Source organism: Aythya marila (assembly GCF_965140915.1).
Source record: "Aythya marila genome assembly, chromosome: Z".
Classification (NCBI taxonomy): Eukaryota; Metazoa; Chordata; class Aves; order Anseriformes; family Anatidae; genus Aythya; species Aythya marila.
Genome location: NC_139080.1, coordinates 49958425 through 50211368, shown reverse-complemented (window position 1 = coordinate 50211368; position 252944 = coordinate 49958425). Strand labels below are relative to the sequence as shown.

General features: G+C 37.8%; 2 protein-coding genes across 2 annotated transcripts; both read left to right on the top strand.

The window, feature by feature from the left end:
- Positions 1 to 5013: 5013 nt before the first annotated feature.
- On the top strand, positions 5014 to 13917 carry MINAR2 (membrane integral NOTCH2 associated receptor 2; the record flags this gene model as incomplete). Its single annotated transcript, XM_082784406.1, has 3 exons — positions 5014 to 5178; positions 12613 to 12858; positions 13738 to 13917. The coding sequence occupies 3 exons, from the start codon at positions 5014 to 5016 to the stop codon at positions 13915 to 13917; spliced, it is 591 nt and encodes a 196-aa protein (XP_082640532.1).
- Positions 13918 to 46668: 32751 nt separating this feature from the next.
- Positions 46669 to 246576, top strand: CHSY3 (chondroitin sulfate synthase 3). The gene is made up of 3 exons (XM_082782793.1): positions 46669 to 47545; positions 48910 to 49193; positions 242220 to 246576. Exons 1-3 carry the CDS (start codon positions 46855 to 46857, stop codon positions 243783 to 243785), a joined length of 2541 nt encoding a protein of 846 aa, XP_082638919.1. The 5' UTR covers positions 46669 to 46854; the 3' UTR covers positions 243786 to 246576.
- The last annotated feature ends 6368 nt before the right edge of the window (positions 246577 to 252944 follow it).

Here is a 252944-nt window from a genome sequence, read left to right as displayed (position 1 = left end):
AGAAAATATTGTACATGATTCACATGATTTTTACGTTTTCAATAAAAAGTAATGCTTCTTTTGTTATTTGCATTTTTGCGGTTTGGGGCATCCATGTCTCGTAGCAGAATCTGCTCAGCCCTGCATAACAGCATGTACGGCTTCAGTAATCCCTACAACATATGCCTCCCCACTATTGGTTTAGGCACTTTTCTGCAGCTTCAGACATACGTTCCATTGCATGATCCTTGATAAATGAAAAGCTGGTTATAACAGAGTAATATTGAGTGGAGGACAAAGTAGTTGTCTCAGGTGAGTTCTGCACCCACTGAATGGAGCTGTAGGATAGGGGTATGTCCTCTACCTCTATTTTGCCATGCAGACCATTAGTCATGTTCTGAACACACAGGAGAGCAAACCCTGAAGGCAAGACAGCTGGGGAAATGAGTCTGAAAGGCATCATAAGGTGTAGTTGGCAATCATCATAAGTTAATGTGAACTTGCCTCCCTTAAAGATTGCAGGAAGGGGAGATTTTTACTCCCACACTGAAGTGACTACAGTATTAGAGTATTTAGAGTTATTACTAGATTACTAATTGCTAAAGTAATTAGAGTATTGCTAAGTAACAGACCTCTCTTTGGTAACTATTGTGTATCATATTAAAAAGCTTGTTGATAGGCAGACGTAGCAGATTCAGATTCCAGTTTCCACTCTAAGCAAAAAGGGAATGCATCTTTAGATAAGTGATTGTGCATTTTAATTCTCTTCAGAAATTCTACTATATAGATGTGATTTGTACAGCATAATGATGTTTTTTGAAATATAATGAGTGAAGTCAGTGTGTTATAATCCTGATGGCTCCAGCTCTGATTTCTTCAGCATCTGTAATACAAAACCATTAATTAGATGCGTGTGAATCATTTTGAAGAATTTCTGTGTTTACGTGGTAAAAATGCTTATTGCTTCCAACTCTCTGTGAATTTGAAAGCAACTTAATTTTACTTTTGTTGTGATATACACAATTACTATTTAGAGAAGAATCATAAAATCAAAAGTCTGTTTAGGGAGAAGGCTCAGTGTGTGCACCTGTCTGCCTTGCAGAGCTGTGCCACAGCCCTGGTGATGGCATGCAGCACTTTCCAACAGTGTTCGGGGAAGCAGCAGCCTGCTATGCTAGAGGACAAGCTTACTTGCTTACTTTTTTTTTTTTTTTTTTTTTTTTTTTTTTTTTTTTTTCCTCAGCAACAATCCTTCTGCATTGATGTTTTCCTTCTGGCCTGATGAATATGTAAAATTTCAACTAATGAATCTCGAATCAGTCAAGATCAGCTGGCAGGTAGCAGTGAAACTCACTTTGATTCACAGGGGCTAGAGTAGGCCTCTGGTACTAAAATCCCACTTACACACAATTTGGTTGGATTAAGTGTGATTTAAGTGGTGCACAGTACTTGTGGTAGGCTTCTGTGCAGTGGGGATACTTTGTCTCAGATACATGCTCATTAAATGTAGTATAGTAGCTACCACTCCATATACCTTTCTTAAATAAAAAGAATACCAGAATTCTAATCGAATGGCCAGTTATTCTGGAGAGTATTTGTAGTTTCATTCTGGAGGATGTGTTATTGTTTGGTTAGTTTTGTTTGTGGGTTTTTGTTTTCATTTAGTTTCCATTGGTATCTTCATGACAAGCAGTCTTTTCTTAAGTTCTAAAAGCATATTAAAACCAGATTGCTTGCCTGCATGAGGAGAGCAACAGAGGCAATCACTGAGATTCCTGGAAGAACCTAATTGTGACGTTATGAAACTGTTTGCCACAGGGTATAAGATATTCTTGCAAACAGCCACTCTGCCAATGGGCTGGTAAATTGCAGTGTAATTCCTGTCTATGAAAAAGGGGATCTCTAGGGGAGATCCCTTTGAACTGCAAGCCAAGGAATCTTGTGTTCCTTCCCTTGTTTGCAGTAACAGCTTAAAATAAAGAAAAAGATACCTGAGTGCATGGGAGAGTCAGCGTGGCTTCGGTGGTGTCCTGAGCAAAGAAGATCTGTTGGACAAAGAAGTTTCTGACAATGATGCATATTACAGGACATTTAGGAAACTACACAGGGCTTGCAGGAGTAATCTCTATGCCATGAAAGATGGTGAAAGAATTGGAAGCAAAAGGTGGAATTTAATAGCCATCTTTCAGGATGGTTCCCCAAGGAATGACGCTGGTTTAATTTTGTTCAACACTTTCATCAATGACATGAGGAAGAGAGTAAAATCTGAGATCACCAGCTCTGGATATGACGTTATGCTCTTCTAGTTAACTAAGTATTAGTTAACTTAGCACAACACTAAAAACATGAGTGAGGAGGCAAATATTAGCCAATAAACCTGGTGTGGGCAAATGCAAGGTAGTACGGCTGTGGAAAACATACTAATTTATGCCTACAAGGTAGTGAACTTGCAGCTGACAGTCAGAGAGCTGGAAGAAGATTATAGTGTCATCAGATATTGTAGTCTGAAGCTTTTTGATCTATAGCAGGAGAAAAAGCCAAGAACTGTATGTCATCAGAAGAAAGTGCATCATTTTTCCCATTTTTGGAACTGTGGTATATCCACAGTTCAAACCCTGCATTCATTTGTAGTCACTGCTTCTCAGTAACAGTGTAGTGGAATTAGTCAGTAATGCACAGAAAAAGGCAATAAATAAATAAATCAAGGAGATGAACCGGGTGGCTTATGAGATGGAAAAAGTTGATACTTCAGATTGGAGAGAAAAAGGTTGAGATGAGCATTATCAAGTTTTAAAAAATCCTGAAGGTGACAGATATGCTTCACGTGGAGCTTTTTTTCTGCATGTGTTTGTTCACAAAACCCTGCAGTACAACAAAGATGACTTCCTTGATAAAACTGGTAGGGAAATTAGCATAAAACACGTAAAAGTTATCACTTCACACTGATGGTTGTGAGGTTCTGAATCTTGCTTTTCAGAAGATTTGAAAGCAATTAGACAAATTAATGGGCAAGAAGTCCATAAAAAGATGCATATGAAAAGATACTCTAGTACAATACAATACAATACAATAATTAAATTCAAAAATATAAAATAAAATAAAATAAAATAAAATAAAATAAAATAAAATAAAATAAAATAAAATAAAATAAAATAAAATACTGTGGATTCTGGGAGAATAAAAGGGACTGGAATGCAGAAAGTTGACAGGTATACACACTATACCCAAGTAGCATCTCTTCTTGCCATTTAAAAGTACAGTGATGCTGAGCTGGGACCCCCCTAGCCCAGTCATGCTTTTGTTATGTTCTCACATCACATCTAATGAAATTAAGCAGAATCATGAAGTAAATGATTCATGAATCATTTGAATTCATGAATTTACTTGAATGAAGCAAGTAAATTCAAACAGATGCTCACTATCTTGTATGCTACAGTAACACAGAAAAATCCTGTCTTCAGCAAGAAGCTGGAAAGGTATATATATTCATAAAAGAAGGCATGGTTATACATATTAGGTATTGTAGAACACTAGCTATTGCTGTCCTAGGTGTCCACAGGGAAAGAGGGGACTACATGTCATGTTAAATCTAAAACATAAATTCATGGTAGTCACTGTATGCTGTATAGGTGTGATACAGTGTTCCAGGGTTTCATTACATGAAGGGAAAAAAGGTCTAAATTAAACAGCACATTCCCCAGTGGCATGCTTCCCCAGGGGCATCTACCTAAAAGGACGGTCATTACTGCCTTTTTTGTGGCTGTTGGAAAATACTGTAATTGGAGTTTCTACTGGAAAGGCAATGGATTAATACTTTTTAATGAATGTGCTGCCAAATAATTGCTAATACATGCATGCAAGGAAAAATCATGAACTTTCTATATGGATAAGAAGGTTTTAATTCATATGTATATCAAATTAGTCATTTATTGCATTAGGGCCTCACATAAGTAACAAAAAAAAAATCTACTTTTTAAAATTTCTTTTAAAATGCTAGAAATACAAATGCATAGAATCAAAGTGGATTGATTCTATGGTTTAAATACAAAGCTAAAATTTTCATGGTCCCCTAATTCCCAGCACTAAATTTGATCCAAAATAGGCCTTCCTGGATTTCAAATAATATGCTTTCAAAAAAACTATCCTATGTGGCTCTGTCATAAAAAAAAAATAAGCATGTCTTACAAAAATTAAAAAGTCTGGGAAAAAAAGAAAAAGAAAAAAAGAAAAAAAAAGTAACAATAAATGCTTATATTAAGTAATGTCCATGATGAGGAATTTCACTACATGAAAATCAAAAGAGCTTCATACTTCTAAAATGCTGATGAAAGTACCAAATCTCAAAATAAAATAGTGAAAGTTAAGGGACTGATTCTGCACCATTCAAGTCAGTAAGAGTTTTTCCATTCGTTTGAACAGAAGCAGAGTCAATTCCTTGAAAACTTCTGTTATCAATTACTTGAAACAAACTGGCATTTCCCAGAGTCAGGAAGAATTTGCTGTCAAAGAAATCCCTGCATATGAAGAAGTGCATATCATAGCTGCCGTGGTGAATGGCACCAACCCACACAGCACAGTGAAGCCTGTTAGTGCTGCCACAGAAGAGGAGGAAGACTAGCTTTGCACTGGGAACTGCTTCTAATTTTATGAAAAAGAGTTTGCTTTGAAGTGCTGTAAGCTTGACATTTTTTGCAGGTCACTTGAGGAAGTGCTGGTATGCATTTAAGTGTCTCATGCATCTACGCACTGGTACTCGGTTAGCTTTAATGAGCACATATGTATCTATCAAAATAGACCTTGAACTTGAAAACTTAAGCTAGGCACTTAAAGAAACATGTCCTGTCTGCTCTGCCACTTCTAAACAACCTTTTATCAATGGTAGATGATATAAGTTAGCCTGACACCAAACAGGGGTCAGATACAGTTTCAGTAGACTGTCGTATCCTTCTTCACATCATTAATAATAGAAGGAGCATGCACAGCCAGGAAGCAGAAGCTTGGGCTGCTTTCATTATTACTCTACAGGACAGAAACATGGACCTCTCTGTTTTGCCAAACAACAACCATCCTGATAAATTTCTACAATTGGAGGTGAAGTCTTTAGTGAAAAACTCTGCCTTTCTGCAAGCCAGCCTGGCAAAATTCCCAGAAGCAGCTTTACCTGGAGTGCAGCAGTGGCACAACAGGATTTATTTGCAGGTAAGGTCTAACAGAGGCAGATTTTTGTCTTAATTTTTCTATGCTGTTTTGGGGGAACTGGAGGCAAATGATGTGAGCTTGGCATTTCAGCTGTGGATTCAGCTTCCCACATCTCTGAATCTGAGCTACTAATATCCCTGGAAGTTTTCCTATTGACTTCAGTGAGGATCAGGCTCCAGAAAGACAGTTGCTCTCTTCAGCAGTAAGGCAGTCCACCTAATTTACTTCAGTACATTAGGCTTTATGCTGCTTGTGGTAGCATTTTCATAGCATTTGCCAGAAAGCCTACTGCAGTCAAATAGAGATTAATTGTATTAGGGGGCTAATGGGACACCCTCTCTGAAGAAATTAGAAGTATGAGAAAGAAGGGAAAAGAATATCAAAGGAGATAAAAAAACAAACAAACAAACAAAAACAAAAACAACCAAACAACAAGGGACTTAAGTCTGAAATCCAGGCCACATCACTCAGTGAAAAGGCACATTAGAGGGAGCAATAGAAATTCATGCTATTGTCTTGCTAGCTTGTATATGTCTACACAGTTCACTGCAGCTTCTTTCCTTTGCCTTGTTTTAACTCTTTGACCTTCCTGTCACCCTGACAGATGTCTGTGGAAAGTATGAAAAACAATGACTGTGTTAATGCAGGTTATTATTATGTGGAGGTAGCAGCAGTTTCATAGTAAAAATGCAAATGCACACTGCCTAGCAGAGGCCCTGGAGCCTGCAGAGTAGACGTTCATATCTGGATCAGCAGCCGTACAGCTGCATCAGCTCACACCCCTCTGGGCCCCACTTGCTACACACACCACAACACTCTTTTCCTCCTGCCCAGGGAGCCCCTCGCCTTTCCCCACCCCTAGCCTGAGCAAAAGCTCCAAGGTCTGGTTCTTGTCAAGGGATAGAGACGCATGAAGGTGGCTGGGGGGCCTGCAGAAGGGTCTGCATCCTGAGCATCCTCAGGGTGGCAGTCAAGATTCCCAGGGCAATGAGGAACAGGAGCCAAAAGCCAATGGGTGTGGAAGGGGAAGAGGAAGAGCCTTGAGGTCTCCCACAGCAACTTCCAGTTCAGCTTCTTCCTTCTTGGCCTCTTCTCCCCATCAGCTACCCAGACCCCTTCCCTTCCTCCCTCCCTCCCAGAGACTGCTCCTATTGTATGCTCCTTGCTGGCTCACCCCCCCAGGGGGAAGCTGGGAGGAAGAAGGGGGCAGGCAGGGGGGTCTCACGGTTGCTGCCGTCTCCCATGCATGAAGCCTTCGCCAAGGGAAGGAGCCTGCAGGATCCTAAACAATGGGATTGTGGAGCAATGCTGGCCTTGCTCCCCACCCCGCCGCGGCCCCTCTTTTGTGCAGGACAGAGGCAGCCACACACAGAGCTGCCTCCACAGTGGGGATGCTTCTCCCTATTGTTGCTGAACAGGAGGCACTGAGGCTGGGCCAGGGCTGCAGCACTGTGGGAGGACTGGACCATGCGGGGAGCTGTGTGCCTTCTGCTCATACTCCGCCCTTTACCACAAGCAAGGGGGATCTTAGTGAGGGGATGAGGAAATACAGAGGGAGGGCATTTCAAGGGAAATTCCTGTGCTTGCCACGTGTCTCAGAAACACAGCCTGTAATACAGTACATTTATAAATGTTGAACCTAGGGCACAACCTATGTTTTTAAAGTGCAATCATTATTGAATGCAAACTGTCCAGATAAAATTCATTGTGCCTTATTCTCTCTCCCTTATGAACTCGCCTCTTCTTTTTCCCTTTTGCTGACAATCAAATAAAGGGAAAGGAACTGATGAGTTCCAGACGTCAGAATAAACACGATGGCACAGCAGAGAACTAATGGCACAGGAATAACATGTTTTGCTTTAAGATGAGAGAGCTAATGGGGTTAAGGGTTAGTTAATTCAGAAACGGAAATGGGGGGATAGGGGGTGAAGAGTGAGGGAGGGGAATTCATTTCAGAACATATGTGCATGACCTACAGGCTCCCAGAATTATTAAACCCCGAGAGTAGACGAAATTCCTTACAGAAATTCATTTTCTTTAAGAAACTGTTGCTGCTCAGGACTCCTTGCATGCAGTGACTGCTTGGTGGTGTATCTGTGGCCTCTTCCAGACCTTTGGCACGAGATCATTCAAATTCAAGTGCACTTAAGTGCTTATGTGTTTTCCCCACCTATGTTTTAAAATATATTTCCATTTTAAAAAGCAGACTGTTTATAACAAACAACTCATATTTCTGACCAAAAAGTTGCCACTTCTTCCCCTTACTTTCCTCTTCTGTGTCAGGCAAACTGAACAGCTTCCCTTCTCAGTGTATATTTTCATCATCTACTTCAAATAAAACAGACCATAAAGCGGTTCAGGAATCTTGGCCCTTCCTTGTGAAAAGCAGCATAAAAAGCACAGACTGTTTCTTCCACAAATGGCTAGCTGCTGACTGCTTTCTGATTGCCCTGAGAACTCCCAGCCCTGCAGGATGCTCTGCCCACACCTCGAGGTGCTCATAGTACAGGGGGTGACTGATTGCCTGCATCTGCTCCCGGGAGCAAAGCTCATCACTCTCCTCCTCAAGGCCTGTCCCCTTGTTTTCTGCCTTTCTCAGACTTCCCTTTCCTGCTTGAGCTTTCCCCTTTTCCCTGTTTCTGGAAGAGCATTTTGTCTTTGAATACTGTGTCACTTTTCATTGCTGCTGTTGCTCAGGATTGCACAACTCTGAATAACTTTTGGCCTGCAAGTATTACAGTTACCATGCTAATTGCACTCCTAACCCTTCCTGGTCTCTCATCTGAGAGTAATGCCTGTGTGTTGCACTTGTACACTTCTCAAGGCACTTGGAGAGGAGATTACCTCTTAGCTAGGTGCTGGGCTAGTCACTAACCTGTCCCTCAGCTCAGACCTGCATTACATACTCTCTCCTATTCTTCCCTAGATATCTACAACTGGCTGCAATCAGAGACCAGCTGCAAGGCTGGCAGGAGCGTTGGTCTGACACCATGCAGCAGTTTTTATATGTTGTACTCACAGCCCTGCAGACCTCCATTAACAGCGACAGACAAAACAGCTTCCTTTAAGTAAACAATTAATTACTGGGGTAGAAGTACTCTTGCTACACTGTGAAAAGCATCAGTATGAATGCCTATTTTTCTCTAAATTGTCCTGTGTCCTTTCATGTCAGCTTAAGTTTTTACAGAATTACGGAATCACAGAATTGTCTAGGTTGGAAAAGACCTCGAGATCATCGAGTCCAACCTCTGACCTAACACTAACAAGTCCTCCACTAAACCATATCGCTAAGTTCAACATTCTAAATGTCTTTTAAAGACTCTCAAGGATGGTGACTCTATCACTTCCCTGGGCAGCCCATTCCAATGCCTAACAACCCTCTCAGTAAAGAAGTTCTTCCTAATATCCAACCTAAAACACCCCTAAAACACCCACCTACTGATCTCCTATCCATGTCAGGTGGGTCCCCAGCTTGCTCTGCAGTACCCATTACTGTTTCATGTCCCTGACAAGCATGTCTGTGACCCTTCAGGTCTGTTGAAAAGAAAACATGTATTCTTGGGAACCTTTAATGTCTGCAGTCTGATGTTTTGCTTTTTGTATGTACTCACATAGCCATGGTTACTGATTGCTTTCCTGGTTATTTTTCCACAGCATCCCACATAAGATCCCCCCATAAGATCATCCCCCTTTTTTTAATTGATCAAATGCCTTATCACAGGAATCCTTGGGTTACTACCTATCAGCTTTCTGTCTACCAAACCTTTTGTCCCTACATCAGAAAAGTGCCCTTCCTGTTGCTGGGAGAGCTCCCCAGGGTGTGCTGTGTGGCTTCTGCAAAACAGAGAGTTACAATTTTAAACAAATCACTTACAAATATAATAATTGCCCTGCTACGCACTTTCATGGGGATTGAGGATGTTGTTACAAAACAACTCCTGCAGTTCGTGGTAGCCCTAGATTTCTGAAAGACTGCTTTGGTAAAGCTGTTAGGCACAGCTGCCCACAGACAGCATTTGTTGCTTTCATTAAGTATCAGCCCATCTGCAGCCAGTAACAACAGCTTGCCAAGGGACACAGAGCTCTCATTGTGCGGGAGTAAAGGAAAGTTTGACTTGCACGACATAACATTCTTTAATCTTTTGTTGTTGTTGTTGTTTGTTTTTGATGTCTCTTTGATCTCCTCTTGCAGGTGGATTGGCTTTGGACCAAGGCCTAGCGTTAGTTATTGATATCTTGGTTTTAGTGGGTCATTACCTTGGTACTTGATATCCCATATCAAAGACAGAGGACAGAAATGTTTGACTTTCTGTTTCAGTGGTAACAACTACAACAATAGTGGCAACAGAAGGGTAAAGTCAAGATAAATATGAGATTAAAATACTCCCTAAAAACATAGGTTACTGTGTAATTTACAGTTATGCATATTGTCAAGTACTGATACGTATAATTTGCGTTATAAAATAATCAGCAAGAAAAGCCTACTGAGAAAGCACATTTTGATCCAGGGTTGGAACTAGCTTCAACTCTCTATAGATCCTCAGGCTTTTCAGAGCATCTTCTTTTTATGCATGTCAGCTCTCTGGATCTGACAAAGAGGGACAAACTGCTTGTGGTGAGAAATGAGTTATAAACAGCAAGAACTTTCTTAATGAGTTATGTGTACATCAGATGTAGTTATGTGTATGCAAATATGAGTATTTCTCATCTTGTTAAATAAGTATTTATTCAATATATTTCAACTATAATTTCATGGAGCTTTTTATAACTACTGCTTCTTTGAGCATTTGCTGTTGTCTTCTTCATTTCAGTGAACTCTAATATAAATTTCCTCTTAACAGTTCTGATTTAGATCTCTTCCACCCTCATTCATGCTGGCTCCTCAGGCACAGTGCATACAATATTAATTCTTTAACACACTTCAGTACTGAAGTTTACAATACTTTTATCTTTCTTTGAATATTGTTTTTGTGAGTAAGAATCAAAACATAGAAGTCTATAAAAACTGCTGATGGTTTGAGTCTTAAAAGAAATGTATATTTTTTTTGCTTGAATTAATACTTGGATCCATATTTTTATTTTCTAACCTTATTTTCTCTGTTTCTATAAATGCATATGTTTCTTGCAACCTGTTTCATGCTTATCTATACTATTTATTTGACCTATATTTTCTTTTGTCTGTGCCTTAGGTTTTTCTACTTCTGTTTCCCTAAGTAGTCTCTAGCTCATATCTACTGCAGAAGTTTCACAACCAAGCCTTTGGCCGCATTCAGGGGTACTCTGATTAACGTTGCACTTCAGTGTTTGTTCTCCAGACCTCCTGCAAAATATCTTGTACCACAAATCCCAGTCCAGTTCTCACAGTAAAACTCTGTTGCTCCTCCCTCATATTCCTCCCTAGCATTACTCCAGGATAGCACATTCTCCTGTTCTCATGCATTGCTGCCCATGAAAAGCAAACTAGTCTGGAGGGAAGGGGCTTAAAGTTTTGTCAAAAAGAACTCTCTTTATGAACAATTCTGCATCATGCCATCTTTTGCAAGCTTTGGAGTTTGTTATTTAAAACAGCTTTACAAATTGCTGTCAAGTTGCATTATTTTCACAACATTTTAGCCTAGGGAGTCCAAACATCCCCTGGAGAGAGAGCTTGCCTTCCTCAGCAAAATATTCTTCAAGTTCAGCTATCTAGCAGGCCTGAGGGAGGCATCATTAAGGTCATTGACAAATTTTAAATAAGAAATAAATATAACAAAATAAAATAACATGCAGTCAGAAAGAAATGACAGTTAAAAACACCAGCTCAGCTGAAATCTGGCCAGTACAATCCAGAGGGTTTCAGTGCCAGCTGTAACTGCAATGCAAAGAGTAATACTGTCAGGGGACATGTCAAGGCTAAGGAATGACATATGGAAATTATGAACTAATGGAGGAACTGGGAGGACACTGAGGATCCACCCACCTACTAATGATAATTATTGATGGGAAATATTCTTAGTCATTTGTGATGATTTAGTGATAAGAGTGCCAGTATGATGCTTTCTACTAGGGTTTCTTAGACAAAGCCTGTTTCTTTATCTTCTCCTTTCCTTCCTAAAGGAAAGCAGCTCCCCCACTTCCTTCTACACCTTCCTGCCCCACACATCCCATTGTGTCTGCACAGACCCAAGTTACAGAGCTCGTGATGATCTTTAGCAGCTGGCTTCCACTAAAAGTGGATACACCAGCTCACTGAAGTGGCAGGCTGTTGCTCAAGCAGAGGAAGCAAGTAGTTTGCTGTCAGTTTCAAAACCAGTGTTGTCTGATAGGGGAGCCAAGCAGCTCCAGAGGCAGTGTGAGGAGAAGGCAGCAGCCCCGTGCTCCTGCTGGCAGGCCTGCCTGGGCACCAAGCCAGACCATGACCACCCTTGTCTCAAGACAGGACAGAGGTGCTGGTGGGGAAGCATCATCTGCTAACAAGGAGAGCTTTGTATGCTGTGGGATGGTACTGTATGGGCAGTCCTTAAGCACAGGACAGATACTGCTTTGAGAGCTGGGCTGTCAGAAACAGCTCTCTTAGGAAGCTGAGGTGCAGCTGGAACCACCCATCAGCTGCAGGTTAGTTCCAAGTCTCGGCGACAAGGTTGTGGTGAAAGACAACGTTGAACAGCTTGAACTGTAGAATTGGACAGCCTTACTGCATGCAACTAGAGATCAAAAAAGAAGGCATCTGCAGTCTTACCAGCTCCCAGATAGACACTTAGCAAGGTTTTAAGGAGCACCTTTTGAGTTCTTCAAAAAGCAGATCCCACCAGGGTTGTTGCTTTACTACCCCCTGTCCTAAAACTTCTGATTTAATTAATAATGTGCAGGGAAACTGTTTAGGTATTCAATTACCTTTGAATTTTGACAGTGCCTGACTTGGGACTTTACCTCAGTTACATGTCACGCCTCTCTGACATCCTGACATGGGTCTAACATGCAATAATGTGAAAAGAGCTGCAACTTGCACCCACTGTTAGATGTGCAGCTCCAGTAAAGACAGTCAGTTACATGCCATCACTGTGTGTGTCAATCTGTTTTGTCGTTACATCTCTGCTTCTGCATCTTACTCATTTGGCATCTGTCAGAACTATGAGCTCTGCCACTGTACACCATGGCACCATTTTGCTAAAATACAGGCTTTCTTTCAGCATGTATAATAATGCCAGTTTCTATTTGCAGAAAAGTTTAATGTCCACATTGTACCCACATGTTTTCCACAGAAGGAAGAAATCTACACAGAGTGAACAGTAAGGCTCCCTTAATGCACTGTAGATTTTTGCCAGAAGAAGAGAAATTGTTGCACATGTAATTTTAAGAATGACTCTATTATATTACAAAGAACTCTGGGAGGGGACCTGTGTCATAGGTAAATGAAGAAGAAGGTCAACTTCTGCTCTAACTTGTGCTTTGCAGAGAGAAAAGAAAAACATCACTGAGCTGCCTGGCTTGGAACCGAATGGCATCAGCCAAGAAATGATAGACAAAGCCCTTGGGAAACACATTACACCCATCACCCTGAAATCCACAATCAAGAGCAATCCCCTGTATAGCGATATCCAGGTGGATGACGACTGGGAGGAGAAGAAAAGGATACCTTCCTGGACTGTGCAGGACTATGACAGACATTCACTGCATTCTAACTTGGCCAGCCACATAAAGGTAATGCACTGCTGCACTGCATTAGTCACGTGGATTGCTATGAGCTGTGTGTGGACACAAACCACCATGCAGTGTGTTTGGTTCTTTTGGTAGGATTCCAGTAGTAAGTATGGACAAGCTTTCCTGTACAGACATGACACTAGCCTGAGTGTGATCAAAAAAAAAGTCTACATACCTGGTTAGATGTCAGAAATTTTGGTTCAGCAGATCATGACTTCTAAGCTACAGAAGGTCTTGAACCACAACACCCTGCTACTGAGTTTCTCCATCTATATAGGGCAAATCTGTAAATCAGGTACTTAAACAATAAATAGCCAATTTCATAACTTTTCATATGGCTGTTTATAACATCATTCTGTTATCAGATAACATATTTTCTCACCCTTATTCACACCAGGCAGAATCCTGCCCATATGTGAGTTGACACAAATCAATTTTAGAGTTACTTTTTTTTTTTTTTTTTTTCCTTTGTTTGTTCATTTGTTTGTTTTTGCTATCCCCTGGTTTTGGAAAGGGACTCAGATCTGCATTTGTAAATCATCATCTCTTCTTGAGAAGGGCAACATGATTTCTTCTTCTTCTTCCATCATTATTATTATTATTATTATTATTATTATTATTATTATTAAATCTCAATGGCTGGTGTCCTACATTTGGTTCCTGGCTGAAAAGCGTGGTTTTAATTTTCCCCAGAGGAACTTTTGCAGCATCTGGCAAGTAGTGTAACCTATGTTCAAGTGAAAGTCTCTTGCATTTGTGTTGTGATGCTTTAAATTCATTAATCATTATCTGATGATAGCCAAAATACTTCTAGCTATGTTCTAATGACTTTATGTGCAAGACAGAGGAACTGAGTTCATTTTCTGATTTTTCTTTTAGGAAAATCCTAATGATCTACAGTTCTGGATGGGGGATATATATACTCCTGGGTACGATACCCTGTTAAAAAAGAAAGAGAGAGAAAAAAAGCATTCCAAATGTTGCCGAATCATCCTGCTCGTGATTCTAGCTGTTTGCATCCTGATTACCATAGTCACGCTCAGCGTTTTACTTACTTAGTACAGCCAAATATTGTTGATGGGAGTTTTTCAATAAATATTTTTATTAAGCTATTCCCCTCCCTTGTTTTATTTGAATTCCAATTTTTGTCACAAATACAATTTGTTTGACATCACTATTTTACAATGTTCCTGTACCACATAAGGAATTGATCCTGAAAAGATACAAATACCCTGAGCATAGCAGAATGTCTCCTTATGGGTATAATTAAAAAAATAAAATTATAAACATGCTACTTCTTATAATGCCTTATTCTTTTGACTAGTGATTTGGTTTGATGTATGTAGTATGATCCATATGGCATGCAAAGTCAACCAGTTGATTATTTATTGTAATAAATACCTACCCTTTTTACGATAGCTATTATTGGAGCAAAGGATGACAGAGTGGCATTCAAAGTATCGTAAAGAAATATAAATGAAAAATTTATGCATTACTTACTGACTGACTGAATTGTTGCAATGACGCTGCTCTTACTAAAATGTTAGCCTGAATGCATAAATATTTCCTTGCACTTTTTCAGAGAAGAAAAACAAACAAAAAAAAAGACCTTGAAATCTTTGAATTACTATTGAAATAATTTTCTGGGATCTGTGACAGCGTTTCTTTACTTTTGCATTCTGATCTTTGATCATGTATCATCTCTGTCACCCCAAAAGATAGAGAGACAATATTTCTTTAACAGCTGCCACAACAGAAAACTGGAGTTAAGTCACTGGAGTGCTAAAATATAAATGAATCAGAATACACATTAAAAAGATTGAAGGTATAAAGCCATACTGTTAAACAAGGTCTTGAAAAGAAAAGAAAAGAAAAGAAAAGAAAAGAAAAGAAAAGAAAAGAAAAGAAAAGAAAAGAAAAAAGAAAAGAAAAGAAAAGAAAAGAAAAGAAAAGAAAAGAAAAGAAAAGAAAAGAAAAGAAAAGACAACTAGGTTCATACACCTCAAAATAATCCAAGAGGATGAAAATACAAGATAAACTGATGAAATAAAAAGCAAGTGAACAAAGAGAGAAGCACATAAATTATTTATTTTCTCTCTAAAAAGCATGCTGTGTGCTGCAAACCTTTATACTCATACACCAGGGCAAAGGGCTGTAAATATTGTTGAGCTGGAGATCTCCCTCACTCACACAAGAGAATCTCACAGATGCCTGAAGGCTAGAAAGCTGGCTTTATACCAGATCTACCTCTCCACACAAGAAATGCTCTGAAATACTTCAGGAATACAACTAAGTTTGAAGGGTGTATATTGCCCCCTGTGAGCTCCAGAACGTGTCCTACTTGCAGCAGCTTTACAGTGCTTAACTTAGGTCAGGATGGATTCATTTTCAAGCACAGTGAGACAGTAAAATAAGTGTGCTTAATTCCTTCCTTCCTCACCTGGTCCAAGTATGAACCTAGTTTGTGCCATAAATACTTGGACCCTAGACTAGCTTGTGCCATAACTGGGTCGAAGTGACCTGTTTAGCTGAAAGTGCTTTTTTTTAAAAGCAATTTAATCTGGTGACCAGCCAACAGCAAAAATGTAGCAGCATTTTAATGCATTGGTATAAAATTAGTACCTGCGTTATAAAACTGAACATTGTTGTAAATATATTGGGAAGCTCAACCTCCTGTCTTGCTTCAGTTTTAGTGCTGATGGGTATTGTTGTCTGAACGAAGAGAGCCCCTTAGCTTATGCAAGTAAAAACTAAGGAGCATTTTACAAGACTAATGGCTGACATTATGAAGTAATTATTCACATTAAAGCAACAATACTTAACTGTTTTTTCCAGCCCAAGTACATATGCTTTAAGTGCATTGCATACAATGTAGAAATGTATTTTTCTAAATTATTGAGGCCTGTAGGCGGGAAGCCTAAAAGCAAAAGGCTCTGTAATTTCCAGGAAAACAGCCAATAATGAGAGTTTCTTAACTGCATTGCTCTCTGAGGGCTTAGCAGTAGGGATAAAATCGTTTTCTCTGCTAGTCCATTACCGGCTGTTTCAGCCTGGTTTCGCTGCTGTCATCTAGTGGAGAGTCAGAATAGAGAAAAAAGGCCTCCAGGCGAGGTTTCGCTGCTCTGGAGAAATGTGCCTGTTTTTTTTTTTTCCCTCCAATTTTGTGTGCGCGTTTGTGTGTGTTTTACTTTCCCGCCTGCGACCGCCCTGTGCGGGTTCCTTTGCTGCCACCTGGTGGCAGATAGCCGGGTCCCCACGTAGCCCCTCCGCCCCGACACTCACACGTTTTCTCAATTATGGATGTGCAGAGCTGTTAAAAAGTGGGAGACAGAAAAAAGCCCGCTCATCTCTGCGGGAGCGTCTGCGCTGCCTTTATGGAAGAGGCCTGCTGCTGCACACTTGAAAGGGCATTCGCAGGAGGGACAGCCCATCATTGTCTGCTTAAATGTGAGCTGTATTCTAGCGTTTGAGAAAATAAACAAGAATTGAATGCTTTGGAGGGGAAAAAATTGAAAGACAAAGACATCTTTTTCAAGTGGGGGGGAATTCTCCCTACAATTAATTTGTCCAGGATCAATTAAGGAGACACCCCCTTCTTTAACCATTTGATGCAATGTTATGTTACATGTGTTGTACAGGAATTATTTTATTTGTGGGTTGGTAAAATGGCTTTGTGTTGCCTCTTTTACTGTGTGAGTTTAATTTTTAATTCCTTAGAGATGAGGGCTGAAGCAGAAAAGTCTTCGTCTAACATTTATAAAGTAGGATTAGGATTGGTGTTTGGAAAACAGAATGTTTAGTGTATTCCAAAAGTGCTTTTAAAACTGGATGAATAAAACAACTCTACTAGGTAATGACATTCAAATGGGACATACAGCATTTTTTCCATAGTAAGTAATCTCTGAGATCTAAATTCATCGTTCTGTTCCTGGCCTGAGAGAACGCTTACGCATACACTTTGCTTGACTTCAATGGGATTTAAGCAGGTGCTTAAAGTAAAGAAGTCAAATTTGGATCAGAACAGGAACAAATGTTGGCAAGTGTTTAAACTTTTTATTCCAACAGTAATCAGCTCAACTGCCAGCAAAGTCTCCTACTTAATAGCCAGTAAAAACTCTAACATGCAGCACCAGGTTGATACATTGATATCATACCAGTACCTATTCATAATATCTAGAACAAGGGTGTAACTGCTGCAGAATACTACCTTCGACTGGGAAAACTGGTGTTTGCAGTGAGATGTAGGAGGAATTAGTTCTTATAAAATGTGCAGCTGCAGTCTGGAACTAAATAGCAGCACTAGTTCACGCAGGCTCTGCCAACATATAATTGCATAGGCAGTTACTGTATTTCACAAGTGACTTTAGAAAAACTTACTTCCCTCTCTCCAGCAAATAAGGATTAACTTTCAAAACTACCTAAGGTTTTTTTTATTATTATTTTTATTTTTTTCAACTGCTCTCTAGTCTCTACTACATCTTGGAAAATTATAAGGAAATTCATAGCTTTCCTCTTCCTCTGCTACATTCTTCCTTCCTTAAAATAGTCAATAAATGTGCATCTGAGTTCTCATTTCATTTGTTTTTATCCAGTGAAGTTGTAGAACAGGGGCTCATGCCTGGCTGTGGAGCTCCAACAGGTGCTGTTTGGATAGCTGTGGTTATTTCAGTAAAGCCTAGAGATGACTCATAAAAAGGATTTTGTATGGCTTGTTCCTTCAGTAGGCTATATATTTTCACACTTTCTATCTTATATTTTTCCTTCTCTCCATGCACTCATAAGACAAAACACGTTCTAAAAGAGAAAAAGGAGAGGTAAAGAGACACTTTGCTTGCAATGGATAAAGTTGGTCGTGCTAGGATTTGAAAAAGCAAAATGCAACGTGAGATGTCATGTATTATAATTTCATCTGGGCAGGGCAGAAGTTACTCCTTCAGTTATGATGTACTGGTGTGATTATGCTGAATTGGTGTCATATGGTGTCATAATGCTGAATTTACATGTATTTAAACAATAAGAATCATAACGGCAGGACATGTGTAGATGTTAAATATTACACTCACTATCCCTGAAAGATTGGGATGGTCCCCACAAATTCCCCCAACCAACGAAAGTTTCCCTCTGATCAGTTCAGATATGTTTCGAAGAGGGCCAGACTCCGGAATCTGCTCCTAAGAACCTGGCTCTACTTGGTTATGCTCTTGTAAAGGGATTAATTCACTAAAATTCAAACTTAGTTTAACTAATAAGAACAAAATAGCCTTCCAGCACAGCAAGTATGAGGTTTCCACCAACTATTTTCTTATGTGATTTTTCTGTTTAGAAAATCTTTCTGTACTTAAAAGGCCTGAAGTGGCAGCTAATTGTCTCCATAGTGTTACCTTCTGTAACAGCAATGGGTGCAAGATCAGGTGTAATATCTCTTTGTCATTCAATGTAAACTTTAAACATTTAAAGCACAGTATTTTAGGTAGATTATGCTTTTTGGCTTAACAACAAAAATTTCCACTTATATTGTTTCCGTTATAAAAACAGTTGCTTTTTGCTCGGTGTGTGTGTGATCTTCTGGAAAGCTTTACCTTGTGGACAAAAAGACAAATCCAAATCATCTCTATTGACTCAGGCATCTGCTATGACCTTGCCAGCACAGCCATAAGCTGATTATTTGCCTTGTATGGGAATGCACTGATAAGTACAGGAGAGACTCTTGTAACAGTGAGCTACTGTTCATAGTAGATTTTGAGAAGTTTTCCCAGTGCTTACTCTCTTTCATGACACTGAACCAGTGACTGGTAGATGCAAACTCAGTGTACAGCTCATTTCTCAGCTGCCTGGCAGCACTGCAAGCCTAGAATCGTAAGTCAAGTTTGACAGGCCTGTGACCATTTCAAGTCCATTGGCTGGATAAAGAACAGAACAATGGCTTAGAGAAAAAGAAATCTACTCATGAAATAGTGGTCTATAAATCTAAAGTTGCAAAAGATTTAAATTGCAAATTTCATGGTTTGGGGAGTATTTTAATTTCTAGTGCCCCTACCCCTCACCCCCGGTGCTCCAGACAAGTATGTGACCTATCAGTTGAGCTCAGTTCAAATAATAATCTAAGCTATGCCTTGAAAATGATCAGCCAATTTTCAGGTGCTCAGCTTCTCCAGACTTGTCCAACTGCAAACAGCTATGGGTGAAGTTTGCAGCTGCCCAAGTGCAAATATCACAGAGCTGCCCCTGGATATACATTTCTCAAAACCCAACAAAATGCAGGAGGCAAATTTCTGCTGTGGTACAGATATGCCTCAAGTTTGAACTGATGTGGAATCTAAGCATACATATGGTTTAGGATAAAGAGCTTTTGCCCAGATCCCTGAGAAGGTATGACACTTGTTCCTCCCTTTTGCAGCTGCTTTTCTGCAGACTTCATCCAGAAGCAGCCGGTCTGGCCAGTGACACTGCCTCCATCCCCAGAGCCAGTATTCTTTCTGACAGAAGGACTTGTCAGGATGGGATGGTGACTGCATCCTGGTCACAGGGGCTGACTGCATGAGTTTCTGCAGTGGGGCACACTTCAGACTGGTCTTGATACTCCTCTAATGCTTATCTGGACATATTGAGTCCCACAGTCAGAAAATCCAGTTATGAATTACATAACATTAACTTTTTTTTTTCTCCATCCCCAGACCTGAGGTAACTCATCTGGTTGAGAAAAATAAACATTGAGCACTCTTTCCTGTGATATATGATGTTAAGTAAGGCAACCCAGCAACAAAATTCTTGCACACAGACCTATTTTCAATGCATTACTGAAACAAGCTGGCTGACAGTTTTTGTGTTACAAGAGAAGGGAATGGATAGTTAATAGTATGACATATGGTACTTTCAGGAGAGCACGTAAATCCTGAGCTGATGTTCATTCTTGTTCCCACCCACATATTTAGCTTCATAAGCAGCTCCAAACAATCCAGCATAAGAACTGTTCTTCCCAAAGAGGGCTTGTTTTCCTCTGGGATTTCCTTTGTGCAGATTGTGCTCTTCTTGGATGTATTCCAAAAGGCCACTTCCAGCTTGAAACCAATTTGCTGCAGCTGCTGCATTAAATTGAAACTCTTGTTGCTCTACGTATGCTAATCTGGGAAGATTCTTGATACTTGCTATAAGATTAGCCTTGTTGGAGGAAACGGTGTGGAGGTCAGGTGTAAGGAAGAGCTATGCAGCTGCCACATAGCATTTATCTGTTGAGTAGCATGCTTATTCACTTCAAATTTGGTGGATTTCTGTATTTTAATGTCTGCGGGTGTGAGAAGTAAATGTCCAGCCTTGGACATTTGTCTCCAGCTGTCCGTTTTAATGCCTTTAAGTAACAGCATTTCCTCAGAAAAGGAAGTGGTAATGAAGATCCATAGTGATAATGACAAAGGATGGTTTTATTGTGGAAGATGTTTGCTTTTATTTCTTGCCTGATTTCCATTTTTTTTCCACCCACATCTACTATTCTTTTTTTGAATTCCAAGCACAGCAACTTTTTGAAAGCACTTATAGAATAAGACTGTCTAAAGTTCTGGATATAGGAACTGTAGGTGAATAATGCTTGGTGTATGGCTAGCACTAAATTAGCATTAAATTGATAAAAGAATTAGCATTAAATTGTTAAAAGGAAGATTGCAGGCCTTTTAGAGCAGGTAATGTAAATAAGCAAAGAGCCTTTGATCTTTAAAGTTGCATTACTTCATTTTCTTTTTAACAAGCATTGTCATGCATGCTATCTCAGCTCAATGAGAAGTGAGCTGAACCAAGTATTAGTAAATTGTCTCTCAGTGAGGAGCTGTTCATGGGATCATTAAAGTTGGAAAAGACCTCCAAGATGATTTGTTTCAACTGTCAGCCTACCACCAATATCATCCACTAAACTATGTCCCTAAGTACCTAGTCTGTTTCCTTAAACACCCTCAGGGACAGTGACTCCCCCACCTCCCTGTGCAACCTGTTCCAATGCCTTGGTCTGCCTCTTTCTGAGTGTAGGGGTTTTGTTTCGGCAGGACCAGCACGGCTGTCAGACCCCCTATTGTTAACTAGCCAAGTGGCTTCTGGTAGATTTGTGTCCCATTGTTTCCACGTCCCAGCACCTAATGCTCGTAACATAGTCTTTAACAGTCCATTGTACCTCTCAACCTTCCCAGAGGCTTGTGGGTGGTAAGGGATGTGGTACACCCACTCAATACCATGCCTCTTTGCCCAGGAGGTAACAAGATTGTTTCGGAAATGACTCCCATTGTCAGACTCAATTCTCTCTGGTGTACCATGACGCCACAATACTTGTCTTTCCAGGCCCAAGATAGTGTTTCGGGCTGTGGCATGGTTTACAGGGTATGTTTCCAGCCACCCAGTAGTTGCCTCTACCATGGTGAGTATGTACTGTTTGCCTTGGCGAGTTTTTGGGAGTGGTCCGATATAGTCAATTTGCCAGGCCTCACCATATTGAAACCCTAACCATCTCCCCCTGTTCCAGGGAGGTTTTACCTTCATGGCTTTCTTGATTGCAGCACAGGTCTCACACTCATGGGTAACCTGTGTGATGGCCTCAATGGTCAAGTCCACCCCTCGATCACGAGCCCATCTGTAAGTGGCATCTCTCCCCAGATGTCCTGATGTTTCATGGGCCCATCGAGCTACAAACAGCTCACCCTTACGTTCCCAGTCTAGGTCCACCTGAGCCACTTCAATTTTCGAAGCTCGATCCACTTCTTTGTTGTTCTGATGTTCTTCAGTAGTGCGACTCTTGGGCATGTGGGCATCTACATGACGTACTTTAACATCCAGGTTTTCTACCCGGGCAGCAATATCTTGCCACAGGATAGCAGCCCAGATAGGCTTACCTCTGCGCTGCCAGTTGCTCTCTTTCCATTGCTGCAGCCACCCCCACAGAGCATTTGCCACCATCCATGAGTCAGTATAAAGATACAATACTGGCCAATTTTCTCTTTCAGCGATATCTAGGGCTAGTTGTATGGCTTTTACTTCTGCATACTGACTCGACTCACCTTCCCCTTCCATGGCTTCCACAACTCGTCGTATGGGATTCCACACAGCAGCTTTCCATTTCTGATGGCTCCCTATCACACGGCAGGATCCGTCAGTAAACAACGCATACTGCTTTCTGTCTTCTGGCAACTCATTGTATGGCGGTGCCTCTTCAGCACGGGTTACCTCTTCTGTCGGCACTCCGAAATCTCTGCCTTCCGGCCAGTCCATAATCTCTTCCAGGATTCCTGGGCGATTGGGTTTTCCCATTCGAGCCCGCTGTGTAATTAACACTATCCACTTACTCCATGTAGCATCAGTTGCATGGTGTGTAGTGGGAATTTTCTCTTTGAACATCCAATGTAACACAGGTAGCCGCGGTGCCAAGAGGAGCTGTGCCTCTGTACCCACAACTTCTGAAGCAGCTCGAACACCCTCATATGCTGTGAGTATTTCCTTTTCAGTTGGGGTGTAATTGGCTTCTGATCCTCGATAGCCCCGACTCCAGAAGCCCAGAGGTCGACCTCGAGTTTCTTCTGGGGTTTTCTGCCAAAGGCTCCAGGTGAGCCCATGCTCCCCAGCTGCAGTGTACAGTATATTTTGCACAGCTGGTCCAGTACGGACAGGCCCAAGGGCTACTGCACGAGCTATTTCTTGTTTGATTTGTTCAAATGCCTGTTGTTGCTCAGGGCCCCACTCAAAATAGTTTCTCTTTCGAGTCACTCGATATAGAGGACTCACAAGCTGACTATAGCCTGGCACATGCATTCTCCAGAATCCCACGAGGCCTACACAGGATGGCGCAGCGAGCCAATCAAAGGGATATTCCATACCATGTGGTGTCACACTCAGCAATAAAAGGTGGAAACAGGAAGAAGAGGGGAGGGGTGGGCTCTCATTGAGAAGACGTCGGTCCTCCTCTCGAACACCGGCTGCGTGCGTTGAGGCCTTGCTTCAAGGACGTGGTCAATCATTGCTCATTTGTGGGAAGTAGAGAGTAATTTCTTTCCTCTGCACTTCCATATAGCTTTCATTTATTTTGTTTGTTTGTTTTCCTCCCTTTTTCCCCTTTCCCTTTTATTTCCTCTTAGTTAAATTGTTTAGTTCATGGTAGTCTTTATTTAATTATTATAATTATTTCCCTTTAATTAAATTATCCTTATCTCAACCCGTGAGTTGTTCTTTGCTTTACTTCTCCCCCTCCTTATCTAAAGGAGGGGGAGTGAGAGAGCGGTTGTGGGGTTTAGCTGCCCAGCACGGTAAAACCACCACACTGAGAAGAAATTTCTCCTAATTTCCAACCTGAACCTCTCCTGCTGCAAGTTGAGGGCATTCCCTCTTGTCCTGATAGTGCCTTCTTCTTCTCTTTTTCCTTCTCCTTCTTACTCTTCCTGTTTCTTAAGAAACTCTACTCATTTTTAGAACTTTTCCTGTTAGATATGTGAAGACAAATGATCATCAAGAATTGTAAAGTTCTTTTGCTCTGAAATGGTCTACATTGCTGTAAAGGTCTTACAAATGATTTTATCTTCTTTACATACCATAAAATCTTCTGGAATGCCTACGATATTAAGTTATCATATAGCACAGTTCTCAATGATTGGTGAGAGAGTGTTTTAATCAGGTAAGTGGTGGTTTGGTATTTTTTTTTTGTTGTTGTTTGTTTGTTTAAAAAAAAAGGGGGGGGGGGAGAGGAGGAAGAAAAGCAAAACCTGAAAGTTTGTTAAGATTAAGCTGAGGATAAAGAGACAGCCATGACATTAAATTAGACTTTGTCCTTGGTTGAAATGTGACACAGAAGATATCTAAATCAAAGCAAAAATAAATCCTGAACAAGGCATACAGAATTAAGAGAGATCATACAACAGTAGCTCTGACTTTGTGCATATGGGTAAAAATATAAAATACCAGATGTAACTAGGTTTGAAATATAAGATTGTACAAAGCTCAGAACCAGAGAACAATGGGCTGTCTTAGCAAATGAAGTAAAGATACTTACTGCAGCCTGGATGCCAATGCATTAAACTGGCAAGTTGTCAAATTCCCAGGCTGTAGAAAACAAATAAGTAAAACCTAGGGTTTATAGGAGTGATTTTTGTGTGGAAATGAAAGTTACAATATATAACAAACTACTGAAGGAGAGAAGAATTTGCCATGAATCTAAAAACACATCCAACCTTAGAATGAGAAAACAGATTCTTCAGGATTTTATTGACAAAGAGAAATAGGCACATGTGATAGTAGGATTTGCACAATGAACCCCATTAAATTTCCCCCAGGCTTCTTTCACCTCTCATGGGATTTTTACCTGTCACTACTCCAAACTTGCTCAAGCCCACCAATTCTGCAATGTAGTACTCATGTCAAAACAGGTATCAAGGGTGGGTCTCCTTATGCAGAAGGAGAATACCCCCATGCTAAATGCAGCCTCATCAGGGAGAAAGTTGTTTTGCTTTCATGGGACTTGTCATTTACTGCTTATGTACAAAGCAGCATCCTTAACACTCTTATGCTTGAAGAATCTTTCAAGTATAACTTGGAGAACAGAAAATATGAATCACTGAGTGTATTAAAGGTGGTGATATTACTCTTGCCCCTGTCACAGGATTAAGAGTGAAGCTATATAGGGAGAATGGCAAATCTTAAACCTTCACTGTAATATATAATCTCCTGTCTAACATTGCAGGAGTCTGATATGTGATCTATGCCTCCCTGTCACAGGTATGTTCCATTCTTGCACTTGACATAAGTCTTTCTTAGGGTTATGAACCACCATTGTCCTTGATGTGACCTGTCCTTGAACTGGACAGCTCATCAGTAATAGAGTGCCAGGTGGATGCTCACAGCCATGACCATGAACAAAACATGGTACAGCCCTAAAGCAGGTACCTATTGAAATCCCTCATAGGGAAATGACAGATCATGCTGGAGGTCAGAAACAACACGAGTTTGACTACAAGCCAATCACTATATATTATAAATACAGAGGCTGGAAAAAGCCTATTTGAGCTCTCCAGGGAATCACAGAGAGCTGTGACCCTTGATCTTCCCCTGAGCTCGGGTGCCTCATACAGCTGACACCTCAAGTATCAAAGCTCATCTGCAGACAAACACCAATGAGAGAGAAGGTGAGTAAAATTCACCAAAAGAGGAAAAATATAGTAAGAGTGTGACTGACTTTAAAACTAACTCCCAAATACAATGCAGTAAGTGTACTTGTGAGAAGCTTGTCATTCTCCTATCTTTAGCTAAGTCCCTGTTTCTCTCATAGCAAATTCTGTTGAATCATTGTGATAAACTGGCTGATGATTAAGTGCTGTTAAGAATCATACAGTCTGATCTTTTGATTTGCCATGAAAGCGTTAATAAATCTTAAATTGCTGCTAAATCAAAGTGTGTAAAAATCTATTTGCACCAAATTGGTGTCATCTACAGGATGGCAAGAAGTGTTACTTACTACTTACAAAAGTATAATATTAATTTTATACTTGTCTTCCCATGAGAATAGGCCCTTGATAATTCACATGACTGGGAAGCAGTAGAAAATAAGCTAAATGTTGTAAATAAGCTAAATGCTGCATGTAAAATGATAGGAATATGCCCAGAAACTTCATATTGGGAAGAGAGGACACAACCTATAAAAGGCGAGATTTTCAGGATGAAATAGAGGCATATAAAGCTACTGAATTGCTGGTATCAATAAAAATAGAATAACTGCAAAAAGAACGTAAGGAAGCTCAGCTGAAAGAACAAAAGTTAGGAGAATGCACTGAAAATATGTTAATACAAGCTCTGACCTCCCAGTATAGTTCAAATTAGAAAACTGTAGTATCTCCTGAGGAGTGGGATGGTAATATTTGAGGTTACTCCTGAACCTCTTCAGTTTACAGCTACACTCGTTATAAAATCCAAAGAAACTGGTTGACCTCAGGGTGGTGGATGTGGTAATATGCCTTGGAAAACAATCCCCTAAGAAACAATTCAAACAGCAAGTTTACAAGAAAGTACAATGAGAGACTGGAGAAAACTGGGACAATACTTATGGAGGGCCTGTCTAACTAGGGGAGATAGGATTTTACTGAATGGCAATGAGGCTAATGGATACAGGTGCCCTAGTGCCTTTTTGAAAGCTGGCCCTGACACCTGCATGATTCCCATTCAGTAAAAAGTAGGGGGGCATTTTGGGCTGGTGGAATACACTTACTGGAGAGAAAAGAACTGTCTATTACACGCATTAAATCCCTGTGCAATCTCTCTGCTGCTATTATGAAAGCTGTCTGTATTCAGGCTATTCCTGAGTGTTACCACATGTTCCCATTTTGAGAACTGTAGACCACACTAGGCTAAAGCCATTAATTAGGGGAGCCCCTACCACGCTCAAACCTTATCTTACTGCAAACTGAGACCAGATCAAGAAGGACATGTTTCTTAATGCTCAATTAACTGTAAGGGTTATCATTGGTGAAGCTGACCAGCAAGACATACTTCAAAGACATCTCCCCATTTGGGCAGAATTGATGCATGATGTTATAAATTATGGGTGACAAATGGGAATGGATGATGCATCACAAGGATTAAGGACTCAAGTTAAAATGTCAGGTTAGACAAACACCCCAAAATGATCCTCAAAATCCTAGACACAAGCCCACTGCTTGACAACGGAAGCCTGGAACAAGGGATAAATTATGGAAACAAGTCATGGCATAGGGTGTTCCCAGAGCTGTTATTCACAGACAACTAGATGGAGTCATTCTAAGCATGATAGAATTGATAAAAGCTTCTCAAAGGTAAGCCACTGCAATGTCACCTGCTACTGCTCCACTCTAAAGAGCTTCTTCAGGAACCCCTAATTCTTACTGCCCTCTGTGAAAAAATACTGGAGGAATTGCAGGAACAGAAATCAAAAAACAGGTAGACCCCAGATGGCTATTAGACCTGTCTGTCCAGAAAGTTGATGCTTAGCAATGCATAAGTGATTATGGCCTTTATATTATGCTTCTCATAGTTCCCCTCCAGCAACAAACTAAATTTATAATACATACAGGGGCACACATATCTGTACTTACACAAACTGAAGTAGTCATGTTAGTATTATAGCAACCTAAAGTTAAATTAACCAGCACTAATGGGGGCAGCAAACTGCCCCACTGCTGAAGTAAACATTTGACTTTTGGGCAAGAAACAAATAACCTCAGTTTGCTTTGTGGTAGAAGATGACTATACAACTGTTTGTTGTTTTAGTTGTACCAAGATGGCAGCTACAAAATGGTAGTGCCTGGTCACTTAGATATGAAGTCACAGAGTTGAAACTAAAACTGCTACTTTCCATCTTCTTCATGTGGCACCTACACTCCCTGATTCAAGTCTAACTAATGTTCCCCAATATCTAGCATTGGCTGCTGCCAAAGACGGAATTTCAGCTGTTATTGTGAATTTAAAAGTCTCAGCAAATTATTTTTGGCACACATTTCCCCATACAATTTTCTAGAATGGCCTGCTTGTGAATGTGACAATAGATGGTGCCTTATGATTGATTATGCATGTCTCAATGCCAATACTGAACCCTTAAAAACAGCAGTCCCTACTATTGCAAATGTAACTGCCACTCTACAGGCAGTTACTCATAAATGTATGGGAGTTCTATATATAAAGGTTATATTTTTTATTCTCCCTTGCAGGAACAGGACACACTGTTTCGCATTTACTTGGGAAGGGGTGCAGTACACTTTTAACAGGTTTCCCCAAGGTTATAAACCTACTATAAACACTACTGCTCATTAAGCAGAGCTTTTACAGCAAGTATCAGTTCCATTAGAAACCTGTTTCTATCTGTATGTAGATGACATTCAAATTGGTGGTGATTCTGAAGGGGCAGTAAGGACAGATGCTGCCCCTGTATGGGAAGCCTTGAGTAGTGCTGTAGTTGTACCACTAGAAAAGTTCCAGGGACTTCCCCCAGAAGAAAGATTTTTAGAGGCCTCATGGATTGCTGGCAGTGCTTCAGTTCCTCCTGGTACCGTGGAAAAGACAGAAGCTTTGCACCCTCCACAATCCAAGAAGGAGCTCCAGCAAGTATTGAAAATGTTAGGATACTGGAGAAAGCATGTACCTGAGTTTTTGATTATAGGCATATCCCTTTATTCCTTTCTATGGAAAGGAAAGGTATGGGAATGGACTGAGGAACATAACGAAGTTATGAAAACTTTACTGAATGAGCTGTGAACATACCGATCCCTTGGGCCAGTGCACCCCTCTGATCCTATTGTTGTAGAATGGGACCCAGCATCTGATTTACTGTAATTTGTTCCAAGTCTGTCCTAATGACCTGAAACAACCTCTGTTGTTTAGTTCAACTGCATTTAAAGAGACAGAACAACGATCTTCTGAATGGGAGAAAGGGGTTTTACCCTTATTTACAGTGGTGAAACATGTTGAGAAAATACATCAGGAACAGCACTTAACAACTAGAGGACTGCCTAATTTAATAGAGGAAATTTTGAAGGGAACTGCTCCTCCATGAGGAATTGTTCAAAAACTCATGCTGAGAAAATATTATGTTTATCTAAGAGGAGTCACTGACAATATGCAATTAACTGAAAGACAAACCAAAGATTCTAAATCCCATATAACTACAAATAGTGATCCTTTAATTTTGCAACAACCTTTCAAACCCTCACCAATTCTTGTTGTCTTACCCTTAACTGAAAACATGCTGACCAACGGTATTTGGTTCACAGATGTTTCAACTCAAACAATAAAAAGTATATAGCCGTTGGCCTTGTATCACCACCAGCAAGCAGGCAGTGGAAGACAGAAAAGGTAGTGAACAAAAAAAAAAAAAAAAAAAAAAAGAGAGAACTCAAAGCTTTGTACTTGCCGCTCAAAACAGAGCCAAAGTAAAATACATGGACTCCTATGATGTTTGAGCATGTGCCACATAGTGGCTCTGTCAACAGCAAACCTGGAAATACATGTAGTATATGAATAGATCCCCAGTTTGGAGAAATGAAGATTGGCAGTTGTTTTTAAACATAGCCAGGAACACAGCTTTTAAGATGCTGTGTATGGGTAAAAGCATATGCTAAAGATAATGAGCCTGCCACAAAATGGAATCGGAAGGTTGTTGACTTAATTAAAATTAGGAAGATCACTATACATCCTGAATGGTATTGGCTAGGAGAATTTTACATCTCAAGTTAGGACACAGTCACAAAGATGCCGTTTGCAACGCAAAACCCAAGGTTGGCCCCTGTATGGGAAAGCATTTGAAACCATTCTTATTGGGTGCCCTCAGTGTTGACTCAGATTACAGACTGATCATCCCAATAAAGCACCACTTGCACATTAATGATGGAAAAAGCATTGTGGTCTACCTAGCAAGTTGATTACATTGAGCCTTTAAAATCATCCACCAGGTACAAGTATATTCTGACAGGAATAGAAGTGGTGTCTGGACTCTGAATGGCTATGAAATGCCAAGCAGCCAACAGGCAAAACACTACCCAAGGTCTTTCCTCATGATTCTCAATTTTGTCCACCCCTCACTCCATTCAAAGTGATAAAGGCTTTCATTTTAATAGTAAAAAGGTGCAAGAATAGGCAAAGCAAGAAGGAATAAAATAGGTGTTCCATACCACTCCATACTATCCACAGTCCAGGGTATAGTATATATAGTATATATACTATATACTATATATATATATATATATAGTGTATATATATTATATATATATATTATATATATATATATATTATATATATATATATATATTAATAATTTTATATTTATAAATAATTTTATTTATAAAATAATAATTTTATAAATATATATATACTATATATATATAGTACTATATATATATATATACTATATATATGTATAGTATATAGTATATATACTATATATACTATATAACAGTATAGTTAAATGAGCCAATGGGTTACTGTAAAAGCATCTTTAGCCACATGAAGGGCAATAAGACAGCTGTCTTTCAAAAACTCAGCACCAGCTGAATAAGTGGTAGGGTCTGTTTGGAAGTCTAGTTACTCATGCCTTCTTAACGTTTCCTTTGGATAAGCCTCTTGATAACTGGCATACCTGGTGTCCAATGAAACCAAGACAGCCCATCACAGTAAAATTACCTTCTACCAGACTAATTTAGTACTGATGACCCTAATTAAGCCACAAGGATCTCTGGCATGGGATGCCAGTGATAAAAGTAAAGCATAAAATTAGTGCCAGATGGATTTATTCTGCATTTTAAAGGGGATAAGCTGTTCGGCCTTCCCCACAGAGACCTGTCTTCCTTTCTTTTACAGTAAACAATGAATCATACTAACACCATAGGAATGACTAATCTACTGGATGTTGGCATTTTCATATTGTTTGTCTCCTCATTGCATTAATCTGCTGGGATTAGTCTTGACAGCAATTATGACGACAGCTATATGCCCCTATCCGTTCGCTTGCTAATTGGAGTGGATATACTCACAATTACCAAAGCACAAGATCCTTGTGACTATGTATTGGTAAAATACACTGGGAGTTTTGGACTAAAACAAAATTTAAAACATTTAAATATATTGACCATAGTCATATACAGAACCAAGACATATTTGAAAAACGAATGGAGTTGGGATAGGGAAGGTATTGAGTTCACCAACTCCGGGAGACACCAGGAGAAGAAATAAAAATAGGATGCCAGGTGATCAACGGATCTATTCACCAGAAACAAACAAACACTGCTGTATGTCATGCAGTTTCAACTTGAGAGAAAGCAGACAGAAAATTACATAATACAGCAAATTGTACACTGGTATGATTTTACCTTAATACACCCTATTTTGCTAATTTTGTCAATAGGCTTACTGTGGTGTAGGGCTAGAATTTATATTCAAAATGGACACATGCAGAGTGTGGGAGTTGTGTATGATGGGCTCATGCTTACATGGATTTTGTTGAATTTGCACCTAACATCTACCTCACTAGATCCCTAAATTTATCTGCAGTAGCACTACACTATTATGTTACTCTTTCTAGATGGGAGTGGATTTAAAACAAAAACAACAACAACAACAAAGAGAAAGAGAGGATTTGGAGCAGTGGACCACTGTATTCTATCTATCTTTAAGGGAAATTAAAGAGGACATAATTTTAATAGGAAGCTGGATTGAAAATCATACTGAATGTACAACAACTTCATCCATTACTGTAAAATATGCTGGAAGTAGAGATGGATATGTTCCTGATCATACACACATCTGTCCTTTTGGACATGAATGTTGGTATAAATTTACCATACCTCATTAGATAGTAATGTGCCTTTGGGTAGACCCCAAGTCCTGCTCCAGCTTAGGTCTCCAGTATCAAGCAACCACCACCCCAAGCTTAGCCTCCTATTAAATTGTCTCCTCGCATTTATGACACTGGCCCTTACATAATTAAAAATACAGGAAAACAGCAAGTTTTCTTTAATCCTCATTGCCTCTTAAAAAGGGTAGAGCTAACACAGCACATCAATGTGTCAATAATAAGAACAGAGTGTTCTGCCTTTTTGGGAGTAGCCTACTTCTACTGGTTAGCATGGTTACATGGATGATCCTTAATGATCACTGGAATAGTAGGAACAGGACTAGGAGCACCTGGAACAGGACTGGGAGTATTGAATACCATAGGTGCTAAATTCCTAATGAACACATTAAGTGCTACTGCTGTTGACGTAAACAAGTCAGAATACCCACTAAAATAATCTTTTTTATCCCTAAGAGCAATACAATGGCTCTTATCTGACATTCTGTATCATTGGGAATGAACTGAAGAAAATGACCATCAATTAATTGTAAATGTCCTTGGAGCAACCCAAGGTATAGAATCATAGAATGGCTAATACCTCTTGCCTTGAGATGTATGCAAGTGCAGTTATGGATACAGTCCATAGTAGCAGCCATTATTAAAGAAAGGGAAGGAGGAACCCTACCCACTGAAATGTGTGAAGTTATTTGGGATAATGCATTAGAGTTTGAAAGAGTTTCAATTGTGGTGGCAACTAGTCAATTTTATTTATTATTGAGAAGGTGATAAGATTATTACCTTTGTCCTCACTATATGTAATGCACCAGTCAGTACATATTATATATCCAAGTATTGCCTTAGAACTAAATCATAATGGTACCACACTATATCCCTTAGAGCATAGTCTGTAGGCCCATCAAAAGGATGAAGAGTGGCAGACAATTGATACAAATGCATGCATTGTGCAGGAACAAAAAGGTTTCATCTGCAAAAGTAATGCTCTCAAAATTCAAGACATCTGTTTGGGCACGGAGCAAGTTTTCTGTCATTTCAAAATACACAGCAACAAAGCTCCTAGAACTATGGTCATGTATATCAGGAAAGGATGTGTATGCATGGGAACATTGTGTGATTATTTGCTAATAGATGATATATTTCATAGTATAACCAATCACTCTAATCTATGCATGTGTAACTTTTCCATGACCATTGGTTATGATTTTAATTTCTCTGTATCCATAATTATTCATGAAGATTTGTCTTTTGATTACATGTTATATATTGAGCTGCAACTGACACCTATTGGTATGTACCTGCCTTGAATCAACAGACTTCTCCATCATCCTGATTTGATGAACCTACAACAACAAGCACAGATATCATGACAGAAGACTCTTCTCACTGTCCATCATGACAGTCAAGGAGTACATCAAGCACAGCAGAGAGTCAAAAAGGATGGAGAGTACTGATGGTGAGAAGTCCTGTTTGGTGGTCTCTTATGGCACTCAAAGTGCTGAAGCTGATGCTATACCCCATTGTGATTTTATTAGTTCTTACTGTATTATGCTTACTGTTAACCATTGCCTTATATGTTTGGGGGATGACTAGATAAGCTGTGCTGCTGAAGATAAAGTGAATTGATTGTAGTCACAGGGTAGAGTATGGCAAGCACATTTTTTACATGTCCTGCTCATATATTTTACGTGTCCTGCTCAGGCTTATGAACCACAGTAGGGCTTGATGTATCTGTTCTGTGAACTGGATAGCTCATCAGCAATAGAGTGTCGGATGGATGCTCACAGCCATGACCATGAACAAAGCACAGAACTGCCCTAAAGAAGGTACCCATTGAAATCCTTCATAGAGAAATGATGGATAACATTGGAGGTCAAGAACAACATGATAAGGAATCTGAGTTTGACTACAAGCCAGTCACTTCATGTTATACATACAGCAGCTGGAGAAAGCCTATCTGAGCTCTCCAGGGGTTGCAGCAGGGTATGGCCCTTAATCTTCTCCTGAGCTGAAATGCATCTCTGGGCTGACTCCTTGAGTGTAAAAGCTCATATGTAGGCAAATACCAACAAGGGAGAAGGTAATTCACCAAAAGGGGGAAAAATCTAGTACAAGAGTGACTGAGTTTAGAATACACCTCAAACACCATGCTGTAAGTGTACTTGTGAGAATCTTGTCATTCTCGTATCTTTAACTAAGATCCTGTTTCTATTGTAGCAAATTCTGTTGAATCATTGTGTTTAATTGGCTGATGATTAAGTGCTGATTAAGTGCTGTTAAGAATCATACAGTCTAATCTTGTGATTTACAATGACAGTATTAATAAATCTTAAAATGTTGCTAAGTCAAAGTGTGTAAAAATCTATCCGTGACACTGCCCTGTGCTCAGGAAATCATGGTTTGAAACACAGTAGAGCAGCATGAGAGTTCAGGTTAGTACCTTCACATCAGTATAGTGAGGTCTACCTCTAGAAAATGTACTTCTCCAGCAAATAGACAGTGGAGCCTTGTGCTATTTGAGGAATACTGCTCTCTGGGTAGTAATAAGGATTTTTATGTTATATTCAATTAGTCTAAGGAAAAATATTTGTGAACTGTACTTACTGATTTAAGTACCAGCTCCACTATCATTCTCAGTGTGGCAGCACCTAAAGGACACAAGTGACAGGGCAGGGCTTATTGGATGTTAATTCCAGCACTAGGTGCTGAATTGCTGAAATCTGTTTTATCTGTGTTTTTCTGTTTGTTTGTTTGTTTGTTTGTTTTAATCTGTTGTTAGCTGATAAATACAGACCAGTTTTGAAATTCACAATAACAATTTCTTGAATGAAAAAAGGCAGAAATAACGATTAGCAACATAGATATTGCAAGAGCAAAGTAATTTGGATACTCCTTGCTTGCTTATATTTCTCATACTGGTGAATAAAGACAAATACAGCTAATAATAGACTAGATCACTAAGTTTTATACAAAAATTTCCTTAGGGCATGATATTGAGTGTTATTTGCTGCCCATATCCACGGGATTCCTCATCCTGAATATTTTCTTACTGCAGTTCATAGCTATACTCTCAGATGTATCACAAGCCCTACAAAGCTTATTCTTTTCTGCTGTTTGCTTGGTTCGTTGTTGCTGACTGGCCCTCAGTCTCTCCCCCACCCCCTTCCTTTTTACACAATAGAATTGAGGAAAATGGCAGCGGCTGTACTTTGATGAGCATCCAAGTTGGAGTTGTCAGCATGGACAAAACGCCCTGCTCATATGCTAATGCAGGACTCTGCAGCTGTTTCTTTCAGGTGGCCTGATTATGGCCACACTATCACTCCTACAATTCACTGCTCCTGACAGTCTGGAAAGATATCTGCATCGTAAAAGTGGTGGCATAGCTTTTCTGAGGAATTATTTCTAGATGATTGTCGTGTTAACCCAGGAAAACCTTAAATTTACCCTTCTTGCCCTAGGGGAACTTTCCTGTCCCTGCACACAGACCTCTCAGAAGACCTTTGCAGCCCCTCTCTGCTGTAGCTTCTGTAGCTGAGCTGGTGAGGCACAATGTTAACATTTGGTACATAAAACATTTTGATACAGCCCTGTAAGTAATTCATCTGCTCAGCCAGTGGCTAGTTTTGCTTAGGACAACACATAAAGATTAGGCGCCATGTGAATTTTCTAGCTACTTGAAAAATCAGGAAAACAATAAAGAGCAAGTTCTCTCTTTTCTTTGTGGGCTGTAAACACTGCCTATTTTGTCTAAAACAACACCCTGACATTCTGTCTTGAAGCAAAACAGTTCAAACAGATTTACTCTGTGCCAAGTTGCTGGCCAGTCAAAAATGCAGAGAGTGATTTAAGAGCTATTTAATACCACTTAGAAGGAGTTCTGAAGGCTCTGTCACCAGGGCTAGTGGGGTAAAGCTGAGCCAGATGCTCTATGGGGCATGATACCCTGGAGAACAATGGACTTCCTTAGCAGAAATGAAGTGAAAATTCATTAAAAGCAGCCTACCATTGTCTGCCAAGAGCTGCATTTCCTGCACGGTGGTGTTCCTGCACAGTGCAGATTGCTGCAGGGCGAGGTGAGCCATGGTGCCAGGTGGGAGTGGTGACAGCCAGAAGCAGCTGGTGGCTGTCAACCATGGGGTCTTTCCACCTCCCTGTGAGGAGCAGGTCTGCCCCTGCTCCTTCTCAGCATGCTTGTGAATGTTTCAGCCTGCAAGGGGAAAAATAAAGCTTGTTGTGTTAACTGTGACATGCAGGCAGTTCTCTCCCTGCCTTTGAAATAAGAGGCCAGTTTGGCCACATGCCCACATTTTAAGTCCCAGATTTTATTTTTCTTTCATGGTTTTCCTTCCTTTTGTGACTAACCCATTTCCACGTACAAACATGTGTGTTGTTCCATGCTTTTATTTAAACTGAAATTGTTGCTGCCGGGGGGGTGGAGAGTGGGGACAGATGGACAGACGGATGGACGGATGGACTTTTTTTTTGTTGGCATTGAGCCATTGAGGCATTGACAGTGGTACGGAAAACTGAGTACACTACCTTGAAGTCTAAAGCCTTTTTGTTTTTCATTCATGTTTTGTAGAGCCACAATTCTTTGAGACAGCCATGTTAAAGAAAGTTCAAAAGAAAACAAGATATGAGTTTATGGAAACCTATTTTTTTTCATGAGAAGTATTTATTCATATTTGCCTGATGATCAATGAAGTTTTAAGACCTTGCCCACATAGACATACTTCTTTGAAACTTGGGGTAAATCCATAAGCTTTATGCTGTCTCAACCCAAGGCTGCAAGCTAAACTGAACTACATCCTCAAGAGTCTCTCTGAGTTCCTATATGATGTTTAACAGTTGTGTAAATGGCAACTTCCCAAGAAAGCAAATTTCTTTCTTGCAATTTTTACATAAAATATAAGTAGCTCTGTAAGCAGTTGGATATTTAAATGCAAATCTGCCAGAGCTCAAACTTGAGGCCACTGTTCTGAGCCCATCAATGCACATGAAAAAACAACAACAAAAACTGAATTTCATAATTTTTATCTTGACTATTACCACTTCTTCAGTATAAAGATTAATTGAATGGGTAAACTGTATTCTGAGCTTTGTTTAAGTTTGTTTAGGCTTTAGAAAGTCATTAACCTTTTCATTTAGAAAAGTTTGAATTGACATATTTTCAAATATACTCTTCCCACAATCACAATACGATTAAAGCCTTTGGGATCTGTGCTTCTAAATGTACACCAGCACTTTTACCTTGCAGAACCTCTTACATTTTCCAATGATATGGCTATTGCAAACTAACAAACAAACAAAAAACAACAACAAAACTTGGTAGCATCCTATTAATTTTATGCACAAAATGAACCATCTACACTTTTTGCAGATGTTCCTTTTGGGATCTTACAATCCAATGTCCTAGTTTCACTAGTATTACTTCTCAGCTAAAAAGAATATATTCTGCAGAATTTGAGCTGACATGTGTACATAAATAACCAAGATGTGCCACAAATTACACATTAATCAAACGAAAGGGAACAAAGGAAACATTGGATGACTCTGTAAGTGTTGTATTTAATTTGGATAAATGCAGTTTTCATTAAACAACGAAGGTAAAAATCCTTGTGTATTTTTTAAGATTTACTGTTTAAATAGAGCAATTGTTTCCTCATAGAAGTTCACTGAACTAAGTTTATGATTGATGTTTCTTGCATACCTTTACTCACAAAAACAACATATAAAAATGTTTTAAAATTGTTTTGAGAATTTTGAGTCTAATTATAAAACTTTAAGTATACAATTTAACTTTTCCTTTAGGAAAACAAACAAACAAAAAACAAAAACAAACAAACAAACAAAACAAACCTGTGTCTATTGTGTCTATATGTGAATATGTATTTTTTTGGTTTTTATTTTTCCCCTCAGAATTCTGGATTCAAAATTCTCAAGACAAGGTGCTTTATATAAACTGGTTGATATTTAGTGCCAAAGATTCAATTTGTATAGAAAAAGGTCTACTATCAGGAATGATCTACTTTTTGCACAATGTATTCCATACTGCAGGAAATCAGTAAATAGAATACAATATTTTCAAAACTGCAATGGAATTTTCAGCAAGTACTTCAGAAGAAAAATAGCTTGTTTGAAAATGCCCTCTAGTAAATTATATAAAATAAAACCTTGTAATAATAACTTTGTTCTAAAGATGATGTCACATGGAGTTTTGAATTATAAGGAAACACTGCCAGAAACCATCAGACTGCAACCACGGTATTGCTTCACAAGGTGGCACAATTACTCTTTGTATTGTGCATGTATATTTTTCTTCAGCCACCAATGAAGCAGTTAACGTCTAATCAGTCACCCAACATAGCTGTAATACAGCCTACTTATATTAAAACGCAGAAAGCATTGGTAAGATAGATACTGAACTTACTCATCAGGCCCAGTCCAAAGCTTGATGCAATCAACAAGCTTTCCGGTGTCTTTAATGGAACTTCAAGTTTCACCACATAATCTTAATTATTGCTTTCCACTTTCAACATTATTTTTGTGTAGTTTTCATAGAGTTCACTAACCTTTTTTTTTTTTTTTTTTTCCCCCCATATTATTATGCAGAAGATTATTATGCATACTTTCTGATGTGGTTCCTTACTCCCTGAATACAATTGGACTGATTTACACAGCTGACTTGTCTGCTGGACTTAATGATTTTACACAAGTTGAATAACTTTTTTCTTTTTCTGCCCATCACTGTGAAAGCTGGACTTGAAAGAACAAAATATACTGGGAGGAAGGGAAGGGTTTGTTTTGGTGAGAACTGTTGTAGTCACAAGCCATACATTGTCTCGCAACATTTCAGATTTGAAGAATCTTCTCAGTTACACAGAACTCAATAACTGCTATTGCAGTAAAAGATGAATAACACACACATCCAGAATGAAGCATTCTGGGTAAGTATAAGTTATCCCGTACACAATGGAACCATAATATGAGCATCTAGCAGAGTTAAAGGAATTAATAGAGTAATTTTTTTTGCTCAGATGTTAACTGATTAGTTTTTTGTTTGAAAATGTCACATGGTTTGGTGACACAAATTCTTGGAGGAGGTTATCTAAATCTGTTTATATATAAACTTGTCACTCTTGTTGTAGCTAATTTGTAGTGTAAGTAGAAGATAACTATTCAGTTCTTCTGGGAGCAATAGCTCCTCACCTTTGTACATACCCTACTGCTTCCTTTCTAGAGTTTTTGTGTGTTTGTTTGTGTTGTTGTTTTTAGTTTACATTTTAATTTCCTCTGCCATTTTTTTTTTCCTTTTCTTTTATTTAAAGATGACTTGAACAACCGTCAGAGTTTTTTTGTCACCTGCATCTCAGGTAGTGTTCCCCCCTTTTGACAAAAAAAAAAAACAAACACAAAACAATACAAAACAAAACAGCAACAGCAACAACAGATTATATGCTATGCATCTCCTTCACGTAGATTGCTTCAGCCTTCCAGCTGTACAGTAAGATGTCAGTGTACAGAAGGGATGACTTCTAAAAGACATGAATCCATGAATCTTGTATTTTAACTTTTTTTTTTTTTTTTTCCCCTAAGTGAGTAAAAAGAGACTTCACATGTCCAAGCTGATCAAATGGTGCTGCTACTATAACAATTGTTAGAAGGTATTACAGTAAAATAGCTTTTGAACTATTTTGTCTCATGAGCAGTTTTTGAAGTTTTTAAGAGAACTACACAGATTTTTTTCTTACTGTAAATATTGTAGGTAAGTTACACTAAGCAAGGAAGATCTTAATCTTTCTACTCCCAATCAGTTCTCAGAGTACATTGAGAACAATATGTTTCTGCTAAAGTCTTTAAAAGAGATTTTTTTCCCTTGTGGTGTTTATGACCGTACTTACCTCTTTTCCAGACTGGTGCACAAAACTATCCTAAGTGCATGTGGAGATGCAGCACATTGCTGACTTTCTTTTGAATGGAAGAGTCTACCCTGCCTAACCCTTACATCTACTACTAGAATAGTAGGCCATAAAATGTGACAGAAGTGTTAACACAGGAAAAATCTCTGCATTCTCTAGTATTGGAAATGTGCAAAAAGCCAAAAGAAACAGACTTCTCCAGCCAGTAGTTCCACTGAGATAAACAGGTCTTCAGCTCCCCTGAAACATTCTCTGGATTCCCCTGCTTGAGATGTTTTTGAGAACATTGCCCAAAGCCACTCAGTTAAATCCAAAGTACGAATCTTGGGATGACAACTGCAGAACAAGCTCCAAACCTGAAAACTCCAGGTTTTCAAGGATTCTGGAAAAAACTCTTCTACAGTCTCTATCACTGCACACTTATAGTTGCTCTAAAGAGCACACCTGCTTCCAGGTGATGGAATCCTGTTGGCAGATGAGTTGTCCATGAGGGCTGGAGCACCTCTCCTGTGAAGAGAGCCTGGGAGAGCTGGGGTTACTTACCATGTAAAACAGAAGGCTCTGGGGAGATTTTATAGCAGTAAGGTCCCTTGCAGTACTTAAAGGGGACCTGCAAGAAAGATTGGAGGGACTCTTTAGTGGGGTTTGTAGTGATAAGAAAGAGGGTAACTGTTTTAAACTAACAGAGTAGATTTAAATTAGATGTTAGAAAGAAATTATTTATTTTGAATTTGGTGAAGCACTGGAACAGGTTGCCCAGAGCAGTTGCAGCATCCCTGAAGTGTTCAAGGCCAGGTTGGATGGGTCTTTTGACATCCTGGTCTAGTAGGAGGTGTCCCTGCCTATGGTGGGGAGGGGGAAGGGTGGGAGAACTAGATGATACCTAAGGGTCCCTTCCAAACCTAGACATTCTGTGATTCTATGATGATTCTGTGATTCTATACTTTCTCATTCTGTGGCTTCAAGGGGGAAGATGGTTGGACGGTGGATACTGTGTTCTTCAGCCACTTATCTGATCTGGTGTCAGGATCAAAGCCTATGATGTGATGTGTTACAAAATATACCTGTATTGTAGGCTAGACATCAACGTCAGCTTAATGGCACACAAAAGTGTGATGCTGGGAAAGAAACATCTTTCCTATCTTCATTGAGTATTTCCTATGGAGGTCAGCCCTTTGGGGGAGAATTGACACACAGCCTCCCAAACCCCTTTAAATCATTTGAGACTATGTCTTCCATACAGACCTATAGGTATTGTGGCAACAGGAGAGGAAGACAGTAAATACTGCTGTCCACTATATAGGACCATTTAGTGAATCCCAGTTACAGGTGTATGGATGCTTCCTGTTCATGAAAGAGCTGTCTGTTCTCATTTATCTGTGTTTCAGGACAGAGCAAGGTAAAACAGCCTTTATAAAATAGATATAAACAGTTTGAAAGATGAGCAAGATACTACAAGTTTAATAAAATTTATGTACAAATTATCAAAGTAAACTCAAGTGTCATAACAGTTCTTCATAAATAAATGTAACAAATGTTGAATTTGAAAGTGTTTCTGTAAATATGTTTTTCACAACCAAGCCTATAGTTAATATTATTTCAATTTTGACTTTAATCCAGATATGAATTACAGTAATATGGAGTTCTGTGTTTGTCTTTCATTAAATTGCAGATCAAGTATATTCACTTCACAAGTGAAAGATGAGTTTTGTAATAGCTGATGCTGCAAACCCATCTTGAATCTAAAACCCAAGTTTCTGCTGGATTTTCAGAACTACATATAATTCCAAAAGATATAAAGGCTTTGCTTTCAGTAATGCCTGTTTCACTTCACTGATCTCAGTTTTGAACATGGGTGAGTAAATGAAGCTTCATAAATGGCCCTGTGGACAACAGGAAATGAGCACAACACTGCAGCCGAACTCCTGCTCCGTTAGCTGTCACTGCTGTGCAAGGAAACGGTAGGAAGACAGTAAGTGTGTAGATATGCCTGAATACACATAAGAAGCTGATCTGTCTTGAAAGAATGGGTTGTGCTCATGCAAGATTTGGCTGGGTCCAGTGACCAGTAGAATCAACAGAAAAGACTTCAGTTAAGCTTAGGAGTATGGCTGTGATGGTTAACGAATTGAACCTGTATCACAGTATCATTGAATCACAGAATTGTTAGGGTTCACAAAGACCTCTAAAATCACCTGGTCCACCCATCCCCCTACAAACCAATATCACTTGCTAAACCATGTCCCTAAACACCAGGTCCAACCTTACCTTAAACACCCCAGGGATGGTGACTCCACCATCTCCCTGGGCAACTCATTCCAATGCCTAACCACTCTTTCTGAGATTTTTTTTTCCTAATATCCAACCTGTAATTACTTTTTTTAAAAACAAAACAAAACAAAACAAAACAAAAAAACAGTATGTAGAAATGCGGATGGTTCTAAGAGTCAGATGTTGCCAGTACCATGTAACAATATCAAGATGAGCACAAACACCCTGGACATTAATAGAACATGATAAAAATAGGGACAATAAAAACTGTTTCTTAGGTTATATACCATTATTTTAGATGATTTCCCAGTTGTATAATAATAAATTAGTTAATAAATATGTGCTTAAAAAAATGTTAAAGGAAAGCTGGTAATTAAAACTACTGCTCTGTAAATGATGTATATATAACAGCATAACAACACTGAATCCCCAAGGGAAATTTCAAGGTTAATGCTTTCATAGGTGCCTTCTATGAGAATGCTGAAATTTCTTTGTCTTATGCAGATAGCTATGCTAGCTCTGATTTAAACAATTTTGTGTGGTGGGCATATTACAGTCTTTCACTTAAAGCCAAACACTACGATTCTTCTGTAACTTCATATACCTACCAGGGAGCCATTCAGTGCTTCCTCATGATATTTTAAAAAACAAAAGCAGAAAATTGATTTCAAGCAGTCAAAGAAGCTTTGTTTTGGCTTCAAAGACTCTGTGACACTATTGCAAAATTTTCAGACTTGTCTGATTAGTGATTATTAGTGTCAACCCAATCCTTTTAAAAATGAGTATTTTAGTCATGAGTTTCTTGGTTCATCCATCAAGCAGATCAGTATGTCACCTCATTTTATTAGGCTGTGTTTCTTGTTTGTTTGTTGTTGTTGTTTTCCCCTAGCTTTTTTTTTTTTTTTTTTCTTGTTTTGAAAATGGCATTAATTGTCATTACTCTTTGGTAACTTAGAAAACTTTGAATTCACCTTACTGGTTGTTACAATATAAATTTAAGTCATCCCTCAGACTGCTTTTCTGAATTCACACTATGTCACCAAGATGCTCTTAATAATAATACAAAATAGGTATCTAAAATTGTTTTCCAACTCTAAAATTCTCTAAACCTGTCCTTAGTATCTCACAATATCAATACAAAAATATTATATGTTAAGGTAGATTTTATTTTGTCTTGGGAAGAACATACTATGATTGTGTACAATGGTTTCATTTGGTTCAAGCACACACAAACAAAACCAAATTCATACGGAGAGCTGAGATACTCATAACTCTGATAATCCAATTAAATGGCCTCTTAGCAGCTACTTGATATCTTGATGTATATCTTGATGTACACATATACTTATATATATATTTAATATTGTTATTCCATGAAGCTCTCTTTAGAGCAGAATTTAACACAGTTAATTGTCAGGCAGTCTATTTGAAATAACAGCTCTACTATATCTGGAAAAAATAATTTTTCCTTACAATTGCTCTTCAGTTTTCTTTTACTGCTGGCATACTCTCTGTTTTAGCAATGAATTCCTAAGTCAGGAAAGAAATCCTACTGTTTTAGTGGACTTATCTGTGTATGTAGGGTATCTGGGGGTGAGTTAAATAAAACTGGAACAGACTGCAGTTCAGTGAGCTTCTTTCTGATGGGAAAATTAAATCAGATGCTTTCTCTTCCCTGTTCAGCTCTAATCTGCTCCTGAGTTATATATGTTTCAGCAGACCAACCCATACATTTATAGCATCATTTCTTAATATTATTGACACAGGGTATGGGACTAGTGAGATAAAAGACTATGCCCAAAGATTCCATTTCACAATCACAGCCTCAATTAAAGTGCAGTTAGCTTTAGTCAGTGCTTTTCACCTGTGAATGCTGAGAGGAGATTGTTAATGAAGTTAAGGCATCTTGTTTTAGATGCTTTTTTTTTTTTTTTTTTTTTTTTTAGCATGACAGACATCTCAGCAAACTAGTTGAATGAGAACATCCAAAAATGTTCCAGAGACTTATCTTCCTTTATTTCCTGCCCAGTTTTGAATTTAAAGCCTTCTGGTAATTCCTAGCAAACTATTGCTGATGGCTTTAGATTTACAGCTGAGAAGAACATGTCTTAAGACTCCTACTAATGAGTGAGAGAGAAGGTTTGAGAACAACTATCTCTGTCTGCTCCTCTTTGACACTGCAGACATGTAAACCATCCCTTCAGACATGTTGAAGACAAAATGACTGGGTTCCGTGTCATCACAATTACTTTAAAAACATAGTGGGTGTAAAAAGGTGTTATTTGAATTCTGGATTCTGGTGGTATCTGATGACCTCTCCTTCCTGTATATGCTATATATATATATATTCTTAGTTTAAAAGCATTACAAAAGACTAATACACCTTCATGTTTCTGCAGTTCCTTCAACAAGGGACAAGTGTGTAAAAAGTTATTCAGAGGCTATAAAGCTACTGGGGTGAAATGGGAGATTACATTTTCTACCTTTTTTTTTTTTTTTTTTTTTTTACAGGAGAAAAAAAATGCTGAGAGACTCCCCCAAGATTACAATTTGAAGTACATGTCACAGTGGACAGAAGGCAGATTTTCTAATTTTCAATCCAATATTTATTGCAAAACTATCTTTCAAATTTTTGAAGCTATCACCTAGCCTCGTCTTCTATTGCTTCCAAAGACATTCAATGTGACATTGATGACATTCTTACCAAATGTATCATAACATGTAACAAGACACATAGCCATGAATTCATGATATCTGGTTTAACACATCATTTTAACCACTACTTATTTTAATTTGAAAGATATTTCAGGTTTCATTACTTTCCTGTACACAGAAGCAGGACTGTTTTTAACCACTAGATGCCACAGTTGCTCATATAAAAGAAGTCCAGTCTGTGCCTTGGTCTGTCCATATAGAAAAATAAAAATAAAAATAAAAATCTTCAACAGATTTCCCTGCAGTGTATTAAAACACTGGTATAGCATTGAGATGAAAATATAACTGCAGGTACACATCTGTAATATTTCTGCTCCAGATACACTTAAATACCCTTATACACTGTTCCTTTATAGCCTGTTTTGAAAACACACACGTTAAAGCTCAGTTTCATTTTGGAAGTGTTTAAAATATTTATGGTCCCACGGGTCTGCCTGCTCTTTTATTTTATTTATTGTTTTTTTTTGTTGTTGTTTTTGTTTTTTTTCCTGACAAAAATAAGTGCTCTTTCCCCAGCTGTCAGACCTGAGGAGTCAGTGCTGCTGACACTGACTGAAGGATTCATTTCAGTATATGTGAAAGCAATGGAAGTAGCCCAGTGTCATACACCTGTGCAAGCCCACAACAGTAAGTTGTCTGAAAACTGAGGCTGTGGCAATGGGGTTGTACAGGAGCCCTTGCTGCTGGAAGTAGTACTGCGTACGACTTGCTGGGACCCAGCAAAGCTGTGTGTGGGAGTGGAAAGGAGTGGGAGATAGTATTTTTAAGTGGAAGACTCATATGGAAAGCTGAGACACTAGTAATGCTGATAATCCCTTAAAGCTATGGTGACTGCTTCCTGAAGGACAGCTGTACATGAAGTCCTACTCTCACGGCTGTTATCACAGCCTTTCTGAGGCAGGAAATCAATTCACGACCATTGCCAAGTCCAGCAACGCTAGTTGCCATTTAACAGCTTTTAATTTGTTAAATGTCCTCACCTTTTCTCAGCTTTTAAGTGCAGATTAAAGTAAAATACAACACATACAGGGAAATTTAGGAAGGAAGCATTGAGAAAAGAGATCACCCAGGCAGCCTGCCCTCTCAGCTTTCTGCCTGCTACTAGCCCAGGTAGGACAGACCCAGGATCTGCTGCCTTGTTGCAAGTAGGACAGCTCGGGGGGGCATTTATGTGCATGGACACATTGCTTGGGCTGTCATTTTTAGTGGTGACAGCTGTGAGTGAACACATACGTGGGCCCGTTACCCACAGCCTTGCTTCTTGGCATGATAAATGCTCCAGCCTGCCTACACATGGAGAGGAAATGAACGATGGGCAGCTTTGGAAAGGAGGCTCTGCCTTGGGGAAGCTGGAGGGTATGTTTTCTGTGCCTGATGCTTGCACATATCAAAAACACAAAGAACACACAGTCCATTCACTGCATTTTCCAGGAAAAACTGAAAATTACTTCTGTAAGTGACTTCTTCATAGCTAAGGACTGCGCTCATCGAGCTTATTTTTTTCTGTTAGGTGTGCAAACTAATTTCTATCTATTTGGAAAAAGGTTCAAATCTTTTTCTTTCACTACTCTTTCATCGCTTTTGCTAGCATCACACAATACCAGCATTCATCCCCCTCCTCTCATGTGAGAGTTAATAAAAGGTTAAGTAATAGACAGCCATAGGCTTAGAGAACTACACAAATGGGTGATTTCGCTGGCAAACGATTAAACATATGCTCCAGTAACCTGGATTAATTTCAGTGAAATTGCAATTTGGGTGCTAGGAACCATTTACCTTTATGGATCTCGCACAATTACATTAGGACTGAATATAGACACAGGAGATCAGAGGGAGATCTTAAAACACCGGAATTGCTGCTGTCTGTGTAGGCTACCCAGCTGGCAGCCTGCGGACAGCGCAGTCGGGGTGAAGCCGGGGGGGGGGGGCGGGGAGGTCGGCAGGATGCGGATCTGCCCCAGCATCTTGGAGTTCGCGATCACGTTCCCGGGCCGCGGCAATACGGGATAAAAAAGATGCGCTCGGGGAAGACGGCCGTCCTCGCCCGCAAAGTTACCAGCTGCTCCGTGTCGGGGAGCAGGGGCAGAGGACGGCCCCCCTCCATCTGCCCCGCCGGGACCACCCTGCCGCTGACACACCGCGACGGGACGGGACGGGACGGGACGGTCCCGCGGCCGCCCTCGGTCGAGGCGCAGCGGGGCGCCCGAGGAGCCCCAGCGCCCCCCCGCCGCCCCCCGGGGGTCGCCCCCGTCCCCCAACGCCCCGCGGCCGTAGGGGGGCGCCGGGGGCCGGCGGGGCCGGGCCGGGCGTCGGGGCGGCGGCGCGGGGGAGCCGCCAGCGGCGACCGAAAAAAAAAATCGCTTCCTTCCGGAGCGGCGGCGGCGGCTGCGACTTCCCCGGCGCGGCGCGGGGACCGCCGCCGTCGTCGTCGGCGCCCTCCGGGGTGAGGCGCTCGGAAGCCGCGGAGGAAGGCGGCGGAGCGGCGAGCAGCGGGGGCCGGGGCCGCCGCCGCCGCCGCCGCCGCCGTGTGGAGGAGGCAGAGCGGTGGGAGGGGCGGGGAGGGACCAGCCGCGGCGGTGACAAGGTGCCAGCGGAGCCGAGGGGCCGCCGCTAGTGCTCCGCCCGCCCGCCCGGAGAAGTTTGCCTCGGCAGCAGCGCGGCCGCCCGGGCCGCCTCGGCGGGGCAAGGGAGCAGCGCCGGGAGCCGCCGGCCCGGGCCGGGGGTCGCCTCCGTCGGGACGCGGCGGGGGGACGCCGCCCCGGCCGCGCCATGGCAGCGCGGTCCCGGAGACCCTGGCTGAGCGTGGTGCTGGGGCTGGTGCTGGGCTTCACCGCCGCCTCCTGGCTCATCGCCCCCCGGGTGGCCGAGATGAGCGAGAAGAAGAGGCGCGGCGCCAGCCTCTGCTCCTACTACGGGCGCTCGGCGGGGCCGGGGGCGGCCGGGGGCGCCGCGGCGGCGGGCGGGCAGCAGGCGGCTGCGGCGGTGCTGGGCGGCACGGGCGTGAGGAGCAGCCCCTGGGCGGAGGAGGGCACGGTGTCCAGCCCTGCCGGCGGCGGGGAAGGGGAGCCGGAGGAGGAGGAGGAAGGCGGTGAGAAGCGGAGCGGCCGGCCCGGCGGCAGCCACAACGGCAGCGGGGACTGGGGGGGCGCGGGGGGCTGCGCCAAGCCCCGCAACTTCCTCTACGTGGGGGTGATGACGGCCCAGAAGTACCTGGGCAGCCGGGCGGTGGCGGCCCAGAGGACGTGGGCGCCCTCGGTGCCGGGTCGCGTGGAGTTCTTCTCCAGCCAGGGCTCCGCCGCGCCCCCCGGGCTGCCCCCGCTGCCCGTCGTCGCCCTGCCCGGCGTGGACGACTCGTACCCGCCGCAGAAGAAGTCCTTCATGATGATCAAGTACATGCACGACCACTACCTGGACAAGTACGAGTGGTTCATGCGGGCGGACGACGACGTCTACATCAAAGGTGACCGCGGGCGCCCCGACGGCCGGAGGGACAGGGGGAGGGAATGAAGGAGGGAGGGAAGGAGGGAGGAAGGCGGGGGACCCCCGGGGAGGCGGTGCGCGGTCCCCCGTGGGCGTGGGATACGGGTGCTCCGGGCGTGGGATCCTCGGGGATGCTCCGCCGTGGGTCCCCTCCTCTCCCGTCCCGTCCCGTCCCGTCCCCTCGGGCGGGGCGGCGCCGCCGGGAGCCGGGCTCGTCCCGAAGGCTCCGGTTTGGTCCCCTGCGGAAATCAGCACTCGTAAAAGTTCTCTCGGTTGGCTCGCTGGCACCGTAGCTGAGCCGTCGCAGCCCCTGAAAGGCGACTTGTAAAGCTGGGGGTGTGCTTCGCGGCGGCGGAGTGTCGGCCCTGACGCCGTCAGGGTTCTGTAGCAGCGCTAGGAAGGATGTTCTGAAACCTGCTTCCTTTTGGTGTGTGTTTGCTGCTGCAAGAAAAAAGGTTGTTTTCTGGTAATAAGAGTAAAATCGCTGTTACTTGTGAAATGTACTGTTCTTAGGTTAAAGAAAAAAAAAAGGCTATAAGCATAAACCTAGGTTAGAGGCATCATACAAACTGTTGAAAGTTAACTTGAGGTAACAGCACACTTGCCTATTTGTCACTTGGTTTGTCTGAATCATTTAATAGACTGCTTGTTCGTCAGCAGTCATTCATCTGTGAACTACACACACACATGTACATGTGTTTGGTTGAAGAAGTAAAAGGTGTCACCGTTTTTTTGGGGCTCGTTTCCAAGTTGTAGAAAACCTCTCTTTAATTGGATCCAAAGTAAACCTGTCCATCAACTCTGAATTTCAAGTAAATATTAAATCACAGTTTCTTGCAAAAATAGGTAAGTTTTGTAAAGGAAGTGTGTGTAAACAATGTAGCACAAGACACAGTTTGGAAAGTGCCTGATTTTCACCAGGATCCTAGAGGAAGTACAGGAAATTATTCTGTATCAACTCTATGCTACTTAATTTAGGTTTGTTCTTGTCTTTACAAAAATCAATCACATTAAATGAACCTGACACTTCCCCTCACTGTCCTCCTCAACCTAGAACTATATTGACAAATTGTCGCGCTTTAGGGAGTTTTAAACAAGCAGGGGACAGTTTTCCATCAGTGTTGGTTGAACAGGACAAGGTTTTGATCATATTCTCATATAAGTCTGAGAAATGTAATCTTGTTCAAGGATATTTTCAAGTAGGTGTGTAATACTGGATTGGAAGTTGTTTCCTGTGATAGTCTGAAGTGCATTTAAAAAAAAAAAAAAAAAGTTTGAGATAGAGGAAAACAGATGGCTGGCAGTATAGACAGAGAAATAACAGTAATCTTTTATCTTTCTCAGGTGAAAAATTGGAGGAGTTTCTTCGCTCATTGAACAGCAGTAAACCTCTGTACTTGGGACAGACTGGTCTGGGCAATATTGAAGAACTCGGAAAACTGGGGCTTGAGCCTGGAGAGAATTTCTGCATGGGAGGGCCAGGAATGATCTTCAGCCGGGAGGTCCTCAGGAGGATGGTGCCACACATAGGTGAATGCCTTAGGGAGATGTACACCACTCACGAGGACGTGGAGGTGGGAAGGTGTGTCCGAAGGTTTGGAGGAACACAGTGTGTTTGGTCATATGAGGTAAGTAACAGTATTTGTTGCAAGGTGGTGTTTGTTTACAGGGTTTTGCATCTTGCAACGTAAGTAGCTCTATCTGCCGTCTCTTCCCACCAAAATTATGCTTTAATGCATGCATCAGCATGTAAACTGTAGACTGCAAGGAAAAAAAGATAGGAGAACATTCACAGCATGTTGTTGCAAGCATATTTATTTCTACTCGTATTTTTCAATTTTCATTTGGTGACAGTTACTGTAGCTTGTGTCTGTGAGCAGCCATGTTGTAAGTATTGCTATGCTATAAGTTGCTAAAGCATTACTACCTTTAGGGTTTCTATATATAATCCTTGGCAGGATGCTGCCATATTAGATGTATGCTGTAAAGGTTGGAGCCATTTAAAAATTATTTCTGTATAAGCATGTGGCATATCTTTTTCTTCTGCACCACAGGTTTGTAAAATATGTTGTGGTATTTGAAGAGGAATTGCCTGTATTTTCTTAATTATTCAGAATAGAGTTCCTTACAGGCAAAAGCAGAAATAGAGCTATTTTTTCTCTTGTACAGATACAAAGTTTGTTACACTGCCCGTGTCTATGATATACTTTCAACAGTATTTTACTTAGTGTAGGGACAGTGTTTAAATTTATTACAGACACACACAGTATAACAAATCTTACTATGCTGAAGTTGGTTTAGAACAAATGACTTCATTCAGTAGCAGCATTTTCTGAAGTAATAAAGATGTGTTGCAGTTCCAGAAAAGTTTGTTTGCAATGCCATAACTGAAATTCAGGGTTATTTCACTGAAAATATTGTGGTTAATAGCAAGAGTATCTTTGTAGATAAAAATAGACTGTGTGCAACTGACAGAAAGGGTGAAGGGTGATAACTAATACGATGAATACAGTTTTGGTTATTTTGACTGGCTCTTTAATATTAATGTATGCTTGCCCTTGTGGCATTACCTCATTAAGCAGGAAAATCATTTAAATGGGCCACTGAAAGAGGTTATGTGCTATTAAAGACAAAAAGACAGGAAAAATAATTGGTTTTGTGCATTAGTGTTTTTTTTTTTTTTTTTTCTGAGAGGCCTGGGAAAAGGTGGCCATTTAAAAATGGGTTTGGTAGGCTGCAGTGCATGAATAGTGAATGAACAATAAATCTTGAATAGTTAGTACTTGGTTCAGTTTTTGGGTGTGGAAATCTTATCCCTTATTCCACTATATAGGGGTATTTCTAGAGACTACTTCAACAACTATTGTAAATTAGAACGTAGAAAAAATACACCAGTGGCACTATTAGAGCTGGGAAGGTATTAATTGTGCAGATGGGAATCGATGTTGGGCTAGCAGTTCTTAATCAGACTTTTAAACAGTGTGCTACACTGGTAGCTTAATCTTACATTCAGATATGTTTGTGCTTTGTCTGTAAAAGGTCATTTAAAAATCCTTACAGGCATTCGATGCCTGCTGATCTGTATCAGTAGCAGAAATATGATTCTGCATGACAGGAGTATTTTGGAAGTTTTTTGTTGTGTTTATTTTTCCTGTTTTGTTTTCTTGGGAGGAATTTTGGGGAAGAGAACAAAAAAGGTAACATTATCACCATGGTTGTAATTTATTTTGAAGTTGAACATTAGGAAACGTTTGTTCTGGAAATTGAGTGTAAGTGAGATAGAGACGAAGTGTGATAGCTGGAGCAAAAAAAAAGTCTGCTTTTTTCTCTTTTGGAGACTTGAGTTATAAGACTCCCCAGAACCTCAGCTTTTCGTGGTAAGATTGGAGCCTGAAAGTTCAAACTTAATGGAACAGGACCATGTGTTTTTATGGGGTCTGGAGTGACACCAGTCTTGACTGTCAGTTGCTCCTGAGGACCCTATGTCTATATAATGAAGAATGGTAAAAGAAAAGTAAACAAAGGTTTTGGACGTTTTAATAGCAGCTTCTCATTTCTGGCTAGTATTTCTGTCTGTTAGAAGAATCTCTAACCTTGTTGCCTATGCAACAGATCCTCCAGAAGATGCAGATGATTAAGACAAAGCTGCTTAGAGTGCTATCCTAGTATTAAATCTGAGTGAAGTAGGGTATGCTGGAGAGAGAGAGCAGCCCAAACCTAGCTATTTTGAGGCATGAAAAATGGGTGATTCCCGTCTGTATCAATTTAGAAATGATATGGAACAGACCAAAAGTATAGCAGGCCACTTTACTGATTTGCTTAAGATTGCTGTTCTAAAATATCTACACTTTATATCTAAAAAACTTGAAATATCAAATTATTTTAGACATACATTTTGCAAGAGTCTTTTGGAACAAATTTTATTTTTGCTATGATGCAGAGCTGCAAATTTAATATTATGGTTTCAGAAAAGCTCTGGATATTCTAATAAACCAAAAGTCCTCAGGTTTAGTTCATGCTTGGGCATAGTTTCATCCCCTTGTGTTGTGAAGCTGGTTACTTAGTGTGGTCTAATATGGTACCCGAACTGATTGTAGAACTGCAAGTTGTTAAATTAGACTGTGACGGGGGTTTACTTTTTCCCTAGGTTATTAAAACTCTCTCTTTGTTCTTTTCCATCACTGCATAAGATCAGCCACACTATTTCGGTGTTAGAAGGGGAATTATTTTTATAGGTGTATGTGCAAAACCAAAGACTGTGGCTTGGGCATTCTGCATAATCAGTTCCAAATTTATCTTGAAGTCCTCTTGTTGTTTTGAAGTATTAAACTGAGACCTGCTCAACTGCAAGATTTTTCTGACCATCACTTTTTCTGACATCAAGGAAGGTTTTGGGTCTTGCATGAGGACTGATATAAACTGGAAACAGTTCCATTCAGATTCACAGAAATAGAAAAACTGTAGAAAAATTAAATCTGTGTGGCATCAGTTACTAGATTTCTTTCTCAAGAAACTGAAAATCTTTTTTTTTTTTTTTTTTTTTTTTGGTGAGGATAAAAGAAATTGAAGAACTCCTGAGAAAACCTGAGGCGCTTGATCTTTGACAGGTGGCTGTGGTGGTATAGGTTAGCCTGGCTGCCTCTCAGGCTTTGTTCTGCTTTTACTGTGGAGATACAGCAAGTATGGTGTGTTTGGTTTTACGTGTATACTAGTTTATATGCTTATACTGGCTGGCAAGGAGAGGGCTACAACTTTGTTTTTGTTTTGTTTTGGTTTTGGTTTAAGATTTTTTTTTTCCATCAGAATGAACAGGAAAAGAAGAGGTGTACAAACCCACAGTGATTCACTCTTGCTCTGAGAGTAATTTTCTAGAGCTTAATCCTCACTGTGCTCAGCTGGAAGCCAGGGCTGAAGCATGGTTTCCCATGTGCCACATCGTATGGCTGAGGTGATCTGTCTTGCTCTCTCTCCTGATAGGGCTCCTCCAATTTAAAGTAGTCATCAGATTGCTTGGAAATTAATTTAATAACAGGGTTTCTCAGGCACTTGTGTGGAGCAGGAGGCCCAAGTCTGCCCTGTGGCTACGATTGAGCAGATGCCCTCAGTCAGTGTTACCAGCGGCACAGCCTGAGGGATGACGGCTGCCCACAGAGGCTGTCCTGCTCTGTGCCACTCTGCTATATGGGCCTGTGGTGGTCTGGGCTGGGGGTGATCTGCCCAAACCTCTGCCTGATGGAGGAACAAAGGGGTGGTGGTGCCAGGGAGTGACCAGGGAGGACAGCAACAGGTTGCTGCCTTAGTAGCAGTTTATATGCAGCTGGCCAAGAGCAAAAGCTCAGCTGTAGCCTAGCTGCAGAGCAGTGGCCAACAGCCTGGTGGGGGCTTTGTGCCGTGCACAGGTCATTTCCCTCCTGCTTTCTGCACAAAATTGGTCTTTGTTCTGATGTGTTTCTTAACTGATTCTACAGTTTTGGTGATGCAAGGTTTATTACACCTTTAGCGAATAGGGTGTAATATAATAGGGTGTAAAATGCCTCCCTGAAAAGTCTCTGTGCTGTTTTTTCATGTGTTAACAACTTTTGCTTCCCCAAATCAATAATAATAGAGATTAAAGAGGGCCTTCTGTGTTCTCAGAGTCCATTTTTCAAGCGAGCCTCTTTCCTCCACTAATTTTGAAGCCTAGAAATGCTTTTCTGTAAATGAAGCGGCTAGCTTGGTGTTACTGACTCATACTTGTTTTATTCATTAGAAAATAAAAATAAAGTTAAAAAACTGAGATCGTGTTTCTTGCTGTGCCTTTTAGGAGGGCCTTGACTCTTGGTTATTTGGGGAAAAAAAAAAAGGCTGGCTGCTTTTTCCTCCCACCTTCCTTTTTATTTATATGACGTTTCTGGTTTCAGAAGATGGTTTTGTAATTTGTAACTTAAATGTATAAAAGATTAAATAGTGTACTTCTCAAAAGGGCAAACTAAAATACAAGTCATAAATTAGGTGACTGTAACAATTCTAGCAGAAATCAAACATTGTCAGTGTATAAATACTGGCTATCAGCAAAACAGAAGGATTTCTTCAGAAACTGAAAAATAACAAATTCAACACAAACACATTTAAAGACCATTCATCAACATAGATGGGACACAGTGTAATGCTAATTTTGTAAGGCTTTTCTTTTTGTAGTCTTTTTCCCATTTCTACAGGAGAAAATACGCATTCATACAAAATGTCCCTTATCCTTTAAATCTTTTGGTAATGCATGCTTTGATATTTGAAAAAAACGTTTTACTTTGACTGTACATACAGGCAGTCCACATTAATGGCTGTTTGCATTTTCCTGTAGTCTTTTTCGTTCTACAAAGTTCTATGAAAACCATAGAAAGAATAGTCTCAGTAGTTTGACTTTTTTTTTTTTTTTAATAAAACAGCTATTTAATATCCTATTTGTTGTTGATTCACAGTATTTACAGCAATTTTCCTGTGAAAATGTCTATTCAGATCAAATTGCTTGCTCAGAAAGGTTCCCTTTACAGTGCGACTGGCACTGTGACTGTCTTCTGGGGTTCTGGAACCCTTACAAGCCATCTTCTGCTTCCTCTGAAAGTACTTTACCTCACAGCTAAACTTTGAGTTGAACACTACACCAAACATAGGCATTAGACGTGTATTTGCCTTTGGTGAAGATAAGATGGTGTTTGGTCACTTGGGTACTGGCATGCTTGATCTTAAAACAGCAGCACCCATACTTAAACATTGGTTTTGGGCAGCTACATTTAATAGTAATATAAATGCAATGATTGTGTTAAAAAAAAAAAAGTGTAGAATGAGCTATCAGTAACCCTTGAATAACAATTCATGGAATTGTGAATCATTAAGATTGTAGCAGCATCTCTGAGGGCATGAGAAGAGGAATAGGATGATCACAGAGGCCTCAACTATTTGCATAAATGGCCAATTACTGGTACAGAATTGTGTATCTGCTCTCTTAACTACTTGTTATTAAAAGCTACCTCATTACAGCAACGGTAATGGTAGTTATCAAACATGATAACTGTAATATAATTCTCAACAGGTTGGAAAAATGAGTTATATTTCCATACCATTCCATATCATTATCCATATCATTATCCATATCCATACCGTTCCATATGTACAATGTTTCTGTGTGTACATGATACCAAATAATATAAAAGTCGTTAAATGTGTATGCTATTGCATACACATGCAATACTAATCATAGTGCTGACATTGGGTCATTCCTCTATTGCCCCACGTCATCTTGCAAGGTCATCTTGGCTGGCAGTTGGATGGTTCAGGATGTGAAACCAGTTGTGCCTTGTACTTAAATTTATTGGAAGTCTTCAGTGTTTACCCATGTGGCTCACTCAGCAGGACTGCAAGAATTGGAGATCCTAGTATCTCTGCTGTGAAGGATTCAGATGGTGTTACCCACAGCCAACAAAGAAGGGTGTGTTGGCACACACAAGGCCACAGCTGTGGCTTCTTCAGTGGTGGAGGGCATGTGAGCTACAGAGCCAAGTGCTGAGGGGGCTTCTTCTCAGCCTGGTGAAGAGTTTGCTGTTCATAGGTTTCTGGATTGTTTGCCAATTGGATGCCTTGTGTTTTCGGCTGTGCCCCGATAGGAAATACTGTTCAACATGTTTTATTTGAGTTGATACCTGTGTAGTTCTGACTGCCAGTGCTAAGTTTTCAAAGTCCTAGCTGGCTTCTTTGTGTGGTTTAATGTCCATGATGTGAAAAGTCTGTGGGAGCATTCCTTGTAACATGGTTTCCTCTAAGATGCCAGCAGGTATTTATATGCAGGACTATGTTGGCTAGCTGACAGCTTTCTAGTCTGTTTTGAGTATTTGTACATTTTAAAGGTTTTCCTCGTAAAGAATAAGACCCTTTTTGAATTACCAAAACATCTCACAGACAAACACGATGAAAAAAAAAGAGGAAAAGTTCCAAAATGATTACAAATTGTCTCTATTTGTGTATGTGGGTATTGTGAATCATCTCTCACCCTACACAGAAGTTTAAACCTAAATATGTTCAACTTTTTATCATGTTTGTTCTAGTTTTATTGGAAATGTGTTCTCAAAACTTCTGTGCAATTGGTATCTTCATATCTGGAGTGGTATCTTCATAAGAGTCTAGTGCAGAAGGCTAGCTTTTAGTGTGTTTAAAAATAGAGACAGTGCAATTGTGACACAACTATTTTGACAGTCATCTCATTTGAAACCATCACATCAACCTTTTTGACAGTGCCTGTCACATTATGCAAGGAGTAAGCTTGATATTTAAAAATATGCTTGCAGGTGAAGAACTTGCCTGGTTTAGGGTCAAGAGTATATTCAGCGCTGTAAGTGAATCCATGAAACAAAGCACTGGGAAACCCTGACATGTTTAAGTTTTACCCTGAAATTATTTTCTGCCTTTTACCTTAAAATCAAAGAAACCAAAACATGTGGAAATCAGCATTTCCTAAAGGTAGTTCTAGAATTTTCTTTGTTTTCAAAGTCTTGTTATTTCCTTGGTGTTCTGAAGTATAAACTTCCCTTCCACACGTACAGGTTTGATCAAGTTTATTAGTCATACTTTGACAGAGTTTTTTGTTTGACTATATTACTTGAGCCTTTTTGGAGATGAGTAGTATGTTGCAGACTTATCAGGCAAAGAGCATGGAATTGAGCAAAGAGTGTGAGCAAAGCCCGTCTTTACAGGCTATGATAGTAAGAGTCTCTCTGCTCCTGCTCTCTCCCTTCTCCCAGAGCTGATGAGTTGGTTCCAACTTTACATCCTTTGATAAACTCAGGATACTAAGATGCTGATGACATAGAAAATTCTCAGAAAGAGAGAAACTGGAAGTTGTAAAATAGAAGAGCTAGACAAAGAAACAAAATCCCCTAATGTTTCCATAAAGAAGTATTTGAAATAAGCACTAATTAAACATACTTATAGTCACTGCGGTATTTCATTAGACATAAAAATAGGATAGACATAAAAATAGGGTCTTTTTTTAGAATAAGCTTGTAAGACACTTTTCTATTTTTGTATGTTTCTTGGGAGTTCTCTACAAGTAGACAAATAGGCATAAAGTGTAGCTGGACCATTTTATGTGTTTATTCATTCTGTGGTTATCATTACCAGCCTGGTTTTCCACCTATTTTTAGTTTGTTTGTTTGTTTTTATGAGAAGGTGTATTTTAAGTCATTTTCTTATATGATGCTCTAATATGTTTGTTTTAATTTATGTATTTTATTTCTTTATGAAACATGAAATATTTTTAAAATGCAAGTATCAATTTAGAGTGTAGCAAGAACTGCTGAGCTTTGAAGAGTTTATTCCATCTGTGCAGTACTGGCTAATGTTTTAAGCTCAGGGTTAGTCCACAGGGTTAGTCCTACTCTTTAGGACATATTTGAAACTGGACAACAAATAAATGTATAGTTCCACCTGAGTGTTCTTGACTTTCTAGGTCACTTAGAAAAGTGACACTTAGAAGAGATTTTTGTCCTTCTTTTGGGAATTCTTTTAAAACATACCTATTATTTAGGAAAAAAAGAACATCTTAAACTAGAGGTATAATTTCAGAAAATTCTGGAGGAGGATAAGAGGCCTGGTAACTGACATGGACTTTGTGAGTGCTGTTTTATGTATAATTTAGTCTTGAAACAAACCTATGAAAGTGAAGGTTACCTTTTCATTTATTTTAACTGAGTGCTTTGGAATCACATTTTCCACAGTCATTTTCCACATTGCTTGGAGTTTATCTTTGGTAAATTAACCCTTTTGTATGTTAAAAATGAATAATTAAATAAATAGAATCAGGAAAAGTCTAAAATAAGTCTCTTCTGGATTATGCTAGTTTAACTAAGCAGTTAGAAGAATATTGATGACTAAACACTTACTGACTTACAAAACAGACAGAACAGACTTTTTTCTTAAATTTTCAGATTAGGGTGAAATATGATTCAGAAACTTGCACTATTCATTTTAATATTTTTCAAAGTGGATTATCATTTTGTGCCTTTTTTTTTTGTGTACACTTAAAGCTCTGATTTCATATTTTCAAGATTGCATTAAATTGCATTTGTGTACCAAGCCGTTATTTTATTTTTTAAAAATTTTTAACATCTAGTCAAGAGCAAGTTAACATCTGAAGGATGACTAATTTGCTGTTGTTAGATAGGAGTACGTTCATGGAGCCCTTTCTGGGTATGGCATGTGTAAACGAGCTCCTTTATTTCCTACTCCTAGGATGAAAGCAGATGTACTAAAGAAATAAGGTATACAAGGCTGCAATGCAGAGGAAGTATGCATGGCCTTAACTACTACATGAGCTGTACATTGTAAATCTGTTTGAGCAGAAATACACATTTATATGTGAATACACATTAAAACTTGTGCCTTGTTGATAGCCATACTCCCTAGGGATGTAAGTTAAGCTTCTTCAGAGCTTTTAAGCCGTGTTTCTACACATTTACTGCAGTTATGCTTCTGTAAAGCTTAGGAATTTAGCTTTCAGTTTGTTCTTCATTTCTCTTCATAGTTACATCAGTGCCTTTCTGTCCTTTATATATATGTATTTTTGCTTCCAGCTTCAATTAAACTTAGCTTTTCGTCTTTTCATTTCCCTTGAAAGATTTTTTTTTCCAGCTACAGACTGCAGTGCACCAACTATCAAATAACTTTTCATCACCAAAGGGGACTATCTTACAGACCAGTTCTTATCCTACTAGAAGTGTACAGCTTCCTATTTTTGATTATGATAAAGCACAGTGAGTTTTTCTGTAACTTTATATCAGCTTTGGGCAAAATTTGCTAAAGTGCGTGAATCATAGTTCCAGTAGCCACGGGATTTAGCTAGGATTGAAAGTAGCTGATGATTAGGAAAAGTTCCTAACTTGGCAAATGAAACAGTTTTATTAAATGGTCTAAGAGTTTTTAATTGCTTTTTAAAAATAATTTGTTAGGTATAAGTCTATCCTGCTATAACAAATGAAGTCAGGTATCAGTATTTTGGATTCCTCTTTTCTTGTACTTGACATTTCTATAATTGCAGATATTTTTCTTCCTGTGCTAGGGGGAAAATAGTTGCACCTATTGAAGGTAGTTGCCTGGAATGAAAGGACAAAAATGCAAAATACTGTAAAACACACATAAAAGTGTTTTTTCTTATTATTTTGCTATAGTAATTTTGGTAACTGTATTTTTACTATATCCAAGAGGGCCGTGTAAGTGTATGTACATTTCTTTTGTGGCACATTGATGCTTTGAAGTTAGAGCTGCAGAATGTCTTGTACTTCTCTGCAAAAATTGGTTGTTGTTTGTACCTTTGAGAAAGAATTCTTCTCTGAAATTAGTCATTGGGCATTCCTGCTTGCATACTGGCCATGAGAAGTTAGTATTTGTTTGTCTTCCAAGTCTCTTAGCCTTAGTTTTTAGTGTAATAAGCCTAGCTACAGATTTTCTTCTTAATTCCTGTCCATGCTGTACTGTTGGCACGTATGCAATCTGCCACGGGAGACTGATCCCAGAGACGTACCATCCCCGTGGAGCTGAAGGGGGCTGGATATCTATCTAGAGTCAGTCATCAGCAGTCCCAACCCAAGCTTCCTAACTCATCAGTAAAAGAATGTTTACAGCAGTAGTGATTATTTTAGTTGCATGTGATGGAGAAGCAGGAGAGGGACACCTTCAAAGAAAGTAGGCTGGAATAACAGACTGACATGCATTCGTGGAGTTTGGCATGTTAGAAAATGGCTTCTGTGAATCAGCGCCTCATGACTGGGAGTTGCATCCTCATAAGACTTCTCTCATGAGTTTTTGGCTTAATATAGGATCTCATGATGATGATTTCTGTGTGTTGTGTGTGTAAGTTTGTATGTGTGTATTTTTTAAAACACCACAATTTATTGCTGTTTGTCTTTTTGCTCCACCTTGAGCACTGCGTAATCAAATAGACCATCAGTTTTATGTCATTTACTTTGTTACCAGCTGTTTCTGGAAGCTTCTTATTATTAATGGAGTTACTTAAATAAGTTGCTTAAATTGCTTAAATAAGCAATTGTTATATACAGATAACACCTGGGAGTATAGGAACCTCACCCATGTGAGAAATTCTAGTAATGGAATCCAAAATGGAGTTGTTCCGTTTCTACTGAACATTCTGTTTTTCCATAACATGAATGTGTTTGCTAGTTCATTGAGGAATGTGAAAGCTCTTATGCTCCCATATTGATCTGAATAGGATTTCCATTAGCTGTGGATGCTTTGATAAAATGCTGATAAAAGTTCATTAGTTCCGAAGGGGAAAATCTAATTGAGGCCCTCAGAATAACCATGTTAAATATCTAAGAATGTTCTTAGATATTATATTCTATGCTATTTTAGTAGATTATTTTTTTTTAAATCATATATATATATTTCATATTTCTGAACATTGTGTTACTTAACCTTAGCATTTAAAGATACCCAGCAATATTTCTGCAGGTAACTCCAGAAGGGCAGGAGCTTCCCTTTAGGACAGTTTAAAATAACTATGACATTGAAAATTTGAATGTTTAGTTTAGTATTAAACTCAAAATTTTAGTAAAATAACTTCACTGTTTATTTTCCATTGCTAAACATCATTTTGAGACTTACAGTTTTCCTTTGAAAGATTTGTCTGGAGGTCCTGCATTAAGTCCATAGAGAGAACAATGGAAACAAAATACTTGATAATTCACCAGGTTTAATTTTCATCTTATCTTCAGTGTAGATACAGTTTGTGGTCTTTAAAACTTGAAAGAAAACAAAAGATGATGCTTGGGAGGGAGGTGGGAAAGAAATGGATTTGCACTTTTCTTTCTTATTTTTATTCAATCTTTATGTTTAGCCATAATTACATTAGTCAGCTTGGTCAAAATAGTCTGCAGACTAGATACTACCCTATACAAACTAAATAACTATTTTCTTCCTTATCACATCCATCATGGTCATGCAGGTAGGTAACTGAAATGCTTACTAGATTAGGGATTTTAGTTATATGTTAAGAGAAGATTTAATGACTGGTATGAGGACAGAATCATGTCATTGCTCTGTTATTCTTTTAAATGGTTTCAAGAAAAATTCTATATTTTTTATAGTATAATTATTACACTTTGTTCTCTGGAGGTAAATACATTATAAGGTGAGTTTCAGTAGAGCTTTGTTGGCATCTATTCATCAGTACAGATGTGAAAACAGAAATACTATCATATTTAACTGGTTGATACTTCCACTGACTCACACACTCTGAGGAAATATTTAAGAGAATTTAGTGTTTCTTTTTATTCTTCCTAATTGTATAAGAGCTAATGGTTGCTGAAGGACAACTTGGCTACCTGATGAAAGAAGCCAAATTTTTCATTTGGGTGTTCAACTTACATTGGTGTTAGTGACTAGTTACTATTATCTAGGACTGTGTTCTAGATGTGTTTCTGATGAGATGTATTCTGATGTTGATTGCCGTAAAATGTGTGTATTGGAGCATTTGATCTGACTACATGTTTATAAGTTTTCCTTTGTAAATGTTTTTGTAGCTTTTCTTTTTCTTCTTCTAAAGTTAACTCTATTATAACTAAAGCTTTTATTCTAGTGAAACAAAACTAACACAGAAATGACTCTTAAATAGTATTTCAGGGAAAAAAAAAAAAAAAGTACCATAAAAAATCAACCATTTTTAACCATAACTCCTATTTCTTTTTTCCTTTCCATTTAAATTATAGGGATTTTTCCTCCTTCTCTGTCTTAGATATATTAAAACAAAAGGTTTACCAAAAAGGTTTTACTGACTTTGATGAATAAAATCCAACCTTTAAAATTCTGCTGTGTCAGTGCTTAAAGTACAGTACTGAGGGATTTGTCTTATTTTAGTGCTTGTGCCTTGTTTATAGCTAAAGCACTCGTTTAATGAGTAATGTTCACATTTATTTATTTATTTATTTATTTATTTATTTATTTATTTATTTTTAATATATATTCTCTATTAAAGCGCAAAAATTTTCCATCATATTTTCAAAATGAGATAGCCTTTTCAGCTCTCAGATTTGCTGATGCAGGATTTACTTTATGGCTCTTGGGTTGAATTGCTTTGTAGCTTTTACACCTAGAGACATGTTCTTTCTCTTGACTTGTAGAGAGGACTCTCCTGGGAATACTTTCCATTCTTCATCTAGTACAAGTATCACTTCCCAGCATTCCTCTTTATAAACATATTGTACTCCATCTAAAATAGTAGGGTTTTCCTTTTTACCTATGCTATGCCACTGAAATACTGTTATAAAAATCTTACTGCTTTAATAAGTGCCTACTTTACTTTCACTTTTAACTTCTTTATGAAAAATATGCTTCCATATGTTCTTGTACTGATATCTTTATTTATTTATTTATTTATTTATTTATTTAACTTAGAAAGCTCTTGCTTCTTGCCTTGTACTTATCCCTTCATACTGATAAATACTACAGACTTTTTATTTGGCTAGGCACAAATCTATGCTTTTTGTTCCTCTTCTTCTCCCAGTAACCCTTCTTTTCGTCTGCCTCAGTCACGTTTTTTTTCCTAAATTTGTGATCAGGATTATGTATAGACAGTACTGTATATGAGAAGTCACCAACTTTTACAATGACACACAATATTTCTTTTACTGGAAACAGCTTCAGTCCTGCAGCTCAGATTTATATTTATCATTTATAAGGCTTCATCACACTGTACATTCATTGTCATCCTGCATTTGGTTGGTACCACTAGGTCAGTGTCATCTTCAGCCATTTTCAACTGTTTAGCTTCTGACTAGAATAGTATTTTACTTAAGTTAAAATTAACCAGTATTATAATGCTTTTTTTAAATGCTTTTTTTTTTTTTTTAATTGTATTATTTATTGGTATAATAATATCATATGTTTAATCTTGTTGTGAGTGGAAAACTGTGCTTTCCTAAACTTGATTCTATATCAGATAAAAATTCCATTTTCCCATATAAAGTGAGTGTGGTTGGTTAGCTTAACCAGGCAATGGCAGGGCAGTCACTGTGGCAATAGAAGGGGGGTTGTGCTGCATTGTGTGATCACATTCCACATGGAAAATGCTCACAGTTGTTCCAAGTCTACTTGTACCTCCTGGGAGAGAAATGATTAGAAAGTAAGAAAGATTTCATCTTGCAAAGAGTTTAATCACACATGATGTGAATTGTTAAGTGCTTTCAATGTAGCTAAAGGAAGCTGTTCAGTACATCTTACAGGAAAGTTGCCTTTTGGTCTTTATCCTCTGTTATTTGCCATTTTCCTTTTAGATGTTGTTTGTTGCAGAAAATCCTGCAAGTTAACACATCACTTACTCTAGATCTCCAAAGGATCTGGAACGATTGTCTTTGAATGCTGGACTTGATTTTTAAAGTCAGTTACTTGAATCTAAAACTGTGTATCTGTGGAAGATAAACATGCAGTAGTTCCCAATTTGTGCATGTGTGTATGTAAATATATATGTGTGTGCATATATTTATAGACAGATACTATAACTATCCTAGGAGAGCAAGACAGTACTTTTTAATGTGGAAGCTTGAGTTAATTTCTTGAAAATGAAGTAAATGAAGTTCTTTTAAAAGAGACTTTTGGCTGTGTTTTTACAAATATGTTCTTATGAAAAGAAGAACGCCATAAATGTGGTGTTTTCAAGATTAAGGGATTTCAAGAAAATAGTATATGTATGGTGGAAATCACCTCTTGAAGATTCATCATTTAGGAAAGATGTTTCAACATCATTCAGACAGGGTGGATGAAGTAAATTGCAAAATGAAAAGTTCAGGTGCTGAATGGGTATATTCTGCAAGTTTTCAGCTTTAGCTTTTATAATGGCACTTAGTGCTTTCTGTCTACGTTGAGTGCGCGTTTCCTTTACACAATTAGGTTGACTGTGTATTCTGAAGAGATGTGCCAACATGTCATTCTGTAACTATCATGAGATTAAAGTGATTTCCAAAGATAATGAATCCTTAATCCGAGACAACAACATTTATATATATATATATATATATGTTCAACACCTATATATATATAGGTGTTAAAGGCCAGGCTGGATGGGGCCTTGGCCAACCTGATATGGTGGGTGACTTCCCTGCCTATGGCAGGGGGGTTGGAGTTAGATGATCTTTAAGGTCCTGCCCAACCCATAATTATATTCAAGTAATCTCTGATCCAGTACTGAGGCCAGTACACCAAAATCCTTTATTTTATTTTATTTTTATTTTTTTTTCTTTTTAAAACACTTAATAAAGTCAAACTTATTTGTTTTTGTAATTGTACAGACTATTTTTCAACTGACAGTGTATGAGTTGTTTCAAAAATATGATTGTTCTCATTCAAGTTTAGCAACAAACGTTCAAATTAGTGTAGTTAAATTCATTTAAATATGTATTCAATAAAAATACTATTGTATAAGTATGTGAAACAGTTTAGCCTTCATCTTTAGCGTGGATTTTTTTGAAGCGTGAGGTATACACCATTTTGCAGATGATGCTACATGATCTTAAGAATGCTTAAGGAAAAAGTAGAGTCATTCAGAAGCTTGTATCAGATTTCACCTCAGGAAAAAGTCCAGTCATAGTTTTGTTGTAGTTATTTAAATTTACCGTTGTGTTTATATTTTTAAAATTAATTCCTAAAAATGTGAAGTTAATTTATTTATACAAAGTTATTTCCAGAATTGCTTCTTCTGAGCTTTTCAGCTTCAGCAATTAGTAAATATATGTGTGTTAAATCTAATGTGTACTTATATTTCTTAAGCAGCTCAGATCATGCCTTCATCTTGAGGTTGGCATCAGTCCTTTAATTACAGAATTTTCTAGGTTGGAAGAGACCTCAAGGTCATCGAGTCCAACCTCTGACCTAACGCTAACAGTCCCCACTAAACCATTTCCCTAAGCTCTACATCTAAACGTCTTTTAAAGACCTCCAGGGATGGTGACTCCACCACTTCCCTGGGCAGCCTGTTCCAATGCCTCACAACCCTTTCAGTGAAGAAGTTCTTCCTAACATCTAACCTAAAACTCCCCTGGCTCAACTTAAGCCCATTCCCCCTCGTCCTGTCACCAGGCACGTGGGAGAACAGACCAACCCCCACCTCGCTACAGCCTCCCTTGAGGTACCTATAGAGAGCGATAAGGTCGCCCCCGAGCCTCCTCTTCTCCAGGCTGAACAAGCCCAGCTCCCTCAGCCGCTCCTCGTAGGACTTGTTCTCCAGGCCCCTCACCAGCTTTGTCGCCCTTCTCTGCACCCGCTCAAGCACCTCGATGTCCTTCTTGTAGCGAGGGGCCCAAAACTGAACACAGTACTCGAGGTGCGGCCTCACCAGAGCTGAGTACAGGGGGACGATCACCTCCCTAGCCCTGCTGGTCACACCGTTCCTGATACAAGCCAGGATGCCGTTGGCCTTCTTGGCCACCTGAGCACACTGCTGCCTCATATTCAGCCGACTATCCACCATCACTCCCAGGTCCTTCTCTGCCTGGCAGCTCTCCAACCACTCCTATCCCAGTCTGTAGCTCTGCTTGGGGTTCTTGCGCCCCAGGTGCAGGACCCGGCACTTGGCCTTGTTGAACTTCATGCAGTTGACCTCAGCCCATCGGTGCAGCCTATCCAGATCCTCCTGCAGAGCTTTCCTACCCTCAAGCAGATCGACACACGCACCTAACTTGGTGTCATCTGCAATTAATACGAAGCAGCAAATAATGCAGTCTGTGTAGCATACAAGTGGTCTTCTGCTAGCTCTGTGAGCTTTCTTGGAATAAAAATACTAATTTCTGCAGAACCTTTTCCTAAGTAAATAAATCAATTTTAGTTGTAGACCTAAAACTGGCTCTGGTGTCTTTTTTGCTGTGATCTCTGTTACATGCAATCTTTAGGTATGAGAATTTTTATTGGTGGTGCACTTTTGGTATTAGAGTGGTGAGAATAGTCAAGACTCAAGGGAAGCTCTGGGTCTCCATAGCATGTATAGGTGTTAAAGCTGCTATCCACTACAAGTGGTCTGAGCTGAGCAGCCCACCTGCTCACTTTGCTCTGATCAAAATTCCCATCCTGTTATATATTTTTCCTGTAGCTGCAGTAGGAAATCTTTGGCTTGTGGGCCAGGTACAGCCTGTGAGTTTGTGATTGGCAGCAGTGGCTTTTTTGTGTTTTGCTTTGGAGTAGCACAAAAATGTTGTCTTCTGTGGTGCATTTCCTCCTGTGTGGTCCATATGCAGTCTCCATACTTTCCTCTAATCATAGAGTCTTAGAATGGTTTGGATTGGAAGGGACCTTGAAGATTACCTAGTTCAAACCCTTCAACCAAACCAGGTTGCCCAAAGGCAGCCTGGCCTTAAACACTTCCAAGGATGGGGCATCCACAACTTCTCTGGGCAACCCATTTCAGTGCCTCACCACCTTCAGACTAAAGAAAAGTGATCACTTTTAGCCTCTATCTTGGGAAGTTTCTTCAGTTTTACATGCAGATCGTGCCACCTACTGAATGTTGTGACTGATTTTCTGACATGAAGTCACCTCCTTGCACAGGGCTCCTGCTCCACCCATGCAAAATGTATACTGTGGTTCTTGTTTCTTCTATTGAAGTGATAGGAAAACCTACACATCCATAAAGTATAGCCCCATGTTACTGTGGGAGCAAAACTGTTGAAAAAACTACAGTCTGTCTATGAAAAGAAAATAATTGTGTTAGTTAATGAAGTAGATGTGCAAGTCAAACATTTATGAACGGTAGGTTGTGAGGTGTTAAGGCTTTCATTCAGTGGTTTGAAAATACCTGGGAAGGAGAGATGTCATTTTCAGTGCATGAAACATCAATAGGAGGTTATTGAGGAGCAAATACAAACTTTCTAGTCATTTTTGAACTTTTTTTTTTTTCCTGGAGTCCCAGAAAAGCAGCTCAACTTTTTTCTTTCTACTTGCTAAGTCAAGAAATACATGCGCAGACACTCTCCAGCTACATTCTCTTCATTCTCTTCATCAAATTTTCACTTGAACTCTCCTGCAAGCCCCCCAGTGTTTTTTTTCTTTTGATCAATATGCACATTTTCATAATACTTAAGTGTTGTTGCTCCCTCTTCCAGAGAGAAGCATTGGAAACCATGGATAACACTTCTGTGTGCTGAGCAGCTACATGCCATTGGTGTAAGTGTTGCTTTGACACCAAGCATGTCTGACGATAAAGTCAATTTTGTTAGAGAGTCCTGTACACCTGTGCACCTCTGTCTTTATTATCTTCTTATCTTTAATTTCGGTACAATTTTTCTGATGCCCAAAATTGTATACATTGTTCCTGAATTCATAAGGTCACATAGTTTGAACACACCCTTTATTTCTGTTCATTATCAAAAGTTCTTCAGCTATTAAATATTCATAAGTAGCATTTGTAGTCATGACTTTTCAAAACCTGAATAATGTGATCATCATGGGGCACTTATCTGAAGGTTTTGTCTAAACTGAAGGAAGGAACAGCTTTTAGAAAGCATTTTTAATGTTTAATAATTTCATATGCATTAATTACCCTAATGTTCTCTAGATAATAAAATCACCCAACAATATAAATGCTTTCAGCATGGTAATTTATGTTTTCTTAGAATTTCTTCTTGAATGCTGGCAGCCGTGTTCTGTGTTCCAAATCTTTCAGCTTTTATCAGTTAAATGTGGTTACTTCTCAAGATCATCTGGATGGGAGACTTATGGAAGATCTTGGGTGTTTGAAAGAAATGATCCTAATAATAATAATAACTTACACAGTTCTTGGTTTCCTGAATCCATGCTTAGTGAATGCCTTCAGATGATGCTGAAGAGCAGAGCACTTGTGGTAGAGAAATTTTGAGAAAATGTCTTCAGAAGTGATACAAAATTTTTCTGCCAATTCACTGTCAAGGGTGGTAAGCCCTTGCACTGCTCTAGTTACTGTGCCATCTGGGGCAGTATTGTTGGGTATAAAAGTGCAACAGTGGTTGCTCAGTATCACACACACACCTCCTTTTCTCCGCGGGCATCATATCTAATGCTGTTCTGGTTTCCCAAGACATTTTGCTGGTGGCATCTAGTTGTTCAGCGATTTGTCTTATCGCATCCCTTGTATAATTTATGAATCTCTGCTGATAAGTATAATTAGTCCAATCCATATTCTTATTGATTGTTACCCACCAGAACAGTGACTCAAACCCTGCAGCAATTTGATTCCTGGCTTTCTGTTCATCGGGAACTCCTCTAGGCACCCCAGTAGAATCTATGTATCTATCATCAAATGATATTCCTGAGTTTCTTTTTCTTCTTCTGGGTATTTGTGATGTTTCTCTTTCAAATACCAGGGTGAAGGGTATAGCTAATTGAAAAAGTGCAAAAGTGCCTCCCCAGTTAGATGATAGGGTGGACCGTACAATCTTCCCTCCACAGTACCACCAGAGATCTGCCCTGGGGATCTCAGGTCTTGAGCAGTTTCCCATTAAGTCCTAGGTAGCACAAGGCAAATTCTCCCAGATGCTGGGTAGCACTCACACCCTGCCGTGAGAGGCAAGCTGTATGGTTACCTGTAGCTGTAGAGAATGCAGGGGAAACCCTGATAGTGAACAGCAAAGAGAGACTTACAGGCCTCATTTCCCCAGGCAGTTTTTTCTTGGTACAATGCAATCATACGTCGCATCTCCTGGGAATCCTTGGTCTACCCCTATGGGAAGGGCACTATCTGGGCAATTAATCATCCTGAGGCACAAGCATAGCAATATCTATGGTTGAGACTCTAGACAGTATATATGACCCATTCTATCCAGGCTTTCACATCCCCGTACCCTGTTTCAATCTCAAATGTTTGAACTGCCATATTGCAAAGAGGGCCTCCTGTTTTCTCTCCTGTTTTCTCCTTGAGTTTCTCCCTTTCGCTGATGGCAATAGAGGATTGTTTCCATACAGCTGTTCTCAATCTGGCTGTTGGGTCTCTCCCAGTTATTTGTTCTCTCTGCTCAATTGTCGCTGGGCATTTAAATCTCTGCAAGATAACACCTCACAAGCATCAAACATGACGGATTGTGGTACATAACCCTCTGTCACAGTGACCCATATTTTGATGGGGTATCCCGTATTACTGTTATCTGGTCATGCCTTTTCCAAGTTGTTAATTGACCAAGGCCTTCTCTAAGGCCTACAATTACTTAGAAACAAAATTAACAGTTGAATTTTCCCTGTCATTATTTTTAAACTTTAGTTTTCCAAATAATTATCAATACAAGGAATAAGACATATGTACTACTAGAACAAAAACCCCTTGGGAGCACTTCGATTTGCTATAGGCCAGTCCTTTCTCTCACTCGCAAGCCACACTCATTAGTTACCTGTGAAAATAAAAGGTTAGTTTACAGTTGTAAGCTTTTATCCTGCTCAGAGTCCACTATGAGATTTTTCTCTTTGATTTCAACTTCCAACAAGTCTTCTGTAGGAACAGCTTCCCCGGTACTAGGGTCAACGGATGCCTTCACTCGAGTATAGTGAGTCCAACCTTTTTCTGCAGTTCTTACGGCTGTTTCAGTGGTCAGTAATTGTCCTTCCCATTCAGGCCGGAGTTGATTCTTTCCAGGTCTGAATCAGGACCCAATTTCCTGGGTGATGGTGGTGAATGGGGAATTCCAAAGGTGGGGTTTGAGCCAACAGCCCATGGGTGCTGAGAGATGACAAAGAAGAGGACAGCCCCTCTTACCCTTAAGAAAACTATCTTGTTTTGAATTGTGGTATCTCATCCCTTCTGCCCAGATAGGGCAATCTGACCAGCATCTCATATGGTGAAATTCTTATATCCTTTCTTGGTGCTGTTTGAACCTATAGGAATAAGCATTTTACCTAAGGAAGTTGGGTTCCTAACACTAAATTAGTTAATTGCTTCTTTAATGTCTGGTTCATTCACTCCATCTTCCTAAAAGAGGAGGGGTGCCAGGGGGTGTGAAAATCCCACTCAGTCTCTAAGGCCTGCTTTAACCCTTGCAGTAAAGCTTACACCCAGACAGTCACGTGGTCACTTAGGACAAACAAGTAATTCAGTAAAGTCTACCTGTATACTTTGAAAAAGTAGGATCCCTGGCTCCCGTCCCCATCTAGGTGGGTTACGGATGACCTTTTTATTTACCTTTTGATATATGGTATATCCTCTGCATATTTGCTTTACTAAAGTGTATATTCCTACACAGACACACTTTCTTAGCACAACATCACACATTGCTTGCACCTCCCACTGACTCTTGATGTAAAACAATTAATATTTGCCTCATTGGTGCTTTATTCAGCATTTCTCTCCCATCAGGGAGTATCTATTTTCCTTCAGACTTCATGGCTCCTGATTCCTTAAAAAAATCTCATCCAGCCCCAAAGGGGCCCACCGCTGCCCAGAGCCAAGCCATGAGCAACACAGTCCGTGCCTCTGTGAGAGCACATCCATGAAAACAACCAAACAAACATAAACCTGCTGCTCAACAGCAGCTGGGAGAGCGAGGAATGAGAAACCTTCCCGCAGACACCAAGGTCAGTGCAGGAGGGGGAGGAGGCACTCCAGGTGCCAGAGCCGAAGCCCCCCTGCAGCCTGTGGAGAGGCCCCTGGTGGAGCAGGCTGTCTCCCCCCACCCCCGCCTTTCTCGATACTTGGGCAACTGACCAAACACTACAGCAAATATACCAAAACTTCTAGACTGTTACTTACATAATGCCTACATCCTCTTTCCCTGCTCATTCAACTTGGAACAGCTCTGTCAGACACTACATACCACACCTTTAACACCTTCAGTAACCCTTTTTAAGGGTAACTCACCTATGAGTTTACCAGACTTGCTGGTGTACTGCCAAGCACTTCACCGTGCAAGGGCTTACTGTACACCAAATTTCCTGAGGCTCTTCCCTTATCTCATGCTTCGTCCGTCTCCAGCCGTGCCCCTTGCAGAGCTACGGAACCACGGATCAGTAAAACTCCACACTCACAAAAGTACGTCTCAATCACACATTGCACAGTCTCACCCGACCCCCAAGGCAATACTTAATATTTCTTACTTTGGTCTGTGCACAGAGTGACCGGATCAATTCTTAAAACCCGGAGTGCCTACCTTCTTCTTTCCCCACTACTTCACGGATCCTGTCTCTGTCATCAGTCTCGGGCCCTCTGTCAGCTCTCCGCAGAACCACCACCATCGATGCACAGGACCACTGAAATCAGCGGGGCATGCCTTCCTGTTGCTGCGGCGTTGGGGCTCCCCAGCAGGTGACTGGATCTTGGACGAGCCCCCAAATTGTGAGAAACACGCTGTAGCCAGTAACTTAGACTCAGACAAGGGTCTCAGTGAAGTAGTAAATTATTCACGATTGCAATGGCGGGCGCTCCACAAGCAGGAGAGTGCCCCTACTAGTTCCAAAACACAGTTTATATACCTTTTGATGACAGGACCTTCCCCTGTTTCCCCACTGAGTGGGTAATCCAGGTTCACAATCTATCTGATGCTTCACAAACAATGCATGGCCTTCAGTTGCCAGCCTGATAAATTTCAAATTTCTTTTGACTGCTTGAAGTTTTTTGAAGCTTGAAGTTTTTTGAAGCTTGAAGTTTTTACTGCTTGAAGTGGTAATGTTTCTTCACTTATCTGACTTGACTTAACACCGTGATTTTCACCTAATTGTCCTAACGAGTCTGGTTGTCTGCATTTTACAAGGACGCCTGCTAAGCTTTCTTATCACTGGAAGCGTATCTCTATACCATATTCCTTTCCTCTAAACAATGTAACTCTGCAAAAACATTTCTATTCCCACAGTAATGACCCAAAGAAATCCCATGTTAACCTATGTGACAGCCTTTGTCTAACTTTTGTCATTGTATAGTCAGCCTACATAAATCTCTGCAAAATTTTACAGTATTGCCATGTGTTATTAGACAGCTCATTAATTTTCATTTTTTTTTAGCTAGATGAATTTTTGGCCTGTAAAGGAGCTGAACTCCATGGACCTCCATCCAAGTAATTACAAAATGTTTAGGTGTTCAAATCACCTGCATGTATGTAACTTCTTTCATTTGTGTGCTGGGTGAGCAATTTAAAAGTAAGTGACTTGCAAAGCCAAACAGGTTGTTTGGATTTTGAATGACTAGTGCATGCCATTAGGTTCACCCTGGCTGCAGATTTTATGTAATAGTATTGTCAAGTGCCCCTGAAGGCAATTGTAGAAAAAAAATACATTAAACCTTTATTTTGAAGGAAAGATGTTTTAAGAGGAGATCCACAGTCAAGGCACAAAGAATTCATTACCTTTGAATGAAGATCATACAAGTTAATATGTTGTATACTTATATACGCACACACAAACATGCATGCATAAATAAACTTTTGGAGAAAAAGAATATTTAAAATAAACTTTTCTGCTAAGATCTATACAATATACAGTTATATAATGTATTTTACCATATTTGTAGGTGTAGAAATACCCATTAAACTGATAGACACTGTCATTTGGATGATTTAGGGGCTTGTACAGGAATTCTGTTTTTCACACCATGAACTGTCTTTGCATTTGTATTTACTGCTAGTTCTGTGGTGTTGAAAAAAAAAATCATCGTAGTTAAGATGTGAGGAATGTTGCTGAAAGTAAAAGAAATGATAATAGTTAAGATACAAGGAATTATGTCATTTCCCAGGCATCCAGGAGAGAAGACCCTGACCCGTTGGGTTATTGGGTGATATGAAAGCCCTGCAGTAGTAAATTGCTGGAGGGGTTGAGAGCACCCTGTGGGAGTGTGTGTGATCTTCTTCGTCAGAGCTGAAGACAAGACAGAAGGCAAGACTGTAAGATACTGTCAGCGGGCAGAATAAGGATGCTTGGGCAGATGCTCATTTGAAAAGTTTTCTTGGAATTCTTGAGAAGACAAAAAGGAGGACTTTGTGCAACAAGAGTATCACTATCTTCTGCAGTGTCAGAGGAGCATAACATAACAAAGTGAGAGCATGAAAGAGACAAGCAGACAGTAAAGAAAAAATGTCTTCTAGGAAGGGATAAAAAAGAAAGGTGTCAAATCTAGGGTGAAATGTGTAGCTTTGCATCAAGGCCCTGAAGAGGACTCCTAAACAAATGTTGTTAGATTTGGTAACAAAGGAAGGCTTTCTGTGACTGAATGACTTTGTTTCCAGCAAAGGAGATCCAGCTGGGTTTCTTGTTAAGTAGGTGAAGAAATCATACACTGGAAGAAAGACTACATGCTAATAACTTCAAATGGCAATCAGTTTAAAACATAATGGTAATGGTGATGGGATATTCTGAGTGAAGTTAAAGTTTGAATAGTTAAAACATGACAGAAGACATGGCAGAAGAATCTAATGCGCTGTCTGTTGTTCTTTAAATGATCCCATTTACTAAGGGTTTATACCTAATATAAATGAAACATGAATGAAGGGTTTAGTTCATTGTAGTTTAGAAAGAAAAACAATCTCCCTAAGTAACTTTAAACAAATTGGGAGTTTCTTTAGAGCTCTCCAGATATGTTATTTATTTATTTTTAAGAGCAATGGTGTTAGACCACCCAGATCAACACAGAATGAATAGAGCTGTACAAAATAATAATAATTAAAAAAAATAATCAATGAACCATGAATGAAAGTACTTTACGTGACTTTAAAGTTAAATTCATGAAACGAAGGTATGTTTTACAGTGACTTGCCATTACTGTTGTTTTCTTTTCTTTTCTTTTTTTTTTTTTTTTTTCTTTTTTTCTATTTCTTTCCTAGTCTAATGGAGTAATGTTTCACTATAAAAAAATAAAATAAAATCATGGTAGAGTCTTTGTGGTGTGCTGATGATGCTGTTTATCTTCTCACTTTTAGAATGCTCACCTGTATCTTGTTCACTTGTCAAGTGCTGGTTTGAAACACTAAGTTGTAGCATCTGGTGACCCAGTCACTGAGGGCTTCCTTTTAACAAGGACTGCCCCTTGTTAGGGACTGGATTTTTTCCTTGTGTAAAAATTCATGGTGTGGTTCTATTCTAAATGGACAATACAGGAAAAAAGCACACAGAGTTGCAGTGATGGTAATTTCTAATAAACTTCTAATGCAAAGAGTTTAGATGATATAATTCTTGGGACCAAATTTTATTTTATGTTTTGTGAATTGTCTAGGATATATATGAACACTATAATAGTTATTAAAGGAAAAGAAAAAACACATTTTTTCAGATTTTCACATCCATGTGTATTTTTTTGTTCGCTACTAATCTGACATATCCTGCCTTTCATGAATACATATTTTCAGCTGTTTTTTTTCTCTTTCTATGCAAAAACTATTATAGAAAAAAAATAAAATGTCCAAAAAATATATTCCTGTTTATTCTGTCAGTTTTAATGTATTGCTGCACTGTGAAATTCCAGTCAATTTTTGATTGTGTGTTTTTTTAATTTAACTAGATTTTTTTTTTGGGGGGTGGGAGTGGGGCACAATATATTATATTTAACCCACTATTATCTTATGCTGCATATAATCTTTTTTAACAAAAAATGTATTCAGTTTAAACTACCACACTTGCAGTTCATTTCTTTCAAAGGTTTAACCTTCAGTAAGCTTGCTGAAGAGCAACTCAGATTTTAGTAGAATCATAGAATCACAGAATGCTTTGGGTTGGAAGTTAAAGATCATCTCCCTCCAACCCCCCTTCCATAAGAAGGGACACCTCCCACTAGACCAGGTAGCCCAAGCCCCGTTCAAACTGGCCTTGAACACTTCCAGGGATGGGGCATCCACAGCTTCTCTGGGCAACCTGTTCCAGTGCCTCAGCACTCTCTGAGTGAAGAATTTCTTCCTTATATCTAATATAAAGCCCCCATCTTTTAGTTTAAAGCCATTACGCCTTGTCCTACCACTACACCCCGACAGAGTCCCTCCCTGGCTTTCCTCTAGGCCCCCTTTAGGTGCTGGAAGGCACATAAGGTTTCCCCAGCGCCTTCTCTTCTCCATGCTGAAGAATCCCAACTCCCTCAGCCTGTCTTAATAAGAGGGCTTCAGCCCCTTGATTATTTTAATGGCCCACCTCTAGAGTAGTTCTAATACATCCATGTCCTTCTTGTGCTGGGGTCCCCAGAGCGGAACACAGTGCTCTGGGTGGGCTCTCAAAAGAGCAGAGCATGGGAAGAATCGCCTCCCTCAACCTGCTGGCCATGCTGCTTTTGATGCAGGAGATTTTGATGCCTTTTTGCAGCCAGAGAGGAGTGGGAACGTGTTTTACCTTTTTGTCTGTAATTAGCCAGAAACTGGTATATGCTGGTATATAACTGGTACAGCTCTGGTAGGTTTTCCTCCATTCACCCTGCTTATTGTCATCCTCTGGGATCCTGCATATGTATGGAAGCATTGTAGCATTTAGGTGGTCCTTCGGTCAATGTGATATAGGAGGAAAATAATATGTCCCTTTGTGAAGGGAGTGGGGAGGATTGCTAGATAGGGGCTTTATTGGAAGCATTTTTCTATATTCTCTCATATTCACCATGCCAAAGATTTGTTTCATGACTGTGCTTTGCCAGCCCTTTAAGTAGGATATTTTTTTAATTCTAAATTTTCATCTCTGAATATTTTACAATACCTAGGGTATATGTGACACAACATGGTCTTGCTACTCCTTGCAGCTCCACAAACAAGTTTGAGTATTTTTGTCTCACAAAATTTAAAAGAAAGAGGCTTGTAATTTCTTTAATTGTAGAAAATGCATGGTTCTTTCATCTATTTTTTTTTTTTTTGTTAATCTAAGAAGCATGGAAGGAAAAAAAATGAAATAACTTAGTCAACTGTAAATTAAGATTCCAACTGTAGTTTTCTGAGCACATGTTTGCTTCAAGATTATGCTACCAGACCATTTCACTCATGGAAGCAATGTTTTACTTGCCCCTTTTTTTAAAAGTTCCTACTAATTTTAACCATGTCGTGTTTGAGTTTGAGTTACCACAGCTCGTCTTTCTTTGATAAGTAAACCAATGTTATTAAATGCAGGATTTCTGTGTCTAGAAATTGTAGCTTTTTTTTTTTTTTTTTTTTTTTTTTATGCAGATGGCAGTAAGGATGTATATACATATGTATATTCACTACTTATGAATATGTGCTCCAATGAATGCATCTGTGAACAGTATGCTTTGGCATGCTCTACTCATAGTCACTGCACTAGTCGTAGCATGCTTCCATGAGTTGTACCATGGTGGAATGATAGCATAGCTCTGGCTTAATAATAATTATTATTTCTTAATTACTTCTATTGATCCTTGGGCTAAAGTGTTGCAACTTTCTCCCTCTGCTGGTGGAAGTGTTCCTGTTGTTTCTTAAATTATCAATGTTCTCCCACTATGCTTAATAATATGATATTTATCCAGCAGATTCCTGAGATTTGTAGACCATTGGCCTAGAATTTATTATTATAGCAATTTAAGCAATAATGAATACCAGATAAGATTTAACAGACTTCCCTTTCTCAGAGGTATCTTGAGGATTTATCAAGATTTTATTTGGGCAGATATTGATTTTATTTACTTGGTCAAAAATGAGGGATAAAATCATTTTGTGATTAAAGGAAGTGGAGATTGGTGGACTAAGAACAATAATTAGCTTATGCAGTTGTTGAAAGATGAAATGATTTACTTTTTTAGCTTTGAAGGACAGAGAATAACACTAATCTTTTGGCTAGTATGCATAGGATGAAATGGTACTAAATTCTATTGAACACTAGCAGAGTTGGATAGACATTTCCTGTAGTGTTATATTTTTAGTGGTGGAATCTCCTGGTTTCTGACAGACTTCTGTAAAAAATCAGATTAATTCACTGGCAGTGATTTAGCTATTCAAATTAAGTTAGTTTATTTCTAGTGCACTCAGTTATAATCAACAATTCCTGTGTCTTTTTCCCCATTTATTCTTTGAAAAACGGTGTTATGATGGTGATCTCTGAAAAGATTGGTTAAAAACAATACAAAACAAAACAAAAAATCCTATTCTGTTAGTTTTACTTATACAATGTTCTTGTACTTATATAATAATAGTTACTTTCTTTGCAAGCCCTTGTGTTTGTGTTGTACTTTTTCTTACTAGCCACATTATAGCCATGCAAAAAAAGCCACTTCACAACTAGCATTTTTAAAATGAAGGAATGCTTTAATACATATACTTTCAATACATTTGTAGTTCTCTTGTGTTATTACTGGAGAAGATGGAAATATATGAAAATTTCAAAAATGAAGAAAAAAAAACACAACTGAAAGATCTCTAAGGCTGGAAATGCCCTTCATTACGGAATTCTGTATATTCAGAGAGTTGTTGCAAAGCAAACAATTTGCTTTGTCTACATCAGAATCCAGCCACGATTGTGGAGGAGTACTCTTTGTTCCCAAAAGGCAGTTAATATTTAAATTAATTTCAAAGCGTATTATTTATAATGTCTTCTAAACTCTTGGCTACAAACGTTGTATCTTGCATTCATTTACATATACAAAGTGAGTTTTATTTCAGTTCATTAGTAAGGCAGAAGAGCAAGATGGATCAAAAAAACCCCTACTTCATGTATTTGTTCTGATGATTCTTTGTTATTGCAGAAAATACAGTAAACCACATGATGAAAACAGTAACGGTGATAATCCCTGTATTATATGTTTTCTCTCAGTGGTGAAATAGTTTCAGGCAATCCTAATACCAATTGTAAAAAAAAAAAGCTTTTTTATTTGTAGTTCTGAAAAAAGGCATTTTTAATTAAAAGAAAAAAAAAAAGGTTTCTGTAATTCTCTTAATTTTATCATTTTGCAAGTTTCATTTTGTCAAAATTTTGGTTTTCATTTTTTTGTTTTGTTTTGTTTTTTTATTACTCCTGTGCCATTTAAATAGCATCAGTGTTTGCAAATGAAAATTATTCTGTAATGGGTATGAACTCTGAAAGCTGTCACTACTACTTGAATAGTAATCTTTAATACTCTGTGTCTTACGCACTAGTTATTACCTCTTTTGAAAGTCAGCATGAAATGTTTTCCCTGGAGGTATTCTTCTTCCTTTCCTTTAGTTTTAAATAGCTTTTTTGTGATTTTGAGTAGTCTCTTTACTTATGTGCTATGTTTAGATGGACTAAATATAAAAGCTACAAAAACAAAACAAAACAACACAGAAAACCCAGAGACAACTGAATTTACAAGATGTGCAGAGCAGGAAGGAGTTCTCCAGTTGTCTGGGGATAAGCAGGTGTTGCACGCTACTAAGGCAGCTTGAACCCTTAGGAATGACTGTAGTACATTCCCTTCAAGAGATAAATAGTGAAGAGAACACCCAAAGAAAAAGAGAGTCTTTAAAAAGAGGTGATGTTATTAACACAAGTAATGCTTGACCAGCCTTATTGCCTTCATGAAACAATGGGCTTTGCAGATGAGGTGAGAGGGCTGGATTGAGTATACTCTCACTTTAGAAGACAGCTTTATGCTTCAGAGTCCTTGTGATTTGTAAGCTGAAGAAGTATAAGCTTGAGGAACAGGGTGGTAGGTAGCCTGAAAAATACTTGGATTCCTGGACTTAATGGTTAGTAAGTGATAGTTCAATATCTACTTTGAGTGGTTGGAAAGCTGCCTGGCAGAGAAGGACCTGGGAGTATTGGTTGATAGTCGGCTGAATATGAGGCAGCAGTGTGCTCAGGTGGCCAAGAAGGCCAACAGCATCCTGGCTTGCATAAGAAGCAGTGTGGCCAGCAGGGCTAGGGAAGTGATTGTCCCCCTGTACTCAGCTCTGGTGAGGCCACACCTTGAGTACTGTGTTCAGTTTTGGGCCCCTCGCTACAAGAAGAACATTGAGGTGCTCAAGTGAGTCCAGAGAAGGGCAATGAAGCTGGTGAGGGGTCTGGAGAACAAGTCCTACGAGGAGCGGCTGAGGGAGATGGGTTTTTTCAGCCTGGAGAAAAGGAGGCTCAGGGGCGACCTTATTGCTCTTTATAAGTACCTTAAAGGAGGCTGTAGTGAGGTGGGGGTTGGCCTGTTCTCCCATGTGCCTGGTGACAGGACGAGGGGGAATGGGCTAAAGTTGCGCCAGGGGTGTTTTAGGTTGGATTTTAGGAAGAACTTCTTTACAGAGAGGGTTGTTAGGTATTGAAACGGGTTGTCCAGGGAAGTGGTGGAGTCACCATCCCTGGAGGTCTTTAAAAGACGTTTAGATCTTGAATTTAGCAATATGGTTTAGTGGAGGACTTGTTAGTGTTAGGTCAGAGGTTGGACTCGATGATCTTGAGGTCTCTTCCAACCTAGACAATTTTGTGATTCTGTGAGTAATGTCTGGGGAAAAGTGGTGTACCCAAGATGTCAAATACAATATTGTTTGGTGTCTTTACCGAGGACCTGGTTGCTGGAAAAACAAACAAACAAAACAAAACAACAACAAAACAAACAAAAAAGAAACAAGAAGAAGGTACCCTTTACAAGTTAGCAGGGAACACTTCATTTGAGTGCACTGCATTGGACTCAAAGAGTTGCAGTCAACAACTCGATGTCCACGTGGAGATCAGTGATGAGTGGCATCCATCAGGGGTTGGTATTGGGACCGGTGGTGCTTAACATCTGTCATCGGTTCAGACAGTGGGACTGGGATCACCTTCAGCAAATTTGCCAATGACACCAAGCTGTGTGGTGCAGTTGACAGTCTGGAGGGAAGGGATGCCATTCAGAGGGACGTGGACAGGCTTGAGAGGTGGGCCTGTGTAAACCTCCTGAGGTTCAACCAGGACAAGTGCAAGGTCTTGCACCTGAGCAGTGGTAATCCCAAGCACAAATACAGACTGGGCAGAGAATGGATTGAGAGCAGCTCTGAGAAGGACTTGAGGGTGTTGATTGATGAGAAGTTTAATATGAGCCAGTAACATGTGCTTGCAGCCCAGAAAGCTGACTGTATCCTGGGCTGCATCAAAAGAAATGTGGCCTGCAGGTTGAGGGAAGTGATTTTTCCCCTGTGCTCTGCTCTCAGTAGACCCCACCTGGAGCACTGTGTTCAGCTTGGGGGACCCCAGTACAAGAAGGGCATGGACCTGTTGGAGTGAGCCCAGAGGAGGGCCATGAGGATAATCAAAGGGCAGGGGCCCCTCTCCTATGAAGACAGGCTGAGGGAGTTGGGGTTCAGCTTGGAGAAGAGAAGGCACTGGGGAGACCTTATAGTGGCCTTCCAGTACCTAAAGGGTGCCTAGGGGAAAGCCAGGGAGGGACTCTTTTTCAGGGGGTGTAGTGGTAGGACAAGGCGTAATGGCTTTAAACTAAAAGATGGGGGCTTTATATTAGATATAAGGAAGAAATTCTTCACTCAGAGAGTGCTGAGGCACTGGAACAGGTTGCCGAAAGAAGCTGTGGATGTGTTCAAGCCCTGGAAGTGTTCAGGCCTTGATTCAATGGGGCTTTGATGGACCTTGTCCAGTGGGAGGTGTCCCTGCTCATGGAAGGGGGTTTAAAATTAGGTGATCTTTAAGGTCTCTTTCAACCTGAAATTATGATTCTATGAGGGGCTGACAGACTGAAAGAGGTGATGTGCAGTACAGTACAATTTTAAGGAGAATTTTAATAGTAGCTTTGAGACAGATGAAGACTGAGCCTTCAGAAACCTCATGAGCTAAGCAAGAAATATTGCAAAGTTCTGCACAGACAGTAGAATAGTCTACTATATCAGTACAGTCTGAGAAGGGACTGGATGAAGAGCCAGAAAAAGACTCGAGGTTTATACGGGACGCCAAGATCAGCCAAAAGTATGCTCCCATTGCTAATTACACAAGCCACATACTTGTATACATCAGGAAGAGCATGGTGAGTAGACTGAGGGAAGATTTATTACCCTTAATTCCATGCTGGAAGGATTATGACTAATTTTAAATGAAAATTTAAGAGTAGTCTATAGATATTAGAAGGGCATTACACAGATGATGGAAGTGAGCTCTTCTAAATAGGTATAGACAGCTAAGACAGCTATAACAACGGAACAGATATTACAAAGCAGTTTGGGTTCCATTAAACATGCCAGCTAGTCCAAAGAGTTGATTCTCCCTGTCTGTGCAGTTCTGGGCTCCACTATACGAAAAACATGTTAAGGTACTTGAAAGTATCAAGAGGAGGGCAACAAAGCCAATAACAAGGCTGGAAAGCACATCCTGTGAGGAGGAGCTGAGGATACTTGGATTGTGTAGTGTGCAGAAAATGTGACTTCAATGCTCACTACAACTTCCTGAGGAGGGAAAGAGAGGAAGGTGCCAGTCATTCCTGATAACCCATGATAGAATACGAAGGAACAGCACAAAGCTGCACCACTGAGAAGAGGTTCAGACTGGTTATTAGGAAAAGATTTTTTTATTGTGAGGGTTGTCAACTACTGGAACAGGCTTCCTAGAGAGGTGGTTTATGCCCCATGCCTGTCAGTGTCAAGAGACATTTGGGTAATATCCTCAGTAACATGCTTAAACTTTTGATTAGTCCTGAAGTGGTCAAGCAGGGGAACTAGATGATCTTTGAAGGTTCCTTCCAACCAGACTATTCTATTCTATTTTAAACTGTGGTATGCAATGTTCAGGTTGGACATTAGAACTTTTCCACAAGGAGGACAGGGAAACCTGTGGGATAGGTTTCCCAGGGAGTTGTGCAGTCTCCATGGAGGGAAGTTTCCAAGATGCACTTTAAGCCAGAGGTTGGGCTGGGTGGTCCCCTAAGCCCCTGCAGAAAATCTTGAATGTCAACAAAGGATTCTTTGAAAGAGCAGGGAAGAAACAGGGCATCATAGATGTTGATGAGATCATAGAATTATAAAGTCATCAAATTTAGGAAAGACCTTCCAGATTATCAAATCCAACTGTCAACATGACCTAACAAGCCCCATTACTAAACTACATCTGTTAGTGCCACATCCATTGTCCATTAAATACTTCCAGGGATAGGGGCTCCACCACTTCCCTGGGCATCCTGCTTCACTGCTTGACCACCCTCTCTGTGAAGAAATTATTTGTAATAGCCAATCTAGAGCTCCACTGATGCAACTTGAGCCACAAGAGAGTTCAGCAGGGGTCCAAGTCTGTACTACATCACCCTCCTAAGGTAGCTATGAAGTGGAATGTAATAGCCTTCGAACCAGCTCTGCTTTTATAGTACCTCAGATAGTCAGATCCCGAAGAAAAATGTGTGTGAGATGTGTTAAAAATTGCAGGCTGTTTCTTTATACATTTGCTGCTTCTAACAGAATTATAACTTTATTAAACATCTGTAGTACCGGAACAGAAACTAATCCAAACACCCCCTGGAGTCTCCTGCATCAATTCACTTTGTTTCCCCCCGGAACAGCATTTGTTAAAAAAAAAATAAAATATATATACCTAATTTTTGAATAAAGACCTATCTAATTGTGAATTTCAGTACTAAAATAATGTTAGTTACTGTTAGTTTCAAAGTAAACATCAGGCTAGGAGGGAGTGTGGGAATATGAAAAGGGAGTGGAAAGAGATTTTGAATAAAGTAGCTCTTTATTTCCAAAAATTATTTGTTTTCTTCTTTTATTTTTCAACCTTCTGTCAAAGTTGATCTCTTTTGCCATGCTTGACATTTTCTTGGTGTTTTGAATTGCATAACTAATTGCAAATGTTTTTAGAATATGCTTTTATGTTATTAACATACTGGACATTAACTACTTTGTGGGCTGTCAAGCTACAGCAGATGATATAATTCACATGGAACCATGATGATAAGTTAGAATTTGCATTCTTTAAATAAAAATTACCATGTTTGTATTCAATAAAGATAGTTTAATACAGTTTCTGTGTATTTTCAGAAAGCACATTTATTCTAAAATCTATGCTAAAAATGGTTTTGATCTTGTAATGACAATTTACAGTCTCTGAAAAATATCTAAATCAAGGTGGATTTATTTGACTGCTGTTTTTCAATATGGTAATTTAGGTCCATATATAGAAGGTAATTAATTCAATGCACTGTCAGTTTCCTTGTCCAATAAATAACACTGGACACCAGTAAAATACTACTGTGGTTCTCCAGGGAACTGAAACTCGGTGAAGGTGTTCAGGTTTGCGTGGTTGAGAGGCAGAATGTTTAAGGTGGAAAAAATTGTGCTGTGGTTATCAGCTTGTATACACAGTATATGCCTGTGACTGTAGGGAGTAAATTAATCTAGTATGAAAAGTGCTTTTGACTGTATGTGTAAGTAGGCTTGCTCTTTGTACCTGAGCTGAATTAATGGGAAGAACAACAAAACATTAAGTAACTTCAGGAAGCTTGGATTGCAATACGGTTTGGAGGGAAGTATTCTAGGTTAAGTAATGTGTAGAAAAAGTGTGCAAAAATATGTACTTTTTTCAAAAGGAAAAATATTAAGTAGATGAGAAAGGTCTGTTCTGTGGGTTACAAATGCAAGTGTGATATTTATTATTTAAACGGTAAAAAGTAGGAACGAAGTATTGTAGGTCACTGATGTTAGTTTTCATAGTCTCTAGATAACAGCTCTTTATTTCTTGACAAAGGAAAGATGTACTCTTCTTTATTGCTTACTGGCCTAATAATGTGTATTTCTCTGCTTTATTTAATGTGACAAGACCTTCAAGTAAGTCAAATTAAATAATGTTGAATGTATAATTTGAACAACTGAATAGTAATCCTATTTCGGTAGTTTTAATTCTTTAATATTAAAGAATATAAAAGTTTTTACCTATTCTTTTAGGCATTGCTGGCAATAGTAATGTTAAGTATGTACATCTTAGCAGAATGTTGTTGCCTCTGGGATGTTCTCATTTTTTCCATTAAATACTCAATAATTATATATATATATATATATATATATTATATTTATATATAATATATATATATATATATATTAAATTCTATGTCATATTGATCTACAATTAGAGAATTTGGGGAATTATCATGAATGGACAACAATTTGTGTATATAGGAACTATTTTGATCTGTACCAAAAGGATAAGATGCTGATCCTTGCCAGTAGTTATTCTTGGATGATGTCTGGTGCTTGGGAGATCTGTCCAGGTTATGAATTGCTTGGGTGATGTGTCATCACACCTATCACATCTTCTGTAAGTTTGGATGACTCCTAATTATCACACCATGCTGTAGCAGTATCTGTTCAGTAATATGTTTCCTGAAGCACATTTACCCTTCCAAAAAGTAGACAGAAATTTACTTGACAACAAAATAGTGGGAAAAATAGGTAGTTTCTAGCAGTTCATGAGAGTAGTTTTATGAGAGTAGTTTATGGGAGTAGTATTTCCCAAAATATTTAGTAAAACTGAGTTTTTGCTGAAAAAAAAAGAGTGGAGGAAAGAAAGACTTAAGGTAGAGAAAGGCAGAATATGTCAGTGGGCTAAATACTGTTTTCAGTCAGAGTGGAGCCTTATTAAAAACATACAAAAACATCTAACTTTTGACTACAGTTTTAAGTGGCATGTGTTGTTTGGCTGTATTGATGGACCCTTTTATTTTTATGTTTGTACACTTGGTGCAGGCATAAAATAGAATTATGGCACCTTTCTTTTTGTGGAAATTATGGAAATTTAATGGAAATTATGGAAACAGCATTGTTTCTTTAATTCATTTATGTATATTTAAAAAATAGTCTGAGGAGGTGAAGAATAGGAAGGCTGAAGTGAAGAATATGAAGGCCTTTGAGTGCAGAAAAACGCAATTTTGCAAAAAACAATAGTTGCATGTATTCAGTATGTTTTAAGAATATATGAATTAGTTGGTATGGGATTACCTAAAGTTTATTCTTGAAGCTTTTTCATGGAGCACATTGAATTGCATTTAGTTTTTCAAAGCTATAGTGCTCTTAAATTGTTTGAAGGTGCCTATATGTTATTCATGCCATTATATGCCACAGGTGGACACTGTAAATTTCAGCTGTTGCTTTCTTAAGCTCAGATGAGTGATTTGACTTCTTTATCATGGTGTAAACTTTTCAGTGTTTCTGCATACTTTGAGTAATATCTTATCCCCAGTAAACTATACAAACCTTCACACTGTGCAGTTGTCCTCTGGTGGCAGGCTAGCTGCCCTGGACGTGTAACAGTTGTGTTGACCTGATTATTATTTTTTTAAATGAAATAGATGAAAATTTGTGTATGCATATGTTTGTGTGTATATATAATATCGAACATAAATTGCTGTCCATATGAAACTTACCATGACTGTTTAAAGTTGTGTAACTTTAAACATACATGTACAGAGATGACTCTTTTACTTCTGTCTGCCTTGTACTTCAGACTTTTGAAAGTTTTAACACTCTGGTGTTTTAAGAGATGACCCTATTGAAGGAAAGTGTTTTTTTTTTTTTTTTTTTTTTTTTTTTTTTTAAGCCTCTTGCAAATTGGAAGATATGTGGAAGTTAATTGAAAGTTATCTGGGAGTTGGTCTGTCCATTCAGATCACTTTCTTATTTGAAGATAACAACAGTATGCAAAAATATGTCCAAACAAATTAATGTTTTATAATACTTTGAGAAGTCTTATGAGAAGACTGTTGACTGAATGTGGTTTAGTTGCTGAGAGTTACTCTTGTTAATTCTGTTTCTGTTAGATCTGCTGTAGGATAGAGTTACACATCATTTCCTGAAATAAAAACAGACAATGCAGTAGCTATACTATCTGCACTAGTTGTAGTCATAACCCTTCTGCAGAGTGTGGTGAAACAGAAGAATGAAATGCAGACTGCTGTGAAACTGTACACTTCTAAGGACAGTAAAAAATTTAAGGGATTACTCTCCTTTGTTACAGATTGCCTCTTTTATTGATCAATGAAAAAATTTCCTTCAGCATATACAGTACTATAAAAAAAGACCATATAATGAAGTGTGGTCGAATGATATGACTAATAATATCAGTTGTCTGACTTGAAGATGTACAAGTGTTTCAAAAAGTGATTAATTTATTTTTACTTCTATATATAATATAAAAATATCTGGAACCTTTTAGGGGACATATATACCCAAGTTTAAAAAAAAAAAGAAAAAAGCCAATTGCCATTATATTTAAGCATGCCAGTTATATGTTTTTTATGAGTGTAGGAGAGTAACAGGGCCATGTGACTAGAAGAGTGATAGAAAGAACATGTAGTATAGTATAATAGGAATTCAGAGTTCAGGATGCGGTAAAACTAATTGTCATGGTCCTGTTTTGGGCTGGAGCAATTCTCCAGCTCTGCCACCTGCTGATAGAAGGGAAGGGTAGAGATAACTGCCAATATGGTGTTTTGCTCCCTGGTGGCAGTGTTCAGTTGCTACCAATCTCATGGAGAAATCTGTGTGACAAGGCTTGTTTTTCTTTTTCTGCTTTTGAGCTCTACACTAGATCCAGTTATCATGGTATGTTGTTAAATTGATGTCAGTACAGTGAAAGGAAACAACTGAGTGTACTTAATTGGACATCCTTCTGAAATTGTTCAGTGAAATTTGATTCTGGGAGCTACTGAATAAGTTTTCTTTCTAAAATGATTTTCGATTCGGAACTGAATTAAAAGAATGTATATATAAAGCAAACAAACCCTGTGTATTTCAAAGCAGTGAGGTTGCTATGTCAAGCACTTAAAATTTAAAGTGCTAGGATGTAATTTAAATGTGCTTGTGTTAAAATAGATTTTTTAATCACAGTGTTGCACGCAGAAGTGCTTTCAGTGGCTAAATGTAAAATTTTGCTTTAGGGGATTTTCCCAATATCATAAATGTGGTGAATTCATTGCTGTACAATAGCATGTAGTGACCTTGTTAAGGTGACAGATCATGATTTCTTGTCTCTAGCCTAATACAGGTTTTGTCACAAATGAATATAATCCTACAAATGGGGTAGTATGATGAATAAAGCTTCAGTCTCCTTCCTAATCCATATTCCTAATCCTTATAAATGTGTTTTGTATCATATAAAACAGTTGTTAATAGCATAACCGTGTACTATGTTTTAAATTTATACACAAAAGAACAGATAATGAATAGATAGGGTAGCCTTGTAACTCTATATGTACGAAGTTGAAGTCCCAGATTTGACAGTGGCATATTTGAGAGTGTGGAGTGTCTATTTGTTTGTTTGCTTGTTTGTTAAATGACTGCATGCATTTCTCCTTCCCTGCCCCTATTGCCATTTTGGGACATAAACTTTTTCATAAAACTTATTTTGAAAGTCCTTAAATTGATTTTACTGAAACTTCAATAAAATAAAGCAAAAAGGAATAGAAGGAGAAACAAAACGTGGCCTGAAGCATATTAGTGAGACTGGTATAATAAAGTTTATGTAATTTGATACTGGACTATTTTGAAATTTACTGTTGATATAATACTGCAACTCAACTGTTGTTTTAGAAAATGGTAAAGCATTGGAAAAAGACTTTATGATGAGAAAACAAAATAATTATAATTCGAATGGAAGTTATACATTTCAATGGATAGAACTATATAAAAGTGAATTCAAAATACAAGATGGTACACAGGTTAATAATCCTTTAAAGAAAAGTTTTAAGTGCAGCCTGTGGTGGTGTGTCTGCCAGCTTCAGCTACCTCCTGGTGTAGCTAAAGGAAGCAGAACATGGCCCCATGCTTTCTTTGTGATCTGGTATGTCAAATGGCCATGCAGTATCTTGTGCAAAGTGGTTTACCAAAACACAATAATAAATATGTCATGACTTTATGAGGTGGGTTTGAGCAGCTCAATGTGCCTCTGATGTGGTCATACACAGGAGAATGCAGTGGTAGGTAGCTGAGAGATTTGAGGAATGCTTATTCTGGTCCAGTGTAAACACAGACGTAATTTTGGCTGAGTGCTAATAGGTAGTGGCTGATGATGCTTAGTGCTAGATGCCTTCTGAATAGGTTTGAATAACCTAGGAGTCCATTCATGTAGGAAAGTGTTCTAATTTCCCATATGTTACATTTACTAAACATGTCAAGACTTCACTGATGTTTTAGACAGGAGTACTTCTGACCACCAGCCAAGTGTTCTATGGACCATTGGTTATTTTGTAGTCAACTGCATCTTTGAGTAGAATAGAAAATTCATACGGTATTATCTAAATATGTTCTCTTAAATGTCTGCTCATTTCATTTTTATTGTGATGAACCTGCATGTTATATATTACTTTGCTTTGAACATTCAAAAACATTTTAGATTTGACAGGCTAAATAATCTAAAATTATTTCCATTGAAGCATAACAGGCAATCCTTGCTGGCAGTGTAAAACTGAAAGGCTTCAGGTCTCTACATCTTGAAGATACATGATAAAAATAGTTTCTGTTTGCATTCAGTTCTACTGAGTTGCACTGCAGATCATGCTTTAAAAGTTAGAGGAAAGTAAGTATTTTTTATGACAGTTCAATATTCTGAAATGGATGAAACCATTACTTCAAAAAGCAGTATCTTCAAACATTTGCAGATTTATTTTATTTCATTTTGGAATTCTCTCAATGTCCAACCTGGAACTATGAAGTGATAAAACTTTTAGAGTCAGGTCAAAAGAGAGGCATTATTGAGAAAAGTTCAAGAAGATGAAAATACATTTCTCTATTTTGTTGCACATGAGATATACTTAAAGACTGTTGACAAGGTTAGAGTTCTATTTTCATCCTGCTTTTAAGCTATGCTCTCAGAAACCTTTAAAAACACACATCACCAAAGGAGAAAATAGTTGCTTTTAACACTTTTCCATGGAGGACTGTACAATGACTCTTCCACTTCTCTGATGTGACATCTGTTTGCTGTTAATATAAGTCAGAACTGATAGCCTTGAGGTATTTTCAAGTTGTTAATGGTTTCTGTGCTACTACGCAATGCTAGTTTAGGTATAGATCATTCACTTAAATAGTTGTCATATTCAGTACATCTGGATTCCTTGCTTTAGTTGTCTTTCTTCAAGAGGGATAGCAAAGATAAAATGAATTCATAATGACTTTGCACTGCATTAGTATAATGAATTAAAACATTACTGCCTGACAGCGAAAAGGCTTGTGTATCCTTTTAGCTGTAAGTGTGTTTTGAATAGTCTTGAAGATAAATAATTTATAGATTTTTAAAATCTGTATGCTGAACTGTCCTAAGAAACCAATACATTTTAAAGTTGTGATTTTTAGCAGTACAATTTTTAAGACTTTTATTTACTTCTGTGTCTCAGAATACGTGTTTCAGAATTACTGTCCCCCTGATTTTTTGGTAGCTGAACCAGTAAGTGGTAATCCTAGAATCATATAATGGTTTGGGTTGGAAGTTGTACCTAATTGCATCCTTCTAGTATGTAAGAAGGGCCTACAAGAAAGGAGCAGAGGGATTCTGTATCAGGGAATGTAGTGATGGGCCAAGGAGCAATGGCTTTAAACTATAAGGGGGTAGATTTAGATTAGGTATTCAGAGGAAATTCTTTACTGTCAGGGTGGTGGGGACCTGGCACAGGTTGCCCACAGAAGCTGTGGGTGCCCCATCCCTGGGAGTGTTCAAGGCCAGGCTGGATGGGGCTTTCAGTAACCTGGTCTGCTGGGAGGTGTCCCTGCCCATGGCAGGTGGTGTTGGAACTAGATGGGCTTTAAAGTCCCTTCCAACCTGAACCTTTCTGTGATTCTGTGATCTACAACATGTCTATCTGTTGATACCTAAACTCATTGAAGGTCTAAACTTTTTAGTCGCATTGAAGTCAAGGCACTCATACTGTTTCTCTGACTTTTTCTTAAGGCTTTTTTTTTTTTTCAAAATTACTGACCAAAAATATGAGAAAGAAGATTCCAGCTTCTTTGCCATATAGAAGATGATTAATTATTTTTCTACAGTGTTTCTACCTCTAACTTCTCTTTGTGTCACCTTGTTATTTCAGAAAGCTAAGATGACAACAGCACATTACACTGATTAAGAAGTTCTTCTGCTAGCACAGTCTGACTCACCTACGTTTTTGGCAAGACAAATACTATTATATTAAGTTTGAAAGATGTTATTTGATGTCACATTTGTAGAACATCTTGCATATCTATATTATTTGAATATGTTCTTTCTTGGGATGAGCACTGCAGAATTCTGCGCATTCTTGCACTTTTCTCACATTCAGATCTTTTCAGATTCTCATTTTTTTAAACAATATTTTTAGCAGAATTATGGAAGATGAATATTCATGTCAAATGCTGAGCAAGTCAGTAACATGTAGAAGTTTTCTGTCATCTGTGGAATAGTGTATTCAGATAAACTTTTCTGAGGGAGAGAAAAAATCCTGACAAATCTGGGTATTCCTTAAATTATAATTGCACTGAAAAGAGATTGTCTCAAAAAGTTTATTTTCAAGCAGTAAGGCTGCACTCTTGGGCTAAATTTGGCAATTATTACTTGGACTACAGTGATCAGCAAACCTGTCTGTAGTGTCTAATTTATATGATCTCAGCATAGTCCTAGGAATGTTGTGGTATGCAAATCCTTCATAGTAGGTGCATCAGTAACTGTTTACTCTGAGTATTGGTTTACATAATTTCTATCACTGTTTTTAATATTATGTGAAGATTATGTGAAGACTATGCCATTTTGTATTCTGACATATATATATATATATATATACATATATATATATCTATTTTTTTTACTTGTTCCCATATTTGGGATTTAGAAATTGTTCCCAAAAGCCAAGGCTATGCTTCAGCTTGTTTTGAAGGCAGTCATCTGAAGCAGCAGTATTTACATTTTTCATGTGAATTTTCCATTGAGTAGACTTCCAAAGAAGAAAAAACAATCTTTACAAATGGTGAAAATTGTTATTTATAGCAACAATGTTTTCACTTTCCTCTTAATACCATCAGGTACCTTGGTCTTAGTAGAAAGCATAAAACGCATTGATACTTCAAATGAGCCAAGTAATTAATATGCCTTCACTGCGTGTGGAGACAGGTATGATATGCAGAGGAGGAAAAAATGGGGATAGGAATACTAAAATGCATGTATGTAAAAAGTGTAGCTATCACTTTCCTTTCTACTCTTCTTTTTAAGGATTTATTTTTGACTTCTGTGGCAAGTTCAAAATAAACCCAATTAATGTTCATATAATTAATGAGGTAGTCAATTAAAATGTTTATTTCATGTTACACTCTTGCCTAAAGTAGCAGTTTGAATTTCCTCAAACGTGAGAAAGTTAAAAGGCTGCTACCTCTGTGGTTTAAAAGCAGTCAAAAAGTCATGCTCTGGTGACTTCTGATTTTAAATGTCTATTGCAGCCAGAAAATCTCACCGAGGCAGCTTATACCACTTCAGCTCCAGAGCTAGAAGTTGGCTAGGTCAACAGCATGTTCATATGGTTCTCCATCTTTTTTGTCCCCTTTTGTGTGCTTTGTAGCCTTGGATGTAGGTGCCCCTGCCGAGCACAAGTTATATGAGGTAGAAAAAAAAATAAAAAATTATTCTTTCCCGATAAGTAACTGAATTCTGAAGGTAGTTTTCTCTCTGAATTTGATTCCCATCTTACTTGAGGGTAGCAACATACCTTATGCAATTTTGAGAAGAGGTGGTGCATGTGCAGTGATACTTGTGTCATTTGACTGCCTACCTTTGTAAATAAAGCACCCTTTTTTCAAAAAGTCTCCCTGAGCCAAACTGTTGCACTGTCAGGTAGATATGTGACAGCTGTATTGCAACTAGTAATCTTCAGTTTGGACTCCCTTGAGTGACCCAGTCTCCTTGCTGCTTTTTTATTACCGGTTACTCTTATAAAGTGGCAGAAGATAACAGTGGCAGGAAGAATAGCAATAGCATTACATGACTGAATGATTAGTTATCTGTTAGCAGATTGACCATAGGGGTATGGTGAGCCTCTTTCCAAGGCTGTTGGAAGAGTTTCACATTGTATACAGAAGTCTTCATTGAGGTTACTGTGTTTCATCTTCAGAACAGTCACCATTACGGTAGCACAATCAAGTTCTGTTATCCTTGTTCTCAATGTCTTTTTCTCTTGGCGTGTCTTCAGCACTGTCACGAAAATATTTTTTTTCAGGTTTATGTTTTAGTAAGGAAGGTGAGCAGTACTGATAGTCTTCTCTTTCTTCTTCCACTGCCAAGAGGATGATAAGTTTCAGATGCATCTCTGAACTATCCAGTCTTCTGTCACTCATTATCTGTTTCACTGCCACTCTGCATTTGTCTGTCAGCAGTTTCTTATGTTAAATAAGAATCAGTCTGCTTTTCCTCTAACAACAGCCAGCACAACCTGCGTATTATCTGAATGTACAAACTGTATTGTTAGTAGACAACCTGAAGGCTCATGCAAGAATTTGAGTTAAATGTGCCAGGTTTAACTTGCCTTAAATGCTCTGTGCAAAAATTTCATAGAATGCCAAGAACTAGAATAAGACAGAGGCACTTCAGTGACAAGATTTATGAAGCTCATGAAAGTTGCATTTTATTCATCCGCAAAGATTAAAATGAAGTTTGTCTCACTTAACTGTTTCTCCAGATGATACTTCTTCGTGTGAAGTATTTATCAAGGTAGAACTAATGTTGAAGATTTGCTAGAATTAGGTGAGAAAACTTTGACAGTGAAACAACACAGCTATGTAATTGGGGGTGTTAGGAAGCTGCCAGGTGTTCAGAAGTTCTAGGCATCTGTGGGTAATTGTGCATAATGTATGGCAGGCAGGGAGTCAGTTAAGAAGATCTGTACACTTATGCTATCGTACATTTGTATTATATGTGGTACAAAAGTGTTTACACATGCTCCCTTTTAAGTAGGTGCACCTCGCTGTATCTGAGCAGGTAGCTGGCTGTGCAGTCATACTTGTCAGAAGTATCCCTCAGCTAAACTGTTTTCAGTTTATGTATTCACTGTTGCAGGTTTAATTACATGTTTTTTGTTTATTTGATTTTATAACATCTAAGAGATTAGAAGAAAATCCAAATTTGCACCACTGGGATTGTTTCATAGGTTTGCAAGCTGCTTCTGTTACTGGTTTGGGCTGGCTTCAAGTCATTCTCTGAATAGAGTGTATGAGTGTCTGATGTCTGCCATGTGCTTCCTGTGCCTCTGACTACAGTATTAAGTAAGGTGCAGACCTGATACTAAGTTAATATTTGCTGTCGTATAATACAGGATGTTACGTGTGCTTAGAGCACATGCAGTCAGCCAATGTGATGTAGCTCTGAGTCACTGAATTTTCTAGGGAAATAGTATTAAACCAAACAAATATACCTTCATGCTGAAGACAGTTTTCCAACTATTTAGAGCAAATGTTTATGCTAAAGTCCAATAAATTCACTATACTGACCTTTTCCATGAAATGTATTCACATCAATTTAAATAATAAAATAATATACCTCAAAAAAACATTTTTTAAGAGTTGATTTAGAGTTGATTTCAATTAAATGGTGGTGTTCCAGAATCTCTTACGTTTGAATTACTGGCATTTATAAGACAGTTAAGAGTACTTTGCAGTGCAATCCACATCCCCCTGTCCACCACCTCCCCCTGTCCCCCCCAGTTTATACGAGAAACAAGTTGATGAACTATCTATCCTTCATTATATAGTGCAGTATTCTTATGAGATAAACCCCACAAAACTTCATCTGTATTCATTCCTAGCCCTCAAGAACATGTACAGAGGACAAGAAATTCTCTAGTAATTCTCTTGAGAGTCCCATGTCCTGTGTGGACCATGACACACACATACTGCAACATCACTAAGTCGTGAAAAAAGATGGTTTTATAAGAATATCTTCTGTAGCTTGCCTTGCCAGACATGTTGCCCAGTTTCTTTCTGTACTTTTCTCATAGCATTCTGTGTAGTTTTACTTGTCCTCTATGTAGAGTCATGGTGTTATTCCTCCTTTTGTATGTCTGTCTTAACCTTTTAATTAGATGTCTAAAGTTTTTCAAGGTGTTGATGTGATACTTTGATTCCTTCTTGCTATATTTGTGGGATCTCACTTTCTTTCCTCTTCCTCCACCCTCCTTAGCTAGCATCTGGTAATCTGGATTGATTCAAGAATCAAATCCTTTCCATTTTTTTCCAGTTTCCCCCATACTAAATTTCATGAACTAGTCCTATCCTGTATATTTTCATATATATATGTATATGAAAAACATATATATATGTTTTCATATATGTGTATACATATATCTGCCTGGATACAAATTCCATTTGTTTCTGTATTTGTGATGAGAAGAACTTAGATATAACCGGTCTAACTGCACTGTGCTAATGCACAATCTTTATCTGTCTGCAGTCGTGGTATTAGCTTAAGTTATAAGACCTGTTTTTGTGGTAAATTGCAAAAATATTACAGATATTTTAATGCTTTTTGTTGTGGAATCTAAGAACAGTTTTTCTAGGGATATCTAACACATTAAAACTTATAAAAATAACTTTTGGCACCCTTTATACCCTGAAATGAACAATGTTATACATTCTATCAGTCATTTTTGTTATTCACAGAGGAATATCTTCTATAATGTATCAGTCTTGTTTGTATTAGCATGATCCTGAATATTTTCAAAGAAAGTCTTCATATTGTAAAATTAGCTCTCATTTCTTAAGTGCTGTGTGTAATAAATAGGTGGTTTAGATATCAACTCACTCTTGAAAGATTTATTACGGAATTTGTTAACTGATGACATTTTATGATATGTACTCTCTGCCACCCATTTCTAGTCTTCTGTTGATATAAAGTCCTGCTGTTTATTAGGGCTAAATGTATTTGGAGTTTCTCAGGAAAAGGATATTGATTGTCGTTAGGGCAGAATTGCAGTAGAAATGCTTAAGCCTTTATCTGTATCACATTAACTGGCTTATGATTTTCTAGAATGGCTATTAATTATATAAGAGATGCAGAATGAATATAAGGGAGGATTCAAAGACAGGCTGTCTTCAAAACTGTCCTTAAATAATTTTTTCGTGCTTTGCCAGTAAGAATTACACCTTCTATATGACAGGTCTAAACCAAGTGTTTACATTTTGCCATGATAAAGGCCTAAAGGCCACACCCAAAGTTGTTGCTTGTATTTGGAATACTGTCTTTGGAAAGATTTTAGTTTAGTCTATTGCCAAGTTATATACCTTAAAGTCTTTGTTGGACACTATGATAGCTAGAAAGCAGCAAATAGAGTTCAGGATGAATAAAATCTGATAAAAATGGATATCCTTCTTAATGTCAAATCCTACCCAAGTTGTAAATTATGCTGACAGCTGTTATAAAGTGCCACTGAGAGTTATACTCTAATATGTAACTGTGTTGTAAAGGCATGCAGTTCAGGATATAATTACACGTTTTATAAAGATGTGTCAATGAGTATGTTGTGCCTTGTTAACTACATCATTTATGAAAAATTTACAATTTCATACTTACTATGGTTATCTAGCAAACTTGGTTATGACTGCATGCTTTAAAAAGAGAAAAATATATTTTCTCAACAGCCTTATAATAAATTTAGGGGAAAATGATATAAAATAGTATTCAGCTAAAATTTAGAGGACACATATTAAAGGCAGTTTGTTCTCTGCTTGGGGAAGAACTGACTGATGCCATCTTCCTACTTTCAGTCTTGAAAGGCTCAAATCATTAGGTGGCATGGCATTAGGAGAGAGGTGAAAGATTTAAAGCAGGGGCAAAGGTATCTTGTTATCGATTGGAAGCACTAATGAGAAAATATTCCTGCTTTAAGCCCTGATCTGCTAATGCTGTCCTGCTCAATGCATGTGAGGAGGGATCAGATGAGATGTGGCGTAGAATAGGCAGCAATAATAAACGGATAAAGGGTTCGTTTAAATTCTAGACAAACCAGGTCTGTTGACAAGAAAAAAACGAGGCAGCAGTGTACTCTATGAAAAAGTAGCAAAATCTTAATTAGTTATGTACTAACAGATTAAAATTAAGGAACTCACAAAATAGCAGATTATATGCTATTTAAGCTTGAAAGAAGATTTGGTAATATTTTTGTTGCTATTGTTGCTATTGTTCTACAGAGAAAAATATGCAAAAAGTCAAAGAACTAAGAAAGGAGCAGCAGAGGACAGGACAATCTTCTCTTTCCCTTCCAGCTTTTATTTTTCAAAATAAAATGAGGGATGGACGGAGATGCAATTGTTCTCTCATCATTTCCATATCATAAGACAGTAGTAATAGTGCAATCTTTTACGTTGTATAAAACATGAGGAATTCATGTTTTGGAAGAAACACACATATTCAGGAGAATAGCTTTAAGTAAAGTAGTCCTTAAAATAAAAGATTTTGTATTTTAATCTATGGAGCATCCTGGTGTCATCAAAATTGTTGTTGGCATTTGACATTGATCCTATGAAGGACAAATGTTGGTCAAGAATTAGAGCATCACGTAGTCTATCAGTTATGTTTAATGAATACTGTCGTGACTGGATGTTATTCACTGATCTGGATCAGGACAGAGGCTCAAAGGTATTGGTATGGCAGCTGAGTACTGGATTTGGTCTCTCCAGCACTCTCTGTAATACCAAAGCCACATCTGCGTGGAACATGGTTTGCGCGAAGACTGCTTTGTGGCCTGAAAACTTGGGAGAGAGCTCTGGAGATTAGGGTGGAGAAATATGACTCTGGTTTTAAGGTCCTTGTCTTTTCTGGGAGAAAGAGTTTCTTGATATTTGACATTGAAGTATATGGCATAAATGTTGCTGAGTGTATAACTGGACATTTAAATGATAATTCCTGAGAAGGAAAGCATCTATTTTGGGTTTGGGGCAAATCCAAATTTACAGTATTGCCAGTTAGGAGAGCTTTTTGTCTATCACCTGAGCAAATTTTGCACAGAATCTGTGAGGCAACATTTAAACAGTAAACTCACAAATGCTTTTACTGGAGTCTTTTTTGGAACTGAGTCTCTTTTTGGAACCTGAAGAAGATTTCTTTCCAAAGCATGTATATTTAAGAGGACTGCAAGTTAAGCTTTACTTTTTTGTGTAACGATTTCAATTCATGTGATCTTCCATTGTAAAAACTTATATTGGAGTAAGACTGTCTGGTTTTGATATTGCAGAAATTGTTTTGGTGGGAAGAATGGCATCATTTCTGTTGTTTCAGTTCTTAAGCATATCTCATCTGCATCTGTGCATAAAAAAAAATAACAACAATAGAAAAAAAAAGATCTCTTTATAATTAATGAATGGCTATATGGAAAAGGAGACTGATGGAAGCTTGGTGAATTGCATCATTGAATCACAATATGAAAACAAACACTATACAAACTGGGATTCAAAGTAAGATCTAAGATCATACCATGAAAGAAGAAAAACAAAGCATTTTAGCCACCTCCCTAGGTGGCTAATATAATATAATATAATATAATATAATATAATATAATATAATATAATATAATATAATATAATATAATATAATATATATAATGGAGACTAGATTTCTTTCTATTAAAGAATACTTATAGACATATGTATGTACAGCAACTGAAATCAAGGTTGTAGTAATGTTTGGTTATTTGACATTGTACAAAAGATCAGATTAATGTAATACTTTTTCTGATGCTGTTAAAATTGTGATTGTTGTAATGTAATACTGCATTAGAGATCTGAAATCAATAGTGTTACTTTGATTCTGTGAAGAGTAAAGTTATTTTCCTTCACTGAAGCTTTGTCCTTCCAAAGAGCAGACATTTTAAATGTTTTTCCTACTGACAGGGTGTTTGCTTTGGAGCTTGCATAGCTTAGGTTTATAACATTTGCATTACTGCAGCTCTGAGCAACAAAACTGACATTTCTGCCTGGGATTTAAGTCCCAGTTTGATAGCAGGAAGTCTATGGAAGTACTGAAAATGGAAAAAATAGCAAAGGGAATGATCTTCCCTCTGGGGGAAAAAAGTTGTTTATTTTTAAATTGCTATTAGTGTTGCTTCAGGTAACAATCATGTAAGTGTTCCATGGCCTTTTAGCAATGGCCTTTGTGATTCCTTGGTTGAAGAAGACTTCTGTACTGGAGAGATACTCCCTGTCAGGTGAAGGGACAGTTTCCCTGGGGGAGCCTCTGCATCATCCAGGTTCTTCACAAAGTGTTGAGCTAGCAATACTACTAGCACTACTACTACTACTACAGTGGCTAACGCCTACCTCAGCGAGCCACAGAGAGCATAGACACACTGGCATTCTCAAGCCATAGACTACTCTGAGTTTTCCTTCCACTTGCATTTTGGCAGTTGGTGACTTCTGAATTCATATATATTTGTAAAGTGGTAAGAAAGATTCACCCTCTGTGAAGTAGAATATAAATGGTGTTGGAAGAACTTTTTTTTTTTTTTTTTTTCTGCAAATGCAATTCCACAGTTGGAAAGAAAAATGTTTTCATCAAATGTGTGTCTATTTTAAGCAAGTCTGAATTTGGTCAATTTGAAGTGCATGTGGGAAACAGAGTAGCATACTAGGTTCACTTGCAGTTGGAGTTGCAGTGATTGTTGACTGACTAGACCCTCATTTTTCCTGCAACACCGATAAACCTATGTTTCAATACCATTTAGTGGGGAATGTTTTCATATGTTAACTTACGTGATAGTCACACGACCTAAAGCAAAGTTTATAACCTATAGCTCATGATTTCTGTACAGAATGGTGTTATTGGGGCACTTACGTTTTGAACAAATATAGAAAAATTAAATTGCAGGAACTGATTGACATGGTGAGTAAGATTACCATAATAGAGAAACTTAAGCAAATCTGTCCTGCCACATTATTCAAAAGCAGAGCACAGCATACTCTAAAGAGTTGAAGAGTATCTAAATATCTTCAGCATGTCAGAACAGCTTATATGCTTTTTCAATCAAGCAGCTAGGCCACAGATACATGGCTTCTGGGGCATCAAAAATGGTGTGGTTTTCTTTTTTTTGGGGTGAGCTCATATCTGTTTCAGTAAGGTAATAGAGCTAATGGGAGAAACACCTTCCTCTGCTCCAAAATCTGAAATTTGTAATATTTTAGTTCTTATGTTCCCAAATGACTTTGCACTTGGAAATTAATTTCAGCTTTGTGTAAAGATAATTCATGTGCCAAAATAAAACTTTCAATCAAACCAGGTATGCCTGAAAGTTATTATTCTTGATTTGTCACTTGTAAAACAAACCAGAGCTTCCATTGATCCCAAAGCCATTTGGCAGGCACAGCTCTTGTGAAAAATGTTATGGTAATTTTACTGGAATGAGCAAATTACATTTTTGTTCTGTTTTAAATGTGCTGCTGCCACTAGACAGGCCAAGGCTGGGAAGCTTCTCAGCTGCCTTATCATTGTGAATAGGCACTTTTAGGACTAAAATAGGAAAAAAAAATGCTGTTGCTAAGAAATAGGATGTAACATACTAAAATAGAGTAGTTAAATAGGTGCCTGTGCCCCTTGATAGGCTTAGTGAAAGTGCATACTAGGTGTAAAAAAAAAAAAAAAAAAAGAAGAAAAATTATAGAATAAAAAATCTTATTGAAGCTTTTTTTTTCTTACTGAAAATTGAAGAAAAAAAGATTGCCACTGACCTTGGTAAGTTCTACTAAATTTTGAGTTAAGTATATAGATAAAACAATAAAACATAATTAGTATGTAAATTTTTTTAACCTCTTTCATATTTTCAATAGAGGTCACTCAGTGAAATTGAGAAGTATTAAATTTAAAATAGAAAAGGACTTCTTGGTGCAGTGTGTGTGTCAGCTTGGAAACCTATAGCTGTGAGAGATTAAGGTCAAGAGCCTAGGAAAAAAAGATGTTTCATGGGTTATTAATATTTACATTACATTAAGGATAATTTAAAAACTAAAACCTTATATGTCATAGCATAAATCAGCTTTGATTGCCTAAAACTAAGGAAGACATTTACTTTATCTGCATGCGTTTCATATATGTTTCTGGACTTCTGGACCTTTTGCTTAAGTGACTGCTATGTCCAACTGAAAGACAGGGTGCTAACTTACATGAATCATATATCTGTTTATCAAAGTTTTCATGAGCCCAACTTCCTTGTTCTAATTTGGAAAAAACATGACATAATAGTTGGACTATTTGAAGAATTATGCAGTATCACAGTCACATGGCTATGACAGTTTGAAATAGAAATTATGAGAAATGTCGAGCTCTGTGTTTTTTTGTTTTTTGTTTTTTGTTTTTTTTTTTTTTTTTTGTTTTGTTTTGTTTTTAATGGAGCTAGCATTAGTTAAATTGGAATTATAATAGACCTTTAAAAGTATATTGCTTTGGTGATTTTTTTTTAATTTGAAATTTTAATATAGCTAAGTGTAAGTAGATTTAAATTTACCTTTATGTGAGAGACAGAGAGTTGGAGAGTGAGAGAACAGAGTTATTTCTCCCATGTTACACATCTCAGATGTTGAATGCTATTTCTGTTCAAAACTCACAGGACAATTCAGCCCAATCTTATGCAATACTGCACAAATACAATATGCAATACGTGAATATTGCACAACTACAACTTCCTTGGAAGGGGGAGTGTAGAGGCAGGTGATCTGTTCTCCATAATCACCAGTGATAGGACCCGTGGGAATGGTGTTAAGCTGAGGCTGGGGAAGTTTAGGCTGGACATCAGGAAGAGGTTCTTCACTGAGAGGGTGGTTGCACATTGGAACAGGCTCCCCAGGGACGTAGTCACTGCACCAAGCCTGTGTGAATTTAAAAAGCAATTGGACTGTGCACTTAGTTACATGGTCTAAACTTTCAGATAGACATGTGCAGTGCCAGGAGTTGGACTTGATGATCCTTATGAGTCCCTTCCAACTCGGGATATTCTATGATTCTATGATTCTATGATAATATGTGTGCATGTGCACACACATTTGTTTTCGAAATTCTGTATATGTATACATGTATTTTATACTTCAGTTGCACTGTTCCTTCCATATGTTCTGCTGAGCAGAGTGTAATGTCTTCAAGATTTGCTTTCCAAAAAGCTTAACAGCAGTAACAGACCAATATTATTCTCTGAATAAGTGGGGTTATGCTAATTTTCCAAATCCAGGATCTTATATTCTTTCATTGCATATAGGGTGGTGAACATTCAGACAGTGACTGTTGGTAAACATACACATACACTTTATAGCATTTGTGTTGTAATTGACCAGAGAGTTGTACAATGTAATTTTGTAATTGACCAAAGTAGCTAGTTATTTTTCCCAGAAGGACAGTCACAGAGAATTTATTTATTTATTTTTTATTAAGTCTGTTTAAGGCTCACAAGGAACTATTAGTACATAAACCTGTGTGGTATTGTTATGCTCCAGTGGTTTAATCCAGCTCTCACTTTGTGGTGAATTTAAACATGCCAGCAAAGTTTTAGAAGATGGCATGTATGGGCTTCAACAGAAACAAGCAAGGGTTTTGTTTGATCTTTCAGTTAGAAGATAAGCTTTGGAACAAAACAAATTTGGTAGGAAAAGGCTAGGCAACAGAAACAGATAATTATTTATAATACAGCTGCATGTGAAATAACTGCCTGTCTCAATATAAAAGATAGCACTGCGTATAGTACTTGCAAGTAATGTTTACAAGGCCTGGAGCTGCACCTTCTGCCTTGTCGTTGCTTGTGCTAAGCTTGCCTATGGAGGTGCTTGTACCTGGGCTTTCTGGGCCTGAGCGAATTCCAACCCTCATGCCTTGCTTATTTGCAGGAGATGCACTGACACAGAGCTGGCTTCTGATCAGCTGCCTCAGCATGGATATGCAAAGCTGCATTAGAACTGTACATGCATGGTCTCAAATTTGTTCCCTGCTTGCATTTCACATTTTTAGTTAGGTGCGCAAAACCAAGTTTTTATGAGAGTATTTCAAACAGGAGAAGCACAGATATTCTTTGAAGTCCTGAAAAGCTGTTCCCTCAAGGAAGAACACGTTTGCGTTTCTTTTGCATTTTATTAAGTATAACCATAGTGAAAGCAAATTTGGACAGCATCTCTGCCTCTGCTTCCTTGTTCTCTGCCCAGTGACTGCAGAGACCAGACCTACATACTGTTTCAGAAAAAAAGGAAGAGGTAAGAAGAAGCAATCATTCCAATATTAACAAAACCAAGTATCCATCTTTGGGAGGGATAAGCTCCAGCAAATCCTTTATATGTTCACAAGGCCAAACAACTGACTGGGAGAGAGATATACTCCTGAAGTCCCTTGTTGACTGCCACAACTCTGAGAGTATGTGGCAATATGGAGAGATGGCTTCTGGTGGGGCCTGTAGGAGTGAAACAACCAGTGTTATATTGGCCCAGAAAGAGGGGTTTGGCAACAATCACAGACTGCTAGCTTTTAGTTGAAAGGTATGTTGTTTTGGTTAAACTTCTCAGCCAGACCTCTCAAATCTGGAATATTATTAATTTTACCAGCACAATGTGATACTACTGATTGTCACATCAACTTACTGGCCTACAGAACAGAGGTTCTTCATGGGATGAAACTTGCCCTTAGAAACAACTGCAAAAAAGCAGTAAGCAGGTTTGCTGCTTGTACAGGTTGCAGACGATCTATTTCAGGGCATTGATGCTTTGGTCAGAGGCACTGTAACTCCACACTCAGAGCAGTTAAATGCTTTCAGTATTAGACTACTAGATAAACCTAAGACAAATGTTCTATTTGCAAGCATTGGCTTGGGACAAAAAGGTTATCCTCTGTAGCTACAAAGAGATGCCTGTTCTGTGGCATGTTCATATGGTGGTGACTTACCTTTTGGTACTGACTGCAGAGGGAAGTAAGTTAATCCTGTAATATACCCTGTACCGTTCTGCAGAGGGTTTCTTGATACCTTAACTGAAGTAACATGTCACAATTGTTATCTGTGTTTGTTGTCCATTGTATGTTGCTAGTTGGGTATTTATCAAGAAGATCAAGATAAGACAAAAATCTCTAAGAAAAAAATGAAAGAAGGAATGGGTATGCTTTTATTGTTTTTATTGTGGGGTTGTAAGGGCTTGTCAACTGTGGCAGAATTAAAATTGGTAACAAGTAGCAAACTTGCAGAACTGATGACAAGAGAAAGTTCCTTGGAAAGGAGAGGACTTCCGTGTATGTATACTGATGTATACTACATACATATATACTTTTATTATGTATGTTATATATTAATGTATTATGCATTGTTACATGTATATACATTACCATATATACATATAATACTAATCCATTAGAATGTATACTAATCTTGATTAACATGGATTTATTCCAACATGCCATAGAGTGCTCTGCCTTAAATAGTGAAAAATATAACAGTAAGTTATTATTAGTATACCACAACTGAGTACAGAGGAAAGAATTCACATCTTTCAAGAAGGAGTAGCAATATTAGATGCCGAAGAATCTGGGTAGTCCAACTGAAATGTCAGAAAAAGATCTTATTTTATGCAAACGAATGAAAATATCTTAGTAAGATTTTAAAAAAAATGCCTGTACAATTATGAAGAACTGTTACAGATTAAGATTATTTTAGGTAGTCACTTATATGTACAATTTTGTACAATTTTGTGAAGTTATCTTTGATCTCCAGTCTACTCTACTGATTAGATGTACAAAGAGAAATAGTAATACTTACATATGAAAATAAAAGAACTTTGTAAAAACCTTTGAAACTAGGAAGTGTGCAAGGGTTTGTGACACTGGAGTTCTGTTCTGATAAACTGTAAGTGATAACTAGACCCCAAAATAACTATTAGAAAAGTGAGTAACTGCTTGTTCTTTCAAGTAGTGCCTACCTTGACTCAGATGGCTTGTTACTGTCTTGAATTTTGCTTTTAGAAGAGGAATTTTGAACTTAAATTTTACTATGACTTCTATGAAGCAACTCCAGTTTCCAGTACTTGGATCTTAATGCAGAAGAAAGAGAGAAAACAGTTAACTCAGGATTTATAAAACCTCAGGATTATTAAAACAGAGATGGAAACAGGTACATTATTGAAATTTTAGATTGATTTTAGTGCAGTTAGGTTTCGAGCTTACATTTTACTCTTAAAAGCTTGGGGGCTTTTCCTCACAAATGCCAATCAACCACAACCGCTCTGCTTTTAACTGGAATTATCTGTGCTCAATGGTTTGTAAATCAATTGTAAATCCATTGTAATCTGGGAAGTAGAATTATCGAATCCCCTACATTATTTGGGTATGTTCAGGAAAGGCATCAATTAAAGATCTTTAAACCTTCATGAATCACTGAACAAATCACAGTATTAATTGTGTGAATCATCCATATGGCACTCTTCTTTTAACTGCAGATATACTGTGACAGTTGGAGTTTTATACTAGAAAAGTCAGCTCTATAAATTAGGGCTTTGTTACTGGTCTTTTGGGTACTAAATCAAATATTGGTTTTCTGTGGGCTTTTATGAACTTGTGCAGTAGCTTCCAGACAATGCGCAATTTAAAACACAAAGTTAGTAGTAAGTTTGCATGAAAAATTGTAAATCACTATACTTTAATCTAAAAGTTTCAGTTAACACATGTTGTTCCATTGTGTTCAAAGTGTTTACCTGAACACAGTAAATTTCCTGGTCAGTTTACTGGACAATGTACAGGGGATATAACGATCAGAACCCAACATGAATTTCCAACTGCAGTATTTAATATCATGGTGGGGAGTAATAAGAGGTCAGTATTTTAAAATGTTTTGTTCCGATTCAAGAAAATGTATGAGTTAAGTTAAGGAGCAAATACACAGTCAATTGTTGTAGGATTCTTGTTATCTTTTTAAGCCATAATTTTACTTTAAATGTTAACTCCAGAAAGTTTATATTCATTTATTTGTTTCTTAGTTGTGAATTTGATGTTTGTCATGTGTATTGTGTATATACAGTATAAAATCTAGTATATTCTTCTTTATTGCAACATAGGTTTTTGTAGAAATAAACAGAATCTCTACACGTTGTAGAGATTTTATTCTGGTGATTTCTGCCTAGGACTTACAAAATAAAAGTGTTTTTTTTTTTTTTTCTTTTTTCCAAATCCTTGGCCTTGTGTAGTTATTCAAGGCTTGTTTCAACAACAGATATTTCACAGCTGTTGATTTCTTTCTCAAAGAGCTTGACAATAAACATTGACTGTGATTTTCAGCAAATAAAACTCAGGTCCAGATTTTATGTTGAAAGAAGTTAGATGCTCAAGACTGAGAAGCATGTTGTTACTTAACCTCCTCTGTCTGTGGAACAACATAAGCACCCGGTGTCTGGAGTCTTATTATTATTCATGTCCAGAGGCACTTATTTTGCCAGATATTAGCATATGTCTGTTTTGCATCTGAGACTGAGAAATTGGAGTTAACAATGTGTTTTAACACTGTGAATTTTATGTAAGTTTTAATGCCAAGCACAGGTAGGGTTTATGTCTCTGTCTACTCAAGTAGGTATCCCCAGCACAGCCATGGAACTACGATCCCTTTCTGTTCTTATCAGGTGGTTTTTTTCATTATTTATTTATTTATTTTCTTAATGACACTTGACTTGATACCCAGAGTCCTGGGAAAAAGTAAGATCAGGCATATCCCTTTCTGAGCTTTCATTAGGCTGATTTAATCAGCATATTAATGCAGGAAGAGGGCAGAGATGTTAGATGTTGCTGCTTTATTTTTTTTTTCTTAAGCTGTTTGCTTTTTTGATGAATTGTTTAGGCAGTTAAATGGTGTAGTTTTGGAAAACTTGTGCCTTGAGTTGGCAGAAGCCTACCTGGAACAGGAATGTCTGTACTCGTCAAATCCTCATATTCTTTTTTGTGTTTTTGATTCTAAAACTTTGTTTGCAGAAACCTGGTGACTAAAGCTTAGTGTTAAAGTCTTTCCCCTGAGACCGTATCCCTGGCCCTCCTAATGTACATAATTAGTTGGCACAGACTTCTTTGTAGCTATGTTTTTTGAGGGTAAGTGATCACCAATATTAGAAGTGTTAGCTTCTGGCCTAGGAATGAAAATATTAAAGCCCCAAAAGCAGAGGAAAAGGGAGTTAGGAAACTCAGTCTAGGAGCCTTCTACTAGGTATGAGCTAGAAGGCTCTTGGGTAGTTTTTCTAGAAGGATATGGTACAAAAGGAGCTATTTTAAACTACTGTACCAGTAGCTGACTGTCTTGGCTTGGACTGGCATACGCTTCACTGGGTTAAAAACTGGCTGGGTAGCTAGGCCCAAAGAGTTGCAGTGAATGGAGTCAAATCCAGCTGGAGGCCAGTCACTAGTGGGGTCCCCCAGGGCTCAGTACTGGGGCCAGTTCTCATTAATATCTTTGTTAATGATCTGGATGAGGGGATCAAGTGCACCCTCAGTAAGTTTGCAGATGACACCAAGTTAGGTGCGTGTGTCGATCTGCTCGCAGGTAGGAAGGCTCTGCAGGAGGATCTGGATAGGCTGCACCGATGGGCTGAGGTCAACTGCATGAAGTTCAACAAGGCCACGTGCCGGGTCCTACACCTGGGGCGCAAGAACCCCAAGCAGAGCTCCAGGCTGGGAGATGAGTGGTTGGAGAGCTGCCTGGCAGAGAAGGACCTGGGAGTGATGGTTGATAGTTGGCTGAATATGAGGCAGCAGTGTGCTCAGGTGGCCAAGAAGGCCAACAGCATCCTGGCTTGTATAAGAAGCGGTGTGGCCAGCAGGGCTAGGGAAGTGATTGTTCCCCTGTACTTGGCTCTGGTGAGGCCGCACCTCAAGTACTGTGTTCAGTTTTGGGCCCCTCGCTACAAGAAGGACATGAAGGTGCTTGAGCGAGTCCAGAGAAGGGCAATGAAGCTGGTGAGGGGTCTGGAGAACAAGTCGTATGAGGAATGGCTTAGGGAGCTGGGGTTGTTCATTCTGGAGAAAAGGAGACTAAGGGGCGACCTTATCAAAATCTACAGGTACCTTAAAAGAGACTGTAGCGAGGTGGGGATTGGTCTATTCTCCCACCTGCCTGGTGACAGGATTAGGGGAAATGGGCTACAGTTGCAGCAGGGGAAGTTTAGGTTGGATATTAGGTAGAATGTCTTTACTGAAAGGGTTGTTAGGCATTGGAATGGGCTGGCCAGGGAAGTGGTTCAGTCATCATCCCTGGAGGTTTTTAAAAGATGTTTATGACAGATGTTTATGATGTTTATGAGCTTAGTGATATGGTTTAGTGGAGGACTAGTTAGTGTTATGTCAGAGGTTGGACTCGGTGATATTGGAGGTTTCTTTCAACCTAGATGATTCTGTGATTCTGTGAAGTTCTTCAAGATGTGCCTTTAAACCTGGCCCTTTTGTCTTGTTATCTGAAGCAATTTTTAAATTTTAAACTTTCCTGAGGATTGTGAAACATACTTTTATGGTTTTCTCTATTAACAGCTGCTACTCCTATTGGTGCTTCCACAGTTAGTCTTGAGTTTTCTTGGGAAAAGATACCTTTCTCTTTTAGACTTCTTTCATGATGTATTTTATGATGATATTAATACTTCCATATGTCAACCATATACACTTTTTTAGATACATAGGTTCTAAAACAATGACTTTTTAAGTGGCAGTCTTACAGCTATGTCTTGTGACTACTGATTCCTTGCATGATGTTAAATATGCTATGCATATCTCAAAACTGCAGGAAAAACAAACAAACAAACAAACAAACAAAAACAGAAAAAAAATAAAGGAATATGGCATGTTAAATTTGGTTCATTATGTTATTATGATAATTATTATGATAATTGTTAATTAACAGTGAGTGAAATGTGTCAAATTCTAGTTGTTCTTAAATTGTAAGTGTAGAAAAACTAAAAAGAGTGAAAGAAGGATCAAAGGAAGAAAGTTTATTCTATGCTGAGGCTACTTCCTGGATGGAATTTTTTGTTCTTGCCCTAAAATCTTAAGAACATTTTCATAAAATGAAAAAAAAAAAAAAAAAGATTCATTGATTTTTTAACTGCTCTGTTACTTTTTTTTCATTTGAAGCTTTGTACTTGCACAGAATGAATTTCTTGTGACATACACCTTGTGCTTTCACTCACTAGATGATGTAGGCTGTCCTTGAATAGTAAAAGTAGAAAAGGGTGCTGCCAGAAACACACAAACAAGTAAATAATAACCATGAGGTCTGGCCAGAAAACATAGCTCCAAAACAGAGCGGCATTTTCCAAAATTCCATGACTTTCCACAACCGTTTGAATAAATGACAGAAGTAATTAATGTAGTGCAAAATATTTTTTATCTGGAAAACTGGAGACATTTTGAACTAGAGTAGACGTATTGAATTGGAAGAAGAAAACAGTTTATCTTTTACTAAGTAGTACTTGCCTTGATCTTAAAACAGAAATGTTTCCATTGTTACTTTCTGATAATAGTAGTGCAACACAGTGAGTAACTACTAGTAATTTCCTTGAATAAGATTTGTTTTGTTGTTGTTAATTTCATGAAAATAGGTTCTGAAATGTGGATTTTTCTATCACCTTTAGTTTTGGTTGGTACTAGAGAATGGGTTATTGAGATCATACCGATTACAAGTCCAGCTGAAGCAAATCAGGTTAGTAGTATACAGCAGATGAAAAATGAAATTTTCAAGAATCTTTCAAGCTCAGGAAAGCTGAAATTCAAATCTTAAGTTGTGTTCTGGATACATTAGCTTAGCAATATTTTTTTTAGTGAGAGTTATTAAACTAAATTTTTGTTTTAATTAAAAATACATTTATGGGAGGTTTAGGAGCACTTGAGTTTTTTTGTAGGAGTAAGATTTTTTATTTTAACTAGTGTAATATCATTTTTCTGCTTGGATAAAGCATAGATGTTGACATAAAGGGACTGCAAAAGACAAAGGGACTCCTTTGTCTTTTTGCTTAGTGTATGATGCGATTTTAATTCAATGTGTTGTTACATCTCATACAAATTAGTACAAATTGGTAATAATCCTTGTTTTTTCAGATAACTAGTGGTGACTTTTAAAAATATATGTAGCAGAACTTACTGAGTAGCTGCTGCATCCTTTATTTAGTGCTTGTATCTGTATACGAATCACTGCATTATGAATATCAAGAAATATGGGAAAAAATGAAAGAAGATATATATGCTTTTTTTTGCCTTCCAGTTCAAGCATTAAAGCAAAAAAAATATATAATGACATCATAAATATAGCAATACAATTGCAATATATGCAATATCATTGCACATAACAATTATATGATGCTATTAGAAATATAGCATAAAATAGAATATTAGAAAATATGGAATAGAATATTAGAAATATAGAATCAAAATTTAGATGTGAATTGATTTGTGAAATAAGTTTTATGATTTTAGCTTTATGCTGGCTTTCAGCATTCATAGAAATATGAGTTAACTGTCCCAGATGAAAGAACAGAGAATAAATATAAAATCTCTGAGTATTTGTATGACAGCAAGACCCCATAGAAAAGACTATTACTAAATCTGTCTAGCTTTCATCAGAATTTGTCAAGCTGTTTCCCTTTTCTGTCCCTGAAGTAAGTGTTTTCTAATTTCTGCTTTGGTAAGTAAAAGGTTATGTTTAGTGTAATAGTGATTATCACAGGAATTGCTGCTTGGTCTGTTTCAAAACTTTATTGTTTATTTTTCCTGGAGTGTTATTTTGCAATCGTAATCTTACCTGCTGCCATTGTTGTATAAGCAGTTATACTAGAGCTATGACTATAGCATTTCTCTGAGCAGTATGTCAGTGTCACCTATCCTGATTGTCCTTGCTTTTACTCTTATAAGTGCTTAAGTAGAAATAGAAGTTTAATTATTATTAGGCGTTTCCCTGCTTGAAATAACTTCTCTTTTATTGTTATTATGTTTATCAAAGTTTTTTTTTTTTGCTCTGTTTTAACACGCATTAGTAGAGTTAGCAGCAAATTTTATCACTAAAAGTGAATGATTATAGAATTTATTTTAAATGGGAAAAATGATCAACTATAGCACAACATTTCTGAAGTAAAAAATGTGTTAGTAACAGTTTCCATTATTTGATGCAAATGTTTTATATTAATTTTATTTTTGCAGTGATGATTTTGTTGTTGTATATACTAGATATAAGCCAGTTTAGCATTTATACATTTGGAGAGGAAAAAAGTAAAACTGAAAGGATCGAAGACTAACCAGAATTAATTCTATTACATTATTTTATTTATTTATTTATTTATTTATTTATTATTTAGAGGTGCCATTTATAACAGCATCTGGCACGTATGTTTTCTTCTCTGTTTATATACTTACTTCCTTTTTAAATGTTGTGTCATGCTAATTTTTTTTTTCCCTTGATGTCTGTATCCTTTGGGATTGGAATGGAATGGATTAGATTGAGATGCAATGGGGAGTATTTTTTCTTTATTTTGCACTATTTTTTGTTATTTGGAAGAAAAAATTGAGTGACTGCAATGACTTTGCTGCAAAAGATCCCCTGCAGTGGCAGCTTGCTATCCATCAGAAGTCTGTGTGTTCAGAAGGTAATTAGAAAGTTAATGTTCTGCAAGGTCCCTAGACAGTGCTTGCAATCAGATAGTGAAGAACCTGGATTCCTGCATTACTCTTGACTTTGCTGTCTGGGAGACAACCTGAGAAAAAAAAGTTGTTACCTACACCTCCTAGATGTAATTCTCGGATCTTGTTCTCCTTATTCTTTTCAGCCTACTGACTCTCAAAAATCTTCTTCTCTAACATCGTCTTTCTTCAGGGAATCAGGTTGGAAGGAGGTCCATGTCTTTCTCTGACCTGCTTTATCTTAGCTGTAGATACAGTATTCTTTAAACAGGGAACTTCAGCCCTTTTCTGGCCTGTGTACAGCCGTGGTGGGTAGCTTGTGATGTAACACTGGTCACCTGTGCTCAGGTCAATACAATATTAATTTTAATCAGTAAAACAGAGTAGGATAGGAACTTAAAATGTTGAGTTCATTTCTTCTGTTCTCTTCCCACATCAGAAATTACTCTGAATTACTCATGAGCCTTTAAATTTTAATTTTATTGTGCATACAATGGGTACAAGTGGATATTGTAAACATGGTAAACATTTATGTATTTATTTTTATCAAGTACCTACTGCAGTTTCTTGAAAGGAACTAGATCTTTCCAATACCAGTTGGTTGCTGGGCGTTGATTTTCAGTTGTTTCATGGATTAAATGATTTTGTAGGTGAGTAGTCTTTTGTTAAAGACTAACAAGGGATATTTTTTCTCCCTTTTTATGTTTCTCTGTTTTGGCTGGTTTTCTATTTTGTCCCAGTTGTCAACCCAGCACTTGGAGTGTCTGTTTTTTGATTCTAAGAAGTGGTCAGACCTCATTTGGGAGTAGGAGTGTGAGAGGATGGTATTCAAATAGTCTTTGCATTTACTGTATTAGATATGTACATATCAGTTTTCTTTTCAAAAGTCATAAATGCTTGTGAGCTGCTCTTATTCTTGGATGTAAGCATCTACTTCTGCTGTAAGAATGGTATTTTACTTTCCTCTTTAATGGTCTTTCACAGATCCCCCCAGCTACATGAATAGCATTTTCAACCCTTGTATTTTCAGGGTCATCCCACTTCAAATTATATCACTGTAATATGTCGGTATTGACTTCCCATATTAATGAAGATACAGATTTTGAACATTTTGATTGGTAGTGGTACAGTAACTACAGCTTGTAACTGTTTGAATGCTCCATAGTTGGGTTAAATAATGTGATTATTTCAGCCAGATAGAAAATTAAAATTTCTTAATTTTTAAATACTATTTCTTGAATATTAGTGCCTTAAGTCTTGTTTGGATAACTCATCAGTATGAAGAAGATTTAACAGAAAAATAATATAAAAACATTGTTAAATATAATTAAGTAATCCTGTTATTTAATCTTACTGCAAGTTAAAATGAGATAGAGTTCTCTTCTGACACAGTTGTACAGTTGCTGTTCTTTGAGAATCTGATAATTCAGGTCAGTGCAAAACTATATTAATGGCAGTGCAATAAAGATTAATAAAGACTATATGTACTACAAAATGATAGTAATGACATTCCAGTTCCCTTCAAATCAGTTGGTATATGGGTTTTCCATTACTGCAGACTTCAGGATAATGAAAAAACATGAATCTACGCAAAGCAGATTAGAGAATATAAGTGCAGAAGACATGGCATCAAGAAATTTGCATGTACTAATGTAGTTTGCATCACATGGATTACGGTATATGAATCCTGTTGCCAGATTCCAGTATTTCCAGATTCCTAAGTAATTGTCAGTTTTTACTAGTTTTTGGAATACTTGCTCATTTATCTGTTCAATACCAATAGGTTTCTTCTGTCTAGAAGAAAACTAGTGGAGGGTAGCATACAGCATACTGTAACTGTGGAGCTCTAAGCCATGGAAATCATGGAAATCCTTTTTTTTTTTTTTTTCTTTTTCTGTTTTTTTTTTTTTTTTTTTTTTATGGTGATAGGGCAATATAGAAACAGATGTATGGAAAAATAGAATAAGAAATTGAGCCCTTTTATAAAACAGGATACCTAGTTTTATTCTTTATTGCCATGATGCTTAGTGCTTAACTATCACCTTCTTTCACAGCCGATTTGAGGACAGAGAGGAGAAGGAATTGATATTCCTTTATTTTATTTTATTTTTTATTTTTTCCCATATGGCAGTAGGATGGATAGGTATAGTAAACTGAAGTTTACGGGAGCTTATGTCTGCAAAGGTACTGGACCATCCATAAGGAAAAGCATGAGCTTCATTGGGTTTAGAAATTGTTCTTATGGACGAGACACTGACAAAGAGTCCACCAAATCTTTGCTGCCAGGCATGCTGTTGCAGTTGCACAGCTATGCAGTATTATTTTTTTTTGTGAGAAATATGTAGTGGTGATTTGTCTCCAAAACTATGATAGACCCGGAGCAAGATTAGATAATATTAGCTTCTCAGGAGTGGTGAGACCACTTCTGTGAGGTTTTAGTCTTGGTAACCACATTTGTGAGGTGTCATTTTGTTGTTCAGAATACAAGTATAATGTTTGGACAGGTTTTGAAATTCAGCCATATGAATGGAAGTCATCATCACACAAGTTCTTTAAATGTCCTCAGGGACGGTGCTGCTTTAGCACTCCTAGTAGCCTTTAGGCCTTCCTGTGTTTGTTCTCAGACTTAGCATGCTAGAAAGGGGTATAACACCTTGCAAGCATTTCCAGTTCTATCATAATGGGCAAAAGTGAGGCATCCTTTGAAAGTACTTTGCATGTTTCTTTTTCCTTGAGCAATTTAATATTTTTTTTTCCTCAGTGAACTCATCTGTCACTTTCTAAAGCTGCAGTTCAATGTAATGTTTTTGGAAACAGAGCACTTCAAAGGAGCTTTAGTGTTAAGAACTGACAGTCTGATCTGTTTTTGTTTTACCTAAAAATGCATATTATGGATTGGAGCTTCTGCATCTGAAACTGACTCTCTCCATCAGTACTGTAATTGCTTCCTGAAGGTGAAATTTAATCCTGCAGTCTATGAGTGTCTTCTTTAGTGCCTTCTTACTAACTGCCTGGAATTTAGTCCTTTTAAATACATACCATCAGCACAGCCCAACAGTATTGTCTGAATATATTCTGTAATGTTTACCTCTCAGAACCTTATTCGTTATTGTTTAAACAATATACCATTAAACATGAATGACTGCAAGTTTCAATCTTTATGATTTTTGCTGAACATTAAATATTTTTTTCTGTAATATATTTCTCTACCTACTGTCTAAGTTGCCTATACTTCAAATGTATTGCACATGAAATGGAAAAACACTTGGTAATATTACTTTACCCTCTTCTGAGTCAAAATCCTAAAACACAAGAAATAAGGAGTGTCTTTTTCAGAATCAATTTAATTTTTATTACTTTTTTTATTGCTGTTAATATTTTTATTGCTGTTAACTTAATATTTTATATATTCAATGTACTTGATCCAAACACCCATGCTTTTATCTGTTTCCCGTGACACCACTCAATCTGTTCAAATGTATATTCAGAATGGAAATAATGTGCATTTTTATGTAACTGTTGTTAGGCTCTATTCTCTCACACCTCATCTACATATTACTGTCAACAATAGAATTTCTACTATACTGGAGGGAATCTACTGGAGCCCACCTGCCTTAATTAGCACACAGTCACATACATTCTCTTGCAAGAAGTTTTCCTATGCTTCCAGGAATCAGTTATGAGCACTGTAAACAACATGAAGTACACAAAGATGCTCTTGAGATGAGATGAACTCTAGGTGTGGAGCAGGAGGAAAAAAAGGAGATTTACAGCTTTGAAGGTGTATGTAAAAAGAGAGAAGTGAGTGGGGAAAGAGGTGGCAAATAAGTGGCATGTAATATGAATTGTAAGACAAGGAAAGGTTTCCAGTTGAAGATAAAATCATGAACAATATTGTTCAACCTTTTCAACCAAGTTCATTTGTTTTTATTTGTTAATTTATTTATTTGTTGTAAGTTGTTATGGGATTTTGAGGTTTAATATACGTCAGATTAAGACAGGTAGTTTCTTGGTTTATACTTTTCTCATCTTGAATTCATTATGTGAAAAATCATATGTGTATACTTCTACATGGTAGGGAAAGTGTGAAGTATATGATTTTGCTTCTTATGGGAAAAGAATTATTTACAGAATTAAATTTAATAATTGTGTCCTTCAGGAAATCCAAATTAGCCTGGAACATGTTGATTTATTAATATTTGAGAGCAGAGATAGTGAGATAGTGAGTGATTTGAAAGCAGAGATATTCTCTCCCTCAGAGTCAGAATTAATCTTTTGATATTTTCTAATATAATGAATCTAGGGAGTTTTGCTCTTTTTGCTGTATTACTTTCATGCAAATAATTTTGTTCAAATTACTTTTAAATTGTCTAGATGTTTAAGTCCTTGTTTTAGCAAAAAGCTTTTGTAACCAGGAAGAAGATCCCTGGCCTAGAAGGTATGGATTGGGAGCAGAATGAAGCCCCCATAATCCAAGAGAAAATGGTTAGCAACCAGCTATAACACTTAGATGGACAAAGATCTATGGGGCCAAATGGAATCCATCCAATGGCACTGGCTATCTGGGCAGATCCCAGTTGACTAGAGGCTAGCAAACATGATGCACATCTACAGGAAGATAGACCCTGGGAACTACAGGCCTGGCAGTCTGACTTTGGTGCTGGGGAAGGTTATGGAGCAGATAATCTTGAGTGCCAGTACTCCAGCACATACAGGGCAACAAGGTGATCAGGCTCAGTCAGCATGGATTTATGAAAAGCAGGCTGTGCTTGATCTCCTTCCATGACAGCGTGACCTGTTTGTGGATGAGGGAAAGGTTGTGGATTTTGTTTACCTAGACCTTAACAAAATTTTTCCACAGCATTCTCCTGGAGAATCTGTCTGCTCGTGTCTTGGATGGGCATATGCTTCACTGGGTAAAAATCTGGCTGGGTAGCCCGGCCCAAAGACTTGTGGTGAACGGAGTTAAATCCAACTGGAAGTCAGCCACAAGTGGTGTTCACTGGGGCTCAGTGCATCCTCAGTAACTCTGCAGATGACACCAAGTTTGGTGGGAGCAATGATCTGCCAGAGGATAGGAAAGCTCTGCAGAGGGATCTAAAGTGGCTAAATGCTGGGTCTTGCACTTTGGTCACAACAACCCTATACAATGTTACACGCTTGGGGCAGAATGGCTGGAAAGCTGTGCATGTAGAGAAAAAGGATCTCAGGGTGTTGGTCAGTGCTTGCCTGAACATGAGCCGACAGTGTGCCCAGGTGGCCAAGGCAGCCAACAGCATCCTGGCTTGTATCAGGAATAGTGTATCCAGCAGGACCAGGGAGGTGATCGTCCCCTTGTATTCTGCTCTGGTGAGGCCGCACCTCAAGTACTGTGTTCAGTTTTGGGCACCTCACTACAAGACATTAAGACCCTGGAGTATGTCCAGAGAAGGGCTACGAAGCTGGTGAAGAACCTGGAACACAAGTCCTGTGAGTAGTGGCTGTGGAAAATGGGAGAAGTTGGAGAAGAGGAGGTTCAGGAGAGACCTTATTTCACTCTACACCTACCTCAAAGGAAGTTGTGGAGAGCTGGGGGTTGGCTATTTCTCACAGATAACTAGTAATAGGACTAGAGGGAATGGTCTCCTGTTGTGCCAGGGGAGGTTTAGGTTGAAAATTAGGAGACATTTCTTCTCAGAAAGAGTAGTCAGGTATTGGAACAGGTTGTCCAGGGAGGTGATGGAGTCACTGTCCCTGGGAGTATTTAAGGAAAGCTTGGATGTGGTGCTTAGGGACATGGTTTAGTGCGTAATATTGGTGGTAGGGGAATAGTTGGTCTAGACGATTTTGGAGGTCTTTTTGAACCTTAATGATTCTATGATTCTATGACCTGGATATGCTAAATCAATGGGCTGAGGCCAACTGTACAAGTTTCAACAAGGTTAAGTGCTGGGTCCTGAACCTGAAGCACAACAACCCCATGCAACACTACAGGCTGGGGGAAAAGTGGCTGGAAAACTGCCTGGTGAAAAGGGACCAGGAGGTATTGGTTGATAGCTGGCTGAAAATGAGCCAGCAGTGTGCTCAGGTGGCCAAGAGCATCCTGGCTTTTACTAGAAATAATGTGGTCAGCAGGACTAGGGAAGAGATTGTCCCTTTGTACTCAACTTTTGTGAGGCCACATCTCAAATACTGTATTCAGTTTTGGTCCCTTCAATACAAGAAGGACATTAAGGTTCTGGAGCACGTTCAAAGAAGGGCAGTGTATCTGGTGAGGGGTCTAGAGAACAAGTCTGATGAGAAGTGGCTGTGTGAGCTGTGGTTATTTAGCATAGAGAAAAGGAGGCTTAGGGGAGACCTTTTCACTTTCTATAACTACCTCAAAGGAAGCTGTAGTGATGTGGGGGTCAGTCTCTTCTCCCAGGCAACCATTAATTTTATTCTTCTTTGCTAATGTGTTTTAATAAAAAGAATCAATACTTTGCTATACAGGAATTGATGGAAGAGCTGAGAAAAAATGTTTGCCAGTACTTATTGCAATATGTAAAATCTCCTTAGTCCTATTGCCATGGCATCTATTCATCCAGGATACATAGATGTCTAAATTATTGACCAGGCTTCAGGTGTCAGAAACAGGATTATGTGACCCTTGTGATCTAAAACAGAAAGGCTTCTGCAAAGAGTATATCAAAAAACGCGCTGTATTGACCTGTGGAAAACAGACTCCACAATCAGTAGGACTGTAAAGTAGGTACATGTATGTTTATTCGGTGCTGGGCAGCACGGGGAGTAGTCCCTCCAAAGTCGTGCGCACCTGACATGGCAACTTGCCTTGGTTATATGCAGTAGAGTTAACATATGCATGAAGTTTCACAATGTGCCTATAAATATTCATAACGTGTCCCCCCTTCATATTAAAATTAGTTCCAAGGAGTAATTTCCATAAATGACTCCCATCTGCGCTTGCGCAGTGTATTCTGGTCATGGTCATTGGGGGTCATCAAGGTTCATTTTTCTGCTTGGCCACTGGACTGAGGGTGATATGTGGTATGAAGTTGCCAGTCTATACCCAAATGGCAGCCAATTTGTTGTACCACTTTTGCCCCTGTAATAGGTTATAGTTGCTGAAACTCCAAAACGAGGTATTATTTCTTGTATCTTTTGTGTTACCTCCCTAGCCTTGGCTGTTCTAGTCAGGAATGCCATCCTGAAAAGGTGTCAGTTAATACTGACAAATACTGATACCTCCCTTTTCTTGGGAGTTGAAAAAAAAATAATTTACCACTGTTTGGAGCTTAATTACTTTTATACCTGTCTAACAATGGTATACAAATTAGGTCCTATCCATTTTCTGTTTAAAAACTGTTATACTACTGCAGCTCCCCAGCATGCTTTATTATGTTTTCCAATCACCATTCAATTTAATATGGTATCACAATCCTCCCATCCTTTATTTACGTTAAACCTGTAGGTAACATTTTCTGTTTACATCTTCATACTTCATTACATATTCTACTTTGTTTTCTAAAGCTTTTGTTAATGCCTGGTTTTCTGTTCCTGATACTAGTGTCAAAATTTGACTTTCTGGTGCCTGTTCTGCCACCCTTTTGGCTCCTGCATCAGCCAATCTATTCCCTCTTTCAATATCAGTATATCTCTTTGGCATGTTTAATCGAGGAAGATAAAAGTCTTCTCTCCTCCAAATTGCCCCATGTGTATGCACCCCACCAAAGGCATATTTCAAATCTGTCCAAATGTTTGCCAGCTCAAAACCTCTTATCATGACGATGATTTCCACCTTTTGGGCTGATGTTTTTTACCACATATCCTGTGAGGCGAAGTCCTTGGCGGACAAAGCTGCTGCCATCTATATACCAATCCTCCACATCTTCTAGGGTTGTATCCTTTAAGTCTGGTCAGCTAGAGTATACTGTGTCTGTGGTCTTAATGAAATCATGAATGGGCAATCTGGAAACTCTGTTACTAAGGAAAGAGGCTGGGTTCACAGTATTAGTGCCAAAAAAAAAAAAAGCAAACTAATAATCCATTATACACATTCCTTTTCTTCTTCAGTAGCTATCATTTGTGTGTTGCAACAATGTCCCCTTTTCCTGAAGGGGTCTCTCAAGCTTCAAGATCACAGTGGGGCTATTCTTGAACCCCTATCCACGTAAACTGAGTTTTCTGTCCTCTGTTAGGATTTTCCCATTCAAAGGCAAAGAGTTTCTGGCTTTCAGTTGCCACGGACAGGCAGAAAAAGGCATCCTGTAAATCTAGTACTATGAACCAAACTTTACTGTTTTTCTCAGTTTGTAATTCCAATAATTTTTTCCAATTTAAATTTCAAGCATTGCAAAAAGAAACGCCTTTTCCTGTTGGTCAATTGCTCCTATTACATTTACAGACTAATTAACACAGAGAAAGAAGGCTCCCGTAACCAACAAAAATTTCAAGCCTCTGTCTTCGTTTCCTAGCTTTATTTCAACTAGTGGACCTGCTAGGGTAGATGCCCCAGGTCCCCGTCATTCCTGACTGCTGTAAGTTTATCCTGTAGCCTAAGACAACTTCTTTCTGATATCAGGGGCCGATTGCCCTAGAAAGAGGCTAGCCAATTGCCTCTGTTTGTATTCTGAAGCCAGATCCAAAATGTTTTTGTTTGTTTGCTTGTTTTGTTTTGTTTCGTTTGTTTTGTTTTCCATTGCATTTCAAAGTTGGTCCAAAAATTCCATAGGGGTTTCTTTTGGACCTTGTTGGAACAGATTCTCAATTCCCAATTTAACCAGATTTTGATATTTACATAACCGTTCATTATTTCTAGGGTGATTAGGGTCTCAGTGGGGGGATTGCAAGGGAATGCAATCGTGGACAGTTCCCTGAGTGGTCCCACTGGCAATCCGAGTTCACACATAAACTCAGGTTGTTTTAAAAGTTAGTTGCTTTTCTGTTTCCATGACAACTCTCTTGGACCCATCATGGTCCCTCTGCCCCAGAGGTCTCACACCTGTGATTTTGAGATCTCAGCCTTGGTTGAGGCAGAACTATTAACATTCCTACATCCCCTTCTTAGCTCTGTTAAATACTACATGCCACACAACCCCTAACACCTTCAACAATCCTTTTAACACTTCCTTTATCTTTCTCCAGCCTGTACCTTTTTAATGCCAACACCAAAGGCTCAGTCAGGGGCCAACTTAATTCCATACGTTTTCCCTCTAAGATGCTGAAACAACATATCAGTATACAACATTTCATCCTATTTTCCGTCTCTCCTCAAAAACAACATTAATTACAAGATAGTGTTATAGTCGATTGATCCATAAAGTGGCCATTTAGCTTATATAGTGGCCACCATTGACTGCAATACTTGGTGGAAGTCCTTTTGCTTTTTGTGCTCCCCATTTCTAACAATATCCTTCCAATGTGCCAATATGCACCCAAGGAGGCTTTCTTTAAAACGTCTTTGTTTTGGATATTACCCATTTCCTTGATTTCCCATTCCCTTTTATTTATTTATGTTAGTTACTGTCCCTTGTTTCAATTTCCACGCAAACCTTTTTATTGCAGGTTTTTACTATCTTTTCCTAATCTTCTTCCCAAATGTCCCAATTCTCTGGGATTAAACTCTCATTTCCACATACAAATGTTACTATTTCAGATTATTAATGAGCCTGTTCCAATCATAAATCCACAGGACTTCAGGAAAACACCTGAAGCACTCAGCCTTCCATCTTCTAGACAAACAATACCACCTTTTCCACAAAATTTACAGTTCAACAGGACTGAATTTCAGCCGAATGCCAATTTTTCTCATGCACTTAGTCAGTAAGCCAACACAAAACAAGGAATCACTCCTGTGTATCCGTCAATATGAGGGTTTAAAAGGTATTGAGGCCTAAATACATTCGCTCTCCCTCTTCTTACAAAATTCCCAGGTCTCAAGCCCAAAACACCAAAGAAGTGACTCTCCCTTCTACCGCTTTGATAATCAGTCAGCCCCACTCCCCTGATACTTGGGAAACTGACCAAATACCACCGTGAATACAACAAAACTTCTAAACTATTACTTAGATAATGCTCCCGCCTTCCTCCTTGTCACACTCAAAGCATTTAAGAACAAAATAGGATTACAAGATGCACTGCCGCACCTGTATATTGGGCACCACCAATCAACACCTGGATAAAACAGCACTTCGTTTTGGTCTGTCATGCACTTCGTTCATCTCTGGCTGCTCCCCTCGTGGAGAATACGGAACTGCGGATTGGAACTCCGCACTCGCTTCGCACAATCACACAATCACACAGAGAGGCCCCTTGCACTTCTTGCTCATACCACAAGAATATCACTTAATACCAAACTTGTTTGTATCCTCTCTGATCCTATTCATCGTGGAGTAATTCACAATACTTTGTTTCAAACACATACACTTACACAAATGCTTTCAACATGAGATACCCAGACATCCACGAATAAGACATACAATTATTAACACTCCAATTAATATCCCTCCAGCACCTGCAAATATTATCCAGATAACCTTGTCACAATTTTGAGAAGCCCGCTTACCCTTCTCCTGCTTCTTATACAGTCATTAGCAGGTCTGTCCTGGCTCCCAAAACTGGGATGCAGCAGTAACCTCGGATTTGCTCGATCTACTCCCAAGATCGCTAGCAGCCACTCTGTAGGTCAGCAAATCCCCCTTGACCACTCTATCAGTCAGCAAATCTCCCTTGACTGCTCTATTGGTCAGCCTGTAGGGTATCCTCCTCCTATATGGGGACTATACTGCATTCTAGATGTCTCTGTGCAATTTACCAGCTGCCTTGGCCATGTGTACAACTTACAGGCCCTTCCTGTACTGTAAAACATACTGTTTGTCCACAACTTCAGGAGGTCTGCACCTGTGGTGAGCGGCTGAGAGTGGAGGCTCCTCCGAGGAAAATACTCAGTGTTATAAATGGCTCAGGATTCAAATTAGGATTAAATAAAAAAATAGGATTTATTGAAAGAATATAAAGGAATAGAGGTAAGCAAACAGCGCTGGGTGCACCGGGAGTCTCCGCTCCACCAGGACGCACACCAGTTACATCAAGCAGCTGATTTTTATGCTCCTAGACTAATACATATTCATTACTACTTCTAAAAAAAATAGATTATTAAAATTAGCTTCCGGGGTGCAGTCCCTCCTACTGGAGCATGCGCAGTCTCCTCTGGGGTCTCTTCTGGGGGTCTCTAGGGGTCTTTCATGCTGAAGGCTCGTAGTCTTCCTCTCCCTCTTTGTACTTACTGGGCACCATGCCAAGTTTATAGAACATCCTCTTCAAGTCTTGTCTCCCAGCCGTCCTTCAGCTTCTTTCTCCTTCCTCTTTATCTCTCGGCCCCCCCTAACCAGATACCAAAGATCCACATAGTATCCCATAACAGTCACTAGTTGTTATCAGTTGTTCTGAAACTCCCAGACACACGAGTAATTAAAACATTCTTCCCCAGCCATTCACAGACACATCTATAGCAGTGTTAGAAATAGAAGTCCGGAATAACAAAAGCAAACAGGTTCATAAATTTAAGAAGTGATAAATTGACTAGAATGAGGGGGAGACTGGGACACACTGCATCTGTGGTTCAAGAATTAAATTGCCAGTGCAGGGCCCAGAGGCAGACAGGATTCAAACAGAATTGTTCTTTATGGACACGAATTGTTAAAACATTCCTCACAATCCCTTATCTTCTTTTTAATATCAACAATTCGTGTCACTTCTGTTGTTAATAACTGGATTTCATCAGTCCGTTCTTGGAGGGTCCAATTCTTAAACATCATAATTGACATATCCCCTTCCTTTTTTAATGAAGTTATTACAAATGTACTATTTATCACCCAGTGTATTAATAACGTAAGACAAGGTATCATACAAGGTATATACAATAACATAATTACACCATATGACAATAAAAATAACACTCTTTTAACCCATGGTCCACCAGGCAGTCATGAAAATAAATCCCATTCCATATCCTTCCAGGTTTGTGTTTGCTCGCTCACCTCCCCCCTCCTTCTCTGGGATGAGAGAGAGAAATGGGAAAGTGAAGCCTGTGAGTTGAGATAAAAACAAGAAAATAATAACAATAATAATAACAATAATGATTATAATAGTACTACTAGTAATAATGTGTACGAAACAAGTGATGCATAATGCAATTGCTCACCACCTGCTGTCCGATGCCCAACCTAACCCCAAGCAGTCCGGCCCTCCTCCCAGCCTGCCTGCTGACAGGACAGTGAGAAGCTGAATTTGGCTTGGTCCTTGGCTTGGTGTAAGCACTGCTCTGTAACAATTAAAAACAATTAAAACATCATCATATTATTAACATTCTTCTCATCCTAAACCAGAACATAACATTCTATCAGCTACTAGGAAGAAACACCCTTTTTATCAATCTTTAAACAGCAATTACTAAAGCTAAATTTTCCACAGACTTCTCCTTCTTGTGCTAGTAAATAATCCAAAGCTAGGCAATTTTGATACAAAGCAGTTCTCATCTTTAAAACTCATTTAAATCAGTTCTCATCATTTATAACTATTTCTATTACAGCTAATAACCTAATTATTCTATTAAGTATATATACTGAGGTCCTATAGCCCCAGGATCTGTCTTCTGCCCACGTAGCTGGATCATAATAGGCAAAAGCCTTCAGTCAAGGAGTTAGGCCCGCTTTCAGGGTCAATTCAGGCTTGTGTTACCGTTCGGCCTGTCAGGGTGATCCAGCTCCTGTAAAACGAATCACAATTTTATATAGGTTTAAAAAAAAGAGGTTTATTTTTATGTTATTTTCTCGGGACAACCTGATCTTAGTGTGGGAGAAGTCCGGTTGAGGCCCTCTCACTCGGCAGTCAATACCCATAGGGGTTGCCTCCCTCGGTAGACCATACACACCACAGTGGAGGGTCCTGCCCTGGTCTTGCCTTCTCCCTTTTCTCCCTTTAGGCTTGTCCCCTTTATTTGGCATCCTTAATTCATGCAGAGCCTCGTTGCCAGAATATTAGTTCTCCCTTAGCTTGAGTTTCAGTTTCCCAGGAGCGGACTCAACCCTCCAAGTTTCAGTAGTTACTGGTCCTTTTATTCTGGATGCGTGGGTCCCTTTCTGCAGTTCTCACAGCTGTTTCAGTAGTCAGTAAAACAAGGTACAGTCCCTCACATCGGGGGTTCAGTGATTCTTCCCTCCCATGGCTGCTTGTTGAAACACTTTCTTTTTTATCTTCTGACAAGTTAAATAACAGTTATCTAATTTGCTTTGCCGTGTGGCCCTTTCCAGGTTCCTGTAGCAGGATTCATCTGATAGCCTTTGAGGTTGTTACAGATTTGACTACAGATACCAGGGTTTTGGCATTCATCAATACCTCCACAGTTTCCCAGCTGGACAGTCACATTCATTTATGTTGCATTCCCTCAGGGGCTCATCACCCCAGTCCTTGCAGTCTCTCTGCTGGTTACACACTTTATTGATATCTATGCATTCTCCACTTCTGCACTTGAATTTGCCAGGTCCAGAGCACTGAATAACATTGTTACAGTTTGCTTCATCAGTGCCATCCAGACAGTCTCTCACACCACTGCACTGCCTACTCCTATGGACACAGTTCCCATCTTCACATCTGAACTGGTCTGGCCTGCAGGTCCAGGAAGGGCAGTTAATTTCATCACTTCCATCCTTACAATAAGGATCTCTGTCACATCGCCACTTCTTGTAGATACATTCACCTGAGCCGCACTGCACCTCACTCACAGAACACTTCACCGGAGGTGCAGGCTGGCGGCCACACTGCTCCAAAGATTCATCCGAGTGGTCGGAGCAGTCACCTTGACCATTGCAGACAAAGCTTTTGGAAATACATTGTCCACTACTGCATGTGAACTCTGCTGCACTACAAGCCACATTGCCACAATTCTCTTCATCTTCTCCACTGTCACAGTCTTTTTCACCATCATATTTCCATGACACTGTTCTCATATGACACAGCTCAGCACTTTCGTCAGACCCATCTTCACAATCCGGGTCCCCATCACACTGCCATCTGTTTGGCACACACTGACCACTGTTGCACACAAAGTCAGATTCAGCACACATCTTCTTCACACAAGCACTCTCATCACTGCCATCTGAGCAGTCTTCACATTTTACTCTAGCACCGTCGGCAGCAGTGCACAGGCCGGCGAGGGCGAGCAGCAGGCAGAGTGCCCTGCACCGTCACCTGTGTCACTTATACTACTCCTGTTACCCATGCTGTTAGTGTCAGTGGCATCCTCCTTTTCTTTTTGCCACTGACCATTCACCACAACTGGATGAGACACATGATTACTAGTTAGGAAAGAGAGTGTAACGTCTGCTACATGGCTGCAGGCAGTGCCAGCTGCAACCTTAGGTTTGTGAAAGAGCCTGCCGGTGGTCATTTGGCAGTGTAATCTGCGTCTCTGCATTCCTGCCCTGCAATAGAGCTAAGTCGCCATTAGTAATAGTTATAACACCGATCTGGGGACTAATAGTCTTTTCTGCATTGCAAGATAAACCTTTTATAAAAAGAATGCTTGAGTGAAGCAGCACAGCCGCTGCTGCCGCTGCCTCCATGGTTACATCAGACAGGCTGCAGGGTCCTGATGTCCGCCCCTCTGCTCTGTGCCGACTCGCCTCACGGTGAGAGTCGACTGCCGGTGTCCACTGACGCCTCTGATCTCCCGTAGCAACTCGATCTCGGATGTTCCGCAATTACTTCAATTTCCCCGCGTTTTGCAGCTTCTGTCAGGTCTATTCTTTGTCTCTCAGAGCCGTCCGTGGCTCTGCAGCGTCCCAGGGCTCTCTCCGTCCAGCGGTAGTCCCTCCGTAGTTTCTCTGGTCTCCCAGCGCCGCTCCAGTCTCTCGGCGCCGCTCCGGTCTCTCGGCCTGTTCAGGTCTCAGCGAGTCCAGGTCTCGGCCTGTGCGGGCCTCATATGTTGCAGGAAGCATGTCATATCATGCTCCTGCCTTTTTCTTGTCACAGTCAAAACATTTAAGAGCAAAAAATAGGATACACAAGATACACAAGATACACCGGGCACCACCACTCAAAACTTGGATAAAACAGCACTTCTTTTCAGTCTGTCAAGCACTTCATTCGTCTCTGCCCACTCCCCTTGCAGAGAGTACGGAACCATGGATTGGAACTCTGCACTCGCTTTGCAGCAACGCTGCGTCTCACTCACACAGCACAATCGCACACGGAGACCTCCAGCACATCTCATTCATACCACAGGAATATAATTTAGAATGATAACCAACCAAATAAGTATTGTCTCTGACTGTGTTCTTCGTGAAGTGACTTGTAACACTTTGTTTCAAACCCTTACATTTACACAAATACTTTCAACACAAAATACATACAATATGCAAATATTACAATATACAAAATGTCAACACAAAATACATACATAAAAACACATACAATTATTAACACTCCAGTTAGTATCCCTCCAGCAGCTGAAAACATACCGTTTGTCTGCAGTTTCAGGAGATCTTTGCTCCTGCGGTGAGCAGCTGAGAGTGGAGTCCCCTCCAAGCAAAACGCTCAGGGTGCACCTAGGGGCGTCCGCGCTGCAGCCGATCCTGCAGCCGAGCAGAGTGTCTCCTGCCTGGCTCACCAAAATGACTCACAGAAAGCTGACTCCACAATCAGTAAGATTGTAAAGTAGGTATGTTTACTCAGTTCCATGCAGCTCGGGGCGGGTAGTCCCACCAGAGTCGTGCACGCCTAACGTGGCAAATTGCTTTAGTAAAGAGTTACATATACATGAACATTCCTATACATATGCATAACCTGTCCCTTTGTGAACAGTCCTCCTTATCTCAGACCCCTTGATTAAAGTCCGAACTGTGAGGTTGTTTTTGATCTGGTTCTCGGGGTCCGAGAGGCTCCTGTTATCTGGTGGTATAAGTGCAGCACAGGCACAAATGTAGCACATATTCATTCTTAATCAATTGCTCTCTAATTTCTAATTCCAATGTTTCAGCTTGCTCTTTTCCAGATCCACAGGTATTCTACTATTAATGTTCAAAGCCTGACAGACCCCGTCCTCCGTGGATCAAAATACATGGGGTCTTAAGGGTTCTTTTGGTCATTCTATCATAAAATACTGGATCATTTTTAATTTACTCTTTAATTTTCTGGGGCCCCTATTGTTCCAATTTCTAATCATTATTCATAATGGACTTTTTGGTCATATATCTGGTAATTTTCTCCCTTTCTGGTCCTTGGTCTTCGATTTTATCTGACCCATCCGGGAATTTTACTAGTGGCAATTCCCACAGCCCTTGGTTGCCCACAGTGAGAGTGTCTTGCAGGGGGTTTAGGACCTATCACCCACCCATGTATCACTCCATTCACCAGCCCAGACCCCCCGACAGGAGATTAGAACCAGTGAGAAAACAAAAAGACTTCTACGCAGACTTTAGAAGCCTCAGTTACACTCTCACACACAAACACGGGCAACCGTACCTTTACCCAACCGGACGGTATCTTACGAATCAGTCGTCTTCGTCCAGAGTCCAACCGGACGGTATCCACAAGCGTCTTTGTCTGGGATCGAACCAGACGGTATCCAAACGACTGTCGTCTTCGTCCGGATCTTCGCGCGCAGAATTACGGGCAAAAAACAGCCGGCAAGGGAGCTCCAAAAAAATCAAATTCTTTGCTTACCTTTATTCAGGTTCAGGATGGCATTAGTCCTGATCTGACTCAAACAGGAGCCACCAAATGGTGGGGCGCCTCTCCTAGATTAAATCAGAATTCAGGAACTATAGCCATCCCGGACGAGCCCCCAAATTGTTATAAATGGCTCAGGATTCAAATTAGGATTAAATAAAAAAATAGGATTTATTGAAAGAATATAAAGGAATAGAGGTAAGCAAACAGCGCTGGGTGCACCGGGAGTCTCCGCTCCACCAGGACGCACACCAGTTACATCAAGCAGCTGATTTTTATGCTCCTAGACTAATACATATTCATTACTACTTCTAAAAAAAATAGATTATTAAAATTAGCTTCCGGGGTGCAGTCCCTCCTACTGGAGCATGCGCAGTCTCCTCTGGGGTCTCTTCTGGGGGTCTCTAGGGGTCTTTCATGCTGAAGGCTCGTAGTCTTCCTCTCCCCCTTTGTACTTACTGGGCACCATGCCAAGTTTATAGAACATCCTCTTCAAGTCTTGTCTCCCAGCCGTCCTTCAGCTTCTTTCTCCTTCCTCTTTATCTCTCGGCTTCCCCTAACCAGATACCAAAGATCCACATAGTATCCCATAACAGTCACTAGTTGTTATCAGTTGTTCTGAAACTCCCAGACACACGAGTAATTAAAACATTCTTCCCCAGCCATTCACAGACACATCTATAGCAGTGTTAGAAATAGAAGTCCGGAATAACAAAAGCAAACAGGTTCATAAATTTAAGAAGTGATAAATTGACTAGAATGAGGGGGAGACTGGGACACACTGCATCTGTGGTTCAAGAATTAAATTGCCAGTGCAGGGCCCAGAGGCAGACAGGATTCAAACAGAATTGTTCTTTATGGACACGAATTGTTAAAACATTCCTCACATCAGGGTGCACCTAGGGACATCCGCTCTGCAGTTGACATCAGCAGAGCGTCTCCTGGCTGGCTTGCCAAAGTGACTTGTGGAAAAAGGACTCCACAATCAGTAAGATTGTAAAGTAGGTATGTTTATTCAGCGCTGGACAACATGGGGGTTAGTCCTGCCAAAGTTGTGTGCACCTTACATGGCAACTTGCCTTGGTTATATGCAGTAGAGTTAACATATGCATGAAGTTTCACAATGCGCCTATACTTATTCATAACGTGTCCCCCCTTCATATTAAAATTAGTTCCAAGGAGTCATTTCCATAAATGACTCCCATCTGTGCTTGCGCAGTGTATTCTGGTGGTGATCATCAGGGGTTGTGGGAGATGACTCTTCCTCGTCACTGCTGGTTGACCTCTTGTCTTTGCACAGACTCAGTTGCTCCTTGGCTCTTGTCCATCTGCAGGACCAGTTTCTACCAGTTTCTTAAGACAGGCTCACACTCTTATTAGGAAACCCACCTTGCTAAGGGGCCCAAGGCTTCTTGCTTTAGTTAATTTGCACAATGCACCATAGTTAGCAAAGACACTAGCATCCTAATTTAATGCTGTCAGTGCTCTATTGCAACTTGATAAGATTCTCCTAACTCCCTTTCTCAATATTGCCATAAAAGTTAGTAAAGATAGAAAAGTAAATAAAAGCCCTGTCTGCTAAGGTCTGGGACAATAGTTGGATATGCTGAACTACTTATACATAAACTACTTATAATAATGGCTATATTTGTTTGTGTTGATGTGGTGAGGCAGAGAGCTATGCAGGATATCCAAGAAGCAGGTAACTGGCTCTCTGCATTCCTTATTTGTGGCTGGAACATGATGAGCTGAAGATTTGCTTGCGCTGCTGCAGAAGTTTACCTATTTTTGTAAAAATACTCAATTCTGAGGGATATATAGGTTGGAAAAGAGAGCTTAATTTTTGTTGTGGTGAATGTAGCTTTTTCTGTAACCCGTCATTTTTTATTTTCTTTTTCTTAAGTATTGTCTCTGAAGCATACGGTTCAGACAGTTGTCAGTGTTTGCTTCAGCACTTGGATGTGCTGTGATAGGGTGTGCCATAACTACCACCTTGAGCAGCAGTATGGAGATAGTAATAATCATCAGCTCAACTCTTACTAAGAGTAGCCTTTGATAGATTGGATACATTGAAGTTTAGATAAAGGGCATGTCATTTTACGTTGCTTTACATTTGCATAAGCTGAGGGTTTGTAGAGAGTCTGCTGTACAGTGTGTTTGATTTTTCATATGTATTACATTGTACAATGCAATCACATATCATGTATTGTAGAATGTAACCGTCTATTTTATCGTTTGCAGATACTAATATGAGTATATAAATATATGCTTATGTGATGTGAATTACAGTATAAAACATCAATTTTAAATGATCTGAATCCTTCAGGGCTGAACTATTACCTTGAAGCAGTTCCAAAACTAACAGGACCAAATCTGTGTGCCAGTGGCAAGAAGCAACGGACTGCTCTGACACTGCGGATAGAAAGGTGCTACATTTCACCTGCCTTGGGAAGAAGAGAAACAGCAAAGGAGGGGCATGGCCTTTGGATGCTTTAATACATATGCCTTATACACTAGAAGAATGTGTAGCAGTAGTTTTTGGACTATCTTTTACAGATAGCAGTGCAGAAATACCAGACAGATATTTGGTTTCAATTCTTACATGTTTGCACTACTTCATTTTTATTTTATTTTATTTTTTTATTCTTTTAATCAATATATGATAAACAATGATTAATCCTTGTGGAGAAAAAAGGAGTGTTGTATATGTTTTCACTAGCCAGTGAAGTAGCTTTTGTGCATTTGAGAAGTATCAGTCCTTTTGGGGAGATGTATATCCAAGATCATATTCTACTGATATGTGTGATCCAAACTAAAACTACACTTCAGAGTGTTGGGCTTTGCAACTTCAGTCCTGTACGTGTTATGTAATATGTTTTGTCTTTTAGGAGGTCCATTTTATACAGCAAAATTTCCAAGAGGACAGCAGAAAGCAACATCCTTTTCACTCAGTTTCTGCTAGATTTCAATTATCTGTTGTCTTGTGAAGTGAGCTGCTCGCAACATTGCAAGAACAGTTCTCAAGAATTCTGATATGATAAAATAATGTTTTATTTAGTTAGCATGACCTATTCTTTGTCTACCCTTCCTCCTTTCCTCCCCAGAAAATAACCTTAATCCTGAGGTTAGACATAGATGATTTACAAACTGAAACATGGAAGAATTTGGTGAAATTATATTCTAAAGAAAGAAGAGGTGGGCAAAAAAACAAATTGCTTACTAGTATTTTCTGGCAATGCATGCCACTGGATAAGTGGCATGGCGGCAGCCAGGTGGCTGTATTGGCCTTTAGTCCACAGCACAACAGCATCAATCCCCACATCCAATACAGAAAAGGACTTCTAAATTATTGTATAGCCTTATCATCCATCTTTATACACACCTCATTCCAGGATTTTCTTTCCTGGGGCTTTGGAAATGAAAGTGTTCAGTACTCTTAATGAATTTCAGTTGATTTATATATAAACTATATATAAATTATATATACAATTATATATAAATTTTAGGATTACAAGCCTTTAAATAACTAAAGAGCAAAGGAAGAATGCATCAACAACGAAAACTCTAAATACTAGCTGTATGAAGCAGCTAGTTTTAATATAGATCAGTGATACGTTTACTATTTGCTAAACTGAAATATCCTGCTTCTCACCTTACTCTGTTTTCCTGCACTTTTCAATTAACAAGACTTTATTTTTTGCATTCTGGAAAAAGCTTATACTGAAGAATCTTGACATTTTTACAGGTAGTTTTACAATAAAAGTACTATGAGTATTTAAATGAGTATGCTTCTTAGAATAGTCTTTCTTTAAAAATGTGTAATTAGCAGCCCTTTAGGCCAGGATTTGAATGTGATTGAGCTGTCTCATTTCTTACCTCTGTTCAGTTTGATTGCTTAAATGTATAAGACTAGAACAACCACTGTATTGATGGCAAGTAATCTATAGGCATTTAAGATATTTAATAGTGCCTGTTTTAATAGCTGTGGTGGTTTTACTCAGGTGGGCAGCCGAGCTCCACCACAACCGCTCTCTCACTCCCCCTCTCCTCAAAGAGGAAGGGGGAGAAAATACAACACAGAGAACTCGAGGTTTGAGATGAGAAAGGTTTAATTAAAGGAAAAGGGAATGGGGAGGAAAAAAGAAACAAAAGAAAAAATAAGTCCACGCAGAAGCACAGAGAGAGGGAAAAAAATTATTCTCTACTTCTATTCTCTAACGATGTTTGGCCACGTCCTGGGAAGCAAGGCCTCAAAACGTGTAGTGGTTGTTCAGGAGGAACAGCCCCCTCCCCCACGAGAGCCCCCCTTTCTATTGCTGAGTGTGACATCAGGTGTTATGGAATATCCCTTTGGTTGGTTTAGGTCAGCTGTCCTGGCAATGTCCCCTCCCCATCACTTGCCCACCCCCAGCCTGCTGGCTCTTGGGGGCTTGGAAGGTGTCCTGATGCTGCAGCAATAGACACAACACTGGAGTGATATCAGTGCTGTTCCAGCTACAAGTGCAGAGCACTGTGTGGGCTGCTGCAGGGAAAAGGTGACTCCAGCTCAGACAGACCCAGCACAATAGTCTAGCTGTTAAGTCGGATTTCAATCCAACTCACTGTCTCCTGATCCAGCCCATCCTTCATCAGCTTCTCTACTGGACACTGTGTCAAAAGTTTTACTGAAGTAAAGGTAGACAATATCCACTATCCACCCCTTGTCTCCAGTCACTTCACTGTAGAAGCTTATCAGGTTCGTCAAGCATGGTGAATACATGCTGACTACTCATCATCGTTTAGTCCTTCACTTGCCTATAAATGGTCCTCAGCATTAGCTGCTGCTCCATCAACTTTCCAGGGATTGAGGTGAGGCTGACTGTCTTTTAGTACCCTGTCTCATCCATCTTTTGCTTCCCGAATATAGAGGTGATGTTTGCTTTCCCCCAGTCCTTTGGCCCCTCTCCCAGTCAACATGATCATTCAGAGATTATCAGCAATGGCCTCACAATGACATCATTAACTCCTGAGTTATTTGAGGGTCTTCCTTAAAGGTTTGATGAAAATCTTTCTATAAGGTAGAGATTGAGGTTATTATTTTTCCTCAGAAAAAGAGGAAAATAACATTCCTTTTTATTTTCAATATTATTCTGAAATATTTTTAGAATTAGGCTGAAGTTACTGAAAATAGGGCTTTGCTGAAAATGTTCTTGTACCATTGCAGCCTAACCATGTGGTTGCATGTATGCAAAGCTCTAGTTGAACAGGCACCATAACATGGTGGCAGTCCCATTCCCTCCTAGACAAGGTCCTGTTCCTCACAGTCATAAGCTGGGACTACTCACTAAAGCAGCAAAGTAATGATCCCAGAAACATTAATATTTTGAAATGGGTTAGTGGAGTTCAGTCAACTTACCTTCTGTTCTGAAGCACATCAGAATTAAACAGCGGGTACACACAGTGAAGAGGTAAGGGTGAGTTTTGGAGGGGAAGAGAAAGAAAGAGGCCTTGTTTGATGGTAGAAAACTGTTAATTCAGTTCAGTAGTGCAGAACTGCTGTATTTCTGCAATATATGAAACTGAACAGTGACAGGATCAAAATGGTTCAATTTGGGAAGGAAGAAGAATATGTAATGAGTCAGAAGAACCACAAGTTTTAAAATCAGTATAATTACAGTGACATTTTACTGAATATCTTTTAAGTGATTTCTGGCTTAAAACTGGGAGGCAAGTATGTGATTTGGGCACAGTAATAGTTTCAGGTACATTTCACTTAGTTTTACTTTTAAGTCTATATTTAATTTATTTTGACAATGTCTAAACTTTACTGAGATATGCTACAACAGTATCATTTATGATTCATTGAAGATGAAATAACTTTTTTTCTTTAGTATTAATCCAGTTTGCATGATTATTGATTTAAAAGCAGTTTGTTTTTCACATTATGTACGGTCCAATTTAAATTAGTGAGACATTCTGAATATGCTTCATAGCTATGCTGGATTTGTATCAGAACTGGAACTAGCAGATCTTTTGCAAGTATTCTGGTTTTGTAATGAGGCAATTGTTCATTTTGTTGTAGTTCACTTTTACAGGGCATCACTTTGTTCATTCAACAGTTTAGTCTCTTGCCTGCCAAAAAGATCCTGATGATTTCCAGTCTTCCTTTTGATGAACAGAAGCACTTGAACACTGGAAAACAAACATGTGCTTTCAAAATGATTACTGCTAAGTGCTGGCAGGATGACTGCCTTTCTTTGTCCATTTCATTGCAAAACAGGGAGTATACATACAGAAGGCTTCCTATGGTAACTTTGTTAGTACCGAAGATGCAGGTAATGTTTAATGTGACTTCTTCATTTCATCACATCTGTCAGCCTCTGTTTTGTGGAGAGGAGTGTTTCAGAGGAGTGTATCAGAGCACTGTAATAAAGCCTCAGGCAGCAATCAGGCTAGATCCGCCGCTCATAGTACCCATATATAATACTGAAGATTTTCTGTTCTAACCATCCACAATTACTGCATCAGTTTCTAATCATGAAGATTTCATACTTTTGTTGTTGTTGTTGTAGTGTTGCTGGAAAGGACTTAGAGATAGATAATGAGATAAATTTACTGTGAAACATGAGACTTCAGCAATTATAAGACAACGTAGCATTTATATTATTGCTCTACCACACAGTGAGGTTTTATATAGTAAAGACAGATCTCAGTGTTCTTAAAGGTGACTGAACCAGTGCAATCATTGAGTGGATATATGCAAAGGTCCGTTTAACATTCAATTAAACACAGCTTATTTTACAACTCTTCAGGTTGTCTGAGCTGTCACATTTATTTCCTTAGCTGTGTAAATGCAATAACAGCATTTAATTTAGGAAAGACCTTAGTGTTTTGACTTTGTCAGGCACACTAGAATTCTTTCATGTTTATACTGTCAGAATGAGCTGGCATTGGATAAGAAATTTGACAGAACAAGCTAAAATTATAAAAACAGGCAGATTTTTTTTTTTCTATATATGTCCGAATGAAACTGGATGGAGTTTTATCAGGTTATGGTGACTTTCTGGACCACTGCTTCAAACTGTTGCTTTGGAAAGAAATGCATGCACCACTCACAGTACATTAATCACATGGGGAGCTCGTTCTCAATGATATCACAAACAGAAATATGGCTCTACTCCCAGAGGCATCACTGTATTTTGAAAACAACAAGATATAACTGCACTCCATTAGAAAAAAAAATATACAGTTGCGTTTGAAATAATTATGGAAATTATTTTATGGTTTGGTTTCACTTTAGAGTTTTTTTGTAATACTGTTTCCCATATTATTGGTAGGTGCATATAATATACCTTTAATTGATTCACTGGTGAATATCATGTGCCACAAAAATGCAAATATTTTAGTTTATGTGAGTTATTTCTATCGTGTTCTGTTTTAACAAATGACATTTAAAATAGGCATATTCTTAGAGACAGAGTTGTGGTAGGTTTGCAGTTTCAAAATTCTGAGACTATAGGTACTTGCTATCTGCATGAATATGATCTGATTAAATGAATAATGCTTTCTCTTTTGAAGCTATGCTTATACTCCTTTTTGTCCGGTATGTTTATTTCAGTCTGCTCCTTTATTATTTTTGCCCAAGAAAAAGGCCATCACTTTTGTTTCTATAACATATGTACTCTCTCCATCTGTTTTGTCATGTAAGTGAAGTGTGTTTCCCTTAATTAACAGAATTTTCTAAGCCTTTCATTTTAGTCTGTGTTCAGACATGTATGGTAACATCCATGGTGACTTCTAATACTGTTCTTTTCTGTTTTAACATACTCCCTGTTTCTTTAGGTCCTCCGTGTATATATAATTCTTTACATTCTAGTTTTGGGAGTTGTTCTGGGACTTCACATCCCTTTCCACTCTGTGTTGTTCATCAAGTCATATTTCCTATCCATCTCTAAATTATCCTTATTGCTTTACAATTTTTATTTATTTTACAATGGTGGATTGTTTTGTTCCATCACTATTTTCTGCTATGTAGAAACCTTCTTATTCCCTTTTCCCCTTTCCCCCTTTTGACCTTTCACCCTTTTACTCTTTCCCCCTTTCTCCCGTCCTCTTCCCCTGGATTTTTCTTTTAAGATGATTCTTTATTCCAGTCTCAGGTGTATTTGTCTCAGATGTGTTTGTCAAACATGCAAACGGAGATACTTCATTTATCATAAAATATAGTTTTCGTCAGAGACTGATGTTTAAGAAGAGCTGTTCAAAGTCATTTTTCAGCTGTCCTTCCTTCAGTCACTTTCATATTTACATTAGTCATTACTCTCCTATTAGCCTGTGTTTGTTCTTATCTTTCCCAATTTTTTTTTCTGTACTTTTGTCTTATTCTTTCATAACTGTGTCAGTCTTTTTTGAAACCTTGTCAGTATGCAGTGTCTTGTGATTTCTCCTCTCAGCTTTCTTTATCTTCTCTTCTCATATATTTTCCCTCTCAAGTCGAACAATTTGCCATTTTATATTATGTCTGTTTTTTGTGGTCTGCATCAGCACACATTCTGTTCAGCTCACATTCTGGAAAGTATCAGTCTTTTCTGGTGGAGTCCATACATATACCTCCATTTGGAGACCAGAAGAAAGAGATCTACTCCATCAATAGTTTCCCCGTCTTTTTTTTTTTTTTTTTTAATTTGTTTCATAAAAGGGGAAGTAGATTTAATATAAATATACTATAGTATTCCTTATTTGGTATACTGACTATACTAAGAATACCTGTATTCTTAGAATGTGTTTTCTTCTATATTTTCCTAAATGCTCTCATATTCTCAGTAAGTTTTCTTTTAGTTAATTTCACATGACTTTCAAGTTCTCTTCTAATTGCAAATCTTTATCCCTATGTCAAGGTCCTTCTTTCTACTTATGATTCCTTTTATTGATAAGTCAAGTAATCAAAGCCCCTCTCTAGAATCAGGGCCTACTTTATTCTTCATCTGTTATGTCCTGCAAAGTCTGCTTTTCATTTTCACAACTGTCTGTTAATACATGTATGTATTTTTATGCATTTTATGCATCTTCTGAATTCTGATCTCTAGGAAGTCTTTTTTTTTTTTTTTTTTCTTCTTTCTTTCTTTTCTGTCTAATCTAATCTAATTAGATATTAATCTAATTTCTTTTCTATCTAATCTAATTCTGTCTACTAATTTTGTCTACGTTGATAATATTTCTCCCATAAAGTGAATAGGATTGAAAAGTGATTATAGTTTTTTCACACCTTCCCTGTAAGTCTATGTATTGTGTAACACTGCCTGAGATTTGTCAACATGTTCAAACTTATATCCTAATATCCTTATATCCTAATCACTGGTTGTTTATTCATATGCTTGTTTCAACAGGAGCTGGAGTTTCAGTTTAGTCTCTGTAGTGGGTTCTCACATTTAGTAGTAATGACAGGAGTTAGAGGTTTTTCTCTCTGATGCCTCCCCTGTGGTGATTACCACCATTAGTTGCAAACACTGTTGCCATCTGCAAAATGTCTTTTTTTTTCTTTTTTTTTTTTCTTCACTGAAATGTAGATTACAACGAAATGGTATTTTTAGCCAAAACACAGTTAGAACTGTTGGGATATTTTTTTTTTTTTTCACACTCTAGATATTTAGGTGTGTTTCTGTTTTTTGATATTAGCTCTGACTCATCAGAAAAAATATCATCTGGCTTGCTGTTTCTTTGAAAATTTAGCTATGAGACTATTCATAGTACTGTGTGAGAGACAGAGTAATTTAGTTTTTAGACTGCCTAATTAAGCATTCCATGCCACTCCTTTCTGAGTTGTCCTTTTAATCAACTCTGACAAACTGCTACTTATAGGAACTGAATCACAAAAATGTTGACAGGTTTTGTTTTGTTTAGTTTAGTTTTGTTTTTCCAGTGGCTTAATCAGGGTCATGTTCTTCCCAACTAGCTGATGTCAGAGCAACCAGACAAGAAATTTAATAAAGCTCATGCTAAAAGTTGGTTGCCCGGATACTTCTCCAACAGCACTGTGGATTTTAAAGGAGCTCCAAGGAAGCTTATCAGTCTGAGCCACACATAAAAGAAAAGTCATGGTTATTGAAGAGTAGTTTTTAAATGACAAATAAGGAGTTGTCAATGTTTTTCTAGATTTTTAACTGTCCTCTGTCGTACATGATCTTGTTTATTACCCTATGCAAGATACCTCAGTTATGCAAAAATTCTATGACTAGCCACAGGGAAAAATATAAATGGATAAGAATATGAATTAAATACTTTTCTAATAATATCTGATTAATTGAGAACTGAAGGAAATTAGCACTGGTTAAAGTTTTGTGGATGTGGATCAAAAGTTTCCTACTGTATTTCCCACTCACTCCTTCAAGTTTGTATTTCTGAAATATATTGATACTTAATGCAGTACACAATATAGTATTATAATATTCAGTTATTGTTTAGGTAGAAAAAATTGAAAATATAAAGATATAATTGAAATATCTTTCATTAAAATATATTGTAAGCTTGCATGTTCTACTGAAATGTTCTGGGTTTGATTTAATAGAATTTAATGAAAGCTATTTTATGAAAGGTTTAAATTTTTTTTTAAATATATATATTTTAGGAAAACTTTTTCTAATTGTAAGTAGCCATGAGTTTTAGCAGCAAAGTACTTTATATTGAGGCTTTCATAAAATGGTAAAAGGTCTCATGGTATTTCAGGAAGATTTTTTTTTTAAAGCATTCTTTGTATATGTGTTTTACACTGTGGTGGGTGGAAGTCAGTTAGATTTTTACTTAATTTTCATTTCTGGATGTTAAGATAGAGCTAGATTTATTTATTTTTTCTTCCCACTGTGTTTGGTTATTTTGTATGACTATCGTAGCGTAGCTTAGCTGGCAGCTGTGAGGTGTGAGATGGCAGGCATGAGGGGCAGTACTAAAACAAGCAGCACGTTGTTCAGGTAGGTAAACACTGTCAAGGGAGATGCCTGCTCTGAATGTTCCTTCAACAGTGTGTAATTCACCTCAAGAAGCTGTGAGAGTGCAGCTCTGAGCTAGGTTGAGATGCTGCTGAATAGCTGCAGGGTTATTCATCTTGTATAGTTCTAAATATGAAGAAATTTTAGGTTTAAGGTAAATTCAAGGAACTGCTGAAGAGTCTGGAAAAATATATGGCTTACCATTCGTATTTTTACCTACTCTAAAATTTGGGGTGCTTGAAGATTCTGCCTTCCTTTTTCAACTACCAGAACAGAGGGGAAAGTGCAGACATTGTTAGATCGTGATAAACATCTAGTATTTTGGTTTGAATTTCTAGATATGCTTATACCTTGGACAAACAGAAGAGTGAGAAGTCTGTTTCTCCTGCTTCAGGATAAATAGGGCAGAAGGAGGAGGGAGAGGACTAGAAAATATATTAGAACAACTGACGTATCTGTTTAAATTAAAAAAATAAATAAATCATAGAATCATATAATGGCCTGGGTTGGAAGGGACCTCAAGGATCATCTAGTTCCAACCCCCATGGCATTGGTAAGGGGGTTGGAACTAGATCACCCACTAGATCAGGTTGCCCAGGGCCTCATCCAGCCTGGCCTCCAGGGATGAGGCATTCACAAGCTCTCTGGGCAGCCTATTACAGTGCCTCACCACCCTCTGAGTGAAAAAATTTCCATCTAACCTCTAAGCTAAATCTACACTCTTTTAGTTTAAAACCATTCCCCCTTGTACTATCATCATCCACCTAAGTAAAGAGTCCGTCTCCATCCTTTAAGATGCCTTTAAGTATTGAAAGGCTGCAATGAGGTTACCCTGGAGCTTTCTCTTCTGCAGGCTGAACAGCCCCAGCTCTCTCAGTGTATCTTCATAGCAGAGGTGCTCCAGCCCCTTGATCATCTTTGTGGCCCTCCTCTGCACCCGCTCTAACAGCTCCTTGTGCTGGGGGCCTCAGACCTGGATGCAGCACTCCAGGTGGGGCCTCACAAGGGCAGAGCAGAGAGGGACAATCCCCTCCCTCTCCTTGCTGGCCACTCTTCTGTTGATGCAGCCCAGCATGCAGTTGGCCTTCTGGGCTGCAAGCACACACTGCTGGATCATGTTGAGCTTTTCATCCATTGGAACCCCCAAGTCCTTCTCTGCAGGGCTGCTCTGAATGAGATCTTCTAGTCTGTACTCACGTCTGGGATTGCTAAACCCAGGTGCAGCACCCTTCATTTAGACTTGAACCTCATGAGGTCCACGTGGGCCCACTTCTCAAGACTGAATGTTTTCCTTCCTTCCTTCCTTCCTTCCTTCCTTCCTTCCTTCCTTCCTTCCTTCCTTCCTTCCTTCCTTCCTTCCTCCCTTCCTCCCTTCCTTCCTCCCTCCCTCCTTCCCTCCCTCCCTCCCTTCTTTCTTTCCTTTCTTTATAAATTTCTTACAAATCTACTGAAACTCTAAGCCTCTGTCACTTTTGACAGTTCTTGACAGAGAGCTTAGTTGAAAATGCATCCATCTACATTTTTGTTAAGTGTCTTGAAGTGTCCTCTATTTCTAGCTCTCGCTGGTGTGGCCTCCAGTATTATTCCTGAATAGTTTTGTTTTCTGAAGGTTTTGAATTTCTGGAAGTATTTTTGATACATTGTTGCATAGCTTCAAAAGAGCATTATCAAGCTTTTTTTTTTTTTTTTTTTTTTTTTTTTTTTTTTTTTAATACTTGTTGGTTCTTACTGAAGGCTGGATTGAATCTTCCTGTTTAGCCTGACACATTCTGAGAACCACATTGGCTTAACATTATGAAGTTGAGGTCTGGGCTCTGCTCTGTATCTGTTTTTGTGTAGTGTGTTGCTTTAGTCAGATCATCTCATTCCTCCTAATTACGGTACTTCCTTTCTGGATAATTATAATATATTGTTAAGTGTGTAACATATTCTCTATGTACAACATCTGAAGTATGAATATTTTAACATTTATTCTTTCTGTTCTCTTTGCTTCATCTGTTTCTGTTTTCAGCAGAGAGAAAGTGTTTATCTTTTCTTTGTTTTCTCACTACAAAGATTTCTATGAGTTATGACAAATCAGTTTGCAGCTATCTCTTTCTTATTTTTCAAGTATTCGTATATTTGAATCCTAGAAAATGATCAAAAAGGAGTGGGTTTTCATTCTTTAGTTAATTATTCTGAAAGGCAGTTTGCAAGGTGAGTCATTTCTTAAATACATGTTGAATTTAAAGCAAAAGTTCCTGTGATTTAGTTTGGCCTTTGATTAATATCTTTAAAAATATTAATGAAATAAATCGGATTTTTACATCTTGTTTAAGAGTATTATCACACAGAAAGTACATCTGAAATTCTGTGGTAGCTATAGAAAGAAATAACAATAACAGTCTCCTGATAGAAAGAATATGTGAGCAGCAGAGTTTAAGTGAGCTGGCTGGAGGATTATTCATTCATCCGATGGCTGGATCAAGTTTTACAAGTAAAAAATTAAGCGGTGAACATAATGTTTTCATTCTGAGTTTTTTTTTTAGGCTAACTTCTGCCTTTCTGAATGTGTCTTTAGGATACCTGTTTGCCTCCATCCCTGTCTATTTTGCATTGTTTCTTCTTCCTCATAAACAAACGAACAGAAAAATAAACAAACAACAAAACCTGATGCCTTGACAAAATTGTCTCTGAAAGGTTGAAAAATTATTCTTAGTTATTAGCTTAAATGAAATACTGTTTTTGTCTTTTTGTTGTATAATTTGTTTTTCCAGGTGTGGTTGAAGAAGCTCAGAAGCATCATTTTTTATTACTTTTCAGTGGAATTCTTGATTAGAAAGAATGGTATTTGCAGTGTTGCGTTTATAGCAAGATAGAAATAGCATGTATTACATTTTTGTTACTCTTTGCTTTACTTGTTATCGTACCATAATATTCAAATATCTTAGATCTAAAAGTGAGCTTCCATAGGAGTAAAAATTCAAATGTCATGTTTCAAAACAAACAAAAAAAAAGCATATGTTATATGTTGTATGTTGTATGTTATATGATGTAAGCTTTATCTCTTTGGGCATTTTGCTTGATCTTTAAATTCTGATTTAGTACTTAAGCATTTTGATTTCCGTAGCATCTTAAGATAGTATGCTGGTTCCAAGGCAATTAATGCTTGGAAATATAGGTTTGCAGGAAGTGTGTGTTTTTGGTTCACAGTCCCTGGAATATGTGTAATGTTGCCAGTAAGAAAATATGGACACTTGACACTTAATATGCTGTTGCTAATATTTTGGTATTGGACACAATTGACAGAAAATGCAAGTTGGGATATGTGAGACTTCATATATATTTGAATGATAGACTTTGAGAATACAGTTGAGTAACTGAAGTCTTTGGTTATGGAGTTATAAAGACAGAGCCTGACTTGTTGCCAGTTCAATAGAGGTTTTCATCACACTATATGCTGGAAAACTGAATATGAACTTCATTATTCATGATAATTCTCCATCAGACAGTTTCTAATTCTGGACCCTGTTCTGTAAAACAAGACCACAAATAAATAAATAAATAAATAGCTTTTATTTAATCTACAGAAACAAACTCTTTAAACTTAGTATGTGATGTAATAAAGGTTATCTCCACAGATTACAGCTGAATATGCATTTTTTTCCCTGAAACATTTATTTAACTTTTCATATTTCATTTATGTTCTTTGCCACTGAACAGTATTTACATTTTCCATCAGCTTGCAGTACCCTTTCACTGCACCTTAAATCATAGCTTTAGTTGTTTAGAGTTAGCTATAGAACTAATTCTGGCTTGTATTAATGTTTCAGAATGAGGCATATTTAATCATTTAGTGTTAGTTAACTCCTCTTTAGGGAATCAAAAGTTTTTGAAGAGTTGTATGACTATGAATGCTGTTGAAAAAACATCTTGCTTTGTGTCTGTATTCACTTAATATATAAAGTAAGCAGCTTGTGCTACTATTGTAATTTTGGTTCTCTTTACGGATGGGATGCAATGTTGAGTGCATGGGTCAACTGTGACAGGGTGCACAGATATTTAGGATTTCTACTATTCCTCATTTGATGCAAGTAGCAAGCACATATGCATAAAACTGGTTTAAGGACAAAAAGTCCAGAGTTTTTTCAGATCCAAAATTGAACAAAGCAAATAAAATATACTGAATAAAGTATTGTGGCAGATCCAGATTATAATAGCAATATTCAAAATTAGGGAAATACATTCATGATACTTTTACATACCATCTGTTAGTTTTTCTTGTATAGTAAATAAGAGACAATTTATAAAGCACTCAAATTTCTGTTGGTGTTTAGTTCTGGTCTTTTGAATAATAATAGGCCCATTAATATGATTCAGGGCTTTGAGAAGGTTATATAAACTTCAATTTAAATAGATTTTGTAGGAAAAATGGAAAAGTGATTCTGTACTTTTTTTCAATAATTATTACAATTTATATTTTTAAGTCATTTCAAATTAATAAGTTCATCCAAATAAAAAAGTAACTATTTTTATCTCTCCCATCAAACAGGTGATTTTTTGCTACAGTCAATTTCTGTCCATTTAGTGAACTCTGAAAATCCTTTCTTCATGTCATGTGAAATTCTTTTTAGAATTTTTGTTTGTGTTATGATTTATGTAAATATTTTTCAAATGCAACCTGTGATTTTGGTCAAGCAATTACTTCAGTTTTGATCTGAAGCTTCTGACCTGAGTTATTGACGGAGGAAAGCTTACTGAATAGCGACTGAGTGACCCTGAGAAGCTTAATATTAGCTACATATTGCTTCTTTCCAAAGGAGAATTGTTCAGCCAATAGTTCTTATTTCCTTCTTTATTATCAACAAAATTAAGTTACTAATTTAAAAGCAGGTTCTTCGTTTTGCAGAGGTATAACTGATTAATTTTATTGAACAGTTCTGTTTAAAATGCTGGATTGGAGCAAGAAGCTATTAAATGTACACGTCTTTTCCATCACTGTTGCTGTAACATTAATATGAGAAATGAATTCTGATGTGGAAAATTCTAACTTGGTATCATGCATGTCAATATATGGGCAGATCCTCTGTATGGAACTCTCTGATTATTGTCTTATTATCCATAGAAAAAATGTGTACATAAAAAACCTTTTGAACATACCTTTTATAACACAAATATCTCATTGATTAATTCTAGTAGCTTAGTTTGCTTAGGGTTGTGGTTGCTTATTCTTTTACATTAAACATGTGGAAAGTACAATAAAGCTAGAATTTGCATTTTCATTTTCTTAAATAAAAATGTGTGAATTTCTAAGGTCACAATTGGAATATTTCAAAGCAGGGTAATTGGAGATGGCAAATTAGCATTCTAAGAAGTCACTGATTTATAGTAAGGAAATAGACATGGAATTCAGTAAATCAGAAAAGGTGGTTATCGATGTGATCATGAGAAAATTGCAAAGGAAAAGAAAGAAATGTTTGGAGTTTTTCCTTACAAATGTATGATTTTATTTTTCCTTCATCCTAGTATGTGTAACAGCTGCTATCTTCCTTCTTTTTAGGGATAGATGCATCTAGATGCATACTATTTACCAGTTCTGAGCATCCCTTTCTTAGAAGTGTATGGGAAGTGTTTTCATGGAAAAGGAAGGGTACAGTAGCTGCTGTGTAACTGCTTGAGTGATGTGCATTGACTTTAAGAGCCACTTTATACCAATTACCTCCAAATAACGTGTCAGGAAATATAGACCAGACATCACAGCTTGGCTGGATTTTTTTTCCCCTTGAAAATTGTAGTTGGCCTTCTGAGATCTTGCTCTCCAGAGCAGTCCGTATTAATTTGGCAGTCTCTTCACAATGACACATTTGCATAAGCTTCATTATTTAATTTTTTGAATTACACCTTTCAACTGTTTGTAAGATTTTTTTGAGGTTTGGTTTGTTTTTTGGGGCAAGGGATTTCAGGCTTGTATGTTGAGACTTTCAGGAGCACATTAAAATAGTGTCTGAAATAGTCTGAAATAGTGTCTTAAAAGAAGTCCTGGTAGGAATTGGACTGCAAGCTTTACATTGTGCTTGAACATTCAGCAAAATACTAAGCATGAGTTTAGACAATCCTTGTGCATATTACTCTCCTTCAAAGATTTTACCAGTTTAATTTGGAAGCAAAGATATGATTTCTATTTGATAACATTTATAAAAATCTTTTAAATGCTGTCAAATAATACATCTGCTAATGAAATCTTAGAAAGGCACTGTTGAAAGAATTCAGCATAATCAGAATCAGACAACAGCAATGATAATACCAGTTTGAGAATATGTACTTAGAAATATATTGTGTGTTAACTCACCTTGAATCTTACTTGCTATTCATACTCTTACCTTTTTCCAGTGCTAAATAGATAAGCAAGCTTCAGTTGTTTCAGAATTGAGCCATGGCTACACCAATGAACACTTTCTACTGAAGCCTTTATAAATAAAGAAGCAAAAAAGAAGCTCTCATCAATGAATTTAAATTCACTTTTTATGTTTTAGGTTATTACTTGATTCAGTAGTAGTCCAGAAGATTAGCTGATGTGTATTTACTTACCCCTTTGGCTAACCATTGATAAACTTCAGACTCTTTTTCTGATTTGGATTTGGCAGAGTTCCAGGTAAATGCAAATGAACTGTTTCACTTTTGATGGAAGAAAAATGCTTCTCTTCTCTGATTCACTTCTGAAACTAAAACCTAGGTTTTCTTACCTGTTTCTGGCCCTGTCCAAGATTTCAGAGCCAGATGTCGTCCTGCTTATCGAAAGCTTATTTGAAAGAACAGTGAGTTATGTAGTGCTGATTGCATCAAACTGTATTTAAGGAAAGAATCTGGATGTTTTCTGTTTAAATGGCAAGTATACAGAGTTATCATTAGGAGAGGAGGAGCTGATCATGGGATCTGATCATTTAGTATCTGCAAGTACGGTTGTTATGTCTTGCCATAACAAGTGCTGTACCTCCTTCCCAAAAGGAAGCAAATCATTCCTATTCCTATTTCTATTTTAATTAAATGTGCTTTAATATTTATAGCAGTAATTTTATTCTTACCATTTTTTATTTTTTAAGGACAGGTTGCTTTTTTTTTCAGCGATCTCTTACAATCAAGGTTTTGTTTCCAACAGAATAGCTGAATGTAGAAGCTGAATGGAATATGAATGGAATATCTTTAACAAAAAAAAATTAGTAGTTCTATAGAACTGAGTTGAAAAATCAAAAAGAAAGCTTATAGAAAGGGACAATAAATAAATAAATAAATAAAAAGCCAAAGCACTGAGATACCAAGAAAAAAAAAGAAAAAGAAAAAAAAGGTAAAAAGAAAAAAATAGAAAACAGTATTTGACTTAGGAGAATGGAATTATTTCCTGTGATCGGTTTTGATAGTAAGAAAAAGACGAAATAATGCTAGGAAAAGAAAGGAAGCTGCAATGTTTTATTTTACGGGGCAGCTGAATACTGATTTGGATCTTCATAGCAGTTATCTTATTCAAATAAATAGGAAATCTTTTTGGTAATTACATGTCAGCTATTGATATTAACATCAGATGATCTGTTCATAATAGCTTTGATTGTAACCAATAAATATATATATTTATTCTTCTGTAGTTTAGGATATCAATGTAAAAATGTGTTTATTTATTTATTTATTTTAGTATTTTTAATTTTAGTTTGATTGACCGAGAAAACTTTGCTATCTATCTCAGTATCTGAGAATCTGAGAATCTGAGAGAATGTTTGTTATTGTGAAGGAGGCTTTAGGAATCAGCAAGAAGCTGAAGCCAGGCTTTGATTCTATCAAGCAGTGTGGAGGACATGGTTTAGGATTATTTTGGGGAAGGACTTGGGATCCAGCATTTGCCAGACAAAAGGAAAAAGAAACAAAAAAAAAAGTTGACAGCAACCCTTCAAATACTGCTCGTACAAAGAAAGCAAATTTTGATTTTCAGTCTTGAACTCTTATCCTTTTCAGTAAGAATGTGTTTCAATTTCTACCTTAAGTTATTAGACAGCATACACTGAGTCAAGTAACACAATGGGTTCTTTCTACTTGTTAATGTCACCATAGCTGTCATATCCAAAGTTCTCACTTCACAGAACTATAAAGGCTTTAAGATGTGTGTGTAGGAGTATGTCACAAATAGAATGATTAGATAGATAGTTTTAATAAAATCAGATCTTTTTGTTTGTTTGTTTGTTTGTTTGTTTTGTTTTTATGATTTAAGTTTCATAAGTCTTAGCATTCTCTTGTCATAGAGAGGTTCATCAGCCAAACTGGCGTGTTTTCCAACACAGCTGAAACTGATGTTTTAATGTATAAGTGATGTATAAGTGTATAAGAGAAAAACAAACAAACAAACAAACAAAAAAAAACACAACTGTGGTTGGTTCTATGTGGATTTAGATGGCGTAGAAAGTAAACTCATATGAGTTTTGACTAAAAGATAACAGTTTTATAAACACTAAGGTTTGTAATATATAAAAAAGTTGCAAGTACACGAAAGAAAAAAATTGCATTTCAAAATTCATTAAGCTTTCAGAAGGACTACTAATAATGTAGGCATATGTAGACAGTTTCAAAATGTAGCTTACATTAAATAAAGTGGGAATGAAATGTTTGTTCTTTTGTCTGAAGTTAGACTTGGTTCAAAATTAGAAATAAAAGCTGTATGTATTTAGAAGCTAAATGCACTTCTCCAGCTCATCCATGTGTGAAAAAGAGACAAAAATACGAGAGCAACTGCTAATTGAAGACCTTCGTCTTCAATCAGAGAAATCACATTTGGAGAAACTTTTCTTGTTTTTACCTCTCTAAGTACTGGTATACATTACCAGTACCTGTGCTAAGATGGGATAGGAAGATGGAATTTTATTTCTAAATTTACACTTCATTAATAATGCCTTGTTCTTCAGTTCTTAATTGGAAGAAGCTGAAAAACTCGAGCAAAATATTCAAGACACTTTTTAAATAGTATTTCTAACCATGGATTTTAAAAGACATTTTAAAAAAATCAGTGTTTCCTATTGTTAATGACAATCTATTGTACAGGAAGGCTTTGTAAATCAGTAAATCATGGAGCAGAGTTGGAATGAGTAACTATAGCAGTAAAGCAAAAGTGTGTGCACACTATTCTTATTACAGATACCTTGGAAATTTTAACCTACCCCTCCAGAAAATTTAGACCTGGGCATCAGCTACCTTTTCTGGCTCTTTCTGGCAAGATTAAAGAGTATGTTGTTTTTGCATAATCTATTGCTGTGCAATATTTTTTCATCTTCTTGCTCTTGAGGAAGCAAGCTGAATATTTGTCAGTAAAGAAGTATTTAAATTAATATTCTTATGAAGAGACTTGGAGGTAAAAGTGAAAAAACATCATGTCTTTCTGTGTGTACAGTGCCCAGTTCAGTGGGGTTCCAATCCTGAAGGAGGTGTTAGTAAAATTACGTCATCACAGATCTAGGATCAGGGTATATGGGGACGTTTTGCAGAATTGCTGACTGCAGCAGAGTTTCAATGAGTGTAGGTGGTAATAAAAATGGAGCAGGGCTACATCTGTTACCCTGCATACATTTTAAATAGCGCAGTGCCTCAGATGGGTTAAGAAGATCCAATGAGTGACCTTATTCTGAAAGTATATTGTCAGTGTTCATGCTAGGAAACAAAGTTTTCAAATTGCACTGTTTGTTGAGTGACTGGTAAAAGTAAGACTAAAGATTTTTGTATGGATAGAATTGTTAGAGACAGATATGAAAGAAACCAAGGGACTTCTTAAAGCTCAGGTAGACAGATTTGTCAGGCAAGGTTAGAGCCCACGTTCAGACATGAAAGTCACAATAATACAGTTGGGAAACTAGCAGTCAGGGGATCTCCCTACTAGCAGTAGAGAATCTCAAATGCCTTATGCAACATGAAAGTAGCCTTCTTTTGCATAGGTGTTGCTGAGGTGTTCTGTAGAGGTTCACGCAAATGTAGATACTTTTATTAAATTTGATGGGTGTTTATAGGACTGCGTGAAAATGATAGTTTCATTTCAAATTAAATATAAATATTGTGTGGGAAAGCAGTTGGCATAGATCAGAGGCTGGAGTTAATTGTGCATCTTGAGGAATAATCTGCCAGAACTTTTCTCTGAGGGTCATTTTACAAGGCTGCGAATATGTCAAATCACAACTGTGTATATATTACAGTTATTATTGTGTAATATATTAATGTGTATAGATTACAATTATTATTGTGAGTAGAATAGTTTGGTGTAAAATAATAAAGCTTTCGATGCTTTTCTGTCATTCTAAAAAACTTCTGTTGATCTCTGCTGTGTTTCTAGAGAAGGTGCAGCAAAAGGGAATGTCTAGCTGTGCCCCCCACTGCAGGTAATGCACTGTGAGTCACTGCTGCAGGTCCCTCAGCAGTGTGAGAAAGTGGTGGGAACACCCTGCTGTACCTAGGGAGGCTTGCAACCCTAGCCATTGGGCTACTCCCATCTCTAGCTTCTAGTGGAAAGTGAGCATGGAAACACCTCCTTCATATAAGTAGTGGGATTTTATTCATGTCAACTGGATCCCCTTTTGTTGTTAAGCAGGGCCCAATTCAGCAACCCAAAGCCCCATAGATGCTTTGTTGTCTCAGTGTGGCAGTGCATCGTGCATGATGAGGGAAAAAATCCTGTCTTTCTGTCCCAGGTGTCATATAGAAATAGCTGCCAGTGATATTGCTGATTCTCTACGTCATCCTCAAAATGCTGAAGTGTGGTATGTCCATGTTCCTAAAAGAAGCCTTGAGGAATTTTGGAGGAAAGTGATAGAAAAGTCTCAACATTTTCTGCACAGAGAAGTGCAAAATGATAAAGAGTCTCCATGTTTTAAGTCTGAAAAAAAGCATTATTAAAATCTAGTCAAATCGTAGTCAAGAATCAGTTCTAAAGAATCTGTGTATGAAGCCTGTAATATCTTGTTCAGCTAAACTGAATTGTTCATTTCAGTTGTTAATTATTTCTTCTGAACCACTTTTTATGAATGCAGTTCATGAAATTGTATGGCTGTAATTTACAAATTACATTTTTTATCTTTGGAGTAGCCTCAACATTCTCAACAGAGATGAATGTATTTGATACTGTGTCAGAGGATTAGAATTCACTTCATGGTGACTTTCAAGGCTTTGAAATTTGGTTTTATTCCATAAATTGAAGTAAATAAGTAGGGAGTGTTTTCCGAAAAAAATAAAAAATATATATATATATATATTTAGGAGGTTTTAATGTATCTGTATTTTGTCAAGTAAATAAAGACTATTTTGCTGCCCAATATTAATATATGACATCCGTGTGCACTGGTGTTTATAAATGACCATGGAGGTAGGGCTGATGAAACTTTTGCATTTGTGTTAGCTATAGACATGGATTTGAACCACACACCATATGAATTTTTGGTGCTAGGTCTGTCTTTACATTCTTTTTGATTACATAGCCATCAAACACTGGGCATGTATAGTCCTATTGTATTGTTATAATACCATTAGTTTTTGAATCTGTGGTTACTGCATTCTGTAAAAATGGACAATTTGCTGTTCTGCAGTTGATATCTCAGATGCTGGCATTTTGGTGAATGTTTGGAAATGATGTCTCTTATGTAAGTTGCTTTCTGATTAGCTACCATCTGTATCCAGTGTGATGTTTTGGATCACAATTATCCAGAATGGAACACGGTCCCTCCTCATAAAATTTAGTACCTGGTCTAAAAGTCATCTAAAGAAAATTGAATCAACTCTTCCTGTGGTGATCTCAGGATGTTTGTGTGTATCTTTTTATTTCAGTTTTTTGTTAATAATGATGTGCTATTTTATGAAATTTTCCAACACAATTCTGAAAATGCCTTTTCCACCCACAGTTGGTCTCTTGCAGAGTGCTACTTAAGGCAAGAGATGGACTGGGCAATTAGATTACTAGTGAGTGGATAGTGGGATATGTTCTAATATTTAAAAATTGTAGTAAAGAGAAACTGAGGGCATGGAGAGGCCTTCCCCTTTGCTCCTCATTATCTCTCATTTACCATTTTGTTAAGATGACATAAAAGATAGCTTCTGCTTGCACCTGAAAAGCATCATCTCCATATATTTCTTTTGACTGCTTTATCAATTTCCTATTATGATGGAATCAGCTCTGAGACATTATTTGATACATTAGGAAAAAAAAAAAATCTCTAAATGAGTCCTTTCAGATGGAAGAATCTCTGATTTGAGAAGACAGTTTTTAAATCCTGTGTATGCCTCCTTATGATTACTACTTTTGCTCTAAAATAACATGCCCCAAATGGTGGATGAAACAAACGTATACTATATGTTGGTCAAAGACTGGGCCATATGCCAGATTTTTTTTTAATAGTGTTAAGAAATGCATTTGTGTTTCACAGAAGTCATACCATTTAGTTAAGAGAATTGAAACAGTGTTTGTTGCATATCTATAGGAAAGCTGAACACGCTATGTCTCTTTTTAGAGAAAAAAATGAAGTGTTTGTTTGTGAAAATATTTATTTGTTATTTAGCAACTTTACAGATATTAAAACAGATATCCTTCTCTAAGAGTGATGGAAACCCCTGCAGTGAGGGTGCCCAGAGGAGGGGTCACTGCCAGAGCTGCTATGGGATGGGCCCACATGGACAGGAACAGGGCTGAAATGATCTGGGTGCAACTGCCATGGTGGTGTGGCCTGCGGGGCCTTGCAGCTGGTGGGGAACACCTTCATGTGGGTTCCTTGGCCATTTGGACAGTTTTGCCACTCTGGTCTTAGTAGTCATACAGAGTTACTGTAGCAAATGAACTGTGAATAGGCAGTTCAGACCTAAATAAAGCAGTAATTTATTCAGGTCAGTCCTGTTGATTTGGGCAAAATCTAATTCAGCAGGTGTTGCTGGTTCCAGCCTGTGAAATCCAAACTTAAATTCACAAATTAAGTGTAGTTGTCCTAATCTGCATAAACTATAGTGATTAACTGAATTAATGCCTTCCTTCAACAGGTCTTTGTGTACTCAGGTTTCTGAATAGCTTATATGTGCTCTCTTAACTCCTGAATGTCCTGTGAGGAAAGGCTAAGGACGCTTGGGTTGTCCATTCTGGAGGAGTCCAAGAGGTGACCTCAAGTCTCTCTGCAACTCCTGAGGAGGGGAAGTGCAGAGGGAGGTGCCAGCCTCTGACTCCTGGGAACCAAGGACAGGACATGTGGGAGCAGCACAAAGCCGTGCCACAGGAGGTTCCAGATAGATGGAAGGAAATATTTCTTTACGTTGAGGGTGGAACACTAGAACAACTTTCCTGGAGAGCTGTTTGTCTGTCAGTGTTCAAGAGGCATCAAGTGACCTCAATAACATGCTTTAACTTTTGTTTAGTCTTGAAGTCTCCTTCTCTGGAGATACTCAAAACCTAAACCTGCCTGGATGCCAGTCTGTGCAACGTGCTCTAGGTGATCCTGCTTGGCAGGGGAGTTGGACTAAATGATGTTCAGAGGTTCCTTCCAACCTCAGCCATTCTATGATTCTGTGATGTGGTCAGGCAGTTGGACTAGATGGTCTTCGAAAGTCCCTTCAAGTGGAACTATTCTATACATCATTCTATACATCATTATGGAAACAGGGAACTTTTATCATTTTCACTGTTTTATGTTGTAAGGGACAGAACATTTTTTTGAACTTGAAGTAGATATAGTAGGTGAATCACTCATGAGCTGTAATGACCATTCACATAGTGACTTCTAAACGTACTGCAGGATTTCATCTCTCTCAAATGAGTGTGCTGCCTTTTACAGAAAATAGAGCATCAGGATTTTAGGTGGAGTTAATGAAGAATCTTGTAGGAAACCTTTCTGACAGGTGAAGTAAATCAACTGAAATTCCAGGTAAAGTCAGTTTAAAATAAAAGAAAATGAAAGTATCCAGGGATTTGCTAGATGTTCATATTTCTCTGGCCGCCTACAAAAATGTTCTTAAGGCAAAAGGAAAATGGAAGTGCTACTGTCCTGGTTTCAGTTAAGACAGTTAATTTTCCTCCTAGTAGCTGATAGGATGCTATGTTTTGGATTAGGATGAGAAGAGTGCTGATAACATGCTGATATTTTAATTGTTGCGGAGCAGTGCTTACACCAAGCCAAGGACGTTTCAGCTTGTCACTCTGTCCTGCCAACGAGCAGGCTGGGGGTGCAGCAGGAGCAGGGAGGGGACAGACCCAGAACAGCTGACCCAAACTAGCCGAAGTCCATACCATCTGATGCCATGCTAAGCAATATATAGGGGTGGCTAGCTGGGGTGGAGGGGTGGGACTGCTCTGGGTTGGGCTGGGCATCGGTCAGCAGGTGGTCAGTAATTGTATTGTGCATCACTTGTTTCGTACACATTATTATTAGTAGTACTATTATCATCATTATTGTTATTACTATTATTGTTATTATTATTTTTCTGTCTTAATAAACTGTGTTTATCTCAACTCACAGGCTTCACTTTCCCGTTTCTCTCCCCCATACCAGAGAGGGAGGGCGGTGGGTGAGCGAAAGACTGTGTGGTGTTTAGCTGCCAGCTGGGTTAAACCACAACAGCTACCTTACATGAAGTCATGGCTATTAACTGTAAAATTATCAACGATCTGGTTAATATTCAGTTCATTTATTCAGGCTTCTGCAATTCTTAAAGGCACTGGTGGAACAGAGAATAAAAATGATATTCTTCCCATTTTACTTCTGCTTTATCAATCTGCATCTGAGTTAGGTGGGTGATTTCTGCTCCTCTCAGTTAGAATGGTGCTCTCTGGAAAGCATTTTGATGATGCATACGTAGCATCTCTATTTTTCATTGGTAAACTAACTAAGAAGAGTTTTCCTTGAAACACAGCTGAAAGGTTCTACTATGTTGCAATATAATTTCATCATCTATTAAAATGATTTGCAAGCTTAATATTTCATACCTTGGCTACACTAAACTAATGTTTTAAAATTTCTAAGTGCAGGACTGTGGAAAACTCTTTAAATGCTCTGTGAATACAGTATCATTCCTGCATCTACTTTTAGAATAAATTCCAAAAATCATTGTGAATGTGTTTTTTTCTCAAGCACAGTTATGTTTGTTTTGAGTTTATTGCACAGACTTACAATAAATCTAATAAATTCCAGGTTGATTGTTTTTGTTTTTGCAATTTTCCTTAAACCAGATGGGCTTTTACTTTCTAAACTTAAAATTCCAAAATACAGTCTCATGAATTATGATGAGTTCAGTTTGAATTTTAAAAGTCAGAAGTAAGAAGACTATTTCTATAAGAATTTTGATGTTCCGAGACACACTTCGACAATTTTAGAAAAGAATTAACAGAAATGTATTTTGTACTATATGCATTATTCTTCTGTGATTGGGTAACTCTTACCAGTCTGATGTATGTGATGTTTAGTTTTACTACAGACATTTGTAATCTATAGATTGATTTATTTACTTTTTCTTAGTGAAAGCAAGTAATATTTTTTTCCACTTCAGAAGATCTGCTAAGTCTTTCTGCTTCCCAGCAGTGTTCTTTTTACATTTGCAGAATGAAAAACTTTCAGAATGAATTAGGGTGTCATTTTACTGAAGTACATTAGATGAAACACAAAAATGGGTTTTGAGACATCTGTTTACACAGATATTAACTGCACCCTTTCAATATATTGCTGAGTAATGCATGATTTTATTTTCAATCTATAGCTATAATTTGTGTAAATTTTAAATGTTGCTCCTTCTGATAGAAGTTACAAGGAGTAGTACAAGTGTAGAAGCTACTGGCAATACTTACTATACTATATATTCATTTAAAGAATCTTAGGTACTATTTCAGCTATTATGTGATAGCTGTTTATATTTGAGGAAATACTAGTCTTTTTCAGTAACTTTCTTTAACATTTTCTTTTTTCTTTTTTCTTTTTTCTTTTTTTTCTTTAATAGATCAAAACAAAGTAACTGGTACTTCTGTGTTTGTCACTAATATTTCTAGATAGTAGCAAAGATTCCTTAAGAATTCTGTCAAGATGGTTGGACTTGTGGCTAAAATGCATAATTTCTGCTCCCTTTCTGTCATGTGAAAGAAATCCCAGTGCATATCATGGATGTCATGACCTGCAATTGCTAGGGTGGCTCTAGTGTTAGGTTAGTGTTAGTGTTAGGTCAGAGGTTGGACTAGGTGATCTTGGAGATCTCTTCCAACCTAGATGATTCTGTGATTTTCTTGTAAAGTTTTTGTATTGTACTATAAGAAAAAAATATACTAAGAAGAGGTGCCCATAGAAGAATACACCATACAACATTACAATGAGTTTTTGAGTGTTCATAACACTTACCTTTTTTTCTTATAGAATCTGTCACAACATCTTTATATACATATATTGCCTAAATAATTTTATCACAACACTCTCTACATGGAAAACAAACAAACAAAGAACAACAGAAAGTGAAGGTAAGTTTGGGAGCTTTATGTAAGAAACATGCATATATGTATAGTATTCACCGAACAATATTTGTGATTTGAAGCTTTTGTACTATGGCTAAGTAATAGAGCTCACTATCCCATATTTCTAAAATACAAAGTTTACTAATAGTAGTTTAAATAATCAGCTTCATGTTGTGCTGAGAACTGTACATTATCTTAATGCAGTGTCGATATTTTGAATGTAATCAGGGCGTGTGCCTAAATGCTTATCTAGGATTGCAGGAGTGGAACTCTTGTCCAGCTGTGAAGCTAAGAGAAAAATTCAGTTCTGTCTAAAGCAAAATGCAAATAAATGCCAAAGACACATACTCAGCAGGCTTTTTTAATACTCAGTCTTATGTGTCTTTTAGCAAGGCTTCCTCTAACGCTGATCTTGCCACATCGCTGCATTTCCCCTTCTTTTAAAGTGAACACCATTCAAAGCATCATCCAGAGTGTTAACACCCCAAATTAAGTGCACTTGTTTTTTTCAGGTTGAGATTAGAATGAGGAACATTTTGAGAAGATGAGGAGGCCATGATATTTAGATTACTGCCATAGGAGAACTGTTTCTTTGTTTGTAAGTCATCAAAATGAGATGAACTGCATATGTTAGCATTGCTTCTGAAATGAATTGACTTCATTTTCCTCAAAATCTAGGAGAGCTAAACACCACTTTAGTTCATGGTTACCTTGCATAAGGTCAGATATTTCCATGTGAATACCTTTCTTCAGTCTTGCAAGACCTTGTTGAACTGTTACCTATGTGCTAAGATGTTGCTACCTTGAAAATCCTGTGATTAAGTTTAATTTGTTTGTGCATCCTTCCTTCAGCATGGTGAACACGATTCATTGACCCAGAAAGTGTCTGATGGCAGCTACGGGACACAGAGCAAACTGTCTGACTCCACTGGTTAGAGCTGTGCCCCATCATGTATGACAACAAAAAGCCTGGCAGAGGGGTGTTCATGAAAAGATAAAAGATAGCAATGTGTTACTTTTGATGTTAAAAGCCTCTCTCCTTCCTCTTTTCTACTGCTGTTTTTACTAACATGAGAGGCATAGGATATTAACGTAATAAAAATGGGCACTCTTGAATATAAGAACTGTTTGATGTAGTTAACATATTAACTATAGCTTAATTATGTACAGCTAAATGCTTGTGCCCACGTCTAGGACTACTCTGTGGGAAAGCATACTCTCCAAAGACTACTTTCAAGGTAACTAAGGGAAGCTTTCGTGAAGTGCACTTTGGCTTTGTCTTTAGATTTCATCTCAGTGAGTCTACTTGCTTCAGTCACAAGACTTGTGTTTTTAAACATGAATTAAATATCCAGAATTGTTAAAGTTACAAGTAAAAGTCATGATACAACAAAGAATTTACAGTGCCATACCACAACTTTGGCTCTAGACAATCTGGTACCAAGGCTTTTCAGATTATTATACTTGTCCATGATTTTCCTGTGTCTCTTCATTGAGATAAAACAGTATACTGTTTTTAAAATAAAAATTGAGATTTTTATAAATATTCAGGCTGAAGACCATTGCACCCTACTACCGTTGTCATTCCAAGGAAGGAGGTCACTTCTGTCTGCCACTGTTGTCCCTGGAATGGCACCCTGTCCTGTTATAATGAAAATGAACTGGTTTCATTTAAACTTTAGTTTAACTTAAGTAGCCTGACTAATACATGAAGGGGGCAGAAGTCTCTTGCAATGATGAGATGTTATGTCAGCTGAAACAGCTACCCCTTAAGGAAATCTGTGGTCCAGCCCTAAAGTGGCCACTTGCATTGTCAGTCACCAAACATTTGATGTAAAAAGCACAATAAATGGATATATTTAATTATACTGTGCTTACAGGATGAAACTACTTAGAAGGTTATTGATTTTCCTTTTGCTAGACACTGTGTAAACATTAAGAAATTAAATTTAAAAAAAAAATCCATGTGCTTCCTAAGAGCCTGTAATAATTGTAGCAGCTAATTTCTTCAGGTTACAGCAGAAAAAAGTGAATAGAAGATTTTGAAACTCTCTTTAGGATCATTTAGTATAAAAACACTTAATGGACTGTACCATTGAATAATTTCTCTTGAGAGACATTGCATATAACTTGAGATCTTCTGTTACTTACAAACAGGAAAGCTGTCCTTTTGAGGCCAGCTCAGTAAACATTTTAAATGTGGAAGCAACTGTGTTCTTCTTTAGCCAAGATGACATCAAAAATAAACACGGAAAATTAGAAACAATATGCATAACACTTGATAAGTGGAATCCATGCAGTGAAGCCAGTTTGCTGTGAATTGTAGTTAGTTACATGGTTCTTCTAGCCAATGTTACAGATTAGTAATTGTTTGTTAATATTACAAATGCACTTAGGCATATCCTTGTTTAGGTTTTAAGTAATTTATTTAAAATATCTGTATAATGTAATCATTAACAACTGTCAGCTTGCATACAGTCCAAGCAATTACTTATGTTAAAAATAGTGTTGGAAATTACATAGTCACTGTATTTGGCAATTAGCTCAAATAGCAATTCTGATTATGCATACCTTGTGGATTCTGATATATGGATGTAAAATATGCTTCAAGATCTTGTCTTTAGAGGAGAAATTCCTAATTAACTCCTCCTGTTTGTGTCTGTGCATTTATTTTGCACTGGTTTAATCCAGTTTCAAAGTATTTCATTTGGAGTTTGGCTATTATTCATATAGATATGTGTGTGTAAGTATATAAAAGTTATTTCAGTTCTTCTGATTTAAATTTTATTTAATTCAACTGACTTGTGTAGGCAGGCTTCAACATTGTACTAAACTGGGAATTATTTCTTCTTTGAAGAGGATCTGATCAGTATCTGCAATATTCCATTATCAATTTTTTTGTTTTATTGTGTGGCATTTATAAGAATTGCAATAATATCTTTGTATTTTATGCTATTCCTTTTCTGCTTTGTTTAGAATATCTCATTTTTATCTCCAAACAGCAAGGACCCTGAAGCTATAGTTTATAATGTGGTTTACAAAATTATCATTAATGGAAAAGATGTATCTCAAAAGGTAGTATTGTCTGTTTTTAACATCTTATATTCTTTTCCAAGCAATTTGCAGATCCATTTCAACTATATGTTATCTCTACATTTTAGATTTTAGCAGCAACCTAATTCAGGAAAAAAAAAAAAAATCTGCTTATAGAGTTATCAGTGTTCCGGTGAGGTAGCCCACTTTTAGGAAGCGGCTTCACAAACTGAGTTCTTTTTATTAATGTTTTCCTAGTCCCCATTACTTCTAAGAGAAATTAAACAAGCTGTGTTGATTTTAATAATAGCAATTAGAAAAAGGCTGTTTATGTTTAACAGCGAGTTTTATGTTTAAAGGCTCTAGAGATTCAAGTACAGACATCACATAATGAAAAAGCTTTTTGATGTAAAAAGCATTTATAGAAATAAGAGAAAAATAAATTGCAACCAATAATGTCTGCACTAACGACTTGGTTACTACTGTCTTCATAAGTATGACATCCTTGCTCTTTTTCTAATCTTGGAATATAACATAATTACCCAAAACACTGATAGAAATCAATGTTTGTTCTTGTCTCTACTGTAGCAGCTGGTTTATCCTCTTGATGTGTAAACTGCACATTTGGAACATAAGGAACATAAGCTGCATAGATTGACTTCACTGAGTGAATGAAGAGGATGATTAATCTTAAAATATTCTTAGAATTTCCTAACATAATTAATTTCTATTTTTGATACATAGTTCATCACTGTGGCCTCCGTAGTCTTGTAACACTAAATTAAGGTTGTATTTTTATATTCCTTTGAGAAGAGTTGCTGGAAGCAAATGTCTTTCCCATCAGGATAGATACACAAGTTAGGGTATTTTTTTCAACCTCGGACTTACTTCTTTCTCTAAGCCTTCTAGAATAGTTGATTACAAACAAAATAAAATTTTGATTTTAGTGGTAAAATCCATGTTCTCTTTTTCTTCTCTCTCTCTCTCTTTTTTTTTTTTTTATTAAGAATGTGTATTGCAAAAAAAAAAAAGAAACACTTTACTGTGTAAAACGTATAACCTCCTCCTCTTTACCTCCTCCTCTTTCTTTTCCCTTATGAAAATACTCATGCTAATGATAAAAACAAAAGACAAAAATTCTAAAGACAATATTCCTTGCTCTTCCAGCATAATGGATAGTTCTGCATTGTTTTTACCATAGAGAGAAAAGGAAGATGAAAAAGATGAGGTTCCAACAAACTGCATCTATTATTTGTTTTTCCTTCTGAAACTTTATTGTGAAAGACAGTAAGAGAACCAGGGCAGGAATTATTTCCTTCTTTGTTTAAAGATGAATAAATGAACTTAAATGAATAAATTCCAAACTTACCAATTAAATTCTAATGAAAAAACTTGATTGTCATTTGGTTTTGATTTTCATTTCATGATGACTCGTGTAATGAAAGATCATGAAAAGGTGACTTGTGGATTAAATGAATGCAACTGGCTGTACCCTTATGACCCAGATTGGCAAATGTTTTTCCAATGACAATGGAGATATTCTCTTTTTTCAGCTTTGCTTATTTACAGACCTATCAGTGTAAGCAATTGTAGGCAGCAGAAGATATCTCATTAACTGGTGTTGTAAACAGGGTCGTGTAATATACCTTCTGTTTCTCCTAGGCATTGGACATTGGACATTGAACAGAAGTGCACTGCAAGATTTTTCTTCTTTGACTGATTTTATTATTATGTATTGTAAATAGAACTTGACCTGTGTAACAATTTTATTTAGCACAGATTCAATATTCATCTGAAAGTTGTCCTCAGAATAAATGTGTTCTTTCTTGGACAACCTTTTTTTTTTTTTTTTTTTTTGTTTTCCCCTCTTTCTTCAGTCTATTTTCTTTTCTCTCCTTTCTCTCCTCTCCTTTTCCAGTAACAATATTAAAATGAATATAATTTTTTTGTGAAACACTAGCTATTCCGTTATTGGATAAACTGCCTAAGAAATGTGTTTAGCTTATAGCTGTTATGTTCTTTGTAAAATTCTTTTATCTGTAGCCTTGGAATTCTATTTATATAAATCAATTCCTAATAATGATTAATGCACAAATAGTTTGTGAGGACACCACAATAAATGAAAAAAAAAATATCTTGTGTGAGCATAAAATGCATTCAAAGCAGTGAATTAAAATTGAACACTGAAAATGTTGCATGAGGAACATGTGAAGTTACAGATAGAATATCCTTTCTAAATAATCCCATCCCTTTAATTAATGATTTCTTCAAGATTCTGATGTTGACTTTAAACACTTCAGATCTACTGGAAAACTTTGACCTACAGTAAGGCTTGTTTATATCTCTTTGTATAAAATCCCATCCGTTGTGCTACCTGGCAGCCCATGGCCTTTTTAAGTTAGCACAGATTGTTGTGTTATGTCCTATCTATTACTTATCAGATACTGAGACAGGACTTATGATGAATAATTTGATGTTGGCCCCACTAGTGTATTGCTTGAAAACTCAGATCAGTTCTGTTCTCCTCATCACTCTATACCACTTTTACCTTTGACTGCAGTGTACTGATCTTTTCCTCCCTCACCTTGTACCTACAGAGTTGAAGTTAGTGAAAAAATATTTTATTTGAATTCAATCTTCCACATGTTTTCTGTTTTGGTATGTATAAGAAAATTGAACGCCAGTTGCAGTTATTCATTCTACTCTTTGTTTCCATAAGTGTTTTATCCTAAGACTTCAGACATTTTGTACATTGCCTAAATTTTACATCCTAGCCATGCCCCTCACATGGGATAATTTTGCTTCATATGTCAGATTAAGGTGTCTTTGAATTTATCCACCAGATCACTATTATTTCTTGCTCAGATACTTATCTTTTTGTTGCAGAGTTCATTTCTGTAAGATCTGCTTTTTTTTATAAAATAGCTAGAATAGAATATCTCATTTACTATGCTGTTTAATAAGAGAGATTAATCTTATTCATGTTGTTATAATTTCCATTATCTTATTACTCTATTGAAGGACTGACTAAATTTTGACTTCTGGAACTGGATGTTACAAAGTTTGGCCATTGAGTAATTTAAAATTCTGTGGTGAATTATATACGGTAATATTACATCATCGTTGTACACTCTACTGATTTTTTTCTTGATGATATTTAGGCAAATAAAATATTAAAGAAAACACGTGAATTTAGGGGGGGGGGAGGGTTCAAAATTTAAGAACAAGAACATTCACAGAACTTAAGGAATAATCTGGGAACAATATTCTGAATTGGATAATCTCCTCTCTATACTTAGAATATATACATAGGATATATAATATACATTAGGGACCTCTTAGATACACTCTAACTATATTGCACAGAAACGCTGCCAGCAAGCGTAACATAAAATGGCCACACTTGAAAAGTAATTTGCTGTCTTTGGTACCCCTTCACCTAAGCTTCATCTTCTTGCTCGATGTTTAGCAGTCCAATTAATATGTGCCATTAATAAGACAACAGCATACTTTAATTTGAAAAAGGCAACAGCTAATTTAAAATTGGACAAAGAATATTAATGGAGACCAATAATATTCCTGTAAGAACTTGATTCATCGATTTTGAAGTAATTGTTCTTCACCTGTCATATGCATCTAGGTTATCTGAACTTCTCATTAAATAAAAACAGATAGCATTTTTGCTGTTATATAAAAGGTATCAGCATGACTTCTGATATATTTTACCTGCTACTTGAAGATGTTTTGTAATAGTGTGGAACTTTTAAGTGGTTTCTTCTCTTTTCCCCTCCTCACCACTCTTAAAGGCTATAAACTATTATTTATAATAGCTATAGCAGTAATTGTCAGTTGAGGCCTGCAAAATACATGTGGCTGCTGTTACATCAGTTCTTTTCTCTTTTTATTTTGTGAGCATCATTTTGAACAACCATATCTTTTATGCTGAATCCTGTAAACTAAGAAAGCCTAATGTGTGTCTAATAATTTACAAAGTCAAAAGAGAGAAAGAGACAGCTGAGCATAGTAAGGATAAGGTACTGCTACAGACAATAGGTAACAGTATAAATAGTATAAATTTCAGATCTTCAAATCTTCCAGTGGTATGATGCAATGGCTGTGAAAGAGAGGTCTGCTCGAGAAATTGCACTAATTTAGTTTAATTAATAACTACGTATTAGAAGTTTGTCAACTCGTACAGCCTAGTAGGAGTCTTCATTACTCAGAACTGTAACAAACATTGTGTCTGGGATGTTGAGGGTATTTTTGCTAGAAACGTTTTGTTTGTTTGTTTTTGTTTTTGTTTTCCAAAGATGATAAAAGTGGCAACAAAGTTTTGTATTGGGTTTACATGGCAAGGGCTTGGTAACTGGGACTGCAGGGCTGGCCTCTGTGAGCAGAACCCAGCAGCTGCCCCATGTCAGAGCAGAGCCAGGTCCAGCTGCTCCAACAGAGACCTATTGCTGTCCAGAGCCAAGCCAACAAGTGATGTTGTTTGCGCCTTTCTGAGAGCATATTTAAGAAAGGGAAAAGAACTGCTGCACCACAGCAGCTGGGAGAATGAGGAATGAGAGCCAGCCCTGCAGCTCCCCAGGCGAGTTCAGCAGGAGGGCAGGAGGTGCTGCAGGCAGGCAGCAGCGGTTCCCCTGCGGCCTGTGCAGGGAGAGGCCCCTGGTGGAGCAGGCTGTCCTCCTGCAGCCCATGGGTCCCACATGGAGCAGATCTCCACGCTGCAGCCCCCCCATGGGTGGAGGAGCCCCCGGTGGAGCAGGTGGATGTGGCCTGGAGGAGGCTGCGGCCCATCGAGAGCCCACACAGAAGCAGGAGCTCTGGGGGGAGCTGCCGCCCACCTGTGGGGGACCCGTGCTGGAGCAGTTTGCTCCTGGGGGATGGACCCTGTGGTAAGGAGCCATGTGGGAGCAGTTCTTGAAGAGCTGCTGCCTGTGGGCAGCCCCTGCAGGCTCGGTTCAGGAAGGATGGCATCCTGTGGCACGGATCCCACATAGAGCAGGGGCAGAGAGTGAAGGAGCGGCATGAAGGAGTAGCAGAGATAAAGTGTCATGGACTGACTGCAGCCCCCATACCCTGTTCCCGTGCTCTGATCAGGGGGAAAAGGTAGAAAAGGGTGGGTGATGGGAAGGTGTTTTTAGTTTGCTTTTAGTTCTCAATGTTGTAGTTTGTAAATTATATTAATTGTAGGCAATAAATTATATTAATGTCCCTATGCTGAGTCTGTTTTGCCTGTGATGATAATTGCAGAGTGATGTCCCTGTCCATATCTCAACCCTTGAGCCCTTTCTAACATATTTCTCCCTTTTGTCTTTAAGGAGGGGGAGTGAGAGAGCGATTGTGGTGGAGTTTAGTAGCTCAGTAGAGTAAAATCACCACAAGCTTAAGAACTTTTTTTTGCAATTTATATATAAGAAGGGTGACATCTAGTTCTTCTGGACTAGTTAAGTCTACAGAAATAGTGTTTGCATAATTGTTTGGCTTGCGGTCAAATTTATTTTTCTAATCAAAGCACTCCAGCAGCTGTCAGCAAATTTAGGCAGCAAATACCTTGTCTCTTCTCTTTGCAGATTTGCATGATGACTTTTTCTTGTGTGAAGGCAATGGGAGCTACTTTTCCTTAAGACAGGGACAAAAGCAATGAACTTGATTATATCCTCCTGCAGAGCATACATTAAAAGTCACTGCATAGACGGTTTTTGAGTACTGATAAACAGTATGAGCTTGCAGTATGTAATACACTGCAAATGATCCTTAATAAATTTACATTTGAGAGGAGTATGTCAAATATGCTAAAGTTACGCTAAGAGTAATCTTTCTAAGATGTTTTAAGTGGAAGCTGTACATTCTGTTTGACGGGAACTCCTTAAATTCAGAGCTCTTTACATAGAAGTCATGAAGAATAACAAACTATTTAACTATTCCAGAGAAGGACCTTGGTTTTAGAAAACAAGGGTGAAAGATTATTGCATGTCTGTTTTAAAGTTGTGTGACTACATGCATGTTTGCATAGCCTGTATTTTCAGCTGTGGTAGTGACAATCTGTTCAAGGAGAAAGGACAGATGTTGATTGAAATCACCTCTTAGGAGTCTGAGAATATTATTTCAGCAAGATGATTCTAAAGTAGATATTTTGATTATTGTTAAAGTTTGAAATTAAATGTATATTTTTCCCTTTGTAGGTTTTTATTTAATTTAATACACATTTCTATTAAGAGAGATAGTTCTTGAAAGTGGTTAAAAGATAACTGCAAACTTTGCCTACCTGTGATTAGAAATGGATTATGCATATTTAAAGCCTCCTGTTAGTCCTGTGAGCTAATTTAGAAGCAATTAAAGAGGGTTTTCATAAAATCCTTTCATTAAATCAGATGCAGGGCTGTGCTTCGTCTGTTTTTCCTTTAACTGTTTTTCTATTAGCCTTTCAGACTCCACAATGGAGAAATACATGGAATATTGACCATTCCCAATCTCAGTGAGAAAATTTTGCTATTCCACTTTTCTCTGCAAGTTTATCAACAGTTTGTCTTAAAAACAAACAAAAAAACACAGAAGTAAAAACGAATCATAATTCTTCCCATGGTTTTGGTATTAGATAGATTAAATAAATAAATATTTTTTCTCATTTTATACTGTTTTTTGCATTTATATGTTTGAAAGCTGTTTGACAGATCATTTCATCAGCATGCTAAAGGTTCATTAAAACGTTAAATGTTAAAAATGTTAACATTGTAAGTATTTTATGGAAAAGGATGACTGCTTTGTTTTTCGGTCTTATTAATAAATTAATAAAACTTGAAATGTTAGTGTAAAAAGACTGTATGTGTCATGTTGGTTGGGTGGAGAGAAAGGTTGTGACAGAGTTTGTGTTGTTGTTTGCTTATAAGCTATATCACATTGATCTTTGTATGCCACAGTGTCTCTGAAACTATGGAAATAGGATGTCACAAGATTCTGTCACCCGTATAAAGAGGAAGAGACTTTTAAGACTGTTATTAAAAAGAGATTTTGTTGACCCCCTGTTTAACCTTGTAATAAATGGCCATTGTATTTGATTGTATTCAAACATGAAGTATTTTGAATAGTATAACTGTACCTTTTCATTTTCTTTATATTAGGTATGTGCAGTGTACCTTCAGTAGGTAGGTTTGAGAGGTCTTTTGTTACGTTTTTTTCTGAAAAGCACAAGATTAATTCATCCTTAGTGGTTTAATATTCTAGATGATTCTGCATTCTCATTAAAAAAGCAAATACAGCAAACAGAAGAAAGTCCTTCAGCATCTCTCAGAGCACCAATACAAATTTCAAATAGCTTTTCTTCTTCAGTTCATCTGTGGAGGAAACATTAGAAGATCATTTTATAATTAAGTTAGAGATGCTTATTGTTGAACTGTATTGTCTAGGCTTTTCCCTCTATCAGTAATGCAAATGTGTAATATTTAGAATCACTATTCTGCCATCTTTCACTATATTGTTTGTAAAACCGAGAACTTTAATTGAAGCACCTTCTGAATCCTGAACTGTTATGCTGTTGCACTTTATCTCTTTAAGTTTTTTCTGAAATCTTCTTTTGAATATTCTGGTTTGGTTTTCTAAATAAAACAATGGCCCTCTGGAAAACAAACAAACAAAAACACCAAAACAAAACAAACAAAAAACCTTGGAGCAATACACCCAGGGAAAGAAATAAAGTGTTTTGTTTGTTTGTTTTTTAAGGTGCTTGTGTGTTTCATGATCTGCTAACAGTTCAGCATCCTTACCTAAGACAGACTACCTAGTATAATACTACTGGTTTGTGTTACAGAAAATCCACCTCTAATGAACTTGCATTGATGCTGAATATATGTTAATTCTCATACAAAATAATAATAATAATAAAATAAAATAAAATAAAATAAAATAAAATAAAATAAAATAAAATAAAATCAGGAATTACAATTGCGAATGTTATTCCTTCTGAAGCAGAAGTGGATACAATTGTCCCTATTTGATAACAGCCATCTATGTTTCTAGGATATAGTCCTGTATATTATTTCTTCACGGTGAGGGTGACGGAGTATTGAAACAGGTTGCCTAGGGAGTTTGTGGAGTCTCATTCTCTGGAGATATTCAAGGCCTGTCTGGATGCCTACCTGGGCAGCCTGCTCTGAGGAACCTGCTTTGGCAGGGAGGTTGGACCCAATGATCTTTCGAGGTCCCTTCCACCCCTACAGTTCTATGATTCTGTGATTCTGTGATTTCATAAGCAGTTAAATGGGATTTGCTAATTGTAGTGATTTATTTTTAAGGACAGTATAGTCTCTTCTATTCTCAAAGTCATCCATTGGTATGCTTTCAGCATTACTGTAGAGGCCTCTCACAGAGTGCAATTGGACCAGAATAAAAGATGTCTACCTTGGCATTCAGGTGCAAACCCACTGCACATGCCAGTGATGTTTGTAGTTCCAAATGGATTCTCTAATGTGAAAGCTGTATCAGTTCTTGTGTCCTTGCAGTTGCTTAATTTTTCCCCTTGCCTCCATTTCAAAGTAATAATTCACAGCCTGTCAGTTTTATTAGGAGAATGCGATCTTACGATAGTACTACTGTAGGTTAATGAATATGCAGGGAAAAAAAGGTGGAAAAGCTGACCGTTCCAACTTTGGCCTTAGTGTCTTCCATTTAGCCATGAATATTGCTGTAACTGCTGTAATCTTTTATACGTAATCCCTCATAATGTGTAGAAAAGCAGAAATGAAATGATCCTGCTATGTAAAGCTGGGGAAGCTTGTTCTACTGAATTTAACAGTAATCATTGGGATTAAATCTGCTCTTGTGGAAAAAAAAAAAAAAAAAAAAAAAAAGTTACCCAATTTATTCATTTACCTTGTCTGAGATTTAAAACAGCAAAAAGAAGACATTTGGCAGTAACTATATGGTGACATTTTCTTTTCTCTGTCATTAATCCAACATTCTCTCTATATTCATATGCTACTTTGGATCATATTAACAATACTTAAATCTGTACTTAATAGTTTTTTTCGTGCACATTAAAAGGCAATTGAGCAGGGGAATATGAAGGAGAAACAAAGTTTGTCTTCACTAAGTACAATTCTCGATTGTTTGCACAGTGGAACACACTTACGTATATGTGTACGTATATGCCTTTATCTACCAATAATAAAGATTAAATATTTGAAATATGAAACAGATAGCAATTGTGAGCTCCCTTCAGCAAGGAAAATGAGATTTAGTAGAACTTATTGAAGCAGTCTCCCATATGTTAGATTGTTAAATGTAAGTGAAGATGATCTCTAAGACATTGGAAAATCAGAAATCAGAAGATCAAAAATCTATATTAAGTTTCTCTTTGCATATCTTAAAGCTTGTTTTCTGTTTTTTAGTTTTGTTGCTTTTGTTGTTGCAACAAGGAAAAAGCATATTATTTTAAGTCACGTTATGAACTTCCTTTGGTATTATTTGTTCTCAACACAGCAAAGAAATGAAGTATGTTGGTGATGAAAACCAGTGCAGGTTGTTATGAGCTGTAGAAACGTAAGAAACATATTAGAGACAGGACAGTTGGAAGAGAATTGCACTTGTAAAAGTGTTTTTTTGTGTGTGTGTTTTTTTGTTTTTTGTTTTTTTTTTTAAGCTGATTTTTAGACTATCCATTTAAAATTGTTTAAAATTTTAGGCTATTTAAAATTGTTTAAATCCAATGTATGTTGTGCATGTTACTAAGTACACAGGTATGCAATGGATTCTGTAGTACTGCTATTTTTTTTTGTTTGTGATTGAGTGTGGATGCTGCAGCTGGACTGTATGTATGAAAGCAGGCCTGGCTTTCATTGCAGACACTGGAGTGTTGAGGATGCTCAGGAAGAGCAGGATGTGCTTAACAGTGATGATCACCTTCTGCTGAAAAGGCTGGAGATGAATAAAGTATCTGAATTTGATAATGGAACTAAAATAATAAAAATCACTTCTAATTTTGTCCTTCTGCAGCCATACCTAGCTTTGCTAGTAGAGCAATGAGGGGGTTGGGAGGGTAGGGGTGTAAGTGTTAAGCTTCTCTAAGCTTCTCTCTTTCTAATGCAGTATTTCATTTCCAAGTAATTTTTTGAGATATTGGAGAATGTATTCGATGGGTTGTGCAAGAAGAGAACTTCTGTGTAATTCTCATATTCTCATTTTCTCACTTTTTTCTTTCTTTTTTTTTTTTTTTTTTTTTTTTTTTTTTTTTTTTCCCTCACTGCTGTCTGGTATTTTTATCCTTTCCTAAATCCTTTTTCTGTAAGGTGCTCACCTGTGGCTGGGCCTACCTGTGCCCTACCTGTGCAGTGGGGCAGCTGGGGTGGGCCAGAGCTGGATGTTAGCAGTATGGGGCAGCCCTGGCCTCTCTTCACAGAGGCCCTGCAGACCCTTGCTGCCAGCGCCTGGGCACCTGCACCCAACACCCACATGCTCATACTCAAACCCTTAGGTGATATTTCTTTCTGGTTCCCAAGGCCATCTTTCCTCTGATATTAATTTGATGGGAAGAGTAGTCATTTTCTTTCACTGGAGGTCATAGCTGTGTGGTTATGTTCATCCAAGACAACTCTGATAAGGAGCTATTTTTCCTTTCTGGGGGCAATTTGACACCTTTCACCTTTCTTCATGTTCATTCTCTGTTATGGAGAGCCAAAGCGCCCACTGCTTAGTTGCCACTAACCAAATGGCTTCCCCAGGCTGCTACCTGGCAACCCTCACTAATTGGAAAGGTCCTCCCAGAGTGCTGAAAAACGCTGGAGATAAGATGTTTGTTACAAAACATCCCAGTGGAATGTTTGCAGAAATCTGTGTTTCAGCTATTGGGATTATGTTGGCTCCAGATTTCCTGCTGATTTCCAGGTAGGTTATATGCAGGTTATCTTGCTTTGTTGGGTGTGCTTTATGGCGACGCTGGCCACTATCAGCCTCTACCATTTACAGAAAGTACACATACCAGTCACATATGATGTGTATGGAATGAACAATACATAATTTTGCTTCCGTTTCCAGAGGGTATGTTTTGTTATTTTTGAATTAACTTTGCTATTTCTCATACTGGGACCTTTCCCAGTGGATGTTAGATGAATGATTTATTACATTTTGCAAGTATATTATTGATCATCAAAATGTCACAAAACTTCAATTATTTCTACTGCCAAGATTTTAATATAATTGTTTCAGTGATACTTTGAAATGACCTTCTGACAATACATCTTACTCTATTTACTGTCCAAAGCAGCAACATAATATTGAAATCATTTTATCATCTCTGTGATAAAACTACTTACATGGAGCCCAGGTTTCTTCTAAGTGAAGGTAAAATTTAGAACTTCCCTACTCAGTTGAAGAAAATTGTAATTTTAATATTTAAATCTTTTTCACTGATATAATATGAAACATTCAGGGGATAGATAGCATTTGTTACTTCAACTGTTACACTGTGAAAACTTTTAATGTATACTTATATCAAATGGAAAAGGTATCTTTTTTTTAAAAAAAAACTAGAATTATGCTTCTTTTCTGGCTGTGAGTGCTTTGATATTAATTTAGAATTGAATAGTCCAGGATACTGCTTCTTTTCTCAAGCAGTATCAGCATATATATATAAATATATAAATATAAATATATATATATATATAATAAACAAACAAACAAACAAAAACACTAGTTGGAGTAACGCGTTGCAATTTCACAATTGTGTAAGTGTATCTCCTTGCTTTGGTAAAATTGCCCTTGTTTTTAAAATATTTGTAGCTGTATTTTTTAGAAGTTGGTGCACATTTTATTGAGTTGGAATTTTATACTTAAGAATTCAACTCCTGCAAATAAAGTATAAAAATGAGCAGTTACTTGTTTAAATGCATAGTTGCTGTATTCAAAGATTTGTTGCAAAGTCACAGTTAAAAATGTGTCAATTTGAAGATTAGCCATACCAGCTTAATTTGTTTCCCGTATTCATGTGCATTATGGTTCAATTTCCATTTTTATACCTATATACTTTTATGCTTGGGTACAGAAAATAGTGCTTAGGAAATAAATCGATGAAGCTATTGCCTATTGAATAAAGGATGGTACATAATGTGTGAAAAGCAATTGCAAGTAGAAAATAGGTTTACACCCCAAATTAGTGTAAACCTTATCATTATTTTCTCTGCCACAGTTCTTCTTTTATAAAAGAAAAAAAAAATCAACTTATTCTCATAAAGCATATTGAAAAACTGCAATTTTTCCCATTGTACTTGGTGGGAGTAGTCTGCTGTAGGTTAATGAAATGGTTTTATTAAAAGTAACTTTAATGGTGTACCACAAAGAATATATACATGATTATAAATATAAAGAGTCCATTTCCGTGGTGATAAACAATAGACATCTATATCATTTGACTTATCACTCAAATCTCAGTCAGTCCAAATCACTCCAACAGCAGCGTTGCCTCACAAAAGTGTGGGATTCCTTACCTTTTCTAACTTCTTTCTTTGTAAAGACGCCTAGTGTCTCTTCTTTCCCACAATGTGTCCACTTTCTCCTCTGTGTTTTACTGATAGCAAATCACTTGGTAATTCAAGCAGGATCTCAGAGTACCAGAGCAAATTTGCAGGGGGAAATAAAGGAATTTAAGGTAGGTTTGGGGGTCTTGAGCAGGTAGTGAAGAAAACAAGAGACTCTCCACGTGAGGGCTGTAGAAACCGTGCAGAGCAGGGAATAGATCTGAGAATCCTGAGCTGCTCTTGCATGTCCTCAGCCATCTAGTGAAAGGAAGATCCTTGTCATTGAATTGTTTGTAAGGTATTGTAGAATTGCTACAGGTAGGGAATATTTTTGGAGATCCTTTGTAACAATGAGATGACAAGCTCCACCATTCTCTCTCCAGTTTTGTTTGCTTTTTCTTCAAAAGCTACCTGTTGATTGGTGTATGTGAAAAATGGTAAAATATGAGTTTCTTTAGCGTATACAGTAGAGTAAGTAGACACTTTATGTAGCTGAGAATACTCTAGTAGTAAACATTTTATTCTGTAAGACATCCCTTTTGTGTAAAATGCATGAACTTTACTGGCTCACTTTCCAGCATGGCAATTACACCTTCCAGATTATCAACATTTGAATGCAGTTGGCAGTCTTGCTATGAAATATTTGTAATTGATGTTTTACCAGAAGATAAATTTTAATGAGGCTGGAATACTACCAGGAAGAGTGTTTTTTTTTTTGTTGTTGTTGTTGTTGTTGTTGTTGTTGTTGTTTTGTTTTGTTTTGTTTGTTTTGTTTTTGTTTTGTTTTGTTTTGTTTTTTGGTCTGGAAGACTTTCTTGGTCTGTTTAATTAAGAAGGCATTTTTTTCATCTTACCTCATTTTGTCTGATTCTAGCTTCTTTTGATATATAATTATTTTGAGCATCCTCTGTTTTGTAGAAATAGCAGTAGTTTATTAAAAGAGGAAAATTAGCAGATAGTATTGCAAAGGGAGAAGTTTAAAGGACATGTGACAATTTTACTTTAGCCATTCAGTTGTGTTGTCTTGGTCATGAGATATGAGTTATTTGTATCAACAGCTGAAATCCTGAAAATACTTTTTTAAGGGCTGTGTCTGTACTAGATGAGAAAGTTGTCCAAGACCTCTGCTAGTGTGTGAAGAAGAAAATGTTATTCCTGAGAATAACTTAGTATAACTTAATTCTTCAAAGAAGTATTTGAGTTCTTCATTCCAGAAGTCCTTCATACATTTCTGACATTTTTGTACCATTATATGTGGGTTTTAACAAGAAGGCGCAGGTGAATTTTACACATATTGTTCCCTGAAGCCATCTTTATTGAGATATATGTAGTCTTGGGAATAAGCATAATACAAATATTCATCTGACTCATAACTCAGAACCTATCTTTTTTCGCTGTCCTTTCCTATCTAGAAACAATGTTCTTGGTTTTCACTTTTTGGTGGCTAGGTTGGAATGCTGTTCTAGTGTTTGTGGTAGGCTGAAACTTTACTGAATTTTCCACAGACTCCAGTCTAAGGATTTGGTTTTTAGAAAGTTCCTCTATAACAGGGAAATACAAAAGTGAGAAGAAGAAATATGTCATGGATTAAGCATTAGAATTTATTGCACACCAGGTATTTCTGGGCAAGTCTTTTTTATGGCATATGTAATTTCAAAAGGAACAATAACAGCTGGCTTCTTCCCAAATATGTTGTTAAGCTAAAAGCTAATGTTTTTCAAGTAGTTTGAGATCCTGAAATTGAATTAGCAGTTTATATGCAAATAAATTTAAAAGTGGTGTTGAATTTATTTTTAATGTAATTAGTATGATTGGTCAGTGATGTCTCTGGTGTTAGCAATGGTCAGTGTCCTGCTAAAGTAATGTGATGTGTCTCACAGGCATATTATGAGTAAAGAAGTGCTAATATTGTGAATAAATAGCCCTTTGGAAATTGTAGGTATGTATTCTATTTACATTTGAGTCTAGATTACAGAGATCAAGAGAACTGTGCTTTTATTGAAGAAAAGTTATATCGTTGGTCTAGGAATTAAAGAAACGTGGTCCTATTTCTTTTACTGAGATAAAGCATTACTTGCTGTTTTCAGACTCTGTTGATAACACCTTCTGCTGAAAATAAAATAGAATTAATACCAAGCCCAAGTTTTATTATCTGGAACAAAAATGTAGATAATTGGTGAAAATAAACCTTCTTGTAATGCTGTTCAGTTAATGTACTTCAGTTTTCGTTGCCAAAAAAATTACTTTAATCTAGCTACTTATTTGTTGGCATTTTGAAAATATTCAGGTAGTTGTTTAAATATGTTTAAACCATGTTAAATAAAATCTGGAGATTATCCATAGAAAACAGACTTTTGGGCAATTCCCTATTTGCATGTAATGAAATACAAGAATCCAAACGTGAGTAAGTTACCGTAATGAAATTGTTATAATATATCCTATATTGGTGCCTTGCAGATGAACCTATAAGGTATGGAATACTATTTAAGTATATACTTTTTTTCCAGTATGTGACTTCTATGTACTATCTTCAGTGTTAAACTTAGCCAAACAGTTGTTCCTATCTTTCCATTCTTCTTTATTGAAGGAATTTTAAAAAAAGAAAGAAAAAAAACAAAAAGCAAACAAACAAACTGCCTGTGTACTGTTAGAAACAATTCTGTATAGCTAGATGAGACAGGAATGCAAAAATAGAGAAAGCTGTATAAAAAATAATAATTATAATTAATATTAGGATTAGTTGAACTTTGGGAAAATTTTGTAAGAATATGGAATGATGGGTGACTTATGTGGTCAGATGTGAAAGGGGATGGTTTTGAGGGTTTTTGACTTTTTTTCTAACTATTTTCCTTTGTAATGCTTCTTTACAATACTATGGGGTAGGTGAGAAGGGAAAGAGGCTGTTGGCTGTGTTAAAGAGGGAGTTCTTGCTTTGTGTTTGTGTCTACACTGTTTACCGCATTCATGCAGGTAATGTGGGCTGTCAGGATTTTGAGCACTCTACATGACTTTTCAAAAGGTCCAGAGTTCAAGTGTTAGAAGAAAATTTGTTTCAAAAATTCCTACATACATATCTTCACACATCTTGATGAGTGACTTTCTGACTTGAAAAGAATGGCACTTGAGAGGTGCCATTAATAATGGGGTAACTTCTCTAGGAAATAACTAATACATTTTATTTTAAAAGCACTAATACAATTAACTGATAATTTCAGATCAGTAAAGGTCCAGTTTTCATCTTGTATAATTACTGTATGCTTACTGCTATAATTTATTGTTGCTTCAGATCTTTTTGCTGAGACGGATTTGGAATCAATTATCTTTGTCCTTCTGTGCAATGAATTTGCTGTGGTATTGTGTGTTGCTTTCTAAACCTAACTTTGCATTTCAGTTGTGTGGATTATCTGTGCCTTTGATGAAAAAAAAGGAAAAAGAAAAAAAAGCATAACTAAAGTTAGTAAGTGCAGGAGCACTAATTCAGCTCCAGCAATAGGGGAAAGGATAAAAAGTACTTTCCTTTGATTCACAGTGGAAAAAATAGATTTCATACATTAAAAGTCTGTACAGTAACTTTACATAATATCTGGTGGAAATGCTTAGACTGTAAGATTTTAACAGATTTATATTAATAATTATAAGGAGTTATTAAATATATAGGTTTTGTTTGTTTGTTTGTTTTTTAATGATATTCTCAGTCTAGGGTATTTTCCACAGCAAATAGTTCATCAGATTTATCTGCCTTGGAAAATCACAGTCTACACTCATGGAAAGTTGCTGTTCATATATGACATTTTAACTAATGTGCTAGTTTGCAGAAGGCAGAATACCGATGTAATGCATTACCAAGCTGCAAACCAAACAGACCTGTAAAGACTACTTTGGTCTGTAAAATTTAACCAAATGTAATATTTACTTTAACTTAGTAGTACCGAAGTATTTACTTCAGAACAAGAAATCAAGGAAAGGTTTTGTTTGTTTGTTCGTTTTTTATTTGAATTAACAATTTACCAACAGTCATATATATATACATATTAAAATTATTTTCAATACACCATGAAACAAAAATTAAATATCAGTGATAGATAGCTACTTCATAAAAATTTGCCTTTGTCTTTTTCTGGCAATGACTGACATGGATTTTCCTCGGTGGGGATGAATTACTATTAAAGCAATGTAGTCTTATGCTTGAACACATCTCTTCTTATGGGAGTCTGACTTTATTATGCTAGGCACGTTATTAGAATGATTAAACAGTTTGATCATGTTTATGGATTGGTGACCAACCGCATGGCAGAATTGTATTAAAGGGTGGGTTGTAGATGTAAGGAAAAAACATTCTGATGCAGCTTGGCGTCTCAAATTCTTATGAGTCTTGTAACAGCTAATTTCATAACAGGACTTTCTTCTCTTTTCAAAATACAAACTGAAATCACCAATATTAAAAATAAAATAATAAAAAAAAAAATGCAGTTCTCACTCATGCTGAACTTTGTGAAAGGTCATTATAAAGAATTACAGTGCAAGAGGAAACTTCTGCCAAAGTGCGAACAGATTGAAGTCAGTAATAAAATCCTTTTTTCTAAAGTATCCAGGTAATGCTACATCCTACTCTTTTAATGTCATACACATACACATTTTACAGATTTTTGTACACTTTTAGAAAAGCTCTGACTACTTTTTTTAAGTTTGTTTTATCTATCATTTTGAAAGGTTCAGTTGGGAACAAATCTCTCCCAGTACATGCTTTAAACTCTGAAAATGATTGAAAGATAAGTTTCCGTTGGATAACAATGCTTCATATTTCAAGATGTGACTTTCTTTTTTTCATTATTATTATTTATTTTAAGACTACTTTTAAAAAGAATTAAGGATTGGAAAGGAAAAAAAAGGTGCATTCCATCAACAAGTATTTCCAGTTAAAATCATGTGCAGCTGTTATTCTTATTTTAAATTATAAGTAAGCATCACATCTTTTGCAAAAACCATTCATTTGGTATAGTGACATTCATTCGTTTGGATACTGACAAGTACTGCTTCTGCAACCCGAAACTGTATCTGCAGATATGCTAACTTCTTCCTGCTGTGGTCCCATGTTGTTAACGTTTTAATTTCATTTTTAGCAAAGATAAATTGTCACTGAAGAGAGCATTATATTTGAAAAACTCTCATGCTAGCTGAAATAAAATGGTGAAAGTAAGTTTCAAACATAGTGCTGTAAGTTTTTGAAGTTTTGACATTTCTGTCCAAAGCAGCCCTGTGGATTTAAAATTTTAAAAGCCTGATTTAACTAGGAACTTTTCCTACAGGGTTTGTACTGACTATGGGTATTTGAGATTTACTGCAAGCCATGGTAGTAAAAATACAATTATATCAGAATTCTGTGTTAAGCCTTGTTTGTGTTTTTCACAGGTGCCTTTCATTAGAAATGGATGTCTCCCTAAGTAATGACATCCTTCACCAGCTGGTTGCTTGAAATGCTTTTTTTTTTTTTTTTTTTTTTTAAGACTGTGATTATGCTGTTACAGTTACTTTTAGTGTCTTAATTGTAGTGCAATGTTGTCTTGCAGTTGTTAGTTTTCACTAAATTTTACTGGAACATTCGTTGGAGAACTTGCCTTAATATAGTACAGCATACTAAATCTATTTAAGTAAATTGAAATATCTTCTCCAGTTTTATATTAAATTTTAAGGTTTCAAAGACAACATTCTTGGGAGTGTTTTAAATGCTAAAATGTAGTGTACCTTACAGCTGGAACAAAATCGATTGTGTTATTGCTAGCTAATAGATACAACTTTTGAAATGTTAAGAGGAATTATATATATCTTTCTAGTTAGATTCAAGATCTATATATTGAATATCTGCATACTGAGGTTTTCTAACATTAGCACCTAAGGCTTGCTCTTTCTGTTTATTTTAATAAATGTCTTTGTCCTTCCCTACAAATTGTTCCTTGTATATTAGGGCTCCTAATGTTAATGTCTAAAATTAAATAGGAATTAATCAGGACATTGTCCTATTTTTAAGTAAATAATGATAAGAATAATAAGAACAGTAATGTTTATTCTTTGGGGTTGTATTCTCCCTACAAATGTCTTATATGTTTTTCCAATTTTTAGTACTATGGTGAGATTATACTTTTTAATACATTTTGCTCACTTGTAGTAATTCTAAGACAACTTTAAATTGTGTGCATTAAAGAAGAAAACATCTTTCAAGTTTTTAAATGTTGTTTGCGGTCTAACAGTAAGTTCTCTTTGAACTCATCTTTTTTCCTTAATTTTTATCTGCCCTGTGTCACTTTAAATTTGGAGTGTGTGCATATATGACCATGTAATTTATCAGCATACCTGTATATTTAAATATTATTGCAGAAAAGGTTTTCTGTACAAGTAGACATGTAAGTATACCTGTACCAATTTTATGTTCCATGACCATGCCATACATCACTGGTTCAATTTAACTCATTTTGGATAGTTACTATTATTTGTGTCTTAAGTTGTTTCATATTAAAATACACACATTTGAATTATAATTCTACCAGATAGTAATAACATAATCTTCTGATGTCAAAACAAGTAAGGATTTGACTGTAACCTTTCCTGGCAGAACACTTAGGAAAAAAAAAAAAAACTTGCCAATTTTTTTTTTTTCTCTCTCTTTTTTATTTTCTTGTTGGTGTCTTGTTTGATGGTTGGTTTCTGTTTGGTGAAGTATTGTAGAAAGAGTACTAAGAAATTTGTAGACAAATCATAACTTTTGTAAACAAATATTCCTGTGTTGCTTGGAAACAGACATGAAGGATTTTTGACTCATCTGATTCCTAAAATGTGAGAGCTAAGTAGAAGCATTTTTTTATGTTTTTAAAACTTAATATGTGATCTTAATGTATTTGAGTTATTTTAGAGCTTCAGATAAAAACAATAAAACCAGCAAATAAACCAGTCAACCCTCCTAAGTCTAAATTATCAGTCTAGATTATCACAGTTGCTTTTGAATTTATAGTGATTTTTCTACAACTTGGACAATTAACAAAGTATTGCTTTAGCCAAACCATGCTGCAGTGTTTGTATGGGTAAAAAGTATTAGTAATATTTGAGAATTAAAGACTGTCATTATTGCTGCTCTTCCATGTAGGTATAGGTTAGCCTATACACACTTCTGTATGTGCTTAAATTTAAAGATTTCTGAATTTAACAAACTTTCAGAAATCAGTCTTGTCCTGTGTGAATGTGGAACTTAAAATTTTAAAATTTTTATTTTTTTTTTTAATTTTAAGTGGATTTAAAATAATACATGGAAAATACCTCTTGTATGGAATTTAAAAAAAAATCAGGTTGCAGAAGTAGTGAATGTCAAATCTGAAAACAAAAAAGAAAAATAAACAGAGATTTTTAGTTTGGATACTGTGAACAATGTCATTAGATTAAGACAATTTATGTTGATGAATGAAAGTTTATTTTCTCTCCCCGTGCAAAAGGAGATGTTATTAAATTTTGGTGGATTTACAACTATAGAGATGATTGAAACCACTTTGTTGGACAAAATATGTGCACTTATGCAGTATACCATGAGTGGAGTGGGTATCACACAGACAATGAAGAATTCTGAGTTTTGTGAGAGACTAAAAACAATGCTACATGGAATAGTTGCATTTGCATTTTCAGACTTGCAGTGGGAAATGATTAGATGCAATCAATCTAACATAAAATTTCTTTAGTATAGCACTGGTACAAAACCATATTCTCTCACCTTTTCATGGCTACAGATCCTTTAAACGCAATACTTTTGGCCTATCACTTTACGGGAGGGATTTGTTGTTTTCAGCTATGTTTTAAAACTGAAATACTGTTTCATACTTTCTTATTTATTTTTCTGCAATGTACATTCTAATTACATCTGTACTGTTAACAGGAATGGAAATGTATAGTCTGAATTTAAGGGATCAAAAAGGTGAATGAGTAGAAATAAATGGAAGATAAAATTGGTTGTCAGATATTTGCTCTCATGGAGAAAAATCTGGTAAAGTAAGTAGAGAAAAAATCCATCTAGGTAGAAATAACTGTGAAAGAAACAAAGAGTGAGAGGAATGAGCAGTAATCTAAAACAAGAAATTTGAAATGGAGAGAGTAGCCTCAGGAAATGAAAGGCAACACAACTGGTGAGAAAATAAAGAACCCAATTAAATGAGAGCAAATGAGAGCAAATGAGAGCAAATTTAATGAATGTAACAGGAACCAATAAAACTACAATTAAATACTGAAATAAATATTTTTGAATTAATTTAATGGAATTAATTTTGCTGAAATACAATTTCTTTTGTATATGTAAATTTTCACTGAGACAAACATCTGCTGCTGGCAGATAGGTTGTCTGTCTGTCAACATAAACATGTCACTCCAGTACATCCCTATGTATTAGTAGAAATAAGTAAATAGGTTCCTATTTATACCATTTGTCCTTTCACTTTTGTAGGAAAGGATTTTTACAGTTGTCATAAATTGAATATGAAATGTTTTGCTGATTCTTTTAGCTCAAACAACATACTCAAGCTCTCCAGCATGTTTTCATTAAAAACAAAATAGAATAAAATCAGTGTAATATGTGTTTTCTGAAGAACAACGAAGCAATTTAATTTTAAAATTAGTTACATCTAGAGCTCCTGTTGTTTTGTAGCTGAAGTATTTATCAGCACTCTCTGCTTGACATTGTAGTAGTGATGAAAATGAATGTGACGATTTTGTTTAGCAGTGTTTTCTTACAGATTGCTCAATGTATATTTAAAAACTCTTTAGATATTTTACATGGAAGATTTGTTTGGCACATTATACTTTCAAGCTAGTAGTTCCACACAAAACCAACCCAAATGACCCTCCTACATAGCTGGGGCATGTCCATGGGTGATTTTGAGATGATGTAGCCTGGGCAGAAGAAAGTTGGTGGGGAGACTGTTGTGAAAATTTTGTAGGTTTCATGCGGTTACTTGGTATTAAATTTAATTTGATGAAGCATAATTGATGATGTATACTTATTGCAGCCCCACATAGCACTTGAATTGCACTTTGACTGTAACAGAGCATGCTATTATCACAGAATCACAGAATTGCAGGGGTTGGAAGGGACCTTGAAAGGCCATCAGGTCCCCTGCCAAAGCAAGTTCCTTAGAGCAGGCTGCCCAGGTAGGCATCCAGACAGGCCTTAAATATCTCCAGAGAAGGAGATTCCACAACCTCCCTGGGCAGCCTGTTCCAGTGCTCTGTCACCCTCACCTTGAAGAAGTTCTTTTGCATGTTGGTGCGGAACTTCCTGTGCTCTATCTTGTGACCATTACTCCTTGTCCTGTCCCACTGATAAGAGTTTGGAGAAATCCCTGTCTCCCACACCTCAAGTATTTATACACAAAGATGAGATCCCCTCTCAGTCTTCTTTTCTCCAGGCTGAACAGACCCAGGTCTCTCAGCCTTTTCTCATAAGGAAGATGCTCCAGGCCCCATATCATCTTTGTGGCCCTCTGCTTGACTCTTTCTAGGAGATCCCTGTCTTTTTTGTACCGGGAAAGCCCAGAACTGGACACAGTACTCCAGGTGAGGCCCGACCAGGGCAGAGTAGAGGGTGAGGATCACCTCCCTTCACCTGCTGTCCACACTCCTTTTAATGCACACTAGGATCCCATTGGCCCTTCTGGCCACGAGGGCACCCTGCTGGCTCATGGTCAGCCTGTCATCCACCAGGACCCCCAGGTCCTTCTCCTCAGAGCTCCTCTCCAGCAGGTCATCCCCCAGCCTGTACTGATACATGTGGTTGTTCCTTCCCAGGTGCAGGACTCTACACTTGCTCTTATTAAACCTCATTTGGTTTCTTCCTGCCCATCTCTCCAGCCTGTCCAGGTCTTGCTGAATGGCAGCACAGCCTTCTGGCTTGTCAGCCACTCCTCCCAGCTTTGTGTCATCAGCGTACTTGCTGAGGGCAGACACTGTTCCCTCATGAAAGTTGTCGATGAAGATGTTGAACAAGACTGGACCCAGAACCGACCCCCAGGGAACACCGCTAGTCACAGATCTCCAGCCAGACTCTGTGCCACTGATCACCACCCTCTGAGCTTGTCCAGTCAGCCAGTTCTCAACCCACCTTACTGTCCACTCCTCTATCCCACACTTTCTCAGCTTTGCTAGCAGGATGTCATGGGAGACAGTATCGAAAGCCTTATTAAAGTCAAGGTAGATGACATCCACTACTCTCCCCTCATCTACCCAGCTGGTGATGCCATCATAGAAGGCAACGAGGTTGGTCGAGCACGACTTCCCCTTGGTGAATCGATGCTGACTACTCCTCATAACCTTCTTCTCTTCCAATTGCTTGGAGATGGCATCCAGAACAAGGTGTTCCAACACCTTTCCAGGTACAGAGGTGAGACTGACTGGGTTGTAGTTTCCCGGATCCTCCTTCTTGCCCTTCTTGAAGACTGGAGTGACATTGGCTATAGTCCAATCTTCAGGCAGCTCTCCTGTTCTCCAGAACCTTTCAAAGATGACAGAGAGTGGTTCAGCAATCACTTCTGCCAACTCCCTTAGCACATGTGGATGCATCCCATTGGGACCCATGGATTTGTGTGCATTGAGCCCACTCAGATGCTCCCAAACCACTCCCTTGTCAACAAGGGGGGAGATCTCCACTTCCCAGACTTTTTCTCCTCCCTCCAGGGTCAAGGAGTCCTGGGGGGCAGTCCTTGAAGCAAAGAAAGCATTCAGTATCTCTGCTTTCTCAGCGTTTCCCATTACTAGGACACCCACTTCGTTCACCATGGGACTCATTATAGTATAGTGGAGTTCATCCACAACAGCACTTTTTACAGTTTGGTAAAAATCACTCATTATTACTACAGAATCACGTAGTCACGGAAAGCTTGATGTTGGAAGGGGCCTCTGGAGGTCATCTGGTCCAACCCTCATGCTCAAGCAGGAGCACATAAGGCAAGTTGCCCAGGACCTTGTCTAGGTGGCTGTTGAAGATCTCCAAAGAGGGAGACTCCACAACTCTGGATAGCCTGCTCAGTCACCCACACAGTAAATCACCCCCACATCTATCATGATGTTTAGATGGATCCTCTTGTATTTCTGTTTGTGTCCATTGCCTATTTTCCTGGCACTGGGCACCACTGAGAAGAGCCTATCTCCATTCTCTTTGTACTTTCCCTTCAGGTATTTATAGACATTGGTGAGATGTCCCCTGAGCCTCCTCTTCTCCAGGCTGAATAGTCCCAGCTCTCTCAGCCTCTCCTCACAGGAGACATGCTCTAGTTCCTTGGTCATCTTAGTGGCCCTACGTTGGACTCTTCCAAGTATGTCCATGTCTCTCTTGTACTGGGGAGCCCACAAAGTGGACACAGCACTCCTAGTGTCACATTAACGGTGCTGAGTAGAGGGGAAGGATCACCTCTCTTTACCTGCTGGCAATACTTTGCCTAATGCAGCAATAATGCTATTAGCCATCTTATTCTGCATTAGTGGTAACATGCAGTAAGAGCATTATGTAATAGAGGTATAAGAAAGCAGTTACATGAAAGAAGAATGGTGTGCGTTGTTCGGCATCAAAATTATACTAACAGGGTGGAAATAGCTGTTTCTTGTGTTAGAACAGAAAAATTGATCAATTAATTGTAAAGCACCTGGTGGCTTTCTTACATGCTGTTTTTTTGGGTTCTGCCCAAGCTGGCACAACCCATATCTGCAAGCTAGGGCATGGCCAACAGAATTCTCATCGAGGATGACTGCTCAGGTGCAATGTTGTTCACTGTGAAAACCATGCTAGCGTATGGAGATGGCAACTGAGGCCTGTCTATAGGAAATGCAGTATGTATTTTTTTATTTACCTGGGCAACACACAACACAAGAGAAATGCAGTATTTATGCTAATAATGACTGAACTGTACTGTTGTTCTTGTGTGCTATGGTTTTCTCTTCCACAGAAATGATGCCTATGCACATAGACACACCCACACACATACCAGCTACAAAACTTCCAATTAGATTCTCCACCAACTGAAAATCATACGAGTCCCTGTGGGATTGAATTAATTTTCTGTGCATGGAAACTGAGGCCTGGTTTTCCTCTTAATGTGTTCTGTGATTTGTTGCAACCAGCAATTAAGTATATCCCTGTGGTTGGCATTCCCTTGAGGGATCTCTGCTGTCTCAAGTGGATGTTCAATTTTTCTTCTTCAGTGAGCTATGCACATGAGAAACTTGCTATTTTAATGTCATGTCATAGAGCAATTCCTGATTAACATTTTTAAATAATTTCATGTTTTAGCAAGAAAAAGAGGAATGAATTTCAGGTGGGCAACATCAGTAACAAAATAGTACAAGTTTCTGGTTTATACTTTGCTATGGATAATGTATTGTATCGGTATATTATTAGTTCTAATAACAGACAAAATCCAATAATTGCATTCAGATTCAATTCATTCATTGTCCAGTTTCTGTTCCCATAAAGAAAAGCAGCTAATAGGAATTTCCTGGATTCATTATTCTGTATGTGGCAATAGAATAAAAAAGTGGATATATTAAAAAATTGAAAAACTTGAAAAGGTACCAGTGTTTATATCTTTTACTGCAAGTTAAAACAAATGAGTAGATTGCAGTTTTCTAGAATTGGTAGTGAGATACTTACATGAGAAAGAAATAAATTGTTACTGTGTCTAATGTATTTTCTACTGAATACATGGAGCTTTTCCAAATGCATGCATGACACTTAATGCTTCTAAGCTATTAATTCTGGAAAAGGCAGTGGCGGTCATTCTAATAATTACAGGAGAACTGCAAGAAAATAATTCAACACAATGTAAATATGTACTAATATAGTATTTTTTTTTTCTTCTTTGAGGGAATCCTTGTCTTCATTGCACTTGAAGATTTAGAAGTAATTCCTCCAAACTTTCAAAATGCCCCAAAAGCTTATCATACTTGATATTTAGTACTACTCAACCAGTATAATGAGAAAGTTAAAGTTAAACAGATTTAATTTCTTTAACTGGGAGAAGGTTGTGCTTGTAAAATGAATCTTCCAGTCATGGCCATCACTCTCCATACTGAACAGATTCTCACATGACCTCTAAATCATTAAACACAGTAAAAACTCTTTTCTATGGCTTTCATGAGCTTTTTCCACAGAAATAAATTTTAATGCATATACAGTTGAAACATGAAAGACATCAAGGCATCACTTTTTATCATGATATTAACTTTACTGTGTTTCATGAAGTACATGTTTTTATAGGAATATATAGCTTCTAAATATCTGATATTTGTAGCAGTTTTGCACTACTACACAGCTGAATACTGCCTTTGCTTATTACTCATGTTTATAAAAGTTGGAGGTACAAACTTCAGCTGTGGATTCAGCCATCCTAAGGATACCTCAGCATCTGGGTTGGCCTGAAATGAATGTATTATTTTCTACTTTATTTCAGAAGACATTTTAAATAACTGTCCCAATTGTGGCATGTATGTATGTATGTATGTATTTATTTATTTATTTTTAGGTCTGACAAGCCTGTAAGTCTAAATTACAACATATTGTCTTGAAGCCCATAGCCAAAAGAGAACTTTATGTTGAGTAATTTTCAAATGAGCTCTGTGCCGTTACCTGGAAGGTTGAAAAAAAGGAGAGTTAAGTTACGCTTATCTGTCCCATAATGTGACTTTGTCTGCTGAGACATCTGTCTGGATTTTATACAGTGTAATGCTGAAGCCAGAAGCAAAGCAGACAGCAGGCTGTCACTGTGGTACAGAACAGTAGAGCTGGAAGCAGAGCACCTTCAGTGGCTCGAGCACAGTGCCATACGTTCTTTCAGACACTTCTGTGTGGGAGACAAGTTTCACTAAACTGGAGGAGTGTGACTGTTCTCAGTACTTACCTCCATATATTTAAGATGTGAAAGTGGGACTCTTCCAGTAATGAAGTCCACAGATTGGAAACTGAAATCAGTTTATTAGAGCAGTACTGCTCATTATTCTGAGTAAGCCTTCTTGATCCATGCAGTAAGTAGTATAGTTTCCTATATATATATCTTGATTTCCAGAATCAAGATATTTTAAGTTATGTTTTACTGTGGTGGAAAAAAAAAAAAAAGTGTAACTGACATGTCTAGTTAAAGTACGAGCACTAAACATTAAACTGCATTATACTTTCCTGCACACCTTCATCCATGAAACAATATTTCTGCTTTTCAAGTACTAGTGTAAAAAAGAAGGCAATCATCAACAGAATATGTGGAGACCTCTTACTCTTGATTGAAAAGAATTCCCTTCCCTTCCCTTCCCTTCCCTTCCCTTCCCTTCCCTTCCCTTCCCTTCCCTTCCCTTCCCTTCCCTTCCCTTCCCTTCCCTTCCCTTCCCTTCCCTTCCCTTCCCTTCCCTTCCCTTCCCTTCCCTTCCCTTCCCTTCCCTTCCCTTCCCTTCCCTTCCCTTCCCTTCCCTTCCCTTCCCTTCCCTTCCCTTCCCTTCCCTTCCCTTCCCTTCCCTTCCCTTCCCTTCCCTTTCTTCGTAAACTAGTTCGTTGCTTTTATTTATTTTATTTTTCTTTCATTTTCTGTAAAGTCTTCTGATATCAAACTGCTGAATTCTGGTGGCATATCAACCAAAATGTATAGCATACACTGTTTATTTCAAATAAATAAGTTAGACCTATTTCATAAAAAGAACAAAATTAATTGCCTTTGTCCTTCATGAGGAAGACATAAAAAAGTTCTGAAATGAAATGTCAAAGTATTGGAAATGCATCCTTGCAAGGTACTCAGCAGGAGGAAAAAAAAAAAAAAAAAGACAGTTTAACAGCAGGAGTGTAGGACACAAGTTGTTTGCTTCCATCTGCCTGTTTTCTCCCTAAAGCCACGGCAAACCCTCTCTGCAATACAGACCTCAGCATGTCATGAAGCAGAGAACAGATTATTTTATTATGATTACTAGTAGGTCTCCTTTAGCAAGTTTTTGCACGACATATAATTGCAGATACCTGCTTGTGGCTGGATTAGAGAGATTTGCTTGTTGAACAAAGTAAAAAAGAAAGATTTCAGCTTTCACTGTTTCACACAAACAGGAACACTATTCAGTAAGGAGCAAACAATTCATTTGTAGCTCATAAAATTCTTTTTAGACCTTTAGAAAAGAGGTAGAAACATGTTTCTGTAGCCATGTGGCATGTCCAGAGTCTGGCCAACTGTCACCCTTACGTCTGCTGTCAACCTTTCCTAAAATTTTTGCTGAAGGAGCCCTTTTATCCATTGGCACTAATAGAGCTGCTGGTGTTTAGAATGAATTCTAATCCCTGTGTGAAGTTAGATAGTGCTGACACCAGAGTTATGGTCATTGATTTAATTGTAACTCTATTTGATCCTAAATGTGGAAAGCAGCACCTGCTATTTATACACACAGGTCAAGCAAGTCCACTGCATCTGCAGCTCATGGTAACGTACCAAGGAAGACAGAGCTAGCAAGTGAAGGACAGAGTACTATCACTTAGAAAATTTATTTTGAATTCATACCTCTAAAATGATTCTAATACAGCACAGTCATACCAGCCTTAACTAAATTGCCCTAGGTGAAAGCTACATTTCAGTTTTGGTGTGTTTGGTTAGAATTCAGAAAGATTCACTGCTGGTTTATTAATAGCATCTTAAGTGTTTTGCTATAATGGCTTGAGGGAGCAAAAGAGCCTGAAAATACTTGCTGGGAAGAATTTCAAATGGCTTTATGAGCTCTAAATTGTTGCAATATATACAGCATAGTCCATTTTTTATTTTCTTTAACAGAATGTACTGAAGTCAGATAGTTTTACAACACATTTTCCTTGAACAAGGTCTTGCATAATAAAATACTTCATTTCAAAAAGAACTCTGAAGCTTTAAATTGTTGATGCTCTAAATTGCATGTTGAGATTCACAGAAAAGAATAAAAATTCTGAGTGATTTTGCTAGTGGTGCAAAGTGAAAGAGAGAAAAAATCACACTTGTGAAGTGATGTTTATTTTATCCCTCTGGTTCTAGATGGGATTGTACTCATTGTCATGTTTAATTTTCTGTTTTCTGCTAACCATTGAGCTGCTTCTAGGACACACAAAATCAGTTGCTTCAACTGCTTTTTGGCATTTTCTCCAGTACCATCTTCTTAATCTGTTTTGCTGAAGTTGTATACCTGTTCTCCTTTATATTCTTTCATAAAACTTGCTTTTCCTTTTTTTCTGGGGTACCTATTTACAACTGCCTAACCAGTAAAATTTGCTGATATCATGAAATGCCTGCATCTTTTTATTAGTAGCATAACTTTTCTTTTGTATTTATTGGTTACATTTTAATGAAAGAAAAAGAGTTGCCAGGAATTGCAGCTGGCTGTTATGTTAGAGGAAGAGGAAGAATTTATTGTATTTAGCATTAAATTTATGTAACTTGGAATCTGTGTATAATACCTTCACCGATTTTCTTTGCTTGGAGTTTAAATCCTTCAGGTGCTTTACAGCTTGGCAGATACTTACTTTGGAGTAGAAGTAACACTACGAAATATTACTGCAGTCTGCTGGTGGTATTATCCTATGAAAAGTTTCAGAATCATTTTCAGTGTCTTCACATGTGATCTTGTGAATCTAATCTTCATTATTAGCTTTGTATTTCTATTAATTTTGGTATTCAATTCCAATATTTAAGGTCTTTATGGTATTTTATTTCCTGACAAATTATATTTTCCCTTTAAATATTGTATGCAAGTTACCTACTAGTATCCGAGTATTTTTCTATTTTTATAGGTATCTGTCTGAGCTGTGAAATTTAAGAATGAGTTAGTACTGCAGGCTTAATAAATCAGGATAATGTGATGTAATGTGAGGCTTAATAGATCAGGATAATGTGACTTACGGTGTGATGTAAGACTTCAGAAGTGTGATCAGGCTACTTTTTTAAAACAATGATTTGTTCCTTTTGTGTTCCTTTCAAAAGTTCAGAAAGATATGCTTAATAAGCACAGGGCAATAGCTTCTAGAGAGAAAGGTACAGAAAAGAATTTTGTGCTTACATAGTTGTGAATCTTAATATCAGCTTTCTGCATATCAGCTTTATCAACTCATTGTCTTGGATTTTTCTATGAAAAGTGGAAAAAGGTGGGTCAGGCACAGAGGTTCTTCTAGGTTCTTCAATCAGATGTTTGTATTCCATTGTCACATGGTCCCCCCCTTGTCCTTCCAATCCTGTTTTAACCTCTGTGTAAGTTATAATCTCTCCTGGTATCTGTCCAATCAAGGATGACAAGGTCTTGGATGCTGATGGTGTGTTACTGCCTGATGGACTCATGCTATCCCTTCATATTGCTGCTGGGTCTTGCCAAAGGGGGGACATGGGGCTTGTTGTAACTACATCCCAGTCCTGTGGGGCCTCTTAAGGCTCTTACATTATGCAGGCTCTTACATTATGTAGGCATCCTTAATACAATTTTAAAAATATTTGCTTTCCTGAAAATCACAGTTTCCTGAAAATATTCAAGAATGTTTACAGAGAGTTGTATCCAAGGGGTAAAAGGGTTCTACACATATTTAGGTAACTCAGTGCACAAGCTCAGAGTACAAAGATGGCAACATCTTATTCAACCTATTTCCAAACCTTAGCATCTTAGACAAATATGTCAATACTAGCAAAATGTATTAATGTTATCTTGTGAAACTTCTCTTAGACCTTAGAAAGGCAAGATTTGGCATCTTTTGAGAACATGTGGCCCTTTCCTCTAGCTGTCACCCTGATTTGCATGGTGCAGAGCTGAATTGTATTGAAGGTCAGTGTTTACTTACTTTGAGAATGTTCTGAAATTGTGAGAGGTTAAGAAATCTAAGACCTGCTGGTGTTCATGGATTGATTTAAAGTGTTAAAACCAATTTAGTCAAAAAGGAAGTTCCTCCATGGATACGTCAGTTTTAGTGCAGTTCAGTTTCCTTTAGCTTGTGTTAATAATTTTAATGTTAATAAGTTTATGTTAAATGTTAATAAGTTTATTTAGATAGGGTTGCCTAAGCTTAGCTTAATTGCTGCTAGTATTTTGGGGACTTTAAAGGACCTTTATCCAAATTCTTAAAACTTTTATTAAAAGCATCCGGTGTAGTAGTGTGTATAATGCAGTCTGAATAAGCATGCCTGGGGAGTGGAGGAGGAAGGGGCAGGCTAGAGATCATGTAGGTATAAATCCAGATCCCACCTATAGGGCTGTAGGTCATGTTAGCCATGGAATTAGGCATACATAGTTAAAAATTTACAAGAGAAAGTTGTATCTGAGTCAGAATCTTTCCTAGCTCTGTTTCATATGTAGATGGAAAGATACTGATTCCTAGTGAGTATTTCACTGCATAGTGGCTCCAATAAACAAGCTCACATGCTAGCAGAGTTTGCAGTATGTATGTGAAAATTTGCATTCAATATAGAAATGCTATGTAAAAGGTGTAGTCTGACCATCGTGCTCAAACCTGACTCTGTAAACACGTGCGATAGTGTTCGTGATGCCAGCCTCGCACTGCAGCCCGTCTGCTGCAGGCCGGCTTGCTAGCTGGGTCCCTGCTGCCCTGTGTTCAGCTGGGGCTTTGGATCAGTCATGCTTCAGATGAGTTGTAAGCACCACCACTGATTTTCTTCAACCTCTCAGTCATTGATGTGACTAAAATTTAATGGCCAAGACAAAACCGATGATGAGCATTGATTGAGCAGTGTAAACTTCTGGATAAGAGGGAAACTAATTATTCAAGGTATTACCTGACATATAATCAATTGGATGATGCCCAGTGTTTCAACTTCTACATTGTATTTCTTGCCTATCCTGATTGATCACTTTGTTACCTTTAATATGTCAAGTGATGTGCTCTGCGTGTATGTATTGTGGGAAGAGAATGATAGTGTTTGGGAAAAACTGATGATGAAGCAAGTGAAAATCTGAGCTGGATACAAGGTAGGAAAGGTGAGAGTTTGCATTTTATGATGAAAAAGAAACAGGAGAATGCGCACACTTAAATCTCACAAAGGCGAAAACAGGACTAATGAGAATGCATAGTGAGAACAACTTCATAGTAGTGTGAGAGTAACTTTAGCATTGTTTACTCAGTTGTCTGTGATAATAAATTTGAGTGAAAAGTAAGTAAACAAAATGCTTACAGAATTATAATGCACTATGAATACAGTCTTCCAAATATTTTGAAACTCTTGTCTTCTTTCTGCCTCAGAAGACTTCATCTTAAGTTAAGTATGCTAATCAGCATATCAGCATACCATATCATGGAACATTTTTTCATAACTACATTTTCATAACTACAATCAGTACTTAAAATGTATGTTCTTATTCATAGTCACAGATTTTAATTTCACTTTTTTTTTTTTTTTTTTTTTTTTCTGCATCATGGAAAGTTTTGATTTGCCTGCCTGACTTATAATGTCCTTGACTTTTCCATCCAGCTACTTTTAGGCCATCTTGTATTTTAGTTATTAATGACAGAATCTTCTGTTAATAATTTTTCTCTTTTTTCCTTTTTCCATGGTTTCTTCATTCACATTCCTCATAAGTATTCTTGTTTATCTCCTCCCTTCTTTCCTCTTCTGTGTCCACTTCTCTTCCTGTAAATAGATAGAGGCAGATTAGGAGAGTAATCACTGATCAGGAGTGACATTTTTTACTTTCTCTATGCTTGTCCTTTTTGTTCATAAAATTCTATCTGTTGTGCTTGATGACAACCTAGTCCCAAAATGTGTTTTCTATTAGAGTACCTATTAAAATGCTAGAAAATCATGAAATGAGATAACAGTGCTGCTTGCACTGTAATGATATTAAAGTGGGATTTGTATCTATGCCGTCTCAAGTGGATGTGTTTTTTGCTCACCCAAATTGAACTTAATGGTACCTCTCTGAACGTGAGTTGCAAAGAGCTATGAGTGAGTCATCTAAATCCCTGGAAGGTTGTTACTTGTCCTTTACATTGTACTGGTTCTGTTCAGACATCTGAGGTCTGACCAACAGAAATGTGCTGGAACATACGGCTGCTGGCCACATGCTGGAGACCTTGAGCTCTTCTATCTTCTGTGAAGCACTGTACCTTTTTTACTGCTTGATTATGAGTGGCCACATGTTGTCTGTCCTTGGCAGAGTTTTAAAAAGAAAGCTTTGGTTTTCTTCTCTTTACAAAAATAGTAAACAGTACTAAAAAAAAAAAAAAGTGTTATAAAATAATCCTTATTACCTCTGAGCAAAAGTTTTGTAATAGTCTTCAACAGGACAAATTTAAGTGGGAGAGACTTTGTTCTGCCTGACATGTATAAAAGCTTTGATAATTTTCAAGAGTAGATATACCACTTTTCAGTTAGTACATGAAAGGCATTCCTCTGAGGAAACCGTGAATGTTTTGACCTATCTTAGTATTTTAGATTCAAACAAAACATAGCCTTCGAGTTAGAACTGAACTTTTATTGTGGAGCATTGGGTTTTAGCAGTTTAGAAAACTCCAAGGTTACTGGATTTTTTCCAGACAGAATGTGGTATCTTTCCAGATAACGATAGTCTTACAGATACTATATCAATTGTTGTAAGTTTGGGATTTTTAACTGTCAATACTATTTAAAATAGAGAATTTTTTAGACTACATCTATATGGAAAGTAGATGTTTCTGCATGTAAACTATTATTTCATGAATCCACATAAATTTTTAAAGGATCATTTCTCATGATAAAATGATAAAATCTAATTTCTGACTTGCTCCCTCTGATACACTAGTCTTTGCTAAATTTAAAATGTGGGTCTAACTTTCAGAGGTATTTAGATATGCAGGAATATAGCTACGTGAAGGTCATCTGGATTCTATTGATTTAGTGCACTGCAACCTGCTAAAATCTGCTTAGACTATCCCTTATATAAATTTGTCAAATGTATTCTTAAAAGCCTCCTAGATTGAACACTCTGACATTTCCAATTTAATGGTATCATAAAGTTTTTCCTCAGTATATAGCTAAAATATTTGTTTCTGCCATGCAAGCAAAATAATCTTGCTCCAAATGGAATCCCATTCCACATACATGTATCCTTTTCCTTGGGTACCCAGCAGACATCTGGAAAAGCTCATCACTGAGCTCATCTCAATAGTGATTTTTTTGAATAGTGGAAGATTGCTACCCTCTCCTCTCCTCTCCTCTCCTCTCCTCTCCTCTCCTCTCCTCTCCTCTCCTCTCCTCTCCTCTCCTCTCCTCTCCTCTCCTCTCCTCTCCTCTCCTCTCCTCTCCTCTCCTCTCCTCTCCTCTCCTCTCCTCTCCTCTCCTCTCCTCTCCTCTCCTCTCCTCTCCTCTCCTCTCCTCTCCTCTCCTCTCCTCTCCTCTCCTCATTCTTTCACGATGTTTTCGGTGTTTTTGTTTGTTTGTTTGTTTGTTTTCCTACCTAGATGTTGTTTTCAGCATTTTTATGCTCTTCCCAACCTCCATAGATTATTGATATATTCATAAAAAATTACACCCTTTAGCTTCATTTAAATGTGATGGTCACCATGTTGTGTGTCATCTGAAAGCTCTAAGTATCAGTAAATGAAGTGTCATGTTACCCACGACTCGCTTAAATTCAAACCAAACCCCTGAATTTTCTTTAGTCCTTTTCTTAAATGACCAACATAGATTTTATCTATACATTGCCACTTCTTACATCATCATCTATATTCACTGCTATTGGCAGTAGAGAAAGCCCTTAACATTAGTCTGTAAAATCTGGCCTGGGCAGATCTCACAACATCAGTTAGTTCATGCTTTCAGAATGACTTACTTATGTCATTCCAGATAAACAGGTGCTTATGTTCTTTTTAGAAACCTCCTGTGATAGACATACCATCACCTCATTAGGCAGTCTATTTCAGTATTAACTAAATTTCCATTTACTAACTGCTTCCTCCCTTGCTCTCTCTTGCTGCAGTGTTAACTACTGATACTTGTGAAATCCCACAGGAGACAAAGAACATCTCTTTGAGTTGAACAGCATGTTTCCTCTCATTCTCTTCTAAAATATGTATCCCAAAGTCTTTCAGTCACTTTTCAATGTTTCTATCTTCTAGACACAAAACTTCTCATTATTATCCTTGGTTAGTATTTCAAGTGAAGCCTGAATTGAATGAAACAGAGGTTATAATAATGCTCAGAGGAAGGCTTATTATTTATGCAATACCCAATTATTAGTCATATTGACTAGGTTTCCATCTTCACTTTTCTAACATTTTCTGTTTGGATTAGTTAAGTGAAACTGAAGCAATTCCTTGTCATGTTTCAGCACTTTTTTGGCTGGGAGGAACTGAGAGTTTGTTTTAATGATACAAAGAAATGAAGGAAAAGAATCCTCTGGAAAAAAAAAAAAAAAAAAAAAAAAAAAAAAAAAAAAAAAGGGCTTAAATATAGGGATTGTGTCTCAACTAGGATTTCTGATTTTTTTTTTTTCCTATAGGAATTACTTTCTATTCTTTCTCACTGAGACTTTTGAAAGATTTATTGCAAAACAGTATTATCAGTATAATAGAAAGAAGGAAGCAATTGCACCTGGATCTCCAAATAGCTTGTATCTTTCTTTTTCCCTTTTGAGTCTATGAAAAGATGAGACACTGGAGTGCTGGTAGTAAGAATGGGGAATGATGGTGCAGAGAGCTCAAGATATATTGGCTTCTTATTTCCTTTTGATGCTGTATCTATATACCCTGTTCTGATTTTCCATCCTCTTTGGTGGTGGTTGTCTACTACTCTTGTCATTTGCTTCCTTTATTATGGTTTCCAGTTTTCAACAAGCATGAAGGACCTTGTCATCATTCTGTTCCCACTTGCCTAAATGACTTTCTTAATGCTTTCTCATTTGCACTCATAATAGCATCTTGAGGGAAAAAAAAAAAAAAAAAAAAAGGAACTTAAGTTTTAGACTTAGCTGCTCATGGCCTTAGGTTCATAACAAAACAAAAAACAATTTTACTAAAATCTAAGAAGTCATGTACTCTTCACTGCTCCTAGACTATTAATTTCTTCTTGATTACTTTTGCATACTGTAATCAGATTAGCTCCAGATGACATACAGCTGTCCTACATTAGAAAGGAAAGAGTAGGGCATGATTTCAGAGTGGCTTGGTGCTTTCATGTCTTGTGATTGCCATTAGGAAACAGTTGTTTTATTAGGTCTAGAGCACTGAATGCATGGAATCTTCCATTAGAGGATTTTGAGTAAAAAGTTGTTTTCCAAGAAGAGTTAAGGAAGTACTGTTAGTTTTTACCTATCATTTTGTGTCATTGAATTCTGTCTCTGAAGAATGCTCTGCTGGTTTGCATATTTTTGATATGAGAAGGTCAGCCTATTGCTCAGAAGGCATATTGAGAAGATGCAGACTGAATACAAGTTACATTTTTGACTAATTGAGATTCGGTTTATGCTTTCAGCCTAAAATCAGTGTTGTGTTATCATTTCTCCCTGAAGTATATTGTATCAGTCAGGTACTCAGTGAGTTGTACTTTGTTTTAGTTGCACTGGGAGAAAATTACATCCTTGCTCAGATACTGATTTAGCTATTGGTTGCATTCTCATGGAGCTTACTAAGCCTAAGGATCTATTCACAAGTGGTGCTGTGATAGTGTAGTCTGGAATTCTGCATTCAAGCTTGTTTGCAGCTTACTGGCTCAGTGTCCTTGGCCATATGTATCCTGGCAGCTCTGTCCAGACAAAATTAGAAAATTAGGTCACAGAACAGGCCTTGTAATGAAATATTCTGTTGTGTCTGCAGTTTGCAAGCTGCTCATACTGAAAAGGGGCTTGGACACTATTGCTCTGGTACTTGCCATTGTAAGCTAGAAGCTGCTAGTTAAGCAATGTGGGTTAGCCCTGGCTAAAGACCAAAGTCCCACTCAGCCACTCCCCTGCATTAGTGAGAAGTGGAGAGAAAACAGGGAAATCGGAAGCAGGAAAGCTGATCACCAGTCAAGATTGAGAGAAGGAGATCACTTCACAATTACCCATCGAGGCAAACAGACTTGGATGGGAGAAAAGTAATATAGTTCATTGCCAATTCAAATGGCACCTCTTCATCCTCCTTCTCTGGTCTTGGTGCTTTCTGTGCTGTTTCCGACTCTGTTCCTTCATCTTCCCTCTGTTCAGTGTATTTTGCCCTTTCTTAAATAAGTTTTCATTGAGGTGCTATCACCATGGCCAGGCGGCTCTGAGGTGACCAGCACAGGGTCAGCCTCCTCCACAAACACTGTGACAGGAGAACCTGATACACACAGCACCTGGACCATGATGTGTGGTGTGAAGACATTGTTACACATTGATTTAGAGTATTTCACACTTTCTTCACATAAATCTATTTGTAGTTGTGGGCATACTACTAGCAGTGGGGTGAGTATTGTCAGGATGCTCTCCACCAATATCATAGCTAATAATTCTGTTAGGGCTTGTTACTGTTTATAAGACAATCTGTAAACCTGTTTTTTAAGATTACTCTTAAGTGTTGTTAATGACTTAAAATGATGGTTTTTAATAGGTATTAACTGGTTTATCAAGCTCTCTGTTCTCAATGAGCTGGACCTCTGTTCTGTGCTGGAATGCCCTTGTCTCTGCTGGAAGGCAGAGCAAGACTTCATTTTATCTCTTGTTTGTTATTTTAGCTCATTTAAATAATTGAAACTTCCATATCCTGACTGTTTCTTGGCTGAAGAGCCTGTTGAGAGGATGCAGAAATCAGCAGTATTTGCATCTCTGGCATGTATTGTTACTGCTTGTTGTCATCTCTTGCTGGGATCTGCAGACATAGCAGCTGCTGGTCATTCCTGGGGAGCTTGCCTGCCAAGATGAATGAAATTGTGAGGGAGGAGAACTGTGAGTGGCAGATGCTAGAAAAAGCAGCATAACAGTGGGATTACAGGAGCATAACTGAGCAGGTCCTATCCTGTGACATATACTTGGCAGATGTATTTAGTCATGGAGACATGATGTGTAGGATGCGAGGATGTTACATGCTATTTAAGCCATTTGGGTGATCCATGAGAATTTTCACTCCCTGCACTGAAAACGACTACTTGGTACCTGAGAGTGAAGAAATGAAAAACATCTGGGATAAACTGCTACTTACCCGTTGAATAAGGAATGATCTAGGGGAAATGTATATGCCACAAATATTGTGTGGCTTCAATGTTTAGGAAGTTTCTGCTTGCTTAGATCATCTGCTTGTAAATAATAGTGCTTTGTTTTGTTTTGTTTTGTGTGTTTAAGTGATAGGTATTCTGTGCATCATGTATTTGACAGCAAAGCAGATGTGATTATCCATGGATTTGAAATTGAATAAAAAAAAAAAAAAAAAGAGAAACACAGAATCAATATTGTGCTTCTTACAATGAAGCTTTATATATATAATGTAATTTTATGGCTAAAATTTTTCAGGAGCTCATTTTCTAGAAAGAGAACAACATAAAAGATGTTCATATGTTCATATATATATAGGTGTATATATATATATATATATATACACATTATTATTTTTTTTTGAGAGCTGAATCTCTCTGTCCCTAGTGATACTATCATAAAATCAGCAGTTCTTTATCTGTGTTTCCTTACAACATTAGCTATATTATTATTTTTAATAATTTATTTTATGCTTATCTTTAAGCATACTTGGATTTCTTGGTAAGGTGACAAGTTTAAGGTATAACCTAGTCTTTTAGAGCCTGAAATATAACCAATTCAGAAAAACTTCCAATTATGTGAAGATTAGATTCCTTTGAAAGAAATCTGGGTGAAACAGTCAAACTAATGACCGCTTTAATGGGACTGCAAAGTAACCAGTGCAGAAAACTAAAATATGCTGAGGGGAGGGGAAAAGAGGAGAGACAACAACAACAACAAAATCCAGCACCCAGCATTTATTTATTTGTTGCCACAGTCTTGGAAAAGAAATAAAACATGCTTTTGTCCTTGTTGGATACTGACACCACTGGATGTTACATCCAGAAGAGATCAGTTATCTAAATTTTTAAACCCAAGGAGATTTATTTACAAATTATGGCTGGGAAGAACATTTGGTGGTAAATTCTGGCAGATGTTGCCCTACTTACTCCTGCTCTATGTTTACAAATATGGTAAACCAACATGATAGATTTGCATTCAATCTTGAAAACTCTCTTAGAAATGGAAATAAGATGAACAATATGTCTATGTTTCACCACTTTCTGAAATATGTTTTTAGTAAGCCTGTTTATTTTGCCGTTTTTTTGTTGTTGTTGTTGTTGTTGTCGTTCTTGTTTTTGTGACAACTGGTGTATACAAGCTTAAGAACCTTAATATCTTCTTTACTATAACATGCATTTATATTATTCAGAATTGTTTACATAATGTGCCGTAAAGGTTAATCTGGCTAAGCAGTACTGTATCTTCTTGCCTTTTTCCTAATGCTGTATTCTTTTTTTCCTTGATTCTTTTTCTTAAGTATCCATGCTTGTTCAGTTCCTCCAGTCTTTTCTCATTTCTGGTAAAATCTCCCAATTTTAACTATTCTTCACTGTAAGAGCCATGTTAAAATCTGTAAGTTACACTTTTTAGATTAATCTGATATGTCTCTTAAAAATACAGACTCAGATATTCCCATACTAGGCTCTTTCCTGAATTGAGTTTTGATCACTATATTTAGAGGCACTAGTGGCAGCCTATGTTCAAGTGTTGTGATTTCCAGTGGATACTGTATGTAACGTACTTATTCACAGAAATAATCCTCAGTTATAGCATGACTTGTACAGCTATTAAAAACAGGTTTGTAGAAGGATTGGCTAGTATGCTAAGATTTGTTCTTACAATTATTTTGCGTGATCACTGGCAAACTGCTTGTACTATGACTAAAGCTTATCATCTGAGTCAGCCTTTCCTGATAAGATGTTACCTGATGAAAATATTCCATGCATTTGATGAATGTTTTCCTGTTCCCTTTCAATTAGAGTGCAGTTTATTTAAAAAAAAAAAAAAAAAAAAAAAAAAAGATTGTCTTTTCTCTTTTCTCCCAACTAACATATGGAGCTAGCACTAGCTGAATTTAAACCATTTTTGGTGGTTTAAATGTTTTTCCTATTACTTTCTCAGTAGCTTATATCTGATTCTAATACTTCATTTTATGCATAAGATGGAGCTTTTATATTACTGCATTTTCCTATTTTATAATAATCTGTACATTAAATGGTGAACTATAAAATGCAGTATAAGATTTCAGGACATACCTTACCTACTCTTTGACAAAACATCCACAATCATAGATTTAAGCCAGGAGTTTTAACCATTAGCTCAAAAATATGATGTCATCTAGTAATAGGATCCACAACTGTGGAATTACCTAACTTACTGTAAAAGTTACTAGACCATTTGGTTATTTTGGCTGGTGGCCTGAGCTAGCAGACAGAAGGAACTTTGTTCACTGAACCATTGCAGTCCACAAAATGCCTACTACCTCCTCTCTGGTGTGGACGTTCTGTTTGCGCTGGTCTTTAGAATTCCCTGACATGGATATTTTATGATAGTTTTTCTGAGAAAAAAAAAAAAAAAAAAAGAGAGAGATTACTATGCTTGAAACCCAATTGATGTTTTCAGCATTCCCTGTAATCTAAGCAGATTCAATGCTTAATGGGGAGAAGGAGCAGGGAAAAACTTTGACCAAAGCAGAAAAGAGTAATTTTCATCTAAATTTTTATCAAGACTTCCATCTCTGCCTGCCTGCCTGTCTGGATGCTGTTAGGCATGCCATTGGAATAGTGGTGTGTGTGCCTTAGAATTTTATAAATGATTAATTTTTGAACTATTTTGATGTAGTAAACTATTTTAATGTAGTAGATCACACCAAGTCTATCATAGAATGGGACAGTTTTGCAGTTGCCAGATACTTTCATCATGTGTTACTGGTGACTTCCTCTCTGCCTGCATCTCCATAGAAGGATTGCTTGCTTTGATTTTTTTTTTTTTTTTTTTTTTTTTTTTTTTTTTTTGTGCTTCACTTCAGAGGTATTTTGCAAGCCCATACATTGATGGCTGTGTGTCCCAGTTTGCTGTCCCAGTTTGTAATTCTTTCATAACTGACTTCTGTAGACTGGTTCTGGAACTAGATCAATATCTTTAGGTCAACTTTCCAGTGGCAAGTGGAAAGTGGCAACTTTCCACTATTTGTTACAATTAGAAGAAAAATGAATTAGAGTTAAAACTGAAGAATGTAGTTAAAGTTCATCACAATTGTTACATGGAAAATAAAAACTCTCTGCCTGATTCATTGGTGTCCCCTGATGAGATTCAGGTTTGCTTAATAAAGGTAAATTGTGTAGAACTAATGGGTTTTGTTAACTGTTTAATACTGCTTGGCATCATTTTTCTTAACAGCATTATATGCTATGAAGAGAGTACAAGCTAAAGTTATTAAGATACAGCTAACAATATGTGAGGTCTCTACACATATTTATCAACTGGGAGAAGTCATCATAAGTTTTTCCTAAGAATAACATCCCCTGCTAGACCTGACAACTGTCATGAAAGGCACAATGGAGAGATAGGTTAAAAGGGAGCAGGGTAATCTCTGTTACATGGTTAATTTGAACACTGTATGCCTTTAACCAAGGCAAGAGTTAGTGGCTTGGGAACGTGGAAAGGAAGCTGTTCCTATAAAATGTGGTGGAAGGCTTTGTGTTCCTGAAAACAAGAACTGCATACAAGGTTCAGCCAGCAGAGCAGGCAGACAGTTGAGCCTGACCCTACAGTATGGCCACTGGAGTTAGCAAAATCCTTGAAAACGTGGAATAGTAGAGTAGAAAGGAGGAATTTTTACTTCCACCAGTAAAACCTGTGATTGTTACCTGGAGGTGTGTCTAGCATATGCATTTTGAATTGTTTTAGAGTTAGAGAAAATGTCATTGTTAAACGCAAGACTTTGGTGGTATATTTTATATGAAAGAGATGGAGGTATGACTAGATTATTTGAACATGTAAGTGAAAAGATTGTTACTAGGTGGTTCCTTTTCTTATCAAAGTCAGACAGAACAAAAAGGGCTGAAAGGTACAAGCAGAGAAAGTCAAACTGAAAAATTAACAGATTTTTTAAAGGGAGTATGTGTAAATTCTGAAACAACTGTTGAGGCAAATGGCAGATTATCTTCCTTCTGATTCCTTCACATCAGCTTTTGAAAAGCTGCTTCTTTGCCAAGAATAATGTATAGACTTTAATGTGAAGCTCAAATACAAGGTATGAAGGGGTCTATGGTATGTAAGTTTGACTATGAAAGATTTTCTAGTCTATTAGCCTGTCTATTAGTCCATGAAAAGAGATGACCCTTTCTGGCATAGTTGCTGCCAGGCTGCTCTTCGGTGTGTTACTTAGTTAAATTGAATTTCTGATGTCTTTCTGCAGTGAAATAAAGTGCACAATGCTTCCAGGAGCTGTGGCAGAGGAGAGAGAATGGAAGCATGCATGATACTGCAGAAAATGAGAATACATTGCTGACTTGAAAGTGGAGAAATTAGAAGAGAGAGGGGCACTTAGGAAGCTAGTGGAAACTGACGTGCACTGAGGTGCGGTGTGGGAGAGGTTGGTCACTTCATAAAGAGAGGAACTTCAAGAATAACGCTGAGTTCTCAGGAGCGGTGTTTAAAACAATTCTAACAGCAACAAATATTGTTGCTAATGGATATAAGCAGGGCAATGATTTTAACAGTATCTGAAGGAGCATACTGATCAACTCAACTGTGGGTTTACAATTCCTGGTGGGCTAAAATAATAACACAAGGTGATGAAGATTGTTCATTTGGACTCTGTGTGCTGCTGCTGTGATTACCCAAACAGGCAGCTGTGGCATGGTGGAGAGTTCTTCATTTGCAATAGTGAACCTGGTTTTATATTAGTTCCTCCTTTCAATGCCTTACTCTGTGAGTCTGGACAGCAGCTGACATCTGTGCTATGCTGTTCATTGTTGCCACTCTGAGCTTGGAAGAAGGAATGTCAAGGTGAAGTGGCTGTATAAATGTCAAGGTGAAATGGCTGAATAAATAAATAAATAAATAATGAATAGATGCAGTGGAGTTCAGCTTTTCTGTTCTAGATGCAGTCAGGAACTGTTCAAATCTACTGCACTCATAAGAATCTGTGAGGCAGCTAACAGATGATAAAAATAGGCCCTGAGCAGCAATAATATATTCCATTAAAACAAAATGAAAAAATAACCTTTAGCTTTTTAAGAGTGTATTGTTCCAAATCAGAAAAAGGGCATTTCTAAGTGAGATGATTACAAGAAATCATGAGGTAGCTTCATTTATTGCAGCATCTATTCAGATTGAAACTGAGGACCAAATGATGGACAGGTCAAAAAATTCACAGTGAATGGTTCCAGCCTAAGAAGTTAGTAAATTCATCAAGCCACATAAAGACTTTTCACAAAGGCAGTGCAGAAAATAAATGAGTCATCCCTCCCTAACTGCAGGATTTTCATAGTGCCTTTCATGTGAGGAGCTCCTCGGTGGTTTCCACACCATGTGAAGAGGGAAACGTCTGTTTGAACATATCCGAAAGTGAGAATCTCTGGGTTTTTCTTGTCTGTGCCAGGTAGTGACTATGTAAGGATATTATTGGTTGTCATCTTTGTGTGTACATTTTACTTGAGCAGTCTTACATTTGTGCCTATCTTAAATCATGACTTTAAGCATTAAGACACTGGGGGTTGGATTTGTAGAGTAAATCAAATTTATGTAGGTATTCTCTAATTAACCATGGTAAAATCTTTAATGTATTACATGTTGCATATGAAATATACTAAACATATATATACAACTTCATATAGTAAAGTTAGGCATTTTTATAAAATATACAGAATATTTTATATTTATTAATTCAGTCATTTGCTTCCTTTAACACCATGCAGTATACAAAAATTTCCCATTCCATGCATTAAAATGAATGTCTTTTTCATAGTATGGCCATGTAATTTGTTACTTTTCAAATTAAGGAACAAATATGTGATGGAGGAAAGGAAACGGTTTTGTTCATAGTGTCTAAAGCTGTATTTTAACACCCGCTGAGCTCAATTACAATTCAAGAAAGATTAAATAAATTATGTGTTTGCTAAAGATTCAGTGTATCCAAGTATCTCCAACTAAAGGCAGAAAACACAGAATGTCTTGCTGTATCAATTGAAAATTTCTAAAAACAAAATTCCAAAAAGAGACAGTTTAGATTTTCTGATATTTCTACGACTGAGAATAAATCCAGAAAAAATATTTCAAGAACAATAATGCAAATCTTTCTAACTCCCCCCCCCCCCCCCCCCCCCCCCCAATAATTGCCGGGATTGAGGCAATAATGAGTAAAACTACTGTTTCATTTCTGTTATGATATACCTATGTATAGTCATTTTTACGGATGGTGGCAATTCAAATTTTTTGGCATTTCTCTGTTGGGTATATATCATAACTCAGTGCTGAAAGTACCATATGTAGAAAGAGACTAAACTGTATGGATGGTTGAAATTAAATATTAATTATAAGTCCATGCTTAGAAACAAAAGGTATTTTTAGGTACAGTACATTTTAGGTACAGTATTGAACCATATTACATTTTATTAGAATGATTTCTGAATTTGGTTATCTAGAGTTTCTTTTGCTTTTAGAAACCAGAAATTTCCCTAAGATTGATACCTAAAATATATATATCTGTATGTATATATACACTCGTTAGTTATTCTTCCAATGTTGGCATGGCAACGCCTTGTGTTAGTGGTGTAAAAATAACCGAAAGTGTAAGCATCCTAATATTTTCCAGTTACTAGCTAGTTATATAGTCATTTCTCTATATTTTATTTTATTTTTTTTAATTTTGTATATTTCTGTTCTGTACTACATTGTGGTAATTTTCAAAGCATGTTTTGCTCTATGAATCTTAAGTTCCTAAAAATGTAGTAGGAAAATGAATTGTTTTCTGTGGAGGAAAAGATCATTAGTCAAATCATGTTTGTTGCACCATCATCTTAGAGTAATATATATGGAAACTCTGAAATTAAGTTATTCTAACAGCTGAAAATTATTATTATTTTTTTATATATCGAGATTATATGGCTGTTACGTTTAGACTTCCTATACTATTTATACATTAAGAAAACCTGAAAATAAGGCATATTAAAAAAAATATTTTTTATCATATTTGAAATACCAATCTGAAATTAAATACGTATACATATTATGTACATATATATGTATACATATATATATATGAAGTGCCCAGCAGTAGTTTAAAAGCAAAACATCTGCCATTTTAACTAGCAAAACCCATGAGACTTTGAGTTTCTTTATAGCTTAGTCCATTTTTGGGGAGTGGTTTTATGAGTTCGTCTGAATGCATTGAAGCGTATTTCCAGCTTCACCTATTATTGTTTTCCTCTTTTCCTCTTGGATTTGTTCTTGAGCCTGATTCCGCTGCTTAGCTGACAATAACAAACATTCTTCATTTTCTTCATTTTCTTTTTGAGATGTCCGTTTTTTTCTTCTTTCTTTTTTCCTTTTTTCCCCTTTCCATTTGTTTCCCCTTCTTTTTTTTTCTCCTTTCCATCATTCCAAGTCCCTTTTTCCTTTTTATTTTCCTTTCCCTTTTTTCCTTTTTCTTTTTTTTTTCTTTCTTATTTTTGTTTTTCTTTTTCATTCTCCTTTCACTTCCTTTCCCTTCCTTTCCTTTATGCAGCCTGTACCCTTCTTATCTCCATTTCAACAATGCACCCCGTCTTGTGAGTTACTTATAGAAACTTGGGCAAATAAAGAGGAGCCAGTGGTAGAATTTGGTACTCCCCTCCCCTCCCCTCCCCTCCCCTCCCCTCCCCTCCCCTCTCATTAAAATTTAACATATTTTCTAGTTTGAGAAGCATTGAGTGAGTTCTATTTACTTACAATCTGACATTACTTCAAAAAAATGGTCAAACATTGAAGACCAAAAGGTTGACTGAATAAAGAGTTGGAGTTTTTTGATAAAATTAAAAATCCATTGTGCTGCTTCCATGCTATCCCTCTACAGGTTGGATTGGTTCTGACCTATCTTTGAAACTATATTAGAAAGTTCCTGGCCATTAAACACAGACTGACTTTCTGACTTCCAAATTATGTAGAAAAAAAAAAAAAGGCAGAAGGTGCAAATAGATGATAAAGTAATGTATACCTGTAAACACTATGAATTGTATACTCATAAGGGAAAATGAGAAATAAATAAGCCACAAACATGAACAATGAAACTGAAAGTTAAACACTTCTGTTATACAGAAGGAATTCTTTCTTTACCATTCCTCTACTTACGTGCTTATACTTCTTCCTACTCTTAGAATGCTCAGTAATATTTGGTTGTTTTAAGTACATAAAAATAATTTGGTAGGAGACATTACTGTTTAAGTTACTCTGGATGGAAGCACTGGAATTCCTTGAAACTACTTCCATGATACATATGTCCTTCCTAATCCCACTTCATACTGCAAATTTTGCACGGGTAAGATGTTTTGGTTTGGTGAATACTTTTCTATCCCAAAGGCTTGGCTAGATACAAAAGCAAATAGAAGGCACAATTCATAGTAATTAAGGCAACTCTTTACCAATTTAACAGGAGATGTGTATGCTGCCTTCCCGCCACATCTTGCCAAAAAAGGAAAAGAATGACAGTCTTTTCAAAACATTTGACAAACAGAAGTTACAGGGTTGTTTCAGGGATTTCACCATTAAAACATTGTACAATATGGCTTTTAACAAGTTTCAGAAAAGTGGTTCCTGGTTTTGACTTTCAGTTTAAAATGAGCAAGTAGGGCTTCCACAGTTCAACATGGTATATATTCACATATTGTTTCAGGTGTCCCATGGCTGCATCTCAAAATTCTTCATTATCCGGTTTGAAAACCTGTGTTTTTTTCCTTGTTCATGCCACTTCCAAGGGTGCATGACTGCCAAGTGATCATGGTTGCATGATAGTCAGGGACATTGCTAGCACTCGCCTCTAAACTACATATTACAGCAAAGGGAAAATTACCTGGGAGGGTGCATTAGGAAACATCAATCAGCTCTTCCAAAAAAAGCTTGTTTTGTTAAATCACAGAATCACAGAATTTTCTAGGTTGGAAGAGACCTCAAGGTCATCGAGTCCAACCTCTGACCTAACGCTAACAGTCCCCACTAAACCATTTCCCTAAGCTCTACATCTAAACGTCTTTTAAAGACCTCCAGGGATGGTGACTCCACCACTTCCCTGGGCAGCCTGTTCCAGTGCCTCACAACCCTTTCAGTAAAGAAGTTCTTCCTAACATCTAACCTAAAACTCCCCTGGCTCAACTTAAGCCCATTCCCCCTTGTCCTGTCACCAGGCACGTGGGAGAACAGACCAACCCCCACCTCGCTACAGCCTCCCTTGAGGTACCTATAGAGAGCGGTAAGGTCGCCCCCGAGCCTCCTCTTCTCCAGGCTGAACAAGCCCAGCTCCCTCAGCCGCTCCTCGTAGGACTTGTTCTCCAGGCTCCTCACCAGCTTCGTCGCCCTTCTCTGCACCCGCTCAAGCACCTCCATGTCCTTCTTGTAGCGAGGGGCCCAAAACTGAACACAGTACTTGAGGTGTGGCCTCACCAGAGCTGAGTACAGGGGGACGATCACCTCCCTAGCCCTGCTGGCCACACTGTTTCTTATGCAAGCCAGGATGCCGTTGGCCTTCTTGGCCACCTGAGCACACTGCTGGCTCATATTCAGCCAACTATCCACCATCACTCCCAGGTCCTTCTCTGCCTGGCAGCTCTCCAACCATTCCTCTCCCAGCCTGTAGCTCTGCTTGGGGTTATTGCGCCCCAGGTGCAGGACCCGGCACTTGGCCTTGTTGAACTTCATGCAGTTGACCTCAGCCCATCGGTGCAGCCTATCCAGATCCTCCTGCAGAGCTTTCCTACCCTCAAGCAGATCGACACACGCACCTAACTTGGTGTCATCTGCAAACTTACTGAGGGTGCACTCGATGCCCTCGTCCAGATCATCGATGAAGATATTAAAGAGGACCGGCCCCAGCACCGAGCCCTGGGGGACGCCACTAGTGACTGGCCTCCAACTGGACTTGGCTCCATTCACCACGACTCTTTGGGCCCGGCTATCCAGCCAGTTTCTAACCCAACGAAGCGTGCGCCAGTCCAAGCCTAGGGCAGCCAGTTTCTTGAGGAGAATGCTGTGGGAGACGGTGTCAAAAGCCTTGCTGAAGTCAAGGTAGACCACATCCACAGCCTTTCCCTCATCCACCCAGCGCGTCACTCTGTCATAGAAGGAGATCAGGTTCGTCAGGCATGACCTGCCTTTCATAAAGCCATGCTGACTGGGCCTGATCGCCTGCTTCCCCTGCAAGTGCTGCATGATGACTCTCAGGAGGATCTGCTCCATGAGCTTTCCTGGCACTGAGGTCAAACTGACAGGCCTGTAGTTTCCTGGGTCTGCCCTCCGGCCCTTCTTGTAGATGGGTGTCACGTTTGCTAGCCGCCAGTCGATTGGGACCTCCCTCGATAGCCAGGACTGTTGATAAATGATGGATAGTGGCTTGGCCAGCTCCTCTGCCAGTTCCCTCAGTACCCTTGGGTGGATCCCATCCGGCCCCATCGACTTGTGCACATCTAAATGCCGTAGCAGGTCACCAACCAGTTCTTCATGGATAATGAGGGCCACATCCTGCTCCCCATCCCCTTCCGCCAGCTCAGGGTACTGGGTATCCAGAGAACATCCGGTATTGCCGCTAAAGACTGAGGCAAAGAAGGCATTGAGCACCTCCGCCTTTTCCTCATCTCTTGTAACTAAGTTTCCCCCCGCATCCAGTAAAGGATGGAGATTCTCCTTAGTCCTCCTTTTTGTGTTGATGTATTTATAGAAACGTTTTTTGTTATCTTTAACGGCAGTAGCCAGATTGAGCTCCAGATGAGCTTTGGCCTTCCTAATTTTGTCCCTGCACAGCCTCGCTACTTCTTTAAAGTCCTCCTTAGTGGCCTGCCCACTTTTCCAAAGCTTATAAACCCTCTTTTTCCTCCTAAGATCAAGCCACAATTCTCTGTTGAGCCAGGCTGGTCTTCTTCCCCGCCAGCTCGTCTTTGGGCACGTGGGGACAGACCGTTCCTGCGCCATTAAGACTTCCCTCTTGAAGAGCGCCCAGCCTTCCTGGACCCCTCTGCCCTTCAGAACCGCCTCCCAAGGGACTCCACCAACCAGTGTCCTGAGCAGCTCAAAGTCAGCCCTCCGAAAGTCCAATACAGCGGTTTTACTGGTCCCCTTCCTGGCCTCGCCAAGAATAGTGAACTCCACCATTGCGTGGTCACTCTGCCCGAGACAGCTCCCGACGATCACGTCCTCCACCAGTCCTTCTCTGTTTGTGAAGAGAAGGTCTAGCGGGGCACCACCCCTGGTAGGCTCACTAACCAGCTGCGTCAGAAAGTTATCTTCCACGCTCTCCAGAAACCTCCTAGACTGCTTTCTCTGGGCTGTGTTGTGCATCCAGGATATGTCAGGGAAGTTGAAGTGCCCCACGAGTACAAGAGCTGATGATTTTGCAACCTCTGTCAGCTGCCTGTAGAATTCCTCATCCGTCTCCTCATCCTGGTTCGGCGGTCTATAGCAGACCCCGACCAGGACACTAGCCTTGTTGTCCCTGCTGATCCTAACCCAAAGGGACTCGACCTTGTCATTCCCAACCTCAAGTTCTACAACCTCAAAAGACTCTCTAATATAGAGAGCCACACCACCACCCCTTCTATGCTGCCTGTCCCTTCTATAGAGCTTATAGCCAGGCATTGCAGCACTCCAGTCATGAGACTGGTCCCACCACGTCTCCGTGATGGCAACCAAGTCGTAGCCTGCCTGCCGCACGATGGCTTCCAGCTCCTCCTGTTTGTTACCCATGCTGCGTGCATTGGTGTAGATGCACTTCAGCTGGGCCATTGCCTTATCCTCCGGCCTTGCCATTGTTCCCCCTGGCACAGCCCCAACAATCCTAGCCTCAGCCCCATCCCCCTTCCTACCTAGTTTAAAGCCCTCTCAATGAGCCCTGCCAGCTCCTGGCCCAGGATCCTTTTTCCCCTAAAAGATAGGGACCCGTCTGCGGCCATCAGGCCAGGTGCTGAGTAAAGTGCCCCATGATCAAAAAACCCAAGATTTCTGCGTTGGCACCAGTCCCGGAGCCACGTGTTTAACAGGTGGGCTTTCCGTGTCCTCTCTGAACCCCTCCCTGCCACCGTAGGGATGGACGAAAACACCACCTGCACTCCCGCTCCATCCACTAACCGACCCAGTCCCCTAAAGTCCCTTTTGATAGCCTTGAGGTTTCTCTCTTTGATGTTATCACTGCCCGCCTGGACTATCAAAAGGGGGTAATAGTCAGAGGGGCGTACCAGGTTAGGAAGCTTCCTGGCAACGTCCCTGACCCTGGCCCCAGGGAGACAGCAGACTTCCCTACGGGTAGGGTCAGGCCGACAAATAGGGCCCTCTGTTCCCCTAAGAATCGAGTCTCCAACAACAATAACCCTCCTGTCTTTCTTGGTGGAGGCAGTCCTGAGGCGCGGAGTCGACCTCCTCGTCCCAGGCATCCTCCTGGGAACATTTGCTACCTCTTCCTCACACACCGGCCTCTCAATCTCTAGGGCCTCAAACCTGTTGTGTAAGGGCACCTGGGAAGGTGGGGCCGGAAGGGGAGAGCATCGCCTGCGATGTCGAGCAGGGACCTGTTTCCATTCCTCCTCAGCTCCCAGATCCCCTCCCTCTGCCCGACCGGGACAGGGCAGGGGGTCCGCCCCCATTTGGGGAGTCTCACCTCGGCACCTCTCCTTGAGGCCCTGCAGGGAGTTACTCCAGAAGTCTATCTCCCGCTCACACTCCCTGATGGCCCTCAACCTCTCCACCTCCTCCTTGAGCTCCGCCACCATGCGGACCAGATCATCCACCTGCTCGCACCTCACGCACGCAGTTTCTCTGCCTCCCGCCGATGGCAGCAACAGGCTCAGACACTCCATGCACCCGGTGACCTGAACTGCGGCATTTTTTAACGGGTAGTCGGTCTGCGTGTGTACCGACTTTCTGGAGAGCGCGCCGTGCCTGGTGGCGACCATTATCGCCTAGTTACGGCTGTTGTTAACGAGGTGTTGTTTGTGTGTAGGGGCAGCGCTCTGCCCTTCCTGCGCGAACTGCCGCGCTAACTGCCGCGCCACTCCCTTCTGACGCGCCACGCCCTGATTGCCTGCCCTGTTCGCTGCGCTCCCGGTCGCTCGCGCTCCCTAAGGGCTGCTTTTGAACGGCTGGGGAGGGGGCGCTGCTGGCTCCGCCTTCGTCTCGTCAGCCTCCCTCACGAGGGCTGCCGGGTCCTGGCGGCTCCCTCAAGTAGGCTCGATGCCGGAAAAAATTAGCCCTGCCTGGCCCGATCCCCCGCTCCGCTGCAGAACGCGTCTGCCCCGGAGCCGCTCGTCTCGGCAAATGCTGATATAAAAACTGACGCAGTGAGAATGTATGAGTTAGGCTGATGTCAACAGCTGCAAATGTACTGCGAAACAATCTCCAAATGTTCAGTACACTTCAAATCATTCACTTGTGGAACTTTCTACCACATTAGAGAAATATCATTAATTTCTGTTGATAACTGACAGATTTTCTGTGCTTTTAAACAAGTCTTTTCTTAGTACACTGCAACTATCTAATTATTTACTCCAAGTATGTTAATTTTGTTAGATTAAATGAGCCCAGAAATTCAATTGAATTAATGTGATCCTCTCACTGAAAACTAAGCAGTCAGACAGAGTTTGGGATTTCAGACACAGACTTGTCTCTGTCGAAAAATTGCTACTTAAATCTTTAAAAAAAACTTTGTTAAAATACACAAAGGAAGAAAACCAGGAAAGCATTTGTAACTCAAAGTTTTAAGTAAGGTTTGCATTCTTGACAGTCTCTTTTATTTTCTTTGTCTTTGTTTTACTGAAAAAACTGCTCTTTGCATTCATTTGGAAAGTTTTGGGGACAGTGTGTAGAGCATGAATTTAATTGAACTGAGATGTGTTTTGGTCTTAATACCTTGAATATTCCTTTCCTCTCACTTCCAGAGAAGAGAAAGGTGACACCAGAAAGAAAAAGCTGTGCACAATGGGGAAGAGAACAAGAAAGACAGAAAAATGGTGCAACAACCTTCCAAACCCTGGCAGATTTTCTTCAGCCTCTTAAGCGTGCTGCTTTGAGCTGAATTCTTGGTCCTGGCTGCCCAAGTCTGTTTCTTTTTTCAATGAAGGCAAAGAAGAGAGAGTCAGGAAAGAGAGGGGAAACATGGTGGGGAGAGTGAAGGAGACAGAGGGATGAGTGACTGCAGAAGTAAAATTCTTGCACTTTGGATTTAGTGAAAAACCCTGCATGGTCTTGAGCTCCTAAGATGTTTGGTGGTCAGACCGATGACAACCTGACAGTATCATGGTGTATCTAGAGGTGAATCTATATTTGCAGCCAGTGCCTGTTGTTGATGTTATCTAGCCAATTTCTTGAATACATTTTTGGAGTCAACCTTGCTCCATGACAGCACATGGCGGGAACAAGTAACTGCAAGTGTTACCTTAGATACATGCAAGTAAAAGCAGAAGCTTTAAAGTAATTTCATTGAGACTTTTGATTCCAAGGACCCAAATCTTTTCTTAGTGCCTGTCTTCTTTTTCTTCTCTCTCCTTTTTTTTTTTTTTTTTATCATCACTCAAAGTTTCTCATCTGAAGTGTCACTAGTAGGTTTGTAGTGGCATAAGGAACGGAGAATGGGTTCCTCAAACTGCAATGGCTTAATCAATGAATTGTCATTCCTCTCCTTTTAATTTACCTATTCTTATTGCCTTTACTTAATGAATATCTGAGGTAGATCACTGTTTTTACAAACATTATGTCAGTCCATTGCTAGGATGAATACATCTAGTTTTCAAAGTGACAAGGATGCTACTTTTTTCTTTCTTCTTTCTTCTTTCTTCTTTCTTCTTTCTTCTTTCTTCTTTCTTCTTTCTTCTTTCTTTCTTTAAATGACACTCTGTGTGCCTGTAGATTAATGTATACTACTAGATCTTGCACTAGTATATTTCTGTGGAACCAGAAAGATTTTTTCCATTAGGTCTACTTCCTTAAGCAAATGAAAGATGTGACTGAGTTTTTCTGTAGTAGAGACTACAATAAAATATGTTAACATAGCAGCAAGGTGTCATATTTTGGCAAGCACTCTGCAGCTGCAAGGTATTCCCTAATGGAAACTTGAGGTTAGTAGTTCTTAAGCAAGTTTGGCATGCAAATCAAATGTAATGGAGAGTAGCTGCTGAAAAAAATAACTGTAAATAGAAGTCTTCTTTTAGAAAACTGCTAGAGAAAAACTGAATTGTTCTCTTTCCAATGAAAAAAATATTACGTGTACATTCTTGTACAAGTTGGTGTTCTGCTTTGTTTTCTTTTCTCTTGCAGGGTCATTGGGGCCCTTCTTTTAGGCATATGCTTCTGGCATGTTAGAGTAGAAGTTAGTGTTATATAGTCGCTTAATTTTCAAAATTTCCTTTGTGACATCCAGTATTAAGGCCCTATGAGTAGAAAAAGTTGAAGATAGATTATTATAATCACTTTGAGGAGACAATTTCTGGATAAATTCTAAAGGAATAGAAAGTTTTTCTCTGTGTAGAAAAAGTACTCATGACGTGTTTGAATTTAGAGAACTGTGATCGGATATGATAGCTAATATAAATATCCTTATGCTGGCTTTGGTTTTGTATTTTTGGCATTTTTAGTTGTAAAAGAGAATCATCAGTCCAGCAATCTTACGTTTACATCCTTTAAAATACAGTAGCAAGTGCGGAGAGCTCATATTTACAAAACTCTCTTAAACAAATTTGGAGAGAAGAGTGATGGCAGGAACTGTACATTTGCTTAGTGTTCTAGATCATATTTCTACAGATTGAGCAATGCAAATAGGCTTTGAATTATAAAATATTTTCCCATCATTACTTTAGTACTACATCTTGATGGTATATGCAGTTGGAGAGCAGAGTTGCTGCAGCAAACAAACCCAAAAGACTGAACACACACCCTCCCTATCCAAAAGAAATTTAACTTTGAATTGGCAGTGGAAACAAACAACAGCTCTTCATTGTTGTTGTTGTTGTTTTTTCTGATTTCTACTCAAGTATTTTTGCTGGATTCTCTTCTACCTAATGATAAGTTTCATATAGAAGTAATTTTTTCCTTTAGTCTGGAATTTGAATTTCAGAAGACAAGTCAGAAATATTCTGATTCCTTTCTTTAAGTTAGACAGTATAAGAAGGGTTGGAGAAAACCTAAAAAGTAACAAAAGGAAGGATTCCTTTTCCTTTTCTTCCCTTCCACGACATATGTTGGGGGAACCCTAACTGAAGTGCAGTGAATGTGCTCCTGCAGATTCACAGTGAAAGCAGATGATGAAGTAGGAAGCAATGGGAGGCAGTTTCCTGCGTTCTCTTGTATCTTCACATGTAGCTGGGACCCCTTTCCTGGAGAAAGGGAGTAAGCACTCACAGGCTGTCTGCAGACACATTTAGTTACCAGGCTGCCCAGTATTTCAACAGAGCAGTGATTTCATTCATGATTCTTTCGCTGGACATGAATGACCTGTTTGCCAGAGGAAAATACAGTGAAGTCACAAGAACAACACAATTATTTTTTTTTTTTTAACGGTTCTTGAATAATTGCAGAGAAAAAAGCCCCAGCATGTTTCCTTTTGAGATTTTGTGAATGCACATAACCAAGAGGGTATCATTAAGTATTTAAAACCAAATGTTGAGTAAGCCACGTTATTTTGTCAGGTTTAAAGTTTTTTTGTTTGTTTGCTTGTTTTTGTTTTTCCTGTTTACTTACTCAGATATAGATGAATATAGGAACAAAGGTGAGGTACTATTCTGTATAATTCAATATGAGAGCACACAAGAAGTTCAAACTCTGAACTAGAAACTCCAGTTTCTCCCTAAATAATCCTTATCCTGTCATGAAGGCAGCACTCTCTAAAACCTAATGCAGATATTGAAACCAGCTATTTATTTCTGACATTTTCTTTACATCATTTTTTTTTATATAACACATTAATTCCTGTCTTCTGTCACCATTACCATTTTTTAATTAATACTGTCAAGAGTTGGAAAATAAATGTAACAGCAAACGTGTTTCTTGCTTAGCTTTAGTATTAAAATAGGAGTTTTTTGTGGAGCATAGTCTGTATGAAGCAAAAGACTATGGAATACAAGGAAGACAATCTTGCAAAATAAGTTGTGTTACTTTGTGCTTGTAGATAAGTGTCAATGAACAATTGTGTTGTGAATACAGTCTACAAGATTGCTGTATTTCAATTAACAATAGCAATAAAGTAATAATGATTGCTGGATTGTTACAGTATTGTTAGTTGCTCTCAACCAGCTTTTAACTGAGAAGAATACTCAGTTTGCAGAAAACTGTGTCTTTCTTACAATGTTTTATATGTGAGAAACGTACAATGCAAGCTGGGAAAAGGCATTACAGGTGGAAAAACATGATTACAAAGTCATGTTTTGAAAAAATTTGGCAAGTACCACTGTATATCAATTCCCACAGAAGTATTGCAAAAAATGTTTCTTAAAAAAGCATGCAGAATGTTTGCCACAAACACGTGGATGGTCATATTTAGAACAAGGGAACTAAGTGAAACACAGAACAGTGTTTTACCATAGTGCCTAAAGATATGTAAAGACAACAGACTCAAAGGTCTGACTTTGTTTTGGTTAGAATTTGGCTGGTTTGGTTGGTCAAAGTCTGACTGAGCCTTTATGCAAATTTGTATGATCTGTGCTCATACTAAAAATGGTCTTAAGCCTATCCCATTTAAGGTTCAAGAATGCACAGTTTTCTATGTTTGTAAGTCTGACTTTATAATAAAAGTAATTAGTAACTTAGGCTGCCTGCAGTGTTAGTTTTGAGAGGAAGTTAGTTTTCAAGGGAGGAGAGAGGAAGATATTTATAAACATTGGTGCATGTGACCTAGGGCTTAAGCACATGTTACAACACTGTCAGTTGTTTATACTGCATGTGGAACACACTGCTGCAGCTGATTACTACCTCTGGTGTTATGGCTTGATTATTGCCAGTGTCTACACAATAAACCAAAATAATTCTGTTGTTGCACACATTAAAACCCTCTCTTCAATTTTAATGATATCTTAAATTGTAATTTTCTTTTTAGAGCTTTTGACAGATGAAAGAAAAAAAGGCCGTCTAAAAGGCAGCTCAGTTACAGTAGCTATCCCCAGTCAAAGTGAAGTGGTCAAGGAGAAGTTATGACCTGCGATGAAATTCATAACTAGCTAGTATTTCCAGAAGTGATGTTAAAGCTATGTCTTAATCAGGTCTCATCATATTTGTCTTATACTCTTACTAGAACATTTTTGGATTCTTTGAGTTATTTTACTCTTTCTGGTACAAAATACTAACGTTGGAGAAAAAAAAAAAAAGTTAAAATTGATTCCCTCTCCCCTTGCTAGAGTTTCATTTCATTGTATTATGCATATTTGCATGTTCCTACTGTTACTAATTTTATCTTTTGAAAGTTTTACCTTTGGTCAAGCTACAGTAATTGCAGACTGTTCAATAAATCATTAAAGGTTCTCCCTTGAAGAATGCAGAAAAAAACAGGGAAAAAAATTAATTGTTCTGTGTGGTAGTCTGTGAAGTGTTCAGATTAGTTACAGACTAGTGGACATTAGCAGAAAAAATTATTTGCTAGTATAAATTTAATGCATGTCTTGGTAATACCATATTAACCTCATCTATGTCATTCGGAAATCTACTCCTATGTTTAGCTGATTGGAAGATCAAGTAAGCCTCTGATTATAGTCTTAATGGGGTATATTCAGTGTATATTCCTCTCTTTTTGAGGAAAAAAGGTATTGAACCTTTGGTTTACTGGGATATCATTACAGTGTTTTTGTTTGTTTGTTTGTTTCATTGTTTGTTTTTCTTTTGTTTCTGTTTTTCACTAGCTATCGTAAGAGCCTCAACAAAACCTGGAAGAGCTGTGCTCAGTCACCTTCTGAGACTCCTAGTTTTTCAGAAAGTGCTCTAGGATCATCACACAGGATTTACTTTGGGATGCTGCAGTGATGGCCATCAGTAAAAACTGTTTATGTCCAGATATTTCTTAGATCTTGTGGTCTGTGAATAGGGTGATCAGCTAACTTATTTCAGTTTATTGTTTTGCGACTTAAGGAAATTCTTAAATTACAAATTCTCCTCTTTGGAGGTTTCTAAACAATGTTACTGAAGATGAATGTTTTACCTCTGTTTAAATAAGCAGAACATATAATAATAAGAACAATTAATAAGAAGAACATTATTATAATTAGCTGTATTATTAGCTGTAATAATCCATTCTCCTTCATGGAGGGCTATAATATCCTTGCCTAGGGAACAAAGAACTTTAGTGACATTTTACATGACTTAACCCAGAAAGTCAAGCCAATTAGCTTTAAACAACTAAACTAAATTGAATGAGAACGTTTTGTGAGGCAGTGTCAATAAAAAAGTTATGCGTGATGCAAAAGCACATTTAATGTTATGGTGTCCATCTTTTGCTGTTATATTTTTTGAAATATAATTTGCTTGAGTCGGGTGCTGTTTCCTTGGAGAACGGAGTGGCACAAGGGCATTGTCGATCAAGCACTCTTTGAAAGTAGTATCTGGTTTTATAAACATTTAGCAAAGTAGAAATTCCTTAAGGAGTAAAAGGAATCCTAATTTCTGAGTAAAAGTATCATATATGTGGCACTGACCTTTTCAACTGAGTTACACATGGGAAGATGGGTTTCTCATACATATCAATAGCATGGTGCTTTTGGCAAAGACAAGTGATACTGAAACCAGCTGAATAGTTAGCTTGTTTGAGGTAGTGTGGAACAGTCATGTTTACCATTCTTTCTTTCTATATTTGCTCTCATATGTACAGTCTGTTGCAAGCAAAGAAATGTTTAAGACATTTTCAATCTCTTTGGAAACTGTGGTAGTCACATTTGCATTGTAGGAACTTGAGTAATCAGTTCTCCAATTGTCACACCAGAAAGATCAGAGAAATCACTTGCACTTTGCATCTCATGGATTTTGTCATTTCTATTGCTCTGGCAGCAATTAACAAGGAAAAACACCTGCAAGTTTTAATGCACAAATAAAAATACTAGCTTGCCTTTGGATTTGTGTGAGTCACAGAATCACAGAAGGCATACAGTCCTTCAGAAATCATGTTTAACATGGCCACTGCACAAGGTGGTGCTTTTACAAGCACCTGGAGACTCCACTGCTGCAATTCATAGTCTTATGTGGTAAATCATGCAGCTGGCTTAAAGGTCATCTTGTCAATACCCCCAGCTCTCTTGCGATGTTCTCTCTCAACTTAATCAAGGCTGGATTATCTGAGCTACACACTGACAGCATCATGGAGAGGAGCGCAGAGCTGGTCCTGTGCCAAGGTGGCTCATGCATTTGCTCCAGCATGACTCCCAGGTGGGGCAGTGGTACAGCTGCTTGGGGCATGTGAAGCTGCAGCAGGCAGCACACAGGCCCCTGCAGAAGCACATCCAGAGCTTGCCTCTGCACAAAGCCACTGCTTTGTGTCCATTCCCATTGCTGCCTAATACAGTATAGTATGATTTATTTTTTTTCTCCATCATCATCACAGTAGTCTCTTCTGTCTCTCTGCTACTCTGGATAACACAGATTTACTTACCTGTTCTTGCCTTCTTCTCATTTTCTGTACAAAAGTCCGTGAGTCAGGTGGTCGTTTTAGCAACATCAAGCAGCCCAAGTCACAATGTGGAAAGGGAACCTAAAATCTGTGTGATAGTGACAACTGTACTGTAATTTAAGGGAGCTATGGATGCTTGAGTTACAGAAGTACTTGAGGTCATAATCAATCACCCTGGTTTCTGCATTGATTCATAGGATGACTGCTTTCATTTAGCCTAAAAACTAAGTAGAGTGATTGAGGTATAATGACTGTAGCTGTCTGCTCAAGTAAAGACCTCACCCTTTAAATATGTTGCAAATGAGGTAAGTTTGCTTCATAAATTATTTATTTTGGGAAGATTTTGTAAAGCTTTATGGTATGAAAGCATGATCTTAATCTAAAATTAAGGTCAAGCAGAGCAAGAGCAAAACCACAGTTTTGAAGTTCGTCTTAGATACACTTAGAACAAAAGGGATAGCAATAATAATAATGTTCATATAAACCCTGTGTTCTTGGAGAGTGATGCATGTTGACACATGTAATCTGTTAATTCCTAGATCAGCTGGATCTTTTTTTTTCTTTCCTCTTTCTAATAAAATGCTTCAGCTGTCTCAAGGTGGTTTGAAAGTTCTGATTACTTCTCAGCAGCTCTGATATAAACTAAATATTTTTTGGTTTTCCCAGTTATTCCATCACTGTTGACTATTGCTAGGTCAAATGTAAACAGTACTTGTTTTGGGTATAGTTTGATCCCATTTTAATCATTATGTTGAAAAGCTACATGTATTTATAAAAGACATGTAGAATTTGCTTTGGTAAACATATTAGTCTGTGGCAATATTAATGCTTTTCTGTAGGCTTTGCATGTGTTTTTGCTTATAGTATAATGTCACCATTGCAATGTACAGTTATTTCTTGGCAATTGCTCTTGGAGAGGAAAATGATATATGAGGCATAGTGATAAACGCTTACAATGATTTACACTCCACTTGATCAGAAATATCTTACACGTGTAGGAAAGCCAGGATTTTTAAAAGTGTATAAAAGCATTGCATCTGTTAAAACTATGCTAGTTTTACTTATTCATGTGATCGGTTCTATGGACTTAACTACACCATTTTCCTAAATTTTATATTCTCACATAAGTAACCTCCCAATTGTGAACAGATTCAACTGTACTATTTCTTTACTGTATTCATATGTTTCCTTATGACTACTTAAGCACCTGTGCCATTTGGACAGGGTTGTTACAAAATCATGAGAATGTTCATAACTGGACCAACATTGTATTTTATTGCTTTAGAAAAAGCCACATTCTGAAGAGGGAAGTACTGCTAATTTTCTCCTTATGTTCAGAGTTACATCAAAATCAAAATGGGTCTGCCCAAGTTTGAACTAGGAAATTACACTGTGTATCTTAGTGTTCACATTAAAAAGCGACAGAGAGTTTTCAGAGAGCCTGAGATAGTGCATCTGGATTCACAGAGAAAACTGTAATGCAATTCTGAGCAAGCTTTAAGCAAAACAGGTGAAATCAGACTTTGAGACACTATATATGTTGTTTTGTCTCATCAAAACATTTTTTACAACTAGATGATAAGATATAGAGTTTAGTAAAACGAACTACACTTACACATCTTGTTCTCTGCAGGTTTTTTTGTTGTAGCTGTTTTGTTGTTGTTGATATGTCCTAGTCGTACTGTCTTTAAAAGACACATCATCACTTTCATAAGGAAAATGAAGTTATTTGCATTCCTTAATATAGACAGTAATTAAATATATGGAGATGGATGTCATACTAAAAAGCAAAATAAATCAGTAATTAAACTGTACAGATGGAATAGAGATAATTAAAATATATATAAAAATTGTCTTTACAAGCCATAAAAAGAAATCCATCTGTTTTAAAAGGAAATATAACCAAGTGTAAAATCAGCTTGACTTGTAATTTTTTTTCATAGCCCTTGAACATCTGTGAAAAGCACTTTGCTAGTGTAAGTGATGGTATTTTTTGCTTTTATCAGCAAAGATTTCATTCATACAAGTAGAAGGCTATAAATACAATACACTGCTGAGCAGGCAACTAAGCTGGACTGCTTCCATCAAAGGTTTGTCACAGGGGTGCTGCACTTCTGATTTGAGACTTTTATTAGTGCAGGCTCCTGTCCCTGTGTTGCATCCTACAGGACGGTCATAGAGAGTCTTTGTGGTCATGGCTTCTGAAGAAAATGTGCAGTATCAGTGAGAAAAAATACTGTGAGTATAAAATTGTATAAAAAAATAGTAGGAATTCATTCTGGGAATGAGTTTTTTATTACTGTCTCTTCCTTTTTTATTTTATTTATTTATTTTACATTTTCAGCATAGCTTGAATCTTCAGTAATGCATTACAGGAAAAATTCCCAAACATCAGTTATGCACGTGTGTTCACAGTTCTGAAGTACCCAGTACACCTTTGGCTAGTGTGTAGGTCAGCTGGACTGCTAAGTACCCGGAGTGATTCCCATCAAAAATTGCCTGGCTTCAACGGAGAAGATTTAAGTTTTACAGTCAGCTGTTGGCAATGTAGTGCCCACACAAAACATTTTTTTGGTTGTTAGACAGAATGAGGAGCCCTAGGAAACATGTGATGTTTTCTGCAAGTGGAAATCTGCAGGAGAAGTTGCAAATAAAATATTTTCTAAGAAGGAAAAAATGATGTACTTTCCTATTGAAATTTTAAAAATCTCTGATAAGAAATGAACATCAGATTGATCTAAATTTTAGTTAGTGATGGGATATATTGTTTTTCTGAATGGGAAAAAATAATCAGCTATGACTGTGGTTGAAGCTGTGGAAATGAAACAATGTAAAAAGAGGCAAATAAAGGAAATGAAGAAAAAGGGACTAAAAATCCTATATTTAAAACTTAAGCAGATTATTTAAAGTCTTTACACTGTGACATCAGTACTCAAATATCTGCAAATCTAACTACAAACTCTGAGGAGCTGAAGTCATTTATCAAACAGAGATACTATAGTAACAGACAGTGATAGGAAATATTGGATAAATCAGAACACATCATGTAAACATGTCTGGACTTTTAATCAAAGACTTTTATTTGTCTTTTGCTTTAGTGAGCAGAAGGTAGACTTAATTCTGTGTAAGAAGCTCTGTTTTTCTACTGAGTTTATGCCGTTATTTCGTGTAGCCTGGACTGATAGTGCTGTTGTTAATTATGGATTGCATAAATCTTCCTGGAAAAAGGCTTTATTTTCTTTGCTTATAATTTTGCAAGATGTGAATGACATCTTTGAAGAACAAGATTAGGGAAATAATATTGCTGGTCAGCATTAAGAAAAGCAGAAATGCATTCTTACTGACCAATGGGTTCACATTCATACTTGGGGATGGCTACTGGGTCATCAGCTAGCAGACTGATGATCGAGGTGCAGATCCGTACTAACCATCATTGTGAAAATTTACCTACAGACAGATTGTTTTTGTGGGAAAGACAGAGACAATTATGCTGTCCAAAGCTGTCATCTGCTGGAAGGATATTTTGCCATCTGACAGCACCTACCTGCCAACATGACTGCTTACTCATTACCCCTCTAAAGCAAGCCAGTGCGGTGGCTGGAGGGGCAAAGCAGAAACACCTCTGTACAGTAGAAGAGCATGGGGTCCATGACAGGGTGCCTGGGAATGCAGAGAGGCAGAGAGTAGGGCAGTGAAGACCACTGGACAGGAGCAAGGATTTGAGGAGAAAATACAGTAGGTATGATCATAAATATGGATGCGGGCAGAGAGAGATAACTGTAAGTTTTAGGGCATGTGCTTTGTAGAACTGGCAGCAGCAGGTCTCCTTTCTGCTCTCCTTTTCAGTCAGCAGGAGCTAAAAACTCTCTGTATTATTAATATTTTTTTTTATAATCGGCCTTCATTAATTCAAAGCCTCTGCTGAAGCCTCTGCTGGGGATCTTGAAGACCAAACTGATTTAATAGGAGCAGTCAGGAGTTGATGTGACCCTACTTGCTTATTCCTGGCCCAGGCTGTGTGCTTTGGACAGTCTTAACTCGCAGCTCTAGACTGCCACATCCCCTACCTTTGATCCTGAAATTTCTTGTGAAGTCCAAAACTAGAGAAAAGCAATTACATGTATTTATGTCATATGGATGGGTAGCAAGTACTTTTTTTAATTTTTTGTTTCTGTTAAAGAACAGTAATATTGCATCCAGAATGTAGTAAAAAATAGAAGCACTGAAAACTCCTACATGTAGAAATTGGGGAAGGTTGTGTTTAATTTTTCCCTTCCACCAATGCTTATGAGCTTTTATATCAGGTGAGGACTGTAGGGAGACACAATGGCATTTATTGGAGCTACACGGTAGAGGTAGTAAAATGAGGATTTGGACATACAAGCTCTCTTCAAGACTCCATCAATATCCAATGAAATAAAACTTGAAAACAATTATTTGGCATCTAATTGTATGAAATCTTTTAGTTCATATGAAGAAAAACTGCAGCTAGTGGGAGGAAGTGTTGACAGAGTTGGAAAGGTGATGAAGTAATTTATTCCAATGGAATGCTATGTAATGGGTGATCTTTCTTTGTGCTTACAGAATATGGGAAGTGGAGGTTTTAATCCTTTTAAAATATAGTGAAATTTTTCTAAAGAGCCTTGCTTAGTTAGCAAACTTAAAATTATACTTAATGTAAAAGTGATCTGTAGTTTGCTTAACATTTCTGTGAAACACGTTTTAGCTATTTTATTGCCAAATACTATATTTACAAAGGTTAGTATTCTTTGCAGCTTACTTCACATGGGGATATTGAGCTTACTGAACTTCTAATTCGTCTCTGGAAGGCAAATGTATAGGTAACGGAGACAGTTTTAAGTATTGACATGCTTACTGTAGTTTTCAAGTGGCTGTAAGCTTTAGAAAATTACAGTTGGTATCATGAGATTTAAAATTTCGTGTACTGAAAATCTAGTTGTTTGGTGATGGTGAGCAGCCTATCAGTTCAGACACTACATAAGTAGTGTCTGAATCAGTAGTGTCTGAACTGATAATTCCTGATTCATTTTCACTGATTATAAGTTAGAAAGTTACTCGTGCGTCTCATAGACACATTTCATAGCCTTTCTAAAAAGAACCATACTGTGTCTATTTGTAATGAAAACATTAAGCATGTATTTTGCACATAACTAGTTAGTAGATCTGGCAAGCAGATGTATTCTCTGTGCATTATGCAATAAGTATGTAGATGATGTTTTCAAGGACTAATGAAAACATTGGATTAACAATTCTATTTATGACTTCTGACTCTTCCGTATTTGTTTATACAGTCACAAATAATGCTGTCTGGTAGCTGGCCTGTATGCGGTGTCAGATGCACTAGTTGTGTGACTAGCCTATGGAAAGTGATAAAAAAAAAATAATAAAATAAATAAAATAAAATAAATCAATTCTGTTTGTATCTTAGATTATGAATCTTCCCTCAGCATATGTTCTAGCCTGTATAGAGAAAATTGGGAACCTTTGTGGATCTTGCCTTTTTAGTATGGTGGATGTGACTGCTGTCCAAGACAATGATAGTGTTTGTTTCAAATGAAAAATGCTGATCCTCTGTTTCTCTGAATTTATTAAGTAAAAGTTGTCTGTTTTGTGTGTGTGCGTGTGTGTGTGTGTATGCTTAGTTGTTTTATTTAATCCTTCTAAAACTGAAGATGGTAATTGAAGATTTTCTGCTGCTGCAGGACCTTTTCCAGAGGATTTTGATTTTACAGTTTTGAGGCTGACAAAACTAGAAGGTTATAACTCTCCTAGCTTAACAAAAGTCACTTGAAATAACTTTTAAAAAGCTACTGTCTGCAAGCTTTCTGAGACAAATATTTCAAATTCTTGAAGGCAGAGTTATATGCCTACTTTTGTATGCACTTGAAGGCATTATAAAACTACTATTCAAGGATCACCAGAAACAGTAATAAGAAGCAGTGCTTTTGCATCATTTCCTATTTTAAGTGGTTCTGTTTTTTCCCTCTCACACTTTTATTCTAAGCCAACTGTATGAAATTAATAGTTCAGACTGCATTAAAAATAAATCTTATACACCAGAAATTGCCCATATTAAGGCAGTGATTAAGCGTAATTGTCTGTGAATGCTCCTTGCTCAGTGTGCTGCATCTAAATTTTGCTTGTTCCAAGTGTTCTATGGGAAGGATTTTAAGAAAATGACTAAAATTCAGTGATTGTGATTCTGAATTTATTATATACAAAAATAGATTATGTGTCATTATGAGTTAAACCTCCTAATGTGAGCATTTTAAAATTAGGGGCCACTAAGGAATTATTTTGTAGACTGGAAGAAGGGAGGACCTAGTAGGAGTTCATACTTACAGTTTCTATAAGCTGAGAGGTGAGTAAGGTGGGGAAATAGGTTTATCAGTTTGACACCGGTCTGGGAATGGACACATGCTTTCTAATAATTTCCTTTACATGATTTATGTAAAAGCAGAAAGACCCTAGGCTAGGTGGGCTTTCTTTTTTGTTGTTGTTAGGATGTTAAGCTATTCCAGGTCACCAGTGTAACTGTAATTTAAGCTGGTAGTGGTTGAAATATGTTCATGTACAGTAGCTGTTGCATAGTTAACAGCATTACTTTTATTTCACAAGTAAATACAACATGCTTATTTGATGAAAGAACTCATTGCTATTCTAAATATATTTAAACCTGACTTTGAAAGAAATATCTGTTGGTGATAGCTGTATGGAAAATATGTTGATAAGTGTTAAAAACAAACTAACAAACTACTATCTGACAGTAAATAGAAAAGACCAAAACTCATTTCCAAACTGATGATAGCTGTATTGATCAGTTCATTCCTACCACTAATGTGGTAGGAATAACCAATTATGTCTCCAATTCCTAGTTTTACTGCTTTTTCAGCTTAGAAGCAGGAAGGTTCTAATACATTATTTCCTTCTTCCTTTTTGATAAGGTTTGTGAACTCCATATGTGAGTGAGGTCATTTGCATGTTATAATGTGTAGCTTTTCTGGGAAGGCAAAGTTTTGTTTTGAGCCAGATACAGTAACATTTCAACCCACCTTCATTTCAACCTGCCTTCATATCTCAGTGCAACTTGAGTGTAAATACCCATTGTGTCTAACTGCTTTATATTTATAACATTCCACATTCTGTCTTCAGTCCTAGTGCAGGAAAAAATATTTTGTTACTGTGATTTTGAATTATATTATTCCTATTATCACATCTTTCTAAAGTTCTGTGTTGTTTTCCCCTTTTTGTTCAGTATTTTAAATAAATGTTATTTAATTTTATTCTTTATAGGAATTGTTAGGCATGCCTGTAACAGAAATAACAGCTCCCTGTAGGCATATATCCAAGAAAACAAATGTAAAAGTCCTATTAGGTGGGTTTCAAATGGCTCTGAAATGCTTTTTCAAGATGATCAGAAAATTAAATTGTGTGTGAAAGAACTTATCTTGCTATCAATAAGAAATGGAACTACTGGCCACCTAGACAGAGGAGTAATTTTCTTATTATTTATCCTATTAAAAATAAAGAAGAGGTTATCCTACAGAATTAGATCCAGCTTTCTCTAGTTCTAGTCTCATTCCTTCAAGGTATTGTAACACTTCTAGCAAGAGATGGGGGAAAATTAAAATGAATTATTGTATTTTGTTTGGATTTTTACTTTCCTTTTACTCTTTTGTCTACCCTACAACCTCCCCTCAAAACACAAACAAAACAACTAACAACTTAATAAAAGTGATGGTTAACTCATTTCTAAAAAAAAATAAAAATAAAAATAAAAGGTCAATTGTACTGATAAAATATGAAGTGCTTATTTTATTTTATTTTATTTTATTTTATTTTATTTTATTTTATTTTATTTTATTTTATTTTATTTTATTTTATTTTATTTTATTTTATTTTATCTTATCTTATCTTATCTTATCTTATCTTATTTTATCTTATTTTATCTTATTTTATTTTATTTTATTTTATTTTATTTTATTTTATTTTATTTTATTTTATTTTATTTTATTTTATTTTATTTTCTGAATTGTTTTCACTGGGAATTTGCTACTCTTGAGTATTTCTCCAAATGTGTAAAACCTGTCCATTACTTATACTCCACCGCAATTCCCCATTTGCCGATTTTCTTGTTTTGCGTTTGTATGATTCCATAATCTTTATGGTTAGCTTATAGAAGTTTTCTAAATATTTCATCATATGAAATAGTATATACTATAGTACTATATATAGTATATATAGTATATACTATATATTATATATACACACTATATATATGTGTGTATATATATAGTATATATATATACAATAGTACAGTATAAATATAGTATATATGTATTTATATAATATAGTAAATAATATATATTATATATATACTATACTATCGAAATGCTATACTACACTATATACATTCTGTGACAGACTTGGTATAAAACAGAAATCATAGAATATCCTGAGTTGGAAGGATCATCGAGTCCAACTCCTGGTAGCACACGGGTGCACAACATTCCATTATGAGTTATGTGCACCTATTCCAGTGCACAACAACCCTCTTGGTGAAGAACCTCTTCCTGATATCCAGCCTGAACCTTCCCTATCACAGCTTGACACCATTCCCTTGGGTCCTATCACTTATCACTGGTCACACTTATTTGGTACAGAAATGTATAACATAAAGAGACACAGTGCATGTAGATTACGAATTCCTTCTTAAGCTAATCACTAGGTTAGACATGCTTTTGTGATTTGTAGGAAAATTGGTAGAGTTTATTACTGAGGAACCAATGAATATTTGTGTCTTTCACCATCTAAAAAAAAAGAAATAGTCTGAATTCTATGGTTTGAATTAGAAATTACCTTTAGGAAGGTAATACGACTTTTTCTGTTGTTTGTTTGTTTGTTTTGTTTTTTGTAACATAGATTTTCTAATGTTTGTTTCAAATGTGTAAAACAGTAACATTTTCAGCCATAAAGACATAAGAGGTAGTATAAAATGGGTTTTAAATTACCACTCTGCAGCTGGAAGATTTTTTTCTTTTTACTAAACAGCAGCAGTTCCTGATTCAGAAACCCAACAATAAAGTGTATTGTTAAGAATATTTTATAATACCAGGAGAATGGGGAGTCACTGTTTAGTGCAATATCTCCAGTCCCCATGAAGCACATAACTCAGTAGACATGGATTATGTTTATTTTTAGTGTAAAACTAATTCTCGGTAATGTTGTAGGAATGCATTCATGTTAATTAATGCTATATTTTCATCCCATCTAGTCAGAAAACACAGCAATGCCCGTGGAAAAGTATAATGGCAATATAATTAGGATTTCTTCTAAGAAAAACATTGTAACAGACATCCTGCCACGTTTATGTTACTTTAATTGAATGTTTAGCTCAAGGGTGGTTCATAATTTATCATAAACTTTAATGTTAATAAAATCAGCTGGAAGGAAGCTTTGCTTAATCTTGATTACACCATAAGGAGTAAAATCTTAATTTGAACATCCTTTTTTAAGTCATTTAATTTTTTTTACTGACAAAGCAAGAAAGGAAAAAAGTAGGTTGACAAGGAGAGCATGCTGTTCAGTTCCTCAGCTGAGTAATGATTTGATGCAGTGCTAGTGCAGCAAAATTAAATCAGAGGTTAAATCTGGCCAATCGTGCAGACTAGCAGTGTGAAGTCTGGTGAACAGCCTTTGTGTCAAGGGAGTGGAGAAGTATAACAGAAAATCTTGCCATCTTGATTTTGTCTGTTGTTTTGGGGGGAGAATTCTGGTTATTTAGGTGATTCTAATTTCTTTATCTTAGTCTTTAATTCTCCATTGGAAACTTCTAGGAAGCAACTTTCAATACTCGATCAGCCAGTGGAATTAGGTTTCAGTCATTCCTAAAATTTGTAGAAGCTGCTATACATGCTATGTTTAAGTTAATATTAAGAAGAGAATATTTAATCAGCAGAGATGGAATGAAGAGTTTTGGGCCATGTGATACAGGTCTGCTGATGTTTGTGTTTTCTTGTTTAACATGAGAGGTAAGAATGGGACTCTGAAATATATTTAATTATTTTTGGAATGTACTCATCAGGTTAAAAATAAAGAAAAACTCTTTTTTCACTACTCTGTGTTTATTATTTTGTTGTCCAAAGGTACTGAAAATTCAACTTCTCAGTATGTAAAATGTGTTCTGACATATGTGAGAGAATTCAAAATCTAATTTTTTACTAAATATATTTCTCTGAGAAGGGTTATTAATATCGCATCCTGTAGGCTTGATCTTTGGAGTGCACTCATGCTAAGATTTTGCAATGTGCCATTGTTGAGCTACCAAATTGCTTTTGCCCTGGAACAGCAAGGATCCTCACTGCTCTTGTCCTATATAATGGCATCTTTGATGCTCTTGTTATCTGTATGTTTAATCCCTTTAGCTTCATGATAAGTTCTGTGCTTCAGTGATTTTAAGATGTGCTGGCTTCCTTAAGTAATTGATCACACACAGACTTTTTCCTTTACAAAGTTTTATGTCTGCTGATTTTCAGTTTCTCCACGCTAGTAAAAGAGACATGTCTGATTTCCCTTACCTTGTAAATTATTTCTGTGTTATTGCAGCTGCATGACTGCATGTTCCCTCTGTAAAGTTATTCTTACCATTGTTAGAAAAAGCTGGCTGGGAGGCAGGTTTCCATTCCAGTCACCTTTGGAGCACAGCTCCCAGTGCCAAACTCAACTTAACTTGCAATGCAAGACCTCTGCATAATGCAAAGACAAAGCCCTACTGCTGGTTGAGGAAACAAAGAGAGGAGCCTTGACTCCAGAAAAGTGCTCTTTTGATCTTCTTTTTCATGCTTATGTGCTCTCTGAACACTGTTCATGCCTGCATTCCCAAGGGGGAGCCTAGAAGTGTAAATGGTCTGGACACACCAGGTAAGCCTTGTGGTGTGACCAAAGGCCAGCTCATCTCAGGTGGTGGCTGAGGGATGCCAAGGTTCATAAAGAGGACTGGAAGATTTGGTGTTCAGAGTGGGGCATTGCTGAGTGACTTGCTGTAGAAATACTATTCCTGTGCAACGTGATGTAGGTGATCCTGTTTGGAAGGGGGGTTGGACTAGATGATCTCCAGAGGTCTCTTCCAAGCTCTACCATTCTGTGATTCTGACATTCTCTAATTTATGTCTGTTTTAATCACACAAGAAAGGTCAAGGTGACTAGTTAGCAATAGTTCATTCTGTGGGCAGCCATTTGTCATAGCTCTCATTCAGACCACTTCCCTATAAATGGGTATACACAGATCAAGTCACAGACAGGTACTTAAACACACTTCAGTGCTCATGTCATCTGTCATTTGTCTGTCAAGCCTAGGTACACTGAAATCACATGAAATGGAATGATGGTTGTGGTCTCATATCCAGAGAAATGTGTGAAGAAGGAGTTGTAGCTTCTGCCAGCTTTACAAATGTTGGTGGTGTTTTGTTTTGTTTTGTTTTGGGGGGGAGAGAGGGGGGGTTCCTTTTTGTTGTTGCTATTTGATTGTTTTGTGTTTGGGTGCTGTCTTTCAGGACTCCTCTGCTCCAACACATCCATAACTGAACATGTACTCCACCCAACACCCTTTTCATGACACCACATTTCAAAGGCAGTTTGAATAAACATGAAGGTTTCAAATAAAATCAAATAAATGTAAAATGCTTCGAGTTTTAAGCAGAAAGTCAGTGCTCTGCTGCAGTTGCTGATTTTATGATTGTCTTTTTTGTATTAGCAGTATCTTCCTCCTTGTAAATCTTGAATATATAATGGCCCTGACTTACTTCTATTTTCAGTTTGACAATTTCTGTTGGTCTTTATCCATTTCGATACCTTAGGTTTTGTCAATATGTTGCATTTATTACCCCAAAACAGAAAGGCAAACATCATGTACTGTGCTTGAAGCAAGGAAATGAATTAACTCTCAAAGATGTCCAAAAAGCTTCCAAGCAGCTTTTTAAGTCCTTTCCAGTTATCTTGCCCTCAAAATGTATTTTGCTTTTATACAAGTTAGTTTTAAAAACATGTATTACCTCAATGGCCCATTCTTGTCTTTGTCCTTAAACCTGCAGTGCACGAAAGGTTGCAGTGAATTTTTATCTGATGCTGTCTAGCTGAATGTAATTTAACACAGATGCTGCAGATTGAATTCTTAAACTCTGTCTTTAAAGAAATTACCAAGTGTCACTCCTATGACAAGCTTTTAAGGTTTTCAGTTATGCATATCTCTTTATAATGCTTGACCTGTCTTTTTGTGTGAAAAATCTATCCAGATGGATATAATGGATTTGGAAATAGTAATACTTGAAGTAATTCTGTGTGAAATATTGCTAATTGTGAATAAAAAAGACACTTGAGGCCAACTGTTTTTCCAGCAGTATTTTTATTGTAGGTGCAGAGACATTAATATAAACAAGTGGATAATAATTTCAGACAGTCGATTCATTTGGTTGACAAAGTTTTTAAACACAAAATTCATGGTGTTACTTAATAGAAGTTATGGTTGCTGTACTCCATACATCATTTAAACATTATCTGATAATGCTGAAGTATAAATTTGTACTTAATTGGTTATGCAAACATTTATTGAATTTTATTTTAATAATTCAAAGATTCTTTAGGGGGTAAAAACAGCAGTTTTCTGAAGTGCATTTGCAGTAGAGTGATAGTTTCTTTAAAAAAAAAAAAAAAAAAAAAAAAGGTTGTAATTGCTGAACAGTAGAGATGAAAACAAGCTGTGTGCCTGTACCTCAAGAGAAATCAAATTTTAGATGCATCATTATGGATTGTGTTGAAATATGGAAAGATACAGGGTTTTTTATTTATTTATTTATTTATTTTAATTTCCAGCCAATCTCATTTTTTTCCTGAGAACCTGAATGACTTTTAAAACAATTTTTCCCATTTCAGTGCTTGAGTTATTTTTTGTTACTAATCTGATTTGCTATTATGAGTTATGAATATTTGCAGATATGGAAACACTTTATTCTTTTCAGATCTCTCTGTATCTAAGGAGAAAATATCTCTAGAATTAATCAGACAAGCAACAGCAAAGGCAAATGAAACATTCTGTTATATTTCTTCTTTTGTATATCTGAACAAGCTCTGTGTTGAAAAATCCACCAACCACCCTTATATCTGGCTCCAGTCCATGGGCTCTTGCATATTCTCATCTCCTGGCATCTTAGACACGGCCTGGCATTGCTCTGGCTAGGGCATCCTAGGCCCCTTCAGAGTTGATCTTTGGTCTAGCAACCCTTCAGTATTGGAAATGTTGGCTTTTTCATTAACATACCGCTTATTTCTCACAATCCCTTACAGCTAAATCCCCTATGTTCAACTATGTAAACGTTCCTGGTATGTTTTAACATCCAGTGGAAGGAGGTAGGTGTAAGCAAGCCTTATGATGCCTCACTGGTATTAGGAGCATTTCCTTAGTAGTTACTTGTTGACATAGAAAGCACAGTGTCAGACAAAGCAAGCCCTACATGCATTTCCCTGCCTTTGTTCTCTTTACCATTCAGGAACATTTCAGTAGCAGAGAACATGTCCCATAGTGTACAGCATTCCCTTATTCAGGGCAAAGTCTGCTTTCTGAATGAGAAATTCCTTCCTTTCCTTCCTGCATATCTGAATATTCTTTTCATTCTTTCTTGGTCCCATAAGTGAACTCTTCCTCACTACTCCTCAAAACAGGTCTATTGCGCACATTGCCCATCCTTATCCTATGCAGAATTTCTTTTAAGATGCTTTTTTTTTTTTTTTTGTCTTTATGTTCTGTATTTTTAAAATGTCTCTTTCTTACTAATTTCCATCCTCTCCTCCAGTTGCTTTTCAGAAAACCTCAGGAAACCGATTCTGAAAATTCTGCCACGTTACTGTTTTGATTATGTTTCTTAATATCAGAACACATCTTAATATAGAATTGCAGAGTCACAGAATAATTTAAGTTGAATGAGACCGTGGAGATCATCTGGCCCAGTCCCTTGCTCTTAAAAGAAGATAGGGTTCAGGGCTGAGAATCAAAGTTGCAGCAGGTTGCACTGGATTAAAAGTACTGGCAAACAAGTTCCAAAAGCTTATGTCTTTGCAGAAGATTAGTGCTTGAGGGTGACAGTGTGATGTGTTGGAATGCATGAAAAGCCATGAAAAGGACAAAAAGCCATATAAAGGCAGTTAATATTAATTAGCAGTCAATAAATAAAAATGAATAGTTGTCATTCAGGCTTAAAAAGAGATTTTTTTTGGTATGTGACATATAAAGACATCTTCTAGTTACAGATTTTTATTATTATTATTATTATTGTTGGCATTCATGGAAAATAAAGTACTCTTTCCAAATTAATATGGACTTCAAGGTGCATAGATCTGTTCATTTTTGAACAGATGACACCAAGCTAAGTGGTGCAGTTGATACAATAGAAGGAAGGGATGCCATCAAAAGGGACCTGGAAAAGCTTGAGAATTGGGCCCATGTGAACCTAACGAGGCTCAACAAATCCAACTGCAAGGTGCTGCTCCTTGGCCAGGGCAACCCCAGGCTGGTAGAAGAACTCACTGAGAGCAGCCCTGCAGAGAAGGACCTGGGGGTTCTAGTTGACAAAAAGCTTGCCATGAGCCAGCCGTGTGCACTTGCAGCCCAGGCGGCCAACTGCATCCTGGGCTGCATAAAGAGAGCCCAGGCACTGGTGAAGCACTGGAACAGGTTGCCCAGAGATGTGGATGCCTCATCCCTGGAAGTTTTCAAGACCAGGTTAGATGAGGCCCTGAGCCACATGATCTAGTGGGTGGCATCCCTGCCTATGGTGGGGGGGGAGGAACTAGATGATCTTTGAAGTCTCTTCCAAACTGAGCTGTTCTATGATTCTATGATTTTTACTCTGTCTTTTGAATCAAGATAAATCAGGTAAACCTGAAGATAAACAGCAACTAAAAAGCTTGAAAAAAATGGCTTTTGCTTTATTTTTAGCCTCAAATTTTAGCCTCAAACAGTAATACTTATTAATGACTACTAAAACCCAATTGAGATGAGCATTTAACAATTGATTACACTGCTGTATAATACCTCAGAGCATTTCCCTTTTATATGCAATAATAAATATATTGTGAATATTAAATGTGAATAATTGATTTTATTTAAAACTCTTTATTTAGCCAGAAATCTGGCTAACTGGTGAGACAGAGAAGCATTTCTAACATAAAACAATTTACCTTAGCAGTTAGATCTCAGGGTTTATAGTCCTGAAACTGATTTTTATGTTTTTTGTTTGTTTGTTTGTTGGTTGGTTTTTCAAAAGAATGAGAAATGATAGTGATTTTTCCTCAATAATTTCTTCAGCATTTAAACTGCTGAATTAGTTAGTTCAAAAGAAATGAGTCTTAGGACTGAATCAATTAAGGACAAACTTTTTAATTTTTGCAGAACAACCTAAAATGTATAGTTTCTTTAGTGGACAACAGTCTAAAGTACGAACATGAAGATTCTTCAGTTAGATTTATTCTCCCTCAGAATTCATAAGCACTGGGCACCATGTTTCAGAAGGCACAGAATATTGCCAAATACTCTGTAATAAAACAGAATCCAAAAATTAAAGAGCTTAAAAAATCTAACTTGTCATGAAAATAATGGAATTGTTCATATACTTTGTGTAACTAAACAGAAAATTTTCAGGAAGAAGTATTCTTTCTGGGGTAATCCTAAAAAATGGGATATGCTGTTAGTCCCATGCAATATTATCCATGTATTACAAAAATACCAAGTTTCCAGTTTGGGTATAATTTGTGACGTGAAATCAACTTTTGTGCTAATAATGCACTTACAAGAATAATTACAATGTTCAGATCTCTGATCAGATCCACAGATGCACAACTCCATGTTCTAGTGATGTTTATCATTAAACAAATATTTAATGAAGTTTATCATTAAACAAAATGCTCATTTCACAAAACGCATTGAAACAATTCAGAGAAGATAATCAGTCATCAAGTCACTGTTTCATCTTTTTTCTGTATTCCAAATGATGGAATTTGTTGTTTCTAAACAAATCTGTGACCTTTAAACTTTTTTTTTTTTTTTTTTTTTTTTGTGTGTGTGTGTGTGTGTGTGTGTGTGTTTCAGATGCAAAAGTCCTGGAGACTAGCAATTTAGAATATTTTAATGTTTTTGCCTGTGTATGGCCAAATCTCTCACTTACTCAGTGCTAGAAGGCACAATCAGGACAATTCACCCCAGTTTGTCTAGAAAGAAATGAGTATCACACAAGAGATTTTTATTACTTTTAATAACACGGTGACAAACAGTTTAAGATCAGGAAGGAAAAATACTTAAACACTTTAAAATACATTGATTATGTAATAGAGTTAATTGTTACTCAAATTTATTTTAATAAATAACTTCATGGACACAATAAAACATTCATTATTTTTGCTAACAGGAATGCATTCTTATGGTTAAATGTGGTTCTAACATGCTTTCAGAAATGTTCTACTTTAGGGTAAGATGTTAACAAAGTAACTTACCTTTTTTGCTCCTTGAAGTCAAGGATTAAGCTTTTTTTTTTATTTATTTTTAAATTACATAATAGAAATGCTTATAGCTTATAGATAAAAACATTTTTAAATGCTCTAAGTTTTATATAGAAACCTTTGTAAAGTTAAAAATCATAAGAATTATGAAATATTGCTTATTAATTGACTCTGTTCCTGTCTCATACTATATCTAAAAGAGAAATCACTGAAATCTAGGTCTTAGCATTTGGAAAGAAAATCAATTTTCTTTACCTTGATGACAGCAAATTATTTACAGGCTTAGCATGAGAGCATTTTACTGTACTGCTATTGATCCTAGGACAATCATCATAGCATTTACAGTCAGAAGATATAACTTGTATATATAAAGTACTGTATTTTCCAAGTCATCTGTATAGATATTATTGTAGGATGCTACAGAGCATCTCTGAGCTATAAGATAATAAAAGAACTGCTTGTTTTTAGGAAAACTCCAACCAAAAAGAATTGTTTGAGAATAAATATTAGCATTTGTTCTATCAGCAAGCTCCAACAAGGAAAAAAATAAAAAATAAAAATTAAAAAAAACCACCTTTGACACAGTCCTTCCACATCTGAAATTGTTTTAGAGGTCATTGACACTGACAAGTAGAGAACAGCTCTCAGCTCTCCTTTCTCCCAGATGTGGAAAAGTTTGCTTGGAAACCAAAGCAGCAATCTCTTAAACCTTCACACAGGGTGCTAGGTCTCAAATCTGTCCTTCTTGCAGGAATAAAGTCAGAATCCCTATTTCTGCAAGAGGTTTCCAGACAATCTATGTGAGGCATCAGGGATCAGCGAGGTGCAGAGCTCAGGGCAGGGTGGTTGTACCAGGAGCTGGGAGAGTCTTTGCAGCATGGAAGGAACCTGGGTGAGATACAGTTTGCACAGTGTGGCCCTCAGGGCTTGGGAGGGTTTCTCTCGCATGAAGGCAGGTTGCCACTTCATCTTATGCGGAGGAAAACCCAAGAACATTTTGGAAATCATTTGGAAATATTTATCTTAACCACAGATGTGTTGCCTAAGGAAGTGCATGTGTGCTGCTAAGATCTTCAAAAGGATTTAAAGTGTGTGTGTGTTTAGGGCAGTTGTCCAGATGGGATAGCAGGCAATGACGCTGTGGTAAGTAATTAGGCAATAATGAGGCAAATGGATGGCAGAACTGCAGGTGAGTTTTCCTACTGGACTGCAAACATCTGTGCTGAAGTGACATGCTTGGCTCCCAGGTCTGACCACATAGCCAGACTCAGTGCAGTTGGCAGTGTCTCATTATGTAACTCCATGAAGGCATGGATATGCCGTCCTCTCCAGAACTCTCCCAATGACTTATGTGGGAAGAACAACCACAAATCTGAAGATCACTGAATTACATTAACTATAAGCTCACAGAGGGAAAATCAGTTATACCTTCCCTGTGTTTGCTTGTCCTTTTTCTTCCAGAATATGGAGTGGAACATTTTCAGCATCATAAAAACACCTGAGCTAGCTTTTGTCTGCAAGGGTAAAGAGGGTGGTGGCACACATAACACAATCAGCACTTTTAGCTTTCTCCTTTTTACACATAAATGCAAAGATTGTCCATGAGTGGGGGTTATTGCTCATTGTCACTGTTATACTGTTACCAATTAGTTAACTCCTTGCCCCTTCCCAGTTACCCATGTTGCTCCTGCTCTGAAGTCTGGCTGGGGCCTAAGGAGAGGGTTAGTGGCACTAGGCAGGCCAAACCCAAGAGAGTTTTTTGACCCTTTGAAAGGGTCAAGGCATAGCTTCCTTGAACCTGTTGGCTTCTGAAATACAACATTTTCCACAGCTGTTTCACTTAGGTAATTCAGAGGGTCATTTTAGACATTTTGCTGTTTTCTTGCAGGTATGCTGCAGTACTTGTATGTCAGTGCTGTTGGTTGATCATAGAATATTAAAATATCCTGAGTTGAAAGGCACCTACAAGGATCATCAAGTCTAGCTCTGCATAGGACCAACCCAAAAGTCAGACCCAATGTCTGAGAGCATTGTCCAAATGCTTCTTGAACCCTGGTAGACTCAGTGCCATGACCACTACTGTGGGGAGCCTGTCCCAGTGCCCGACCACCCTCTCGGTGAAGAATCTTTTCCTAACATCCAGAAGTTTTTGTATTTAATTTTCTTTTTTAACATAGGCTTTTTCATTGGCTTTCATATGCTTGTAGGATTGATGATCTAACCTAATAACAGAAGAGTTGGTAAAATCATATAAAAGAACAGCATGACATCATATATCCTTGTATTGTCTCTCCTACTTTGAGGGAAAGCTTTCAGATCCAGAGTGGTTTTGTTTGTTTAATTGTTTGTTTTATTTTGTTTTGTTTTAATGTAAAGCTATGCCAAAAAAGAGGTGTCAAAAAAAAAAAAAAAATCTGCTACTGTTAATAGAGCAATACTGTTTCATGAGAGTTTTATCTCAGATTTCCTTGATGTTATTTGGCTTAAAGAGTGCTGAGCTTATTTCAGACTAATGGCTTGACTCATGTGAGAAAGGAGGTGTGGTTAACATCGAACTCTGTAAGCTTTGATGTTGAGCTTTATTTATTAATCTAAGATGAGAGTAAACAGAAGAGTTATAAGTAACTAATGAACAATTCTACCATTTACAAGAGTCAAAAAATCTGTTATTTTGACTTATAAATTTGTTATTTTGTTATGATCATTACATATCATATCTAGCTTACTTGTAAATAAGAAGCTAGACCCCATTCTAGTGACTGAGCAGTCCTAATGGTGAAGACATTATTAATTGAACTCATGGTGTATACTTGCAAATTTTCTTCTCACCAGCCCTTACATACCAGAGATGGAATTGATACATCAAGTTTTGTTCATCCTGGGGACAATGTCAGCAGGATGACTGTTGATTCTGGTGTCTGAGTTATTTAATGTGTCTGTTAATGATGAATGAAACAGAACAGTGTTCAGCACTTTCTTCTGCTGCTTTATTGGCACAAACTTTTTTTCTCCAGGAAGAATTAGCAGATGTGCCTGTCACTATGCAGGAAGATATAACTGTTGTAAATATGGCATTTTATAATCATTCTTATAATCATTAGATTATAATTATAAGCTAGTTCTCCCTATGTTGTATCTGGCTGCATCATATATTAAAGTGATGTGCATATTATGAAGGTATTTAACCCCTTACAATAATGTGAATAGTAAACCACGAGTCCTTTTTCTGTTTTTGTGGCAAAATATTCCATAAAGTTGTTACTCAGATGTATTATAAACTACAAGTAAATGGGTTTGTTATAAAAATAAAACTATTACAATTATTGTTTAAAGTTTTAAAGCTGCTGTTAGATGTTACATTAAGTAGAAACAAGAAACTGCTGTTGGCTAAGAACTGTGAATAGAGAAAGGATGTAAAGTACTTTCAGTGTAATATCTGTAAGAAGCTTGTCTGCTGCCAATTAATATGTAATTAATTCTTACTAAGAAACAAACTCTATCATTAGGAGAAAATGAGTGGATCTGTCAAGTCATAGATTCCCCTTTTCAGAAGAAATCTGTTTTTTATAACCTGATAAAACTCAAAGTTATATATATTACCAGTATTGAAAATCTGATCTAAAACTTTTTCTTCTGACAGGTAGAAATTCCTTTGTAATTTCCTACCCAGGTAATGGTAGGAAATGGTAATGGCTAGTTTGCTCTAGTTAATCTCTCTCTTATTTTCTGAATGTATTCAGAGACAGTGTGATCCTTATCCTTCATTTTCTGAAGTTAAAGAAGCCAAATAACATTAACTCCTTCTCATAGAACAGTTTGCAGTCCTGGCAAATCTCATTGGCATTGATTTATTCCCACACTTCTGATAAAGATGCAGGTTCAGATTTGTCTGTAATTGTCTGCTGTGTCTTTCAGAAATACACTGACCAATGAAACACAGAATCTCATTTTTCTTTTCTGTGGAGGAAACACTGATGTCTTGTACTCTGTTCAATTTTCCATTCACCTTGTGTGCTGACATATATTTACATTCTCTTTATTATATTTACGTTTTCTTTACTTGTCAGTTATTTCCAGTTTAAAAAGTCAACTTTCCTAATATGTTTAGTCACCTACCTCCTATAACCATGGATGTATGGTTTCGTGCTGGAATTTCTGAAACTACTGCTTCAAGTTTCCTGGCTCTTCTTGTTGGATATCTCTTCCTCTTGTCTGATCATGATGCCTTCTCCTTTGTGTCATAAGCTGTGCTCCACATGTTGTGCCAGTGCACTAGTTACCCAGAAGGTTCTGTTAGTTTAGAGGAAGGTCCTCTAAACTAACAGTCCCCCATTTCAACACTATTTGTTGCCACTCTGTTATCCAGTACATACGTATTTTGTACTTTCAGTCTTAATCCGTATCTTGTTTAGGCTGACGGTTTTTCTCATAACACTATGCCAAGAGACTTGCAGAAATCTGTTTCGTGTCTGGAAATTTATGATCACTCATAGGAAAGCTTAAAGTTGTATTATATTCTATTACACATTATTGAGAAAATCCTACTGTGCCTGTAGCTGTACCTCAGCCTACATCTGAATTGTCTTTTGTTTGTTTTCACTTTCTCCTTGGTTCAGATACTTATCTTGCTGCTATTCAGCCAGACAGTATCATCCCAGACTCAGATTTTGTATACATTTTTTATATGGATGAAGTGTCTCTTGAAATAATCGGAAAATATCGAATAATTCTTTATATTTTGAAAACCTAAACTCTAAAAAGCAGGGTGAAAAAAACAAACAAACAAACACTATAACAGTTCTTGATTATATTTATGATTTTTTTAAAAGCTAAGTTTAGATAAAGTGGTGGACAGTTTAGTAGTATTATGGATTTAAGAATACCTGGAGGGGATTAAGTATCATGTCCTCACGGTTATGGAGAGACTGTTTTAAGTAATGCTCAAAGAAAAATAAAACTGTTGATTTAAAAATGACCATTTGGATTCTATCTTTTAATGAATTATAGTTTTGCAATAATAAAAGTGTGTTAGTTTGGGCTTTTGTGTGTGTGTAGCAAGAACTTTCCTTTCTTATTACATCAGCGAATCACTAAGACACTAAGATTGCAAAGAGTTCAGGGTTTACAACACAAATTACATTCTGCTTACGTATTAGCTACTGTATTTCTCTCCCACAATAATAAAGCATTGCCTTTATTCTAATATTCTAATTTGGTTCTTATCTTTTTTTTTTTTTTTTTTTTTTTTTTTTTTTTCCCCTTTTGTTCCTGCTTGCAGTTCGGAGTTCCTTTGAGCATGATTAGATTGTTGGTGTTTCTTGCCAACTTCTAATTTCAGCTGGCATGAAAAGAGGCAAGCAGAAACCCTTGCCAACTCTTGTGTTAGTTGTGCTGTAAGAATTGTTCTGAAGGCAGCAAACTCTTCAAGAAAGTTACAAAGTCATGCAGTATGAAAAATTAAAATGTTGTGCATCCCTTTATTGAATTGAAAATAATTTCTCCCATTCACTACTTTCAGTAAGATTAAATTGATTCTACCATGTCAGGGGAAATGTTCCTTTGACCAAGTATGCTTTCTCTGCAGAAACCCATAGAAGTAGGGAGAGATATAACAGAATAAAGGCATATTGTGCCTTTATTGTACATGTGCCTTTATTAATGTACAGCCTCAACCTCAGCACCACCAATCTGTAGCATAGAGAAATTTGACCTTTGTGTTTAACACGTCAATGATAGAAGACTTCCATTAAATTGTCCACTCAGCTTTGGAATGCATGTAAAAGTTTTTCATCCACAACTTGTTGTACCAGTAAATTCTGTGATTGAGCTATGTCAGTATTTACATTTCTGTTTTTGAATCTTGAGAGCATCATTGTATGTGTCAGAGCTCTCATTGTGAGAAGAGACAGTGATTATTCCTATCCACTTCCCTTATGGTGCTTGTCTTGGGGATGGCCCTCTCTGGATTACCCTCTTCCACCCTAGTCATCTAATGGTATACATGCATGATCATTTGATGACCTTGGTTAGTGCCTTTCTTTTCCTATGTTACAGATTTCAGATGGGACATAAAGGTATTGACAAGGTACCTGTATGTTGTTCAAGATTCAGGTGCACTATGGACAATGGTACAGTGATGTTTCTGATTCACTCTGGACTTGTCCAAGTGATTCCACGTGTCCCGTTTGCTTGTTCTTTCAGCACAACTGAACAGTGAGGTGACATTTGCATGGAATTGTCTATTGTAAAACTTTCCAGAGTGCTAACAACTGGCTCGCAATCTATTATCATTCATGTAATTAGGATTGCCTTCTTCACAAGTGCTGTACATTTTTTTCTACAGATAATTTAATCTATTTTATTACCTAGCCATTCAAAATCATGAGAACTTTTTCAGGCAGATTTATTTTTACAATGCTGAATGATTTTAGTTTAGATTATTATATTTTACTGCCTCCCAAGTCACCTCCTTTTCCAGGTCACTTATGACTGCACTGACCAGTTCATGCCATTGCACAAATCTGTCCTCCAAGAAAGCTAACCATCTTCCCTTTTGCTTCCTAGGCAGAACCAGACTAAACAGACCTATTGTTCAGAAATTTCAGAGAAAAGCATCACATTTATCTGAATTTGAATTATAAGAAGACATTTTCTCCTACAGAAAATAATAATAAATAAAAAAATATTTTACATGGCACCAAGATTTAAAAAAGAAAAAAAAAAAAGTTGAGAAAAACAACATTTAGATAATGCCAATGCAAATTTCAAATCTGAACTTCTATAAAACACGTGTTCTAGAAAAAAAAAAAAAAAAGAGAGAGAGAGAGAGAGAGAGAGAGAATGACAAAATAGAATATTTCCATCAAAAATGAAGTTTGTTTCCACTAGATTAATTGAAATTACTCATTGTTCTGACTATTGTACCAGCAGTTTGCAATGGGAAAAAAAAAAATAAAAAATGGAGTATTCTGTTAGTATATTGTTTTAAGAAATTAATTTCTCTTTTATTTGTTCTCTGTATTAGAGTAGTGTTTGGGAATTAAGATGTGCAATGGTGAACAGCAAATAAGAAAACTTCTTATCTTCAGGAAGAATATATAGTTTCAGTATTGTTTTCAGTATAAGTTCTGGACTGTTTTCTCATTATTGAGATGTATTAAAATTGCTCAGTAACAGCAGTGAAAATGGATTAGTACAGTTTTCTATATGTGTGATAATATTGTATTACAGAGCTGATGCAAACTTTTTTCATTGCTGCTGTTAATCTGTTGTTGATTATCAAAGGCTAAGTCATTAGTATAATGGAGTACATCTTCTCACTATGATTTCAGTGGAGCATATCTAATAAACTAAGGCATCTGAAATTGGAATGTTATAAAAATGTACTATTCATGTTAATAGAATATTCCTGTTGCATGAGTGCTGCTAATGAATCTGCTGTGAAGCCGAGCTTGTAATTAGTCAAGGGTTATGGAAGAATTTGCACAATAAGACAGTGTTTAGATTTACAGTGACAGCTTGTCATCTGTTAAAAATCTTTGGGGTAAAATATATATATAAATATTTCAGTATATATATATTTAAAGTATATATATAATTCTTTAAATGAAACTTGCTGTTCAGATAATCAGATAAGTTATATTTGTAAAGGTGGTTATGGTTGTTTCAGTTTTACTCAAACAACATTTTTATGGATGAAGAAGAGAAACACAAGTGATTCTTTACTTAGGAGGATTTAGGAAAGAGGATTGTCAGGAATTGTGGAGAAGGATGTTGATGCCATTCAGTAACTAAACAGCCTTCCCTTACTTTCTTTCATTTAAAAAGTTATACATCTTCTTTCTCTTTTATAAGGGGATTGTAATGTAAAATTCTAAATGTGAAAATTATAGATTCAACTTCTTTTCCGGAAAATAACATGACCTTTTCAGTAGTTTTACAATTAATAAAATGCTAGTATTTTGGCATCCTAAGAAAACAGAAGATCTAGCTGTTGGGATTTGTGACTGAAAGGGAAATATAAAAGCACAGTCAACTTGCAGAAGACGCAATAGACAGCTTTAAATAAATGGTGCGGGGAAGGGAGTGAAGTTTACAACTGGAGAGATTCAGTTCTTCATCCTGTAATCTGCCTGTCCTGCCAATGTTAATCTCTCATCCATGAAGAAACCATATTTTGATTTCACCAGCACTGCTGATGAACCCTGCTCAGAGAGGTTTTGGAATCTCCCTGCTAGGAAGCTGTCTGAACATGATCCTTGGCAACCTGCTGTAGGTGACCATGCTTAACCAGAGGGGTCGTCCTTCCAACCACAACCATTCTGGGATTATGGGATTCAGTACTGATAATGTTGGTGCCTGTTTCCTTTGATAGCGAGGAAATCACGCAAACCATGTAGCTGGTTCGCCTCAAGAAGCAAAATACCTCTTTCTCAAGATAGGACAAATGTGGTCTGACATGTTTAGACAGGAGGTGTTCTGTGAATTAGGAGTATTTGAGTCTTCTTGTAACTATATACATCTTTTTCACTGGTGCTCTCACTCTGGAATGTCTGCTACATTTATGTTAAAGGTAAAGTTAAGATCACTGAAGATAGTCTGCAGAATTAGGAAGCTTTTTTTTCTCCATGTCGTAATCATAGCCTCAAAAATGCTGACCTGACTAGCAATGTTTCTTCAAGCAGAGTCATTTAGCGCCTGGGTGGGGAGGGGGATCCTAGAAACTTTGTATTGAAACCCTGTGTTTCTCATGTGTTTTTCTTGTACATGGTAATGGACTTTTGAACAATTGTCATGGATCTTAGCCTGTTAAGAATTATTTTACATTTGTTACCCTATGCTTATTATTACTTCTAGTAACAAGACTTCTGTTCTAGAAAAAAATGCAGTAAAATGGCATACACATTTTTAGTCTATGTTGTATCATCAGATGCCACCTTTCTTGATTTCCTTAGAGTATAAAAAACAAACTTCAATACAAATCTCAAATCTGATTATAGCTCAAGCTTACTACTCTTCCTTGAACAATTTCTACCTAATTATCACATTTTTCTTATGTATTAATTACAGACCAGTATGTTTTCAGATAAAAGGAACAGCTTCTTCTTCTTTACCTACTATTCACTGATTTTTTTTTTTTTTTTCCCTGTGGAGTTTGTAAGTATGAACTTCACAAAGGCTTGTGGGTCTATATTTATGAACTTAATGTGTTACTCCTCCATACTGCTCTCCTTTTAAGAATGAATATTCATAACATTAAACGTATAATGAGCTATGTGCACTTTTAGGGAAGAGGCTGAGTCAGAAAAAGGTTTATGATTTGTTCATACTTCAGATGTTAGCACAGAAGGGTATAAAGGCCATGTATTCTAAATCCTAGACTTGTGCTTCAGCCATAAAATGTCTTCTAAAAAGTTAAAACATTACAATTAGTAATTTGACAAAAGTATAATGGCTTTTCTTGTCACCTGAATACATTAGAAATTACTCAGGATGAATTATACTAGCATGATCTATGATTTAATCGACAGATTATCGCTAGATATATCGCTGCCAGCACACTTATTCCAATGATTAAATTTCAGTCCCTTAATTCTTTGTCCCCTTGTTGGTTCCTAACAGGAACAAACAAGTAAATAAATAAATAAATAAATAATATAGTGAAATGAAGTCCATTTGCTTAATGAATGTTAAGTATCACTATCCATTTGTGTATGGCTGTAGGAAGTGCAGGCAGCTATGTACTGCATAGATATAAATTCAAGATTTTCTTAAGAAAAAATCTTCAATGATGCTAACCTTTCAGTACAGAGAGGTACATCTTTGCTAATCAGATGTACCTGAAAACCTAGTGTTTCATGATGAACAGTATGATTCAGCCTGCACACAGGAACTCATAGACCTTTGCAGTACCTATAGACCTTTGCAGTTTGATTAAATAAAAATAATCCCAAAATATCTGCCCTTCTGTTTAGTTAGAGGACAATGTTTACTTACTGCAGACTGTGCTGAAACTGAGACTAAAATCAATCAAAACCAATAGTTCCTGTTAAATACATTAAAGTTTGTGCCTGAAAACACCTATGATCTAGCAAAATTCCTAATGATAAACAGTATCAATGTCAGTCTTTTTGTAGGTAGAAACACTTCCACTTAATGTCTTTTTTTTGTTTGTTTTTCCCTGTCTTTTATTCTAGATGCAACAATTGTTTCATGAAAACTATGAACATAATCGGAAGGGTTACATTCAAGATCTTCACAACAGCAAGATTCACACAGCCATAACTCTTCATCCAAACAAAAGACCAGCCTACCAATACAGGCTTCACAATTATATACTGAGCCGCAAAATTTCTGAACTGCGCTATCGGACCATCCAGCTCCATAGGGAACGTGCCCTCATGAGCAAGCTCAGTAACAGTGAAATAAATAAAGAAGATCAGCAACTGGGAGTGTTACCATCTTTCAATCATTTCCAGCCACATGAAAGGGATGACGTCATTGAGTGGGAATTCCTAACAGGAAAATTTCTTTACTCAATGGTGGAGAACCAGCCACCCCGGCAGAGCCTGAGCAGTGTCCTGCGGGCTGCACTGGATGATGCTGTAATGCAAGTCATGGAAATGATAAATGAGAACTCAAGATCTAGAGGAAGGCTGATTGATTTCAAGGAAATACAGTATGGCTACCGTAGGGTGGACCCTATGCATGGAGTGGAGTACATCCTGGATTTACTACTTTTGTACAAAAGGCACAAAGGAAGGAAAGTTACAGTTCCAGTGAGACGTCATGCTTACCTTCAGCAATTGTTTAGCAAACCTTTCTTCAGAGAAGCAGAAGAACTGGATGTAAGAAGCCTGCTGGAGGATACCAACACTGACACACAATCTTTTTCTTTTCTTTCAAATTCTTTAAAATTTTTTTCCTCATCGTTCCAAGGCACCAAAGACATTGGGGGACACAGTGACAAGAAAATACATATTCTTGTCCCTCTTATAGGAAGATTTGACATTTTCTCAAGATTTATGGATAACTTTGAGAAGACTTGCTTGATTCCCAGGCAGAATGTAAAGTTGGCAATAATTCTCTTCAGTTCTGAGTCAGGCCAAGACTCCAGCAAACACATAGAACTGTTGAAAGAATATAACATTAAGTATCCTACAGCAGATATGTCTCTGATTCCTATGGCAGGAAAGTTTTCCAGAGGTTTAGGTCTTGAAATGGCCTCATCTCAATTTGACAATGGCACCTTGCTTCTGTTCTGTGACGTTGATCTGATATTCACACCAGACTTCCTCCAGCGATGCAGAGAGAACACTATTCAGGGAGAACAGGTTTACTACCCTATCATCTTCAGCCAATATGATCCAAAAGTAGTACATGGAGGCAATCCTCCAGCTGACAGTAATTTTGTTTTCACAAAAAGAACTGGATTTTGGAGGGAGTATGGATTTGGAATAACCTGTATTTACAAAAGTGATCTACTTACTGCTGGTGGATTTGATACCTCAATTCAAGGCTGGGGACTTGAGGATGTAGACCTCTATACTAAAGTGATAACATCTGGCTTGAAGGCTTTTAGAAGTCAAGAAGTCGGAGTTGTTCATATTTTTCACCCAGTTCAGTGTGACCCCAATTTAGATCCGAAACAATATAAAATGTGCTTAGGGTCCAAAGCAAGTACATTTGCTTCTGCCATGCAGCTTGCGGAACTCTGGCTAGAGAAACATTTGGGTGTCAGGTACAATCGAACTCTCTCCTGACATATCAACTCATTTGGCCTTTTAAGGGGAGTTTACCTCATTATTATTATTATTGTTATTGTTATTGTTATTATTTTATTTTGCTGTTGTATTTTTAAACTCCCTCTTTGTTGTCTTCCAAAGACTGTTGACCTCAAACAAGATGAGTCTGCTGTTCACTGATGTTTCTTATACCTACTGAACTGGTTAAGTGAATTCTGTCAGTTTTCCTTTATTTGAAAGTCAGTCAAATCATGGCAATCATATGATCCCGTGGAGCACATCCATCATGAGAGACTGCATCAGAGGAGTGTTCTCTTTTGACTTTAGGATGCAGTATCATTTTTGTTGCATTTCTCAGACTTGATGTGATACAAATATTTACTGGTGAAGGTACCACAAAAGTGCTTTATGCTTCTTCTGGGGATGGAACTCTGTTAGATAAACTTGAGTTTTATAATTTATATCAGGACTTATATGTATAAACACTACTTTTCTTCACCTTTAAAATTTTTAAAGTAAATGAATAACTATGATTGTAACTTTATTTTTAAAAAAAAAAAAAAAAAGAAAGAAAAACTGAGGAGTTACTTGCGAATGCAACTGGTACTGGCTACCAAGTTCCTTAAATGTCTTATTAGAATAACAAACTCCTCATTATTATTCACTCTAAGTGTAAATGAACCTTATTTTCACAAGAAACAGAATCTAATCAAATCCTCATGTACACTTTAGGACATTTGTGAACCAATGTCCTTCATTTGCAGGCAAGAAACTATGACACAAAATGGTAATTTATGATAAAGTGCAGGCATACAGTATTATTTTTTCAAGCATATAGTATAAGTTGCCGTTTCTCTTTTTAGAATGAGTCTCTAATATATAATTTTCTTTTACATTCCCTTCTTGAAGCTGCACTTGATACAGAGTGTTAGAATTAAAAGCTGTATCTTTTTTTTTTCTTTTCTTTTTTTTTTTTTTTTAATGTTTTTCGTGAATATTGGTACTCGGAAGCAATTTGGTGTTAAAATTAAAGTAATTGTAGAATAATTATTTAAGTTTCAGAATTTACTATTGCTGGTCAAAATTCCTTGCCAATATATTTATATTAGTGGAGGTTGTAAGACTATGTTAAGATCTATCTCTCTGGACAGCCTGACGTTGTCATATTACCAATTGACAGAGTAAAGTATTTAAAATGATACCAACATAAGAAATAATGAAAACAACTTTTTGTATTTTAGATAAATGTTTATATGGGGATATATATTTATGTGTGTGTGTGAGTGTGTGTGTGTGTGTGTGCTTATGTCCCTATATATATATATATAAATAGAAAGAGAATCATTTCAAAAGGTGGTCTTTTCAGTTCAGGTAGTGATTTGTTGCAATTATTTTTCCCACATGCTTGTAACATTTCATGTTACAATTTGGTTAGAGCTCAAAGTCATGCAAGAAACCATCAGCATTCAGCCAAACTTAAGTTAACACAGTGGGTACATCCAATAACCTCAGTACCCTGGATTTCAAATTGTATTTAAGAATGAACTGGGCAAAAGAACGCAAGCAATTACTGAAGTTTTCACATGCTAAATACTTTTTCAAGAGCAACTGACCTCCTCTGTGTTTCCTTTCAAACTACAACCAGGAGATTGGAATTCACTAACATGTATTTTTGTGTGAAGATACCCTGATAAATTTCCTAAGGCACTGGGAGGTTGCATAGGTCAGTTAATATCTCTTATCTATGGGTGGCTGTTCTGGATTTGCTATGCAAGGAAAAAGGCATCCCCAAAAGGGAATAAGTAAACTCTGAGTCAAAGGGCTGGCTGTGGCCTTTTTGTATTCTTTAAACGTAGTCATCCCCATTGCCTTGGAACAGGTAGTATTTGTGCTAGATTAGAACAGATTCATGCTTTTCTGCCCTCCCCAAGGAGTGCTCCTGGCTTGTTATTCTCATGGAGGCTCTTTCCTTCCTAGCTCAGTTTTGTTAGCTCAGATATCTGGGGAAAATAAAATTTAGTATTAATTATGAAGGAATTCTTGTGAACTTCTCTTTCAGCTTGAATGAGTGCAAAGCTCTTGCTATGGTCAGCTAGATAGCCAAGAACAAGAAACATGTTTTATTTGATTAATCTCAGCTAACTGACACAACTCAGATTGCAAATATCTGAAAATGAATACCCGTTGATAAATGTTTGTGATGATTTCATAAACATGAATGAAAATAATGATTTACAAATAAGTGTAAAGAGATAATTATCTGCTGAGTACTATCCAGTGCTTATTTCATTTTTTAGTTTAGTGGACAGAAAGTATTTGTTCAGCTCAAAGTAAAATAGTAGACTAGAACAAGAAATGGAACCAATCATTCAATGGGGATCAAGATGCATACAGAGGGCTTGCAGGATCAGGTCCTAAGTGATATAAGCAAAATGCTAGTATTTACCAGTATGAATATTTATTTAGTGTCTGACTGGTTCATTTGTTTATATGATGAATTACTTTGTTAAAAACCTGATTATAAATGTTTATTATGAAATATTGCATTGTCTTTTGAAATAACTATCCTGAGATAACTTGAGAACTTGTGTTAGTTTGTTTAAGGAATAATATGCCTTCTATGGAGATCATATTAAAAAAAAAAAAGAAAAAAAAAGAAAAAAAAAAAAGCACAAAAGTGTTAGAGTAATGTTATGGATGTATAGGTTAAGATGGGAATGTCTGTGCTATTCAACTGTTTGCTTTTGTCTAGTCTGAATCATACTCTTGATTGTAAAATGAAATTTCTATGTGTATGATGTCCCTTTGTAAATGCGTAATTAATGGATTCACAAAAAAAGAGCATAATGAGCAATTTTTCCAAAAACTGCTCACTCTGGAAATAGGTTTCCTGGTTTCATTGCAATGAAGCAGCTTGCAAACTACTTGCACTCTGGCTTTAGACACTGCTGTTCTTAAAACAATCTCAGAAATACAGAGAATCAGAAATACTGACACCAGCCCCGTACTGACATGGTTTTCAGCTCACAGTACTTAATTTAACAGAGCATTTATATCTTCCAGATGAATGAAAGACATCAGGTTGGGCTTCCTAAGAATTGCTGAATATATCCTGCAGTAGAGTATACTTGCTCTCAAGCTGGGGAAAGGCAGAAAGCTCGGGGAAGGTAAGTGGTTTGGCCAAAGGAGTCTACACCTTCTGCCTAAGGCACCTTCTTGGTGCTACCAGTGCTGCTGGATGCCTTTCCCTGGAGCTACAAGTGGGCAGATGAAGCTGCTTGCTGCTGCTGGCTGCTTTTGGGAATTAAAAAATAAAAACAAAAATAGAGATAAAAATGGAAATAAAAATAAAAATAGAAATAAAAATAAAAATAAAATAATCAGGGCTTGGGAGGAGTGAATGGAGGATGTCAAACTGAGATTTTATTGGGTTGGGGTGGCATGAATCCTTGTGCAGACCCTCAGTCTCCCTATCCCCAGGTGGAAAGGGGAGTCTGCTTCCTTTCAAGTTCCCTATTTCCCCTCAAGGGACTTTGTGAAGGAGAGGAAAGACAAAATCAGCAGTCCTTCCACTCAGCTGGGGAGGGCAAAGGAGGGCTGGGGGATGACACTTCACTCTTGAAGATCTACCATATTGTGGGAAACATGGGAAAAAAGGTGCCAAAGGCTCTGTGCCAAAAAGCAGGACAGACTTGTCTTCTGCACTCACCAAAGACTATAAAGATGAGCACAAAAGTGCCTTTGGGAGAGTGTACCACTGTGTGGTCAAGAGTGCCACACTTCTCTTGCAAAAGTTATAATAAGGGTAAAATGCCTCTTAGGAGTGCACTGCAGATCCTGAGGAAATATGGAGATTTCCAAGGAGCATGAATTAACAACCACGTTCTTTAAATAGAACAAATAAGTAATTTAAAAATCTCTTGGTTTGGTAATTAGTTAACACATATTTTGCCACACAAGGGATTTTTCTCCAAACAAAACTAGCTTTAAGATAAAAACAAAGCACAGCCGCAGTCTACATCTTTTATTTCCCTGCATCCTCAAATCAACTAAAATTATTTGAGAAAACTAAGGACTAAGAACAGGTGAGTTTCTGACTGGAGGACTGTTCTGTGCTTCTGCTCTATTTTTTCAAAAAAGAACCAGATGAGGTTCAGATGATGAAAAGAATCTCTTTTGAAGAGAAGAAGAGGGAGAGGGAGAGGGAGAGGAAGAGGGAGAGGGGGAAGGGGAAGGGGAAGGGGAAGGGGAAGGGGAAGGGGAAGGGGAAGGGGAAGGGGAAGGGGAAGGGGAAGGGGAAGGGGAAGGGGAAGGGGAAGGGGAAGGGGAAGGGGAAGGAGAGGGGGAAGGAGAGGGGGAAGGAGAGGGGGAAGGAGAAGGAGAAGGAGAAAGAGAAGGGAAAAAGGAAAATTAAAAGAGGGAAAGGGAAAGGGAAAGGGAAAGGGAAAGGGAAAGGGAAAGGGAAAGGGAAAGGGAAAGGGAAAGGGAAAGGGAAAGGGAAAGGGAAAGGGAAAGGGAAAGAACAAAGAACAAGAACAAGAACAAGAACAAGAACAAGAACAAGAACAAGAACAAGAACAAAGAACAAGAAAGAAATGCCTGTAATTAATACATACAAAAATCATCCACAAAGTGAGGGTAGCAGTGAAGATTAAGGTCCAAAATTGCAGCACAAGATGTTTGACAAGAGTCTATCTATTTACAATATCTGAATACCACTGAAGGTTTTTTCTCTAAGTCTGTATGTAAGTAACATATAAAGTTAAATCAATCCTTTCTTAATTCTTTTATTTCTTAGAATAATTTTCTATACATTTTCTTCTGCCAGCATTTATACACATGATTAATAAGCTGGTTTAACATGACTTATCCTCTCCTTCCTATTTTCCTTTCCTTGGGTCTCCCCATTTGCAATATATATTGCAACAGTAGTTGAACATTTCTGAGCTTTCACAATAATTCTTGTTATGGTTTTATGATGTCACTGCCATATAAAACTGCTGAATGAATTTCCAGTCCTGCTTCAAATTGTTTCCATTTGCCGATACACAAATATATACTATTTGTCACTATAATTTAAAAGTGTTCTGGATATTATTACTTCACCCTTCCTCTGGTCTCCCTTATACTGGATTACCATCAAGGCAAGTAGATGCAAAACCTTTCTGATTCTTCTGTTTCTTAACTCTAGGAAAATGAATAGACTCCAGGGATTTTCTCTCTCTTTCTCTCCCTCTTTCTCTTTTTATATATATATTTATATATATATAATCCCAGAAGCAGATTTAGCAATTCCATCATTTTAAACAAAATGAATATTAAAATGGTTATTAAAATGTAAGACAATACATATATGAACTAGATGATACAAACTGTTCTTTTATGCTCTTATTTTCTAGACATCTAAGTATTCAACAGATGCTTGACTTCTATCAGAACTTTGAAGAAAAATTTAAGCATCCTTGTTGGTTTAGTATTTATTTAGCATTAGTGAAGACCTTAACCATGTAGGTAGAGCTTGAAAGATCTACTATATACTATAGCCTGCTGGATTTTGTTTCTTTTGTAGTGCTGGGGGGAAGATCATCTCTGGGTAAGTGCCCTGCTGCACATAGGGTGCCTACAGTGTGTTAGTGTTCATAAGTCTAGCAATAATTTTAAGTGACTATGGGCATAGCATTCAGCTTCATAGAGCCAGCAAGATTTACCAGACTTATTTGAACAAATGAGAGGCTGATTCTCAGATTCAGAGGGACTCTGATGTGGCATACTCACCCTCTGCTCAGATAGTAAATACAAAGGTCAAAAACATCAGCTGCCACAATTTCTGTGCACAGCCACTGAAGACATTCCTTCAGTAAGCAAACCCCAGCAATGTCATAGGCTCTGTGAAGGTATTTCTAAAAGTGAAGTAGGCTAGCCAACACAGGTGCACAAAACTTTCCTGGTTTTATTTATTTATTCCTGGTATATAGCCTTTAACTGATTTCATTAAATAAACAAACAAATAAATTAAAAAACAACCAAACAAAAAAAAAAAAAAAACAAAAAAAAACATAGAACAAGATGGGTGATGCAGAAAAACATACTTGTGCTTGAGATAATTATATTTGGGTATTTAGGAACCTTTCATGACTCACACACTGGCTTAGATTAATATGGAGCAATAAATTGTTATATTTTATACATCCATCAATGTGCTGCTATTTTTGGTAAAGAGAAGATGAGCTGACTGAATGCTTTGACAATGAGGATTGAACTGCAAGTGAAAGGAGTGTAAGTTTTAGACCAGAGCAAGGACAATTCTCTTAAATGTCTGTCTTGATCTGACATAAGTAGAAACCTGTTCATACAAAATACGATAGTATAATGGGATCTACCTTCAGGTGAACAAGCCTGTCAGAGCTCAAGACGTGTTTGGACAACACTCTTGGACATACGGTCTGATTTTTGTGTGGAGTCAGCAGTCGGACTCAATGATTTGTATGGGTTCTTTCCAACTTGGGATGGTCTACGATTCTCTGTAAATATGTCTGGATAGTAGTATAGAGCTGCTGTAAAAATATCAACCCCAGATATGTGGCTGAAATAGAGTATGCTCACCAACAACCTTTTATTTGCTGCATTGATACAATGGCTTTGCTGGATAAGAAGACCAGAATGACTATGAGTTATGACAGAGTATTTTCTCTTGAAAAAGCTGAGCAAATTTCTTTAAGTGACTGCGGCCAAATTGAGCGCTGGCAGTGCAGTAATGAGCCATGCACTCAGCATGTGCTAATACAAGAGGATATCAAATAGATATAAATGCCTTTGACAAAAAAAAAAAAAAAAAAAAAAATTACAGGAAGATGTCTCTCGTAAAAGTGATTAAGAAATGTAGTGTTTTCTACTCCAAAACAGCCTATAGTAGAAAATTTGTATTGCTTGTACATTTATAATGGTGTCATCTCTTTTACTGTAAACAACAGTTGTTTAAGGGAAGGACACAAGGACAAATCCCTAAATCTGCCAGTCATGTTCAAAAAAGCCCAGAAGTGATCGTAATTTAACTTACAACACCCTTAGAAGAGAGCCTACACTGACAGTAACATGGGACTAGGCAAAGAAGGAAGCAGTCAAGAAATCAAAGAGAAAATTCCCTTTCTTCTTTTCCTTCCATACATTTGGCATGTTGCTACTCTCTGCTCTACCAGGCCTGTATGGATTCAGCTCATCACCAGGTAAGGAAACCCATGGGCCAAATCTTATGGAAAAGAAGCATAAATGTGTGTGCCTCAAGAGGAGACACAGGTAGGCAATGGGAATGTAACTGTATGGGAACTCATGCAAGAAAGTTATTTTTTCTGTTTGTAAGGAAGGTCTGTGGATGAGCAAATTTACTCACCCTGATACATAAAGACAAGAGCCAGTTACGAGAAAGGAGGGAACAAGAGTTCATAAATGTGAAAGGAAGGAGCGGATACAAACAGCGCAGAAAACTGTACCAGATGATCAACCCTCTGATCATCTTTGTGACCCTCCTCTGGACTTGCTCTAATAGGTCTGTGTCCTTCTTGTGTTGCAGGCCCCAAAGCTGAATACAGCGCTCCAGATGGGGTCTCATGAGAGCAGAGTAGAGGGAGAATCACCTCCCTCAACCAGTTGATCATGTTTCTTTTGATGCAGCTTAGGATATGGTTGGTTTTCTGTCTGTCCACATTGACAGCTCATATTGAGCTTCTCATCAACCAGTACCCCCAGGGCTTTCTCCTTAGGGCTGTTGTCAATTCATTCTCAACCCAGTGCTTGGGATTGCTCTGTCCCAGGTGTAGGACCTTGCACTTGAACTTCATGAGGTTTGCATGGGCCCACCTTAAAAGCCCGTCCAAGTCCCTCTGGATGGCATCCCTTCCCTCCAGTGCATCAACTGCACCACCAAGCTTGGTGTCATCAGCAAACTTGCTGAGGGTGCACTCAATCCTACTGTCCTTGTCACTGACAAAGATGTTAAACAGTTCTGGTTCCAATACTGACCCTTGAGGAATACCATCTATTACTAATCTCCCCTTGAACAATGAGCCATTGACCACAGGTCTTTTACTGCAACCATCCAGCCAATTCCTTACTCATAGAGTGTTCCATCCATCAAATCTATGTCTCTCCGATTTAGAGACAAGGCATGATCCCCAGATTCATCTCATCAGGTCCCATGGCCTTGTGCACTTTCATGTTCCTTAGATGGTCACAGACATGATCTTCTCCTACAGTACGTCGCTCTTCATTCTCCCATTCTCTGCCTTTGCCTTCTGTGATTTGGGTTATGTAGCTAGAGCTCTTGCTGAGCTGAGGCAAGACTGATGCAAAAATTCATTGAGTACCCCAGCTTTATCCCTATCCCTTGTAACCAACTCTCCCATTTCCTTCTGCGGAGGGCCCACAGTTTCCCTAGACTTCCTTTTATCACAGACATACCTCTAGGAGACTTTCTTGCTGCCCTTAATGTCTGTAGTCAATTTTAATTCTAATAGGGGTTTGGCTTTCCTAACCTGATCCCTGGCTTCTCAGACAATTTCTTTGTATTCCTCACAGGCTATCTATCCTTGCTTCCACCCTCTGTAGGCCTCCTTTTTCTATTTGAGTTTAGCTGGGAGCTCCCCATTAATCCATGCAGGCCTCCTAGTTTTTTTGCCCAGCTTCTTTGTTGGGATGCATTGGTCCTGAGTTTGAATGAGGTGATCATTGATTATTAACCAACATTCTGGGCTCCTCTTCACTCCAGGGCTTTGTCCCAGGAATGTTACCAAGCAGATCCCTGAAGAGGGCAAAGTCTGCTCTGCAAAAGTCCAAGCTTGGAATAAATATCTGTTCTGACGTTGCGTTACTGGGATTTTTATTTTCAGATAAATTAAGATGGGATATACATGTATGTCTCTAGTACTAAGTGTTGAAGCTTAGAGGTAGGAAAATGGTAATAGCAAACTTAGAACTATTTGGGGTGGAGTAGACCCTTAAGATCATCAAGTCCAAGCACCAAACACTGCAGGTCTACCACTAAACACATCTCAAAAACTTCAGATGGCAACACTACCACTTCCCTGGGCAGCCTATTCCAATGCCTAACTACACTTTCTGTGAAGAAATTCTTCCTGAGGTCCAATCTAAACCAACCCAGAGCAACTTGAGGCTGTTGCCCCA

What these genes read in the sequence shown, in the direction of transcription:
- CHSY3 (XM_082782793.1), top strand. Translation starts at nt 46,855, where the DNA reads ATGGCAGCGCGGTCCCGGAGACCCTGGCTGAGCGTGGTGCTGGGGCTG. An exon ending in CGACGACGTCTACATCAAAG is followed by an intron (nt 47,546 to 48,909) that starts GTGACCGCGGGC and finishes TATCTTTCTCAG; the next exon opens with GTGAAAAATTGGAGGAGTTT. An exon ending in AGTGTGTTTGGTCATATGAG is followed by an intron (nt 49,194 to 242,219) that starts GTAAGTAACAGT and finishes CTTTTATTCTAG; the next exon opens with ATGCAACAATTGTTTCATGA.